This window comes from Podarcis liolepis (genome assembly GCF_965112155.1).
Source record: "Podarcis liolepis genome assembly, chromosome: 7".
NCBI lineage: Eukaryota > Metazoa > Chordata > Lepidosauria > Squamata > Lacertidae > Podarcis > Podarcis liolepis.
This window is the reverse complement of record NC_139561.1, coordinates 68,672,530-68,957,930: the sequence shown is the minus strand read 5'-3', so window position 1 is coordinate 68,957,930 and position 285,401 is coordinate 68,672,530. Positions and strand designations below refer to the sequence as shown.

The window sequence follows — 285,401 nt, the reverse complement described above, 5'->3', positions numbered from 1 at the left end:
CAGATAACTAAGACTGCCATGGGCAAAGACAGCAGCAAAGTCAAAGGCCAGACAAGGTTCGCACAAGAAAGTCCCTGAGAGAGGTTGGGATGGATGAAATTGGGAGCAAATAATGCACTCTCTTTATGGGATGCGGGTGGCACTGTGGGTTAAACCACAGAGCCTAGGACTTGTCGATCAGAAGGTCGGCGGTTTGAATCCCCGCGACGGGGTGAGCTCCCGTTGCTCTGTCCCTGCTCCTGCCAACCTAGCAGTTCAAAAACATGTCAAAGTGCAAGTAGATAAATAGGTACCACTCTGGCGGGAAGGTAAACGGCGTTTCCGTGCGCTGCTCTGGTTCACCAGAAGCGGCTTAGTCATGCTGGCCACATGACCCGGAAGCTGTACACCAGCTCCCTCGGCCAATAAAGAGAGATGAGCAGCGCAACCCCAGAGTCGTCCGCAACTGGACCTAACGGTCAGGGGTCCCTTTACCTTTACCTAATGCACTTTCTTTATTTGGTAACTACAGGGCATCTGGCAGTGCTCTTCTCCCAGCACACTCCTTGCGGAGAGCAGTTTCTTATAACACAAAGCAGTGATATTGTTGTAAAATTTGAAGTTTTGGACCAGGAGAAAGCTTAGTCATTTATTTGCAGAAGTATTTGCCTAACATCAGGGTGATGTACCAACAACAGAAAAACAATTAAAGCAATACCAAGCAATCATGATAATGACTGGCTACTCAAGAGAGATTTTAACCAATTGCATAGGCCTTAATTGGTACCCAGCACCTCCTGGAACAGGGAGTGGGATAGGCACTTCCTGTCACCCCAGCTGATCTAGGTATCTGTGTGTGAAGCAAAACTGGAATTAGACACTGGAACTTTAAGAGCATCTTAGGAAACTGGCTGCAGAGCTCAGACATAGGATCAATAGGTCTTGGCTATGTGTTGGGTTTAAACTCCACCTGTGCTCAGCTGACACATTTATAAATTTTGCAAATAATTTATTTATTGAGTTACTCTTTGCATTTGCTACCTCCCAAAAGAAGTCGGCCAGGTGGTGAACCATAATTAAACCTAGAACAAAATGAAAACATAACATAGGTAACAATAAACATATTTGACCCTGAAATCCCAGAACCAGCACAGAAACTTAAAATAGAATAACACCAATGCATGCCAATAAGGCTGCAGTCCTAGCCATGTCTACTCAGGTAAGTCAACAGGATTTAGTCCCAAATAAGTGGAGTCAGGATTGCAGTCTTAGCCCAGGCTTCCTCAACCTCGGCCCTCCAGATGTTTTGAGACTACAATTCTCATCATCCCTGACCACTGGTTCTGCTAGCTAGGGATCATGGGAGTTGTAGGCCAAAAACAACTGGAGGGCCAAAGTTGAGGAAGCCTGTCATAGCCTCTAGCAACCTCCTTCCAAGGGAAATCAAACCTGGACAAGAATTTCTCACTGCCCAGAGAAGTGGGATAAGGTAATATCTTGTTCTGAGAAAATTATCTATTCTTTTCTCTCCACACAGTGTTACAAAAATAAAAGCTACTGTACTGTCATATTTAGATTATCACCACTATTAGACCACAGTGGTCTACTGAAGTTTGTTTTTAATTATTTTGGTTTTAACTTGCTTTTAACTTGTTACGACTTTTACTGTTTGGTTTTATAATGCTGTAAACCACCGTGATATATATTTTATGGCACAGCGGTAGAGAAATATTTTCATAAATAAATAAAATAAATTGGTTAGCACCACTGGCTGCCAATTAGCTAGTGGGCTCAGTTCAAGGTTCTGATTCTGGTGTATGAAGCTCTATACAGCTTGAGACCAAGGTATCTAAAAGATCGTCTGACCACTTGCATACCATGTCGGTCGCTGTGCCCTGAGGGAGAGGGCCCTCAGTTCAGGAGGTCCATTCAGCACCATATAGGAATTGGGCCTTTAGTGCTGTGGCACCTGTCCTTTGGAACTCCACCCCCCTTGAATCTCTACATTGTGGGGGGCTGGGTTGTGGGGTCCCTTCCACAGAACTCTACTGCTTCTATGCAGTGCTTTTTTCTGGGGGGACGCATACCCCTAAACATTTTGTGAATCTAAGTTTGGCCTCCTTGAGGGGCAGTATTTCAATATGAGTAGGAAAATGAGAGTACCCCTAAACATTTTTAAAGGAAAAAAGCACTGATTCTAGGTACACTTGGGTTGCAAACACACTGCAAACACTTCCTGGATGGTGCTAGTGCACTCACTGACAGTGAGCAAAACAGCTCCCTCTCTCCCCAATTTTGTGAGCACAATTGACAGTTTTCTGCAGGGCCATGCCGGACGTTTATCCAGTGTTTCCCCACCACCACCATTCTCAATCAATTAGTGAGAAAAGAATTTACATAGGGGAAAAATCAAAAGTGTTGTTACCATTTTTGTTGTTGTTGTTGTTCCTGTTCTCATAGTTGTTATCTGGGCCTTCATCATGGTTGCCTTGCTTTTGAGGCGGCCAAGGGCTGTCTGTGAATACTCCTTTCACTCCAGGTCCAGTGCAAGAAGACCTTTTGGCACCTGAGACAAACTGCAAAATGGCGTCCCCCTGCCACTGCCAGGGAAGAAGGGGTGAGTGAACTTCCCTTTCGGTCGATTTCACCCCAATCAACTGCAATTTATACATCTCAAGCCCAATTCCTGAAATGCCAGGGGAATCTCTGCAGTACAAGTCTCTTTGTAAACACTCAAAAGTTCAACGGCGCCTACTCTCTGGTGGAGAGGGTTGTGGTATGAGAGTGAGAGGGTAAAGTTAGCCAGGTTTTTTATATAGTTTGTGTGGTTTCTCCTTTTATAAAAGCAAATGATACAATACATTGGGCAAAACCACCTTTCCTTTGCACCATACCCATTAATTACATGGGGAAATGGATAGCCCACGATAACGGATTTGCGGAAGGACCACACAAAGAAAAGTACTATTGGGGTATATTTTATGCTAGGATTGTTGCAAAGTCCTGTGCTGCCTTTTAGGATGTATTAAAAATAGCCAAATTCTTCTGATATTGCTAAAATGTTCATCCCTAAGCTCAGACAACCAAACATCAACTGCATTTAATTTATGCAAATCAAGGGAATCCGTGTTTTGGGCAATTTTTCAATGCAGTGCTGTCAACAACAATAAATATAATAAGGGACTTGATGGGAAAACACCATCGTGTGAGGTTCGTAGTGTTCCTTTTTAACTGTGATGGTTACAGCCGAACGTGGTTTAGGTACAGCCCAGCATTGAATGGGAATTCTCTGAAAAGAAAATGACATGAGATGAATTGGCCAAAGAGGTTTTATGTGTCCCCCCCCCCAACCATTCTTTCCCTCTGGGTTTGGAAAAATAAGTAAAATTTGGCCTGCCAGAAGTCGACAGATCCTCTGAAAGCCAGGCACTTTTTTTTTCCAAGAGAGAAAGTTAATCCAGATGACTATGGAGGAAGAAGTTCCCTATTTAGAGTTTGCCAGGGCTGGAACCATTTCTCACTTGTATTTAGCATCATTTCCTTGGTTGCAAAACTGCCAGGAATCTTCAGTTTTTTGGAGCATTGTGAACAAGAACTCTCCCCCCCCCCCAACCGCCAGAGCAGGCATCCCTTTCCAAGAAGTTGAGGTTAGACTGGTATGATCAGCATCTGCTGAAGATATGTACTCCCACTTTGCTGCCTTCTCTTATTGTCTTCTGCTTTCCACTCCAAACCTGCCAGTCAAAACCTTCTGAAAGAGGGGGGGGGGGGAGAGGGATTGTTGGAAGGGGGTGAAAAATCCATGATTGCATTTGGAATCCAACTGTCTCGAATGTGTTCATATCCTGCCCCCTCCATACTTTTTGCTTTTAAACATTTTAGGAGGCTCTTAAAAGTCCGCTTGTAATACAAGGCCCAGCTGGTCACTTTCTAGTAACATTTGGAAAAAGGTGGGGGGGGGAGATTCCTATTGAGAGGCAATTTACAGAACATACTTTTTCAGAGACATAGTTGAGGGTAAAGAAGAGGGTGGCAAATGGACTAGGGCAGAGAGTTTTAAGATTTGGAAAGGCGACGGGGTCAGTGTTAAAATATATATAGGGTGGAGAAATGGCTGGACAACAGGACAGTCAGCTGCCGGCTAGAAAGCTCTTCAGAGAAAGGATCTGGGTAAGGGGGGAAGGAGTAGATGCAGATTGTGCTAAAGAAGGCGGCACTTATGTATACAGTACAGTATATGTATTTTAGCTAGTGGAGGGTCTTGTTCAAAATTGCTTTCAGGACAAATCGCAGTTCTGCAAGCTGGCGAGCCAGCCTCGCTGTTCAGTCATTGCACCCTAGAGCCTTGGAGGCAATAGTGGGGCTATCAGCATCACTCCGAAAGCCAAAAAAGCGAAGTTCACGCTTTGCCAAACTGACCTAAATTTGCGTGTGATAAATGATTAAAACTCATAATTCTGGAATATATAGAAATAGATGCCCATGCTATCTGCCGGGTGGAAGAGATGCTCTCAAGGAAAAGGGAAAATAAAGCCTCAAAAAATGGTTTTTATGGCCCCAACAGACTGTCTAGCTTTTTTCCTTTATAAAAAAAGAAAAGAATTCAAAGCTTTTAAGAAGAAAGGCGCAAGCCATCTGCGAGAAAACCTCCCTCGACTTATTCCCGGCCACGCCTCTCCCGTTCTGCTGCTCCGGTTTCCTCCCCCCGCCCCGGGGAAGCCCCGCCCCTCGAGCCCCGAGGCCCCGCCCCGGCCTCTCCTCATTGGCCTTCGCGGCGAGGTTCCAGTTCGGTGCCTATGGCGGCGGCGAGGTTGCCTTGGCCACGCATCCCTGTGTGAACGCATGACGTTCGCAAGGCTGGCGCCAGGCTGTCTGGAGCTGCGAGTTAGATCAACACAGCTGGAGGGACAGGGACACAGCTGGGCAAAGGGAGCGGATTCCTCAACAAAAAATAGGATTGTGAGAAAAGTACTTAAACAAAAACAGTTCAAACAAAAGCCTTAATGACATCCTTTCATAAAAAAAGAAAAAGAAAGAAAGGGAGGGAGGGAGGGAGGGAAGGGGGAAACGCTTGCAGGATTGGGGGAAAAGGGAGCTGGCAGTGGGAACAGGGAGTTCAGATGCACTGAGAAGCAGCCTTGCTAAACAGCCAAACAAGCGCGCTCACACAGGCGCGCGCGCACACACACACTTCGGAGCGAAGAGGAGAGGAAACGGGTTTGGTGCCATCAACCCTGGGGAGATATTTCAATCTCATCACCCACAAAATTAGAAACGAGTTTTATAAAAGATTTGAGGCCTCGATCCTATGCACACAGTGCAAGCCCCCTTGCACGTAGTGGAACCTTGCCTCCCAGTAAACATGCACGGGGTGGGCTGTGCTAAAAATAATAATAGGAGCATTGTGTGAAACTGCATGGGGTTCCTGTCACGCTGCATTTGTAGGGCTGTTCTAGGCTTATGGGTCAATTTGATTTGTATGCCACCTTTTTCTCCCAAGGAGCTCAAGGTAAAGCCCATGGTTCGCCCTCTCCTCATTTAATCCACATGACAACCCTGTAAGGTAGGTTAGGCTGAGTGAGAGCAGTCGACTGGCCCGAGGTTACCCGCCGAGCTTAATGGCCAAGCGGGGATTCGAACCCTGGTCTCCCAAGGTCCGAGTCCGACACTATTAACCGCTACACCAAAGCGGCTGTGTGGAATGGGGTGGGTAGTCTTAAGGGTTTCAAGGAACAATGGACAGTAATGTGGGTGGGATAAACCCACATATAAAAATATGTAAATATGTAGCAAGTATTGTATGCCTGGGTTTAGGAACTGACTTGATTCAGGGCTGTAATCCTACGTCTGAGGAGCAGGGCTGTAATCCTACGTCTGAGGAGCGACTTCCACTGAAATCAACAGGACTTCCAAGTAATCATGAACAGGGTTGTTATAAAATCCTTGTCCTCACAAGCGGAAGAAAGCGCTAGATTATAGTTTCGAAAGGTAACAAACAATGCAAGGGCATACAGAACTGGAAGTTGTGATTTCCACTGGGAGAGAATGAAGGACCTCTAGATATAAAATTGCCTCTTTGGTTAGGAGTTATACAAAAAACAAAAACTGGCAGGATCTAAGGAAAAGAATGGAAGAAAGAGGGATCTGTTGGGTTACCCCAAACCCATTCATTGCTTTGGACAGTTTGCATGCTAAACATTCTTTTAAAAGTTTGACAGTAACACAGACTCAGTCATTTAGGAGGAAGAGTTTCTCTCTCCCCCTCCCCACTGCACCAAAGCACCCACCAAGCAAAACATGATTTTTTAAATTGCAAAATGTAAACAGGGTAAAAAATATAGAAATTGACCACGATTAATTGTATACACAATGTGGTCTGTGTGTGAGTGAGAGAGAGAGAGAGAGAGAAAGAGTGCAAGCTTGGCTAAAAGAGGAATTGAATCCCAAAAAGAAAGAAAGGGGGAAACTATGGTTTGTTTCTTTTTTTAAAAAAAAAAACCAGCTGTGGAATGGGATAGGAGAGCAGTTGGGAAATTAAATTTGAGTTTAGGTATTCTGGTGAATGCTCTACTAGTGGGCAGGCATAATTTATTCCAGGTGCCTTTTCCTTCTTGACTCTAAAACAACATTTTCAAAAGTTGTCTTCAGCCAGAGGTGACTACCCTGTGTCTCTAATCCTGGACTACAACTCCCATCAGCCCCCAGCCAGCATGACCAGCGGTCAGGAATGAGGGGAACTCTAGTGCAACATCTGGAGCATTGGGTTCCCTGTCTCTGGTTTAAGCTTCTTAAATTTCCAGATGCCTGATTTGTATTTATAGCCAGTCATGGTGGTACGGCACAGATGCATATTAATTATACCCAAGAGGCAAATGGCCTTTGGACACTATCCCTTCGTCTGCGATCTAGGATCGGTTCCTATATGCACTCTGGAGACCAGAGGCCTCCCTTAATTACATCCACATGTTCTGGGAGTCTCTACTTACCAGCAGCACTGGCTGTCACTGCCCTTGAGACATTGACGCCCCCCTCCCACGGCTTATTATAATATCTACCCACCTCCTCCAGCTGTCATTTGGATGCCCAGAACCTGCAGGCTTCTCCTGCCAATGCACAGGAAAAACCAGCAGGAACTAAGGAACCCATGGACTTGTAGTGGGAAAAGACAGAGCTAGGGAACCTGAGATCTGGGGGCCAAATGTGATCCTTCGGGCCTCTCTGCCCGGTCCTTATTTTACTTATTTAGAGCTCTTTGACCAATATGGTGGTACCTCAGTTTTCGAACGTAATCCATTCAGGAAGACCATTCGAGTTCCGAAACGTTCAAAAACTGAAAACTCAGTACAGAAGCCTCAAAATGGAAGGAAAACTCAATACGGAAGCCACGTTTCCAGTTCGACTTCTGAGGCGCATTTGAAAACCGAAGCATTTATTTCCAGGTTGACAGCGTTCGAAAACCGAAATGTTCGTCAACGGAGATCTTTGAAAACTGAGGAACCTCTGTAAAGTTTTCCAAAGTGCCTTACATGAAATCAAAACAAGACACTCCCTACTCACAAGTTTACGTACTAACTAACTAACTAACTAACTAACTAACTACAGTAACTAACTAGCAAGCAAGGGACAAGGAGGGAAGAGGAAAAATAAAACTCAAAATGCAGGCACTGATTTCTATATAGTTGTTCCATATAAACCAGCTGGCATAATTCAGAGGCAGGAGGTTCCTGATGGGCTGCAGCAAAGTGGATGCAATGAACCCTGCTTCCTATCTCTCACACTGCGGCAGCCTGATGAAAATGGCTGCCCCAGGTGACAGTTGAGGGGAGAGGAGGCCTGGTGGAGCCTAGCCTGGCTCTGCTGCTCAGCTTCTCAGTGCTTACACTTTAGTACCATGGATGCTGCTGCTCTGTTCAGTTAGGATTAAGCAGGGTCAGCCACAAAGAGGCAAGCACAAAATCCAAACCCAGGACTCCAGCCCGCCCCTCTCTTCTGCTGCATCCACTTACCCCAGACAAAACCCCATCACCAGCCTTGCTTCACTTCCCCTGGAGTGTTTTTGCCTGGCTGGAATGTGTCCTTGACTCAAATGACGACTGTTTCTTGCCTGGATAAAACATTTGCGGAAATTAGCCTACTGTATAAAGTTAAAATTTGCTATCATGGCTCCCTGGAATTTTGCCTCCCCTGCCATGTGGCCTTCCCAAAAGTGGATGTGCCCCTCAGGCTGTAAAAATGTTCCCAATTCCTAATGTAGGGAGTTTCGCTTCTCACTATCTTGTTGTTGTTTAGTCATGTCTGACTCTTCATGACCCCATGGTCCAGAGCCCGCAGGCACTCCCATCTTTCACCTCCTCCAGTAGTTTGGTCAAACTCATGCAGGTAGCTTCGAGAACACTGTCCAGCCATCTCGTCCTCTGTCGTCCCCTTCTCCTTGTGCCCTCCATCTTTTCTAACATCAGGGTCTTTTCCAGGGAGTCTTCTCTTCTCATGAGGTGGCCAAAGTATTGGAGCCTCAGCTTCACGATCTGTCCTTCCAGTGAGCACTCAGGGTTGATTTCCTTAAGAATGGATAAGTTTGAACTTCTTGCAGTCCAAGGGACTCTCAAGAGTCTCCTCCAGCACCATAATTCAAAAGCATCAATTCTTCGGTGATCAGCCTTCTTTATAGTCCAGCTCTCACCTCCATACATCTCACTATCTCCCAGGTGACAAATCCTGGCATTTACTGCATCTAATGTTTAGGCCACTTTTCTGGGCGAATGCCCATCCTTGATGCGGGATCTGCTCATTGTTCAAAATGTGTATCTGAGTCCACCTACCATTAGGTATGGTGAGGTGGAGGCCTCAGGTAGCTGCTCTTAGGTGTCAAGACAGGTAAACTATTATTGTTGTACAGACAACTCCCCATTTGTGTGAGGGTTGCATCGTCCGGGTCATTGTGTGTGTCAGTGGTCACACGTAAGCTCATTCCACCCCACCCGGTTCTGCCCCCTTCTGGGGCCAAAAGCAACATGTGCAGCAGCAGTTGCACATCAATTGGACATGTGCAAAATGGACGCCACCTGTATTTTTATCCCATGGAAGGTGTTTTGAGGGGTTTAGGAACATGAGAAGAGCCTGACGGATCAGCACCTGGTTCTCACAGTGGCCAACCAGATGCCTATGGAAAGCTTGAAAGCCTGCTTCATGTGGAAGTGAGTTCCATAGTTTAGCAATGCGCTGTGAGAAGAATTGCTTTCCTCTTGTCTCTGCTGGATCCTCCCAATTTTCAGCTTTAAGTTTTTCTCCCTCAACCTGGCTAGCCTTGTACCCTTATGAGGGTGCCAGATGCAAATGGGATAGGGATCTTGCATCTTTTAACCATTGCTATTTCAGCAGGTCATGCTTGTAAATGAACAACACCTACTAAAATTCCCCATTGCAGGTACAGTCATACTTTGGGTTACAGATGCTTCAGGTTGTGCGTTTTCGGGTTGCGCACCGCGCCAAACCTGGAAGTACCAGAACAGGTTACTTCTGGGTTTCAGCGCTTGCGCATGCACAGAAGACTAAATCGTGCTTTGCGCATGCGCAGAAGTGCCAAATTGTGACCCGTGCATGCGCATACGCGTCGCTGCAGGTTGCAAACGCTCGGGTTGCAGATGTGCCTCCTGCACGGATCACATTCGCAACCCGAGTGTCCACTGTAAATGTTCGAAGGTGCCTGGTCCGCCCTAGGTGCAGTGTATCTCAGCTTCAGGGGGTGGCATCATTTGCTGATCTGCCCTACATGGCCCGCACTGTCTGTCCCAATGCTGCTTCTGAACTAAAGGCTATACGTTTGTATCAACATCCTCAAGCAAGTTCTTCAAGAGAGTTGGGGGGCAGGACTTGTGGCCCTCCAAATGTTGTTGGACTCCAACACTCATCAGACCCAGTTACCATGGCCAATGATCAGGGACAATGGTCTGATAGTCGATAAGGGTTCCCCATCCTTAATTCCTTGCAATAGTGGGCTTTCAAGTGAGGTTGCATTGACCCCATGCATTTAAAGCAGTGTGAAACCACTTAGAATCATAGAATTGTAAAGCTGGATGGGGCCCCCAAGGGTCTTCTAGTCTAGCCCCCTGCAATGCGGGAATCTCAGCAAAAGCATCTAAAGCACGTTAAACAGTCCCAATAATTTTGGGAGCTGTACTTTGTTAAGGGCACCAAATGTTCTTAAGAGACCCTTATTCTCCTCCCAGAGCCACAGTTCCGAGTGGTTTAACAATGAATCCCTCTTCTCAGGGAACTGTGGGTCTGTGAGGGGAATAGGGTGCTGGGAGTTGTAGCTCCGTGGGGTATAAACTACATTTCCCAGTTTTAAAAATGGGGGGGGGGGAGCTTTCAATGTATGGTGTGTACATCTTAATTTGACTCATTTGGGTGCCTGGTGAAAAGATTTGCATGAGTTTGTGCAAGGTGGAACAGCTATTGCTGCAGATTCCCACATAATGGCTCATTGGACCTGCTTGTTCTGTTGAAAACTCATGATGGCCATCTGTTATGGATGCTTTAGCTGAGATTCCTGTATTGCAGGGGGGCTGGACTAGATCACCCTTGGGACCCCCTTTTAGCTCTACAATTCTATGATTCTGTGAGTCTCAAATTCATTGTGACCCAAGTCCCACTGACTGGATACAACCCAATATATTCACAAAGCACCATCCTTTTATTTATTTTATTTAACAGAAGCCGTATACAGTACCACTTGATTGTACATAGAAGCTCTACGCGGTCAACACGAGAGTTAAAATAGTCAACAAAGAAAAAGTTTAAAACATGTATTTAAAAATATGATTAAAATCAACAGTTAAAGTGAAAAGCAGATTTAAAAGCACCTCTGTCTATATATACCTGCCTACTTGGAAATAAGCCCCTATGAGATTTACTTCCATGCAAATGTGCACAGGATTACAGCCTATTTAATGGGTTCCCAAACACATTTATTGTTCAGGTATGTAGGACAGGGAATTCAGATGGGCCAAAGTTCCTCTCTCCTGCCCGCTTTTTCTTTTCAGTCGGAAAAATGATCCTGTTGTCCTAAAATATCTTAGCAATGTCTTGCCTGGATTTTTGTGTGCCTGTTTATTTGTTTATCAAGTAAATTATGACTTGTAAGTAATTTCCCCATAATCTCCTCCGCCGCCGCCCCCCCCCTTCCCTCACACACGTTTCACTACCATTATTGCTGGCTCAAATCTGCTTTCTCCATCGTAGCCTCAGCTTTCCCGCAATTAATTTTTTTTTAAACTTGGTCACAAGATAATTCCTGACGCCAGAAAGTCTGGAGGTCATATGAGTAGCAAATTGAGGAACAAGGCGGCACTAAGTCCTTACAAGATTCCCTCCCCCAAACCCTGAGGAGGAGGAGGAGGAGGAGGGGAAAAATCTAAAACCTTGGGAAATTTCTCTGCCGTGATGGGATTTATGGCTCCTGAACGTTTTAAGGGCTGGGTGAAGGCAGAGAAGCAGTAATAGAAAAATGTGCCCTTTTCTTCTCGGCACAAGAGCTTTCCCTCCCTCCCCCTTTATAAGACTAATAATCATACCCAAATATAAGAATTAAATCGGACAAGGCGAATGGCACACATTTCGAATTTAACTCTGTTTAATTGAATGGAATAGAGAGAGCGAAAGGGGGAGGGAAGGAAGGAAGCGCTTTTGATAGCTGGCCCCTCCTTCTTTGTAATCAGAGCTTCCTCATTCCTTTGATGTCCTCTGCTATTCGGTGTCAGCCGAAGCCAATAGAAACCTGTTTTGCAGTTTAACCATCTTGTAAACGTTCCATTCCAACATTTTCGCTGTCATCAGAGCGAAGGGGAGTGGGAGGGGGAACGCGGTGGCTCATTTGCATCAGCGGGCGGGCTTGAGCGCTCACACTCGGCTATAAAAGCAGAGCGGGGTGACAGCCCTCGCTTTTTTGCAAAGAAGCATCTTCTGTGTCTGCACAATAGAGAATTAACCAGGCAAGCAAGCAAGCAAGCGGCAGTATCGCTCGCTCCCTTCTCCGCCTTAAGGAAGGAAACCTTGCCCTTCTGCAAAAACCTCTCTCCTCCTTCGCTGCCATGAAAGCCATCAGCCCCGTCAGATCGGTCAGGAGCTGCTACGAAGCCGTGTGCTGCCTCTCGGATCAGAGCCTCGCCATCACCCGGGGAACGAACAACAAGAGCCCGGCTCTGGAGGAGCCCATGAACCTCCTTTACGACATGAATGACTGCTATTCCAAGCTGCGGGAGCTGGTGCCGGGGATCCCGCAAGGCACCAAAGTCAGCCAAGTGGAAATCTTGCAGCACGTCATCGACTACATCTTTGACCTGCAGATCGTGCTGGAGGAGCAGGCGAAGAAGGGGCAAGATCCGTCCTCAGCCGAGACTTCCCTACTCTCTTTAAAAGTAAGGAGATTTCCCTTAGAACGAAGAGGGGGCGAAAACCCAGGGAGCCTTCGTGGGCGCACACAAGGTTGAGGGGCGGGGGGGGGGGAGCTGGGGAAAATGCTGTTACTATAGACGCGCCATCTAGGCTAATTTGGGTTATGAGTTAAAGTAATGATCTAACGGGCACCAGCGGGAGCCGCGTCCTGCCTGCGGTCCGCAGAGCGCTGTAAGGCAAATTGCAGTGGGTCGCGAGATAATCCGTCCTTTGCGCTATCCAGCCTTGAGCAAACTGCGCGCGCCTCTAAGGCTGTGGAGTCCTCTATCGCAAACGGGCTGCGGGGGTACTTTGCTTGCTCTGGAATAGGCGCACAGTTGCGCTCTTCTCTGCCATATGTGTGGGGAGGGAGGGATTTATGGACGCTTTTGGTTCCGCTGACAGCTGCGCCGTCAGCGGGGTCTAAACTGCGATCCTAAACGTTTTACCTTCAAAAGATCCGCTGTATTTATTTGTTGGGGGTGTTTTTAATTTTAATAATCTTTTTAATCTTAATAAAGTGCTTGGAATCATAACCAGTTTCAGTGGGACAACTTGAGCAGGATCCAAGATAGCAATCTTGGGTTCTGATCCTAAGGACCCCATGCTAAACACATTTGATGTAAATTGAATTGGCACTACTGTCCATTCAGGCTGCAATCCGAGGCATTTTCCTGGGAGTAAACCCTGTTGAATGTAGTGGGACTTCTGACTAGGCTAGGCTTGCATTGTCAGTCAATAGGTGTTGCTCAGCAGAAATCCCACTGAAAAGTCAATAGGATCATGGTGCTGTGTGCAGCAAACCCATTCTCAAAGACTACTCACTGTTCCCGATCTTTATTTTTTTTGTATCATGTGGCATATATTAAACTGTGAACTCAGTATCTCCTTAACGCTTCTCTCCCCTTCTCCTCTAGGCTGCAGAGCTGGCATCAGAACTTTGCTCAAAAGAGGAGAGGAATCTCTGCCACTAACCTCTTAAAACAGGTAACAGCCAAGAAATACCCAAATTATTTTTCCCCCATCCCCGATCTCAACCAGCAAGACACATCCCTGATCACCAAGCAGGTTTTTATTAAAAAACAACCACCAAAATATTTTTTAAAAACCCTACAGTCAGTCTAGAAATCTAGATTTGCACCCCAATGTTTACTCCAGAGTAGTCCTACTTGACTGCCCTCCCTGGAACAGATTGTGGTCTTTAGAGCCCCTTGTCACTGCTTGGCAATAAGGCAGCAGCCTCAGATGCCTCCATGCTTTTGCCTGTAAATGGAGTCATTATTTTTACAATGTCATTCTTTTTATAGCTTTAAGTCTCTGCAGCTGCTTAAACAGCCCTGTTGAAATCAGTGAATCAAGAGGCACTCTTCTTCTTTCTCTCTCTCCCTCTCTTCTCCCCCCTCTTCTTTCTTTCCTTTCTTTTTTTTAAAGTCGGGAAGACACCACTGAAGAGTTTGTCCCCTCCCTCGGAATCTGTAATTTTAGATACATCTGCAGAAAGTTAGAAAACAGAAGGGTCCATTTCATTCCACCCTCTGCTGCCCCGCCTGCTTTAGATTTTTGGTGCCAATTAGCAAACCTCCAGCTTAGAGTGTTGGCTCCTGATTCCTTATCAGCTGGAGGTAAATAGAAGCTTCCTCCCTGGCGCCAGGATGTCTGCAGACCTGCCTCTGATCTGTTGCTGAAACTGACATGTCTTTCTCTCCCGCCTCCTCCCCCTCCCTCCCTCCCCCTTTTTTCAGACTGCAGGTGTGGGGTCCTGACACTTGGTTCTCTCCAGTGAGACAGAAGATAGGAGAAGAGGAGAGAGAGAAAAGATCTTGAGTGGGGAAAGGATCTGACGTTTTAACCCCGTGCATCCAGTAATGGAGAGACCTCCATCATTATCTTCCAGATAAACTGTGGAACATGGGTCTTGCCTGGCAGTTTCAGATGCCTTGACTGGTCTTCCAGAAACAACTTTCTGCCCTCAATCTGTTGTTCTCTTCCAACTGCCTGAAAACAAAATTTGCAGGCCAGAGGAGGGGGGCGGGCGGGTTGAAAGCAAGCCCACCTTTTAATCCACTCTCAGATTCAACTATCTGATTGCTGTATTGCACAAGAAGAAACTTTGTGGGGTTTGTGTGTGTGTGTCGGGACGGTTTTTTTTTCTTTTAAAGCTCTGAGCCATCAGATTTTTCGCGTTGATCCTGGTCAGGAGATTTCTTAGTGAAATCGCACACTTCCAACATTGCAACAACTTGTGACACATGTGGACCGATCTGTTGTTTGCTCAGAAAAAAGGGCAACAAAAAAAAACTTTGCAGATATGCAGCTTGTATGTATATTTTGGATTATAGTTTTTTAACATCATTTTTGGGGGGGTGGAAGGGGACTTTCAAGAACATGAAAACTGAGGTGTCTTGGGGCTGTTTCGCCTCATGGTTTTTATTGTTGAACTCTATAATAGAGAGAACACATGTACCTTTTTTTGGCAGGAAGGTTAATTTCTGCATCCATGAATTGTACTTCCTTTGGTTAAAAAAAAACTTTTTATAAAAGTTTCTTACATAATAAATTTTAAGCAGGTTTTTTAAAAAAACATATCTGAAAACTTTTTGGGCGGGGAAAAAAACTTCTTAGACCAGACCACCACCATCACCTTTCACATCTCTTGAGGTATTCTGAGCCAGCCCTGGCCCAACCTGGTGGCCTCCAGATTTTTTTGGACTACAATTCCCATCAGCTCTGGCCAGTATGGTTGTGTTGGCTGGGGCTGATGGGATCTGTAGTCCCCAAAATGGGACTCCCACCAGGTTGGTGATGGCTGATCTGAAGATCCTACAGATTATAATCCCCTTACAACTTGGAAACTCTTGTCTTGCAGCAACTGCAGTTTCCTAAAATAGGTCCAATGGCTGCTGCCTTGTTTTGACAACTCCAGTAGCCTTTAACCAACACAAAAAGAAGGCAAATGTTGATGAGTGCTGAAGCCTTGGAGGAAAACATCCAGTTATCTGCTAGGTGGAATTGGCCGCACCAGCTATAAACAATATTGCAAATGTTATTGGTGGTGTTAAAACAACTTGTGTGCACTGTAGGCAGCAACCGAAGGTGTTCTCCACTGAAACTGTTTAGGGAGCTGCTGAGGCAGCTGGCGCTCAACAGAGATGCCATTCTAATGGAGTTGTGTGGAAATGGGACAAACTCAGGGCTGTACCAGCTGCACAAACCACCCACATAGTTGCTTACGGCACCAATATTTTTGGGGTGCAGTTGGGAAGCACAATTCACACAGCTCTCCAAGGGATCCTGGGATGGGTGTTATAGCATCATGGCTTGTGGAAGCAACATATAAACAACTGTTCAGTTAATTCATATTTAATCCAGAACGCTTGATGGGTGAGTTAAACAGCAAAAAGCAAGCATAAAAAGAAGGCACTCTTGAGCTGGTGTTGGGTGGTGAAAAAAGAACCTGTCAAGAAGTCTCTGGTTTGAATCTCTGAACACACTAGGTAATCTTAAGACAACAATTGGGTCTCTGCCTCAGTCCTTGCATCTGCAGCATGGACATAATACTAAGTGGTTGCATTTGACCGCTTACACATGCACTCCAGACGTCAACATTGCATTTCTTTGCTTCTGTCTTCTACCTATGCACGGGTAAAACTTGATAATACAGCCTCTGTAAAGGAAAGTAATTTCTCTTGGGGGTGTAGGGGTGAATTCCACTGTGACCCCCCCCAACAAAATAATCCTAGTTTGAACTAGTAAATCATTCTCCCATGCTCAAATGGCAAAGCTGAGCTAGATCCCAAGGTAGCTGCCAGTTGCAGGCTGGGAATTTACGCCTAGTTGAAAGTTGGCAAAGCAGCCGGCAGTTACTGATCTATTGCAGTTCTTCAGCTGAGCATCTGCCAGTCTTAGCCTGATTGTCTTGCTGGCACAGGCCAATGCAGAGCATACCTCTCTGTCTTTGCAACACTTTAGGTTATTGGAAGTCAAAGCTTTTTCACTGCTCTCTGGTACACATGATTGCTTAAGGTGGGGTGGTTTTGTTTTTTTTAATTAAAAAAATATCATCCAACCAGTACTTGTACTTGATATGCTTGTGATTCTCTGGAATCACAGTATATTCTGAAGCCACGATGGTCAGTTGTGCAAATAGATCTTTGTTCCAACCTCTGCTTAGCTAACATTCAGTGTTGAGCAGGTCACTCCAGTTTCAGTAGGGATTGTATATGTCAGGGATGTTCAACCTGTCCATCACGATCTACCGTTTGATCTCTGGGCGATCCTGTTCAATCACATGCTCCTGATTGATCCCCTCCCCCCCAAAAGCTCAACAACTTTGGGTCTTCCTCCCCCCAAAAAGCTCAACAACTGGTCAATCCAATGTGTAGGATCACTGCCAGTTTTTTATAGTGAGAGTAGATTGCAGTCTCTTGGGAGTTGGACATGCCTGGTATATATCAAGTGGGTAGACTGGGATCTACTGGTAGACTTCTCTGATTTACAGGGAATCTGCTTAAATTTATGACTCTTGACAGGTTGAACAATAGGGCCTTGTTTTGTTTTAAATTAAATTTCTGGGATGGCTGACGTTCTGCTAATCACTTAGCCTTGGTGTTGCTCACCTGTAAAATGGGAGATATTGCAGCGCATTAGGATTACTCTGAAGTCTCATTGAATTTACTCTCAGGTAAGTGCAGCCAGGTAAGTGCATTAACTAAATAACATTAAGTGCTGCCAGGTAAGTGTTGCAGCCTTAACCAGTGGCCTTTCAGTTAGTCCTTGCACAGTTTTAAGAGTTTTGAGGTGGAATACCTGATCCGCAATAACTTAAGATGTAGATACACACTTAATGTGTGCAGCTTATGGGATGTGGAAGGAAAGTCACTCTGCCCCATTTGCATCTGGCTCCACCTTCATAGCCACTGTTTTCGCACCTGGATGTAGTTGGTGGACCTTGGTGTCGCTAGTGAAAACAGCAAAGCAGATTCTGTAGGCTGGTAAAGGAGATTCTCTGGGCCAATACAAAGGTGGTCACCAGCTAGACAACAAGTTAGTGCTTATTGACATGATATGGCCCCTGGGTTTAAAGCAGACTGCCCAGGTGGCCTTTTCAGTAGAGAGGGATACATGGTTAATGATGTGTTGGAATGCTGTTTCTCTGCGGCATAAAAGCTGCAGGACTTCAGAGACGGAAGAATAATAATAAATAGGACCCTGTTCACATTTGTCTAGAGCAGCAGTCAGCAAACTTTTTCAGCAGGGCGCTGGTCCACTGTCCCTCAGACCTTGTGGGGGGGGGCAGACTGTATTTTGGATAAAAAATATGAACAAATTCCTATGCCCCACAAATAAACCAGAGATGCATTTTACATAAAAGGGCACATTCTACTCATGTAAAAACACACTGATTCCCGCACCACCCACGGGCCGGATTTAGAAGGCGACTGGGCCGGATCTGGACCCCGGCCCTTAGTTTGCCTACCCATGTCTAGAGCCTCTCCCATCCACTTCTATTCTTTACCAACTGAAGAACATAAGAAGAGTCTGCTGAATCAGGCTAGTAGCCCATCTAGTTCTGCATCCTGTTCTCACAGTGATCAACTGGATCCCTATGGGAAGCTCATAAGCGGAACCCAAGTGCAACAGCTCTCTCCGCGCATGGGATTGCCAACAGCTGGTATTCCAAGGCAGACTGCCTTCCAACAGTAGAGGGAAAACAGAGCCATCAGCATTAGTAGCCATTGATAGTCTTAGTCTGAAGCCAGCGACATGCCTGCTATGTTATTTATACTCCAATGCAATTGGATTTAGATGGCATTCATGATAATTTTGCAACAGCCCTCGTGCCACTCAGCTGGGGGCAAGAGCAATGGCTAGAAACAGACATAGCTCGTCCCCCTTTATCTTTCGCGTTCAGTGAGGGTTGATGAGATTTTGGCCGGTTCCTTCTTCTATCTTTTGATATAAGGTTTGCAGTTCAATCCTACACATGCCCATAATCGGAAATAAGTCACACTGCATTCTTGGATAATTAATCCCAGATAAAACAGGATTGCAGCACCCTTTCTCTCCCTCTTTTTGATGTGCCCTCATCTCTTCTGACACCCCTGAACACATGCAGAAGGTTCTCCCTCCCTCTTTCCATTGCTTTATCCCATTTCACCTTATTTCTCCTCTCCCTTTCTCCTCTCCTCCTGGGCTTCCCCATCCCACATAAAATTAGTTTGAGGTCTCCACTTGCCCCACCCAAAGTGTTGATTTATTTTGTGTAAGCTATTTGTCTGCCATCCTTCATAAAATCTTATCCCTGGGTAGTACAATTTTTTATTTTTATTTTTTAAAAATCATAATAAAATATACAATAAACTTCAGGAAATGGTAAAACTGCTTTTTCTGAAAAACTAGTTATGTACAGAGACACAACCTCACTGCTTCTTTTATTTTTTGGGAGGGGGATTAGACAGCAATGTTGGGAGGGGAAAAATTTGGAACAGAAATACAACATAGAGACTACAGTGGTACCTCAGGTTAAGTACTTAATTCGTTCCGGAGGTCCGTTCTTAACCTGAAACTGTTCTTAACCTGAAGCACCACTTTAACTAATGGGGCCTCCTGCTGCTGCTGTGTCACTGCCGCGCGATTTCTGTTCTCATCCTGAAGCAAAGTTCTTAACCCGAGGTAATATATCTGGGTTAGCAGAGTCTGTAACCTGAAGCATATGTAACCCGAGGTACCACTGTAGTTGCTTAATCCTTTACCCTCCACTCCAAATCCTCCCGCTGGCTCCTTTTCCCTTACAGCAGTGGTGTCCAAACTTTTTTCAAAGAGGGCCAGATTTGATGAAGGGTCATGAGGGCCGGCCAAGGGGCCAACCAAAGCTGTTGACCTTTTTTAGGATTGAAGTTGTTGAGCTTCTTTCTGGGCTTCTCCATCCCACATAAAATCCAGTTGCCCTTCTTTCTGGAACCCACAAGTGGGTAATTTTGAACGGAGAGGTTGTGAGTGCAGAAGTAGTTAAGCGCCTTCTTGCTGTTGCTTCTCGACTGCAAACTTCCTCCCCAGGCTGCTTTTCTTCAATGTTTTGTAGATAATGAGCACAACTGATACAGCTGCATCTCTGCTATGCACCCCGTTTTGCATGAACAGTTAGTTACCTGCAGCTACACTCCTTGTTGGCAAAGGCCTGTTGAGAGAACCACCTTCACTGCGTTTCAGGAGTGCGTTGTTTTTCAAACCTGGAGCTATTAAAAAGATGATCAGCCAATGGAGGGACAAACCGTAATCCTGATACCTCTTTTCTACCTGGCTTTCAGGATTCCTTTTCTCTCTCTCACTGTCATAATTTCCCAATCCATGATAAGTGGGGAAGTTCTTCCCAGCTGTTTATTCTATAGTTAAGCACATGGAATTCGCCCGCACAAGAAACAGGCACCAACTTGGACGGCTTCAAAAGAGGATTAGGCAAATTCATGGGAGAGAAGTCTATCATGGAATCAGTGTGTGCCTCTGAATACAATTCTCTTGGAAAAGCTGCTGTTGTGCTGAGGTTTTGCTTCTGGGCTTCCCATGGGCTTCCCATGGTTGGCCACTGTGATAACAGGATGTTGGCATGTGACAGGCATTTGGTGAAGGGTCCTTCTCCTGTGCTGACTATCCAGCACCAAACAGGATAGGAATATCACCTGCTTCCTTTCCCAACTCTTCCTAATGACGAAGAAAGTTTAGGCAAACAGTGTACAAAATGGTACTGAAATCCAAGCAGCAATTTCTGCTTTGACACTTGTCACTTTGTTCTGTGGTCACATTCTCACCAGGGATTTAAAGCACTTTGCTTCTTCCAGCAAACTGTAATCTTACCCCTCACAGAATTGTAGATCTGGAAGGGACCGTGAGGGTCATCTAGTCCAACCCCCTGCAGTGCAGGAATTTTTCACCCAACATGAGACTCGAACCCACGAACCTGCGATTAAGAGTCTCATGCTCTACAAACTGAGCTATCCCTCCCTTAACACACTACAGAGCCAGTGTGGTGTAGTGGTTAAGAGCAGTAGTCTCGTAATCTGGGGAAGCGGGTTCGCGTCTCCGCTCCTCCACATGCAGCTGCTGGGTGACCTTGGGCCAGTCACACTTCTCTGAAGTCTCTCAGCCTCACTCACCTCACAGAGTGTTTGTTGTGGGGGAGGAAGGGAAAGGAGATTGTTAGCCGCTTTGAGACTCCTTCGGGTAGTGATAAAGTGGGATATCAAATCCAAACTCTTCTACAATTCCCAGGATTCTTGGGCAGAGGCCATTTTGTGCTTTAAATGGACATTCAAGATATAGTGTGCATGTGGTCTATAAATGGGCACGACAGAGAGCATGCAGAGAACTAGCAGAGGAACCACAACAGAGCTCACCTCAGTATGAGCAAGTGCACCTATTTCCCCCCATCCGTATTTATCTATTTTAAAGTATTATTACCTTAAACATTATCCTGTCTTTCCTCACTTAGCTGTCCAAGACAGCTAACGGCAATAAAGCACACACAGTTACAATAAAAATGAAACCAGCAGAAGGAAACAGTAGCCAACATACAAATCACAGGTGACAAACAATAGATTTGTGCAACGTATCACAAACTGATGAAATTTGCTATTGCAAGAAGTGGTGACGCCTGCTGACTTAAACGGTTTAAAAAAGAGATTAGCGTAATTCGTGGGGGAGGAGATGTCTATCATTCACACTGTTTCCAATGTTCAGGTTTGAGTGCCAATGCCAATGGAGCCAAAATGGAACCACACACACAGAGTGAGGAGATTTTGGCATGTTTGGGGAAACCCTGAGGTTTGCAGAATACTGGAGGCGGGCAGGGAAGTAAGGAAAAAAGTCTTAAAATGAGGATTACAATAAAAACAACAACGGACCAGCAAGGACTGTCAGTGCTCAGTGGCAACAAGACCATGACCTGAGTCTTGGAGGGGAAATGGAAAACTGGAAGCGGGTGGTGGAATGGAGTATCACAGGAGGGGATGGCTGGCTGGAACTCTGGCCAAGAGCATTTCACACTTAAACATTCTGCTGCCAGTCCCCCTAGGAGGTAGGTTAGGCTGACAGATGGTGACTGGCCAAGGATCACCCAGTGAACTTCATGGTTAAGCAGGACTCGAACCCGGGCCGCTCAGACCTGGGTTCGAGTCCTGACTCAACCATGAAGTTCACTGGGTGATCCTGGGCAAGTCACCGTCTCTCAGCCTAACCTACCTCACAGGTCATTGGTGAGGATCACATGGAGAGGGAAGGGAGAACCTGAAGGTATGACACCTTCACTTCCCTGGAGGGAAGGTGGGATAGAAATACAATAAAATAATAAGCTCCCAAAATATTAAGGGAAGGCAACAGTGCGGGGAGAGGGCTACTTTTGTGCCACACTGGGTGGGCTTCCCAGAGGCACCTGATTGTCCATTGTAAGAGACAAGATGTTGGAGTGGATGGACCACTGCCCAGATCCAGCAAAGCCCTCCTGATGTTTGTCTCTGTCGAGGGACCCACCTGGCAACAGAGCCTGCAGGGAAAGAAAACTGGCTCAAATTAAAGCAACTCTCTCACTTTGGAGCGGAGAGACTGTCTGTTCCACCCACACTTTCCCCCAAACGTAGGCATGAAAGCTGCTTCCCGGGCGCAGATATTGGTACCTTTGAACACTTGTCTTCCTGTCATCAGTTGGATGCCTGGCGGGGTGGAAAAAGGAACATTAGCCTTAAATCTCTCCTCAAACAGGTGAATGGAGAAAACCTCTGTCTCTATAGACCTCTCCACAACAGGGGTCCTTCCTAGCAGATGAAGGACCTGCCACTGCCAAGATTTTGCCTTCTTCCGCTCCATCTTGGCGGTGTGGGTGTGTGTAACCCCCCCTGTGAATTTTCTGCAACTTACATAGATCCTACATTTATATGCATTGACACCAGATAAAGGGAGGGCGGGCGGTATATGGAACCAGAAGTAATGCGCCTATTTTGCCTCTTCCTGACCTAAGAGCTATATTTCACAAGGGGTTTGCTTCAGAACAGGCCGGTGTGTTACAGATGAGCAAGCAAAGGAGACACGTCATTGCCACATATTCACATGTAAGAATAAGCCAGGGTCATGATTATGCCATTTCACTAAATGTTTAATTGCCTGATGATATCAATTGTTCAATCACTAGTGGTTAAATGTTTGTTTATTTTGAGTATTTCTACCCTGCGGTTCATATTTAAAAAGCTCTTTCAGTGGCTGACATACAATCAGTTGAAACAAAACAGCCTGTGCTCACAGGTTTACAGTCTAAGGATATGTAGACATTAGTGGCTGGCTTATGACACAGCAAGGTTGTTGTTCCCTCCTGCTATTTCAAGAGACATTTGCACTTGTTGCACACATCAGAGACGAGGGTGGGGTGTCTACACTCGATTCACATTAACCAATTTGTTTCCGCAAGCCTGCAACCATCCTGAGCTTCAATTCAAGGGAGTCGAAATCTGAGCATACACTCTCATCTGCACATGTGCAATGGCTGTCTGAATTGTATACACCTTGGCTTAACCTGGACCTGGAGTTTTCAAATCGAATGGAAGCTGGTTTAATGTGAAACGCATCAAACAGCATTCTCAGGAAACGACAGCATGCATTATGGATTGTGGCTGGCATCATGTATAAAGGTAAAGGTAACGGGACCCCTGACCATTAGGTCCAGTCGTGGCCAACTCTGGGGTTGCGGCGCTCATCTCGTTTTACTGGCCGAGGGAGCCAGCATACAGCTTCCAGGTCATGTGGCCAGCATGACTAAGCCGCTTCTGGGGAACCAGAGCAGCGCACGGAAACGCCGTTTACATTCCCGCCAGATTTATCTACTTGCACTTTGACGCGCTTTCGAAGTGCTAGGTTGGCAGGAGCAGGGACCAAGCAATGGGAGCTCACCCCGTCACGGGGATTCGAACCGCCAACCTTCTGATTGGCAAGCCCTTGGCTCTGTGGTTTAACCCACAGTACCACCCGCGTCCCGGCATCATGTATACTTGACTGCAAATGCCAACGGTTGGGAGTGCACTGGAGTTGAAGGAAACGGGAATGTGTACATAGCTGAACAGACATGAAAGGAAAAGGGGACAGGGAGGGAGGAGGAGAAGCGGTTTTCATTATTTACCATTCTGTTACTGGTTTGTCAAAACTGTGCTTTCTTTTTTATTGCTACTTTATATTTAAACTTTGTATAAAATTAAATAATAATAATAATAATAATAATAATAATAATAATAATAATAATAAGCAAAGGCATTCCCCAAAAGCAAAATAGGAACAATGATTAATCAGGGACAGATAGAAGAAAATAGGGGCTTTCCCTGTTTAGTAAGGTAAATTGGGAGGGATGCAGATAACAACCCTTGTGGGTGAGATTCACAAGTCAAATGTTGCACTTTACAGGAAGGAGCATGACTCAACTTTGCTTCTGCTCTGTACACAGCATTTCCCAGAAACCCAGGTCCAGAGATACACAGCTGAACAGAGCAAACGCCTCAGAAATCAGCAGGGGAGGACTGCCACAATCCTGAGGGTTGGAGTCTAGTGGCTTAATTGTCGGTGGCTGCTGATTCAGGGATTGAGTGTCCAGAGGAAGATGGCATAAGGGCATTTCCACTGTTGTCATTTTCCAGTGGGATTAAATAACATCCTGGCAAATCCAGGTTGCACCATCAGAGTTGGAGTCTTTTGTGCACACACACAACCCCCCCCCCAAACCCCACACCTTATTAATAATGACCGCTCTCCATTCTGTCCTCACTGCAAACCTGTGAGGTAGATTAAGGTGAGAGACTGTGACCGGCCCAAAGTCACCCAATGAGTTTCATGGTGGACTAGTAGGGACTTGAACCCTGGTCTGCCAGCTCCTGGTCGACACCCCAATTGCTGCACCACACTGGTTTATGATCTCTTCTATCTATTATCACGCCTTTTTGTCGAGGTCTTTTCTGAGCTGGAGCCCACCCTGCCACTTGATTGACTAATTGATGGGACATTGCAAGTTTAATAAGGAGAGAGTCAACCATGAAAAACTGACAGTTGAGAACTGATTAACATGTTCATCTGGAAATGTGGTGTAGACCTCCACTGGACTATAGCCCCTTTGCAATACAGAGGAACTGTGAGTGTGTGGGTGTGGGTGGGTGTTAAGTACCACTGCCACTTTCCCCAAACTCAGTCAAACCCTTCCTGCAAACTTATAAGGAACACTAGTGCTATAACTCTTCCCTGGAGCAGGGAGGTCAACAGTACGTACAGCCAGAGCCAATAACAAGCCAAACTGACTAATTCTAGGTTTGTCCATTCCACTCCTTGCTGAGTTCTACAAGGGCAAACTGGGAAGGAAGCTAAAAGGCAGGGCCACCCGCTGGACAGGTGATATGATAAGAGTTTATAAAAACTATGCATGGCATGGAGAAAGCAGATAGAGAAGTTTTCTTTTCTTTTTCTCATAACACTAGAACTCACGGGCATCCAGTGAAGCTGAATGTTGAAAGGATAATCAGGACATTAAGGATTTATACAATTTGGCAACATGCAGAGAATAGCATTCATAGAGAAACCAAAGATCGGAACTGAGGGAAGTCGGGGGGGGGGGTTATGGGAGGGTGGGGGGAGGGAGGAAAATGGGGAAAAATTAAGGATGTTATGTTTTCAGATATTATGTTATGTTTAAGTTTCTAATAAAAAATTATTTAAAAAGAAGAAGAAGAAGAAGAAGAAGAAGAAGAAGAAGAAGAAGAAGAAGATCAGGACAGATAACAAAAGAAAGAATTATCTTCCTGCGGTGCATTGTTAAACTATGGAACTCCCTTCCACTAGAGGCAGTGACGGCCACCCATTTAGTTGGAGGGCACAGGGGTATCAATAGCTCCTGGCCATGAGAGCTCTGCTCTGCCTCCACAGCTGGAAACAACAATGCTTCTGAAGACCACTTGCTTGAAGCCATGGGAGGGGAGAGTGCTCTGGTGCTGAAATCCTGCTCGCGGATTCCCCTGGTTGGTCCCTGCGAGAACAGGATGCTGGACTAAATGAGCCATTGGCTAATCCAGCAAGCTCTCCTTTTGCTGTTATGTTGTAAGAAGGGAGGCAAGTAGGAGCCGACTGAGGCAGGCTTGAGGCTTGTGGGGCAGTGCCCTGCAATGGACTAGTCCCACGTCCCCCAACTGTTCCTTTTGACTGCTCCCTCCTCACAGCCTTATGGTTTGGTCCTTGCAGAAGAGGGGAAGTGGTTAGAAGGACCTCTGTTGTAACTCGAAAGCTGACTCCTCCTGAAGAATGTGGTTCAGGAGGCAGAACGTCACGACAGTGCTTGCTTTGTGTAACTTTAGCTTCTGGGCTTAAGTGACTTAGTCAAAGTGAGTCAGGTGCCCAGCTGGGACTAGAACCTCGAAGTCTTGGCTGGTCTCCTGCAAGAACCTGAATGGCTGGTCCCGAAACTGCCCCTCCTCCCACATAATAACCTGCCATGAGCCAAGCGACTGAATCCACCCACTGTGGCTTGGAGAAGCACCTGCCTCTCTGTTTCTGCCTGGCGGGGGGGGGGGTTGAAGGGGAAGCTAGGTGCACACAGCCATCTCTTCAGCCCTACTGGGATCTCCCCCCCCCCCCTTACAGCAGAGGGAAAGTGTGCCCAGAGAGGAAGCAAGGTGACGCGGTGCGTGGGATGGCACACGCATCAGGCACAAGCGCCGCTGACGCAAGAAAGGTATCCACGTTCCCCTCGTTGCACTTGTGGTGGGGGGCGTGGGATGAGACAGGAACAGGGGTCCCCTTGATCTCAGTGCTCTGAGGCAGCCTGGAAACCAGAGTTAAACAGTAAATTGTTTGCACTGAAAGCTGGGCAGGATGCGGCGATGTGAGAAGGGGGTCTGTGTGAAGTACATTGTTCTGATTTCTTATGTGTTTATCCCACCCTGCCTCTAACGTCACTTCCATAGGATCGTAGAATTGTAGCATCGGAAGGTGCTGATATAAGTAAAGTCCAACCCCCTGCAACCTGGGAATTACAGATAAAGAATCCCTGCCATCCAATCTCTGCCTAAAAACCGCCACTTTCCAAATCCATTTGATAATAGAGAGAAGAATCTGTCCATTTCATTTCTCTCATTTTTTTCCAGTTTCCAGTTACTCAGATTTCTGCGGTTAATTCGGAAACTTTTTAAAAAACACAACCCCATCATGAAAATTCTTCAGCATTTTAGTGTGGATTTCAACTAATTAAACACATTTTTGTATGTGGTTTTGACTAATGCACACATTTTGCCCGTTTCTCCGACTATAATTCCTTTTCGTGTGTTATTTGCAAAGGCAGGTCTCTCTGCACAGCCAATGGACAAGCCCAGCTTCCTGGGCCATGACTCAGTGTTGGGGCCTGTAGAAGGTCCCTAGGTCAGTCCCCCAACAACTGTATTCACAGCTGGGGAAAACATCTGCCTGAGACCCTGAAGAGCTACTCAGCATAGGGGATACTGAGCAAGATGGACCAATGGTCTGACCTGGTATATGGCAGCTTCCTATGTTCATGGTGATGGGACTGGAGAAGGTTGTGTCTGGCTGTTTGGATGGTGGGTTTATGGCAGTGGTGGGGAAGCTCAGAGCAGTGGACCACCAGGCCCACCTTGGGCAAATTTCCAAGCCAAAAGGCATTCCATCCTACCCAATCTTGGTCCTTTTCCTTTGGTGCATTGTGATCAGCTGAGTCCCTGAATAAGTTAGCTGGCCTGCATTCCCATTGGAATGAATGGGACTTAAGCTGTGATTAAGTAGATTCGGTGATTTCTGTGGGACCTAAGTTGTTCAGCTAAGTCTGGAGCCAACTAAAGGACATTTATGGGTACATTCCTCAACACTGGCACACATCTCTCTGTGTTTTAAGGTATCTCCTCTCTGTGCTACCCCAGGAGAGGTTAAAAGGCATTTTGTCTGCATATCAGACAACAGAAGCACATCCTAGTATCCCGAGTATTTAAATCAGGGGCTGCTAACCTGCTGTTGACCAACAACTCCCATCATCCCTGACCGTTGGCCATGCTGGCTGGGGATATGGGGCTTGGAATCCAACAAACATCCAGAGAGCTGCAAGTTAGAGCCACCCTTGTTTGAAATGAAGCACTCGTGTGATGATCTGCCCTTGTACTTTAGAAGGCCTGAGTTCAAATTTCAGTCCAACAGCAAACACTCCAGGTAGCCTTGTGTGCAAACTGCTGCCTCTTAATCTCTCCTGCCTGTTTGTCGCATGGAACTCTCTTTTTTTGGGGGGGGGGAGTTTTATTAAAAGGTTTTCTTGGGTAACAATAGAACATTCAGAGACTCTGTTTTCAAGTCACAGAATCATTCAAACAAATCAGTCATATTCAGAGTGAGACATTACTGTTACAGGGGTTGAGGGAAAAGGAAAATAGGAAGGGAGAGGGAAGGAAAGGACAAGACAGTAAAAAATCATTCTTCTACATAGTATATGAGCAAAGCTTTTGTGTCAGTGTCATATAAACAGTTACCTTATTCTTGTTGGTGGTGCAAGAGACCAGAGGGCCCAGGGCATGGTTGGTTGTGAGTTGGTTGCACCATGTTTTGTCTGTGTGCCAGAGGGGTGTGTGTTGTTGGGTGGATCAAGTTAACCATATTGATTTGTATGCTGTCTAGGGGTGGGGTTGGTTATTGTCTTGCTGGCTTGCATATGTAATAAAGGGGTGCCACATCGGGGTAAAAGTGTCCTCCTATGTTTGTCCCCATGTTAACTTCAATTTGTTAGTTAGCTTTTCTAGCTGGGCCATTTCCCATACAGTTTGTGTCAGGCTTTGGGGAATTGGCTTCCTTCCCCATGGCAGTAAATAAAAAGATCAAACGAATGGAACGTCTTACCAGTTAAATTCTTTAATAATCACAGTGAGAGATAAAAGAACACGTCTACCTAAAAATGGTGGTGCTCCCAATTAAGGCTCACCCCCCCCCATTAATCTACATCACTCCTATGTCTTGTAATCTGAGCTTGTTCCCTCTGCACTTTCTGTTCTAACACTTTCTGAGCTCTCCGTGTCTTTGGAGATGGGGGATGAATGCTGTCCAGAGACTGTGAGTCTGTTTACTCTCTCTTTTCTAGTGTTTCTTCTCCTAGCTGTTCCCCATCCAGTATTTCCCAGCTTCTGCCTTCTGAACCATGCCCCTCTGCAAACCACTGTTCCAAATCTATACTGTCCTCCTGCTCCTGGGAAGATTCAGGATATGGGGGAGGGGGTGGCTCCCACCATTCTTCCTCAGTGCAACCCTCCTCAGCATGGTCCCTGACAGTTTGGTACCAGTGGTCCATGTTCACTCCCAACAGATCCTTCCCGTGTCTAGTTATGACACTCCTAGCAGCTGAGAGTAAGTGGTTTGTGACTTCTTTGTCATGTGAGTGCACATAATTGTCTTGGAAGATATTGAGTAGGGCCAGTTCTGGAATTGTTTCTATTACCTGTTTTGTTATTTTGCAAATTTCTTGTAAGACTAATATCCGAAAGGATCATATTTGGGGGCATTCCCACCACATAGGGAGGAATGTGCCCATGGAGGAACAACCTCTCCAGCACCTAGGTGAAGTTCCTGGATGTATCAATACTAGCTTTCATTGTGTTAGGTACCACCTATAAATAAGTTTCAAAGCGAGTTCCCTTCTTCTGGCTGAGATATATTTAAAGTGTGACTTAGGCCAAAGTTCTGACCATCGGGTTGAGTTTATTTTGTGTCACGTTCCCATTGGTCTTTGATTGTGGTGAAGGGGCCTGTAGTGGTGTGGTATTTTTGTGTGTTGCAGATACCATCCCTTTGCTGCATCCCTCTGTTGTCAGAAGGAGTTTTCCAAAGTTAGCCAGCGGCCTGGTAGCTGCTGCCTTGGCTACCCGGTTCTTTAAAAGGCCATGTTGTTGGTGATGGGTCAGCCAGGGTATTTGGGTGTTTCCTAGTTTCACATGGAACTCTTGACCTACCTCGGAGGACAGAAAGAAAAAGATAAGGGAGCCCTATGTAATTAACGTAAGCCTTATTCCCAGAAGGGAGCAGGGAGCAGGAGGGAAATGAGCCACCTACGCACACACGCACCCAGCTGCACAGCTGTCTTGCTCTTGTTGTGAAACAACTCTTGATCGATGTCACAAGTCAGCCTGGAGCATCTTGAGACCGGGCAGTCATTTGCAATGCTTTAAAAAAAAAAAAAAGAGGGATAGGAACATCAGAGCAATTTCTCCATAGAAAGGATTGCCGGTCTAATCAGCAGCAAATGGAATTCATGTTAGCATATATATGAAAGTGCTCTTCCTTCTGCCTATGCAGTAGTAGCATATCTATCTATATATGTATATTATGCACGCATGCACACGCACACAATCTAGGCATGTGACAGATTGCTGTTCTTAAAATCACAGATCTTCTGAATCTATAGTTATATTAGAGCTGCAACAGTTTAATCCCATGGTTCCCAAACTACCCCCTCCCCCGCCACAGACCACTTAAAGATCGCTGAGGATCTTGGTGGACCACTTAATAGCTTTTCTGCTTGCTGTAGCAATTGCAATGTGCTGTGTGCTAAATGCCATATGATCTTTAATTGCATTTTTTATTCTTTCTTTCTTATATATTATATTCGATTGTATTAGGAGTTAAACCACATGGAATTTAAATGGCAACACAACAGAACACAGTATAAGAAATAGAAGAAGCAATAAAAAATACAACTGAAAACCAGTTTTGGATATTTAACATCGGTGCGTTTTTTTCTGGGGGGACGCAGGGGCATGCATACCCCTAAATATTTTGTGAATCTAAGTTTGGCCTCATTGAGGGGCAATATTTCAATATGAGTAGGAAAATGAGAGTACCCCTAAACCTTTTTTTAGGGGGGAAAAGCACTGTTTAACATGATGGGCATCATGTATTGTGTCTTCAACCATAAATCCACAGACCTGCTGCTGCGGACCACTTCAGTGAAGCTCACAGACTACAGTTTGGTTTAACTGATTAACAAATTTTAGCTTTTTTCTCTCCATTCTCCTCTCTGTTGAGTCTTACAAGGGGAGAATTGAGAGGAGGAAGAAGCTGGCAGGCATTGCCACCCCCTTGGTCTGGATGGACATAGAAGGAAGGAAGATGGAGATTGGCTGAAGGCTGGCTGAGATTCTTGGGGCAGTGCCTCACTTGCCCTAGAGAACCAACTTCAGCTGGGGAAGGCACCTTCTGAGTCTAAAGATGACATGGCCACATCGTCATAAAAAAAGCCACGTTCAGAAGGTGTTCTATGATTCATCCTCATCCCCTTTCAGTTCTACAAGGCCAACCCCGAGACTAAGTAGGAAGCAGGGAACCTCTGCACCCCTTGGACTGGTCACAAGGAGGAGGCAAGCAGGCAGGGGCTGGCTAAGGACAAGCTGAGCTTGGTGGGGCAGGGCGCCATTTGCCCTCCTGGACCAGCCCTCCTCAGCTCTCTTGGAGAGAGCTACGGTTTGCTATCACCTTCCGCCAGACCTGTGTGGAGGTTAGGGAGGTTTGATGGAAAGGATTCCAGAGTTCCCGAGCCGTGTTATGAATAATAATTTTATTACTTATATGCGCCCATCCAACTCCTTTCCCTCTCTCCCTTCAGGCCTTCTCCAGCTTCAAAGCAGCTCCCCGTGTAAATACAACAGGAAGTGCCCATGGGGATTCTCGTAGATCATCACCCTCTCTTAGCTCATGGCAGTGATGTATGTGTACAGGTGTCTCTTTCTAAACCCCTATATACCCAGTGGAAGAAGAGTCTGGCTCAGCATAACATGTGGGAGATATTAAGTGGGGATGAGGGGGGAGGAGGGCTCGATGGGGGGTGCCTGCCGTACTGGCTGGGAAAAGCAAGAGACCCCACCCTGTTTTCTCCCAGGCAGGAGCTGCTCCTGCTCCTGTGTACATAATCACTGGCTACGAAAGGCTCGTGATTGATAGCAAACAGCCTGGAAACACTCCCTCAAGAGCACCTGGCTTGAGGCAGGCAGCTTCCAAGCACGTTTGGTAAAAGCTGTGAGGCAGTCGGATGCAGGCCGGCATGACTTCCGGGAGAGGAAGAAGAAGCAGGGGTCTCCCAGGAGGAATGTTGGGTCCCTGGGCTTTCTGAACTTGAGTCACCATCAGGGATAAAAGGATCCTGGTGAAGATGAACAGGCGAAAATGGGCCTCATCCCTGCTCCTTGCTACAGTGGTACCTCAGGTTACAAACACTTTGGGTTACAGACTCCGCTAACCTGGAAGTAGTCCCTCAGGTTAAGAACTTTACCTCAGGATGAGAACAGAAATCGTGTGGCAGCAGCAGGAGGCCGCATTAGCCAAAATGGTACCTCAGGTTAAGAACGGACCTCCGGAATGAATTAAGTTCGTAACCAGAGGTACCACTGGAATTGAATTTAGCACAAGGGTGGTCACTTATGCATGGTGGAAAACGAAGACACAGACTTTCCTGATCCGTGTGGGAAGGTTGGGGTGGAGCAGGCATGCACCCCACACAATCTCTTCAGAACATCTACTGTGTGAGGTGGAATTGGTGGGCCTTTAACAACATACCTTCCAACATTTCTCCGATGAAAATAGGGATGTTGTTGTTGTTGTTGTTCCACCCATTTGACTGGGTTGCCCCAGCCACTCTGGGCAGCTTCCAGCATATATAAAAACATAATAAAACATTTAGAAAACTTTCCTATACAGGGCTGCCTTCAGATGTCTTCTAAAGATTGTATAGTTACTTATCTCCATTGCTTGTGGGTCACATAACTCCATACCATGCAACATTTCTCCAATGGAAATAGGGGCGCCTTAAGTAAAAACCAGACATTTTGGGATCAAATCAGAAACTGGGACGCCTTTTGTAAATCTGGGACTCTCCTTGGAAAACAGGGACACTTGGAGGGTCTGTAGCAAGCCATGGCTGGTGCCCATTGAGACTTGTGGGGCACATGGGAAGTAGCCCAACAGTAGGTGGAGCCAGGTCCAGACAGAGGCAACTAATTCTAGTTGTCCCCATCCTTCTCTCTGCTGAGTTGAGCATTATTTAATATTTATATGTTGCTTTTCAGCCCTCAGTGAGACTCCCAACGCTGTACATGAGCATGATCAAACCAGAACAACCCTTGTGCATTCATGATCGGGGCAGTTATACGCAATCCCACTTTCAATACCATTTCATCTGCAAAGGTTTTGGGACGGACATGCTGCTCTGTTTCCATTGGGACTTGTCCCATAGCATCCTAGTGAGATTCTATACCTTTTCAGGCCACAAATCTTCGTGTGTGTGTGTGTGTGTGTGTGTGTGTGTGTTGTTCTGCTTTTGCTGCACTACAGTGCCCAAGTGCCCTTGTGGACAGCAATAATGCAGTAGCACTGGGAAAGCAATGCAAAACAACTAATAAAGTGGGACGATGTGTGGGTAGTCCAATATTAATCCACTGCTAAAGCAGTATTATTGCATCAACGACATGTTGCAGAAGATGCCTGCAAACAACAACAACATCAATGACAACCTATCAATCTGGATTGCTCCGAAAGCTCAACTACACTCTACTTGCCATCTTTCCTGGGTTGCATTCAACTAACTTTTACTCAGAGTAGGTCTACTGAAATCAATGGCCATGACGACTAACTTTAGCCCATCATTAATGTCAGTGTATCTGCTCTGAGTAAAGTTAGCTGAAAGCATCCCCAGTGTGTCAATATTGTTGTTGCTATCTCCCTGGACTGGGGCCACTGCAAAGATATATTGAGTCACAGGGAACTAGTTTTCATTTTGGGTTTCTGTCTTTTAAGCTGTCTCTTGAGGATGGCAAGAGAGGATTTGGTTTTGGGTGACTCACATATTGTGACCAGCATATCCTGTTGGCGTTCTAAAGGCTGGAATAAGGCTACAAGACGCATGCAAACCAAGCGCAATAATCTTCCCACCCCCCACCCCACCCCAGCTGTAGTAAATGGGATGCCACAACTTGTGGCTCTTCTCTAACATGCTTGCACAATGGGGCAGGGTTCCAAATGGCAGTGCTGTTTATCATCCATTGAAGGCATCCAGCTCACTGAAAAAAAACCAAAACAAAAAACCCCAACAAACCTCTGAATGCAGATCGTTATTTCCTGCATTATTGAGCTGGGAAACTGGATCCAGGCCCTGGCCAAGAATGGTTCACTAACCCGTAACATTATGCAGGGAGACAATGATCCTCCGGGAATGACGCATGAGGCTTTAGTAGTTCCCTGTCCTCTACTGTTACAGTGGAGACATCCATAAGGGCACTCACTGGCTCCTCTTCATGAGAACCAATTTCAGTCGATGGGCAGAAATTCAATTTTGTTTGCTTTTCCACGAGAAACTTGAATCAGAACGTGAACCCAAACACTTCCAAGTTCACACGTCTCTGAATTTGGCAACACGGTTCTCCAAACTGGCTATGTGTACCAAAAATGAGTGCATTTGGGGAAAGTGTGTACGTTAGTGAAAATATCATACAAAGGTTCATAATATGAGGGGAAATAGTAAGTACATTGGTCAATACTGCATATAAAAAATCTGTTCATTAGAAGAAATTTGTACTAAAATACTGACAGCTGTTTTGAAGGGGGGGATCTGTAGTAATGTGCAAAACTGAGATTAAGATTGGAAAATTGAGAAACTGGGTGAACCAAAGCTGACAGATTTGCCAATCGCTAACCATGGTATAACCTTATATTTCAAGGGCTGAAGCAAGTGTAGGGGCAGCAGAGGTGGCCAAGGTTCGTCAACCATGCATGGCATTTTGAAATCACAAGACGTACAGTCAACATGTGGATATACATCGATCTGCAGTGCAGTGGTAAGATTTGGGTTGGGAAGGCTGGATTCCAATTTCTGGTCAACTCAACCTTGAATCTCACTGGGTGGCCTTAGGTCAAGTACTTTCTCTGTGCCTAACCTACCACACAGGGTTGTGGTGACCACAATCCCGATGTAAACTTTGCTTGGGGAAAAGGCAGGATACGACCGCCAGAAACAAATCAAGAAAAGAACCATACATTTAATGTTCAGGCATGGTTCTGCTAAGTGGCTAGAGGGACATTGGTTTGAAGATGTGGTAAGCCCTGCAGCCACATCCTATGGGTGCCTTCTAAGATTTGCCACATCAGCAATGGCAGGAGTCAGCATTGCATTCCTGGTCAACATCCTGTGCTTAATTTTGGGCTGTGAGCTTTTATGTTTGGTTCTATGAGACTCAATATGCACTTTTTTTCGCTCACAACATTGAATGGGCTCAAAGGGGCTTAAAGGCACAGCTCAGCTTGATGTGTTGCCATACTGCAAAGGATTCTGGGGCATGTGCTAGAATGCACCATGGATGGAAGGCACTGCTGTGCCCAGTTGCTCTCATCCTGGCTCCTATGTCAACCAAGACTGCACTCTGTACTTTGCCTGATATTTTTGTACAGCTTCCTAAAATCCTAGAATTGTAGAGTTGGAAGAGAGCATAAGGGTCCAACCCCCTTTTTTCCCAACATGGGGTTCAAACCCCCAACCCTGAGATTAAGGTGTCCTGTACTCTACTGACCAAATTTCGAATGCAGAGGAAGATTGGGAGCAGTGGCCAATGCTCCCACACCACTTCAGATTGCAGAGCAGGATCAGAACGGCAGTGCAACCATTCTCAAAGGGCAAGCATTCTCTGCGACTCTGCAAGGCATGGACGCTAGCCCTGGTTGCCATCCCATCAGCTGCAAGCAACATTCCCATGCAAATCTGAATTGTGGGGCAAGAGTAGTCACAGGGAGTGCTGTGGAACACTCCCAAGGACTCTTGAGAACTATATCAGAAGGCAGCCCTAAAACTCTTTTGTAGGGCAAGAGTGATAGGAATGCACAAGAGAAGGCCAGGAATGTTGGGCAACACTCCCTTAACCCCTTCAGATTCCCAAGGAAAGATCAACATTGGCAGGCAAGAACTTTTAGGGAGATTTGCACACCCATGTCTGAACCTCAGAACACGAAAGAACGCCCGATAAACACTCAGTAATGGACCCCTGCTCCCCTCCCAAAAACACAGCTTGGAAACCACCACACAACATCTAAGGAGGAAAGATAGTCAAAAGTCCGATTTTATTATTGCACAATTGGTAGCAGCTGTCTCTGCTTTCACATTCAGAGGCGGGAGTGGCTTCAGGTTCAAGGGCACCTGGGCAAAGCAAATATTTGTAAGCCTCTCTGGATTCACCTGGGAGAAGCAGTCACAGCATTGCAAACAAGCCACACTGGGTGGCTGCGCCTGGCAGCCATTTTAATTGCCCACAATGCCCTGGAACAATGCTGTCCTAGAGCACTGTGGGAAATCTGACATGTCCGCTCCACCCAGCCAACCAGTGTTGTTCAGAAGGCTATGGTGAAGAGGGGTGTGTGTGTGTGTGTGTGTGTGTGTGTGTGTGTGTGTGTGAGAGAGAGAGAGAGAGAGAGAGAGAGAGAAATTAAAAGGGGTGGGCAGGGCTGGTATCAGCAGTGGTCTGCGCTACAGTGCTGGCAGCCCAACGCTGCTGGGCACCAACCCAGCCCTGCTCTTTGGTAAACCTAACCCTGCTCTGATCCACTGCACTGCAAGGGCACCAGAAAGGGCAGGAACCTACTAGTTGGAGTGGGGGGGGGGCGCTCAGATCGATAGCCCTCAAGCTGATCCGGCTTGGCTTTTATTCGTTCAGCCAGTGAGACTCTTACTCTGAAGCCTCCCCCCACCTGTTTCCCTCCCCCTCCCTTTTTGTGCTGAAGGGGGGGGGGAATTAATGCAAAGTTGCTTTAAATTAGAAAAGAAAAAAAAATCCTGACACAGAGAACAACTCTGGCCGGCTGCTGGCTGGTGGGTCTTGGCAGGCTTTGGAAACTGATGCAATCAGCCGTGATTAACAGTGGGGAGAGGCCTGGCTTGACAGCACTCCCCCACCTGCGTTTGCCATTGTGTTCCTGTTAGCTGCTCGCAGGTGTTTGTTGGCGCCAGGCTGTCTGAGCTCCCAGCCTCGGCTCCTTCCCCCGCCCCTCCCTGCCGGCTGATCTCTGCCTCTCCGCTTCCAAGTCCATTCAATGCGCCTCTCTCTCTCTCTCTCTCTCTCTCTCTCTCTCTCTCTCTCTCTCTCTCGCTCATTCACACGTCTGCAAACAAGGCCCCACATAGAAAAGGCCCAGCCGCTTGCTCTCGCGCTTAATAGCCCCATTCCAAAAAAGAAAAAAGCACCATCCATTGCTCTCGAAACGCCAAAAATCCTGCACAAATTCCTGCCTTAATTTCTCTGCAAGTTCTCCCCCCCCCTCCCGCCTTCCTCGCGCGTGGTGGTACGGGGAATACTCAGAAGTCTTCTCTTTGGTCCTCCACCCCCCCACCTAGCCCTTTCCCCCTGTTTATTGCTCGCTCTCGATCGGGCCAAAGGGGGCTTTTGACCGCGAAATAATTGAAAGAATTTCATTCCTCTCATCTCTCTCCCTACCCCTCTCTCCCCCCCCCCCCCGCCGCCCGTCTTTCCTTTCTCTTCCCACCCGACCTTTATAGAGAGGAAGAGAAACGTAGAGGCCGCTTCCAGTTTTCCTCGTGCACTGAGATCTGTTTAATCGCTCCTGGAAACCGGGTAGTTGGGGGCGGGGGGGGGGGAGAGAAATGTGCCGAGCCCTGCCCTTAAGTGATTTAAAATCATTTCCAAGAAAAGGGGGGGGGCGGTATGTAAAACAGGGTTGCTAATAATATTGCTGTTGTTACTTTGGCAGGGCTCCTGTGCCTTTTAACAGCTGCTCAAGCTGAACTCCCCACAGGTAGCATTTCCCCCCCCCCCCGGGGTTGCATGTGCGGGGCAGGGAGCGAGGTTAGGGGTTCACTTGTTGAGCTTGTGCTGGGAGTTGGGGTGGCACCGGCCACCCTCTGTCAACACGAGTGTGCAGTAGCATTTGGGTGCAGAGGAACGTAAGCTGCGGCTCGGGCGTCTCATCCTTGCCCCCCTCCAGCTCAGCATTTTCCGCACTGAATAGCAGTGGCTTTGCAGGATTTTTAGACCTGGGACGCTCCCAGTCCTATCCAGAGATGCCAGGGATGGAACCAGGGGCCCTTCCACCGACCTATAGCTTTTCCCCATGGAGGAGGCCTGCCTGTGAATCACCTGTGAACCTGTGGCCCTCTAGATGTCTTTGGATTCCAACTCCCATCAGCCCCAGCCAGTCTGGCCATAGCTCAAGTATGATGGGAGTTGGAGTCCAGCCACATCTGGAGACCCACAGGTCCCCCACCCTTGGTCTGTTCTGACCGGTAGCAGCTTTCCAGGCTGAGGTTGTTCCCAGTCTCTGCTCCCTGGCTGTTTTAATTTTCTATGCCAAGGATTGATCTTGGGACCTTCATGTTCTCTGCCACTGAGCTGTGGTTCCTGCTGCCCTTGAAAGCCCTGCTAAAGAGAGAAAACATGGGATATCAACGCATCAGGCAAGCTCTCCTCTTCCTCTTCCTCCAAAATGCTGTGGAGGAGTACCACCCAATCTACATAATGAACTGCTGTATATAATGGCAACATGCTGGTCCCTACTGCATCTGGGGTGAAGAATCTATGGATCTCCAGATGTTGCAGGACTCCAAGTCCAATCATCCATGACTATTGACCACGCTGGCTGGGGCCAATGGGAGCTGCAGTCCAACCACATCTGGATGGCACCAGGGTCCCCACCCTAGCTGCAGCAGTTACCAGCATGCTGCCATTACATGCTGTAGCTTACTCTATACTTCAGACTTCTCTGTCGTTGCAGAAAGACCAACACAAAACAAGAGGAAATGGCGTTTGTGTGTGTGTTGTTTGTAAAAACACACTTAAGAACTTCGTAAAATTTCCCAAACCTAAAATAGACTGAAGGAGGCCTTCAGAACAGAAGAGTCGACTCTCAAACAAATCATTCACATCTTTTACTTACACTCACTACCAGCTTTTGGAATCAGGCGTGGCCAGTGGAGAGGGGAGGATGGGAGTTGGATGTCCAAGAACCCCTGGAGAACACTGTATTGGTTCCCCCAATTTAGAACATCTTCTCCAGGATCACTGATTTGGCCTGCACCACAGCTTGAGCCTTCTGGTGTGGCTGGTGTGCACCATCCCAATCAGGTTAAGGCCAGATCTGGGGGGTGGGGTGGTTGAACAGCCTAAGAAAACTGCATGCATACATAGCACTGAAAGTGAAAGATGTCTAGAAAAGGCCCAGATCTTTTATAGGGCATTCACCACTTTTCTCCACTGCTACAATCTCATCCACCACTCCGCCTGCCTCCACCCCCGGCATTCCCTCCATTCTCACCGAACGGCAGAGTCTTAGATAACTCCTGCTGCTCTCCAGGCCTTTTCCCCCTTCTTCTTAAAGGTTGCCAGATGTTCACTGTCAATAGGAAATGGACATGATTTCAGAAACACCTACGAAACAGCCAGCTCTATCCTTATCTCAGTAGAGACCTGTAACAGACAGACACGCACTGCCTCCACAACGGACAGGCCTCGTAAAAGGGAGACACCCTGCCCCCACCTTCGATTCTTCCAGAGCATGGATGGGCAATTTGTTTGATGCTGGAAAAGCAACCATGACCACAAGGACTCCAAGCAATTTGATGCCTGTATGATTGACATAGTTTGCACAAAGCTGGCGTGTTCAAGCCCAAAGCTGATGAACACATAGCATTTCCTCTGTGCACTTACTTGTGCCATTTTTAAACTAGCCTGCACATACCCACTCTCACAAAAGACCTGAATTTGTTCTTTGGAAAAATCATCAGCTCAGATCCTGATTTATACTTAAGACACAGTAACAGGAATCCTTCCTGGCAAATAAAAGATAGCTTTGGTTTTCGGAAACTGCAAGCCTGAATAGCTTTAGGAAACGGGTTTTGTTTACATTAGGAAACGTGATGAATCTCACCAGCTTCAATCTCCCAGCCAGCTGAGATAAGCAGGAGTTGCTTAACCCTGAACCTCAAAGAACCTCCTGGGTCAAAACAAATGAGATCTGTAAGGTTGGGGTCTGCATACCAGTGGTGGGTGGGGCCATGGCTACATCATCATAATTATCATCATCATTTATTAAATTTACATTTGGTCCATGCAAAACCCAGAGGTTCCTGCACACGCAGTAGACACAAATGCCTCTCCATCAAAAATCACCTCTCCAAGAAGCATTCTGGTTACATCAACACCTTCCAACTAAAGCACATTTATGCTACTTTTACTGTTATGGCTTCCCCTTAAGACTATTGGGTACTGTAGTTTATCTCCTCATTGAGCTACAATTCCCAGTGCCCTTGACAAACTGCAGTTCCCATGGTTCTTTGAGGGAAGCTGTGTGGTTCAATGCACAGGGAGGACGCGACCTATGACAATTAAAAGGCGCATACCAGCCAGGCAAAAAGCACTGAAGAAGGGAATATAACGGCCAGTGAGGATATGTGGTTGAGGAAGAGCCCCAAGGGTCAGCGAGAAAGGCTTGGGGGGCGGCTTATATACACCCTTAGCATATGTCATGAACTGGCAGGATGACAGGGACGAGGAAGAGGATCCTGCCAAGAGGTGTAGCTGGGACTGGGAAAACACCTGGGCAAGCAGGGGATGGGGAAGGAAGTACTCACAGGGTGATGGAGGATGACAAGGGGATGGGGGTCAGTGCACAGAGAACAGAGAACAGGACCCATCACCAGAAACAGAGGAGCCCCTGTCTCCACAAACACACAAGGGGTGCTCTAGGAGGCTGAGGCAGGCAAGGGCCCACAACCCAGCACACTAGCTGGCTAGGTGGGGGTTGCTAGCTCTGGGAAGAGGTGTGATTCCTCAGCTGCTGTAGGCTTGGAACAGGTGAAAGGCACCTGCCTCCTCAAGCCCAGATGCTGCAATCAGCATGCAAACTACCAAAGGGAAGCAGAGCTGAGGTGCTGTGTTTGCTCAACTGCCCATGTTGATGGACCTTGTTTTGGATGCTCCTGGACCTCCATGGGACTGCACTTTGGGTTTGACTCTGGACTGTATCCTGACTGCTGGACTTCAGCCTTGGTTACTTGGATTGACCCTGGCCATTTCCTGACCTTTGGACTTTGGGTTTTGGACTTTGCTTTGTGTGGGTTGATCCTTGCACTTTGAACTTTTGACTTGGCATGCTGACTTGCTGCCAGGTAGGCCAGGGGTTCAGAACAGCTTAGTGTGTGAGAGGTCCCAGGCATCTCCAGTGCTCTCTCTTCTAAAGGAAACCTGCCCTGTAAAACTGGGGTCCAGGAACCTTTAGCCTTTGCAATGTGCTAGACTATATCTCTCTGCATCCCTGATTGCTGGTTTGCCTGCTGGGAGTTAGAATCCACAAACTAAACAACTCTGTATGTAGTTTATAATATATACAGTGCCAAAATAATAATGGCATGTGCAATTCAGTATCTCAAAGTTGTGCATGCCATTATTATTTTGGCATTATATATATTATTTGAGATTTAATGTAACAGAAGGTGTTGAACTGCTGTATATTATTGTTGATGGGTTTTTGTAAACTACATACAGAGTTTGTGATTTATCTCTCTGTATTCCTTGGGTGTGGTATGGGAGTTAAAGTCCGGCACCTTCTGCAGTGCTACAGGTTCCCCATCCCTGCTGAAAAGACGGGCTTGCAGTTCCTCTTGGGGGCACGCAAGACCCAGTTATTTATTTATTCTAAAGTTTTATATCTTGACCTTTTCCAAAGCTTTCCAGGACTGTTTACCAAAAAAAAAAAAGCACCCCCAAAAAGCAAGTCACACAGGCAAAACATTATAAATAGCAGCATGCAAAACCAATGCAAAATTGTTGGGGATTTGCATACGGGAATTCATTGATGTGTGATGGTATCTTAACAGCTTTGGCAATCCAGCTGTAAGGTCTTTGAGCTGATCTCCAAGCTGAAGTCTGACACGCAGAAGAGTGTGATGGGCATGTTAGGCTTGCCATACGCCAGGAAAATGTCCTGGTTTTCGGGCGTAAAAATGGCGTCGGGGGGAATTTTGCTGAATTGGTAAAATGTCAGGGGAAATCTGGATGTAGGGCAATGCGATGGAAAAAGCAGCGAAAACAGCTCCAAAATCTTAAAATCATTATTGTTGGGGGAAGTTCCCCCCCCCAAAAGCTCAACAATTTAGGTGGGTTCCTGGTGTCAGGAATGATACTTTTTGAAACATGGCAACCCTAGGGCACGTTGCCTGATTTGTAGCTTGCTCATGACTGCCTGTGGAATATCTACTCCTGGCTGAGAAATCTCACCAGCCCATAGGCAAAGCACAACCCCTGAAATGCAACGTACGGATGCAACGTCCGTCTTTTGCCAAGCTGAAACATCACCATAATATGACATTAATAACATTTATTATTTTTATTTCATTTATGTCCCACCTTTTCCTCAAAGGAGCTCAAGGTAGAGCACGTGGTTCTCGCCATCCTCATTTAATCCCCACCACAACCCTGGGAGGGAGGCTAGGCTGAGAGGCAGCGAATGGCCCAAGGTCAGCCAGTGATCTTCATGGCCCAGTGTGGGTTTGAACCCTGGCCTGCTGGGTCCTCGTCTGACACTCTAGCCACTACACCACACTGGCTCTCAAATTCAGCCGTCGGAGAGTGGGGGTGGTGAAGGAATTTTAAAATGTGTGTCTTGCAACTTGATGTTCAAACCATGAAATGCAAATTTAATGTCAAACTTGTATCTCTGTGTCATCTTGAATGACAGCACCCACATTCCGTGGCTAACCCTAGATTTGGTGATGGATTTCACTCTCGCCTGAGACAAAGAGGCTCATTCAGGAGATGAAAAGGAAGAAGTGCTTTCTGCCTCTGATGCAGAAGAGTTGTTATGGTCACAAGAAAAGCCCTGCTGCATCAGACCAGAGGCCCATCTCAGTCTGGCATCCTGCTGACCACAGCAGCCAACCACAAACAGGACATGAGTGCAGCAGCTGATTGTGTTTCCCAGGAACTAGTATTTATAGGAACATAGAATCATAGAATTGTAGAGTTGGATGGGACCCCAAGGGTAATCTAGTCCCATCCCCTGCAATGCAGTAATCCCAACTAAGAACATCCATGGCAAATGGCCACCCAACCTCTGCTTTAAAAAACCCAAGAAAGGAGAGTCCACAACCTCTCTTACTGCGAGATTATTCTTCCTGGTGTTTGGTGGGAATCTCCTTGGTTTGGGGTGTTGTTGTTGTTGTTGTTGTTGTTGTTGTTGTTGTTGTTGTTGTTGTTGTTAAGTTAATTAAATTTGTATACCTTCTATAAAGGGACACGGGTGGCGCTGTGGGTAAAACCTCAGTGCCTAGGACTTGCCGATCGCATGGTCGGTGGTTCGAATCCCTGCGGCGGGGTGAGCTCCCGTCGTTTGGCCCCAGCTCCTGCCCACCTAGCAGTTCGAAAGCACCCCTAAGTGCAAGTAGATAAATAGGTACTGCTTTATAGTGGGAAGGTAAACAGCGTTTCCGTGTGCTGCGCTGGTGCTGGCTCGCCAGAGCAGCTTCGTCACGCTGGCCATGTGACCCGAAAGTGTTTCCGGACAGCGCTGGCCCCCGGCCTCTTAAGTGAGATGGGCGCACAACTCTAGAGTCGGACACGACTAGCCCGTACGGGCAGGGGTACCTTTACCTTTTACCTTCTATAACCATAGATCTCAGGGCAGTTCACAACATAAAATTGAGATACATAGTAAATACATAGTAAAAACATAGTAAAAACAAAAGCAAAGACAACCCAATAACCCCCAACTTCCACAACACATTTTTTAAAGGGCATCAGAAGTCATTCACACAAAGGCCTGGTTAAAGAGGAATATTTTTGCCTGGTGCCTAACGGTGTATAATGAAGGTGCCAGGCAAACCTCCCTAGGGAGAGTGCTCCATAAACAGGGAGCCACTGCAGAAAAGGCCCGTTCTCATGTTGCCACCCTCCAGACAAAGGAGGAAACAAGCTTGCTCCATCTTCCATCTGACAGCCCTTGAGATATTTGAAGATGGCTATCATAGCTCATCACAGTCTGCTCTTTCCTAGGCTAAACATACCCAGCTCACTCAACTGTTCTTCAGAAGGCTTGGTTTCCAGACCCTTGATCATCTTGGTTGCCCTCCTCTGCACACGTTCCAGCTTGTCAACATCCTTCTAAAATTGTGGTTCCCGGAATTGGACACAATATTCTAGGTGTGGTCTGATCAAGGCAGACTAGAGCGGGACTATTACTTCCCTTTATCTGGACACTCTACTTCTGTTGATGCAATCTAGAATAGCATTAGCTTTTTTTGCTGCTGCATCACACTGTTGGCTCATGTTAAGACTGTGGTCTACTAAGACCCCAAGATCCTATTCAGATGTACTACTGGCAATCCAGTACTGGTAGAGTGAGAGATTATTTATCTCCTTAGAATCATAGAATTGGAAGATTGGAAGGGGCCCAAGGGTGATTTAGTCCAACCCCATGCAACACAGGGATCACAGCTAGCACAATGTGTTCAGATTAATGTAACATTCTGTCTTTATATTTCTCTCTCCAAACTTCTTCTTTCTAAAATGTCACTTTTTGATTTATTTGACCTATGTTACTGAAATGTAAAGTGTGACGTTTATAAAATAAAAAAAGAAAGGAAATTGAAATATGTCTTAACACTGACTCTAACCATTGACCAGCTGGCTAAGTGCTGTCTACACTGGCTGCCAGCAGCTGTCCTGGGGTGTCAGACAAGGAGTCTTTTTCAGACCTACCAAGAGATGGCAGGGATTGAACCTGTGTTCTTTGGCATGCAAAACAGGTGCTTGCCTGCCCCATGCTGCCTCTTATTCTGAATGGAATGGGAAGATGATGACTAAGAGCCATTGATAGTCTTGTCCTCCTTGAATTTGGCTTAAAAGTCATTAGGCATCACAACAGAAAACTGGAGGGCCTTTTGTAAACAAATTATACTGTTTCCTCCAGTACTTTGTTCGCTGTGCCTCTTTGTCTCCCACAATTGCCCTGCTGGATTTTCACCAAACTGCTTCCCCCACCCTTATAAATGCTCAAAATGGTTGTCTGTGCACCATGCATTCAAAGCATGTTTAATGCACCCCACACAAAGAACATTGGGAACTATAATTCTCACAGAACAATGATTCCCAACACCCAGTGTGAGCTGTAAATGCATGGTGCGACACAACCAATGTGCAGCCAACAATTTGTGAGCGTGACTTTCTCAGGTGCAGGTGGCCTTTTGAGTTTGGATTTGAAACCTCTACATTCCAAACTTAACTTGGTGGTGTTTCTTCATTCAAGACAATGGCCATGTTTTGGCTGGGTGGAGTCGTGGTGCTGCTTACTTACCACCCTCTCCTATGTGGATCCATTGACATTCACCTGGGCTTAGATTTGCTGACCCACTCCAAGCAGCCCTATAAGCAGGGAGGTTGTCATTTAAAAACAGGGAGGTTGTTATTTAAAAAACGGGGGGGGGGGGCACAGGTCCAAATTTGCATCAAGTGACACACATTGGCATAAATTGTGCTTATGCTAGTTTCAGCAGGGGCGCGTAACCTCAGGCCTTGGGAGCCAAATGTGGCCCTCCAGACCTTTCTATTTGACCCTTGCAACCTAGACTAGAGTTCAGCAACCTTTTTCAGCCATGGGCCGGTCCACCGTCCCTCAGACCATGTGGTGGGCTGGACTATATTTTTTGGGGGGAAATGAACGAATTCCTATGCCCCACAAATAACCCAGAGATGCATTTTAAATAAAAGGACACATTCTACTCATGTAAAAAGACCAGGCAGACCCCACAAATAACCCAGAGATGCAGATTAAAAAAGGACATATTCTACTCATGTAAAAACACGCTGATTCCCGGACTGTCTGTGGGCCAGATTTAGAAGGCGATTGGGCCACATCCGGCCCCTGGGCCTTAGTTTGCCTACCCCTGCCCTAGACCCCATCCCTCAACTGGTGCAGCCTCACACCCTGAGTGTTATGCTTGGCTGGAATGTGTCCTTGGACTCTGATAATGCCTCTTGCTTGTCTTGTTGTTGGTGCCCATCTATCTCGAGAGAGTGCGCCTTCAGAGACGAAGTCAAACTGCATAGTAACCTCTCTGGGGGTGCAAGCCTGGGCAGTGTGTGTGGAGGTCCTGGGCTGCCCAGATGGCAAGACCCCTCCCCTCTCAGCCTCGCTGATGTGGCGCAAAGGAAAGCAGAGCAATACATTTGGCACCAGCTTGGCTGCAGGAGTTGCCAGGAGGAGGCGTACAAAGTGCCATCCAACCGCCTTAGGGACTCCGCTCCAGATTTGTGTAGACTCCTTAGCCTTTTCTTCTCCCAAATATGTCTTGCTTGCCTGGATGGAAGATAAAGAAGGGAGTTTGTGAGTGTATGAAGAAGCTAGCCTACTGTACAAAGGTGGTGTTGTTTAGTCGTTTAGTCGTGTCCGACTCTTCATGACCCCATGGACCAGAGCACGCCAGGCACTCCTGTCTTCCACTGCCTCCCGCAGTTTGGTCAAACTCATGCTGGTAGCTTCGAGAACACTGTCCAACCATCTCGTCCTCTGTTGTCCCCTTCTCCTTCTGCCCTCCATCTTTCCCAACATCAGGGTCTTTAGCAGGGAGTCTTCTTTTCTCGTGAGGTGGCCAAAGTATTGGAACCTCAGCTTCAGGATCTGTCCTTCTAGTGAGCACTCAGGGCTGATTTCCTTCAGAATGGATAGGTTTGATCTTCTTGCAGTCCATGGGACTCTCAAGAGTCTCCTCCAGCACCATAATTTGTACGCGGGTGGCGTTGTGGGTTAAACCACAGAGCCTAGGACTTGCCGATCAGAAGGTTGGCAGTTCGAATCCCAGCGACGGGGTGAGCTCCCGTTGATTGGTCCCTGCTCCTGCCAACCTAGCAGTTCAAAAGCACATCAAAGTGCAAGTAGATAAATAGGTACCGCTGTGGCGGGAAGGTAAATGGCGTTTCCGTGCGCTGCTCTGGTTCGCCAGAAGCAGCTTAGTCATGCTGGCCACATGACCCAGAAGCTGTACACCGGCTCCCTCGGCCAATAAAGCGAGATGAGCGCTGCAACCCCAGAGTCGGTCACGACTGGACCTAATGGTCAGGGGTCCCTTTACCTTTACCTTAACATGTATAATAATTGTTCCACCCACCTTTGTCTCTGGCCCCGCCCAGCACTGACATGTGGTTCTCAGAAAGATGAACAGAAGGGAATGTGGCAGATAAAAGTTCCCCACCTTTGGGCTAGGAGATCTGGGGGCCTGGCAAGAAAAACCACCTGGTTGGTGTTTGGGCCCCTTGGACTACCCCGTAGTAACACCCCAGCCTACAAGCTTTTTTCTGCTTGGGGGCAAAAGATGATTCATGCTGCCGACTCATTCATTTCCAGGCCCTTCCTGGCTATTTTCCCACCTCTCAATCCCATCTGGTTTCCAGCGCTTCTTCCTAATGCTGACATCCACCCCACTCTCTGTCCCAGCAAGAGTTCCTCAGGTCGAGGGGAAATGCTTGGGGGATGAGTCGGAGAAGGCGATAAAACTGTTCAGACAAACCTTTTCTCTTTCTTTCCATTTTTGGCATTGATGCTCACCAGAAGAAAAAGGACCTGCTTCTTCTCAATGGTTGAGCCAGACTAGAATATAGGGTGGTTTTTTATTACAAAAATTTAGGAGGCTGTGCTTATTCCCTTTCTAATATGGTCAGCCAAGCAGGAATTTCATTTCAAAATGGGTCATAGCTCCATAGTGGAGGGAATGTCCAAGATGCTAGAGATCTGAAGTCCATCTTTGGGTTTTGTTTTTCTGTAAGATCAGGTAGTGCAGGGGTGGGGAACTTGTGGCCCCCAGAAGCTGCTGGACTCCAGCTCCCGCAAGCCCCAGATGGCATGGCCAACAGTCAGGGATGACGGAAGACGTAGGCTTTGTACCCAGTATCGTTGATGCACTCTCACTGCCAATGTCAGAAGCAAAGTACACATGACATCGCCCACAATCCTTATATACATCTTATAGTTTCACCCCATGTCACACGTCCAGCTTCCCAAATAACTAGTGTGCACAGTTGCTCCTTCTGATGCCCTTGTCTCCAATGAGAAATTGCATACACCATGCATCAGGCAACATTGCTGCAATTCCTTGGAAGGGCTTTTTTTTTTTTTGGTACTTTCCTGATTCCAGAAGCTATCAAACTCCTGCAGAACCACTTTCCCATTGACAGGGCTTTCTAGCCAGTTCTGTACAAGTTCGCTTACCATCCTCTCACCTAGGCTGTTCTCTATTTTGATGAATCAGCGGTGAAATGGAAACAGGAGGCCCATTTCCCAAAGCTGTGGACTTCATGAGAGTCAACCAAGTTTGGGCCCCTTGGAGCTTTTTGGTGGGCCAGAGCGTAACTCTTTGTCACCATCTAGTGGGCGAAGCAAACAGTTGTCTCCAGGCCAGGGCAGCATCTCATGTGAGGAGGCTGCATTAGAAAGCAGTCCCAGCGCATCTTCAAACAGGACGTCAGCTTGCCACAGACCCAGTTCCTCCCTAAATGGCCTCTGTCCAGTATATCTGAAGGAGCGTCTCCACCCCCATCGTTCTGCCCGGACACTGAGGTCCAGCGCTGAGGGCCTTCTGGCAGTTCCCTCACTGCGAGAAGCCAAGTTACAGGGAACCAGGCAGAGGGCCTTCTCGGTAGTGGCACCCACCCTGTGGAACACCCTCCTACCAGATGTCAAAGAGAAAAACAACTACCAGACTTTTAGAAGACATCTGAAGGCAGCCCTGTTTAGGGAAGCTTTTATTGTTTGATGCATTACTGTATTTTAATATTTTGTTGGAAGCCGCCCAGAGTGGCTGGGGAAGCCCAGCCAGATGGGCGGGGTATCTATCTATCTATCTATCTATCTATCTATCTATCTATCTATCTATCATTATATCCCACCTTTCCTCCAAGGAGCTCAAGGTGACATGAACAGTTCTTTCCCACCCCAATTTTATCCTGACAACAGCCCTGCAAGGTAGGTTGGGTAGATTAGTTGAGAGGCGGTGACTGACCAAAAGTCACCCCAATAGAAGACAAGGGTTCAAATCCATACTCAACAGCAGGACACAATGTGTGCCGGGATGAGTGTGACCTAACCACCTGTGGGGTTGGCCCGGCCTATAATACTTTTTCAAGGGTCTCAGTCTACCACAAGCTTAACATGAGTCAACAGTGTGATGCAGCAGCAAAAGATGCTAATGCTATTCTAGGCTGCACCAACAGGAGTATAGGGTCCAGACCAAGGGAAGTAATAGCACCACTTTATTCTTCCTTGGCTGTGTTCAATTTTGAGCACCACAATTTAGGAAGAATATTGACAAGCTGGAATGTGTGCAGAGAGGGGTGACCAAGATGATCAAGAGTCTGGAAACCAAGCCTTAGGAGAAAACAAGCTTGCTCCATCTTCCATGTGACAGCCCTTGAGATATTTAAAGATGGCTATCCTATCTCCTTGCCAACAAAGGTCCGTATAGTAAAAGCTATGGTTTTCCCAGTAGTGATGTATGGAAGTGAGAGCTGGACCATAAAGAAGGCTGATCGCCGAAGAATTGATGCTTTTGAATTATGGTGCTGGAGGAGACTCTTGAGAGTCCCATGGACTGGAAGAAGATCAAACCGATCAATTCTGAAGGAAATCAGCCCCGAGTGCTCACTGGAAGGACAGATCCTGAAGCTGAGGCTCCAATACTTTGGCCACCTCATGAGAAGAGAAGACACCCTGGAAAAGACCCTGATGTTGGGAAAGATGGAGGGCACAAGGAGAAGGGGACGACAGAGGACGAGATGGTTGGACAGTGTTCTCGAAGCTACCAGCATGAGTGTAACTAAACTGCGGGAGGCAGTGGAAGACAGAAGTGCCTGGCGTGCTCTGGTCCATGGGGTCATGAAGAGTCGGACACGATTAAACGACTAAACAACAACAGCAACATCCTATCTCCTTTCAGTCTGCTCTTTTCCCAGGCTAGTTTTCTCCTGCTCTGGAGGGTAGGACCCATACCAAATGGCAGATAGGTAGCCGTGTTGGTCTGCCATAGTCAAAATAAAAAAGTTCCTTCCAGTAGCACCTTAAAGACCAACTAAGTTAGTTCTTGGTATGAGCTCATACCAAGAACTAACTTAGTTGGTCTTTAAGGTGCTACTGGAAGGAACTTTTTATTTTTATTTTGACCATACCAAATGGATTCAGGTTACTACAACAGGAGATTCCAACTAACTTTCTGAAAGTTCCGACGAACTTTCTGAAAGAGCTGTTCGACAGTGGAACAGATTCCCTCGGGGTTGTGGATGTTATATTCTTATTTCATGAAAGTTTTAAAGCAGAGGTTGGATGGTCATCTGTCATGGATACTTTAGCTGAGATTCCTGCACTGCAGGGGGTTGAACTAGGTTTCCGTTGGGATCTCTTCCAACTCTACAGTCCTATGATTTTATGATACTCCTGTTATGATTATTACTATTAGTTTATTAATTGCCTTCTACACAATAGTCTCAAGGCGACGTTCAATAAAACCAAGAAAAAACACTTGAAACCACACAAAAACCACAGATACCTTTAAAAGAAAACAAAAACAGTACAAACCGACACTCATGGCATAGACCCATTTATCCAGCTGGAACTGCCTGTCGGAACAAGAATGTCTTCAATTGTTTCCGGAAAGTGCAAAGAGTGGGAGCTTGCCGTATGTCAAGAGGAATGCTATTCCACAGAACAAGGGCAGCCTGGAAGTCCCTGTTTGACAAGCTTCTGAGATCTTTGGAACTTGCAGGATATGTTCCTGCAGACCATAGTGATCTACGGGGTAAAGCGGTTTATTAAGTAATGGGCCAGCCACCACTGTGACCCCACACAAAATGCCTCTGCTAAAGGACTCTGTACATAACATCCTTCTTGGGTCATTGCTGGGAGAAACAATGGCTTGGGGCAGCCATTTTGCCACCGCCCATGTCCCTGGCAGGTCCTGACTTTTGTTATAACCATGAAAGCATATTATGTTTGAACGTTCCATTGCAGTTTATCAGTAACAGGTTGGGGGGAAAGCAAGTAACACATCTGCCTCGAACGATCAATGACTCAAAAGCTGTGTCTGTTTTCGGAATCCGTAGAATATTCCAACAATCCCCTCTTGCATCAGCATGCTTAAGACTTTGCCATTTACCTGTGCCTCTTTTAAAAAACTGGCATTTTTAATTCCTGCCTTCTTGTTTGTCGGTTGGTGTCCTGCTGTAACTTTAAAATAATAATAATAATAATAATAATAATAATAATAATAATAATAATACATTTTTATTTATACCCTGCCCTCCCTGGCCAGGGCTGGGCTCAGAGCGGCTAACACCAAATGTGAATTACAATAAAATGTAATAGAAAACAACAAACAAACAGTTAATTAAAATATGGCTTAAAATACAGCTTAACTGTGCGATTCTCGGCATCTGCTTCAGACTGACTTGGGGAATTTGCTTGCACCATTCTGCTATTTTATAACAGGAGCAGCTAATAAACCGTTTCAAGGAAATGAATAAAAATAGATGCCATGGACTTTTAACATGCCCCTTGAGGAGAACTGGGCCCCAAATGGCATTCGCCGCATGCAAAATGTGGAATAAACTGTTTGCATTCCACTTTGCCATCAAGAAGACTCCTGAGAAGTGGCTCTTCTGTTGGGTGGAGGGCTCTGGTTTGCTTTTTGCTGTTTTAGGGAATGGGGGGGGGGAGGGGGGTGTTCAAAGGCGCTGTTGAAGCCCCATGAGCTGGAAGATGCAGTCAGACCGTAAACTTGGGTGGTGCAGCTCTTTGCAGCTGGGACACCACCCAGGCTTATAATTATCTCTAATTCCTCCCCTGCTGCTGCCACTGTGTTAACGATGCCCGCAGCTGCATGCTGAAGGGGCAATTAATTGCCTAGCCCACGTAACCGTGGTTACGGGAGGGATATACAGCCGGTGGGTAAAGATGGAAATCGGTTGATCTGAAGCAGCAACAGAAAAGACCGACTGACTCCGGGACGGAGCTGGCAAGAGCTGTTTATTACCAACGGGAATCCTTGCGCAGGGTTCTCAGCCTCCCTTTGAGGGAAATCGAGGTGGCAGTCAGGTGAGGCTGCATCATGTCCAGCAGGTGTGGACGGGCTCCGAGCATCTGGGATCCACGTTCCTTTTTCCTGGGACCCTGAAATCCACCAATGGCAAAATAGTGGCTTGGCGCAGAGCCATGTGCAAGCTGGTGGCTCAGGGGGTGGGGTCAATTCCCTACTGCAGTGTGCCTTACAAACCATGGCGCTGGGATGCTTTGCAGATACAGGATGCTTAAAACATTGCCTCGCTCCCTGCATACCCTAACAGATCCTATGTTCTGCAGGAGAGGGCCTTCACAGATACCATCAGGAGGCCCATTGCAAAGTGCTGAAACCAGGCCTTCGGTGTGCTACAATGGCAGATCTTGGCGCCTCAAATTTCAGCAGTGCCTGCCCTGTGCGATGCCAAAATCCGGTGTCCCCAGCCTCTCGCCTTCCATTGGAGAGCCCATCAGACAAATGTTTCTCCTCCAATGCACCATCTAAAACTTTCTCCCAGTTGGTATCTGTCTTTAGTCTGAATCGATTTTATGTATGCGCTGTTGTTGTTTCAAACCACAATTCTCTTTTTTTAAAAAAAGAAAGAAAAAGTTTTCCATATGCAGTTGTTTTACGTGTGCTATTGCACATTGCTTCGGGATGCCTCACGGGAAGTGATTCATAAATGAAATCATCTCCATCTATTACAGATCAGGAATTCCAATCGCCTCTTTTTGCCCTGGGGGAGGGAGGGGGAAGTCAGAACTCCTGGCAGAAAACCCCCCTGCCATGTACCAGAAGAGGACAATGATCTGTCTCCTGTACAGCGTGTTGTGCCATTCTCTTTTTTATATATATAATGTGCTTTTTTCACATATGCTGCAGGTGTGGTGGTCAACACTCAGCAAGTTGATGTGTGCAGACCCAGCAATCAACACATAGGCAGATAGGGGACATCTTGGTCTAAGGGAGAATTTCTTCAGAAAAAAGAGCTGATCCCAAATCAGAGGGCTAAGAGGGGCTGCTGGAAGCCCCCTAGCCCCCTGTGCCACCTTACAACTGTTAATCTAACAGCGCAGCAAGCAAGGTGCCTAGGTATGGTTGCCAGGGCAGAGTCTACTATCCAAGCCAGGATCTGATTTCCTTGAATTATTTCAGCCTTAGTACAACACCCCTTAGGGGATGCGGGTGGCACTGTGGGTTAAACCACAGAGCCTAGGACTTGCCGATGAAAAGGTCGGCAGTTTGAGTCCCCATGACGGGGTGAGCTCCCATTGCTCGGTCCCTGCTCCTGCCAACCTAGCAGTTTGAAAGCACATTAAAGTGCAAGTAGATAAATAGGTACCGCTCCGGCGGGAAGGTAAACGGCATTTCCGTGCGCTGCTCTGGTTCGCCAGAAGCGGCTTAGTCATGCTGGCCACATGACCCGGCTCCCTCGGCCAATAAAGTGAGATGAGCGCTGCAACCCCAGAGTCGGCCACAACTGGACCTAAGGGTCAGGGCAGTGGCATAGCGTGGGTTGTCAGCACCCGGGGCAAGGCAAGTAAATTGCGCCCCCTAACCCGTGGATTTGCGCCCCCTAACCCTAACCCCCAGATGTTGCGCCCGGTGCGGCCGGCCCCCCCTGCACCCCCCACGCTAATATGACCCTGGTGGTCCCTTCCAACTCTACAATTCTATGCCTCTATGATTCCCCCCACTGCTTGGATGCTGGTCAGTAAGGCTGGTTAGAAGTGTGGCCTGGCGAGAGGGGGTGTGGCTGAGGAGGGGTGTGGCTTAGGGAGATCAAGAGGTCAGGAGGCCAAATTTGGTCCCTGGGGCTGAAGGTCCCCAAACCTTCTTTAAATAAATATGCTGCTATGCCCCCTTTCTGGGCAGCATTAGAGCAATTGTACTCCAAAGCTGTTTCTGCAGAAAAGCTTTAGATTTGGCACTTAATTAGAGGCAGTTTTTGTTGTTTTGTTTATTTAACAAATGTATATCTCAAGTTTAAAAAAGAAAGAAAAAAAATGAATTACTCATATTTTGCAAAGCGCATACAGTGGTACCTCGGATTAAGTACTTAATTCGTTCCGGAGGTCCGTTCTTAACCTGAAACTGTTCTTAACCCGAAGCACCACTTTAGCTTAATGGGGCTTCCTGCTGCTGCTGTGCCGCCGGAGCCCGATTTCTGTTCTCATCCTGAAGCAAAGTTCTTAACCCAAGGTACTATTTCTGGGTTAGCAAAGTCTGAAGCGTATGTAACCCGAGGTACCACTGTAATTCCTTAGGATCTGTTGTTTTGACTGTTGTTATGCCTTCCAGCCATACTACCACAGGCTGTGGGTCACGAGACTCTTAATCTCAGGGTCCTGGGTTTGGGCCCCACATTGTGCAAATGATTTCTAGATCATGGTCCCTTCCAACTTTACAATCCTATCATCATGTGCATGCTGACAGTCATATGATGCACACCGCAACTGAGTTGTTTCTGGTTAAAGAAATGTGAGCGAGGGAGAGCGGTGGCTGGTGCCCATTGGGGCTAGTGGGGTGGAACATAGAGGGGCTAAGAGAAGGTGGAGCCAGGGCCAAAGATAGGCGGAGCCAGCTAATAGGTGGAGCCTGCTGAGAGCAAGGAAGAGGAAACCGATTGGCAGTGGTACCTCCCTGGGGAGGCAGGTGGGGGCTGGCTGAGGGCAGATTGAGTTTCATGGGGCAGTGCCCCTCTTGCCCAAATCGACCTGCCTCCACTGCTGGCACCTGACTGCCGGCAAAGCTAGCTGAGCCTATGGCAGCATTGACAAAACCACCAGGGCCTGGTTGAAGAGGAATGTTTTCTCCCTGTTTTGCACTCGTCATTTTTTTTGTTGTGAACTGAGATCCACAGATGAAGGGCAGTATACAAGTTTAATAAATAATAAAATTAAAAATATCCATACATGCACTCCCCCAGCCAATTACTGTACCTGTTTCTTCCATCCTTCCTAGTCTTTTCTATTCACTACTTTCTTTTTATCTCATTCCTTTCTATTTACAGCTTCTTCGCTTCTTCCTCACCACCACCGTCGTCAGGAGCAGCAACAAATCTTTGTCTCTTTTCCAGATTGCCTTTAATCCCTCCTCTGGCTTTTCCCCCTCGGAGCAGGGAGACTTTGCTCTCCTCCTTGTCCACAAACTCCTCTGTCTCCTGGCTACCTTTACTCAGCATAAAAGGGGCTGTTGGTGCTGGCATTAGTACAGCCAAAAAGCTGTGGCACAGCCCCAGAGTGTCGGGCAGGCAAGGGAGGAGGCCCTGGGCAGGCTGTGGCACTGCGAGGCCCTTGTCCCCTGAAAGTGGGAAGGGTGAGGTCAATGAAGTATTTAATTCACTCTTCATGGGATCAGACGGATTTGCCTAACAAGGCTCAGACAGCCCTGGAAAAGCGGCTTCCATATTATTTCTTGGTCTCTTGCCTCCCCTTTGTGGTCAAAAGGTGCAAGTGCAGAGCTGTCAAATCGGGGAGAAAGCATGCATAATGACGAAATGTTAGGCTCCAGATGTGCTATTTTAAAGCACACCTGAAGCATCATCATTCCCTCAAAGAATTCTGGGCAAGGGAAGTTTACCTGTTCACCGAGTTACAACTCCCAGGAACCCTTAACAGAGCTGGTCCACCTCCTTCACCTTGGCGTTGCCTTTGTGGAAATCATTGGGGAAGAGGATGGGGTCAAAACTAGAATTAGTTGCCTCTGCCTGTCATTGGCCTCCTCCCTTTCCATCCGCCCTGCCAGCCCCGTAGTGGTGGCTGCTCTGTTTGCGTAAATGGGGCTCTACCCCACTAACCTCAGTTGGCCTTCTGCCAGCACCCACCTGCCTGACTTCCTACTTTCCTCCAGTGCAGGGGGGTGGGGCTGGTTGCAATCTTCCTCCTCCTAAGTCTCAGCATTACCCCTTGTGGACTTCAGCAGGGAGAAAGGGGACAGAGACAAAACTAGAATGAACTAGTTCTGCCCGCTATTGGCTGGGGCTCCACCTGCCGTTAGCTCTGGCGCCCCCTACAGTTGGGCTCCCTGTCTTCTGCCCTATCAGTCTCAATGGGCACCAGCCACTGTTGATGTTCCTCCCACCTGCCATTTTCTCTCTTATCCCCCGCTCTCTCCTTCCCCCTCCCCCTATAGTTTCCTGTTTATTCCACGTAGCAGGAGAGAATGGAGGCTTCTGTGATGTCATGCTTACAGCCAGGATTTCATGATATTAGAATGCTGAGGTCACAATGCAAGAGGGAGGAATGGTTTCGTAGGTGGTGGACTTGACGCTGCAGGCACAATGGTTGAACGTCGTAAGAGCTCTCTGGTGAGATCCTGGGGGTTGATTTCTCACAACTTCAGGAAGCCGGCGGGGTTTGCCCTCCTTCTCTTTGTGGAGCAGCAGAAACCTTTCTGCCCGCTGACCTTTCTTCTCCCCAGAGAAGCAGTGGCAAATTTTGACTGCAGGACCTCATCTCGAAAGCTGCTATTGCTGCAAGGATTGCATGCCTCCTTAGGTTCGAAGCTAGACTAAAGTTGAAATTAAAAGTTTTCCTCATTTTTGTGGCATGACTGCAATCCTATGCTTAGTTACCAGGGAGAAAACAGGCCAAGCTTTCTGTTAGGAATGCTAAAAACCCCTCAAAACCCTGCTGCAAGGAGGTGTCACCACTTACACTGCTAGCATGAAGCAGGAACCCCATCAAATAAAAGGAAAGCCGTATCCGGCTTCTACTGGATTGCTTGCTTATTCTGTGACTTTGAGTACTTTCAGACTGCAGTAAATTTGCAGGTGGGATTCAATGGCATGCCAGCACATTCGGGTTCCACACTTAAGGTGAATTTGCAGGCCTTGTGCAACCAATTCACTTCCCTAAAAATAAAATAAAACCCAGATCTTTTTGCAATAAGGAAAGTGGCAGGGAAATGCAATGGGAAAATGCTCAATAAAGAGGTGATCTGGAAGTGACCTTTCTCTGTGCTAATCTGTCACAAGCCATAGCAAAACTTGAAGGCCTCATTAGCACCTTCTTCATTTGCTAGATAAAGGAGGGCCTGGCAGTTGGCCTGGAGATCCTGTGGATGATGCCTTCACTCTTGCTCTGGAAACAAGTCCTGGAACTGCAGTTCCAACACATTTCCCTTCCATTACACCAGTTCTCGGCTCCCATCCCAGCACAATACACATTTGATATAGCTGAAATCTTTGTATCTCACACACCTTCCAGTCCTTCCATCTTTCTGATGCTCCCCATGAGGCCAAATGATTTTTGTCGGGCTGGAGCAATTTGGAGAGAGGGATGTGAAGTTCAAGCATATCCTCCAATGGATGGAAATAGGGGCACATCCTTGTAACATCCCAGTTCTCATCTTACCAAGGATCATTTCCTCAACCCCCAGCATATTACACATCACAAAAAAACAGGTCCTGTCTGTTGTATGCTGCATATATTGACCCTACACTTGCCTGTTCTCCACTGACATAAAAAACCAACCACCTCTGTGCTTTGCATTAGAGATAGGCCAGAAAAACAAAGTCTTAGTAGATTGATTAGAAGGTTGTCATTCTCCTAGTAGGGATGGGGACCCCCAAGCCCAGAATGTGGCCCTCAGGACCTCTCTGTCTGGCCTTTGGGACTCTTCTCTGCCTCCCTGCCACCCCCACCCCCGCCACTGGTCCTGTTTTGCAGCCTCCTTGAGTGTTTTCGCCTGGATGGATTGCAACCTTGAACACTGGCAGTGCCTCTTGCTTGCCGGGATGGAGGGTAGAGGTGTGTGTGTGTGTGTGTGTGTGTGTGTGTGTGTGTGTGTGTGTGTGTAAAACTCACATTCCTTCCCCTGCCTGGAAGGAGGACGTGTGTCAGTGTGTGTAAAACTAGGCCACTGTTCAAAGGTAGAAATGGCATTTATTGCTCCCACACACTTTTGCCTCTGGCCCTGCCCTCTATTGGCATTCACCCCCCATTAGGAATGTGACCCTCGATATGAAAAAAGGTTCTCCCCTTATGATACGCACGTTCAATATGTTTAGCCTGCTCCCACAAGAGTCTCTGTGTTTTCCTGTCTCCCAGGTGGTTGACGTAGGCGGTCAGGGACTTATTACTGAAGCAGAAGTCCCCGAGATCAACTGCAGATATGTCACTCGTAGTCAGGTATTCTCCTCCCCCCCCCCTCCCCTGCCTCTCGTCTCCAAGGCTCAATCTCTTTGCTTGTTGTTTGACTTTATTCCAGAGCTCCCTGGACTTTCTTTTTTTTCAGGGTTTTTTTTTTAGTTTTTATTGTTAAAATAATTCAGCATTAATACACACATATTGCGAATATACAAGCATGCAAACATACATTTCATACAGTCCTTAAAAATGTTCAAACATACCTACACTCAATCCCACAGATAATTCCTTTTCCTATCACCATCCACCACCCATCACCCCACCTTTGTGTTAGACTTCCAATCTACTCAATTGCAATTTCTTTCCACTTCTATTGCTTTCTTTCACACACCTTTAACCTAATTTTATGCTTCTTTTTCTATTACACATTGTTATCCATCTTATTTAGTATTTCAATATTTAAAACAGAAATTGTTTATTCTAATAGGAGTTCTGATTTTTCGATATGGTTTTGCAAGTATCCTTTAAACACCTTCCAGTCCCTGTCTATCTTCTCTTTTGAGATCCTTCCAATTTCTCCCATGGTTTTGGATATATTGTAGTACTCCAGTAATTTGGCAAGCCACTCTATTTTTGTCGGTATAATACCGCTTTTCCAATTTTTCTCAATCAATAGCCTTGTTGCTACTGTTGTGTATAAATATAATGTCTTGTCTTCTTCCTTTAGACTTCCTGGTACTATTCCCAATAGAAAACCTTCTGGTGTTTTCCTAAATGAATATCTGAACATTTTTTTTTCATTTCATTATATATTGTTTCCCAAAATTGTTTGATGTTTAAACAATTCCGCCATATATGTATCATAGTACCTTTTCCAGTGTTGCATCCCTGAATTTTCATAAGAGCCCTGCTCCATCTGGTCCAGAATCCTGTTTTCCACAATGGCCAAGCTGTTGGCTATTTTTTTCTAAGTCCTGCAGAGTGATTCAGCAGTTTTACCCTCGAAGCGCTAGGGATGAAGTAGACGCCACACACAAGACTTTGAAGATGACTCTTTACTTGCAGGATGGCATCTATTTACAAGCAGTGTCATACATATATACTAAGTCCGATGCAATGCCTTTTGCTCTCTTGAGCCCAAGAGAGTGTCTTCTTGCTACTTACTGTAAATGCCTGTGAAGCAGTCCAAGCTATAAATTATAGCTCTTCTGTCCTCACCAACTCCTCCAGACACAACGACTTCACACTCAGGAAAACATTGGCAAAACGGGGGAACAACCAGCCTTCCTCCAATTCCCACGCCTACCTAAGACACACACATGCTCACTTTTAAAGGGAGTTAACAAACTGACAAGGCAATGATTCAGTGTTTCTGTGACCTTAGTTGGAGTCACAAGATTTTGCAGCTGTTGCATTGCATTGAATTGGTTTTCTTTCCCCCTGTACAATTTACCGTATTCTTTGTAAAATACATTTTCTAATGAATACAGTACAAATACTAACAGTGGCCAAGCCAGAGTCGGCTCAAGATGTTTTGCTGCTTGAGGTGAAATAAAAGGTGGTTCCCTTCCCCAAGGCACAGACAGAAGCCAACTGGGTTGGTAAAAGGTAAAGAGACCCCTGACAATTAAGTCCAGTTGTGAACGACTCTGGGGTTATGGTGCTCATCTTGCTTTACAGGCTGAGGGAGCCGGTGTTTGTCTGCTTCTGTGGACAGTTTTTCCAGGTCATGTGGCCAGCATGACTAAGTCGCTTCTGGCGAAACCAGAGCAGCGCACTGACATGCCATTTGCCTTCCCACTGCAGTGGTACCTATTTATCTACTTACACTGTGTGCTTTTGAACTGCTAGGTTGGCAGGAGCTGGGACCGAACAACAGGAGCTCACTCCGTCACAGGGATTTGAACCGCCAACCTTTCGATTGGCAAGCCCAAGAGGCTCAGTGGTTTAACCCACAGCGCCACCCACATCCCTCAATGGGGTTGGTAGCTGACTATTACTCCAATAGTGGGGAAGGGCAATGCCATCTACTGCGGTTGAGGGCAGCAGTCTAGCCTAGGGGGTACATGGCACTACAGCTCTGGACACTGCACAGACATCAGAATCTGCCACCTGAAGCTGCTGCCTCACTCTGCCTCATTGCAGGGCTGGCCGTGGGCCAAGCAGATGTCCATGGGAAGCTTACAAGCAGGACATGAGCTGGTGTTCCCCAGCAACCGGCATTCATAGACATGCTGACTCAGATACTGGAGGTATTGCACAGCTATTGTGGGATTTTAATAGGCTTCATAAAACCAGAAACTCAGCGCAGGAGCCCCCCGATCATCTTCAAATGCAATGTCGGTTGAGTCATGCATGTTTCCTCCAGTGTAAAAAAAAGAAAATAAAGGATATAAACAAACCTTTTCAAGGACCACTTGGTTTGATCTCTGGGTTTGCTTTACAGTAAAATCTCCTTTTTTACCAGACCAGCTGGAATCATTTAACTCTTTTGCTAATACCAAGGTGGCTCTGTTGCCTTCCCTTGCCGTGTTAAGAGCTAAACTCTTGTCAACATGCCTATTATTCTGGGAGACATATTATGCAGCAGATTACATTGATGATAGGATCAAATATTAGGCTTTTCCCAATGTTGATAATATTTAATTGGACTGAGGACGGTGTGTCTGCACAACAGATATCTTAAAAAAAGAAGTCTTATTGAAGTTAGAGTAGTATGGGTGAGAAAATAGAAACGCCCTCATGTCGCATCTATATGGGATGGCTACTGAATAACCTTGAATCAACGGAAATGGAGAGGCTGAGTCAGTCCATCAGAGGAATAACACTGCCTATACAGTGGTACCTTGGTTTTTGCACTCCCGAAACTGTTTGAAAACCAAGGTGCAGCTTTCTATTGGCTGCAGGAGCTTCCTGCACTCAAGCAGAAGCCATGCCGGACGTTCGGCTTCCAAAAAACGTTCACAAACCAGAACACTTACTTCCGGGTTTGCGGCATTCAGGAGCCAATTTGTTCAACAACTAAACCATTCAAGAACCAAGGTACCACTGTAATACGAACTTGGTTGATTGGTGGTCATACTTTGTAAATTATTGTAGCACAAATCTGAGAAATATTAGGCTTGAAATATGTTCATTTATGTACATAAGATTTGTGGAACTCTCTAAATAAATAAATAAATACAATAAAGAAGAGATCTTCTTTATGCAGCTCTTAAGTGCATTGCACTATTTTGTTTGTTTTATTTTTTTTAAAGGTTTTCTCAGCTTCTAGCTGTTGTTGGACCCAATACGTCAAGTTAAAAACAAAACAAGTTAAAAACAATCAAACCTTGGACTGAGAGGGTGAGGCAAATAAAACTGTTTTCAAAAATGCTTTAAGACCACTCTTGAACAAACCAATTTTTGAGCGAAATCTAAGCAGACCACTTTTCTCGTTTGTTTGTTTGTTTATTTATTTATTACACTTATAAACCTCCTTTTCCGCAAAGGAGCTCAAAGTAGCACCCATGGTTCTCCTTTCCCATTTTATCCTCACACAAACCCTGTGAAGTAAGTTAGGCAGTGGCTGGCCCAAGGTCAACCCAGTGAGCGCCATGGCAGAGTAGGGATTTGAACCCTGGGTTTCCAGGTCAAAGCCCAGCACTCTAACCTTTACACCACACTGGCTAGCGACAAAGGCTACATAGGCAAAGAAGATCCATGTAGGTAACTAAACAAGATTCACTGACGCTCCAAGGTTTCTGTTTTGTTTGTAAATGTAGCCATTAGGACAAATCTTGATTGAGGGAGAAGTTCTACTTGGTGCGAGCTCAGTTGTCATAATCGGCTCTTGAAGAGTCTCCTAAGGTCTTCCCTTCCCAGGAACCGCTGTAGCCTCCACCTGTGCTGTAGTATCGCCGACCTTCTGTCTCCACCATCTCAGGAATAGCCACAGCTCCACCCGCTGCCTCCAAAATAGCCACCTTTGTATCCACAGGAAGGTCTCCCTGCATGATCACCTCTGATCTGAGGCCCATCACCAGACTCTCCATCAGTAATGTAGTGATAAATTCAGAAGGGCTCATGCTACAGAGAAAGACAGAATCAGGCAGAGACGGGAAGGTGCAGTTCCTACATTTTGAGTTCCTATGCCCAGCCTGACTGACACCCCCACAATTCTGCTCTTCCCCACAACAGGATGACTGGGACGTGGAAGAGTTTATCTCGAAAACATGCATGGGGACATTCCTCCATCATCCAGCCTTCAGGCTGCTACTGGCCAGCTTCATCATCCTCAATGCCATCACTATTGCTGTGCGAACAGAGCCAACGTTAGAAGAGGTGAGTTTTGACACACCAATCCAGTGAGGGCCAAAGGACCACCAAGTGTTAAATGGGCACAGCACACCATCGACTCAGCCTTATTCCCTCTTTGTTATCCCTTTGACTCTCTATTTCAGTGGTAGGGAACCTGTTGCCCTCCAGATACTGCTGGACTACAACTCCCATCATCCCTCACCATGGGCTAAGCTGGTTGCGACCAATAGGAGCAGGAATTAAATAATGTCTGCAAGGCCACAGGTTCCTGAACCCTCCTCTGTTGACCGGGTACCAGTGGAGCTCACCCCGTTGTGGGGATTCAAACCGGCAAGTCCTAGGCTCTGTGGTTTAACCCACAGCACCACCTGCATCCCTTTAAACATGTATGGCTTCCCCCGTATGGCTTCCCCCAAAGCATCCTGGGGAAAGTAGATTGTCATGGGGGCGTCTGAGAATTGTCAGGAGATGCCTATTCACCTCCCAAAGCTACAATTCCCAGAGTTCTTTAACAGTCACACCCTCTTCCCAGGGAACTGAGATTTTAAGGGCCAGATAGAGAGGTCTGGAGAGCCACGAATCCTGGGCCTGAGGTTCAACACCCCTGAGCTACACCTTCTGTTTCAACGTTGTATCTGAGGCTTTAGGGCACAGGTGGGCAACCCTGTTCAATTTGGAGGCCATGTTCCCGTTTTGGGCAACCTTCCATGGAGCACACAGCAGTGGTAGGTGGGGCCAGAGTCAAAAGTGGGTGGAGCAACAAATGCAAATCTTCTAGACAAGGTCACACCCCCTCCATCTAGTTCAGGGGTCAACAACCTTTTTCAGCCATGGGCCTGTACACCATCCCTCAGACCATGTGGGGGGCTGGACTATATATTTTTTTGGGGGGAAATGAACGAATTCCTATGCCCCACAAATAACCCAGAGATGCATTTTAAATAAAAGCACACATTCTACTCATGGAAAAACACACTGATTCCTGGACTGTCCGCAGGCCGGATTGAGAAGGCAATTGGGCCAGATCCATCCCCCGGGCTTTAGGTTGCCTACCCATGATCTAGACAGGCAAGAAAGCTCAGGGTTCAAGGACACATTCCAGCCAGGCGAAAACACCCAAGGAGGATGTGAAGAAGGGCTGGCAAGGGGTGTCATCTGGAGAGAGGGGTTGTGGCTGAGTTGTGGCCTGGGCGGAGTCCAGAGGGCCAGTCTGTGAAGCTCGGAGGGCCGCACCATACAGTACAGGGTCCTGCACCATACACCTCACAGTGAGAATGAGAACCATGACATGGAAAATGCATATCTGCTGCTGCCTTTATGTTGGAAGAAAGACCTGCTTCCTGCTGCAAGGCCCATTTTCACCTGGCCTAGGGGCCCAAACTCACTCTGAATAGCTAAAAGAGGCTCATGGGAGGCCACTGGGACATTGCTGGAACAAACCTTGGGTTGGGGCAAGTGGCTAAAATGTTTTCAAATGTTTTAAACAGTTATAATTTTGGTTCCTCTGTTCTATTTTTGTCAGGTTGGTGTTGGTTAAATGTTTAGTTGGGATTGGTGGTTACTTTATTTTGAATATACAGTGGAACTTCGGAAGCCAAACACCTTTGAACTTGAATGTTTCGGCTCCCAAATGATCAAAACCCAGAAGTGATTGTCCCGGTTTTCGAACAATTTTCAGAAGCCGAACGTCCAGTGCAGCTTCCAATTGGCTGCAGGACGCTCCTGCAGCCAATCAGAAGCCACACCTTGGTTTTTGAACTGTTCTGGAAGTAGAACGGACTCCTGGAACGGATTCAATTCAAAAACCAAGGTACAACTGTAACTGTAAACTGGTTGTTGTTGTTGGTGGTGGTGGTTTTTATTGATTTGTTTGTTGCTTGTATAGGATATCTTGTTTTTTAATGTTTGATGTTTTGTTGTGTTTTATATGTTGCAAGCCACCCAGAGCCAGATGGGCACGATATAAATTTATTATTATTATTATTATTATTATTATTATTATTATTATTAATCTAGGGAGACTGCCAACTTTGTTCTTTCCTTCCTCAACTGTAGAAATACTTTGGGTTCTTCTCAGCCATAGATATGATTGTCATGTCTCTCCTTTTCTGCGAAGTAATCCTCAACTGGTACTATGGCTTCTCCTTATACTGGAAGGTGAGAACAGGGCACCTGCCTCAGTGCATAGATCAGCTTTGTCTGCGGGTGCTTAGTTACTCTCAAGAGAAAATAGGGTGTGGTGGCTGCAGGAAAAGGCAAATTCCATGCTAGGGATCCTTAGGAAAGGAAAACATAACGGCTGACACCATAATGCCATTGTACAGATCTATGGTGCAACCATGTTTGGAGTACTGTTCTGGTCGCCTCACCTGAAAAAGGATATTGTGAGTTTGGGGAAAAGTTTCAGGAAAGGGCAACCAAAATGATCGAGGGGACTCCCCTACAAAGAATGGTCTCAATGTTTAGAACTTTTTAGTTTAGAAAAAGGGCACGTAAGAGGTGATATGAAACCTGGTCTCCCAGGTCCTAGTCCAGCACTCTAACCACTAGACCACACTATGGCTTTACACTATGCTAAGGCGTGCAGAAAAATGCATACTGTATATTAGAGGAAAAATGCATTTAAAATGCATTATAATAGGGGAAATTGCAAAACTACATATAAGATGTGTGTATTAAGAGATATTTGTACTAAAATGTTGGCGAATTTCACACTGACTTAAAAAATAATAATTACAAACTGATGCGAAATGTGGAGAGCTGAAATTAAGATGGGGAAAATGACAACTTGAGATAAACTGACATATTATCCCACCCCTATGCCCAACATCATCCTGAGGTTCTTCAAGGAAGACAGGTATCACAGGAGTGTGCCGGTCAGTAATAAAACAGTTCAAAGATAGAGTAAATTCTTTATTAACAGATTTGATTGAGTGTCAGACCTAATGAGCAGAGCAGCTCATTCCCAGGGGTCTTCCTCCATGAAAATCAGTTGCCAAGACTTTTTCCAAGCAATCAGAGACAGCAGCTTCATGCAGCCAATCTCTCCTCCACCCTTTCCATGCCCCTTCCGCTTCTGGGAGACATGGGGGTGGGGGTTCGCTTTATAGTAGGAGAGGGAGACACCCCTGACTCTTTGCCAGCCTGACTCATCTCTGCCTATTAGCCTCCCACATCCTACTCTCCTGCTTCAGCTTCTGCCTCAGTTTCTTGACTGCTCTCTGCCACAGATTCTCCCAGCTCACTAAGCCCTGTCACTTCTCCAGCTTCCAACACCTCTTCTTCCCAATCTTCTCCCTCTTCTCCTTCTGACCACTCACTCGCCGGGCTCTGAAACTTCTTCCCTAAGGGGTTCCTCAGCTGGTTCCCTCCACCATTCCTCTGCATCCAACCACTCCATAACAGATGGGATATAAATGTGGGAATTAAAATAAATACATTCCTTTGAGATCTTCCATATGACAATTCATTGTTCCCTGTTTCTTAACTCAGGATGGCTGGAACATAATAAATTTTTTCATTATGCTGCTTCTGTTCCTTGGCCTGATCTTTACCGCACTGAATGACAGAACAATTGTCCACATGCTCAGGTAGGAATGGATGGCTGTCTTTGTTCCCAAAATTCTTAGGAGGTGTTGTTGTTGTTGTTGTTGTTGTTGCTGCTGTTGCTGTTGCCGTTGTTAAACTCCTAAAGGAGGCCAGAGCAACAAAAAAAGGGGGGAGCAGCAAAACAATATTATTAGAAATAAAAATAAACATCTAAACATTTTTAAAATCAATCATACATCCTTGTAGCTTGAGATGTAAGAAGGAACCGTCATTTTCTGTTCTGCCCTGTTGTCATCGCAAACAGCTCCGTTTCTTTTCTGCTGCAGTTCATATTGTGCTAAAAACGACGTTATGCATCTTGCTGCTCACTGTGCTGAGCTTCTGTAACTTACACTGTCATTATATTACAGTGGTACCTCAGGTTACATACGCTTCAGGTTACATATGCTTCAGGTTACAGACTCCGCTAAGCCAGTAATAGTGCTTCAGGTTAAGAACTTTGCTTCAGGGTGAGAACAGAAATCGTGCTCCGGCGGTGCGGCAGCAGCAGGAGGCCCCATTAGCTAAAGTGGTGCTTCAGGTTAAGAACAGTTTCAGGTTAAGAACTGACCTCTGGAACAAATTAAGTACTTAACCCGAGGTACCACTGTATTCTGCCTCAGACATTTTCAGAGCCAGATAAATGCAGCAGAAATGGCAGGGAGGGTAACGTAATCCATGATGCATTGCTTTGCGGATTGGAAGCCACAGCAGCAAATGCCAAAATATGGTGAAATGCATTCACCAAATTGAGTTCTGTCCTGGACAATGGGATGAATAAGCGAACACCAGCAGTTTCTGCTCCTGTTTCCATTTTGGGCAGAGTTCTTCCACATGCCTACTCATGTCCCATGATTTCAAGGTTACAGGGAATAGTTTTTGGCTCAGCCATCAAGTACCTGGGTGAACAGGGGAGCTTTTCAATTTCTACTGAATGTTAATCATGAGGGACACAGATGCGCCTTACCAGGCAGGGCATTCCACAAACAGGCAACTGCCACTGAGAAAATGCGGGCTGCATGCTCCATTCATCCTCTCTCATGAGGTCTGCACTCTGCACATGGTAGAGAGAGGATCCAGGTTGGTCAGATGATTTGGCCTAACACTTAATTTAGCTCTTCATCTAGGGGTTGCCCATAGTGAGAAGGGGATGTTGGACTCAATGGGTCATTGGCCTGCTCCAGCAGGCTCTGCTTCTGTTCTTACATCACTTCTGAGCAAGTGAGTAGTGAGATGTACGTTTCCGAGCACAATTCAAAGTGTTGGGGCTGACATTTAAAGCCCTGAACGGTCTTGGCCCAGAATACCTGAAGGAGTGTCTCCACCCCCATCTGCGAGAAGTGAGGTTACAGGGAACCAGGCAGAGGGCCTTCTCGGTGGTGGCACCCGCCTTGTGGAATATCCTCCCATCAGATGTCACAGAAATAAACAACTATCTGACTTTTAGAAGACATCTGAAGGTAGCCCTGTTTAGGGAAGTTTTTAATATTTGATGTTTTATTGTGTTTTTACTATTCTGTTGGGAGCCGCCCAGCGTGGATGAGGAAACCCAGCCGGATGGATGGGGTATAAATAATAAATAATAATTCTTCTTCTTCTTCTTCTTCTTCTTCTTCTTCTTCTTCTTCTTCTTCTTCTTCTTCTTCTTCTTCTTCTGTCCTGCATGCAATCTGTGTGCTCTGCCCCTGAGCTTTAAATGCAAGCACATCATTATTATTCCTCTGCTTTCCAGAGTCATGAGACTGATGCATGTTTGCACCATGGTGACTGGTCTGGCACGGATGATCCAGGTGATCCTGCAGTCCATTCCTGACATGGCTAACATCATGATCCTGCTTTTTGCCATCATGCTGGTGAGATGCTGTCAAATTCCTCTTAAGTCAGGGTGCGGTGCATGGGAATGAACTGAGATCCCTTCTGTCTCCTACATCTTCCTGCACCCACTCAGTGCTCCTTCATTTTGTTCTTTCACCACTGTCTTTTCTTTTTCATTTTGGCAATCCAGGCATATGTATGATGTAGGAATGAGGGATAAAACCAGTTCTGTTTGCTTTGACGTTGACCCGAACCAATTCACACTTTGCAAAAACAATACGCAAACTGAAACAAAGGCAACTTCGAAAGTTGCGTTTTTCTGAGTTTTTCAGTGCGGCTCAGCAGCAGAGGAATGTGTACAAAAATGCCAGTGCTAGGGTAAAGTGTGCCTAAAAATGCATATGTTAGTGCAAATAAAACCTGGAAACCTTCCTTATTTTTGCATCACCCTTGCTTTGTCCTTTTGCAGGTCTTCTCTGTGTTTGGTGTTACCCTCTTTGGAAGCACGGTCCCAACGCATTTTGGGAATATGGGGACTGCTTTGTACTCCCTGTTCATCTGCATAACGCAGGATGGGTGGATTAACATATATGACGACTTTGAGTGAGTAGCTTGCAAACCATGCTCAGCCACAATGAACAAGGGTCACTGGTCTTTCTCGGTAATGGCACCCGCCCTGTGGAACACCCTCTCATCAGATGTCAAGGAAATAAGCAGCTATCTTATTTTTGAAAGGCATCTGAAGGCAGCCCTGTTTAGGGAAGTTTTTAATATTTAGTGCTGTATTGTTTTTAACACTCGATTGGGAGCCGCCCAGAGTGGCTGGGGAAATTCAGCCAGAAGGGAGGGGTATTATTATTATTATTATTATTATTATTATTATTATTATTATTATTATTATTCCAACAAGAGGAAGTAGTGAAACCAGATGCCTGCAACTTCTCCAGCTGCAGTGAAACATGCATCTCCCATTTTGGTCTCTACAGCCACAGCAGGTGCTGTGAATCTCCAACAGTTTAACTCTACTTCTGATGGTGCACACTTCTGCTGTCTCTCGAGACAGGTGGATGCCAACAACTGGTTCTTCATTCCAAACGAGAGGAAGGGCATCATGCCAATAAATGATGTTCTGAGTTGCAGCCATGTTAGGCTCAGCATAGTCTATGCTGACTGGTAGCAGTTCTTCAGGGATTCAGGCAGGGAGCATTTACAGCTTTACCTGGTAATGTCAGGAATTGAACCCAAGACCTTCTGTGTACAGAGCAGGTGCTCTTCTACCAAGCCCTTCCTCAAGCTTACTGTCCCCTATGGTCCAGTAAAATCAGAAGAAATCCTGGAAGAAGCCAGCAGGTGGGACCCAGACTAGGTTAGTCCAACCAGGACTGGCCCTATCATTAGATAGAGTGGGGCAGTGGCCTCACATGGCAAATAATGGTGATCATGGATTGTGAGATTTCTGCCAAAGAAGCCAGGTTTTTGCCCCCATCATAGGAGTCAATTCCTAGGGGCCGTGGGGTCTTATGATAAAATATTATAATACATTATATTATAATATTATATAATATATAAATATATAAATACATTCGTACCTTCGTTCTCAAATGGAATCTGTTCCGGAAGTCCGTTCAACTTCCAAAAATGTTCAACAACCAAGGCACAGCTTCCAATTGGCTGCAGGAGCTTCCTGCACTTAATCGGAAGCCATGGAAGCCCTGTTGGACTTCCAACAGGTTCCAAATAACTTTTGCAAACCGGAACACTCACTTCAAGGTTTGCAGCGTTCAGAAGCCAAAACATTTGAATTGCAATGCGTTCGGGATCCAATGTATGAATGTATATTATATTTGAGGTGGTCCCCTCACATATTTTATTGTATTCTAATATAATATATATGTGGGACGCGGGTGGCGCTGTGGGTAAAACCTCAGCGCCTAGGACTTGCCAATCGCATGGTTGGCGGTTCGAATCCCCGCGGCGGGGTGCGCTCCCGTCGTTCAGTCCCAGCGCCTGCCAACCTAGCAGTTCGAAAGCACTCCCGGGTGCAAGTAGATAAATAGGGACCGCTTACCAGCAGGAAGGTAAACGGCGTTCTGTGTGCTGCGCTGTCTCGCCAGATGCAGCTTGTCACGCTGGCCACGTGACCCGGAAGTGTCTGCGGACAGCGCTGGCTCCTGGCCTATAGAGTGAGATGAGCGCACAACCCCAGTGGCGTAGCGTGGGGGGTGCAGGGGGGGCCGGCCACACCGGGCGCAACATCGGGGGGTTAGGCAAATCCACGAGTTAGGGGGCGCAAATCCATGGGTTAGGAGGCGCAAATCCACGGGTTAGGGGGCGCAAATTACTTGCCTTGCCCCAGGTGCTGACAACCCACGCTACGCCACTGCACAACCCTAGAGTCTGGCAAGACTGGCCCGTACGGGCAGGGGTACCTTTACCTTAATATAATATATTATAATACAATGAAATATATGAGGGGGCCACCTTCCCCCAAGTTGATGAGCATTGCTGTTCAAATGGTATGTGTGCACTGTGTCATGTGATCAGTTATGTGGGGCAGGGCTTACCTGCCTCCCCCCATATTTTGTTCAAGCTGGTACCCCTGACCCCCATTGACGGTGGCTAGTTACAAAAGAGGGACAGGGCTTCTGCACATTTAATAATAAGCTATATCTGCTGAAATTCTCTCTTCTCAGCAACTTAAAGGGGCAGAAGACCTGTCTTCTTTTCTTCACCAGGCCATTCTAAATGCATCCCAGATGACATTTAGGGTAGCAGTGAAAACATTCTCCTCTTGGGTGGCTTTGATGTTCATAAAGAGATGACTGAAGGCCTTAACTCTGCTTCTTTTGACTTTAAAGTTTTTAAAACTTTTAAAGTATTTGCTTTTGTTACTTGACGGCCATTTGACTTGCTTTAGTTCTTTTATGTAAATTGCTGCATTTTTTGGAGGGAGTTTCCTTTTTTGTGTTAGAAAAAGAAGTATAAAATTGATTTGATGAATAGTAGAGGGCTGGTCCCAGGCTCATCCACACTGACCTTTGGCCCCATGCTTTCTAGGCACAAGTCTGTGCTTTCCTGGTCCACGCCGAAGTGCTCTCCTCTCCTTTTGTCCCACTGCTTTCCCCAGGAAAAGCTGCTCTTTAATGCTGAATCAGAACAAACAGCAGTTGGGGTTCTCCATGGATTGCCGAGAATGTTGAAGAGCTGGTCTTCACTGGGAAGTAGGGGAGGTGGGTGAAGCTCTTGGACGCAGATCGGAAAAGTACAGACCTGCGCCTAGGAATCGCAGAGGAAAATTAGTCTGGATGAGCCTTCAGACTGACATCAGAGCCCTAGATCAGGAATGAGGAGCCTGGTGCTCCCCAGACACTACTGGACTCCAAATCTCATCAGCCCCAGCCAGCATGGCCAGTAGTCATTGGATGATAGTCTAACAATATCTGGAGGGCCTGCAAGGTCCCCATCCCTGGCCTAGAGAGAAAAGGATATGGGAGCCATGGCCCCATCCTCAGAGTAGTGGCAAAGGGTTCCCACCCACCCGCTTTGGTGATTAATGTTATGTACTGAAGTTCTCACCCTGGGCCAGCAGGGGGATACTGTAGATAGTTTTCACTCAGGTCCACATATGCAAATAAGGGATTGAAAGTGACGTTCAGTGATTGGATGGTTACAGAAAATGGTTATTGTTGCGTTCTAGTGGAGCTCTATATAAACAGGCTGGCTGAACCCTTCAGTTCAGTTCTGTTCTGGCCTGTGAATAAACAACAGCTGTTTGAAGAATTGCTGTGTCGTCTGATATGTTCACCCACAACTTAACAATGGCATTCCTTCTTTCCTTTACAGAAAGGAAGGTCTTGCTTTGGAGATAGGCGGGGCTCTCTATTTTTTCATCTTCATCACATTTGGGGCCTTCATCTTTGCAAATCTGCTTGTGGCTGTGGTGACGACGAACCTAGAACGGTCTGTAAGTGAATACAAAGAGAAGAAGCAGTTGGAAGCTCATATCCCTGTCAATATGACCGACGCTGGAATGGATGTGAGTATTCATTCAAGGGCTGGAGAGGGAAGCCAGGTGGGAAATTGGCACAGAAAGATGCCATTTAGGAGCCTAAAAAAGTAAAAAGGCCTCATTCACCAGCATTTTACTAATACAGTATACCCATTTTGGCATGGATTTTTGTTTAATATTGATATTTTTTGGTATGCTTTTTTTGCATGTATACACATTTTGCTTTTTTTGCAATATAGAATTTTTTGTATGCAATTTTGTTTAACATTGACTTTTTTTGTCTGCCTACTATACTTTTTTGTATGCAATTTTGCCCAACGTACACAGTTTTGCCTAGCCACTTCCCCCAATGTAAAACATGTTATTTTCACTAATATATCCATTTGTAGGCACACTTTCCCCTCAAAGATGCATTTTTGTACACATTACTCAACCAGAAAAGTACATTGAAAAATTCAGAGAAGTGTGAATTTTGAAGAGTTGGCTATGTTTTGGATTGCATATTATTTTGGAAAGTGCAAACTACTTAGTTTCAACTTTCATGTGAACTGAATTTCAGCCCTATCCCAACTCTCAGCTTTATTCACTTTGCCCTTCAACATCAATAAAACACAGTTATATTGTCTGAACCATTTAAAAAAATATTTGCAATCAGTCCTGTGGAATTCTTTGATGAAAACCCTAAGAAGGAAGACTTTACCACTATATGGTTGTTCCCTCCTCAGGGTTCCAAGTTTCTGGTGTGTGATTCTCATGGCTGCCAGCCAATGTGGTGTAGAGGTTAAAGTGTCAGATTAAGACCTGGGAGACCATTGGCTCCCAGTACGTTTCTGAGCACAATTCAAAGTGTTGGTGCTGACCTTTAAAGCCCTAAATGGCCTCGGCCCAGTATACCTGAAGGAGCGTCTCCACCCCCATCGTTCAGCCCAGACACTGAGATCCAACACCGAGGGCCTTCTGGCGGTTCCCTCATTGCGAGAAGCCAAGTTACAGGGACCAGGCAGAGGGCCTTCTCGGTAGTGGCACCTGCCCTGTGGAACGCCCTCCCACCAGATGTCAAAGAGAACAACTACCAGACTTTTAGAAGACATCTGAAGGCAGCCCTGTTTAGGGAAGCTTTTAATGTTTGATGCATTTTAATATGTTGTTGGAAGCCGCCCAGAGTGCCTGGGGAAGCTCCACCAAATGGGTGGGGTATAAATAATAAATTAATAAACATTAATTAATAATCAAGGTTCACAGCCTCACTCAGCCAGGAAACTCCCTGAGTGACCTTGGACCATCCAGTGCCTCTTAGTCTGACTCTACTTCATAGGGTTGTTGTGAAGATAAAAATGGGGAAACAGAGACCCACATATGCCACTTTGAGCTCCTTGGAGGAAAGGTGGAATATTGAATGGAGTTTTGAATTTTTTTATTTCAATCCAGGGAGACACCAGGGGAAAAAAGCTCAGTGGATTGGGATGGCCCCTGTCATTTTATGACACTGGAACAAATACAGGGACCTAACTATATTCCTCCTTGAGCAGGAAGGCAGTGATGATGATGTTGAACCAAGTCACCAAGAACCTCTGCATGTAAGAGAGGTCATGCGTGCTACACCCATGGTGCACCACCAGAATTTGCTTAGCCTTGGAAACTTGGGCAACCTGAATGAAGGCACCTGCGAAGAACTCTGCGTTGTCCTGGAAGCAATCCACGAGAACCTGAAGGCATACCGGGTGATCCGGGATGAGATTGACCAGTAAGTCTTGCCTGTTCTCCTGAAGGTTGAGAAGCACCTCAAATGTCACTTCCTAACTGGAAGAGCTGACTTGACCCCATCCCCAAAGCCAGAGTAAGGCAACCTGGTGGCCTCCAGGTGTTTGGTGGACTCTAACTCCTAGCAAACCCAGCAAGCAGGATCAGTGGTCCAGGATGGTTGGAGTTGTAGTTCAGCAGCATCTGGAGGACACCCCACTGACCCTTCCTCTTGAGCTCTGGCCCATCCCGGGGAAATCTGTGATCCTGTTACTTTTTTCTTTTTCTTTAAAGCAGCTAAAGTGGGTGGAGCAAACTGGACCAGGAGTGCAGCAGAGGGAGGGAGGCTTTTAAATTCCTCCCTAACTGCTTCCCTGGCCTCCCCTTCCCTGCCTCCCAGGAGCTGCTATTAGTCACACATATCTCAGGTGTCAAAGGCCAAGGTAAAGAGATATGTCTTCAGCATAGAATTGAAACTATAGTGAAGGTGCCAGGTGCACATCTTCGATGGATGAAGCAAGTCTCCAGCATTCTTTCTGCTGTGGTTACTCTCCACAGAATAGTCGATGAAGTGAGGTCCATCAAATTCAATGTAGATCAGGAGCAAGAGGTGGTTCTGCGAAACATCCGTGGATCTAACATCTCGGAGAGTATGCTTAATGCGGATCCCATGCAACCAAAGGGTGGTGATGTTCTCAGTGCAATGTTTAGCCTGGAAAAGGTATGGTTGCTTTTTCATGCCTTTGAAGGCAATGCGGGGAGCAGGTCATTCCACATCAATCAACATTACTTCTATCACAAGTCATTCTCCTCGCTCAAGGGCAGCCAAGGTGCTGCCTTCCATTTGTCATTGGGCTCCAACTCCCATCAGGCCCTGTGATAAGGCAAGGTGAGGTGACTGCCTCAGGTGTCAGGATCCACAGCAGCAGCAGATCTCAATGTAGATACTCATGCCCTCCCTCCTTGTTCCTGATGTACATATTCACTCACCCCTTCTTCCCTGGAGGGAGAGGACACCATTTTGTGGTCCACCTCAGGTGCCAAAATGTCTTGGGCCAGCCTTGGGCTCTGTGGTGGGTCTTGGGAAACTGATTAAAAAAAACAGAGCTTGCAAGCCCGAAGTCCTAGAGGAGTAGAAAGGAACAGGTTGTATGTCTTGCACTGTTGGAAAGGGACTGGGAATCACTTTTGTCTGGTGAGCCATTATGCCCACAGGCCCATCTCTTGGCATCACACAGCACAGGTAGGTTCAAGCCTATCAGAAAGCAGTAGGGCTTGAACGCGCTCTGAACAGAAACAGTGTGGAAGGCAAGAGCTGCTACCAAGGGGCTATCAGGAGTGCATGGCTTAGAACACATTCCCAATTGTCGCTTTGCACAATTGGGGCTGTTTAAATTTGGCGCCCTGTTGTTTTGGCCAGCCTTTCAGGCCGAATTTGGCCCATGGGCTGAAGGTCCCCCTCCCCTGTGGTAGAGATCCTGTCCTCAAACCCAGTGGGCTTCAGACAGCCTGCCCAACCACATGCCACACTCTTTGAACCCATTTGCACTCTTCATCTAGAGCAGCATCATACTGCTTTAAAGAGTCATGGCTTCCCCCAGATAATGCTGGGAACTGTAGATTGTCACGGATGCGGAGAGACACTTATTCCTCTCATGGAATTACAATCCCCTGAGTGATTTAACAACTAGTCCCTCTTCCCAGGGAACCCTGGGAATTGTAGCTCTGTGGGGATTTATTGGGGGAAGCCATGGATGTTTAAAGTGGTATGAAGCCAAATCCATCTAAATCTAAATCTCAGGTTCATGGGTTTGAGCCCCACGTTGGGCAAAAAAGATTCCTGCATCGCAGGGGGTTGGACTAGATTTTATTTTGGGGAGCCAAAGAGCCCCCAGGAGTTGGCTCCTATGCACAGACCTCTCATTTGCTCCTGCTCTGGCTCACCAAAAACCTCCATCTCTTTTACACATCGAAATGGACACAGGTACATGTTCTGGGTCCCCAGTCTAGACATGGCCACTGTACCTCTGTGGCCCAAGCCAGCAACACACACACACACACACAAAATTTTCTCTTAAAATTCCCCTCATTCTTTGCCTTCTTTCTCTGGCAGATGAGCCCGGACGTGGAATTCCAAAAGGGAGGGGTGAAATCAGCTGCCATGAGAGTACGGCGGCAGTCTGCGACTCCGGTAGGTAGATCAGCAGCTTGTGGTCCTTCTCACGTACCGCAGAAGAAACAGGTCCAAGGGGAACTTCTGCACACAGTGCAAAGTTAGACTGTGGAATTCCTACCTCCTCCTCGCAAGAGGCCGTGACGGCCACCAGATTACATGGCGTTAAAAGAGGATTTGATAGTTCCAGGCTATCAATGGAGACGAACTTTGATGGCTATGGTCTGCTTCCTCTGTCTGAGCCAGTAATATTCTGAATGCCAGTCGCTGGACGCCACAGCGGGGGAAAGGGCACTTGAGCTCAGGTCCTGCTTGCAGGTTTTACACTGGCATCTAGGGCTGGGCAGTTTTCAACATCGTGATGTATCGCAAGCTAACCATTGTGATATACCGATATAACATGACCTCAAGGTCTGGGGCTGTGGAGGGAGGGAGGGAGGGAGGGAGGGAGGGAGGGAGGGAGGAAGGAAGGAAGGAAGGAAGGAAGGAAGGAAGGAGGAAGAGCAATCTCCCGGTTGGGCTGTCTGCCCTGGCATACCCAGCAATCGCCTCTTGCAGTGGCTGGGCATGAATGCTTTGTTTTAAAGCTCTGTCTGGCGATATATTGTCATTCTGAAACAGTTGTCGCAATCTGAACTTAAAATCAGTTTCAGACAATTTATTGATATACCACCCACTCTGGTCGGTCACTGTGAGAAGAGGATTCTGAGTTAGGTGGCCCATTGGCCTGATCCAGCAGGCTCATCTTAATTTCCCTTTTCGTGTTATGCTCTAAGTGGTTTTCATACTGTGAAATCACAACATATATATATTATTATTTATATACCACTTAATTCTCGAAACCTCTAAGCTACATACATAAAATACTCATCACAATACTGATATAATCAGATGTGTTGCTCTGTCCCAGTTCCTGCCACTTGATCCAGAAGCTGCAGTTAGTGCAGCTCTTTTTTGGTGCTTGCTAAAAACATTTGACAAGCCTGCCGATTAGAAGGCCAGCAGTTCGAATCCCTGCAAGGGGGGGGGTCCCCCGCTCCTGCCAACCTAGCAGTTCAAAAGCACATCAAAGTGAAAGTACATAAATAGGTACTACTCCGGTGGGAAGGTAAACGGCATTTTTGTGCGCTGCTCTGATTCACCAGAAGCGGCTTAGTCATGCTGGCCACATAACCCAGAAGCTGTACGCTGGCTCCCTCGGCCAATAAAGCGAGATGAGCGCCGCAACCCCAGAGTCGTCCGCAACTGGACCTAATGGTCAGGGGTCCCTTTACCCTTTACCTTTACCCAGATGCTTAGAAAGCTTAAGCAATTTTAATCTGCTTTAGTATTTTAACTTTTGCATGTTTTAAAGGAGAGATGTAAATTTTTATTGATTTTACTGTTTTGTTTTTTGTAAAACACTTTGAGGGGTTTGGGTTGTTTGTTCGTTTTTTACAGCTGAGTGGTGTACACATTTTATGAAATAAATAATAAAACAGCAGGTGGAAAATGTATGCAGATTTATCTTCTTTTTCTAAAGGCATTTCTTCTTTTCTGGCAAGGCACAAACAGTGACCCTGGAAGAGGAGAACACCAAGCTGGGATTAATTGGTCATCTCCGGATACCATTTAAAACTCTTCCCCCACCCTCACCCACAAATAAGCTAGTCAGGGTGCATAAAGCTTAAATAATATTCCATCAGCTGCACTCTTTTCCCTACTCATGTTTCGTATTTTTCTTGTTTCTCCAACAAGGTGGAGAAGACAACAAGACCTCCAAAGCCTGAAGCTCATCGGTTGAGTTTGGTAAGACTTAAGAAACCTATACTGTGGATGCTATAACATTCATTATTCATATCAACATACAGCTTTCCCATGTGTTCCTGTGAGTGACAGAGAGGGTTTTCAAGCTGCTTGCTGAGGGCCCCTCTAGACTGGAGTGAGGGTGTTTGTGGGTGTCTTCTGCAACATTTCATTGCTGCAATAACACCGCATTGTTGTTGTTTAGTCATTTACTCATGTCCGACTCTTCGTGACCCCCCGGACCAGGCACTCCTGTCTTCCACTGCCTCCCGCAGTTTGGTCAAACTCATGCTGGTAGCTTCGAGAACACTGTCCAACCATCTCGTCCTCTGTCGTCCCCTTCTCCTTGTGCCCTCCATCTTTCCCAACATCAGGGTCTTTTCCAGGGAGTCTTCTCTTCTCATGAGGTGGTCAAAGTATTGGAGCCTCAGCTTCACGATCTTTCCTTCCAGTGAGCACTCAGGGCTGACTTCCTTCAGAATGGAGAGGTTTGATCTTCTTGCAGTCCATGGGACTCTCAAGAGTCTCCTCCAGCACCATAATTCAAAAGCATCAATTCTTCGGCGATCAGCCTTCTTTATGGTCCAGCTCTCACTTCCATACATCACTACTGGGGAAACCATAGCTTTGACTATATGGACCTTTTATATGGCACCATCGGCACATCAGTCCACTTTATCTTAAATGCTTCTCTGATGATACTCCTTTATTGCCACCTGGAGGGGCACTGTGGTGATCACACATTGCAAGATTGTGGGAAAATGATTGCTTGTACATAAGAGCATGAGCAGAGTTCTTATTATTGCAGAGTGATTTTACAGCACGAGATATTGCTAAGAGCATGATGAGCAAGTGAACACCTCATGCTAGACTAATGATTGGCTCACGTAGCATAACACTCTCTTTGTCTGTGGGCAAAAGCAAGGTTACATTCCTTTGATTTGTTACTTTTGAGTACCAGGCAGAGCAAGCGCAGTGCTGGAGGAGAGAGGATGATTTATTTCTTACTGCACACAATAAACATGGCACGGCTGAAGCCAAAGCTTCTTCTTCAAGTCATCTTGGTGTGAGACTGATTTCTTACTGATTTTCTTACTGATGTCGAGCTGGATTCTCGACATTTGGTGCCCCGTGTGACTACCTTCGGACTCCACGTTGTTTCTCATCGTTCAGCGCTCACCACACGTCTTTCATCCGCTATGGATCCCGGTGAGTGCTCCCTTGGTGCCCTCGTGTGATTTATTTCGGACTTCATGCTGTTTTACAACGTTCAGCCTCACCCCGCCCGGCAAGGGCTGCAGACGCGTCGTTCATCCACCTAGTGGATCCCTGGTGAGTGCTCCCAACCCCCCCCCTTTCTTTTGCCATTATGGGGCAGTCTCTCTCTCCACCACAGAAAAAGTTTTTTGAAGACCTTAAATCTCTTTTGGCCAGCAACAGCCTTCTTGTCTCAGATGCTGATATCGTGTCTCTTATAGAAGCATTGGATACCCATTGCCCCTGGTTTTTTCCTCAGCATGGGAATTATAGTTTAAAAGACTGGGAAAAAATAGGACAATTTTTCCAAAACCATCCTCAGATTGATGTCAAAGTTTTGCATGCCTGCTGTAAGGTTTATAAGGCTATCTCAAGCCTAACTCCTACAAATCTCCTCCTGGCCGCTGCTTCAGCTCCTTTGCCCCCCCTCCCAATCCTCATGCTGCCTTCAGAAGCACCGTCTTATCAGCCTCCTAAACAGGCAGACATTTTTTCTCCGGCTCCTGTCCTCCCTCCCCTGCATTCTTCGCATTCCACACCCCCCATTTCCACTGCCCTCCAAGAGACTCTTTGTACTGCTGCTCCGTTGCTGCCTTTTGATTCTGATACTCCAAATCTCTTTCCTGTGATTGCTCCTGCACCCCCAGCCCCCGTCATGCTGACCCAAACCGATGTTCTCGATGGGCTGACGGGAGGAGGCAATTTTCTTCCTATTGCCCAACAGTTGGCCCTTGATCCTATGTATTGGGCAGCCACCACAGCCTCAGCCCAAGAGGCTCTGGCCTCTGTCCCTGATGACAAGAATGAGCGCAATGGCCGATGGGGAAGCATCAGACAGGGCCCTGCAAAGCCCTATGGACAATTTGTTGATCGCTTGTATAATACCTTCAAGCGGCAAGTTCAGGACCTGGCAGCACAAGAACTGATTGTACGCCAGCTTGCGTTTGCTAATGAGGACTGTAAGCAAGCGCTGCTCCTTCTAATGGCAACATCAAATATAGCCATTGCTGATATGCTTAAAGCCTGCCAGTCAGTGGGCACTGCTAGCCACGGCCTGCTAGCCATGGCCTTGTCCTCCGCCGTGTCCCAAAATCCTGCAAAGGATAAAACCTGTTGGCTTGACAGTGGCTAAGGAAAAAATCCAGCGGACCTTACCTATTACGTGCCTGGGACACAAGCTGCCAGCATCTGCAGCCATTCCAGTCACGCCTCAACTACAGTTCCCTGATCATCTTAAACTGGTGGAATTACAACAAATTCTTGGACAGCTGAATTGGATAAAGAGTTATTTGGACCTGCCCACCTCCACTTTGTCTCCACTATTTTCTGCCCTTAAAGGACATAAGGATCCAGCAGACAAGATCACAATCACCTCTGCAATGGAAGAGGCTCTTCCACAGCTGTTCCAGTGTTTCCTGGCACGCTGAAAGGCCATCTTCATCCCTACTGCATTGGCCCCCCTTTTCCCTGGGAAGCCACTTCAACCACCAAACATCATTACAGTTTTGCTGCCTCCCAATAGCGACCATCCCATCTGTGTCATCACGCTTCATTGGGCTTGGACTTTTGACTCAGCAGTACAAGGAGCAATACATCAGACTTATTTACAGCAAATGGGCTCCTGTATCTGCAGAAATAGTTGTGTGACTTCTTCTGGATTGTGGTTTTTACATGCCAATAATCAAGCCACGAAATATCACACAGGTTGCTCGGAAGTGGCCATTGGACTAATTTACCATTCTCATCCTTATTGACATCGCTTGGATTTTACCCCCCAGTTCTCTTCTTTGTTTCTCCTCCCTCAGGAGTCCTGCCCTATGATGTGTTCCCCTGAGCATGTATAGAGGGCTGTCTTGGAACTATTGTGGACTCTTGGCAAGGGAGGGGGTGAGGGGATTTCAGTGTGTTCCAGTTGTTTCATTTTTGTGCTTTGGCATGGTTCCCGGACAGAAAGAAAGTTGCAATATGGTTCTTTAGCAAGGCCCGCGAATACAATGGGCTCTGTTCTCGACCTTGTTGCAATCTTTTTAGTTACAGCAAGTGGAATATGCTTGAAGCGAAATATGCTTCGCTAGTGCCTTTTAGCTGCTGAGAAAAATGATTTTAAAAAGTTTTGAGAAGTTTTGAGCTTTTTTTGGTGATGGTATTCTAGCATTCCAGTAAATGCTTCATTTAAGATTAGCAATAATATGAAGGACAATCGTATAAGTTTATCACCTGTGTTTTGTTGCTTGCAGAAATAGTGTCTTATTGTTTTCGTTTTAATCATAATAGCAAAAAAAAAAAAAAAATAGGTCATTATCCATATTATAATTGGACCTATGAGTATGTTAATGGATCTTCTTGTTTTTTTTAATGTTACCACTATGAGTGATAGGCCAAAAGTTTTAGTTAATAATGTCACAACTTACATGACTTATGACCAACAGGCTGCGTGTAGAGATTTTTATGTTTGGTTGGACTGGATGAGAAAGAGCAGTAAATCTACATATTTGCTTCAATCTGATTTATGGTTATTCTGTGGCAAATTGGACCGAAGCTTTGTTTTAATTCTATCATCTTTGTTTTAAAAATAATTAACAAAAACAAAACAAAAACAAAAAAGTCAGAAATGAGAGAAGTTGCTTTATAAACTTTTTATGCTTTAAATGTAATCCTTGCTTCTAAAGGTGGAATTTATGCCTTAATTCATTCTCATTATTGTATGTATATAACTGATCAATCAACCAATATCTCTGCTATTATTGATTATATGGAACAAATGATAACCCATAATCCTTTGAATCCACCTGAAGTTTTTGATCCATGGGATTGATTATTTTCTTGGTTACTTAATGGATTATGGTTAAGAAATTTATTATTGATTGTAATTGCATGTATTGTTGGTTTTATTATGTATTCAATGCTTGCTTTTTTTTTTATTTCCCAATGTACTGCATGGTGGTATCGACCACGGCCCACCACAGGGGTTACAAGGGGAATTTATGTTGCAAAATATAAACGCTTAGGTAATGGGAATGCAATTCTGATTAAGATTTCCTCTTATAATATAAACAAGAAAAGAGGGCATGTGGGAAAATGATTGCTTGTACATAAGAGCATGAGCAGAGTTCTTATTATTGCAGAGTGATTTTACAGCACGAGATATTGCTAAGAGCATGATGAGCAAGTGAACACCTCATGCTAGACTAATGATTGGCTCACGTAGCATAACACTCTCTTTGTCTGTGGGCAAAAGCAAGGTTACATTCCTTTGATTTGTTACTTTTGAGTACCAGGCAGAGCAAGCGCAGTGCTGGAGGAGAGAGGATGATTTATTTCTTACTGCACACAATAAACATGGCACGGCTGAAGCCAAAGCTTCTTCTTCAAGTCATCTTGGTGTGAGACTGATTTCTTACTGATTTTCTTACTGATGTCGAGCTGGATTCTCGACACAAGATCTCCCACGATGGGAGAGCAGCTGCCCGTCCTTCGCCATGGGTTCTGACAAGATTCACAAATTGTGCAGAGTGATCAGAACGGTGACAGAAGCTGGCGGTTGTGCTCTTGGAGGTTACATTCACATAGAGCTTTGAGGACCAAAGAGGGCTTGCACTCCAACATGCTCTGTAGGAAAATAGAGTAAGACAGTCCCTGTTTAAAAGACAGCCTCCAATGACCTTGGAGCACAGGAACCAGACCGAGGCATGCAAATGTCAAGAAATGGATAAATGAAATAGAACAGAAAACCTCCGCTCCTTCAACCACATCCCTGGCCTTGGTTCTTACTTCCCACATACAGTAACCCTCTTGGAGGGTGTTCCCAGTCTACGTGTCTGGAAAATGTGTGACTGGAAAATTGGGACATTCATGCCAGCCTCATACCCCAATGTCCACATGTCTACACAATGTCTAAAGGGGAGCACGTTCAGCTAAAAATGCATAGGCTCCTCTTTTAGTCATTCATTATTCAATATCCCACCTTTCTCCCAGTGCAGGATCCAAGGTGGCTCACAGCATCATTCAAAACAGATAACTAAATGCAAACAATTTGAATATATATATATATATATAGAGAGAGAGAGAGAGAGAGAGAGTAACCCTATTAAAAATTGAACAGAAAAACCTTCCTCCTCCAAACATAAAATTAAGAACATCATCCATCTGCACAAGACACTGCCACAACAGCCAGTTGGTGGTCAAAGACCTTCCAGTGAAAGGAAAGCAGGGAGGGCCTAGCTTACCATGGAAGGGAGCTTCACATTCTTGGAGCCACCACCAAGAAGGCCCTTGCATTGTTGCCAAATTTTCCTGTGAAGGTGGTGGGGCTGAGAGAAAAGCCTCCCTGCAAGGTCTCAAAACCCAGGTGGGCTCCTATAGGGAGGTATAGTCCTTCAGGTAGCTTTGACCCAAGCCATGTAGGGCTTTGTAGGTCATCCCCAGCACTTTTCAGATGGGGGATGTGCCGTGGTGGAGCCAGCTGGTGTGGTCCAGGCTTTTCCCTCCACACACTCCTTGATTGTAATTGGTTGGGGGTGGCTTTAAAAGGTGGTTGTGGCAGAGCCAACACAAGTTTTCTTTGGCGGCACACTTTCCCTTATACCTTGTGTTTCTCTTCTTTGCTCCACCACACTGTAGCCATCAGAGGCTCCACCGAAATCTTCGATCCATCGGTTGAGTTTGGTAAGGCTGTAGGAACATATAAGTTAGACGATGTACAGTTGACACCTTTTTGGTGCATGCCTGTGAATGGCAGAGTGGGATATTAAGCTGTTTGGCTTAGGGCCTGGAAGGGACCAAGTCAAGCTCGGCGCCAACAAGTGGTGGCATTTTGGTCAGCTTGAGATCCAGTGGATCCAAGCCCACCATAGTCACTCCCTATTCCTGGAGTGCCCAGCTGTGGGGTGAAGTCTCCCAGCAGTACTTCACACACACCCCTTTCCCTGGTAATACTTCCAGGTGACTGGGGGTGGCCGCCGAGACCACATAACACCAGTTTTGAAAGACCTACATTGGCTCCCAGTACGTTTCCGAGCACAATTCAAAGTGTTGGTGCTGACCTTTAAAGCCCTAAACGGCCTTGGCCCAGTATACCTGAAGGAGCGTCTCCACCCCAATCGTTCTGCCTGGATGCTGAGGTCCAGCGCTGAGGGCCTTCTGGCGGTTCCCTCATTGCGAGAAGCAAAGCTACAGGGAACCAGGCAGAGGGCCTTCTCGGTAGTAGCATCCACCCTGTGGAATGCCCTTCCATCAGGTGTCAAAGAGATAAATAACTACCTGACATTCAGAAGACATCTTAAGGCAGTCCTGTTCAGGGAAGTTTTTAATGTGTGACATCTTAGTGTATTTTTGGTCTTTGTGGAAGCCGCCCAGAGTGGCTGGGGAAACCCAGCTAGACGAGGTATTAATAATTTATTATTATTATTATTATTATTATTATTATTATTATTATTATTATTCCACCCAGTACTTCTGCTCCCTTTCAGCAGGCAGAACCAGGAACTTCACATGTGGGAAAACACCACCACCAGTCCATGGGGCCGTGGAGGCTAGTGGAGCTCCCTTCACTGGGTGAAGGGAAACCTCTCCCTCAATCAGAGCAGTGAATTGAGGGTGTTGGATTGCACCCTTACTATATGATTTCCCTCAATACCAGGGGTGGAGAACCTCTGGCATGCCACCAGTCCATCTTGGGCAAGCCTTGCCCAAGAGGTGCAGACTAGAAGCCTTTCCTTATATTTCGGATGCGACTCCCCCATTTTACAGATAATGAAGGTCTGGGGGAAGTGGAGGCTGCTCCATTAGGGAAAGAGGGGCACTGCCCCACGAAGATGCCTGCCTTCTTACTTACAGCCAGTCAGAGGGTAGCTCTGCCTGTGATTGGCTCCACTGACCAATGGTTTCCCCGCCTTCTGCCCTACCAGTCCCAATGGGCACCAGCCAGTACTGAACGGGAAACGGAGCAATAAACGGACAGGTTGGGGGGAGCAGAATTCTGTCATGCAGGCAATACTGAGCAAGATGCAGAGGTTCTGATTCTGCATACAGCAGCATCCTATGTCCCCATGTTTTTGGATATTCACAACATGTTGGATTGTCATATCAGAGAGTTGTCACATGTGAATGTCAACATCTAACTTTGGATGTACCGTCATATCAGAAATGGTGTGCTAAGACAAGGGCGTGAAATGTTTTGCAAAACCTTTTACTGGATTCTTTTTTTTACTACATTTTTATATTGTGCATTTACGTTTTGCTTGTGGTTTTCCTATTGTAATTTAATGGTGTTGTTATATCAAACAGCATATAACTTAAAGCCATAATAATAAAAGAGGGGTGTGTGTTTATGTCTTCAAAAGGCGGCTGTTCCACACGAGAAGCCAAAATGAGCTTCCTTTGCCTGCACGCTTTTCCTTATTTAGGTTTTCCATTTTTCTCTTCTTCTTTTTTCTCCACACCCCCAGCCGGGACCATCTGTACCAAAAGTTCCAAGTACTCAGATTAATTTGGTAAGTCTGTAGAAACATATATTGCAGAAGATACCACTTTCATTATTTACCCCCTTGGCAGCCTTTTAGTGCATGTGGATGAGTTGATGAAGAGGAGCTTAAAACTGTTTGGCTTTGTGGATTAAACACAGGGTGCAATGTCCTGCTTGAAATGTCCTTTGTTACCTCAGACTGCAGATGAGGGAGGGAGGCGGGGAATCACAATTTTGTATACTGCCCTAGGTAAAATAAATAAAAGCCTTCAGCAAAAAACAAAGGCACCCCGTTTGTCACATTTCCATCCCCTCACATGAATTTCAAATTCTCACCATTTAGATAACACAACGTCAGGTGTGGGAAAGCTTTGGCCCTCTAGACATTGCTGAACTACCACTTCCCAGCATCTCTAGCTGTTGTCCATGCTTGCTTGGGCTGGTGGGAGTTGGAGTTCAGCAACATCTAGGGGGCTAAAGCTTTCTGGCACCTGCACTAAGGGCCCACCCACACCCCCAACGTAATGTGGATTGCGAACCCCTTGCACCTCCTTTAGTTCCCTCTCTGCCATGTGGCATTCTCCTCCAACGACCCCTGTCCTCCATTTTCATTCTGGGGGTGTGGCAGGGGTGGGACCAGAGAGGTGAGGGGACTGGATCCTAAGCCTGTTCCGCTCAGGTACATGATTGAGCAACCTGGCCTAGACCACTATTTTAAAGGCTTAGTTTTCCCTTTGCCAGGCTTTAGGGAACAGGGTTTGGGTCTTGTAATGTGTATGGGTTGCTCGTGCGTAAGTTGCCGCCTCTCCAGGCTTTGTTGCCTTGCTAAACCTTTCAGTCTGGGCAGCCCTTCACTTCGTGGCTGCCTCAGTCGCTAGCAGAATCCGTCAGTGGGCGTTTCTTAAATCTTTTCCAACATAAAAGTTGTTTGACACCCAGTCTCCTCCTACTCTCTCTGCGCGGAAGTCTTCTGCGCAGGGTGGGCGTGGGTAGCGGAGGACCCGTGTTCTCCCCGCTGGTGTCCAGTGAAGAGTCCTGGAGCCCTCTCGCCGATTCCCCCATCAGCCCCTCTATATCCCTGGTGTTGCACTGATTTGCTTCCCCATCTGCGGAGCTGCCTCTCTCCCTGCTGGGCCCTTCTCCAGCATCATTTGAGAGCCTTCCCTCCGCCTCTAGCTCTGATGTCAGTTCCCTGACAGGTCTGGTGTAACATTACACTGGATTAAGTTTCGCCAGCCTGGTTTATGCCAGTTTCTTGCACGTAGGATTGCTCTCTTGGTCAGTGTGAATTCTGTTCTATGCCACAGGCACTGGGATGAGGGAGTAGAATGGACTGACTTGCTTCAAACACAGGCGGGCAGCCACTTATCCCACAATGTAGCAAACAAGAAAAAAACAACCACCCTGCAAGTAGAAAGCTGCTTCATTGGGAGCAGCTTGGCTGCACTTTTCCTCCCTGCTGTGCTTGTTCTTTACTTGCATGGAGACACAATGCTCCCCATGTTTTGTTTTGTTTTCAAAGGCATACTGAGAGATGGCGAAGCAACCAGGTGCTATTGGACTGCAAATCCCATACCACCCCTAACCACCGGGCACACCAGCAGGGGCTGATGGGAGTGCAAGTCCAACACGAATCAGTATGGCATAGTGGTTCAGGTGTTGGCCTGGGACAGGTGTGGGGAACCTTGGCCCTCCAGATGTTGCTGAACTACACTTCCCATCAGCCCCAGCAAGCCTGGCCTGGCCTAGTCTCAGACAATTGTAAGATCAAACAAGTATTAGATGGGAAACAGCTGCTTTTAGAGATCTTTCAAAACATGTGTTTCCCCTAGCTCTGGGAACACAATGGAGGCTGGTTCCTTTGGGTCAATGGAGCACTGCTCCAACTTCAATATGCCCCCTTCTGCCTGCCTTCTTATTTACGGTACAACCAGCCCAGGATGGAGTGGCAGCACTCTTGTTAGCTTCCTCCTCAGCCTAAGTGTCACCCTTGGAGAAATCAGCATTGGGGGGGGGAGGGGACTAGAATCAGTTGACTCTGCCTGTCATTGGCTCTGGCCCTACCGACCACCCTGTCAGTTCCAAAGGGCACCAGCCAATACTGCAACAATGTGAGTTGTAGTGCAAGGGATGGTCTCTGTATGAAAAGAACATTTGGAAGCCTCTGATCTTTGACAGCCCTGTATCTTTGATGGCCTCTGGTGGCCACAGGAACTAGATTTTATTGGGTGTGGGGGGGGGTAAGAAAGTGCAGGGAGGGGTGCAAATGCAATCAGATGTATATAACAGAATCCAGGGAACCTCTGGAGCTTCAGCCCCATTCCAGCCCAACCCTCAGTGTTGCACATTAGGAGCCAGGAAGAACCATTGTTGGAAGGGATCCCAAAGGTCATCCAACCCCCTGCCATGCAAAGAGTTTTATTGCTGCCTGTACACATTCTTGCTGGTGTTTTGCATTTTCTTCCTTGTTTCTCCGTCCCCCAGCCACCAAGGTCGGCGGACAGCAGCCGCAAGCTGCCACCAAGGTCTGAGGACAGCAGCCGCAAACCGCCACAAAGCTCAGAGGACAGCAGCAGCAAGCCTCAGGATAGCTTGGTAAGAATGTAAAGCCAAACACTGCAAGATGAAACAACATTGGTCAGCAATCCCCTAAGCAGCCTTTAACAGTGGATGCACATCTCTATTGTCATATTTAACAAAGGAGAAAGATAGGAGATAGACTATTTTTTTCAAAAAAATAAAATAGTACAGTGGTGCCCCACAAGACAAATGCCTCGCAAGACGGAAAATTCACTAGACGAAAGAGTTTTCCGTTTTGGAGGTGCTTTGCAAAATGAATTTCCTATGGGCTTGCTTCGCAAGACGACAATGTCTTGCGAGTTCCTGCTGGTTTTTTCCCCTCCCCCCTTTTTCTAAGCCACTAAGCCACTTATCAGCTGATCCGATCAGCAGATAAGTCGCTAAAAGCGCTAATCCGCTAATCCTTCAATGGGCTTACTTCGCAAGACGAAAAAACCGCTAGACGAAGAGAATCACAGAACGGATTCTTTTCGTCTTGCGAGGCACCACTGTACAGGGAAAAGTATAATAACAGCACCCACTGTCAGCTCGCATTGAGAATGCAGTAGCGACCAGTACTTCCAGCTAAAATTGGACATAAAAATTGTTATAAGTCCTCCAGATGTCCAGAGAGGAACCCACGTGAAACTGGTGTTTACAAAAATATATTCAAATGTAGCAAAGGCGGTGAGGTCCTCAGACTATTGCCTAATGGATGGTGGGCATTTATCCTTCCAGGCTCAAAATTTAAGTCTCCTGGCAACCACAAGACCTCACCACATTCACTTTTGCTGTCTTGCTGTTTATCCTCACACAACAGGAATATAGTTAAAAAGAACACGGTCATCCTCCAAAGGTCAAAGTTTTGGCCAGTGTAAGATTTATATGGACAATAGCTTCAGACCAAAAATAATATGTCACTCGACATGCCCACATCATATGCCTTGATGAGGCCTTGTCAGCGCTGAACTTCCAGCACATCTCTGCACAAGAAAGTGCCTTCCTATACAAATGTTGTGAAGTACAAGCTACCAGAAACAACCAATTTTGCCTGTTCAGTCTCTGTTTCATATCTAGAGAAGCCACAAAGCTCACCAGGTGACTTCCAGCCCATTGCTGTATCTCAGCCTAAGCTGCCTCATAGGGGCCTTGTGGGGATAACATGAAAATTCAGAGAGCTATGGACACCATCTTCAGCTCCTTGGATGAAAAGTGGGATATCAACGTAACAAATGTAATATGTAAATAAATATAATTATAATCAATCAACCCATGTCACTCGTCCCCAGTCCAGAATGGGACCACAGCAGACGCAAAGGGTTAAAAATGTCCAGAAATATAATTTTAATCTTTATACTGGCAGCATCTCAGAATTCTGGTGTGTTGTTTTTTTAATTATGGGATTACTGTTGCCATTTGTAGGTGTTTGTTTTTCATGCTGATACTGTATTATTTAATTTTGTGCTCTATTTTATTTTTTAAACTGAATTGGACATAGAATCATAGAATTCTAGAGTTGGAAGGGATAATGAGGGTCATCTAGTCCAGTGTTTCCCAACCGGTGTTCCGCGGCACACGAGTGTGCCGTGAGACGTTGCCTCGTGTGCCGCGAGATGCCTGGAGGGAGGCGGGCGAGTCGGGCGGCGAGAGGCGGGGCGGTGGCGGCGAGGAGAGGCCGTGCCTCCTGCTGCTGCCTGGCGCTCCTCCTCGCAGCCGGCAGCGCTGCCTGGGCGCCTCCGCGCGACTCTGCCTCGCTGGGTTTGGTCTCCCAGCAGAGACGGGTCACACGCGCCCCTCCCTCCCTCCCTCAGCCTGCGCGGAGGGAGAGCCAGAGAGAGGCATCGCTCCTGCGCTCCGAGGCGGATTGAGCGCAGCTGAGAGGAGCTGCCGAGGGAAAAAACTTTCACTTTTGTGCGTCCCTCCCGGCGTGACGCTGCGCGCTGACGTCACGGGGCGGGGCTTTACTGGTGGTGTGCCGCGAGATTTTTTTTCAGTAAACAGGTGTGCCGTTGCCCAAAAACGTTTGGGAAACACTGATCTAGTCCAACCCCCCGCAATACAGGAATCTTTTGCTCAACAAAGGGCTCGAACCTGCCTCTCTCAGATTAAGAGGACTAAATTAGTACGTGACTAATAATGTAAAGAATAGATCAATTTTTAAAATGAAAGCCCCACCACCACATGGCCTGGGGTCTAGCTGATGGGGAGGAGGAACATCTACAATTCTAAATCCCGGACAAGCCCTATATTTATTGCAATACTAAACGATGAGTGAACGTTCCTATAGTGTCGGGTTTTATCTCTTTAGAGAGCCAGTGTGGTGTAGTGGTTAAGAGCGGTAGTCTCGTAATCTGGGGAACCGGGTTCGCGTCTCCGCTCCTCCACATGCAGCTGCTGGGTGACCTTGGGCTAGTCACACTTCTCTGAAGTCTCTCAGCCCCACTCACCTCACAGAGTGTTTGTTGTGGGGGAGGAAGGGAAAGGAGAATGTTAGCCGCTTTGAGACTCCTTAAAGGGAGTGAAAGGCGGGATATCAAATCCAAACTCTTCTACATTGTGAGCTTTCCACCCAACTGGCAAGGTCAGGGAGCTGTCCAGTGAGCTAGTGATCAATAGGTTTCAGATAGCAATGGAGCTGTCCAGCACAGCAAGGTAAGAAGCTGCATCAGCAGTGGTTAGACCCCCAACTAAGCAGCCCTACAGCTAGCTCTGCTGTTCCATACCTAGTCTTGTGGCCAGAATGAGAAAAGGCTGCCTAAATCCATCTGACATCAGGACCCATTAAAAGCAGAGGAGAGCAGGAATATGTGAGATAAATTAAGGTTACCTGATTTTTTCCCAATGAATCTGGGGACACTTTTCAACTTCAATAGGAATGATAGGATTTTGTCAGGAGACTGATTTGTAAATCCAGGGACTGTCCCTGGGAAATGGGGACGTCTAGTAACCTAAAGATAAATGCTTTGACCCATGGACACTTTCCCAGTCGTATAGGGAAGTCCAAAGGGTGCCTCCTTGCTTCGGAGAGGCATTCACCGGCTTAAAGCAGGACTGGGGGACCTGTGCCTCTCCAGATGTTGTTGGACTCCAACTCCCATCAGCCCCAGCAAGCATGGGCAGTGGTGAGGCATGATGGGAGTTATAGTCCAGCATCTGGATGGCCGCATCCCTGGCTTAAGTATGGAGGTGTAGACTGGAGGCAGGGCAGTGGGTTCCTGATAAAGCTATCCTAGGCATGTCTACTCAGAAATCAGTCCTATTGAGTTCAGTGGGGTTGGAAACCTGTGGCCTTCCACTGGAAAACAGAAAGATATGTGGTAACTGCCTTATACTGTCAGGTCAATGGTTCATTATAGCTGACACTAATTGGCAGTTGCTCTTCAGGGCTTCACATGGGGAACTGTCCCAAGTCTACCTCGAGATGTTGAGGATTGACTTTCTGCATGCAAGGCAGATGTTCTACCACAGAGCCACAACCCTTCCTCTATTATCCCCCAGATGCTCTTGGACTCCAGTTCCCATAAGCCTCAGCCAAAACATCCAATGGTCAAGGATGATAGGCGCTGTAGTCCATCAACATCTGGAAGGCCACACTTTCCTGTCCCTGCAGCAGAGGATTACAACCAGAAGAAGCTGTTTCTCATACTTTTAGGGGAAGGCAGGTTCTAGGATCCAACAAGAGCTGTGCGGGGGGAGGGGGAATTTGTTTTTTCAATCCCACCTGCTGTTGAACCCAGTGGAGTTTTGACTATATGCAGTTTCACATATACCTAAGAACATAGCCCCTGCAAAAGTGGGGAGATTGTATTATGATTTTTGTAGTGCAATTGAAAATGAATCTCCTGCTGTTTGTCTTTTAGTATCCCTTAATTTCAGTTGATTTTTCAGCAATAGCTACGGACCAGAATTGACAAAGCCACACAAATCCTTATTTATCCCTTTAAAATATTTCTGTTTTCTTACCATAACCATCCTGACTGAGTTAGCTATGAATATAAAACCAATGCTTTATCCAAACTGTGTTCATTTGGCTCATCCTATATCCCCAGTAATGCTAACAATGGGATTGGTATCAATTCTTGTTTGTTTTTCATTTCCATGAACACCACCTCCTAAAAAGAAAGGGCTTCACGTATTCTGCCTCCCTCCCCCCCCATTTAACCTTTTCTTCTTTACTTCTTCACACCGTAGGCTGTCAGGCCAGGACACAGGGCTCGCAGGCGCCGGGAAAGCATAGTAAGACTTGATAGACATATGTATTTCAGATGTATATTTTTATATTTACAGAATTATTTTTATATTATTTATATTGCTGCACACCATGATGTTATATTGTATCAATTGGCAGTATATACGCGGGTGGCGCTGTCAGTTAAACCACAGAGCCTAGGGCTTGCCGATCAGAAGGTCGCCGGTTCGAATCCCCACGACGGGGTGAGCTCTCGTTGCTCGGTCCCTGCTCCTGCCAACCTAGCAGTTCGAAAGCACATCAAAGTGCAAGTAGATAAATAGGTACCACTCTGGCGGGAAGGTAAACGGCGTTTCCGTGCACTGCTCTGGTTCGCCAGAAGCGGCTTAGTCATGCTGGCCACATGACACGGAAGCTGCACGCTGGCTCCCTCGGCCAACAAAGCGCGATGAGTGCCGCAACCCCAGAGTCAGCCACGACTGGACCTAATGGTCAGGGGCCCCTTTACCTTCAAATTATTTTATAAATAAACTCCCTGCAGGGTTGCTGTGCGAATTGTCTGTTAAAGAAAGAATGAAACAAACAAACAAACAAACAAAAACAGTCTCCTGTGCCACTTTAAAGATTAATGAATTAGGCATAAGCTTTCATGGACTAAAGTCCACTTCATCAGATGTTCTCTGCTGGCAGCAATATATGTTGGGAGGGTGGGGTATAGCGAAAGAAAAAGGTTAACAGTGGATTCAAACGGCTGTAGAATGTAGAAAGTACAGATTGTGACAATTGAAAGCTTAATCATCTGTAAAATAAGCACTGTGATCAATGGGTGATACACAGTTATCCTAGCATTGGAAGGACAATAAAAAACAGTACTGGGAGTGGAAACCATGGTCTATATTGATGCCCAGATGAATATAATCAAACTGTATTTGCAACTCCAGCTCATGCTGGAGTCTGCCCTTTGAAATAGCTCTGTAGGTGAATGGCAGCAGTTTTATTCTTAGTCATATTTTGTCTTCTTCGTTTCTTCACCACCAACATCCCCAGCTGGGAGTAATGACAACAGGATAGACTTTCTAATGCACCTGGGGGCAAGATGATGGTTGGGGGGGCAAATAGCACACATGGGGTTGTGTCCAATGTTAGTCCTACTCTGAGTAGAGCCACTACTAACACAAAGAACATGAAAGAACACGGCTAACTTTGGTCCGATAGATAGATAGATAGATAGATAGATAGATAGGTCTATTCTGTATGGAACTTCACTGGATACGACTTGCAGGTCTGATCTCCAATAGCTGGGGAAGCAGTAGCTGCTTCCCCAGCTTCTGCATCCTGTAGTGGCTGCCTCAGTTACTTTGCCTAACAGTAGGGCTGGCCCCAGTTGTAACCCTGCTGTGAAAAAGGCAAATTCCATGCTGGGGGTCTTTAGCAGAGGAACTGAGAATAGAACTGCTGGCGTCATAATGCCGTTGTACAAATCTGTGGTGCAAACATATTTGGAATACTGTGTACAGTTCTGGTTGCCTTACCTCAAAAAGGATATTGTAGAGTTACAGAGATGGAAGAGCTTCAGAAAAAGGAAGCCCAAAGGATCAACTCCCCTATGGAGAAAGGTTGCCATGTTTGGGACTTTTGCTTTAGAGAAAAGGCCAATAATAATAATATACTTTTTGTACCCTACCCACATCTGACTGGGTTTCCCCAGCCACTCTGGGTGGCTTTCTAACAGAGCATAACAAAAGCACAACAAAGCAAAACACTACACTACACCTTAAAAGAGGCGACATGATAGAAGTTTTTTTAATAATTAGGCACGGCATAGAGAAGGTAGATAGAGAAAAGTTGTTCTCCCTCTCTCGTGACGCTAGAACTCACTGACACCCAGGGAGGCTGAATGTAGGAAGATGCAGCACTTTCATGCAGTGCATAGTTCAATTATGGAACATGCTTCTGCAAGAGGCAGTGATGGCAACCCCCCTGGGTGGCTTCAAAAGAGGGATAGGCAAATTCATGAAGGCTGTTGATGGCTACAAGCCATGTTGGCTATGCTTCTGAATACCAGTTGCTGGAAACAGTGGCCTTGTGCTTGTGGGTTTCCCATGGGCACCTGGGCAGCTGCTAGGAAATGAGGAGGCTGGAATAAATGGGCCAATGGCCTGATCCAGCAGGCTCTTCTTACTTTCTTGCTTTTTCCTTCAGGGGATTTTCTGAAGCCTCTTGATCATTTTGGTTGCCCTTTTCTGCATCCTTTACAGTATCCTTTTTGAGGCCTTTTTGAGAGATCTATGAGCCTGGGTACGCACCCCAGGTTATTAAAAGTTTCCAAACTAACCACACATTTTTATTTTAATACCAGAAACCCCCTGAAAAACCAGGAGAGTGAGGAGAGACAAATGCACAATCAGGACTACAGAGACTTGCATATCATGGGAAAACAGCATCCAAGCAGAGAATGCAAAAAGCAGGAGTCAAGTGGAGGGAGAGGCTTCTGAGTGGAGGCTGCATCTGAAGAAGTGTCAAAAGGGGAAGGGAAGAACAGCTTCAGCACTCATCACCCGGAGAAGGAGCTATCAGCATACGTACCAACCTCCAGTGATATCCCTACTGCTAGAGCATCATTCCTTGGACGTGGGCCACAAAGGAACTTCTCTTTGTATATATATGATCCTCAGTGTGTTCACACTTTGCTTCAAATTTCCGGCCCTTTCCATGTTGGCATTGAGTAGGAATTATGCCCAAGGTAGTGCCAATTTGGAGGACATGCCCCCTGGCAGCAGCCCAGATCATGGCATAGCATTGGGTTGCTTGAATTGTGGACAAGTCCAAGAACAACATACACAGCTTGGCTCTGGCCCATCAAGAAAGAACCCAGGACACGTTCCTTAGCCAGGTTCTGGGTCATTTTTTTCTGCTACATACAGAGATGCTAGCGGGTCTTTTCAGTAAGACCTTTTGATTCCAAGCTCTTCTCTTCCAAAGCCTCAAGATGTTTGCTATGCTCTCGGCCCTGCCTTTTCCAATGCCACCTAGGATCGCGTCACACGCAGAGGAATAAGGAAAGCTCACTTGCTGCTTTGCATTCTCTGGATTTGGGGATGCCGCCTAGTTCAGTTGCCCTTTAAAATCAACTTTGCCCCAAAGAACTTTGTGAACGTCACAAAATAGATGGGGGGGGGGGGGAAATAGATGCAGTATGTTAATCAACTTTCAGAATTGTGCTGGCTTCAGAGTCGCAATAGAAGAATAAAATACTGAATTGAGAGCCTTTATGTTTATGAAAAATTGCTGCTTATGCACCAATGTGTGTGACTGGATCCTGGCCTGTATATTTTGAATGGAGGTATTATAATAAGTTTTTTAATTGTACAGTAAACTATCACAGGATAACATGTTATGCAGAGTGGTATACAAATACTTCGAATATGATTTCTACTACTACTACTAATTAAAACAGAGTTTCCCAAACTTTGGCTCTTCCGGATCCTCCAGAAAACCTATTTATTGAGCATTCATGGCAGAACATTTTTTCCCTACTTACTGTAAAAGGGAACCAGAAGAACTTCAGCCAGGCAACATTACGGTAGCAAAAATATGCAGAAACTCGAATGAGAGCAAAGGTTCATTTCTTGCCTGCTGGTCTGCAGAGCAGTTAAAGAGCTACAGTTTTAAAGACATGCATAGACATGAAAAGAGGAAAACGGCACCTTTGAAGTCCACAGTGCAAAGAGCAGCTTTGAGGGAGGGCTTTTTGGCAGGAGGAGCAGGGGGGAAAGTTAAGTTCCCTCTCCCTGCCTGCTGTGATCCCGATATTGCTCAACACCTCCCCTTTCCAACAGCTGCTATTTGCATTTTTGAAAGAAAAGGAAAAAAGGACCATGCACATTACATGCAAAAGGAGATATTCACCTCCTGTCTAGTATGGCCCTCAGTGTCCCTTGTGGAAAGTCCTCATTCAGAGCAGCACAAAGAATAGGGAACATGATTGTTGCAACCAGCAGAGGGCAGTGATGCCATTTGAGTCTTGCTTACAAACAGTCCAGGGGGTGGCAGTGCCTGTCAGCATCCTCAGTCTCCAGTGTTTGGTTGGCATCCGCTTGGGAGACAACCGAAGAGTGTTGTCCTGGTATATCTTAGCAGGGAGGAGGATGGGAACCAAACTGGACTTTGTTGGCTCTGAACATCAGGGGCTCTGCATCCAGCTTTGGTGGTCTTCCTACCAGCCAGCCACCACCACCACTTGGCATTCAGGAGTGCAGCTGCAGAGATGGATAACCTGTGGTCCTCCAGATGTTGATGGACTCCAGCTCCCATCATCCCTGGACCTGATGGCTACACTGGCTGGCACCGATGGGAGTTGGAGTCCACCAACATATGGAGGGCTGCACGTTCCCCACCCTGCTTTGAGAGCCCACCCACTCAACTTTCCTCAAAATGAGACCTATTGTGGCATAAATGTATCAGGATAGATAGATCAACCACAAAGTCAAACCCCACTTCCCCATATTGACAAATGGAAGATGGAGCCACTATAGATGAGCTTCAAGTGGTGTGGGGGCTCACATCAGAAGTGGGATGTGAGGGGGGCAACATAGGCAGCTGTCAGATAATGAGACAGACCACTGGGCCCTGGCTTAGTAGTCTATACACGGGCTGGCAGCAGCTCTCCGGTATTTCAGACAGGGAGTCCCTGGAGATGGCAGGGATTGATCTTGCGACCTTTTGCACGCAAAGCAAATGAGCTATGGGAAGAACATCGATAACCCAGCTTTCCAAGCCCGTTTATGAGCGTGCACCCCCTCACCATGGGCCTCTTCTTTGTTCAGAGTCCACCGGGCGGTCCAGCGCGCCTCTCTTCCCCGGTCACCTTGCGGGTTTCGAGGGGCTGGCGGAGGAAGCGGGTAGACGGAAGGCCTCCCCCCCCCCCCAATTCGCAACAGGTAAGATGCGCCTGCCTCCCAGGGAGCCCGGCACCGGGGATCGCCACTGCCAAAGCCTCCGCCGGCCGCTTTAAGCGAGAGCAAGCAAGGCGTGCAAAGGGAGACCATCCCAGGGTCAATATTTGCATAGCCACGCCCACGCGCCGTGAAGGGCGGGGGGAGCCGGAGCTGGCGGCTGGCTGGAGGCTCTCGGGGAGCGCGGGCCGCCACGCGCTTCCCCTTTAAGAGCAGAACCTCCGGTCTCGCCCCTCGCCTGGCAAAATGTATCAAATCCGGTGGGCGGGGACGGGTTGGCGCGGCGCGGGCCAATGGGAGTGCGGGGTTTTCCGCGGGAGATCCGAATTTCGCGGCACGTAGTTTGGCGCTTAAAAAAAAAAAAAGCGAGAGAAGGAGGAACGGAAAGAGAAAGGGCTGGGCAGCCATCGGGTGCGCTCTTGCCCCAATCCAAATCCATCCTTGCCCCAGGCGGCCCTGGCAGCGGCCCGGAACCTGGCAGCGGCCCAGCCGGGAGCCCCAAGGAGCCGAGGGGGCCAGCATTGCAAGTCGGCGGCAGCTCCATGAAAGGCGCCGGGGCCGTGAAAGGATCCAGGGCCCGGACTGGCTGCTTGAGCCCGGCCAGGATGCTTCTGCCGAGCCCCTCCGCCGGCCCTGGGATCTAGGCACCGGGAGCCGGAGCGGGGGGCAGCCGGGGAGAGAAATCTTCCGGGTGGTGTTTTGCAGAAAGAAAGAAAGAGCAGAAAGAAAAAGCACCCGAGCTTTTGTTCCCCCGATTCTCCGGCTGCGATTTTTCCCCCCAGCCACAAAAGCTGCTTTCTTTGCTGGGGGAGGGGATGTGCAAAGCTGATCTGTAACCTTGCAAAGTCTCTCCAGAAATCCTTTATTTTATGTTTTTGGAAAGAGGGCTAGTGCAAAGTTGGTGTGTCTTTTTTTTTATTCTCCGCGCTAAGCGTGCATCATTTATTTATTTATTTTTGAAGTCGAGAGCTGGGGTCATTCATCGGTTTGGAGGAGGAGGAAGTGGGGGGGGGGGGAGCCTGCTTGGCCGCCCTATGGCTCGCTCCCCTAGCAAAGAAAGGCTCTGGAAACAGACTTTGATGAAAAGAGAGAAATTGGAGTCTGCATGAGCCATTCCTCCAATACCAAAAGTCAATATTGCAAGCTGTTTCTTCCAGGTTTCTTTTTCTTTGAAGGATGAATTTGTGATTATTGTTTTTTTATGTTGCATTGGGGCTTGACCCCTGGGGAGCAAGCCAATGGCAGTTTTTTAAATGGCTAAGAGTACATTTTCCAAGCTACCTCTCAGGATCTCTCAAAATAAGAACAGTTATTGCCCCCATCACTTGTTTTTGAAGCTCTGCTTGTTCCTTTGTGGCTTTTCGGAGAAGGCTCAGCCATGTTGAGAATCCCCAAAGTTGGGCCTCCTGCCCCTGGACGGGCCCCCCCTGCTCTTGGACCCCCCCAGCAGCAAAAGAAAGTCATGCCTGTGATCACCTCTGCAGAACTGGTGGTCTCTAACCTCAGCAGCCCCCAGATGCGAGCTCTCCCAGCTACCTATTTCACTCAGGTGTACCCTCAGACTGCTGTGGTTGCCCCATTGCCTAGGGGCAGCTGCCTTTATGCCACCCCCCATGGACCCGAGATCAAAACCATGCGATCCGCTTCCACTGGAAAACTGCCGGTAATACCGCTTTCCTTTTTCTCTTACTTTTCCTTTCTGTTTCTTTACCAGCTCGTTGGCTTCTGACACCACTGTTGCACTTTTATATGGATGCAACAAGGTGGGTAGGGTTGGGGGGGCTGGTGGTTGGCCCTGGGTTGCACCTGGCTGTGCAGACCCAAGGAACAAGGTGTACTTCTGCCAATAGCTCCAAAGCCAAGGCTACCTTATGGAAACCTTGGTTGCTGGGTGGGCTTTGTGGGGTTATGCTGTATGGGGGCGTGTAGATGGAGGTGTCCTTTGAGCTAATGCCCAAAGATTCGTGAATCTCAATACAGTACATTGTGGCTCATGCCATTTCTTAACTTCCCTGTACTTTGCCCTACAACACTTCTCCTTTTTGTTATTGCAGAAATCCTAAGGCTGCTACGTCATGCAGAATGCCATCTGTGACACTAAAAGGATAGGGGAAGCATCTTTAAAAACAAGATGCTAAGGAGAAGAATTTCATGTTGCAAAATTCCTCTCCTGCCTTGACATGGCAGTTTGATACATTTCATCACTATTTCAGCCAGGCCTCAATGAATCAGTTCCAGCAGCCTTAATCTTCCCCCTCATTTTCCTTTGATCAAAGCCTTGTGTCTTCCGCCACTCACTCTCTGGAAGAGTTCTGATTTTGACAGAGCTTTTATCTGATTCGATAGCCTCCTGTACATGAATCTAAAGAACCATGCCTGAGTTTGATGCCTCCTCTGGCAAAGGAATCCTAGTAAGCTGGACCATTTGCCCATCTAGCTTAGGATCGATTAGCAGGGGCATTTCCCAGCCCTACCTAGATATGCCAGGGATTGGATGTGGGACCTTCTCCATAAAAGCCAGATGCTCTTCACCAAGCTGCTCCCCAAAGGGGAAAAACAGTTAGAAGGAATTAAGGAAAAGCCCAAAGGCCCCCCTAGTCCAGCATCTTCTTTTCACAGTGGTCAGCCAGGTGTCTTTGGGAAGCACACAAGCAGGAACTGAGCGCCCCATCCCTACTTTCTTCACTTCTGATTCTCAGCAGCTGGTATTAAGAGGTGTGCTACCTCTGGCATTGGAGGTAGTGCGCAATCATTGTCACCATTTAAATAGGGGATGTTCAACCATGCAGGAGTCTTGCGCTTGGTGCTGTGAACGATGAGGATGTTCTTTAAGAAAAAATTAGTTGTTGTTTCAGTGCGTTTTTGTGAGCTGGGGGTTGTGCCCTCTGGCCAAGTTTTTCCGCACTTCTGGTGTGCGCTGCTTTTGTGTGGGTGTGAATTGAAATCGGAAGCACTCTGGTCCCAAGACAGGGCTGGACGGAAGCACCCAGCATTGCCAGATGGACCCTGAGGACCTACGGGTGCTTAAGCCGGGCTGTTTCCCTTGTCTTTGCTTTTCCAGGGGATCTGGGAGTTGGGTCTAGCAGAATTAATCTGAACCTTGAGAAGCTTGTAGAGCAGAAAGAGGAAGTGGGGGAAAGTGTTGCACTTCCAGCTTCCTCCTTCAGCTCTACTTTCTGGTCAAGAGAGAAAAAGGTAAGCAGCTTCTGCCTTCGGTGACTGAGAGGGCAGTGGGCTGAGGGCCTCAGAGAGTTCATGGGCGCCATGGAAAAAATTCAAGGGGGACATTGCACCCATGAGCACTGCATTGGCAACCGCTGATGTAGGAGCAGGTGGGTTAATCCAGGTGAGCAAAGCATTCATCTTAGAAACAGAACACCCACCCAGATCAACCTCTTGGCCTTTGCATGGTAAATCTAATTGCAATCACCCTGAAATCGGTTGCTGATGTAGTGTTGTGGTTTTGACTTGGGTTCATGGGCCCCAGTTTCAGTCTTGTCTCTGCCATGAGTTCAGTAGGTGAACATGGGAGCCTGCTGTGTTGGGTTAAAGCAGCTTTGGCCAGCCTGGTGCCCTCCAGATGTTTTGGACTACAACTGCCATCAGCTCTGACCATTGGCTGTGGGACTGATGGGAATTGCAATAGAAAAAGCCTGGAGGACACCAGGTTGGACTAAGAGATGGCTTCATGGGTCATGGTGTTCCCTAAGTCCTTCAGTTCATCACTAGCCATTTCCCACAACACACAATGAAAAATATAAGACTAGCTCTGCCGGCTCAAACCAAAGGCCCATTCAGTCCACCATCTTGTTCCTCACAGCCGCCAACCAGATGCCTACGAGAAGCCTACATGCAAGGCTTGAGGGCATGAGTGTCACTGTTGTTCTCCACCTGGTATTCAGAAGCAACGTTCTTCCAATTCTTGAAGCAACATAGAGCCATTGGGACTAGTATCCACTGATGGCCTCATCCTTCATGAAATTGTCTGGCTTTCTTTTCTAAATGGGAATTCGTCACACATCTTGTGATAGCAAATTGCATTGCATAACTTCAAAGAAGTACTTCCCCCCGTTGAGCTTCATTGGATGAGCCCAACTTCTAGCCAGTATTATTCCCATTTGGAATACGGAAGATAATAGTAGCGGCTTGCTTAAAAGCAGCAGTGGAGGCACTGTGCCCCTCCAGATGTGCTGAACTACAGTTCCCATCATCCCCGGCCATGCTTCGTTGGGATGATGGGAATTGTAGTTCAGTAACATCTGGAGGGCCATAGGTTCCCCACACCTGCTTTAAAGGGCCACTGTAAGGATTTACAACCAGATGGTGCATGTGAAGTTCTTATGTCTTGATTAAATATTGTTATTAATCCCTGCATGGCAGTGCTGTCTGGGCCTGTACATTATGTGGGATGGATGAGCCACAGGGTGGGGCATAGCGTGGAGTGATACCCTACATGATGGCTGATAAGGCAAAGGTGTAGAAATGCTCGTCATTCTGATTTAACCAGTGCTGTTGTTAGTAATTGTATTACCTGTGTTTTCAGGTAGAACTATAACCCCCTGCTTTCCTGCTAGGGACTTGGGGCGGAAGGGAGCACCAAAACTACTCCTGTACCATTAGTGGTACTTGGCTGGGCCATATACTAGAAGCAAACTAGATGTCTCCATTGGTGGCGCTTCCACACACCTTTCTCTCCCTGCCAATCTACAACCTTACGCATGTTTACTCAGAAGTCTATCCTGCTGTGTCCAAGGAGACATATTCCCTAGTAAGTGTGTTTTAGGAGTGCATTCCAGTGCCCTCTGAATCTCAGGCTGCTGCTCTAAAGCACATTATCTTGTAACACCCCCAATCATTTGTATGTGTTTTGAGAATACAGTGGTACCCCGCAAGACGAACGCCTCGCGAGACGAAAAACTCGCAAAACGAAAGGTTTTTTCGTTTTCGAGTTGCCTCGCAAGACAAATTTCCCTATGGGCTTGCTTCGCAAAACGAAGCTTGCCCCGGGGACAGCGGGTCTTCTCTTTTGAAGCAAGGGGCTGCGGGGAGATCGCTTCTCCCCACCGCCCCTTGCTTCAAAAGAGGTCCGGGGACAGCGGGAAGAGCTTCCCGCTGCCCCCGGACCTCTTTTGAAGCAAGGGGCTGCGGGGAGATCGCTTCTCCCGGTGCTCCGAAGCCGGGCGGGGGGCAGGGGACACCTCCCGCCGCCGCGGGGACACCTTTTGAAGGCAGGCGGGGGGAGCAAAGACTTTCGCCCCCCACCCGCCTTCAGAAGAGGTCCAGGACCTCTTCTGAAGGCTGGCGGGGGGCAAAAGTCTTTGTCCCCCCTGCCTGCCTTCCCAGGGGCTTTTAAATCGCCCCGGACAGCGGAGAAGTCCTCCGCTGTCCGGGGCGATTTTAAAATGCCGCCCGCCAGCATTTTAAGATTGCCCGGACAGCGGAGAAGTCCTCCACTGTCCCGGGGTTTTTTAAAATGCTGGGGGTGGGAAGAAAAGCCCTTGTCCCCCCCCCCAGCCTTCAGAAGAGGTCCGGGGACAGACTGTCCCCGGACCTGGTCTGAAGGCGGTTTCCCTAGGAACGCATTAATTGATTTTCAATGCATTCCTATGGGAAACCGTGCATCGCAAGACGAAAAAACCGCAAGACGAAGAGACTTGCGGAACGAATTAATTTCGTCTTGCGAGGCACCACTGTATAAGAAGGACCTTGCTGGTTCAGACCAAAGGCCCATCTATCCCAGCATCCTGTTCTCGCAGATGCCTGTGGGAAGTCCAAAAGTAGATTTACCTTAGTGGCATGTGTGGCACTTGATCATCCAGTCCCATGGTGAGCTTGCAGCCAGCTATTGAAAACCTGTCTTTCTAGGAACCTCTTGGTCCCAGGTTGGACTTAGTTGTCTGGTAAGATTCTGATGCTATAAATCATGCCTCTGAACACCTGTTGTTTGGGAGCACAAATGGGAGAGTGTTGCTGTGCTGGCCTCTACTCAATAATGCACACCGAGTGGCAGTGGCTCTCCAGGGTCTCTAGGACTGAACTGGAGATATTTTGTATGCAGTGCAGGGTATGAATTCTACCACAAAGCTATAGCCTCTGGCCCAAAGGGAAGTTGAGTTGCAACCGAGGTGAGCGGCAAGGCAGAGGCACCTTAAGGGCTTCCGTACCTCTAAGCACCGCATGGAAAAGGGCATTTTGTCAGACATAGCAGCTTTCCTCATTGCATTGCTGTGATGCTTATCCCTGGAACATAGGAAGTTGCTTCATATTGAGTCAGATTGCTGACCCATCAGTATTGTCCAACAGAATCTTCTCAGGGGTTCTTCCATGGATTTAACCAAGTTTTCCCATCACCTGCTGCCTGTTCATTAGAACTGAAGATGCCTTGGAGTGAACCTGTGGCCTTCTGCATCCAAGGCATTGCTCTAACACTGAGCTATGCCTTCTCTCATTCCTTCCACGGAGCTGTGGCTCTTGTCCCTGCTCTGACATCCCTTGCGCTGCTGTTTCTGGAAAGACCAGAAAACTCATCTGGGCTTGTCTGATAGTTCTCTGCCTCTGGAGTAGAAGTGATGTTGATGTTTCTGCTTGGGGCTATGTCTGCTCCCAGGGAATTTGCAAATTGCACTCCTTCCCTATAGTGCCATGGGGAGGACAGGAGGGCCATCGCTCATTGGTAGAGCACATGACTTGCTTACAGACGGTCCTGGGTTCAGTTCCAGGCATGTCCAAGTAAGGCTGGGAAAGAGTCCCATCTGAAACTCTGGAAAGCTTCTATCCGTTAGTGGCTGGGTATGCACATCTTGCTAACTTGCGAAGTGGAGATCACAGCTGCCTTGCTCCTCTCCAGTACTTTTAGCTCAACATGCGGCACTTAAGCCAATGTTTGGCTCAGCGTGTCATCTCAACATGGAGTTGTGGTTAAGCTCCCTCCTCCTTAGCCATGACCTGTAACCAGGAACAAACCTTGGCTACAGATTGTGGTTAATCCCCCATTCAGAGGACACAATGAGCCAAACCTTGGTTTAGCTGCCATGCTGAGCTGCAAGGATCTGGGAATGAGCAAAGTGGGTGAAATCGCCTCCTTGGGAGCCAGCCTGTTCGCGCTAAACCATGGTTCATCTTAGCATAATGTGTGAGTGCGGATGGTGTGTAGACGGTGCAGAGTGTGGCAGACTGATGGGTTCAAGAATACCTTCCTCAATACAATCTTGCTCCGCTGTTTTGCAACTGTTGATGCTAGGCCTCCATGGCATGCTTGCTGAAAGCTTTGACCAATGCTCCTAATTGGCAGAGAAGCCTGGAGTCATCACCCCCCCCCAACTTTCCCCAAGTCCTGGGAACTATTCCAGCTTCTGCTGTAACCCTCTCTCTATCTCCCCTGCTGAGTGTTTGACGCCTCCTGACAGGTGTGGGCTTTGGGATGAACATCCCCTTGTGGGTCTGTAGCTCTCCCTCTCCCCTCCATACTTTCTAGTTCTTGGAATTCCTAATCTGGCTGAGCAACTAAGACCTTTGTGCTTAACAGGGGCCGAATGCCAGTTTCTCTAAACAGCCTCCGCCTTATGCTAGAATAATATCACCTGCTTTCTCTTTCCTGCTGCGCATCTGTGCCTTGCATTGCTCTCAGAGATGCTTTCCCTCCCCACCCCCAAAAGAGGGAAGGCACCATCTAAACCCCTCCCCTCTTTTGTTGCCCAGACTCCTTCTGAAGGCATGTCTCTGTCAGGGGCACCATGTCCCCCGTGTTATCTGCGCAGAACAGGAGCTCTGGTGAAATAGACTCCTCTTGCATTCGAGGAACAAGATCTTTCCAAACTTAAGTCCTTTATGATTCTATCCTGACTTGCACAGGCATGTCGCTGCACCAATATAGCCTTGTCTTTTACAGCTTGTCTGGTACTTGTTTATATGTGACCATAGGAATTCCATGCAGGTGAGTGAGTGGATGATGGATAATGGACACATTGTGCCATCCCTCCTCTGCTAGGCTCCTTGGTTTCTAGGTTAGCTGTAGAAGATGAAAAATCACCATGACCAGCACAGCACAGATATGCAGTGGGTTGGTGAGGAAGAATGGATCATCCCATCCCTTTTCTATTAGTTTGCTTGGTAAAAGGCCTCCCCCCCCCCAGCCTCTAAGTCAGGCATCCCCAAACTCGGCCCTCCAGCTGTTTTGGGATTACAACTTTCAATCATACCTAGCTAACAGGACCAGTGGTCAGGGATGATGGGAAATGTAGTCCCAAAACAGCTGGAGGGCCAAGTTTGGAGATGCCTGCTCTAAGTGGCTAGTGGACAACCTTTGGCCCTCCAGATGTTGCTGAACTACAGCCCCCATCATGCTAATGTTAATTTCTAATGCTTGCTCTTAGCCTGGGCGTATGCCCCATTAAGTTTCTACGTAGACATGTATCGGATTGCACTGTAAATATGCTTGGTAGTTGCATCTGAGAAACTTGTTTCGGAAAGCCACTTCTAATATAAGCTTGTGCGTAATTTTTAAAGTGCAGGTTGGGATAAACTTGCAAGTTGGGTCAATGTTGTTTTGGCTGCTCGGTTGATTATGGCACAGCAGTTTTCTTCCGGGCTTCACAAGCAGACTGTGGCTATGATTCAACTTCTAAACAAGCTACTCCATTTGTTTTGCTAAGACCAGTTAAGGCTGCTTCGTAAGCCCCACCCAGGTACCTGAGCTCACAAAACAGGGGCACTGCACGAGTCAAGTCGGATATGATTGTGCTGGGGTTGGCAAACTAAGGACCGCGGGTCGGATGTGGCCCGCTGGGCTCATTAATCCGGCCCGCGAACCTTGCGGACCCTGCTGCCCGCTCAGTTAGTCCCCGCGCTAAACCAGTGCGGCGCAGAGGCCTCACTGTGCAGGGACTGACTTACGCGATTTGGCTTCTGATTGGCTACAGGAAGCTCCTGGCAGCCAATTAGAAGCCGCTGACATCTGGGCTGCGTCCTCCTGCTCAGCCACCTGAGCAGGAAGGACGGGGTGGCGCCCAGAGGCCGCCAAGTGGGAGGGAGCGGGAGGAAGCGGTGGCGGCGCGGAGGCTGCCTCTGCCGCCCAGGCCAGCGGAGACGAGGTGGGGGGGAGGTCCTTTCGGGAGAGGGGGTGCTTTTCGGAGGAGGGTCTGGCCCTTCACAAGTTTGAAATTCGCTCCGACTGAAAGCCCACCCAAACTTTTGCTGCATTGCTTGATGATGCAATGAGACGCAGATGCCTAAAGCAGGTTACTTATGGCACATCAGGTGCCAAAAAGGTGGCAGCAGGGCCCAGTTTTCTTCCAGGGACAAGCAAGAGGTTGTTGAAAAGCCTGGTGTATGGTTTCAAAAAGAAAAGCCATGCTCTTCTTTTTGAAACCATAGCTGTGGTGCAGAGCTCCCAGTAGGTTTCCAGGCACAATTCAAAGAGTTGGTGCTAGCCTGTTGTTGTTGTTTAGTCGTTTAGTCTTGTCTGACTCTTTGTGACCCCATGGACCAGAGCACTCCAAGCACTCCCGTCTTCTACTGCCTCCCGTAGTTTGGTCAAACTCATGCTGGTAGCTTCGAGAACACTGTCCAACCATCTCATCCTCTGTCGTCCCCTTCTCCTTGTGCCCTCCATCTTTCCCAACATCAGGGTCTTTTCCAGGGAGTCTTCTCTTCTCATGAGGTGGCCAAAGTATTGAAGTCTCAATACTAGGTCAGTATTGGTGCTGACCTAAAGGTAAAGGTACCCCTGCCCGTACGGGCCAGTCGTGTCCAACTCTAGGGTTGTGCGCCCATCTCACGTAAGAGGCCGGGGGCCAGCGCTGTCTGGAGACACTTCTGGGTCAAGTGGCCAGCGTGACGAAGCTGCTCTGGCGAGCCAGCACCAGCGTAGCACACGGAAACGCCGTTTACCTTCCTGCTATAAAGCGGTACCTATTTATCTACTTGCACTTGGGGGTGCTTTCGAACTGCTAGGTGGGCAGGAGCTGGGACCGAAAGACGGGAGCTCACCCCACCGCAGAGATTCGAACCACCGACCATGCGATCGGCAAGCCCTAGGCGCTGAGGTTTTACCCACAGCGCTACCCGCGTCCCTGGTGCTGACCTAGTAAAGCCCTAAATGGCCTCAGCCCTGTATACCTAAAGGAGCATCTCCACCCCCATCGTCCAGCTGAGATCCAGCTCAGAGGGTCTGCTTAGTAAGTGGAGCAGTGGAACACCCTCCCATCAGATGTCAAGGAAATAAACAACTATTTGACTTTCAGAAGACATCTGAAAGTTTTTAAATGTTTGATGTTTTATTGCGTTTTTAATATTTTGTTGGGAGCCGCCTAGAGTGGCTTGGGTGACCCACTCAGGCTGCCAGCACATAAATAATAAAATTATTATTAGTATTATTGCATGTTTTGGCTCTGCTTACTAGCTAGACAGCCCTACCTCCGAGACACATCTTACAAAAGTTAAGTGCAAAATGAAGTGAGATCTAGTCTCACTCCAAGCCCCTTTCCCAGCTCACAGAGAACATGTGGAAAGGATGGTTGCCACCAGCATCCTGGCTAGTGGATTTGAGGAGCTTAGCTCTGGAGGGCAGGGAGAACACTGAGCTGCTGCTTCCAAGCATTTTAAAGGGATATGTGCCTAATCATACATAATCGTAGGTTTGAGCTCCAATTGGGGCAAAAAAAAAAAAAAAAAAAGATTCATGCATTGCAGCTGGTTGGACTAGATGACCCTTGTGTTTCCTTCCAACTCTGCAATTCTATGAATGTGGCTCCTTCACAACATCTGGCCATCTTATAAATCTGCCTCTAGTTTCTGAGGTTCAGCAGGTATTGCCCACACATTCAAGCATGCTTTTGTAGCCATAAGGGCTAAATACTTGCCTTGCCGGGGTGTGTGTGTGTTTTTATTATTAGGAATCTTTGGCAGGATCAAGGATTGTGCTGAATTTTGGAAAAAATATTCTTTTAAAAAATATCAAGTAAGGCACACCTACACTCAACATTTGAATGGCTGTTGCATAGATCACAGAGCAGATTCACTCCCTTGTTGCCTCAGAGCAGGCATAGGCAAACTCGGGCCTCCAGACCTTTTGGGACTACAGTTCCCACCATCCCTGACCACTGGTCCTGTTAGCTAGGGATGATGGGAGTTGTAGTCCCAAAACACCTGGAGGGCCGAGTTTGCCTATGCCTGCCCCAGAGGGTAAGACCTGAACCAACAGCTTCAAATTATAAGAAACTAGATTTCATCTAAACTTTGCAAAGAACATCCTGATGGGCCGAACTGTGGACCAGACTGCTTGGGATAAGCCACCTATCACTGATGCCCTAGGCTGGATTTTGTCTTGTGGGGGGGTGTTGGTTGGTCAGGGGAGGGAAGAGAGAACATTTCCAACTCTGATTCATAGGCCTTAATCTCATTCTCTCTGTTTGCATGCATGTACCCAGGCATGATTTCTGGGACCCTTGACAGGTTAGAACCAGGTAGCAGAGACCTTTAATCTTATTGCCTGGGCTCTCCCTTCCCCACCCCCATTTCACTTTTGTTCCAGGCTGCCCTTTGAGATGATGATTCAGAGGACTTAGCAACACAGAGTTCTTACAGGAAACTGTTTGGTCAGCATTTGAAGTGCAAGTCACTTCGCTTTAATTGCACAAAATGCAGCTGCCAGGATGGGCGTGGTTTGAGGGACAGCGAGTTCAGCCTTTTGGGCTTCTTCCTGAAGGTGGCTGCAGCCTCTTCTTCCCTGGGGCCATATTTCCGCACATCTGTGGAAAGGGCGGGCCATGCACAACTCAAGTGGATGGCACAGAACATTGGCATCCCGAGAGCCTTGGCTTAGAGAGAGGGAGAGAGGCAGAATGCTAACTCTGCCTTTCAGCAGTCAAGATTTGGTGGTCTAGCGCTGCAAAGTTGGTGTTCACACACTTCACTCATCATAGCTTTCATTCTTTCTGCTCTTTCCAAAAATCTAAGTTTTATTTAATAACCTGAAGAGGTATAAATGCACTGCGTCTGCATTAACACATTGGTACTGGGAGCCTAAATTCATGCAGAGCCCTTTAAACGTCCCAACTCCTGAAATGTTGGTATCCATTATTAGTATTATCACAAAAAGTGGTCCTGCAGTGCGGACTGTTTCGATTCAGGATTCCAGCCAGCCATGCCCTGTGCTAGGAGACTCCATTCCATTTCCCCCTCCCCTTTTGAAAATGAGTATAATAATAGTTCTGCTGTAGAAGGCTTTATGCAGCTCATTGCAGAGCTGCCCTCCCAGAACTGGAACTTAATGTCCTGATCCTTTATCCACTCCTTGTGGGCTGTTGCCTTTCCCCCCATGCACTGTTATCAATGGATATTTGGTCCATTTGGATTGGCAGTCAGATGCAGTTGGGCGTGATGCTCTGCTCTGTTACTCTTTAGGGTGTACTATATCATAGCTTAGTGGTAGAACACGTGCTCTGAGTGCAGAAGGTCCCAGATTAAATCCCAGCATTCCCACATAGGGTTGGAAGCAGTGTTAGAAATCAGCCAGGTGCCAGGCACGTTGGGACTAGCACAGGTCCAAGTGTGACCACATGGAGATCCCTTGGTGCCAGATTGGGGACTGACATCTCCATCTAGCTGTCCCCTCCAGCTTTCTTAAGCAGAATAACTTATTTATTGTATTTATATCCCACCATCCCACATGGTTCACCCTCAGTTAATCCCTACAATGACCTTGTGAGGTAGGTTAAGAGACTGTGACTAGCCCCAGGTCATTCAGTAAGTTTCATGGCTGAGTGAGGAATTGAACCCTGATCTCCTAGGTTCTGTTCCGACACACTAACCACTACACCACATTGGCTTCTTAGAGTACTTCTGCTGTGGGGCAGCTATATAAATTAAGCAGATAAATGAATATGGGAGAAGCAAAATGTCACTTAGCAAAGGATCTGAAATATTTTCATTTGTTTTGTTCTGGATTGTTTGATTAGATGTTTTAACGTGTTGTAAATTGCCTTGAGATTTTTTTCTTTAGAATATAAAGTGGCATAGGAATGAAATTAAGAGTAATGATAACATTAAATGTCACTGCAAAAAAAAGGGGGGGCTCCTAGGCATTCCATTGTGGCGACTGTAACCTAGGCTTAAGGTGCCATTGGGCAATTGGCTTATATTTTTGAGTTTCTAACACTGGTTGGAAGAGATCTTCTGAAACCCTGGAGAGCTGCTGCCAATCATGGTAGACATTATTGAACTAGATGGAACCAGGGGCCTGACCTGGTGCAATGCAGTTTCCTATGTCACTTAAGAGGCCGTGGACTGCATCGGAATACAAGCCACATTGTTTGGGGCAGGCAGACTTTGATTTGAGGGCTGCTGTGCAGATGGGCTTCAGAACGTGAAAAACACTTCCTGCCTTTTCTTTAGGTTGCCGATGTGTGCGCTGCCTAGTAGGACCTGGCTTTCATGGAGAGGCCCCGACCAATGTGACTCTGCAAATTTTCCTATCTATAGCAGGAGAGGAAACTGAGGGCTAGGCAGGCAACTCCCAAAAGAGAGTCTGATAAAGTGTGAGGAAAAGCCATCTAAGGACATTCGAAGCTGCATGTTTTCCCATCTTTGCAGGATGTCTGTGCTGTGACCAGTCGCTAGTTTTGATACTGCCTTATGGTTCCTGCCCATTGAGCTTAGTTTACAGCATGTAGCTTTTGTGGGTTTCCTCTGCCATTTCGTCACAGAGTATCTTTCCCAAGTAAAGGTCTTTGCAAGTAAACTCAGCAATGGAGAGAAGGTCCCTCTGCCATCACCAGTCCTCCTGGCACCTACAGCTGGCTGTTCTTTAGAAAGTAGCACACCATATTTCAGAAAGTAGGAAATCACCAAAACTGTTGAGAATTTGTTTTTAAACCCCCCCCAAGTGATTGTCTTGCCTAAGATCCAGGACAAAGTGCCACCTTTAAGAAATCCCCCCTGGACTTCAATTCCACCTTTGAAATCCTGGCACTGTCCAAGAAATTCTGGATGTATGCCAACCCTATGCTAGGTCAGTGGAAGAATGAAGATCTGGGGTGGTGTGACTGTTCAAGAAAAAATTAGATGATATTTTGGTTGTGGTTTTTTTTAAAAAGCAAACTAACATGTTATAAGCCTTACTGTTTCTCTAAAAAAACAACACACCACTATATCCATGACCTGTCAAACACTTTTGGTTAAACTAGCGGGCATAGGGGGATCACCAGGCTACCCAAGCTATGAAGGGAGTTTTTATGGTGTGATGTTTGTAGTGTCTATTTGTTCTGCTCCATGTTGCCAGATGGCGATCCTGCAAGGAGCCATGATCATTTGGCTCGGAGTCACAGCTATGGCTGCAGTGGAATGCCAGGTTTTCACTGCTGGAGAGAACTGTGCTCCCTCGTGCCCCTGCCAGTGCATGATGAAAGCTCGCCAATGTCTGGCTATTTCTTGGTCACAAGGATTCCTCCATTCTGCACAATGTACACTTATTACGTGTCTTCTGCAAGAGGGACACTGCTACCCACTTGGCAAAAAGGTCTAATTTTCAGTTACTAATATTGCAGAGAGGTGCAGGGTATAGGAGGCATCTGCAGCAATTATACTTTGAGGATATGGTAGAATATAACCTCTCCTTATGGTAGAACATAAGAAGAGCCTGCTGGATCAGGCCAGTTGCGGAGGCAGAGCATAGCCATCATGGCTAGTAGCCACTGATTGCCTTAGCATTAATGTCTAATTCTCTTTTAAAGTTATTCAGGTTGGTGGCTCCCACTGCCTCCAGTGGGAGCAAGTTCCATAGTTTAATTAATTGATGTGTACTTTTAATTAAGCACTGAAGTACTTTTATCTGTCTCAAATCTTCCAATATTTGCTCCATCCCTTGATCACCGGGTTTCCCTTTTCTGAACGTCTTCCAACTTGACAATATCTTTTTTGAGGTGAGGCGACCAGAGCTGTGTTCCAGATGTGGTTGCACCATAGATTTGTATGATGGCATTATGCTATCTGCAGTTTTATCTCCAATTCCCTTCTTGCTGATCCCTCGCATGGGATTTGCCTTTTTCACATCTGCTGCACAGTGGATTGATGTCTTAATCAAGCTATGCGCTATGACCCCAAGGTTTCATTCCTGGTCAGTTACTGCTGTTTCAAACTCTATGAACATATATGTGAAGCTGAGGGTCTTTTCTTGCCCTGGCATGCATTACTTTACACTTGCTTACAATGAATTGCATTTGCCATATTACAACCCATTCATTCATTTTGGAGAGGTTCCTTTTGGAACTTTTTGCCAACGCTTTTTGTGTTAATGATCCTGAACCAATTTAGCATCTTCAGCAATCTTGGCCACCTCACTGGCCACCCTAATGTAAAATTATTTATGAACAAGTTAAAAAGCTCAGGTTCCAATACTGATCCTTAGGGGACTCCACTTTTTACATCCTTCCATTTGGAGAACTGTCCATTTATTCTTACCCTCTGGATTGGTTTCTGCTGAACCAATTCCTGATCCACAAGAGGACCTCATCTCTTAGTTTTTGTGGAGATGCCTTCTCAATAATGTTTTGAAAGTCTGAGTGCATTGTGTAATCTGTGGGCACATTCTCATTTGCTGGGCATTTGAGTGGAGTCCTGAGATGGAAAAGCTGGTTATTAGTGCAATATGCTCTTCCTATGGTTTTTTTTCTGGGGCCAAGCTGCTTGTATTCCCTATTTGCACCAAAAAAATTTCCCATCACAAAAGTTCCTGCTTGCACACTTAAAGCTTACTTGACATGGGGACCAGAATGATACCAGTAATTGCCTTCTGCTATGTACCCTATCCGAGTGTTGTGGCTTCCATTGTTGATACGTTTTAATTGGCTGCAGAGTTAGTTGGCATCCTGTGCTCAGTTGTGGCTGAGTGGGAAGCAGCCATCTTGGTCTCCCGATTGAGCCAGTGACTGTGTAGTTGCTTACAACAGCTCTTTTGCTGTTTTAATGTTATGCTGGTGGTGGAGGCAGGATTTTGGCCGGTGGAGGCTAGGATCTGTGCTAAGTTGCCCTTTCTGTCAACTTAACCAGGGTACTGTAGAACTTCACATTGGCATAAAGTTATACTGCTGTCATGACGCTGGAGATATACGTTTGAACTTTGTCAAATAAATCAATTGTTTGGAACTGGCTGGGAGCCCGGAGTCTTATCTATGGCCAGCTGGACAGCACTAAGCCTCTGACATGGCCCTTCATATATTGTAGGCTTACAAATCCCATTTACCTGACTATTGGAGTTGGAGTCTAACAACCTTGGTAGAGCCAATGTTGGTTTAAACGAAGTTTATTTACTTTTATTTATTTATATAAGCATTTATATACTGGCCTCGCAGAACATCAGGGTGGTATACAACAGCACAAAAACATTTAAAAACAATACAAAGCAATAATTAAAACCAGTTCCTTCTGATACCCTGGTGCCCAAGTTGTGTAGGGCAAGTAGTAGCTGGGGCCCATTGGGACTGCTAGGGTGGAAGACAGAGTGATATGCAGTAGATAGAGCCTATTCTAGCCCTGTCTCCTGTCACAGATCCTCCTCCCTGTTATTAGGTGCAGCGCCCATCAGGCTGGCCAGCGTTGCCAATGGCCAGGGATAACTGGAGTTGTAGTTCAACAACATCTGGAGGTTCCACAGGTTAATCACCGCTGAATGGGCCCCGTGCATAGTTTTCAAGGGGTATAAAGATTTCTGTAGAGGGCTGGATTGCCTTGGGAGGTGCTGTTCTTGTTTTTTCATGGTGGAAATCCTGTTCTGTCTGTGCATGAAAGAGAGAGAAGGAGAGAGTGGGTGTGTACCATAACTGCTGTGGTATTCTGTGATAATGTAGCAGAAGGGTTCCCACGCCCTGGAGAGGGTGTGTGCATGTTTTGGGGAAAGGAGGGAGGGGGGTTGAGTTCAGGGCATGACATATCTGCCTGGGCAAGGCTAGAGCGTGGTGGGGCTCTGTTCACAGTTCTGCCACCAGAATCCTCTCTCCTCCTCTTTTTAAAGAAATGTAGGCCCCCTCAGGGCTGGGTTTGGCCTTCGTTTTTGGCTGTAAATGAAGGGAATGCTTGCCTTCCGACCAGGGTCTTTTCACCTGTTTGAGGCTCCCGCTTGTCTTGCCATCCCTCCCGTCCCCTTGCCCCAAGGGATTGTGGGAAATTTGCCAAGGAATGCCTGGCTAGGTTGAGGCCTAGTAGTCAAATAAAACGTTCGTTGATAATGCCATTTGCTGGGAATGAAAAAGTGGGGTGCAGGATCCTGTTCTCCACCTCGTCATTAAAAAAAAAAAAAGAGTCCCTGAAAAAGGAACTTTCATCTTCTTACATACCTATAAATCAATCAATAAATGCAAATGTTTAATAAGAACTGTCTCATGTACAAACAGGGCATGGCATTGAGGCCTCCTTGGCTTCCCACTCCGACCCACCAGCAACTTCCTTTGCCTTAGCACCAGCCGTGGCCACTGCAGAGGCAGGGCATTTCTCTCTCCCCAACTCGGCTGGCTTCTCTCTCCCTCTCCCTCCCTCCAGCCCCTGACACCCCCAATTCCTTTTGGCTATGGGCCTGTCAAAGCTGAGGAGATGGGGAAAGGAGGAGCGTTCTTCTGTTGCATTATCAATGTGGCAGCTTGGGCGGCCAGCTGTCGTGCGGCTAATCCTGCTGGTGGTGGGGGAATGACAGGATCGCGCTAGGTTGGGCCAGGCAAAGCAGCTGCTCCCTGGCCTGCTCTGCTACTTCCTTTTGTCCTTTCCCCACCAAACACCCTCCTCCCCTCCTTGGGGACTTGTGAATGCATCCTTCTCCCTGTTTCGGAGGCGGCGGAGGGGAGCGGACAGGCGGGCGCTGGGGACTCTTGCCTTGCATACATGGTGTGTGGATGGCTTGTGTAGTCTTGACCCCTCCACCCCTTGCAGACGTGGGGAACTTCTCCTGTAGGGCTGCCATACGTCGAGGTGTGTGTGTATGTTTCCCAGAAGGAGCCGGGTTGCCTTGGATCTTCAGCAAGTAAACCAAGAAATCATGGGGGGGGGGGGGGTTGTCTACTTCTTGAAACATGGCAACCCTATTTTCCTGTCTCCCATTCTTTCCATAAGGCTGCTGTGGGGACAGGCCATAGCTCAATGGTGGAGCTGCTGCTTTCCATGCAGAAGATCCAAGATTCAATCGGGTTGGGAATGTCCCCAACCTGAGACATCAGAGAGCAGCTGCCACACAGCATAGAGAATTACAAAACGAGGTTGGCCAATGGTCTGACTCTTTATAAGGTGACTTCCTATGAGGGCCTTTCAGCTCTCCATTCTTTGAAAGCACTATCGTGCTACTTCAACAACCCCAAAGAAACCTGCCTGGTGAAGAGAGTGCCCAGGCAGAAGCTCTCATTTGCTCTTGTTGGAACCGGTGAGGAAAGACAATCAGACGCATTCTCTTGCTACCAGCAGTTGAAAATGCTCTAGCTTATACTTAATCTCTTCAAACTTGGGTGCAAAAATGGCCCTGCCCCTCTCTTCCTCTTGTGTTTATTTTCTGGAACTCCCATCACCTCTGACCATTGGTCCTGCTAGCTAGGGATGGTGGGAGTTGTAGTCCAGCAATAGCTGGGGACCCAAGTTTGAGAAACACTGCATTAAGGGATGCCAACTAGCGCTTTAAAAGTATGCAGTACCCACACCAGACATTTAAAGCACAGTTAAACTATTTTAATAGTCATGGCTTCCCCCAAAGAAACCTAGGAGATGCAGTTTGGTAAGGGTGCTGAGAGTCAAAGAAGATGCCTATCTGCTTCAGAGAGCTATAATTCCCAAAGTTCTCTGGGAAGAGGGATTGACTGTTAAACCGTTCTGGGAATTGCAGCTCTGTCAGGGGGATAGGGGTATCCTAACAACTCTCAGCATCCATAATAAACTACAGGTAGACATGCAGTATTTCAGCTACATGGCTGAAACTACATAAAAACCACCACCTCACAGTTTTGGATGCCACACATTCATTCAGCTTTTTAAGCAGCTAAGCTACTGGTTCCAACTATGGGAAAATGCCAGCATACAATGATAATGTGGCAGTCTGCATTGCTCTAGACGTCTTAGTTTTAGGGGGTGGGTGAGATGGCTAAACTGGGGGTTTCCAGCATGGGGACAGAAATCCTGATTGACCAAGTTTCCATTCTCCGTGTTGGAAACTCTTCCTGAGTAGGAAGCACGTATTTCAGATTAATCCTGATCGCACGTTGGCTAGGGGTGTGCCCATCGTGCTTTGCTGTTGAGCGGCTGGAGCTTGCCTTGCACATTCTCACTTTCCCCATAATGTGCTTGCCCTTGAATTCCTTCATAGGGCTAGATGAAGGTCTCCCAGTGTAGCTTTGAGTGCCAAGCAATACAGTGTCCGTTGCAGGGCTTTTGTCTTTCTGGATCTGCCTTTGATGGGTGTTGCGTTTGGGGCCAGGTCAAGGGCCATCCTAAGCTGATGATCTCTTCCATTTCTCATGACCTTACGACAGGAAATGAAAGTGCGAGCAGCGGCAATAGGGCTGCTCTGCGCGTGCCCCACCACCTTTCTTGTTGTTGCATCTGAGCCTTCTGCTCTTGACTGTTACTGTTTTGCAGCTGGGATGTGCAGAACTTTGACCACAGCTGGTGTGGCGTGCAGCTCCTCTCCAAGCAAATTAAATGTAGGGCAGTGCTATGGTAGCAGGCAAATGGCTTCACGGCAAATGCTCTTTGCCTCTCAACTGCTCACCTGGGAGCCGTTGCTGCCGTTGCAGCTGCCAATCCCCTGGTGAGTGTTTTGTAATGTTTACTACGATCTTAGATGCCTGTTATATTCATCGCATGAAGGGTAAACAAGCAGTAACTGAATGTTGCCGACGATTCTGAAGGAGGCGAGCAGAGAAAGCCAAAAGGGGTCACATCATTTGTCTCTGCTTATGTTATCTGTCCTTTGGGCAGCTAGCTCTTTAGCTGCTTAAGAAGCGGTGGCTGGTGCCCATTGGCATGGGGGGGGGAGGAAGACAGGGAGCCCAAACAGTAGGCGGAGCCAGAGTCAATAACAGGCAGAGCCAAACAAGTGTTTTGTCCACATCCTCCTCCCTGCTGAGTTCTTCAGGGGCAACACGGAAGCTAAGCGGACAGACAGAGCCACCTCTTGACCTGCTGGAAGAAGGCAGGTAGGGGTTGACTGAGGACAGTGCCCCATTCACTCGATAAGGGAGCAGGCTCTGATCCTACTGAAAAAAAGACAAGCATTGATAGATCAAGGAAGACAAGTGATAGTTCTGTGGTCCCCATTGGATTTCTTTGCCTATGACTGGGTGGGGGACCCTTTAGAAGTCACAACAGCCTGACTTACACATGGCTAGTTCTCTCTGGGGTGTGTAATGTTTAGCCAGGGTCTGGCCACCTTCCCTCTTTTTCACCTTCTATAAAAATCATACTGGCAGGAGCAATGTAGAGTCCAGAGGAGGCTGCCGTGGGGGTCATCAAACTTCAGAATTGGAAACAGTGTTAGAAACTCAGATACAGAAGCTGGGAGCCCACTAGAGCAGCCCTTGATGTTCCTGCATTGATTCAAGCACTTTCAGGTGTCTTGAAGACTTAAAAAAGAAAAAGAAAAGCTGACCAGCCAAAGCAGTTGTCAAATTTTGTTTTTGGGTAACCGGTCATTTTGATGGTCTTCATTTGCTTTTAAAGGTTTTTTACGTTGCTGTACGAAGCCTTGATGTTTTGTGAGAGGGAGGGTAGATCAATACTTTTATTAATTGATTGGTTTTTTAAAAATGCAGCCGTTTGCAGCAGGGCCTCGCTTGTTCGCAGATAATATGCATTTCTCTCGTCTGGCTATCAGAGAGTAGCGGGTGGCAGGAGGCGGGGAAGGGAGCAGAATAACTTTGCAAAAGCATCTTTCTATCTCTCTCTGAGTGTGAGACAGAACAAGAGAAGCACAGAGCCCATTTGTCTCGCCTTGTACTGTGGGAGGAGGGTTGGCATCTTGACTTGGCAGGCTACTGGACCCCTCCCCGGATTGTCTGCCCTGTCAAAGCCACCTGTTGCTCTGCGGCCTGCAAGTTTGTGGCTGACAGATGTACCGCATGGGGAGCAGAGGGAGCAGAAAGCGTTGAGACCCCGGAGAACCCTCCTTGGCTCTGATCTGCCAGGCCTGGTTTTTTTTAAAAGGCAGGCAGGAGAAGGTGGTACAGTGGATTCTGCTGCTTGGGGTGATGCTGTTTGCTTTGGCAGGTGTTTCCCGTACAGCTGGGTTTAACCATATGGGTGCCCACAGAGACTTGCTGAATGAAAAAGAGGAGGATATCCGTATCTCGGTTCGTTGTGTTCAAACCAAAGTGATATAAAGAAATCTGCAAGCCCGCTTGTGCGGAAACCTCTGTGCATGCTTTATTTTAAATATTAGGATTTCTTTTCAAAACATAGAGAAAAGAGCCAAATATCCATCCTGGCGGCAGGAGGAATTATTATATTTAGTTTTGTGTGTGTTTTTTTGTCTAGCCCTCTCTCTGTATGTACATCGAAGACAATGTTAACTGAAAACTGCACCGTGTATCCATGCAGAACACACAAGCCTGACCTGTAGACACCGGACACTATTGTGTGTGTACATGCTTCACTACAACCATGCTAGAGTCTCGACCCTTTTTTAAAAGAAAAGGAAACAAATTTTGCAGGAATCAAATACTGCCCTATAGCTAATTTCTCTCTGAAACTGTAAGACATGGGTAGGCAAACTAAGGCCCGGGGGCCGGATCCAGCCCAATCGCCTTCTAAATCCGGCCCACAAACAGTCTGGGAATCAGCGTGTTTTACATGAGTAGAATGTGTGCTTTTATTTAAAATGCATCTCTGGGTTATTTGTGGGGCATAGGCATTTGTTCTCCCCCTGCCCCAAATATAGTCTGGCCCCCCACAAGGTCTGAGGGACAGTGGCTCGTCCCCCTGCTGAAAAAGTTTGCTGATCCCTGGATAAGACAAAACAGTGGCAAATGTGGGTCCCCAGAACACTGGGGAGCTGGTGCACATGATAAGCCGAACATATTGCAGAGCCAAGTCAGAATTCCTGTGTCTTTTAAAGGCTTCTACAGAAGAGGGAACTTTAGCCAGTGGCACTAGTTGTACTGGATTGAGAAAAGCAAATCTGGTGTTGTGTAGGGGTTAAAGGGGTTATTGCACTTTGACCTGGGAGACCAGGGTTCAAATCTCAACTTGGCCACGAAACTCACTGGGTGATCTTGGACCAGTCACCATCTCTCAGCCTAACCTGTATCACAGGGTTGGTTATATCCATTTATTTTCTCATATATATATATATATATATATATATGCAGGTTTTGGTGTCCTCGGGTGTCTTCCCGTGTAAAAGTTGGGGTGTCTAGGCGACGTTTCGACGAGGTCTCACTCGTCATCTTCAGGCTGGTGCTTTCGGCTTCTTGTTACTGGAACAGAGCGGGATCTCAGTGTTTGAGTTCTTATAAATACTGTAGAGGGGTGTGGTGTATTGCCTCAAAAGTTCTGGGCAGAGGGGAAGTTCCCAGGCTAGTGTTCTTTTCTTCTTTTGTTCCTTAATTACTTGAGGGATATCTTGAGTGATTACTTGAGTGATATTCTGAGTACCACTTAGGTGGGTCATTAGGTGTGGATTAGTTGCTAAAGCCTTCGTGTCTTGACCTCTTGAATTTGTGAAGAGTTTTTCTGGGAAGATGGCTGTACTGCACTTAGTTGTGCTTTGGCTTGGCTTCGTGTATAGGGGCGAGCTGTGGTTTTGTGCCCTGTGCCAGCCAGATCTGTGTAGGGATTGCAGGGGGGTGCAGCATCCGGAGGTGCCACTATGGTTTGGTTACTGGATGGTGTCTGTAATTTATCTGTGGAGAGGGTCTGGGTTTGGGTCTGGTGTGGTTGATTGGTGGTGGCGTTCTGTGTGCCTCTGGATCTGGTGTCGGTTTTTGTGGGGAGGGCTAATTTCCAGATGTCTGGCAGGCGGGACGTGTCGTCACGCTTGTTCATGTTGTGAGGGTGTTTCTCTATCTCGATGGCTTCCATGATTATTCTCTTGTGGTGATGTTCCATGTTAAAGAGCAATTTGGAATCTGCAAAATTAATTTCGTGTCCTGTTTCTTTCATGTGTTGGAAAAGAGAGGAAGATTTTTCTTCTTTTTTGACGGCATTCTTGTGTTCTGCGATACGTGCATTTATTCGTCTGTTTGTTTGTCCAATGTACGTGGCTGGGCAGACTTTGCAGGGTATTTCATAGACCCCTTGGTTTTCCAACTGGATTTTATCTTTGGGGTTTCTGAGGATATTGGCTATTTTTTGGTTGGTGCAAAAGGCTGTTTTGATATTGTGTTTATGGAGGATTTTGCTAATTTTATCTGTAGTGCCCTTGATATAAGGAAGGAGGGCCATGCCATTGTTTTCTTCTGTGTCTTGGTTTTTGGGGGGTGTTTCTTTTTGGATTAGCTTCGTAACCCTGTTTTGCTGGTATCCATTGGCGATTAACACATTTGAGAGATTCTGTAACTCAGTTGTCAAGTGGTCTTTGTCAGTCAGGCGTTTGGTTCTGGAGATGAGGGTCTTGGCTACGGAGTTTATTTGTGCAGGGTGGTGGTGTGATTGAGCATGTAAGTAGCGGTTGGTGTGTGTTTTTTTCCGGTAGATAGTGTGTCCTAGGGAGCCATCAGGTTTTTTGTAGATTAGGACGTCAAGGAAGGGAAGCTGGTTGTTGGCTTCTATTTCCATAGTGAATTGTATTTTGGGGTGTAGGCTGTTGAGATGTGTGAGGAAGCTATCTAGTTTTTCTTTCCCGTGTGACCCTCATCTCCAGAACCAAACGCCTGACTGACAAAGACCACTTGACAACTGAGTTACAGAATCTCTCAAATGTGTTAATCGCCAATGGATACCAGCAAAACAGGGTTACGAAGCTAATCCAAAAAGAAACACCCCCCAAAAACCAAGACACAGAAGAAAACAATGGCATGGCCCTCCTTCCTTATATCAAGGGCACTACAGATAAAATTAGCAAAATCCTCCATAAACACAATATCAAAACAGCCTTTTGCACCAACCAAAAAATAGCCAATATCCTCAGAAACCCCAAAGATAAAATCCAGTTGGAAAACCAAGGGGTCTATGAAATACCCTGCAAAGTCTGCCCAGCCACGTACATTGGACAAACAAACAGACGAATAAATGCACGTATCGCAGAACACAAGAATGCCGTCAAAAAAGAAGAAAAATCTTCCTCTCTTTTCCAACACATGAAAGAAACAGGACACGAAATTAATTTTGCAGATTCCAAATTGCTCTTTAACATGGAACATCACCACAAGAGAATAATCATGGAAGCCATCGAGATAGAGAAACACCCTCACAACATGAACAAGCGTGACGACACGTCCCGCCTGCCAGACATCTGGAAATTAGCCCTCCCCACAAAAACCGACACCAGATCCAGAGGCACACAGAACGCCACCACCAATCAACCACACCAGACCCAAACCCAGACCCTCTCCACAGATAAATTACAGACACCATCCAGTAACCAAACCATAGTGGCACCTCCGGATGCTGCACCCCCCTGCAATCCCTACACAGATCTGGCTGGCACAGGGCACAAAACCACAGCTCGCCCCTATACACGAAGCCAAGCCAAAGCACAACTAAGTGCAGTACAGCCATCTTCCCAGAAAAACTCTTCACAAATTCAAGAGGTCAAGACACGAAGGCTTTAGCAACTAATCCACACCTAATGACCCACCTAAGTGGTACTCAGAATATCACTCAAGTAATCACTCAAGATATCCCTCAAGTAATTAAGGAACAAAAGAAGAAAAGAACACTAGCCTGGGAACTTCCCCTCTGCCCAGAACTTTTGAGGCAATACACCACACCCCTCTACAGTATTTATAAGAACTCAAACACTGAGATCCCGCTCTGTTCCAGTAACAAGAAGCCGAAAGCACCAGCCTGAAGATGACGAGTGAGACCTCGTCGAAACGTCGCCTAGACACCCCAACTTTTACACGGGAAGACACCCGAGGACACCAAAACCTGCATTCCTGTACCCGTGAAAATCTACGAAAACATATATATATATATATATATATATATATATATATATATAAAATATACCGCTGTGTTATAAAAATATATATATCACAGTGAACCTGAACGCTGGAAGATTCAGGACAGAGAAAGGGGGTATCTTTTTCACACAGTGCATAGTTTAACTATGGAACTCACTGCCTCAAAGATGTGGGCATGGCTGCTCCCTTGAATGGCTTTAGAAGAGTCTACAGTGGTGCCTCGCAAGACGAAAAGAATCCGTTCTGTGATTCTCTTCGTCTAGCGGTTTTTTTGTCTTGCGAAGCAAGCCCATTGATGGATTAGCGCTTTTAGCGCTAATAAGCGCTTATCAGCTGATAAGCGGCTTAGCGGCTTAGAAAAGGGGGGGAGGGGGGAAAACCGCAGGAACTCGCAAGACATTGTCGTCTTGCGAAGTAAGCCCATAGGAGATTCGTTTTGCGAAGCACCTCCAAAACGGAAAACTCTTTCGTCTAGCGAGTTTTCCGTCTTGCGAGGCATTCGTCTTGCGGGGCACCACTGTATAAGTCATAGAGAACAAGGCTCTCAGTAGCCACTTTGCTCCATCTTCCTCCCAGGGACTGGCTTGCCCTGTTCTCTGCTCCCATGGCTCCCATTGGGCCGAGTGATCCAGTAGCAGGGAGGAAGCACTTGAGGAGAAGGGCAGGCAGCATGGGAGCAGTCTGGCTGCTAGGCAGGAAGTGGGCAGGAAGCGATAGGGGAGTTGGCTGACTTGGGCCACTGCTGCCTGCCCTTATTTTTCCTGTCGGCCGTCTTTGCATATTGCTGCTGCTTGCATTTTGAATGCGGTTAAGGACAGGTGTCCTCCCATAAGTTGGGGCTCATGCCTGCGGACCCTTTCTTCATCTTTTCGGTGGCCAGCCCTTAGCTGAGCAGCTGTGGGATTTCAGAACCTGCCTTTATAACGACTGTAAATTCTATGTCTTGATTGAACCTCTCTCTGGTACTAGAGAAAATGCTTTGTTTGCTTGCTTCAGTTACATTTCCATCTCTGCAGAGCTCTAGGAGGCAAACATGGTTCTCCCCCATCTCCTTTAAGCCCCCCACGACAGCCCTGTGAGGTAGATTAGGCCGAGAGGCGGTGAGTGGTTCAAGCTCACCCAGTGAGCTTCATGGCGGAGTGGGGATTCGAACCCTGTTCTCCCAGGCTGACCCTCTAACCACTACACCACACTGGCTGTCTCACACGGTCTTTGTTGGTAGACTTGGACCTGCCGTGCTAGCGTCACAAAGGTCTTTTAACCAGTGTTAGAAATTAGGCGTGTTTTGCAACATGCTAGCTGTTGGAACTGCCCTTCTGCCCATGGTAACGTCCTTTGCCAAAATAGCAAAAAGTCATATTTCTGTGCTCTCTGCACCTTCTAAGCATCATGGACTCATTGCACACATTCATCCTTGTTGCATTTCCTCTCTTCTCTGTCTGTCCTCCCCCTCCTTTTTTTTTTTTTTTTTTTTTTTTGGCAATTCCCCCATTGGGATTCCCCCACTGGAAAACCAAACTCCACCCTCACCCCAATACTAATAGCAGCAGCCTGGCGTCTGCTTGCTTTCTATTTAAATTGGTCCCTCTCCAATGTGGTATAATAATTAGGTTGCCTCAGACCAGTAGAATCAGCTAGTTGCTGCAAGCTGGGAATTAGTGCTCCTCTTTCTTTGTAGGAACGCTAAAGGAAATGTCTCCCTTCCTTTTGCTCAACAAGGTGCGTTGTGTTCTCTTTGAACTTAAAACTCGCTAGTAGCAACCTGCTTCAGCATTTAAGATCTGCTGCTAGCAACTTCAGCTGGAACGACTTGGTGTCTTTTGCCGTATTTCCATAGGTGTCTCTCATCTTGAACTGCTTGACCACCACCTTGTTATCACAGAGATCCTTTACCTGTGTTCACTGGCAGAAGCTTGCAGCAAAGCTGCTCTGACCTCCCACTCTCCTCCACCACCACCCCCACCAAAAAACCTGCTGCTTCAGCAGACATGTTTCTCTGCAGGGTTGGGCTGAAAGTCATATAGAAACATGTAGCAATCCATCAAGCAGTCAGTCCTAAAGTCTGCCCTGATAAGATCAGGCCTTTTCCCTTTGCTTTGGCTGCTAGCCAGGTTGGTAGCAAACATCTCTCAAGCGAAACACTGTATTCTTGAACCACTTGTGTTCTTTGATAATAAGAACGTACAGCCCGTGGCATGTAGGTCTCAAGGCAACTTTTCCAATGGGTTGTCGACAAGTGGTGGAGCCAGTGGTTGAAACTCAGGTATATAAGCTAGGTTATGGTTGCGACAGCATGACCCCCTTTGTCCCTTCCAGTGCTACAGTTCTATGATCTCGGGTACATTGCTTGCCACTTGCTCTTTCAATAATTCACTTGTCCCAGTATGCAAGGAGGAGAAATAGACACAGTGGAAATGGCATTAAAGCAGAGGTTTTAAAACTGTGGTTGCGAACCCGGCACCCAGAAATCTCCACTTAGTCCCGTACCTGTCGCAAAAAGCGCCTGGCACCTGGCTAATATCTAACACTGAGTGAGAAGGGCAGCAGGAGTGAATTTCTTCTTCCCCTTTTCTGTCCTCGGCCTGGTTAACAAAATGAACTAGGCCTGTCCATGCACTGAGATCAGCAGAGGAAGCCCTGTTTTGGTTTAAACCATGAACCATGGCTTAATAAACTAGAATATGAACAATCAACATGTACCTGCAAGCAGCTGCCTTGTTCTACACAAGCGAGGAAATGAGCCAAGCAGTTGCTCTTAACCATAATTAGGAAACTATGGTTAACAGCTTCAAAACGTGAGGATTTGCATGCCAGCTTTAAACCACGATAGAAGTTTATAGAGTTATGCATGGCATGAAGAAAGTGGATAGAATTCTCTCCCCCCCCCCCACGCCCTCTGTCACTGGAACTTGTAGACATCCAATGAGGCTGGAAGTTAGAAGAGCCAGGGCAGATTTTTTAAAAAAGTACATTTTCTTGCAGCGCAGTTAACTGTGGAACTCACTTCCACAAGAGGCAGCAATGGCCACCAACTTTGATGGCTTTAAAACAATATTAGACAAATACCTGGAGGAAAAGGCTTTCGGTGGCTACTGGCCATTAGGGCTATGTTCTTCCTCCACTCTCAGAGGCATTACATTGCTGGAAATTGCAGGTGGACAGATTGATGTTGTGCTCATGCCCAGCTTGCAGGCTTCCCACTGGCATCCAGTTGGCCGCTGTGAGGACAGGAAGCTGACCTGCATAAGCAGGCCTGGCTCATGTTCTTATGACGCAGGTGTCTTTTGTTGAATTATTCTATTATCTCACTGTATTTCTGCCCCACTTTTCTATGAACTATTTTCACAGCAGCTAACAGTCTGAAGGGACACGGGTGGCACTGTGGGTTAAACCACAGAGCCTAGGACTTGCTGATCAGAAGGTCGGCGGTTCGAATCCCTGCGATGGGGTGAGCTCCCGTTTCTCGGTCCCTGCTCCTGCCAACCTAGCAGTTCAAAAGCACATCAAAGTGCAAGTAGATAAATAGGTACCGCTCCGGTGGAAAGGTAAACGGCGTTTCCGTGCGCTGCTCTGGTTCGCCAGAAGCGGCTTAGTCATGCTGGCCACATGATCCGGAAGCTGTACGCCGGCTCCCTCGGCCAATAAAGTGAGATGTGCGCCGCAACCCCAGAGTCGGCCACGACTGGACCTAATGGTCAGGGGTCCCTTTACCTTTACCTATAACTGTCTGAAATGTGGTCATACTTGAACAGAGGAAAACCAGAGAGAAGCTCCAATGGGCTACTCTTAAATTAGGAATCTGCCATACACCAGGTCAGACCACTTGGCCAGTATTGTTTCGGTCAGTATAGTTCACACTGACAGGCAGTGGCTCTCCAGGCAGAGGAGACTCCCAGCCCTACCTGGAGATGCCAGGGATTGAACCTGGAGCCTTTTGCAGGCATTGTAGTTTCTCTGCCACTGAGCTGCAGAGAGGGCTCTTCTCCAAGGCTCTAATCATCAAGAAGTTCAACTCTACTCATTTGGATCCAAATAGAGACAATGGTATGGTTTCCCACTGCAGATGTTCTTTAACTCAACAACGCCAATCTGATTGTTTTGTCACCTACGTTTGTTAGTGGCCACCTGTTGGCTTGTGCCCTGTTCTGTTCTTTGAGGCCAAGGGACACTGGTGGTGCTGTGGTCCAAGCCACTGAGCGTCTTGGGCTTGCTGATCAGAAGGTCGGCGGTTCAAATCCACACGATGGTGGTGAGGTCCCGTTGCTCTGTCCCAGCTCCTGCCAACCTAGCAGTTCGGAAGTGCAAGTAGATAAATAGGTACCACTGTGGTGGGAAGGTGAACGGAGTTTCTGTGCACTCTGGTTTCTGTCACAGTGTCCTGTTGCACCAGATGCGGCTCAGTCATGCTGGCTGCATGACCCAGAAAGCTGTCTGTGGACAAACGCTGGCTTCCTCAGCCTGAAGCGAGATGAGCGCGGCACCCCATAGTCAGCTTTGATTGGACTTACCGTATTTTTCGCACTATAGGACGCACTTTTCCCCCTCCAAAAATGAAGGGGAAATGTGTGTGCGTCCTATGGTGCGAATGCAGGCTTTCGCTGAAGCCTGGAGAGCGAGAGGGGTCGGTGCGCACCGACCCCTCTCGCTCTCCAGGCTTCAGGAGAGCCCCACCGCCAGCCCCACAAGCTCGGGGGACAGCGGGAAAGGCGCAGCGCGCCCTTCCCGCTGTCCCCCGACTTGGTTAGAAGGCTGGCGGGGGTGGGGAGCCTGCTCCTCCCCGTCGCCAGCCCCGCAAACTCGGGGGACAGTGGGAGAGGCGCAGCGCACCTTTGCCGCTGTCCCCCAACTTGTCTAGAAGGCTGGCGGGGGGAGAAGCCTGCTCCTCCCCGTCGCCAGCCCCGCAAACTCGGGGGACAGCGGGAGAGGCGCAGCGCGCCTTTGCCGCTGTCCCCCGACTTGTCTAGAAGGCTGGCGGGGGGAGAAGCCTGCTCCTCCCCGTCGCCAGCCCCGCAAACTCGGGGGACAGCGGGAGAGGCGCAGCGCGCCTTTGCCGCTGTCCCCCGACTTGTCTAGAAGGCTGGCGGGGGGAGAAGCCTGCTCCTCCCCGTCGCCAGCCCCGCAAACTCGGGAGACAGCGGCAGGGGCGCAGCGCGCCCTTCCCGCTGTCCCCTGACTTGGTTAGAAGGCTGGTGGGGGGGGAGCCTGCTTCTCCCCGTCGCCAGCCCCGCAAACTCGGGGGACAGCGGGAGAGGCGCAGCGCGCCATCCTGCTGTCTCCCGACATGGTTTGGAGGCTGGCGGAGGGCTTCCTCCTCCCCCAGCCCCGCAAGCTCCCAGAGCGATGCCAAAGCTGCACGCAGCTTCGGCATGGCTCTGGGTCCCGTTCTGGGGGAGGGGGAAGCTCGGGCTTCCCCCGCCCCAGCCCCGCGCCTGGCGGGGGGGGAATAATTTTTTTTTGCCTTTATTTCCCTCCCCAAATCTAGGTGCGTCCTATGGACTGGTGCGTCCAATAGTGCGAAAAATACGGTAACTGTCCAGGGGTCTTTTACCTTTTGCCTTTTACCTGTTCTTTGAGCTCCTGTTGGTAACTTAAACCATGGCAACCTTTCTCTCCCTTCTTTCTAGGCCAAAAGGAAGCTGGATCTGGAAGGAACAGGCCAGCAGTGCATCCCAGAGTTCCGAACCCCAAAGGGCAAAGGAAGGACGCTCCCACACATCCCCAGTCCCAAAAGTAAGTGGAAGCAGAAGTCCTGGGTGGAGAAAAGGTTGCATTCTTTTATTTTTAGTTGCCATTTTTTAAAATCTAAAAATCAAGTTTCTAGCCCTTATGACTGATTAGCTTGGAAGTCATGTGGGCAGCATCCTGGAAAGCTGAGAAGCTAAAGGTGTGTGTGCTGATGAAATGGAAAAAGTTAACTCAATGTACAAAGTCACTTTTTAACACGCATGTGGCTGTACTGTATTGCAAATCATAGAATTGTAGAGTTGGAAGTGACCCTGAGGGTCATCTAGGTCAACCCTCTGCAGTGCAGGACTCTTTTGCCCAATGTGAGGCTCGAACCCACGACCCTGAGATGAAGAACGCTAGTATATGTCACCGCAGGGTGTGGAAGAAGAGAGATCAGAACCAACAGGTGGATTGGCGGGTGGTTTGTGAGTGTTTAATAACAGGGATAACAGAAAGCTGGTTTCCCCCACCCCTTGTCTAAATAAGGCTGTTAGAATCTCTGGTCTGTAGTAACTCAGGTGCAGATTTATGCCTGCAGGTGCAGGTCACTCCAGTGTATGGCAGCAAGTAGATGTCTGGCTCCTCCCCGCAAGCTACCATTTCCCACCTAGCCCCGCCCCTGCTGTGATTTTGCACCTGGCAGGGAAATTGCAGGGCTCCTGCCTTGGTGTGTATCGGTTGAAAGGCACTTCCCTTCCCATCCGTAGCAAAAGGAAGAGGAGGCAGCGATGGCAAAGGAGCAAGCAAACGGGGAAAGCAAGCACTTTCCAACAAAAGTGAGGGGAAAGGTGGCCACAATCCTGCAGCCAGCTAGTAGGAGATGCCACCTGCCAGCGTTGAGTCAGGGAAGGCTTGCGTTACTTTCTTGTAGCACGCAAGCGGCTTAGATCTTGGGAGATCTTAGGAAGTTGCTTTTTGCAGAGTAGGGTTATTAGGCAGTGAATGAGGGGCAGCCGCCTTTCCCCCTCCACATACAACTGTCCTTCCCATAGGGGCATTTTCTGGGACTCAGAAGGGTCGAGCAAGAGCCTCATTGTAGCTTGAAGCAGCAGCACAGCTTGTCCCATTTTAAAAGGAAAGGGTTTATGTTCTCTCCTGCCACATCTCAGTGGGAAGCTACCAGGGCCCCGTCAAAATTACAAGAATTCAGTTACAGTGGTACCTCGGGTTAAGTACTTAATTTGTTCTGGAGGTCCATTCTTAACCTGAAACTGTTCTTAACCTGAAGCAGCACTTTAGCTAATGGGGCCTCCTGCTGCTGCCGCGCCGCCAGAGCACGATTTCTGTTCTCATCCTGAAGCAAAGTTCTTAACCCGAGGTAATATTTCTGGGTTAGCGGAGTCTGTAACGTGAAGCGTATGTAACCTGAGGTACCACTGTACAAGAATTCTGTGTGCAGGCTATGGCAACTCTTCTCTTTTGCATTTTTAGCCCCTAAGTCACCTGGGGAGAAGACCCGCTACGACACGTCGCTCGGCCTGCTAACCAAGAAGTTCATCCACTTGCTCAGCGAGTCGGAGGATGGTGTGTTGGACCTGAACCGGGCTGCCGAGGTGCTGGATGTCCAGAAGCGGCGCATCTACGATATCACCAATGTCCTGGAGGGGATTCAGCTCATTCGGAAGAAATCCAAAAACAACATTCAATGGATGTAAGTGTGTTGGGGAACTGGGAGTAGATCCACGCTGCCCAGTGCCTTAGCTGCTGGACCCCTGGTGAAAAATGACAGCTAAGGGAATTGCAGCCTTGCGCAGTGAGGTTGGCAGGATACGATAGGGACAAGAATAATAACCCTCCCCTTTCTCCCCAAAAGGGCTAGAAACATCAGTAGGGGAATACATTACACCATAATTGTTTTGTGAGTGCTGTTGTTTGAGAAAGTTATCAACAGATGCCATATTTCAATAGTCATCCAAGTTTCACCCAATACGGCAACCTTGGTTTGGACATAATTTACTTTTAGGTGTTCTTTTCTTATTCTTTTTCTTTTTTTACACAGTTGACCAAATTTGACCAACATCCTTCTAAGTCCAGTTTTGTTCAAAGAGACCACACAACTAGGTCATCGGCGTAAAGCAGAATGGACACTTGCCAAGAGAGGGAGAAAAGTCCCAAGTCCCATTCAGGGCTTTAATGCGTTTGGCCAATTTCTCTACCAGCGGCACTGTCCATACCATTTGTCTCTTTAGTGAAAGCTGCAGAAGATCCAAGTTTTAACTTCTTTTTAATTACAGTCGTACCTTGGAAGTCAAACAGAATCCATTCCGGAAATCTGTTCAACTTCCAAAACGTTCGAAAATCAAAGTGCAGCTTCTGATTTGCTGCAGGAAGCTCCTGCAGCCAATTGGAAGCTGCGGAAGCCCTATTGGACGTTCAGCTTCCAAAAATGGTTCGCAAACCGGAACAGTCATTTCCGGGTTTGCGGTGTTCGGGAGCCAAAAACTCTCGAGAACTGAGCTGTTCGAAAACCAAGGTACGACTGTACTGGTTCTAACGCACATTCTATGTAAACTGCTTAGAGCTATTGACGACGAAGTGGTATATAATAAATCCTGTTGAAGAAATTAAAATAATGATAAAGTTCTCGTTTGAATGCAGCAAAATGCAGTTCTGCGCTCATTCAGTGTATCTTTTTATTTGCTACCCAGGGGAACAGGGATTTTTGAGGACTCCTCTGTGGCAACGAAGCAGCAGGCATTGCGGCAGGAGCTGACGGAGCTCTCCAAGACTGAGAGGATGCTAGACAAGCTCATCCACGAATGCACACTTCAGCTAAAGCACTTGACAGATGAAGAAACAAATCAGAGATATCCTTTTGAGGGCCGGCAGGTTCTAGAGAAGTTGGGTGGGAGTCTGGTGCTCAATGTGGCTCAATGTGGCTCTCATGAGAATGGTTGGATTCCAGCTTCTATCAGCCCCAGATAGCATGGCGTCAAGGGTGCTTCCCAGCCAAAGGAATACTCATGGCAAATGGTTAATAATAATAACAATAAATTTTTATTTATATCCCGGCCTCCCCAGCCGAGGCCGGGCTCAGGGCGGCTAACAACAATAAAAGAATACAACATTCTAAAATCATTTCATTAAAAAATTACTTCAAATCAAATTGATGGCAGCCATTGGGCTCGAGTTCTGTGAAGATTGCCAAAGGAGGGAGTCAGGCTGTGCCCTGGCCAAAGGCTTGGCGGAACAGCTCTGTCTTGCAGGCCCTGCGGAAAGATGTCAAGTCCCGCAGGGCCCTAATCTCTTGTGGCAAAGCGTTCCACCAGATTGGAGCCACCGCTGAAAAAGCCCCGGCTCTGGTTGAGGCCAGCCTAACCTCTCTGTGGCCTGGGACCTTCAAGATGTTTTTGTTTGAAGATCGTAAGTTCCTCCGTGGAAGAGGAAGGTCCCGTAGGGTACAAGGGTCTTAGGGCGTATAGGGCTTTAAAGGTTAAAACCAGCACCTTAAACCTGATCCTGTACTCCACTGGGAGCCAGTGCAGCTGGTATAGCACTGGGTGAATGTGATCTCGCAGCGAGGACCCCATAAGGAGTCTCGCTGCGGCATTCTGCACCTGCTGGAGTTTCTGGGTCAGTCTCAAGGGCAGCCCCACATAGAGCGAGTTACAATAATCTAATCTGGAGGTGACCGTCGCGTGGATTAAGCCTTTATTGTCAAAGATAACACTTACAGTCACTTCTACAGCTCTGGATACCTATGCACCCCAATCCAGTTATTCCCGGGTCCTCACTCTATAGAGCAGTAGCATCAACATGGGTCCACTCCCCTCCACCAGTTTATATATCTTCCCCCGGTGGGCTGCATGCATGCAGCCAGAGACTGTGCCTGTGTGGCAACTTCCTCTGCTCCTCTCTTTTCAGTTCCCTCCTGGTTCCAGGGACAGTGGTGCAGGAGAGGGTGGGGAAGCACCTGGCCCTTCACTTGTCTGTTCTGCCTCTTCCTCATCTTCCGACCCATCTTGTGCAGCACTGAAGTTTCCCCTGCCTCTTGATTCTTGCCTCCTGGCTGGTACAGGTGCCCACAGATCACTGTGTCACTCTCCTGAGTCAGACACCAACCCTCTTTCCTCCAGGGCACACTCATAGTCCCCAACGCATTTGCCAGGCATGATGGGAGTTGGAGTCATGCTACATCTAGAGAACATGTTGGCTTACCTCTGCCTGAGCTGATTCTGGGTATGGGTGCCTGGTGTTTTCTTTAACTTCGGCCCTGCCCTACGCTAGCATATGTCACGTATCAGGATATCCGGGCCATCAGCAACTTCAACGAGCAGACGGTGATTGTGGTCCGAGCCCCTCCAGAAACCCGGCTGGAGGTGCCAGACGTTTGCGAGGTGAGACTGCAAGACTGGGTTGCGGGGCAAGAGTATAAATAATGTAAGAAGAGCGTGCTGGATCAGACCAATGTCCCATCTAGTCCAGCATCTTATTTTCAGTGGCCCCACCAGTTGCCCATGGGAAAGGCCTCCGGCAGACCTGAGCAGTTTCCAGCAACTGATATTCAGAAGCATCCTGCCTCCAGCTGTGGGGCTAGAGATATCCCTCAGGGCCAGTAGCCATCAATTGCCTTATCCTTTATGAATTTGTTAAGCCCTATTTTCTTTCTTTCTTTTATTAACGTTCTTATGTCACGTATGTATACATTATCATATTACATTACAGGGCATATTATAATATAATTTCCAACATGCATACAAAGTTTATATACCAAATTTATGTACCTAAAGATAGAAAAAAGAAAAAAGGACATAAAGCCATTTCAAAATAATATTTGTACCAACACTACGGACTTCCTGTCAGTCTCGTTGTATATATATTTTTTAAACAAATGAATGCACTCTTATTATTGTATATTTCTTTACATTTTATCTAATACATTCCTATATCAATATATACCCTTAATCTTGTTTCTCAACTCAATTTCTCTCCAACGTCAATCGAATGCTAGCATAGATAGCGAACCTTTACTATATTTTTGAACATATATCTTATATCTATCCCATTTTTCCATAAATTTTTGTTTTGAATTTCCTCTCAGGCTATTTGTCAACTGCTCCATTTCAGCAAATTCTTGTAGTTTATTATGCCAGCCTGTTATTGTCGGGGCTTCTTCCTTCCACGCCTTTGCCACCAAAGTCTGGGCTGCAGCCGTTGCATATAAAAATACGTCTCTAAAGGCCTTTGGGATGTCCCTGCCAACAATACTCGTTAAGCCCTTTTTTCAAGCCATCCAAGTTGATGGCCCCCACTGGCTCCTGGTTTTTTTGCCTGCCTCTTGGTAGCATTAGAATACTAGAATTGTAGAGTTGCAAGGTACCCTGTGGGTCATCTAGTCCAACCCCCTGTAATGCAGAAATCTCAACTAAAGCATCTGTGACAGGTGGCCAGCCAAGCTCTGCTTGGAAACCTCCAATGAGGGAAGAGTCCACCACCTCCCGAGGAAGTCCATTCCACTTACTGTCAGAAAGTTCTTCCTGATGTTTAGTTGGAATCTCCTTTCTTGTAACTCAAACAGTGGCTTCACAAGATGAGAGCTAGCATACCATTAGTGGCTAAGAGACGCCTCTGTGCATCAGGAAGTCCTGGGTTCAAATCCCACCTCTCTCATGAACTTACAAGGTGACCCATAGGCATGCCACTTTTATTTCAGCCTCAGTTTCTCCTCCTCCCTTCTGTAAATGCAATATCAGAATAATGATGCTTTCCTACATTGCGGCATGGACCCTATTACCATGTTATTGACAGCTTGGTAGGGCCCTGTTGCCTAAGTAAAATGTAGCCTGGTAGAACATAGGAAACTGCCTTGAACTGCCTATTTGTCCAACTACCCTAATGCTGTCCACTCTGACTAGCAGCTTCTTCCTGGGTATTTCAGCATTCCCCATGTAATGTGGCCTCCTGGGGGAGGGGTGTGTGTGATAGCTTACCTTCCTAGCCTCTGCCCCAGATCTCAGTGAGTTGTGTTTGGCTTGGTAGGTGACAGGTTGTTCTCTAGTCTCACACCGCTTTCCTCTTTTCTGGCCAGGAGAACGTCCAGCTGCACCTGAAAAGCAACAACGGCCCCATTGAGGTATACCTCTGTCCTGAGGAAATCCTGGAGGAGAGCCCAGCCAAGGAAGGCAGCTTCCCTGCTCCTGCTCCAGCACCCCAGGAGAGCAGCAACCCCCCAACAGTGAAAGGTAAAATCTCAGGGGTCTGGATAACCAATGCCTTGGCACTTTTACACCAGTGGATTGTATTTTGGTTTCTGCAAGGTGTCTCTGCAGGACCCCCTCCTTTCCAGCAATACTCCCCAAACTGGCTGGCTTGCTTGTCTCAGGGCAGAGCACCCTGGGCCAAAGCATCCTTCATTGGTCCCTTCCTGCTTAACCCGGCAGCAGCACCCAGTAGTTGGGTCTTGTGGCCACCTTTTTCATTTCCTACAATGCCCTGCACTCTTGCACCACCCCAGAGCCTTGTGAGGAATTTCAACAGCAGCTCCTGAAACTGCTGTGATGCTAAACAAGACAAGGCAAGGAGATGGGTTAGGAGTCTCCAAGGAACTCTTGCCTGATAGCAGAATCCGCATACAAAGTCAGACAGTCTACAGATCAGGGAATCCAGATGGACACAGAGCCCAAGGGTCCAGATGGAGAGCAGGAAGCAGCAAGGTAGGGCCGGGAACTACAAGCATTCCAGCATCTGACTGTTGCTGTAAGCTCTGCTTCAGAAGGCTGAAGCCAGCTGGTTCTCAGCAGTGCCTTCTCTGAGTCCTTGAAGGCTGATCAGCTGCTGGTGGAGTCACTCTGCCTTCTCCCCCTTCAGGCTGCTGTTCAGCAGGTAAGGCTGACTACTGGCCCATGACAATTACTGCCTCCGATCGTGGAGACAGAACATAGCCATTATAGTCTGTAGCCATGAACTTGTCCTCCTGTGTATTAGTCTGATCCTCCATCCAAGTTGGTGGCCATCCTTGCCTGTTGTGGGAGGAAGTACCATCATTTATATGCTGCAGAAAGAAGGACTTTTATCTGTCCTGAATCTTCAGCCTCACTGGATGTCCACGAGTGTCTTGAGAGAGGGAGAAAGCCTTTTCGCTCCCCATTTTCTCCATGCAATGCACAATTGTATAAACTTTACTCATGTCACCTCTTGCCTAAAAAAGCCCCAAGTGCTGCGACCCTTCCTCATAGGGGCATTGTTCCAACCCCTTGAAACTGTTGGGGCTCCCTGCCTTCTGCTCCTCCCAATAATAATAATAATTTTTTATTTATACCCTGCCCTTCCCAGTTCAAAAACTGGGCTAAAAAACAAATTTAAAACACTTAATTGTAAAAGCAGCATAAAACACAGTATAAAAACATGAATAACAATAAAATTCAAAAATCAATTAGATAATCCCTGGCTAAATTGGTCCTACTTGGGCCAGCGAGGAGGCCAGGGGAGAATGAGCTGTGGGGTCTCAGAGCGGGTAATCTTCATAAAAGGGGAGGGGGAGGGAAGAGAAGGATAATAAAAGATCAGGCTGAGTTCAAATTAAAGGCCAGGCGGAATAGCTCTGTCTTACAGGCCCGGTGAAAGGAGGTTAAATCCTGTAGGGCCCTAGTTTCATGGGACAGAGCATTCCACCAGGTCGGAGCCATCACTGAGAAGGCCCTTCTCCCAGTGGGTACCAGCCACCACTCCTTCCTTCTCTTTGTGTCTTTCCCCAGTCGAGACCGTGAAGACTGAGCTGCCCAGCTGCCTGATGGAGGGGGAAGACGGCTTCCTGGAGCTGCCCCACCACCTCCTGCAACAGACCGAGGACCAACTCCCTTCCGCTTCCTATGGTGACGCGGGGCCCTTTGTCACCTTCTCCCCTCCCCTCGACCAAGAGGACTACCTGTGGGGGCTGGAGGAGGGCGAGGGCGTCAGCGACTTATTTGAGGCCTACGACTTGGGCGACCTGCTAAAGAACTGAGCCCCCCCCCAGGATCCCCAGGCCCTTCTCATGGTGCTAATTCCCTCCACTCCAGAGCCTCGGGGCTTCTCTGCCTTGGGGCACCTGCTTGCATTTGGGCCCAGCGGAACCTGGCTGCCAAGACCCCCACAAGCAGCTCTCCGAGAGATCCTTATTCATCTCAGGCTTTTCTGAAACCGTCGTGGACGTTGTGCGTGACACTCCCCCCCCCCCTTTAATCCAATGAGAAGTGCCAACAGCTGCCATGGGCGGACCCCCCTCCCACCCCTTTTCCTTCTGCAGAGGTTGCAAGCTGGATGATTATCCCTCCACTCCACTCGTGGTGCCAGCAGCTAGAATAGCCCATGTCTGTGACTTTCCTAGGGACCCTTGAAACCTTGACCCCATGATGCTTCCTTGTTTTGCTCCAATTTCTCTCCAAGGCAGAAATGGTCCATTTAGGGCCGTATCGGTAGCACCAGGTGTGATTCTGGCTGGCAAAGCAACTGCGCTAATCCCAGCAGCAGGAGATGTGCAAGTGAGCCCTTTTCCTTGGCTTTGGCGCCCTGAAATTATGGGCCAATCTGCCGGGAGAAGTAATGTTTTTAACAACTGCTTGGCACAGGGTACTCTCCTGCTACTGCTGCGATTCCTCTCCCAAGTATCAGTCCTGTGGCACGATGTGTCTGAGCTAAAAGCCCATCCTGGTGAAGCCGATTAAACTTGAAACGTCCTTTCCAGTGCGCTCTGGTATGAAGCTGCAAGGTTGCATGCTTCCTCCTGAGAATGCACCATGTGATGCTCTAAATCTGAAATGTACGGCTGGGGAACCTGTTGGACTGCAGCTCCCATCATTCCAGGCTGGCTGGGGCTGATGGGACTTGTTGTTGAAGACTGGGAGGACCACAGGTTCTCTACTGTATCAGGAGGGTAGGGGAAGGTTTTCTTTGTCTCCTACGGTAGCTAGAACAAGGTGAGGTTGGCTTATTTTTTGCAGGCTGAGTTCTAAGCAAGCCGTGCACATGCCTTGCTAAGACGACTATGGAGAGGCTAAGCTGCACTTTTTGGACTTAAGCCATGCAAAGTGATCTGTCCTCTTCATTTCCAAGGGTAGCCTCATCCTTAGAAATAGGGCCATTTCTGGTTGGCGGAACCCTCTCCTTGCTTCAGACAGTTCTGCCTTGGGCAAAGCATTCTTTCTTCCGCTAGAGTTGTCTGACCCCTCCAGACGTTGTCAGACTCCAACTCCCACCAGCCCCGATCATCAGTGTTATTGATGAGGAATGATGGTAGTTGGAGTCCCAGGAACATCCAGAAGGCCAGAGGGTTCCGCATCCCTGCACTGTAGCCCCCCTCCCAAATTTAGGTACACCAGAGGATGTAATCTCTCATCATTCATAATCGCCAGATGAAGTAGCTCAACTTCTTTGAGGTGTTGGAGGAACTCAGCTGGAAAGACTGGAACTCTTAAAGCAGGGATTGGGGTACCTTTGGCCCTCCAGATGTTGTTGGACTCCCAACATCTGGAGAGGACTGCAGATTCCCCAACAATGCCTTATTGGTTCAGTTCAATTTTAATCTTCAACCTCACCATTGTCACCAAATCCTCCTGCCTAACAGAGCCTTATTGTATTGGGGCTCGTCATCTTTGGGTATCAAAGGTGGCTGTCCAGTTCCTTAATTTGGCTTAGTAAGTGAGCGAGCAAGGCCTTTTCCTAAGCTTGTCCCATCCATGACCAAGAAATATAAAACAGGGAAGCTCCTTTGGCTGGACCCATTCCTGTAGGAGCCTAGGAAGCTTTGGAGCTGCATAGAATTTGCCTGGCAAGCACAAAACCTTGCTGGTTCTTCTTGCTGTGTTCATTGCCCTCTAAAAGTTGATGTCCTGCCAGTTCTTGTTTTTTTAATGTCCTTGCAGAGCTAGACAAGACACAGGCCAGTCCTTGAAAAGACCATCTTTCTCTTCTCCCCAGAAACGTTTAGTGAAAGTCTCTGAACATCACATTATGTGGGGAGCTTTCCCACCTTCGCTTCATGCATTGTCAGCTGCGAGTGTAAAATAGCAGCATGATGAACCATCAAGCCCAAGCATCCAGTTTCTCTAGATGATCTATGAGAGAAAGTTGGGGTGCAATTTAGATGCATCATCCTTGCTGTCTGGGTCTGGTGGGAGTGGTAATCCCAAAACATCTGGAATGGCCACAGGTCCCCCATCTCTGCTATAGGGGATGCATACTTTCTCAGGGAACAATGGTTTCATTTGTTCTGATGCTCCTGACCAAATAACATGCTGCCTTGGGAGGTGCTGCTGCTCTGAACTGTTCCTTGTCTCTCTCTCTCTCTGCCTCTCTCTCTTTGTCTATAACACGCACAAACACACACACACACACAGAGAGAGAGAGAGAGAGAGAGAGAGAGAGAACTTCTTTGTGGAATGAATCGAGAGTCTTGGAACCAAACATTTTGCTTGGGTATTCATGGTAAGTGACAGTGCTGACCGTGGAGATTTGGAAACACTCCTCCTTGCAGCCTCATTTACTCTGAATCCAGGATTAGAGGTGTAGTACTTTGATTGGAGCTCTGTCACCATGAGTGCTGTTCATTCTAGAGAGCTGTTCAGGGAGAACTGGGCAGTTGAACTTACAGCAGAGGGTACACAGCCATCCGCCAACATGTCTGGTGCCTGCCTGATCTTCAAAGCACAAATTGCATCCCAGTTTGAACAGATCCTCAATCTCACATACTCCTTGTCCTCATGGTGCATGACACCAAATTCCACGAATAAGTTAAGCTGGTCTTTAAATCAAAGGATTTGAGCCATGGGTTTGCCTCCTGGTGATCGCTTCTTCCATGGCTGAATTAGGCTTAGTTTTACTGGGGCAGCAAACCTGCATCAGGTCTATAGCACTTCAGGCTGCAGGAGGAACTTGCATAATACATATGGTTCTCCTGTGTTTATTTTTAAAAGTTCCTGCATGTGGAAAATGGGATGTTAAGGGTGTGCGCCTGCCCTTTTCTTCTGGCATGCTAGTTTTCTGCTTGCAAAGACTTGTTTTGTTGTTGGAGCATTAGGTCATGGCAGTCCCCACCAGCAGTTTGCCATGTTGAAATCTAGGCGGATGGAAGTGCAATACCTCAGTAAGGACTAGGAGTTTGTCGTAGCACTAAATAATCAAGCAATAGCGTGAAGGCGTGGATTGCAAGAAAGTGAGACTGACTAGTTGCTGCCTTGGACTGTGTGGCCTGCTGCTGATATCTGCTGTTTCCACTAGCAGGGATCAGCTTGACACAGTCCCTGCACGACAACAAGTGTGTTGAGTGAATGCAGCCCTCCTTTGCAAAACATTTTTTCCTGATACAGCACATTAAAATATCTGGAAAGTGTTCCATTCCTTAATTCATTAGGGAAACATAAAAGGGTGAAAATTGTGCTTTGAGGAGAAGATTTCATGTACATTATTTATCTTTTTCAGTGAGTTGTTTGTTCCCTGCAGCTACTGTAAAGAAAGAAAGAAAGAAAGAAAGAAAGAAAGAAAGAAAGAAAGAAAGAAAGAAAGAAAGAAAGGAAGAAGGGCTTCATCCTAAGGTGGCCTAGCCAATCGGCTTACTTTGCATTTTGAAATCACACCATCATGTGACCAAATACACCAGTTGCATGGAACACCGTTCAATTCTTAGTACCCTCCCAAATTAACGGGACACAGAGCATGAATTCATCCTGGATTCAACCACTGGGTTGCCAGTTGCCAACCTCACTTTAAACTCTGGTAGCGCTTTAATATGGTATAGATTATTTTGAGGTTTGTCTGGAAAGCTGGGGTGGGGGTGGGGGGGAATGGGCACGAAAGCCTTGGGTAAGAAATGCCACAGTGCTATTTTTTTGGGGGGGGGGTAGTCATTCCTTTTCTGCGACAGAAGGACACTTAAGGGCTATCTGTTATATACCTGTTTGAAAATAAGCTTTTGGAACTGAATTGTCTTAAGTGATTTATTTGCATAGACGAGGTTCTTTACTTTGTACATAGCAAAATGAGTTGTGAGTTTGGGGCTTCATCAACCCTTCTGGGATACCAAATTTCTGCAGCATTCAGTTGCCTGCAATTGTTTCGAAATGTGGTTTGGTGTAGACCTGGCATCTTCTAGGTGTTTTGAACTACCAGCACAGTTGTTGTCCAAAACATCTGGAGTGCACCAGGTTGGGGGAGGCTGTTTTGTAGAATAATTATTGCTCCATGTTCCTGTTTCACTGGATGTTGTTGGGGTTTTTTTAACCAGTTTCTGAATCTAGATTGTAATATGGGTTGAGCATGTGCCAACAATGAAATCGCAGCTCAACTTTAGTCTTAATTCACCATCTGTTCAGAGAAGAGGGAGGCCTGTTTTGATTCTTCAGTGCTTCCCCCTGTGTACAAGGCCTTTAACATGTTATTTGGGCCCAGCGTCGTCCCTGGTCCTGTCTTAAATATTGTAAAAAGTTGTATATAATCATTGCACTGTATTTATAATGGAATCCCTCTTTGACACTGTTCTGCTGTGTGGCTTTTGTTTGGGACTGAGTATTTAAAGACTTCTAGGTTTTCTGTAACTTTTGGCCTGGTGGGTGGAGATGTATGTGAGGGTTTTGTTTTGTTTTGTTCTAAACTTGAGGCACTTGGTGATGTGTGTTTTGTGAACAACAGCAAAAAATGAAATAAAATGTTTGAACCAAGCAGGGACCTATTTTGAGTTCAATTTCCATGGTCATTAGGTTTTTTTGTATTTTGTTGTGGGGGAGAGGGTAGATATTTCTAAGCATGCCAGACTAGGACCTGGGAGACCACTCAGCCATGAAGCTCGTTGGGCGACTTTAGGCCAGTCACAACCTCTCAGCCTAACCCACCTCACAGGGTTGCTGTGGGAATTAAATGAGGAGGGAGAGAACCATGTGGGCCACCTTGAGACTCCATGGAAATAAAGGTGGGAGATAAATGCAACCAATAAAGAAATGCATTACTATGTCCCAAACTTTTAACTCAGGGTTCAGGCACCAGTGTAACTCCAGTAAAGGTAAAGGGACCCCTGACCATTAGGTCCAGTCGTGACCGACTCTGGGGTTGCGGCGCTCATTTTGCTTTATTGGCCGAGAGAACCGGCGTACAGCTTCTGGGTCATGTGGCAAGCATGACTAAGCCACTTCTGGCGATCCAGAGCAGTGCACAGAAACGCCGTTTACCTTTCCGCCGGAGCAGTACCTATTTAACTACTTGCACTTTGACGTGCTTTCGAACTGCTAGGTTGGCAAGAGCAGGGACTGAGCAACGGGAGCTTAACCCATTGCAGGGATTTGAACCGCCAACCTTTTGATCAGCAAGTCCTAGGCTCTGTGGTTTAACCAACAGTGCCACCCGCGTCCCTATGTAACTCCTGTAGGTCTCTGTAAATGCTAAAAAAATCCACAATACATGAAGGACTGTTGGCTCCTCCTGTTCAGTTCCTGGTTGCAGTGGCTCAGCCTCTCCTACACTGAACCAACCCCATTAAACATGCCCACACATTGTGGGACGCTGACATTTGATGACCACCCTCCCATTGCAAACAGGATAGGTGAACTGATGTGATAGTAATTGATATAGGTGCCTTTCCCACCCCCCATTTATTTGGGGTGGGGCAGCATGCTGGCACCATTTTGCAGTCCTGCCTCCTGTTCTGCTCTTAAATGTGGCAGCCATTATGCCACACTTCCCCACAGGCAGCCATGTTGTGATCTGGGACGCTCCCTGTGGCAGCCATTTTGTGATTGCCACCCATAGCGCTGACTCGCTCGCTGCTTTTGCAGGAGCTGCTGGGCCGAGAACAGAAATCTTCAGCGTGTGTCCCTTGCCCATACGGCAAGCCACCAGGACCGCTGTTTCCTGGTTAGCCGACTGTTTTCAAGTGCCATTTCCAGGTGCCTGCCTCACTAGAGTAGCCATTAGGTCCTCCTGGTCGGGAAACGTTTAACCAGCCTTCCTATTTAGCTAGGACTAGTAGTGGCTGGTTCCCATTGGGGCAGAAGGCAGGGAACTCAAATACGTAGCAGATACAGATAGTAAACAGCTAGAGGCAATGACCGGGAAAGCCAATTCACCCCCTCTGCTGATTTTCCTACAGGGCAACACTGACAGTGCGTTCAGACACAGGGATTGTTCTGTTAGCTTTCCTAATTAGAAACGCAAGAATAAATGATCCTTGCTGTTATGTAGTGTAGTTTCACCCTGGGCCAACAGGGGGATATTGTATATAGTTTTCACTCAGGTCTGTAGATAGTTTTCACTCAGGTCCGCGGCAGTTAGTTTAGGCGGGAACTCTGAGCTGTGGTGGTTACAATGTTGACAGCCGGCTGCCTATAAATACAGGCCGGCTGAGCTGTTGCAGTCAGTTCTATTCCAGCTTGTCTTAATAAAGAGCTACTTGAAGAAATCGCTGTGCCGGCTGCTATGTCAACCCACTACTTAATACTGGCGACGAGGATGGGATGGATGGACATCAGAGCACAGCCAGATGCGGCCAGCCTCTGAACTGAGCTGAATCACAGAGCGAAATCACTGAGCGAAATCACTGGGCAGAACCAATTCAGAGCTGATTGTTCTGGCTAGAGCACTGTGTTCCATCCATCGCCCTTCACGCCGGCATCGGAATCATGGCTTCACTTGTGCCTCTACCGCCGTTTGCACCAGCCTCTGAGTCATGGGACTCCTTCCTCGCTCGGTTCGACTGCTACCTCCAAGCCAACGAGCTGACAGCAATATCAGTGGATCGGAAGCGGGGCCTATTTCTCAGCCTCTGTGGGCCTGAGGTGTTTGAGACGGCCCGAGCATTGGTTGCGCCTGAAGCAGTCCAGGCAACACCATGGGACACGATCCAAGAGAAGCTCCGCAACCACTACGCACCAAAGCCATCCAAGATTGCTGCCCGCCATGTGTTCTACCACCGGAACCAGGCAGAGGGGGAGTCAATCAACAACTACGCCACCGCCCTGCGACAGGCTGCAATGCACTGTGAGTTCCGAGACTTAGACGATGCCCTGATGGATCGAATCGTCTGCGGAGTCCGGGACATCCATCTGCAACGGCGTCTCCTAGCCAAGCCAGACCTCACGCTACAGAAAGCCATTGAGGAGGCTGTGGCCTCAGAAGCTGCTGAACGCTCCGCCCAGGAGATCCGCAAGTCCAGCAGCCCGCGTCTTGCTAGGGAGCCAGTTCCGGTGCATCATGAAGAGGCCAGCAGTGAGGAGGCATCCTCCAGTGAAGACGATGACGTGCACCAGACAAAGCGGGAGCGCAGGAAGCTCCAACAGAAGTCCAAGGGCCAACCGGAATGTGCTGGCTGCGGAGGCGACCATTCCCGTGCCAAGTGTCGATTCAGAGACGCCATCTGTAGGAGGTGTTCCAGAAGGGGCCACATCGCTAAGGTCTGCCGATCGGCTCCGTCTGACACCCCCCCTTCATCGACTCGCAAGTTCAAGTCTTCACTCCAGTCTGCCAAGGAAAGTTGTTTCGCTCTCACCAACTGCCGCTGCCCGTCTGGAACCACGATTGGCCAAACCGACTCGTCTACGCGACGCAAGCTGAACGTCACGGTGCTCATTGAAGGAGCTCCATGTGACATGGAGATCGACACCGGGTCTGCCCTGTCCGTCGTGTCATGGAGCACCATCAAAAGACTGGTACCCAGAGTATCCAAAAGGCAACTCGACTCTCACCGCGTACACCTGAGAGACTACCAGGGAAACGACATTCCCGTGGTAGGCGTTGGCCGGTTCCGGATCGCCTTCAAGGATTTTTCGGGCCTGCTCCGGTTGGTGGTGGTCGAAGGTCAGCGGCCAAGCCTCCTAGGGCTAGACTGGTTTGATGCCCTCGGCCTGGAAGTCACCGGCATCAACTGCATCTCTAACGCAGAGACTGAGGGTCTGGTCAAAGACTTTGCCGAGGTTTTTGACGGCACCTTGGGACAATATACTGGTACGCCCATCTCCTTTAGCCTTGATCCACAAGTCGCCCCCATCAAGCTTAAGCCACGCCGGGTTCCCTTTGCTCTCAAGGCTAAGGTGGACGAACAACTGGACAAACTGATCGCCCAAGGAGTTTTGGAGCCCGTTGACCACGCAAAGTGGGAAACCCCCATCGTCACGCCTGTCAAGCCAGATGGGTCGGTGAGAATCTGCGCTGACTACAAGTGCACAATCAACAAGGCACTTCAGCAGCACGCTTATCCGGTTCCTGTTGTCCAACACCTGCTGCATTCCCTGGGTGAGGGTAAGGTCTTCGCTAAGCTGGACCTTGCCCAAGCCTATCAACAACTGCCAGTCGATGATGCCACTGCTGAAGCCCAGACGATCGTCACCCACCGGGGGGCATTCCGTTGCCGCCGGTTGCAGTTCGGGGTGAGTGTGGCTCCTGGCATCTTCCAAAGCCTTATGGAGCGTCTCCTGCAAGGGCTTCCGGGCGTGGTACCATATTTTGATGACGTCTTGGTGTCTGCAGACTCACACCAGCAGCTGTTCGAGCGCCTCCGTGCCGTGCTGACCAGGTTCCAGGAGGCCGGGCTCAAGGTAAAGAGGGAGAAGTGCCAGATCGCCGTTCCACAGGTAGAGTTCCTGGGCTATCTTATCGATGCCTCCGGTCTTCATCCAACCACATCCAAGATCCGCGCTATCCAGCAGGCCCCCACCCCAAAGAACAAAACGGAGTTGCAGGCATTCCTGGGGCTGCTGAACTTTTATAACATGTTCCTGCCCCACAAAGCCACAGTGGCTGAGCCTCTTCACCGACTCCTTAGCACTAAGACGCCTTGGGTCTGGGGTCATCGGGAGACGGCGGCCTTCAATGCGGTCAAGGCTCTCCTTTCTTCAGACAGTGTACTGGTACAGTACAGTGAATCCAGGCCGCTGGTCCTTGCCTGCGACGCCTCACCTTTTGGCATCGGTGCTGTCCTTAGTCACCGTTTTCCAGATGGAAGAGAAGCACCGCTCGCCTACTTTTCCAGGACACTATCTCCGACGGAACGGAATTACAGCCAGCTCGACAAGGAGGCATTGGCACTTGTGGCTGGAGTGAAGAGGTTCCATGAATACCTCTATGGCAGGACTTTTGACCTCATCACTGACCACAAGCCACTCCTGGGCCTCCTCGCCGGTGATCGTCCAACTCCACCGGTCCTCTCACCACGCATGCTGCGATGGACTGTTTTCCTGGCTGCCTACCACTACCGGCTCATCCATCGCCCGGGGAAATCGATAGGCCATGCCGACGCCCTCAGCCGTTGCCCTCTTCCAGCATTTGTGGAAGACCCGGCTCCAGCTTCATCGCTCCTTCTGATTGAGGATCTTCCGGCAGCGCCTGTATCGGCTGCCACTGTGGCCTCCGCATCTGCCCAGGATCGCACCATCAGCCGGGTGCTCAACTGGGTGTGGAGGGGGTGGCCACAAGGGCCTTTTGCATCGGAGTTCCAGCCTTTCGCAACCAGACAACATGAACTCTCAGCTCATCGTGGCTGCCTGCTGTGGGGAGACCGCGTCGTGATTCCCCAGGGACTCCGTCAGCACGTCCTGGAGGCTCTGCACGTTGGCCACCCGGGAATTGTCAAAATGAAGGCGTTGGCTCGGTGTTACGTCTGGTGGCCTAATATGGACGATGCCATCACTGCCTGGGTGTCCGCCTGTCAAGCGTGCCAGGAGTCGAGGCCTGCACCACCGGCAGCTAAGGGACACACCTGGGAGACGCCAAAGACACCCTGGTCGAGGGTGCACATCGATCTGGCTGGCCCCTTTCACGGCCGGACCTTTAGGGTAGTGGTGGACGCCTATTCCAAATGGCTGGAGGTCGCCCTGATGCCCTCCACCACTACCGAAGCTGTCATCCGGGTGCTGCGAGGCCTGTTTGCAACGCATGGGTGTCCTGATGTCCTTGTCTCTGACAACGGACCGCAGTTCACGTCAGGCACGTTTGAGCGGTATCTTTTGGGACTGGGCATCCGCCATGCCCTAACGGCACCCTTTCATCCATCCAGCAACGGGCAAGCGGAAAGAATGGTGCGCTCGACAAAAGAGGCACTGGCGCGCCTGGACCTGGGAGACTGGCATGAGCGGGTCGCTGAATACTTGTTCGTGCAACACATCACCCCTCATGCGGCCACAGGGAGGAGTCCTGCTGAACTGCTTATGGGCCGCCGCCTCAGGTCACCGCTCGACCGGCTACACCCAGACTTTGCCGTGGCTGAACCCCCAGGCTGTGCCAACGCACCACGGTCATTTGTCCCAGGAAACCAGGTCTTTGCCCGGAACTATGTGGGGGACATCCCTTGGGTGCCAGCCACAGTAGTGGGAGTCACTGGACCTCGCTCGTACCAGGTGGCACTCGAAGACGGACGCTTGTGGCGACGGCACATAGACCAGCTTAGGCGCAGGGTTGGGGACTTGGACACTACCGAGGTGCCCCCAACTGCGCTTGCGGCTCCAGAAGAGACACGTACAGATGGCGAGGCCCCCCCTACACCTCCCTCGCAAGCTGCCAGCGTGGAGCCGAACCAAGCCGTCTCAGAACAGACTCAGACCACTCCACTTGCGGAGGCTCCACCCACAGCAGCGGATCCAGGGGAGTTGGTTCCAACGCCACCTAGGGTCGCACCACAGCCTCAGCGAGAACTGTGTGGCCCTCCGGACTTGGCTACCAGTCCCCGGCGGTCTGGCAGAGTTTCCAAGCGCCCAACTTATTTAAAGGACTATGTTGTTGGACAGGTATCACTGTTGGTCTAAGTATGGGAAATGTAACCGATATGCTTTTGTGCTTAATGGAACCATTACGCGTAGTGCTGTATATAAGGAAACCATTACGATTGTAACTAACGCCTTATCTCGGTGGGGAGGGGTGTTATGTAGTGTAGTTTCACCCTGGGCCAACAGGGGGATATTGTATATAGTTTTCACTCAGGTCTGTAGATAGTTTTCACTCAGGTCCGCGGCAGTTAGTTTAGGCGGGAACTCTGGGCTGTGGTGGTTACAATGTTGACAGCCGGCTGACTATAAATACAGGCCGGCTGAGCTGTTGCAGTCAGTTCTATTCCAGCTTGTCTTAATAAAGAGCTACTTGAAGAAATCGCTGTGCCGGCTGCTATGTCAACCCACTACTTAATACTTGCCAACCTAGCAGTTCGAAAGCACAAAAGTGCAAGTAGATAAATAGGTACCGCTCCGGCGGGAAGGTAAACGGCGTTTCCGTGTGCTGCTCTGATTCGCCAGAAGCGGCTTAGTCATGCTGGCCACATGACCCGGAAGCTGTACGCCGGCTCCCTCAGCCAGTAAAGCGAAACGAGCGCTGCAACCCCAGTGTCATCCTTGACTGGACCTAATGGTCAGGGGTCCCTTTACTTTCTCACCTGTTGCCTTATGGGACTATGGCTTTTGAATCAATATACCACCATGTTGCCACCCACCTCTCATGCACATGTGCGCTTTCGTTCCCTCAATTCACTTGTGGAAATGCCGGGAAAAGAGCTGTAGGCCGGAATACCGCTCTGAATTTAGTTCCACAATTTTCTCTCCCACCATAAGCAATTATCACAAACAAGTGGGGAACTTCCATGCTGGATGCTGCTGGGTTCCCAGAAGCGACTTTTTTTACGTTGTGTGAAAGATCACAAAACCTGAAAATTTATCAGGAAAATGGAATAAAGTGCTGCCTGAATGCAGCCTGAGACGAAGCTGGCAGTCAAAGCCACTTTCAAGTCCACAGAATCCTGAACAAGACAAACAAATCCCCCCAAATTACTGAGGCTTTTTGGAGAAGTATTTGGGATGTATTGACATAGGCTGCCCCCATGTGGCTGTCTGCTGAACAAGGAAGAACAGAAAACACTTTAAGGGCAGAGAAATGGCTGGATTTACAGCTACTCCAAGGAATCTGCTTTTTAATTTACTCCCGGGGTGGGGTGGGGGGATTTCTTGCTGCCACTTGCTATGTTATTTGTAGGTGTTTTGTATGGATTTTTTTAAAAAAATATGATATATTGTATTAATGTTCATGTTTTTCAAACATTTTGTAAGTCCCTTGGAGACTTCTATAGATTATTATGTAGATCAGGGATGGGGGGCAAATGGTTGGCTAAATATAGGACTCCCAAGTCCCGTCAACCCCCTGCCAACCTGGCCAGCAGTCAGGAATGATGGGAGTTGTAGTCCAGCATCATCTGGAGGCCCACAGATCATTAACGCAGACCTGCTAATCTTTCTCATTGTCATTCTCTTTTTCTTCTTCCTCTTTCTCTAAGCCATGTCAGGCAATGATGAAAATGCTGGACTTGCCAGTGGCCTCTCCCTCAAGGGAGGTCAGGGTTGCTCTCGCTTTGGGTTTCCTGCATTCAACAAAAGGTTGGACTGGATGGTCAGCAGGCGTCACCAATGTGGTGCCCATGGGGGCCAGTGTGCCCACCAGTACCTTCTAAGGTGCCCAGGTAAAGGGTAAAGGGACCCCTGACCATTAGGTCCAGTCGTGGACGACTCTGGGGTTGCGGCGCTCATCTCGCTTTACTGGCCGAGGGAGCCGGCGTACAGCTTCCGAGTCATGTGGCCAGCATGACTAAGCCACTTCTGGGGAACCAGAGCAGCACATGTAAATGCCGTTTACCTTCCCGCCAGAGTGGTACCTATTTATCTACTTGCACTTTGACGTGCTTTCAAACTGCTGGCAGGAGCAGGGACCGAGCAATGGGTGCTCACCCCGTTGCGGGGATTCGAATTGCAGATCTTCTGATCGGCAAGTTCTAGGCTCTGTGGTTTAACCCACAGCGCCACCCGCGTCCCTTCAAGGTGCCCATGAAAAGTCTCAGTAAATACCTTCTAAAAAACCCACGATGCCTGGGAGACTTTTTGCTTTTCTTTATCAGCTCCTAATTGCAATGGCTTGGTCTCTCCTGCATTACACACACACACACACACACTCTTAATCCCACCCACATTTTTGGGGGGGATGGCAGGATCGAAAATCCACCTTTCCTGAAGGGAGGTATAAACAGCATCATTCTTGGAATGTGGTGGTAGTTAATGCAGGTACCTTCTCTCCCCCCCCCCATGTGGGTGGTTGATTGAAAGGAGGGTCATACCTATACCTACAGCATTTTGTGGTCCTGTCCCTTTTTCTGCTCTTTTATACATCTTGCGTTATGTCACACCCCACAGCAGCCATTTTGTGACTTGCACCCATGGCACTATTCCAAAATACCACATGTGCCCGCTGGCATTGAAAAGGTTGGCGCTTCCTCACCTACAGGGCTGCCTCCAACTCTGCTATGCTTCTATTTCTGTTCTTGCCATTTTGAAGAGATTTATATCTGCAACTTGCTAGGAATCCTTAATTGTACCTGAAGATACATTAGCAGAGTCCCTTTTGAGCGGCTGAATTAAGAGGCTTCCTCAAAGGCAGGAGCTACCCTTTGCTACAGAGTCTGGGCCAAGTGCCATAAGCAGGGGGAATTCCCCAAGAAACCCCACAGATAAGGCAGGGTCCATGCCTGTTAAGTGTTACTGCCTTTTTCAGCAGCAGTGCTTCTGAGGGAATGCTTTGTGCTAGCACTTTTTGAGTTTACAATGCTTAGATAGCATCAGTGTACGTGCTGCATTCAGGCAGTCCTGGCTTGCTGCACTATCAATTTAAGGATTCAAGAGCGAACTAAGCTGAGCAACAAACTTGAGTCATACTCAAACGTAATCTGCTGTGGAGAAAGTAGATAGTGATAGGTTTTTCTCCCGCTCTTGCAATGCTAGAACTCAGGGCCATCCAATGAGGCTGAATGTTGGAAGATTCGGGACAGATGAAAGAAAGGACTTCTTCATGTGGAACGTGAGCTCACAAGAGGCAGTGATGGCCACTTGCTTGGATGCCTTTGAAAGACATGACTGGTAAGGCTATAGTTGCTAGCCAAAATGTTTTGTCATTGGCACAGCCAAAAGCAGCATCCCCTCTGAATGCAAGTTGCTGGGAATTACAGGTGGGGAGAATGCTGTTGCACTCAGGTCATGCATTTCGGCTTCCCATTGGCACCTGGTGAGGATGCTGCACATAACCGATGAAAACAGGGACATCCTATTCCATCATATCATCATCATTGTTGTTGTTGTTATAGCCCACCCATCTAACTAGGTTGCTCTAAGGCAGCCTTTCTCAACCTGTGGGTCCCCAGATGTTGTTGAACTCCAACTCCCATCACCCCTAGCTAGCAAGGACAAAGCTGAGGGATGATGGGACTTGTAGTCCAGCAACATCTGGGGACCCACAGGTTGGGTGGGAAGTGGGACATTCCAGGATCAAATCAGAACTGGGACTGTTCTCGGAAAATAGGGGCACTCGGAGGGCCTGCCAGCAGGCTCTGTCTTATGTCAGGGGTCAGCAAACTTTTTCAACAGGGGGCCGGTCCACTGTCCCTCAGACCTTGTGGGGGCCGGATTATATTTTGGAAAAAATAATGAACGAATTCCTATGCCCCACAAATAACCCAGAGGTGCATTTTAAATAAAAGGAAACATTCTACTCATGTAAAAACACACCATTTCCCAGACTGTCCGCGGGCTGGATTTAGAAAGTGATTGGGCTGGATCCGGCCCCCAGGCCTTAGTTTGCCTACCCATGTCTTATGTTCTTATAAGGTCAGATAGAGTTTGATCATATAGCATTTCCGGTGAATCAGAGGTGCTATGCAATGTGTGCCAGCACCATACTAGCATTGGACTAGATGAGCCATTGGCCTGATCTAGGTTCGTATGTCTTTATGTGTTTGTGGCACATAGCCCTCACATCTTTGTTAATAGATTTTAATGGTTAATGGTTTTATTTGACCCTGCCCATCTGACTGGGTTGCCCCAGCTACTCTGGACGGCTTTCACAGTAAGGCTTTCGATTGCAGAAATAATTTGCTTCGCAAGCATCACGCCTGCTTCTTGGGGGAAAAGGAGACCACTCCAGATGTTGTTGAACTCCAGCTCCCATCATCTGTATCCAGCATACCCAATGGCAGGGGACTGTGGGAGGCAGGGATGGTGGAGAAAGTTGATTCAATTTGCACGTTGCCTAATTTGCACCTCCTGAAACAATAAGTGACCTGAAAGACAACCATCCTTTGAAATTCAGAGTTCTCCTAATTTTGTAGTGTAGTTCTCCAACCAAGGAATGTGTATAAAAATGAATGTACAAGGGTAAAGTATGCATTAAAATGCATACATTAGTGAAAACAGCATACAAAAAATGTATTGCATATGTGTATATTCGAAATATGCACTAAAATGCCACCAGATTTTCATGGAAATATTTAATAATAATAATAATAATAATAATAATAATTGCAAACTGATGTGGAAATGTGGATTACTGAAGAGAAACTGAAAGAACTTTAAACTGACTGTTCGCCCATTCCTAATGGGAGTCAAACTCCAATAACATGTGGGATTCCCCATTCCTGTAATAGGCTGAGGAGTTTAAAATCTCCCTAACCAGAGAGATGCAAATGACAGAGGCAGGCTGGGAGGTCTCCCTGTTCTTTCCCCAGCTCCCTTTTTACATTTGGAGGTTGTTGGGGTTCCCTCATCCACCCACCCAGGTGGTCTCATTTTCCCCCCTCTTGCCAGAAGAATGTGATGAATCCAGGGTTTTTGTGCAGCGTTTTCTGTAAATCCAGACTGGCTGCCCCGTCGCCTTCCCAGAACTCAGGTTTCCCCTCATCTCTCCAAACAGGAATTTCCATCTGTAATAAATTAGCAGCGGAGGGTTTTTAGACCAAGGACTTTTGCTGGAAAGCAGCAGCAGTAACCAGGGGGAGGAACTTGCAAGCAGCATTCCCAGCAGCTGGGAGCAAGGGCACCAGAAAACTGCCTCTTTCCCCCATACATAATGCCCCCAGTTGTTGAGCTATGGAAAATGCTACCATCTCCTCCAAGTCTGGACCTCTCCTCTCAACCGTGCCCTGGTGATCCTCAGATGGATGCAAAAGCAAATGTTAGGATCCACCAGCTTCCTTTGCATAATTTCAGCAAACTGACCATAAAATGAGACAGTGCTGTATACACATCCAGCTACACAAGCCAGGGCATCACAGCTAGGGCTGGCACCTCGTCAACCCACCCCTGTAGTGCTTGAATGCCACTTTGTCTTTTGTTTTTTTAAATTTTGTTTTTATTCAAAATTAAAACAAAACATATTATCCAAAAACATATCATCCTTCTCCCCCCCATTTTTCCTCCCTCCCCTCACCCTCCCACACAAAACCCACCCACTCCCACCCCCCTGACTTCCCTCAGTTCCAGTGTTTGGTTTCTCTGAGACTGCTGTTTTCTGCATGTTGCAAAGTTGTATAGATCCTCAAACTATTTAGCTGATTATTATCAATAAAAGGTTTGTGAATGTTTATTCAAAACCTGCCAAGGAGACCAGTTCACTTTGTTGCGTCTTCAAATACTTTGTAAAGGGTTCCCCTTCATCTTTAAAGTCACAGTTATCCTTGTCCCGTAGCTTATATGTCAGTTTTGCCAGTTCTGCATAGTCCGTCAATTTTTCTTGCCATGATTCTTTAGTTGGGGTTTCTTCAGTCTTCCATCCTTGTGCTATTAAAACTCTTGCAGTCATGTTAGGATTTGCTGAAATAATTTTGGAAATTGGGATGTAGAAAGGGGAGGTTTGGGGGAGTCGAAGAAGCGAGGTTTATGAAAAAAAGGATACAAAATTATACATGTTTGTTTGTTTCTTTATTTGTTTGTATTGTCTATAAAAATTTTTGTAAAACCAATAAAATTTTTTATAAAAAAATAAAAATAAAACTCTTGCAGTCGTTGTCACATACATGAAGATGTTTTTCAGCTTTTTTGGCAGGTCTTTCCCTACAATCCCTAACAAAAATGCTTCAGGTTTTTTAACAAATGTTAAATGGAACATTTTCTTCAATTCGTTGTATATCATTTCCTAAAATTGAATGCCACCTTGTCAACTGACCTCTAAGTATACTTAAATGCACCCTCATCAACTGTCCTCAAAGGTTACTTCCACGTGACCCTGTTCAGTGAGCATTTGGTCTGATTTGTTTGCAGAGAGATCAGATGACCTTTGCCATTTAACAAGCGTCCACCCTGATTTGTTGATGGCGAGGATGTTAGATGACGTTGCGTTATTTCACTCTTCCCAGTGCATTTTTCTCATGCTTTCCTTTTCGCAAAATCTCCAGTCTCCTGGGGAAGCGGGATTGTTTAGCGAGAGCGCCCAACTCCGCTTTAATTGTGCAGCCTAGATTTGCCAGGATGCGACTGAATCCCACCCGAAAACTGACCATCAGGAAGTGCCCCAAGTACACTTGAATGGAGAGTATAGAGGAGAAGGTCCCTGCCCTGAGGAGCCTACAGTCTAAAACTTGATGATAAAGGAAAAGTGAGGGGTAGGGACACAGGGTTAAAAAGAAATGCCATAAGTTGCTGTTTCACCTGTTCAAGCTTAGCTACCTCATCCAGCCTTGGCTTCCTGATACAGTGGTACCTCAGGTTAAGTACCTAATTCATTCCGGAGGTCCATTCTTAACATGAAACTGTTCTTAACCTGAAGCACCACTTTAGCTAATGAGGACTTCCCGCTGCTGCTGCTGTGCCGCTGGAGCACGATTTCTGTTCTCATCCTGAAGCAAAGTTCTTAACCTGAGGTAATATTTCTGGGTTAGTGGAGTACATAACCTGAAGCGTTTGTAACCTGAAGTGTATGTAACCTGAGGTACCACTGTACAGTTGTAACAGTGGCGTCACACGTTGCAAAACCAGGAGAGCCCAAGAAAGAACAGGGGGAAAGAGTGATAGGAAAGTTGGCAGGAAATCTGGGTTTAAGAGGGAACGTAAGAGGAGAGAGATAGAAAGTTATCTTTCAAAACAGAAACCACAAGTAATGGCTATTAATCTTTCTGTATAAACATTAACATTTCCTCCTTCCCGTGCTGGCTTCAGCCTGCAAAGCATTTCTGGGAGCTGGAAGTGAGGCCCATGCAGAAGCACAAACGGAGAGGAATGTAGGCTCCATTCTGCATTTGTGCTTCCACAAAGTCTACCTTCCCTCAGTTACTGTGGAGCGTCAGACTCCTCCTGCATTCTTGCACAACTCTCTATCCTGCAATCATTTCCCCGAAAGGCCTGTGGCAGAGGGGGAGGGGGGAGAGGAGAGGAGAATGCAGCAGCCAGCAGGTCCCAAAGTGATCTCGGCAGTGGGATCTCAGCTCACATACAGTGGGATCACCTTCCCTTCCCTTCCCAGCCCGAACCTCATACGATAGCGAAAGCCACTCTGGCAGTGGCAGTGAGCCCAGAATTCCTTGGAACTGCTATGGAAGAAAAGCCCAGTCATCCTTGCTCAGGTTTTGTTGTGTTTTGTTTAATCTTTAAAATCTGCATGATAGGCTCACTTGCATAGTGGTGGCAACAGGACAGGACTCTGGGACAGAGGCCGAGGGCTCCACTCGGCAGAATGAGCAGGAGGAACACAGAAAAGAGCAGGAGCCAGATGTTTTGGACCACAACTCCCAGCAGCTCGGCTAAAGATGGGAATTTTGATCCCAAACATCTGGAGGGGCAGCAGATTGGACAAGGCTGAAAGTGCCACTGCAGTCAGGCTGGCAAGTACCAGGTTAGAGAGATGGATAATTAGTTTGACCTGGTATAAGGTAGCTTTCAGCATTCCTATATTGGATTGTTCAGCCCTCTTAAAGCTGATTGAATCCAATAGGATTGTTAAGCGCGTGCCCTTAATCCTTCTGGAATAATATTTAAGGCCACATTCCAAAGCAAGACTCATTTGGAAGTAGTCCAAGGGGAAGGGCTTCTGAGGAAACATTATTATCCACTGTGAGGAACATGGCCAGTCCAAGTATGTGGCATACAAAGGAAGAAATAAATAACTAAAATGACGAGGAACAGACTAAAACTCTTTTTCTGTTGCACCCTATTAGCAAAGTCACTTCAATAACACAGACACAAGCCCAGTGAGAAAAGTCTTTAAAACACTTTACTAAGCAAACAGAACAAAAGCAATGTATAATTTGAGGAGAAATAAGTAGAGAGGTTTTGTCTTTCTTTGTTCAGGCCTTGAACATAGCAGGGTGACACTCAACCAAACATACATAAAAAAGTTCCCTCAGAACTATGCAGCCAATCAGAACACATGTCATCTAATTGAAGATCGTGCCTGGTTGCTAAGCAAACTTAACTTGTCCCCCTCTTTTTAGTTGACTTTAACACTAACGTGATTAACCCTTAAGTTGCATGCTGAATGACCTCTCTGCTGCTGTACTTCCATCATCTCCGGTGTGTTTTTGTGTGTGTGTGTGTGTGTGTGTGTGTGTGTGAGAGAGAGAGAGAGAGAGAGAGAGAGATTGCAGAGTGGGCAAATATGAATGGGGCAATATGTCCTTCAAGTAAATCAGTCCCAAGCTGTTGAGGGCTTTATATACCAATAGTAACACCTCGTTTTCTGGTCCATAAACAGCTGCATAACAGGCAGAAACTGAACAGCTGGAGATTTTCCTGGTGGAAGATAACATGGTTGGCAGAGTTACAGATAGGTAGCCGTGTTGGTCTGCCATAGTCAAAATAAAAAAATTCCTTCCAGTAGCACCTTAAAGACCAACTAAGTTAGTTCTTGGTATGAGCTTTCGTGTGCATGCACACTTCTTCAGATACACTTCTTCAGATACAGAAGTGTGCATGCACACGAAAGCTCATACCAAGAACTAACTTAGTTGGTCTTTAAGGTGCTACTGGAAGGAATTTTTTTATTTTGATGATGGTTGGGAGAGCTTTCCCTGGTGAACTTCTGCCTCTTACCCAGCTGTCAGAGGCCTAAAGAGCAGGGGCAGTGAATCCCTGGCAGACTTAAGGTGACTATATTTCTGTCTCTCCTTGAGAGTCATTTCTTTGGGTCCATGCCAGAGTCATCCTGTCTTATTGATTGGCTGGGCAGGGAGACCTTGAGAAGGCGCTCTGTCATCCACATAGTACTTTTGGCAAAAAGAAAACAAAAACCCAGGGCATGTCTGGGGATTTGCCCTTGTAGAGAAAGCTCTTGGGTGCAAGATGCAAATGCAGGGAGAAAGGAGTATGAGAAAGGAACAGGGGAGAAAGAGATCCTGGTTGCAGCCTCCTGACCTTTTGCTCTCTCGCACAAGCTGCAATGGCTAAAGAGGCCAAACTGCCTTTTCCACTTTAGAAGAGCCTTTTAAAGGAGGGAGGACAACAAAGCCAGGTTAATGACTGAGAGACCACGCCCAGGCTTGTTTTGCCCACAGGAAACAATGTCCTGTACAGAGTGATTACACACCCTTTGGTTCAAGGAGACAAAACAGTCCCAGATAATCTGGAGGCTTGCAGGAATCAACTGTGAGTGGCATGCCATCAGCACTGGCACTGATACAAGTCTGGCAGCATCATATTCCTAGTTGGCATCCTGTGGTCCTTCTAGACGTAGCCAGAAGCAGAGGCTGGCTGATACTGAGTCTACAGATGAAGTATGTGGGGTGGGGGCACCAAATCAACTTCACCACAGTGTTGTCCTCAGAGTATTTGCACCTGGTAGAAAGAATCCTCTTAAACAGCTAAATCCTCTTATGCATGTTTACTCAAAAGTAAGTCCCCTGGAACTTTATTGTCTGGAGCATAGGATGGGAGATTTGCTATACTACCGGTCCCATCTACAGGACCATAAAGAAGGCTGATCGCCGAAGAACTGGTGCTTTTGAATTATGGTGCTGGAGGAGACTCTTGAGAGTCCCATGGACTGCAAGAAGATCAAACCCATCCATTCTGAAGGAAATCAGCCCTGAGTGCTCACTGGAAGGACAGATCCTGAAGCTGAGGCTCCAATACTTTGGCCACCTCATGAGAAGAGAAGACTCCCAGGAAAAGACCCTGATGTTGGGAAAGATGGAGGGCACAAGGAGAAGGGGACGACAGAGCACGAGATGGTTGGACAGTGTTCTCGAAGCTACCAGCATGAGTTTGACCAAACTGCGGGAGGCAGTGGAAGACAGAAGTGCCTGGCGTGCTCTGGTCCATGGGGTCACGAAGAGTCAGACACGACTAGACGACTAAACAACAACAAGGTCCCATCATCCCTGAGCATTGACCATGATGACTGGGGCTGATGGGAGTTGTAGTTCAAAACATCTGGAAGGCACCAAGCTGAGGGATTCTGGGCTACAAATACGTGATGGCATTGTTTTCAATTGCTGCAGTTTGTATTGTTACTGTTTTGCTCTAGGTTTTTATTTATCTGAGGTATTTCTGAACTGCCCTTCACTAAAAGATTCGAGGACAGCCAGTGTGCAAATGGTGGCAGCTGTAAGCTGACCTGGGAATGTTTTTGACACTGAAAGGCAGTGTTCTACATGGATTGCACGAGTTCCCTGTCTGTTTCTAGGCTCAAGTCAAGGAGATCACACTAGTTTAAACCACAAACTTCTCAGGCCCCCAAAACCTGAAAGATTGTCTTCCTCTTAGGAGTTAAGAATGGCAGAAGAGGACGTATTGTTTGTTCTACCACTTTCAGAAGCTGTTGGCCTGGGAGAGGGCCTTCTCAGTGGCAGCTCCAGAGTTGTAGAACTCCCTCCCCACTGAGGTGTGTTAGGAATCTTCATTATACAGTGGTACCTCGGGTTAAGAACTTAATTCGTTCCGGAGGTCCGTTCTTAACCTGAAACTGTTCTTAACCTGAGGTACCACTTTAGCTAATGGGGCCTCCCGCTGCCGCTGCGCTGCTGCCGCCGCACAATTTCTGTTCCCATCCTGAAGCAAAGTTCTTAACCCAAGGTACTATTTCTGGGTTAGCGGAGTCTCTAACCTGAAGCGTCTGTAACCTGAGGTACCACGGTACAGCTTTGGGCAAAGGCTAAAGAAACACCTCTTTCGGCACACTACAGAGCCAGTGTGGTGTAGTGGTTAAGAGCGGTAGACTCGTAATCTGGTGAACCAGGTTCGTGTCTCCGCTCCTCCACATGCAGCTGCTGGGTGACCTTGGGCCAGTCACACTTCTCTGAAGTCTCTCAGCCTCACTCACCTCACAGAGTGTTTCTTGTGGGGGAGGAAGGGAAAGGAGAATGTTAGCCGCTTTGAGACTCCTTCGGGTAGTGATAAAGCGGGATATCAAATCCAACTGTTTTCAGCATAGTGTTTTCGCCGCTGTAACCTGCTCTAGGACATTAGTGTCGGCACTTAATTAATTAATTAGTAAAAATAATAACAGAATGAATGGACAACTTGTTCTTTTATATTTGCTACTGTGGTAATGGAGGCTGCAAATGCTATGTTCACTGTCCTGAAACAGGGTCCCTTTGAACTGAGAGGGGAGGGCTTTGCTTTCATGTTTGTTCAGGCTCTTAACCAATAGGCAGGTAGGTAGTTATCCATGAAGGTTGACAACTATGTATGTTTTCTCCAGTATAAATGTGCCTGCGCTCAGTTGAGCTTCTTCCCAGTTAAGCATGCACAGGGTTGCTATGGCCTGCACCTATATATTTTTTTGTACATTATAGACATAGCAAACTGATTCACACAGCATTTGGTGGTATCAGCTGGCTGGAAGGAAATTGGGAGGTGATATTAATCTTTCTCTTTTACACTGTTTAAACATATATATATTTGGACTTGTTTGTGAAGAAGAGGACAGGTGGGGGGAGTACAGACACTGCCTAAAGCAGCACTTGCCAAATTGGGGCCCTCCAGCTGCTTTGGACTACAACTCCCATCAGCACATGCTGGCTGAGGCTGATGGGAGTTGTAGTCCAAAGCAGCTGGAGGGCACCAGGTTGCCAAAGTCTGGCCTAAAGAAGACAAGAGCTTTGCAGTGCTGGAACAAGCCACACCTCTTAAGTGTATGTGTTTCTCCTTCCCTATGAAGGGATCCAGATTTCAAAAGCTGTAAATATTCTGTGCAGGAGACCTGGCTTTACGTACCTGGGTGCGCACTATCCCTTTTGAAGCACATTTCAAAGCACATGCCGCGCCTTCAAAGAATTCTGGGCACTGTAGTTTGTTAAGGGTTGAGGGGGAATTGAAACTCTGCGAGGGGTAAACTGTGCATAAAATGGGGCGCCTTTTCCTGAGCAGAATCGCGTGGCAAAACTTCAACATGTTCCTTCTGGCTCTTTGAAACGCTGAGCAGCTCTGAGAGCGTATGTAAAACCGGCAGTTAAAAAGCAAAACAAAACTGGAGAACCACCAAAACAACAGCAAAAACGCTCCAGCCCTGAGCTCTCTTGGAGAGTAAAGCCCCGATCGCTAGGGCTGCAACTGCAAGAAGGCTGCGCCTTTGCAAACTGACTCGGGAGTAAGCCCCATTAAACTCGACGGGAACTTACGTGCGCGTAAAAAACGTGCTGGATCAGGCGCACCGCCTTAGCTCTGCGTTGATAGGCTGCTCGTTTTTCCAGAGAGGAGGATCTCCGCGGCTTGGGGAGAAAGGGAACAAGGGCAACTGGGTGCACTTTGTCTTTAACAGGCTCCGGGCCAAAAATCCGCGCTTGCAGGCTCGCAGGCAGCGGCGGCGTAACAATATCCCCACGTGACTGCCATGAAAGCCTCTGTTCCAACCAGCCAGGCACCGAGGGAGGGAAAGAAACTTACAAGAGGTCGGAGAAGAGGCGCCGCTCGTCATTTACGCACTAGAGAGAGAAGCCAAACCTCGGGGATGTGATACGAAATTGACCAGAAAGGGCTGGAAAAGACGGATTTGGCCACGCTTCTGCCCTCCCCTCTTTTCTCTCCACTTCTCCGCTGTTTCGCTTCGCTCTCCTGTCACTCTTAACTTCTTCCTCCTTCCTTCGAAGGCTCCCTTTGCCTCGCCGCCTCTGCCTTACTTTTGGATGACTTTCTCCCCCACAACCCCATCTCCCTCCCTTCTTCTCCCCGGCTGCAACTGCGCCCCGATCTCCAAGGTTACGCCTTTCGCAGCAACATGCCGGAGCAGATCAGCGTCTCCGAGTTCGTGGCCGTGACTTCGGAGGATCTCAGCTCGCCGGCGGCTTCCAGCTTCGCCTCCAAATTGCAGAAGTGCCGGGGGGCCGTGGTGGCGCTGGAAGAGGTGAGAGGGGCGGCGGAGGAAGTGGGGCTTGTATGGGGGGGAGGAGAGGAAAGGCTCTTTCGTTGGGGGAAAAGGCTGGAGAACCGAGATGGTTTCCCTACACCCCCCCATCTAAAAAATAAAATAAAATCGCGCCTTTCTTGCGCGTAAAAGTGGGCGCGGTTGTCTCCTCGGCGCGGCGCGCACCTGAGCCTTAAGTATTTACTAAGAAACAAGCCGCCCTAGTGCTCAGTGGGGCTTGCTGGCAGGTGATGATGCAGAAGGCGGCAGCAGGTTTAGTTCCGCGTTCCTAGCTCTCGCCACTTTCTCTAAATTTTACGGCTTGTCAGTTGGGGAAGGGCCCAAACTCGGCGGGGGAGCGTCAGTCTTTGTGCGCAGAGGATCCCAGGGTCCATCAGGCTCCAGGTCGGATCAGAAATGGCCTTCGCCAGAAACTAAGAGTGCTGCTACGCGGCATTGTAGACCAACCACATCGAGCTAAGTGGCTCCAACGTCTGCTCATCTCTGTCCTCCAAGAGAAGGGGGGTGGCCATGGGGACTGCTGCCGCCTGCCCCTCAGCAACTGTCATCTGAGGCAACCACCCACCTTTGTCTTATGGTAGGGGGCCAGTCCTGAAATCAATAGTACCGTTAACTTTCTGCCTGAAAGGTCTTGAGTTCGCTCACAAAGATTAGATTAGATCCCTAGATTAGGGGTCAGCACAGGGAACATCTGTAGAGCCAAGATTGCCCCTGATCTGCGCCAACCCAAGGGACACCTGATGCAGCCCAAATACAGCCCCAGATAAATGTGGGTGCAAGGCTAACGTTCCATTAGGGGTTTTTAAAACCCCAAATAAGCATATGGTTAGGAGGGGTGCAGGAGCAGATTCTGTGCCAACCCCCTCCCTTCAGGAACAGGAGGGGGTCAACCCTGCAGGCTGCTTCTTTGCAAGTGCTGTTCCTGTTGATAGAGCATGAGACTCTTAATCTCAAGGTCATGAGTTTGAGCCCCATGTTGGGCAAAAGATTCCTGCATTGCAGGGGGTTGGGTTGGGCTAGGTGAGCCTTGTGGTCCCTTTTTAAAGCACTTGCAGAAGAGCACCCTGCAGCCTGCAGGATTGAATCTGCCACTCACCAAGAAGGTGAGTGGTGGAGGATTAAATTCTGAATCCCTGTGGAGAGCACTCAGGGAAGCAGATGCCTTGCAGCCTTCTCACCTCATGCCCTGCCCCCTGACAGTCCCAATTCACTCTGGACAACTCAGTCTGGCCATGGCTGTCTTGATTTGGCCCAAGCTGAGATCCCCACAAGTAGCTTTGGTTTCGACTGGGCTTTGTCCAAATCAGGCCCACTTGCCCTACTTTGTACTTGACAGATTCAGAATCCATATTTATCCTCCTTGTAATTATCACTCCCAGCCATGCAAGTTCTTCTTCTGCTCAGAATGTAAGACAAGATTCTGAGAGTGCACGGTCAGCATTCAGGAGGCCACGCTTCCCAAGCCAACCTGCTTCATAGGTGCTCAGGCTATGTAGCCCTGTACTTTTTCTTGTTTGCTGTGACCCTGCTAAACAAACTTTTGTTTTGTTGAGCCTCTTCTCCACTTGGATCAGTACTCCATCTGCATTTGACATGATATCATAGTTGTTCTCCATCCAGATGTCTCTCTCTGTGTTTGTTCTGGGAGGGGGACTGTGAGATTTCCAAGTGACTCTTCACCAGGATGCTAAGATGCATGCATTTGGAATGATTACTTCACCCATTTCTATATTATGAACCAGGAGAGAATTCCTGGGAATGGGGACAAGAGATGAGTACCATTTGCGGAAGGCTTATCATTAAGGCAACTATGTATCCTGTTTTACAGAAGACAGTTTTTTGTTTGAAGGCACCCTCCGTTGGAAGGGCTGTCAAGTCCCAGTCTAGCTAAAACATAGGAGACTAAGAGGAGCCTGGCTGCTGGATCAGACGGTGAAACATCTAGTTCAGCACCCTCACTATGGCCAACCAGACTCCCTAGATTAGGGGTCAGCAAACTTTTTCACTGTCCCTCAGACCTTGTGGGGGCCCAGACTATATTTTGAGGGGGGAAATGAACGTATTCCTATGCCCCACAAATAACCCAGAGATGCATTTTAAGTAAAAGGACACATTCTACTCATGGAAAACCATGCTGATTCCCAGACCGTCCGCAGGCTGGATTTAGAAGGTGATTGGGCTGAATCTGGCCCCTGGGCCTTAGTTTGCCTACCCATGCCCTAGATTTCCCAGCAAATGTTATCCAGAGGCATACCATATTTAACGGTGGTCAAACATAGCCATTGTGGCTATTATCCGATAGCTGTAGAAATGCCCTGTTATCAGTGTGAGATAAGTAGATTTTTTTTTAGTTTTTATTGTTAAAGTAATTCAGCATTAATACACACATATTGCGAAGGTTGTTATTGTTTAGTCGTGTCCGACTCTTTGTGACCCCATGGACCAGAGCACGCCAGGCACTCCTGTCTTGTTCTGATGGTAGCCTAAGGTTATTTCTGCAGCCCTCAAACTCTGAGTGTTTGACACATGCCAGAAAAAAGTTCCTCTGATCCATGCTTATTCCAGGTTGTTTGCAGAGATGAATGTTGAGGTAGACCAGAAATAAGAAGAATCAGTTTTGGAATAGGCTAGCAACCCCAACATATGTTTTATATTTGCAGTCTAAAAGCAGGAAATTCAAAAAGTGGGTTGTCATATTCAGACTATATCTATTTAAAATCAAAGGGCAAGTTAGTGGCTAACCTAAATCCATTAAATTCAGTGGGGCTCCTCTGAATTTGACTTATCTGGATACAACCCAGTATGCTTTAGTCTTGTTTTTTTTTAAACACACACTCTTACACAGAAGTCTTTCTAAAGAACATGGTTAGAGGCCGTTTCCACAAACGATGCTTTTCTTACAATGTTGGAAGTGAAACATCCTTCAGCCAGAATTGATGCCTTCCACACTGAGTCACACACTCTTTATTAAAAATGATATTTCTTAATCTCGCTTGTTAAAGAATGCTTTGATTTCTGTCCCCACACCCCTTCCAAGAAACCACAAGGAGTGTAATCTTGGATGATAATGTGAATTATCTTTTTGTCAAAATTGCTGCCTTCCACACTGAGTAATGCACTCTGGATTAAAAGGCAGATTTGTTAATTTGTCTTGTAAAAGTGCTTTGATTTCCAAACCATGAGAACTGCAGTCTTGGGTAACGATGAGAATTCCATTGCAATTCCTCAGTCTGACATTACAGATACCTGTTCACTTTCTGAATTCTTTACAATCCCTGAGGCAGCTCTGAGAACTCTACATAATGGAGACATTGCAGTGCTGAACTTGGGCTGGAGACCTCTTCTGCTCCAAAAGTCTCTTCCATTATGCTGCTGTGCTATACAGTGCCTTTTCTAGTGCAGCACCATGAAAAGTATCTGATGAGTTCTGGGAAATGGGAAAGCTTGCATGTATACACTTTGGTCCAAAAAAACAAAAAAATGTTTCGACTTTCTTAGTCTCTTTGGCTGTGTTCTTAATTTTCTTTCAAAACTGCTTGTTCATGTGACCAATCTTGCATCTGCATAGTTCTCCCTGAGTGTCCCCCAGAGATGGAGTCAAGTCATGTGATGACTCCCCACCCCTAACCATAGGGGCAGTTCTCAGGAATCATCTATATTTGGGGGTTGGGAAGCCGTGGTCTTCCAGATGTTGTTGAACTCCAGCTCCCATCAGCCCCAGCCAGCATTGGCAATGGTCAGTGATGGGAGCTGTAGTCCAGCCACATCCAGGGAAGGTCTCACATTACCCACCCTGTATATATTTTATAACTGTAGATACTGGACTAGATGGGTCATTACCCTGATCCAAGAGGCTCCTCTTATGTTCAAGGAGTGTGCTTGAAGTGGATCTTGGATCCCTCTCCAGTTTGAAATAGTTGTTGCTTTATGATTGGAAATAGCTCCATGGGCTAATTTTTGAGGTCGCCGGGAAGCCGAATATAAAGGATATTAGTACAGTAATATAAACAACGTTAGCAATGCAAAATCATCATCATCATCATCATGCAGTTGGGTTGTGTGCCTTTGAGGTTCATTTGCTACCTGGCTGCCTTGCATATCTGATTCATGCACATTGGATCCCTACACCTCACCCGTGATCTGCTTCTTTGTTGCCTCTTATCAAATGCCAAGCTACACAGCTGGTGGTCAAAGGGCACCTGCATGTTGTCCTGGCTTATGTGTATGTTTCCACACTCCAGTAGCTTTCAGACTCATATATATGCCTATAAGGCTCTCAAAGCATTTTTCAAAATGAGCAGAAATCTATTTGTATTTATTTTTAATTAGTAGACATTTCTGTACTGCCCTACGCCCAATTGGTCATGGGTAGTTTACAAAGAAATAAAGTAATATAGAAACGGATTAGAATACATAATGAACAAAAACCATTCTCCTAAGTTCTGTAAATAGCATAGTTTAAAAACACCTTTAAAATGACACAATCCCATCATCTGATAAAAGCTCAGTGAAATAGGTGGGCTTTTAATTTGGTGCCTGAAATAATACAAAGTTGCTGTGTGGCACACATCAGTGGGGAAGCCATTTCAACACCAGAAAGGGGCTCCCCTGGATCCCTGCAATATGCACCTCAGTCTACGCAGAAATCACCAGGAGAATCTCTTCCACTGATCTTACGACAAGGTCAAGTTGATAGGAGAGAAGGCCTTATCTAAGATACTTGGGCCCTCAGCCAATTCAGGGCTTTAAATGGCAACATAAGAGACTGCATGAGATGGACGACTGGCTGCCTGGGACTGGCGTAAGGTAGAGTCTATCATCATCAGGATAGCTTGACCACAGTTGCCCATGCACTGGTACCCTCATGGCTGGATTACTGCAATGCCCTCTGTGTGTGTGTACCTTGAGGGTTGGCCTGGAAGCTGAAGCTGGTACAGAACATGGCGGCTAGGTTGCTTGTGGGGGCAAACTATGGGCAGCATATACACATTGTTTTCAGGATTTGCACTGGCTGCCGATCTGCTATGGGGTAAATTCAAGGTGTTGTTACAACACATAAGGTCCTGTTAAGCTCAGGACCAGGTTACAGGCCACCTTATCCCTTATACACCCAGTAAATCATTGCGGTTTCACTTGCAAGTTCCACAGATATCAAAAGCTTGTCCTGCAGTAACTCAGAGCAAGGCTTTTAGTGTGGCTGCTCCTGTTCTGTGGAATTGCAATCCAGCTGAGATATGACAGCTGCCCACTATCTGCATTTTGTTGGAAAAAAATGAGGACATTTTTGGTCCAACAGGCTTTTCCAGCTGTTTTAGTTTTTCTTTAAATGTATCAGCTGCTTGGGGTGTTTCTCACTGGGTTTTCTGCTGCTTTTATTGTATATGGCATTGAAACAATTGTGTAGAAGGTGATGAATAAATTGATCATGATGGCAATAATAATGTCTAGGGCCACAGACTTTCCATCCTTGTTTGAAAGCATTTTATGGATGACCTCATGCTTCTATTTCTCCTACTTGGATTGCGCTGTTGGATGAATTTTAGTTGGTTTGGATTTTGTTACTTTTCCCTGTGTCTTTTTGGTAAGCTGTATTGAATATTGGTGGAAAATAGTTGGGCGTCTGGTCTAAACCACTGAGCCTCTTGGGCTTGCCGATCAGAAGGTCGGCAGTTCGAATCCCCGTGATGGGGTGAGCTCCCATTGCTCGGTCCCAGCTCCTGCCAGCCTAGCAGTTCGAAAGCACTCCAAAAAGTGCAAGTAGATAAATAGGTACCGCTCTGGTGGGAAGGTAAACGGCATTTCCATGCGCTTCTCTGGTTTTCAGTGTTCCGTTGCACCAGAAGCAGCTTAGTCATGCTGGCCACATGACCTAGAAAAACTGTCTGCAGACAAACGCCGGCTCCCTCGGCCTGTAAAGCGAGATGAGCGCACAACCCCAAAGTCGTCTGCGACTGGACATAACTGTCAGGGGTCCTTTACCTTTCGCTTTATACTTGTTTTAAAGAGAAGGGGCTTTGTGGGGCAGACCAACTTGATTAAACCCTTCAAATACATTTGTGGCCTGAACTCTTTGAGGTATAGAAAAATCTGGAGGTGAAACTTTAAAAGTGCTTCTCTCTTCATTACATTTTTATTTTGCTACATGGGGCTGATCTTCTTCCTCATTTTATCCTTGCAGCAACCTTGCAAGATAGGCTGTGCCCGTGAGGTGGGAGAATGATGACTCAAGGTCATAGAATCATAGGGTTCCTTCCAACTCTACGTTTCTGAGGGTCGTCTAGTCCAACCCCCTGCAATGCAGGAATATGCAGCTGTCCCATACGGGGATCAAACCTGCAACCTTGGCATTATTAGCACCATGCTCTAACCAACTGAGCCAGGTTCACTTCATCGTGGCTGAGTGGGGATTTGAACCCGCCCCTTCCGTCTGCCGCCTTCTGACCAGGATGCCACTGGGCACAAGCTTTCCTGTTGACTAGATGGAAACTTGCTATGTTACACTGCTGTCTGTCATGTCATTTGTGCAGAATAGCAGGAGGCTGCTGTCCGTTGTATTGCTGGTCGTTCCTGTGACACTTTTGCTAATGCAGCCAAAGTATCAGTTGAACTCCTTCCAACATTATCATCGTCCATAAAAATAGAAGCCGTGTCCAAATGGCCATCCATAATATAGAGCCCTTGATACTTTGTTGCAGCTTTTTTCTTCGAGTGGGCCGTTGCCTTAAAAACAACAACAACAACAACAACAACAACAACAACAACAACAACAACAACAACTGCTTGCTACTGTGATCTTGCACTATTCAGGGTGGAAATGAAGCAATAGGATGTTCCTGAATAGGCAAACTGCGGAAGATGAGGAGCTTAATTGCCCAACAGACACGTTGTGGCCCAAGAGCTCTGCAAGATGCACATTGTGGTGGCAGCCTCCCCAGGGCGGTTCTAACACTATTAGAGTACAGTTCCTCTCTTCAGTATGGTGTTGACACACATTTGGAGAGGCTGTTGCATTGCACCTGTGGTTCACCAGAAATGCTTTGTAATTAAACTGTCTGACCTCATGAGAGCCGAAGAAAAGCCCTGCTGGATCAGCCACATCTAGTCCAGCATCCTGTTCTCCCTGTGGTCAACTAGTTGCCTGTGGCAAGCCTCCAAGGAAGACCTGGACACAATAGCAGTCTTTCCTCTTGGGATTCCCAGCAACCATCATTCAGAGGCATGCTGCCTCCAACGGTGGGTGTAAGGCCCTAGCCACTGAGTCTGCTAGCCATTGATAGCTTCATTCTCCAAGAATTTGCCTAATCCTCATTTAAAGCCATCCAAGTTAGTGGCTTTTGCTGCCTCCTGTGCGAGTGAGTAAAGGTAAAGGGACCCCTGACCATTAGGTCCAGTCGTGGCTGACTCTGGGGTTGTGGCGCTCATCTCACTTTATTGGCCGAGGGAGCCGGTTTACAGCTTCCAGGTCATGTGGCCAGCATGACTAAGCCGCTTCTGGCGAATCAGAGCAGCGCACAGAAACACCGTTTACCTTCCCGCCGGAGCGCTACCTATTTATCTACTTGCACTTTGATGTGCTTTTGAACTGTTAGGTTGGCAGGAGCAGGGACCGAGCAACGGGAGCTCACCCCGTTGCAGGGATTCGAACCGCTGACCTTCTGATCAGCAATCCCTAGGCCGCCTGCTTTCCCTCACATGGGAGTGAGTACTGTAGCTTAATTATGGGGGGGGGGGGAATCTTGCTTTTCTGTCCTGAATCTTCCAACATTCAGCTTCATAGGATGGCTCCTGGTTCTAGTATTATGGGGGGTGGGGAGAGAGAAACCTTTTTCACTTTCTCCACACTTCACAACAGTCCCCTCTAGAGTAGGCTGGTTCTTCTTCATTTGTACAGAGCTAGAAACAGGTTAAGAAGTCACAGTCACCCTGCAATTTCATTCCCAGACAAAGCTTTGCAATTCTTCCAGATCCACTCTTCCCATGAGCTCATGCTGACCTACTTCTAGATCATGCTTGGAATTCTGTCTTGGCCTCATGACCTCGTATAGTTTCCAGGTCAGGGGCTGGAAACAAAAGAGCTACACCTTCCATTGGTTGTACAGTGCTGTATTTTTTAAGTTTAGATTTGCTGGGAGCCTAGTGATGCTACTCTGGCACCCCATCTGGGAGAATCCATTTGACTTGGGGGAACTGTTTTGCCCCTGAAAGTTTTGCCTATAGAAGTATATACTGAATTGTGCTTGCTTTTATATCACTGCTTTCTCGACTCTTTTGGCCTGTTGGTTGGCTTGTGTGCATGTGCCCCGCATTAAGCAAATGAGATCCGCTTCCGCATAGTTATGTCCAGAGCGATACATGACCTGTAGGTTGCCCATTTTAACCGGTTAGACAAGATCCCAGAAGACACAGCTTGCAGTTATTTCCTGTAGTTAAGCAAAGTGCCATTGGCCTCCATGCATGTGTTTGGGAGACGTCATTTCCTCTGTATAGCAAACTCAGGCGCTGAGTGCCAGTTGGACTGTAGCCAAATTTGGGACACTGAGGAACAAGAGAGGATATATCATTATGCAAGGTTTGCAGAGGGATGAAAATGTATGTCAATCATCTGAAGTCATAACGACACTCACTTGTCAAAGTTGGCCCACAGGGATGGGGATCTGGCCCGTTGGTCTAAAAAGGTTCCCCACCCTCCACCGGAAGTGAGTGAAGTGGTTGAGGATGCTAGGACTGAATTCAGTGAAGGTTGAGCTCATGGGCTGCAGCCAGCAGGTCAAAGAGAAGAACTGCAAATGCACCTGATCAGTGTTTCTCTCCTTGTCCCACCCTTCTATGATGCTGTCTTATGATTCTGTGTCTTATTTATGGTAAATTTTATCTGCCCTGCTCATCCCACCGACCCCAGATAGATACTAGGCTGCCTTTCAGGATAGGTTCTCATCAAATTGTATCAGGTAGAATCAAGCTGGAGCTAATAATAATAAAAAAACCCAGCATTTATAATTGCCGTATAGCAAAATAAATGCATCAGCGAAAAAACAACCCTGATTCAAAACTGGAGTTGGAGGTGGTTAAAAGAACAGAATCTGTATCAGGCTTGTTCTAAGGTTGCCTGGACAACATTTCAGAACACCAGAGGCAGGAGGGGAAGTTGGCATTCCTGTCAGAATGGCGAGCCAGGGAGCACCCCAAGGTTGAGGGTCTGACGCAGTTTCAAGCTGATGGCCTGAGCTGTGACAAGATTGTTTCCCCCACTCCCTGGTTCAGCTCCTCACTTCCTAAGGGGCTGATCTCCTTTGGGGATTCGCAATACTTGCCGCAGCAACCTTTACAAACTGAAATGTGGAAGGAACAAACCTCACATGACCCGGCACTTCTCTTGTTACAGTGGATCTCAAAAAAAATCTGTTCTCCAGATTCCCTGTAGCATTCCCTATGTATGCACTTGCTCAGGGAGTCTTTCAGTTCATGTTATTGCTATTGGAACACCCCCAGAATGTTTCCAGACTGATGCAGATTTCAAAGACAAGGGGTGATATGGCATCAAGAGGTAGTCATGGCCACCAACTTGGATGGCTTTAATGGAGGGGAAAAATATCAGTAGCTACCAGCCAGGATGGCCATGCTCTCCCTTCCCTGTTGGAGGCAGCATGCCTCTGAATACCAGTAGCTGGCTGGAGTTGCTGTGGTGTTCAGATTCTCCTGAGCATTTGGTTGGTCACTGCGAGAACAGGATGCTGTGCTAGATGGGTCTTTGACCTCTGATCCGGGAGGGCTAATCTTATGAGTAAAACAAGGGAAACCTTCACTGAACAGGGGATAAAACAGCATACCTAAGAGCAGTTGCCAACATACTGCCCTTCAGATGTTGTTGGACTACAACTCCCATCAGCCCCGGTCAGCAAGGCTAATGGTCAAGGACTATGGATATTGTAGTCCAACAACATTTGGAGTGTACTACTTCTAGAGAAATTGCCTTGGGGTGACATTTCCTCAGTATTGGCTAACAGTTTAGAAAAGACAAAGGAAAAATAAGCTAGTGGATATTGCCCCATGCTACAAGAATGGATTTCAAAATTTGGTTTCCTTCCTGGGCCAAGGTCAGAAACTCTCCTTCACCTCCATCCACCCCATTCTGGGTCTGCATAGGCTGGACTGAAATGTTGTTTTCAGGAGAGAAAGAAAGTCTCATCATGGAGGAAGAGGTGAAGTGGAGGAGGGACACTGTACAGACATGTCTGGGCAAACTTCAGACACTGAAATGGAGAGCTCATTGAGCCTTGTGACAAAATTTTTCAAAACGCTTGCAAAAGCAAACAAACTGTGTGTGTGTGTGTGTGTGTGTGTGTGTATAGGACATCAACCTTGGCCTCCAGTCTATGAAAATAATTGAGAAATCCAGGATTTTACTGTAACTCTATCCTGGGCAGTAGTGAGTCCATCCTAAAGCAAAGGGAGGGAGTGAAAGATAGTTTTAGGCTGTTAAGTAGATTGCAGCAGTAACTGGGGAGGGGGTGATTAATTGCTTTCCCGCCCATGGTGGATCTCAGGGTGGTTTGTTCCTGATAGTATGAATGTTTAAATGTGTATATTTTATGCAACCCTTGCATAAAAGGGTTTGAAACCCTTGTTATTGAGAGAGAGATGGGTGGCTGTTCTTACCTGTTGATAACATTTCTGTACTTGCTACGATGGATACCGTATTTTTCGCTCTATAACACGCACCCAACCGTAACACGCACGTCGTTTTTAGAGGAGGAAAATCTGTAGGCATGCCACCCGTAGGCATTCCCTCCATAACACGCACAGACATTTCCCCTTACTTTTTAGGAGGAAAAAAGTGAGTGTTATGGTGCAAAAAATATGGTAAATAATGGCTGCAGTCCTTAGAATACACTGCTCACTTTTAATCTGGAATCAGTCCAAGCACAGGGATCTGAATCTTAGTCATTGTAAATCTGAAAATCTTTTGACCCCCTGCCTACCATCTGAAATAACTGTGCCTGGTCTTTCACTGAATGTAGTACAGTATTGCCAGCTTGAGGAATTAATGAAAGATCTACAGCAGGGGTAGCCGACGTAGTGCCCTCCAGCAGGATTTGACTACAATTCTCATTAGCCACAGCCAGGATAGCCATGAGCGACCATGTTGGCTACCCAGGATTCACACTTTACGACTCACGAAACTAGAGTTATTTCTACAGTTTAAGGTCATCAGTGAGGAAAAGTGGGGCTCTTGTGCCTTGAATCGGGCAGAAATTCACCCGATTAAGCCTTTTCTAGTATGGAAATAAAATTGCAGGAAAAACCTTGCCTGTTGACACTGCCTGCCAAGCATCTTAGTACTTGACATGTGACCCCCCCCCCCCCGATTTAATTCTGAGCCTTCCACGCCACCTGCAAGGAATATGCAAATTTGCATGATGCAAAGTAAATGCATTATTTATGCAAATGCATGCCCTCTTTTGCAGGTAGGGCAGAGGGCCCAAATCCACAGACAGTGTATTGGCCTCAGAAAATCTTCTTGGCACCCCTGACTCTGAATATCTTTTTTTATACTCTGCTGCTCCTAATTTTAGATTTCATAGCTGCCCTTTTCAGGCTGGGCTTCCTTAACAGTTGGCTGTGTTTTATTGCCGTACCAACCAGTTCCCACTTCATTGAGCAGCTCTGCAAAGTGGAGAATGGCTCTCATTGATCTTACTTAACAACCAGCGTGCAAAAGAAAGGGCGATTTCCAAAGAGGCACTCTCTTTCTGACAGCCAGCAAAAGATTCTGTCTGGCTAGCAGGGCACATTTGGAAGGAATTCAAGGCTGATTTTAGAATGCAGGGTGTAAATTAGACAATTGCACAGAGAGGCTCCATGGGGTCAGTGATGGGGTCTAATGCAGTCACAGATGGAGGCTGTGTGAGGTCACCACCAGCTACAGGTGCAGAGCTGTCTCCTTTCATTCTGGAGACATTTTTCCCTTGCATCTCTGCATCTGTGGCTGAGCTGATTATCCTCAAGGAGGGGGTGTATATCTCTCAGAGATTTTGGACTGCAGCTGCAGAAGTCCAGTGGGGCGTGCACAGCTGCCTAGCTTGGCTTCTGCTGGCATGAGCTTGGGGATCTTAGAAAGTAAAATAAAAAGCAGTGTCTTTGAGCAATTGTGGAATATGGTCTGTAAGATGCTACAGTATTTTGCACACCAGGAAGGCTCTTTTTGAACTGTTGATAGACCTAGGGACATAGGTAGTTACCTTGGATGGAGTCAGACTCCTGGCACATCTAGTTTAGTACTGTCAACACTGATTGATGGAGATGCTCCACAGCTTCAGAGGGGGACATTCCTAGTCCGTCTTGGAGATTCTGAGGATTGAACCTGGAACCTTCTGCTTGCAAAGCAGATGCTCTGTTACTGAGCTGCGGTTGGATTGTCGACAGTGGGTTGTGGGAGGGTGATGTCTTCCTAGCACTTAGTCAACCCACGGTTGGGGAACCTAGGACCCTCCTGATGTTGTTGGGCTCCCCTCAGTCCCAGCCAGTATGCTGAATAACCAACAGTAATGGGAATTATAGTCTAGTGCACTGTTTCTCAAACTTGGGCCCCTAGCTGTTGTTGGACTACAACTCTCATCACCCCTGATCCTGCTAGCTAGGGATGATGGTATTTGCAGTCCAACCATAGCTGGGGATCCACAAAAGGTTTCCTCACACTCTAATCTAACTTCCTTGCCTTAAAAAACAAAGGTACAGGAGAAGTTGCTGGAGAGTGGTAGTGACGTCCTCTTGATGTTGTTAGACAACATCATCCCCTGACCATTGGGCATGCTGGCTGTGGCTGATGGGGGTTGTCCAACAACATATGGAGAGCACCACATTGCGACTCCTGCTGTAGAACAAGAGAATGGAATTCAGTACAGGCGACTCTCAAATTATGCATGGGTTATTTTCCGGACAGTGTTCAAAATTCAGCAGGAGCCAGGCACATTTTGCACCTGGCTATTAAGCACTTAGGGATGCGGGTGGTCCTGTGGGTTAAACCACAGAGCCTAGGGCTTGCCGATCAGAAGGTCAGCGGTTCGAATCCCTGTGACGGGGTGAGCTCCTGTTGCTTGGTCCCTGCTCCTGCCAACCTAGCAGTTCAAAAGCACGCCAGTGCAAGTAGATAAATAGGTACTGCTCTGGTGGGAAGGTAAATGGCGTTTCCGTGTGCTGCTCTGATTCGTCAGAAGCGGCTTAGTCATGCTGGCCACATGACCCGGAAGCTCCCTTTGCCAGCTTCCATAGCCAATAAAGTGAGATGAGCGCTGCAACCCCAGAGTCGGTCACGACTGGACCTAATGGTCAGGGGTCCCTTTACCTTTACCTATCAGCCACTTGCAACCAAGTGAAGATGCCTGGGCACTAGGATAGCACCTGACATCTCCACCATCTGGAGGTGCATGCCTGGGGATCACTCGATGTTGACTGTTTTCACACACTAGCAACACAGCCTGCAGAATTCTATCTGTTATATTTTATCTGGACAATCAGAATGAATTCCAGGAACCAAGAAGTCAAATTGAAAAATACGACTTTCAAGCTGTCAGGCCCAACAATAACAACTAGGCATTCAATTTTGGGGACTGGTTTAAGGAGCCATATGCCGCCTAGCTTATATATCTGAGTTTGTAAATGTGAATATGCACAAGTTGCAAGTTACCTGTACACTGTACAGCAGACAGGTGAGCTTTCATTGTTGATTGGAGGAGTGGGGCATAGGTCTTGGCTTGAGAATAGGCATGTTTACATATGTTTCGACTGATCAATGCTAGAATGCTTGCAAGAACTTCCAGATCTTTGAAAATAGGAAAGTGAAGGAAGGGGATGTTTCTTCTGAGATGGCAACAAAATGCAAGGGTGTGGCCTCATTCTTAACTTTTTGAAAAACAAAAAACAAATCTGATTGCTGCAATTGAGAATCTTGTGCTACTGCGTATAATTAGCAACATGTAGTCTGCCTCTCACCTGTGTCTGGTCTTCCAGGAACAACGCCGGTGTTTGTCCCTCCTGCAGCTCCCGAGACAGGCTCAGGCCTGCCAAGGACACTGTAGATGCTGGTGGAGCTCTGCTTCCTTGCCTAGGTGGATTCCTGACTGTGAGGTTCATGCTGTTTTCAGGGAGCAATCAGAGGCTGACTCAGGGGGCAAATCCAAGCACCTTTGATGGTTGCAGGTTCAAATTCGTTGATTTGCAAAGGTATAACCCACACTTTCACAAAAATATAGCAAGGTGGAGTACAACATCTAAAGATAGAATCAACGAAAAGATCCATAAAAACAGAAATGGATATCAGTAGATAATGATTGGTTAAAAGGAAACCACCCAGAGATTAAGAGCTCTACGGACTGAGCTATCCCAGCTGTTAACATCAGGTTTTAAAGAAAGAGCCACGGGTGTCTTCCATGCATGCTGAGGGTTGTGTTGGGATCCTCTGGGTTGTGTGTGCTCTAATGCAAGTGCTGATGATGTCCCTTCCCTTAAGAAGACCCCTTTCCCCCAGCTAAGCTCCCCTCCCCTCCACGGTTTTCCTCTGACTTCATCCCATTTTAACAAATGTTATCCCTTGCTTGACCCTAAACAATTGCTTTCTCCCCATCCAGATGATTACATCCTCCAAGTATTTTTCCAGCACTGTTATCATGACTGAACCTCAGCCAGGCTTCAGGTTAACTCTTTGCTGCTCCGTCCGTCTCTGCAACCTGTTTGATGGTTTGTGGCAGTGCTGCTCTCTTAGATGAGCAGGTAAACAAAGACCCTTGCAAGTTGGGATGCGGGAGAAATAAATTCAGTTTGCCGTGAAAATCTGGCAATTAGCCCTGACAGAAAAATTAACCACAAAACTCTCTCTCTCCTAAAGCAAGTAATAAAACTTTTAGTCTTAACCTTAACCCCTGTCCACTGACTTGCACTGACAGGCTAAGCCAGGCTTTCTGATATTTTCCTTCCAATCCCATTCTAAATATACCCATCCCATGCCAAAGGCTTGGAGTGGTAATATCTACAGGGGAAACATGTTTATTGCTACATCCCAAGCTTTGATTTATACAGCCAGGGCATCACATCCCATTTGCCGCTTGAGGTGGAACAGGAAGTGCCTCCCTGCCCTGCTGCTGCTGCTGCTGCCGCCGCCAACACCATCCGCACTGCTATCACTGCTAATTTCAGTGAAGATCACACCAGTTTTGGGTGAGATGGTGCCACCGCTTCTCTTGCCTCTGGAGGAGGTGGGGTGCCTGCAGGAGTGCTGCCTGGGGGACTTCTGGCACCTGAGGCAGCCTCCTCCCCCTGCCTAATGGCTCTGCCAGCTGCATACAGCTAAGGTGAAAAGCTACAGCGTGCCGGCATTGCTGATTTAGGGTCAATAGCTGATTGAGGTTGCTTGTGGTCAGGGCCGGATTTAGGTTTGATGAGGCCCTAAGCTACTGAAGGTAACGGGGCCCTTTATTTGTCCAGCTGTCCTTTGTCAGCAACAAATTGTCACTGTTTTTTTGTGTTGGATATATGCTATATGGTAATTTATGGACCTAATAGGTATCTAAAGCCATTTGCACATAACAAATAGGAGCCTACACAACACAAAACACTGTTGCTGTATGTAGGTTTTGTTTTATTTGTTTTTTATCTTATATTTTCCTGCCAACCTAGCAGTTCGAAAGCGTGTCAAAGTGCAAGTAGATAAATAGGTACCGCTCTGTCGGGAAGGTAAACGGCGTTTCTGTGTGCTGCTCTGGTTCGCCAGAAGCGGCTTAGTCCTGCTGGCCACATGACCCGGAAGCTGTACACCGGCTCCCTCGGCCAGTAAAGCGAGATGAGCGCCGCAACCCCAGAGTCAGCCACAACTGGAACTAATGATCAGGGGTCCCTTTACCTTTACCTATCTTATATTTTGGAAATGTACATCCAGTTGTTGTTTTTCTTTTAATTTTTTTGGGGGGCCCACCCAAGAGAGTGGGACCTTAAGCTACAGCTTGTTTAGCTTATACATAAATCCAGCAGTGCTTGTGGTTGTTCCTTCTTAGGGAAGAGCTGTGCGGTAGAGGCTGCCCTGGTCTCAGAGGTGTAAGGGAAAGAATGCTTCAGGAGAGCAAGACAGATGGAACCACTGCTAGCTTCATCTGTAACTTGAAGAACTTGCTTTTCCTTCCTCCCTCTCATTACTTTTCCCCTGTGTGTCATATCTCTCTTGGATTGTGAGCCTGAGGGCAGGGGCTGTCTTAGTATTGATATTATTTTTTTGGTCTTGAGAGACTTTTTGGCTACAGGGGTGGTGTGCAATTGCTCATTAATAAGAATAAAAATGCAAAACTCATGCAAATTTGCAAAGCAGCCAATCTCTGGAGACCCTCTGGGTGTGGATGAGCACTTAACAGCAATGGACATTTTGCCTCAAACGGCCAAATAGAGAGATGTTGAGGCTGGTGCCTCTCCTTTTTACTGTGGCAGAAAGGCGTCTTTAAGATCCTGCTTTGTATTGTGATTCTTTGTTTGAATCCCTCCCAGCAAAGGCAGAAGGAAAGTGGGATTGGAAGTTGCTTTGGATGGAAAGGAGGGCTCAGGAGATGGACCTGTTTCCACATTCAAGGGGGCTCCTGTTCGGCTGTCGGGGGCATTTTACACTTTTGGTGCCTCAGCCCCAGCTGCCTTCTTTCTGTTCTCCATGCATGCAAATAGCTTGGTTGGTAAAGCATGGGTTTACATCAGTCAGGGTCATGGGTTGGAGCCCCACACTGTGCAAAGTATTCCTGTATTGCAGGGTGATGGACTAGATAACCCTCATGATCCCTTCCAACTCTACATTTCTATGATTCTACGATTCAGATACCTTCTGTGTGCATTTGTAAGGACACAATTCAGCAGAGATCTCTGCCAACCTTTTTAACCTCAGTGGCTAGCTGCTTGACTTCCCCTTTTGCATGAGTGAGGTGAAACAAACCAAGCAGTCTTCAGTTAACCATAGTTTCCCATTTTCTCTGAACCAGGAAAGATTGTGACATCTGAATTACACCACTGACGGTTGGTTTCTAAACAGTGAAATACTTATGCACCAGGAAGTAATAGCATGCACGCCAAAAGGACAAAACGCTTTGCTTTCTTTAAAAAATACAATTGACTGACCTTCTTTGGATGACCTTGGCTATCATTTTATTGGGCAGTATAAAATGTCACTGGAATGGATGCTCTTAAATCCCACTGTAGTTTCTCTGGTGTTGCAATTTAAGTCTTGAATATCTCCTCGAACAGGCCTTTTAAACTTTACTGCGAACCATTTCTCCCCCTCACTCCTTGATACCTGAAATTATACCCCTGGGTGGAGAGGCACCTTCAGGGATACTGTAACCATGGACAAATGACTGAAGGGGGAGTATTTGGCCTCCAGAAAGGAAATCCCTTCCTACTATTAAAGGTTCCTAGTCTTGATGGCTATTTGCTGCCAGCCAGGATTAGAGGCAGGCAGCATGCCTGTGAATTCCAGAGAGGGCTATGATTCTCCTGCCTCCTGCTAGGCAAAAAGGATACTGTAGATATTCTGATAGGCAACTAAAATGATCAAGGGGTGAAGTGCAGGGCTTTGAACTTTTTAGCTGAGAGGAAAAAGTGAGCAAGAGGTGACATGACCGAAGTTTCTAAAATTATGTATGACATGGAGAAAGTGGAGAGAAAAGTTCTCCCTCTAGAGACCCTGGGGACATGCAATGAAGCTGAATGTTGGAAGATTCGGGGCAGATAAAAGAAGGCACTTCTTCACATAGTGCATAGTTAAACTATGGAACTTGCTCTCATGGGAGGGGAGGCAGTGATGGGCACCACCCTTCCTCACCATGTCTTTGATTCAAACGGATGTCTCTCTGCGCTCCCCCTGAGCGCAGGCTCCACTTCTGTAATCGGCTGTGTGTTTTGAAACATAGTACAGTGGTACCTCGCAAGACGAATGCCTCGCAAGACAAAAAACTCGCTAGATGAAAGGTTTTTCCGTTTTCGATTTGCCTCGCAAGACGAATTTCCCTATGGGCTTGCTTCGCAAGACGAAAACGTCTCGCGACTTTGTTTCCTTTGTCTAAAAACAAAGACATGTTTTGTTTATAAAGTTAATTTATTTTCCCTTAAATTTTTGAACTGCTCTTTACAGTATGTGTGACTTTAAAGAGCAGTTAATAAACTGTTGTTGTACCAAATTTGGCTTTGTTTGGACTTTTTTTGACCATAGGAACGCATTAATTGATTTTCAATGCATTCCTATGGGATTTCGTGATTCGCAAGACGAAAAATTCGCTAGACGACAAAACTTGCGGAATGAATTAATTTCGTCTTGCGGGGCACCACTGTAGTGTTTTGACTTTGACATCAGAGCCAACTGCTAGGGGCTGAGGTCCCTTCACACCCCCAATAAAATATTTGAGGAGGCTGGGTCCCTGCAAACTTGATGGGCATTGCCATTCAGATGGTGAGTGTGTGCTGCATCTTGTGATCAGTTACACAGGATGGTGCTTACCTGCCCCTCCCCGCCTGTTTTGTTCAGGTTGGTACCCTTGCTTGCATAGTTTTGCTGCTGCCTTTGCTGTGATGCAGTGCAAGACTGTTAAATAAGTGGATGCTATACTTAATGGGTTGTTGCCTGGCTCTTTTATTAAGAGGCAAACCAAGAGGAAGCCAGATAACTTTCATTAGGTGGAATTGCTCAAAAAAGAAAAACAATTCCTTCCAGTAGCACCTCAGAGACCAACTAATACCCAGATACTTATCTGAAGAAGTGTGCATGCACACGAATGCTCATACCAATAACAAACTTAGTTGGTCTCTGAGGTGCTACTGGTAGGAATTTTTTTCTTTTGTTTCGACTACAGCAGACCAACACGGCTACCTACCTGCTCAAAAAAGGAAAGGATTCACAACCTCGTCCCAAAGCTTCAATTTTCGTTGCCAGGGATGGGGTTTTAATACTCTGCCTAACTCACACGTGTTGGAGACTGGAGAGATAAATTGTATTTAGTATGTCCTCTCCTAGCCATCAATAACCCGTCCCACAGACACATCAGAAGCTCCTGTATACCAAGTCAGACCATTGGCCCATTTAGCTTGTCTGCAGTGTACAGAGCACACTTGAGTGGTGCTCTCTATACTGGCTGGCAGTGTCTCTCTAGACTTTCAGACCCTACCTGGAGATGCCGGGATTGAACCTGGGACCTTTTGCAAGCAAAACCGTTGCTCTACTGCTGAGCTGAGCTCCTCAACAGACCACATTCCAGTCTCAAGACAGAATGCAAGAGAAGGCAGCAGACATTCAAATGAGGCCCTGCTAGGTGCTTAGGCAGGTTTCAGGTTGCGCCAGGGGCTGCCTGAATGTCTTGTGCTGAGGTCTTCCCCATCATTCGATACCTTTGATCCTTTCAAACTAGAAGCGCCTGTGATCTTCTGCATGCAAAACGTGTTCTCTGCCACAGAGCTATGCCCTTGTTGCAGCCAGGGAGGAACTGGCTGGAAGCCACACCTCCTTTTCTGCGCTGTTCCGTCAATGCATTTTCTCTCTTTCAGTCTCTGCACAGCCCACCCACCCCCTCCCCATGCTTGGGATCTCTCCACTCCAGATTTGGGTAGCCTGGCAGCTGCCTTGCACATCTGCCACAGGCCGGAGCTTCAAAGAGACTTTGTGTGGCCTGGCAATTCCCTCTTCCCGCCTCCCGGCTTGGCACTGCCCAGCAACTCTGACAAACCTTTTTTTTCTTTTTTTCTCTCTCTTTTGCCTCGCAGAGCCTGGATGGAGACCAAGCCATTCTCCAGCGGATCAGGAAATATGTGAAAGCTATTCATGCTTCTGGGCTCAGTAAGTTAATGCTCTCTGCGTGCTGGTGTGGCCGCCAAGGGGTGGGGAAGAGTGGGGGGACACCTTGGGGAGAACGGGTAGGTTCTGCCAGGTGTGTGCAAAGTGCAATCTGACTCCCCTGTACAGTGTGAGCAGTGTCATTTGAATAACCCAGAGTCGAGAGAGAAAAGAAACTTTACTGGGCAAACTGAACAAAAGCAGTGCATAACTTGAGGAGAAATAATCAGGGTTGTGGTTTTTTATGTCTTTTAGAACAGGCCTCCTTCAAAGCAGAAAGATATTCAACAGTGCATACTGAGGAAAGGCGCCCTCAGAACTCCCACAGCCAATCAGGGCACAAGGATCATGCCATTCTCATTGGGTGCTAGGCAAACACTTCCACTACCAGCCCCCTCTTGATTGGCTGTCTTAACTGTCATTAGAATGAACCCTTAGGCTACTAACCGAATGATCCCTGCTGTTGTACTTCAAACAATTGGGGAACTTGGGAAGCTGCCCTACACAGTCAGACCATTGGTCCATCTTGCTTGGTATTGTTCATGCTAATAGACAGTGGCTTTCTACAGAGTTTTAATGCTGGACTATTTCCCAGACCCTGCTTCTCCAGCTTCTTGGTTTTCTGATTTAAGCTCTGCCACCAAGTTGTTGCAGCCCTTCTCTTCTTCTGGATTTTGGAGAAACCCCCTTTAACCTCTTTCTTAGCATTTCACCCTGGTCTAGTTCACAGTCCGTCACCCGCAAAGTCTGGTGACCCTACAAGATGACTCTCTTTGGTGGAATATATGAATTGAGATCTGGATTTGACTTCTCCCAGCTGCCCCATCACCAGACTGACCTTTTGCTTTCCCCACAGAAGCTGTGCTGTTTGTAAACATTCTATGACAGCCTCCTTCGCAGCTAAACATATTTGGCGATTTTATGAGGTTGCGCTGGCAGCAGGAACGCAATTTGCCTTGGTGCATGGTTTAGCTGATGTCAGCCTTGTGCAATCCGCTTTCAAAATATATAAATTGCAACACAAGACTTCTGGATTAGGATCTCTTTGAATGCGAAGGCATAACAAAATCTGCACTGAGCATTCTTGCCCTAGAACATCACAAGTGAAGGATTTAGAACCTGATGCCCTCCAGATGTTGCTAGACTACAACTCCCATCCTCCCCAAGCTGGCTGGGGCTGATGGGAGTTGTTGTTCAACAACATCTGGAGGGCAGCAGGTTGGTGAAGGGGGGCCCCTAACCCATGATGATGATGATGATATATATGCCGCCCATCTGACCGGGTTGCCCCAGCCACTCTGAGAGGCTCTCAACAAAATGCTTAAAACACACCAAAATCTCAAACATTAAAAACCTCCCTAAACAGGGCTGCCTTCAGATGTCTTCTAAAGGTCAGATAGTTGTTTATTTCCTTGACATCTGATGAGAAGGCGTTCCACAGGGAGGGCGTTACTACTGAAAAGGCCCTCTGCCTGGTTCCCTGCAACTTCACTTCTTGCAGTGAGGCAACCGCCAGAAGACAGTTGGAGCTAGATCTCAGTGTCTGGGCTGAAGGATGTGGGTGGAGAAGCTCCTTCAGGAATACTGGCCCAAAGCTATTTAGGGCTTTAAAGATCAGTACCAACACTTTGAATTGTGCTCGGAAACGTACTGGGAGCCAATGTAGGTCTTTCAAGACCAGTGTTATATGGTCCTGGTGGCCACTTCCAGTCATTAGTCTAGCTGCCACATCCTGGATTAGTTGTAGTTTCCGAGTCACCTTCATAGGTAGCCCCCAGTCCCTGTATATGCCACACATTCACCTCAGATTCATTCAAGAGGCCTAAAGGATGGTGTTGAAGGCAGTTCAGGTTTCTCTCGCTGCTAATATTCTGCGACCCAGGAGCTCACGGACCACAGTGTTGGGCCGTGCCCTTTACTGTTGTAAGCAGACTGGAAGTGCTCAGGGCTGTTGTTTGCCTGAGGCCTCATTCTAAATAAAGCTCGCTGGATAATCTTGGGCCGGTCACAGTCTCTCGTCCTGATTTGTTGTGAAGGTAAAATGGGGAGGAGTATGCCACCTTGAGCTACTTCGAGGAAAGGGGTGATATACAGTGGAACCTCTACTTATGGACATAATCAGTTCTGGAGGTCCATCTGTAAGTTGATCCGGGTCGCTGGTAGAAGTGCCGCTGTGCGCAGGTGCATTCGGCGGCAGCGCACTTCTGCGTGTGCGCAAACAGCAGAAACCGCTTCTGCACGTGTGTGTGAATCACAGGAAACCCAGTATTTACTTATGGGTTTGGCGCGGTTGCAACTTGGATCGGGCCCAAGTAGAGGCAGTCGTAGAGGTTCTGCTATAAATGCAGTGCAATGCAATGAAAGGAAGGAAGTAAGTAAATAAATAAATACATAATCTGCAGTGTGGGTGTTGGATGTTGCTGGAGATGCAGTGGAAGAGGCTCAAGTATGCACCACACAGCCCTCTCCTCACAGCTGCTGGTGCACACCCAGCACTACTGCCACAAAATTGCTTTGCACAATTCAGCACATGCCTACATAATGCCTGCCAGTTGGTGTTCCGGCTGGACTATTAATGGGTGCTGGTCATGATGGATATATATTACCTCCAGGATCAGAGGCAGCATGCCTCCAACTATTCGTTGTTGGGGAACATGAGCTCTCTTGCCCTCACGCCCAGCTTCTTGGCTTCCCAGAGGTGTCCGCTTTGCCACGGTGAGAAACAAGACGATGAACTACGACAAATTCATACTATACATTTAAAACACACTGGCAGCACTTTAAATAGTCGTTGCTCCCCCCCCCCCCCGGTGAATTCTGGGAACTGTGGTTTGTTTAAGGGTGCTGAGACTTATTTTCCTAACTGAATTACATTTCCCAGAGTTGCCTAGCAAAAGAGATTGATGGCTAAACTACTCTGGGACTAGTAGCTCTGTGATGGCAGCTCTCGGCTCCCTTAACAAATGACAGCAGAAGCCACGACTGCTTAAAGCAGTATCATAGTGCTTGAAATGTATGGTGGGAATGTGGTTCAGTATAAAGCTCTTGTCTGATCCTGCAGGGCTGTCTTTATGTTCAAATTCCACACACTGCTTTGCTTCTTCCCTGACTTCTGTGGGTATCTGGATCCGGCAGAAACCTTCCTTTCTACTGATTTTTGTGTCGTCTTCCTTAGCGCATGTGGAGAATGAGGAGCAGTACAGCGAAACTCTGGAGAACTTTGGCAACAACCACCTTTCTCAGAACAATCATGAGCTTTCCACGGGATTCTTGAATCTGGCTGTCTTCACCAGGGAAGTGACGGCACTTTTCAAAAACCTGGTAAGGGGCGGCATTAGGTCTGCATTTCTTTTCCGTCAAAGATCTCCACTACATTCTTCTTCTCAATCCAAATGTGTACACCACCTATTTAGAGAGAGGGGATATTCAACCAGACTCGGCACTTTTAATATGGGACCCGCTTCTTTAAAAGAAATGAATATGCCAATCTTCCTTAACCTCTACAACTCCCATAAGCCCCAGTCCAGTGGTTACTGTTGCTCACTAGGGCCACATTTGCAGCACACATTTAAAGCACCATGGTGGGAGAAAACCATGACTTTTTAAAGTGGTACCACATTGCTTTAAATGTACAATGCGGATGTGGCTAGAGTCTTTTCTGCAGCCCCTTTAAAAAGATCTTTATTATTCTGACATTAATGTTGGAGGCTTACAGTCCTCTTTCTCATGCGCATCTGATGAGGTGGATTCAGACCTGCAAAAGCTTACGCCATAATTAATGCAATTACGTTCTTCAAGACTTTAAGGGAATCTGTTTCAGCTGAAGCAACACAGATAACTCCCTCTCTGGAAGGTGATGCAATTGTGAAGGTGCCGGTCTTGTTTGGGGCAATAGGTTCCTATATTTCAACCACTGTATTTCCGTAAGGTGTGTTTTCCTTACTGCTGTGTTTCCAGCTATGTGTCCTCTGTTGATGCTGGGGCCCATTTTCACAAAGCGGGCTGCTGCTACGAGGTGGTCTGTTTGAGGGAAGGATTTTTATGAATATGGTGGGAACTTTTGAAAGAGCTAGGAGTGAGTGAATCTGTCAATTTCTGTTTCAGTTGTTTATTTTTACAATCTACAGTTCAGTTCTCCATTTCCACATCAGTTTGCATGTGTGTGTGTGTGTGTGTCCTCATGAAGATTCATCATCATCTTAGTGAGAATTCATTGTACAAAATACACATTTTTATACAGTGGTATCTCGGGTTACATACGGATCAGGTTACAGACTCCGCTAACCCAGAAATAGTACCTTGGGTTAAGAACTTTGCTTCAGGATGAGAACAGAAATCGTGCTCTGGCGGAGCGGCGGCAGCTGGAGGCCCCATTAGCTAAAGTGGTACCTCAGGTTAAGAACAGTTTCAGATTAAGAACGGACCTCCAGAACGAATTAAGTTCTTAACCAGAGGTACCACTGTATGCAGTTTTGCCCAACATACACAGTTTTGCAAAGCTATTTCCCCTAAGGAAAGCATTTTATTCCATTATTTTCACTAACTTAGGCATTTATATGTGTGTGCTTACCATAGTATATGCATTTTTGTACATATCACCGGGTTGGTGATACTCGAAGTACTACAACCTTTGAAGGGTGGCTGTGTTCTGGTGTGCAAATTGTTCGAAAAGTTTGCCTTCAAATGCAAACTCAACTCTTTTCTCACCTGTCCCTAAAAAGGACCAATAGTGTTTGTATTTGTACTGGTTGGGCAGAGGGAGAAGGAATGTGGGCTGCATCTGTGTGACTTTGCTGCTTGTTGCCACTAATGGTGGTCTCTTCCTGCCCCCCCCCCCAGCTTCCCCCTTTAACGTAAATCGGAAACCTCTGGGCAGTGGCTATGTTGTTTATGGCTGGGGACTGAAGGCACTGAGCAGTGGGTTCTGTGTGCTAGAGCAGGCTCTGGCTGGGTATGTTTGGTTTAAAGAGAAGCCCCATGTCTCATATTACAGCCCCCTTGCAAATGTGGAAGGAAAGAAAGAACAAATAAAGACGTGGAAGGAAAAATGTGGAAGGAAGGAAAGGGGGGGGGGGGAAACCTGTTTGATATGGCCCTAGCGGAAGAGCACATGAAAACAATGCTTGGGTATGTGCCACTTTAGACTAGGGTAGCTAATATGAGGCCCTCCAGATGTTGCTGGAAAGCAGCTCCCTGACCTCCAGCTTCTAACCCTGATGGTTGTGGTCTGCTTCCATTGTTGGAGGCAGTAATGCTTTTGAATGCCCATTGCTGGAAACCACAGGCGGGGGAGAGTGCTGTTGTGCTCAAGTCCTGCTTGCAGGCTTCCCATAGGCAATCTGGTTGACCGCCTTGAGAGCAAGTGGCTTGATCCAGCAGTCTCTTAGGATATGTTGTTATTTTTCACTATGCTGGCCAGAGTTGATGGGGCTCCAGCAATGCTTAAAGGGCACCATGTTGTCTACCTAGGGGTGAACCTGTGTCCTGCTTTAGAGAGGACAGCCCTGTAGGTTTGAAGAACTGTCCAGTCCCAAGCTTGTGTCACAGGCATGGAATGTCAAGAATTAACTCTTTATTGTCAAAAGGACACTTAGAAGTTAGGAAAAGGCACGTCCATTAATCCTACACCTCTCAGCTACCCCTAGGTGTGTACCTGATGATGCAGTTGCCGCAACAGAGAGGCCCACCCACCGACCTCAGCTTATATATCTCCTCCACCCAAGCTGCATGCAAGCAGGTGAAGACTCCACCTGCATGTGACCTTTTGCTCCTCCTGTTTCATTTGTCTTCTGGTCCTAGGAAACAGTGGAGCAGGAGAGGTGGGATCAGGAGGAGGAGGAGGAGGAGGTGTGGAAGCCCTTGAGTCTACACCAGCTTGACCAGTCTCTCCTTCCTCCTGCTCTTGTTCTTCATTCTCCAATCCTGCACTTCTGACTCTCGTCTTCCAGCTGTTACAGGTTCCCCCAGTTCCCTTCTTCCAAGTCAGTCTCCAACCTCCGCTTCTCCCAGTGCCCACTCCTCAATAGCCAGCCAGCACTCCTCATTATCCAGCTAGTCCCTGACATCTTGGTTTAAATATCAAGAGCTCTAAGAAAAGGAGAGTAGGAGGGGCCTTGAAGTCACTCTTCTGCAGTTAGTTCCTGGACAGCAGACTTGAGCTGCTGTGCTGGACAGCACACAGGTCATATGCTCAAAGTCTTATGGTGTGATGGATTGTATTTCTATTTAGATTATAGTAGTTATTTCTAAATTGGCACACCTAGGCCTGTAGCTCAATGACAGAGCATCTCCTTTACATGTAGAAGGTCCCAGGTTCAATCCCCGGCCTCTCCAGCTCAGGACATCTGGCCTGGTGTCCTGTTATCACCCTGGCCAACCAGATATCTATAGGAAACACGCAAGCTGGACCTGAGTGCAACAGAACCTCTCCACTCTTGCAGTTTCCTGCAGTGGTATTCAGAAGCGTTTCTGCCTGTGACCATGGAGGTAGGACTGGGAATGTCCCCTGTCTGAAACCCTGAAGAGGTGCTACCATCCACTGTAGGCTTTGCATTGAGTCAGTGTTTCCTCAAACGTGGGTCCCCAGCTGTTGTTGGACTACAACTCCCACCATCCCTAGCTAGCAGGAGCAGTGGTCAGGGATGATGGGAATTGTAGCCCAAACAACAGCTGGGACCCAAGTTTGAGAAACACTGATAGAAGGACCCAACAGTCTGTCTAGGTATAAGGCAACTTCCTGTGTTCCCATCCATATTCATATTCAAATTTTGTTGTTGCATAAGTGGCCATCCTATGACTACTCCCGCCTTAGGCAGACCCAGCATCCTGATGCAAAACGGTGACATCACAGGAGTGGCTGTTGCCTTCTGTAAAGTGCTTTGAACAGGACTGGTCCTACCATGAAGCAGAATTGAGGCAGCCAGAAATGCTGGTTGTCAGGGAGTGGCAGCAAGGTCCTGGAGGTTACAGAGCCTGCCCTGCACTCCCTAACCTAGCTGCCCACCCCTGGGGGCAGGGGAGGAGGATGCCTCACCAGGAATACTGTTCTGCAAGGTTCACCGAAACAAGCTGAGCACCTGATGGCCCAGGAAGGGCCGTAGCTCAGTGGTGGAGCATCTGTATTTGCATGCAGTATAAGGCCGATTCCTATGCTCTTCAGAGCTGCGCTGTGGTTTCTTCAGCTGTGCCTGTAGCACATCTGTACTTGATCACAATCTACAGCCGTGGTTCCATTTTGCTTTTTCTGAGTCAGCATGTCAGTGGGTGGCACTGACTTAGTTTCATGTGTAGGTTCTTCAGCACAGCCACATAAAACTCACAGGGTGGATTTTCTTTATTTTCTTCGCTCCTCCTCTTCCCTCCCAAGAGAGGTTGGTCCGAGACTTAGAATCATAGAAACTTAGAGTTGGAAGGGGACCCCAAGGGTCATCTATTCCAACCCCCTGCAATGCAGGAACCTCAGCTAAAGCATCCTTCACAGATGGCCATCCAACCTCTGCTTAAAAACCTCCAAGGAAGGACTTCTCGTGGGAGTCTTTTCCACTGCTGAACAGCTCTTACTGTCAGAAATGTTTTCCGAATACTTAGTCGGAATCTCCTTTCTTGCAACTTGAAGCCATTGGTTCAAGTCCTACCCTCCAGAGCAGGAGAAAACAAGCATGCTCCCTCCTCCATGTGACAGCCCTTAAGATATCTGAAGATGGCTATCAGATCTCCTCTCAGTCTCCTCTTTTCCAGGGGCAAAACATACCCAGCTCCTTCAAGCGCTTCTCATAAGGCTTAGTTTCCAGACCCTTGATCATCTTGGTTAACCTCCTCTGCACACATTCCAGTTTATCAATATTCTGCTTAGATTGTGGTGCCCAGAATTGGACATAGTATTCCAAATGTGGTCTGGCTAAGGCTGAATAGAATGGTCTGGACACTATGCTTCTGTTGATGCAGCCTAGAATAGCATTAGCTTTTTTTGTTTTTGCTGCTGCATCACACTGTTGACACATGTTAACCAAGACCCCTAGATCCTTTTCACATGTACTGTAGTAAGCCAGGTGTCCCCCATCCTATATATGTATCTGGTTCTTCCTGCCTAAGTGCAGAACCTTATGTTTGTCCCTATTGAAATTCATTTTGTTAGCTTGCACCCAGTTCTCCAATCTGTTAAGGTCATTTTGAATTCTGATTCTGTCTTCTGCGGCCTTCGCTACTCACCCAGTTTGGTGTCATCTGCAAGTTTGATGAGCATCCCCTCAATTCCTTCATCCAAGTCATAAAGACATTGAACAACAACAGGCCCTGGACAGAACCCTGGGGCACCCCACTTGTCACTTTTTCTGGGATGATGAGGAACCATTAATGAGTACTCTTTGGGTTCGGTCAGTCAACCAGCTACAAATCCACCTAACAGTTACCTTGTTCAACCCACATTTTACCAGCTTCCTTGCAAAAATATCATGGGGGACTTTGTCAAAAGCCTTACTGAAATCAAGATACAGTCATACCTCGTGTTGAAGTAGCTTCGGGATAAGTATTTTCGGGTTGCGCAGTGCAGCGACCTGGAAGTAACGGAACGCGTTACTTCTGGGTTTCACCACTCGCGCATGCACAGACGGTCAAAATGACGTCACGTGCATGCACAGACGCGGCGAATCGCGAGCCGCGCGGATGCGGGCTGCATTCGCTTCTGTATGTGAACGGGGCTCCGGAACGGATCCTGTTCGCATCCAGAGGTACCACTGTACATTATGTCCACAGCGTTTCCCTGATCCACCAAGTTTGTAATTTCATCAAAAATGGAAATCAGATTGGTCTGGCATGACTTATTTTGGAGAAACCCATGATGGGACTTAGTAATCATAGCATCCTTTTCTAAATACTCACAGACTGACTTCTTGGATGCTTGGGAGGTAGTCCTGTAGGCTGTCAGGTCCCCAACTGAACCAGGCTTGTTTCTTTTGCCTCTGGTCATATTACGGTTTTGGCTATGTGGTTCTCTCACCTGACTCCCCCCCTTCCGCTTTCCAGCTGTGGGTTGTGGCTTTTGCAAGGCGGGGAGAAAGGGCTGACTTGCCTGTGGGTTTTGTGGCAGTGGAGGAGTAGATGTGGCTTGTGGGCAGACCAGACATTTTTGTGCCTTGCAGCCATCTGAGGCTGCCCTGGAGTCTCCTGCACAGGAAGAGGATTCTCTTGCTGTGAGACAAATTGGAGGAGGTTTAGCATCTTCAGTCTCTCCCCCCACCCCACCCCCACCCCACAGTCTCTCTCTCCCCCCACTGTTTCCATATCTGCATGCCATCCCAAATCTGGCCTGCTTGAGGAGTGGGGGGAGACGAGCAGGAAACAATATTTACCTTAGTTGGAGTGAGGCTTGCATAGTCCAATAAATAAGAGTCCCTTTCTGGACCTGCCTCTTCAGATAGCAGGGGTGGAGAACCCCAGACACAAACCCCACCTGGCAGGGAGAAAAAAATCTGGGGGGGGGGTGGCGGCACAGAAGGGGCAAATCATATTTCTAGTTAAGCATGCTGTGTCCCACATCTCTGAAAAGAACAAGTGTTAATGACAGGATTCCAGCAATGCAGGGGGAAAATGGGGGTGTAAGCTCTTTGGTTTTGGGGGGCCCTCACCCCCTGCCCCATCTTGTGCCACACATGTTCCCCAGCCACACCCCATCTGCCCAAGCTGTGTCCCCCACCAGCCCTGATTCACACCCTGCTGGAGTGCATTTGCTTGCCTGGAATAACAGAACCATACAATTTTAGGCTTGGAAGGGTGACCCCAAAGGTCATTTAGTCCAACCCCCTGCAATGCAGGAATCTTTTGCCCCACATGGGAATGTGCCCTTGGACTCCGATAATGCCTTTTGCTTGCCTGGATGGAGGACAGAGAGGCGTGAATGTACCAGCCTAGTGTACAAAAGTAATTTTTTTAGATTCATTGCTCTGCCTGCTTTTGCTTCTGGCCCCAGCCACCACTATCATGTGGCCTCTAGGTGTTAAGTTGTGGGTGAACATATCAGACGACACAGCGATTCTTCAAACAGCTCTTGTTTATTCACAGGCCAGAACAGAACTGAACTGAAGGGTTCAGCCAGCCTGCTTATATAGAGCTCCACTACAATGCAACTGTAACCACTTTCTGTAACTATCCAATCACTGAACATCACTTTCAATCCCTTATTTGCATATGTGGACCTGAGTGAAATCTATCTACAGTATCCCCCTGCTGGCCCAGGGTGAGAACTTCAGTACATAACACTGGGAGACTGCCCAGAAGGTAATGTGACCCACAGGCTGTAAAATGTTCCCACCTCTGGCACATTTGCTGCATGCTTTGGAGGGAAGAGTGGGACTGTGCACCTTCTCTGATGTCACTGTGCCCTGCAGGCTCCAACTCCAGTCAGCTGTGAGGGCTAAAAGGGATGCCTAGATATGCGTGTCGGACCACACTCTGTGACAGAGATGGGGAGCCGTGGCCTTCTGGATATTGTTGGACTCCCATCATGCTTTGCCAGTGGCCGTGCTGGCTGGGGCTGATGGGGATTGGATTCCCAATGACACCTGGAGGGCTGCAGGTTCTCCAGCCCTGCTGTACACCAGTTGGAACTTCAGCGTCAGTGTGGCATACCAGTTGGAGTGTTGGACTAGGAGCTGGGAGGCCAGGGTTCGAATCCCTGCTCAGCCATGAGGCTCTCTGGGTGACCTTGGGCCAATTACTATCCCTCAACCTAACCTCCCTCACAGGGTTGTTGTGGGGAGAAGAGTTATAATGGACTACATGGAATTGGCTGAAATGACTGGCAGAATCCGAGACCAGGGAGAAGAGTCGGTGGAAGAAGACTGGAAGAAATTTAAAGACTATTTACAGAAATATTGCAAAATTAATGAATGTTAGAATGATGTTGGATTGAAGTTAAGTGGTTTCTAGCTGTAATGGTATAAAAGAATATGAAAAAATTGGATTTTTAACAGGTAACAATTTAATGCTATAATATATTAAGATTAAAGATCAGGATAAAATAAGGAGGGAAAGGAATTGCTGAACTAATAAATTGAACTGGAATACAAAAAAGGGAGGTATGAGAAGGTCCGGGAAACAAGCAAATGAAAGATAAGTGACAAAAAGATGGAATTGTTTTTAACTCTTTTTATTTTGTATTTTTTCTTTTTTATTATGTAATATTGTGAAAACTTCAATAAATATTTATTAAAAAAAAGAGAGAAGAGTTATGTATACCACCTTGAGGAAAAAGTGGTATATATGTGTAACAAATCAATAAAGGGCGCATACGGTCCACATCAGATGATAAGCCTGCATGTGTGCAGCTCTGCATATAGGGCATTCACTGAGAGAATGTGTCGGGCGTGGGGAGTTATTTAGCTCTCCCAGCAATGTTTGGTGTTGGCGTGCACATACTGATGTATGCTTGTAGAACTTCTGCACGTGAAGGGAGTGGCATGGAGCCATTTGACACACATGCACCTTGAAGTGCACAGGGCCCCTGCGCATGACTGCCAGCTGTGGGTCAGTAAGGCCAGTGTGCAGAGATGGGGCTATAAACAGCATGACACCCACCCACCCCTCACCCATTCCTTTTAAGACATGAAGGACTTCGTGAACTTAAATCGGGAACGTTCATTCACTGAGCACAGCTTCAGAATCCAACACAGGAGTCTGGGTTTTTCTTCCAAACACAGTTCTCTGAATTCCTTGGGGGAAGCTGGGAGGCATTCTAACCAGAACTGATCTAAAAACCCATATATAGCAATGAAATGAAATAATGAAATGAAATGCCGTGTGTGTTTAAAAATAATGACATGAGCTTCATTAAACTTTTGCTTCAGCTTCTGACTGAGATTTGGTTCCTATGTCTGTGTTAGAAGCTGAAATAAAAACGCGTCGCAAATGAATGCCAACCTGGGTAAAAAGGCCTGCCTAGCTGAACACTAATGGCTGCCTATGTTTTTATTTGTGGCTCTTCCAGGTGCAGAATCTGAACAATATTGTCTCCTTTCCTCTGGACAGCTTGCTGAAAGGGCAACTTAAAGATAGCCGGCTGGTAGGTGTCCTTTAAAAAGCGTGTATGCATGGTGTGTGTTCAAGGGTGTAGTTGGGGAAGATGTGTCCAAACAGAGGTGCCTGGGCCCACGGTTTGATGTCCCAACACATTGCTTGTTCTGTTGTGCCAGTGTCTTGACAAACGCACCGAAGAATGGAAATCTCACATAAAAAGCACCTGCAAAATGTGTGCAGTTTAAATGTGGACTCTTATTGCATTCTTAAGAAAAAGGAAATGCTCAAAACAGACCTGTGATGTAGTGCCTGTGTAATTAAACGAATTGGGATGCAATTTACTGATTTATTATATTGCATTTATACCCCTCTTATTTACAAATGATCCTAGGGTGGCTAACATTCTGTGATTAAAAAAGAAAAATACAAAAATGAAATAGACTTACTTAAAACATTTTAAAAACTGTTTAGAAAGATCTAAAACCGAGAAACCACAAACATCTAAAACAAATTTAGGAGCAGATGTAACCAAAGTTTTCGGCAGGTGTCTAAAACTGTGGAGTGATCATCTTTGCCCAATATTAGCAGGCAAGGAGTTCCAAAGTATAGGTTGTTGCCATGCTAAAGGAACGGCTCCTTTCAAACACAGAATGAACATGGCACGACACTTGCAGAAGTGCAAGATTGCAAGAAGTGCAATCTGCAGAAGATTCTGCAGACTGGAGGAATTGAGTCAGCATGTATGGGGTAAGGCGATTCCTTAAGTACCGTATTTTTCGCTCTATAAGACGCACCAGACCACAAGACGCAGCTAGTTTTTGGAGGAGGAAAACAAGAAAAAAAATATTCTGAATCTCAGAAGCCAGAACAGCAAGAGGGATCGCTGTGCAGTGAAAGCAGCAATCCCTCTTGCTGTTCTGGCTTCTGGGATAGCTGCGCAGCCTGCATTCGCTCCATAAGACGCACACACATTTCCCCTTACTTTTTAGGAGGGAAATAGTGAGTCTTATAGAGCAAAAAATACGGTAATCTGGTCCCAAGCCGTTAAGTGCTTTGTACCAATAGTAACACCTTGAACTCAGCCCAATAGCAAATTGGCAGCCAGTGCAGATTTTTGAGCACAGGTGTGCAATATGCTGACTCTCGCTCGTGCCAGCAATCATGCTGCAGCATTTTGGACAAGGGAAGCCCCACTTGGGGTGCACTGCAGTAGCCCTGCCTTGAACTGGACCGCTTAGCCCATCCCTGCTAGCGAGTAGATATTATGTTATGCAGAAAACCCAGGCATGCTGCTTTTTTATTTTAATTTTTTTAAGGAGAAGACTGTATCAGAAAATGTTTCTATGATGTAATGAAAGAGTGGTAATAAATTTAGCATATTCAGCTAAACCTCATAATAGTATATCATTAGGGTACAGTGGAATTGCACACGTATGCATATTTTATTGGGAGCATTCACCAAATGAGCTGGACGGGACTTTCTTCTGCATAACTGTGCAGAGGAGCTGGCTGCCGGTGTCCACAGTAGCTGTGGAGAGCCTAGATCTCCTGAATTCATATTTAAATTCCATTTACATTGCTCCATACCTATACAATATATTTCTCAGGATATTAGCACGATATTCTGGATCAGTGTCAGGAAAGTGTCACTTTCTCGCTTTCTGTCTCTCGATAGGGATGGGCGGGGGGAGGAGGAGGAGGAGGAGGAGGAGGAGGAAGTGAAATGTCCCAATGATACCCACAGCACTCACTCAAAAAATGTGGACATCAGTAATTGCAAGGAAGTGAGCAGGCAGGCAGAGGAGGGATGGATCAACCTCCCTCTCTTCCTTTCCTCAACCCCATTCTGGGATTTTACCAACCTTTGGGCATAGACCCATGAGCACCAGATTCTTGCTGCTTTTCATTTTCTTTTGATGAAAGCTCATTTTAGCAGTTTGCTGATTGCACCCTTGCAAGTCATTTAGTTGTGTCTGACTCTTCGTGACCCCATGGATCAGAGCACGCCAGGCACTCCTGTCTTCCACTGCCTCCCATAGGTCAAACTCATGCTGGTAGCTTCGAGAACACTATCCAGCCATCTTGTCCTCTGTCGTCCCCTTCTCCTTGTGCCCTCCGTCTTTCCCAACATCAGGGTCTTTTCCAGGGAGTCTTCTCTTCTCATGAGGTGGCCAAAGTATTGGAGCCTCAGCTTCAGGATCTGTCCTTCCAGTGAGCACTCAGGGCTGATTTCCTTCTGAATGGATAGGTTTGATCTTCTTGCAGTCCATGGGACTCTCAAGAGTCTCCTCCAGCACCATAATTCAAAAGCATCAATTCTTCGACGATCAGCCTTCTTTATGGTCCAGCTCTCACTTCCATACATCACTACTGGGAAAACCATAGCTTTTACTATACGGACCTTTGTTGGCAAGGTGATGTCTCTACTTTTTAAGATGCTGTCTAGGTTTGTCATTGCTTTTATAAATAAAATTTTTTATATTATTATTATTATTATTATTATTATTATTATTATTATTATTATTTTATTTTCTACCAAGAAGCAGGCATCTTTTAATTTCGTGGCTGCTGTCACCATCTGCGGTGATCATGGAGCCCAAGAAAGTAAAATCTCTCACTGCCTCCATTTCTTCCCCTTCTATTTGCCAGGAGTGTGTTAGATTCTGACGTGAAAGACCTGGGTGCAAATCTCCACTCAGCCATAAAGCTCACCGGGTGGCCAGTCACTGCCTCTAAGTCTAACCTACCTCGCAGGGTTGCTGTGGAGATTATATGAGGGGAAGAACCATGTATGCCACCTTGAGCTCCCTTTCCCTTTGCATCACACCCTGGGATCCAGTTCATCAGCCTTTTCCTTTGACACCTGGGCTCAGAGCAGAGTGATGTCATCAAGTCCTGGTCTGTGGTGCAACCCTGAAGGCGTGGGGTGTTTGTCGAAATAGCAAGCCAGAGGCTGCAACTGCAGATACGCCATAAATCTCCTTGACTCCTGCCTTTTCCCTTCTCCTGCACAGGGAACCCTTGAGCTTCCCCCTCTTGTCCTTCCCTATTGAGGTAGGCTAGCTACTCCACACCTTTCACACCATACATTTGAAGCGCTTTGATGCCACTTTATAAATGGTCACGGCTTGCCCCCAAAGAATTATGGGAGCTGTAGTTTCTCAAGGGTGCAGGGAGTTGTTAGGGAAAACCCCTTTCCTCCTTCTAGAGTTGCAATTCCCAGAGTGGTTTAACAACCAATCCCTCTTCACAGGGAACTCTGGGAACTGGAGTACCCTCTGGATTGGTTGTGAGTAAGAAAGCAGGAAGTTGAGTGCTGACTGAAGGTGGACTGAACTTGGGGGGCGGTTCGCCACTTGCCCTAATGGTCCAGCCTCAAACTTGCTTTTACTTTCCTCTTTTGCGTGACTGGTGCTGTGTTGGCAAGGATCTCCACTTGAAAAATTGAGCTTGACTATGTATGTATGTATGTATGTATGTATGTATGACCTGTTGTAAATAAAATATGCCCTTTTCCCTTCTGGGGTATCCAAGAGCCCATATAGAGTCCTTACATAGGTTCCCTATTGGTAGGAGAAAATAACAGAGGCCAACCAGAGAATATTGAGAAGCAAAGCAGCTAGTAAGCTTGATCTTTATTAATCTGTTGCAACAGGGTGCTCCCCTCACACGCAGGAGAGGAAGAGGACCCCCCAAAATTGCTGTACAAGGGCTTATGAAGATTTTTGAAATTCCCATCCTCTAGATCAAGACCACCCCCAGAAACATTATGCATACATCACAGAAGGGGTGTAACCTAAGACCACCCCTCAGATACATCCCACCTACATCACATAAATTTTAATATTGTTTTTCTCCTGTTGTTGTTTATCTCCTGTCTAGCAGGTTGCTTGATTGGATTTCCTGGGGAGCCTGGCCATTCTTTTGTAGCGGTAAAATACTTATTTCCTGGGCCAGGTCACAGGCTCACACCTTATTCAAACAGACATATCCTTGAGACAGGATTTGTGAGGAAAGAGACAATGGGGAGGCTTTTCCAGTTTAACCTTGCAGAGAAAGGATTTGGTCAGTTTAGGAATCAAAATGGTTCCAGGTTGGTCTTCCTGTGTTGATCTATGTATGTGCAGTTATGAACATTACCATATATCTTAGACCATAAAATTCCTATCACAGAACAAACACCCAAACTGTTTTCTGCACAGTTGCCAAGTAGAAACCAGCTTGGTTCCGAGCAATGAATGCAAAAGGCACTGGCGTTAGGGAATGATGCTTAGGTGCTTGAGGCACTAAAAAAATAAACAAACCCAGACTTTTGTTTTACTAGGCTCTTACAAGAATCCCTTAGCACTCTCCCCACATTCACTCCCCATAGCAGAATTCTGGCTCCAGGCCTGCTGAACAGATGCCCTTTCTGTCCCATGGCCAAATGGCCCCACAGTCCAGAAATCAATTGAAGTGCAGAGAAGCGAAGACTCGGATTTTTCAGCCTCTGGCCTGGGGAATGCTTCTGTTGAGACGGCTTAACAGCTAACAACTTCTCCTTGCTGTAATCAATATGTTCTGCTTTCCTGGCATTGGCAGGAGGAAAGGTTTTGGTGGCTCGGTAGGGGGTGGCTGCCCCCTCTTCCCATCTCTCCCCCCCCACTCCGCCTTGGGGAGTCCCCTGCTAACTCTGCCCCCCTCTTGCTTGGCAGGATTCCAAGAAGCAGATTGAAAAGGCCTGGAAGGATTATGAGACCAAAGTGTAAGTAACCCCTGCTGCCTCTGGCTCATTTCCCCATCTCCTCTCAAACAAAGGTGTTTTGTTGTGGGTTCAGCGCCATGGGAGGTGGCAGAGCTAGCGTCAGCCAATGAGACAGCTATTTATTTATTTGTGCTGCTGTGCTGTCCAGTACCATTCTGGTGGCTGTGCTAGAACTTGTAGCTTGCCAGCGGAAGGTCCCCGGATTCAATGCGTGGTGTTCTCCAGGAGGGACGGGAAAACGCTGTTTTCTGATATCTTGAATAGCTGCTATTTGTCAGCATAGATCAGAGGTGGACCTGTGGACCCATCACATGCTATTGAACCATAACACCTGTCCCCATTAACCATTGTCCTTGCTGGCTAGGGCTGGTGAGACTGTATGGGCACACCAGGTTGGGCAAGACAGTTCTAGGGCCTCTGAAGCCTCCAGATCTGACTTGGAGAGGAGGATGAGATCTACAAGGGGCTGATGGGAGTTGTAGTCTAGCAACATCTGGAAAGCTGGTTTCTCCATCCTTGCATGGGTAATACTGAGCTAAATGGACCAGTAGTTTGACTCTTTATGTTTCCTAGCTCTGATCTCCATTATATTTCTGCGGGAACTCCCCCCACCCAAATAAAATAAACAGAAAAGTGTTTAGTTGTTGCATTGGTCCCAGAGGTAACTAAATGGACCACAGCAGTTGCATACCATGGGTGAATTTTAAAAAACACTCCTACTTAACACATGACAGATTTTTCTGCCATGTAGCTGCTTGCTTGCAGCCTGTATGAATACAACTGCAGTAGGATCACCACTTACACACCACCAAGGTAAAAGGGATAGAAGACACATGCCTGTGTAGAATTGCATGCTCTAATTTGTATGTATAGGCGCCAATTTAGAAATAATTACTATTATGTAATTAGACATATGGGACACGGGTGGCGCTGTGGGTTAAACCACAGAGCCTAGCACTTGCCGATCAGAAGGTTGGTGGTTCAGATCCCTGCGACGGGGTGAACTCCCGTTGCTCGGTCCCTGCTCCTGCCAACCTAGCAGTTCGAAAGCACATCAAAGTGCAAGTAGATAAATTCCCGCTCCAGCAGGAAGGTAAACAGCATTGCCGTGAGCTGCTCTGGTTCGCCTGAAGCGGCTTAGTCATGCTGGCCACATGACCCGGAAGCTGTACACCGGCTTCCTCGGCCAGTAAAGCGTGATGAGCACCGCAACCCCAGAGTCGGTCATGACTTGACCTAATGGTCAGGGGTCCCTTTACCTTTAATTAGACATATCATATATAGTGCATCTTGCCATAACAGGAAAGGCTGTGAGTTGTGTTAGAACATAAGAAGAGGCCTGCTGGATCAGGCCAAAGACCCATCTAGCTCAGCATCTTGCTCTCACAGTGGCCAAACTGGATGCGCCAATGGGAAGCCCACAAGCAGGGCATTGGGGTGCAACAGTGCTCTCCCCAGTTGTATTCTCCCCAGCATCTGACATTCGGAGGCATACTGGCTCCTAGTACAGGTAGAACATAGCCATGGAGCCTAGGAGCCTTATCTTCCATGAATTTGCCTGAAACTCTTTTAAATGCACCTAGGCTGGTGGCTGTCACAGGCTCATACACAGCCGCCATCGTCTCTAGACCATGGGTGTGGTTGGGGATGGGGAACCTGTGTCCCTCCAGATGTTGTTGGACTCCAACTCCCATCAGCACCCCAGTCAGCACAGCCAGTGATCAAGGCTGATGGGAGTTGTAGCTGTTGCATTATCTTTGGCATTCCTCGTTCCCCTAGAGCAAAGATGGAAAAGGAGAAGGAGCGAACCAAGATATCTGGAGTCATTCAGGCCGAACCATCGGCTGCAGAAATCGCCGAAGACCTGCAGAAGGAGCGCCGCGCTTTCCAGCTTCAGATGTGTGAGGTAGGAACTCCCTGAAAATGATGGTGTTTGTTCCTCCTAGGACCGGATGCTTGACCCTGACAGCAAAGCCTTGGCTTGGCCCTGTGTGGGCATAGGCACTTGGGGTTAACTGGCACTCAGCAGCTACTTAGGCCCTTTGGCTGAAACCTAAAAACTCTGGGAGACTTATTTGATACTTTCTGGCTGTTCGTTTGACCCAGGAGCAGTGGCGTAGCGTGGGTTGTCAGCACCCGGGGCAAGGCAAGTAATTTGCACCCCCTAACCCGTGGATTTGCGCCCCCTAACCTGTGGATTTGTGCCCCCTAACCCTAACCCACAGATGTTGCGCCCGGTGCGGCCGGCCCCCCCTGCACCCCCCACGCTACGCCACTGCCCAGGAGTAGAAAACTTTTTTTTTCTTTTCAGAGGACACCTTCTCTTGGGGGTAATCTGTTGGGGGCTGGATGCTATTGGTGTATTGTTATTTTTATATTGCTATTTGTTGCACTTACTAATCGCTTTCTAAAATGTGGAAAAAAAAAACTCAACGCCACAACAAAAAAGTAGCACATAGATTAAAACCAATGTAAAACCGAAACAAAGTAAAAGCTAAAAACACATTCATATTTATAGAAAAGGTACTGGACGAGGCCACAGATATCAAAACCCCTGCAAATTAAAGGCCAAACGCCTGGCAGGGGAGAACACAAAGCTTTTGCCTGGCTCCTAAAAATAGATAGTGATGGCACCAGGTATGCCTTCCAGGGGGAGAGAGTGCCATAAGCAGGGAGCCACCACTGAGAAGGCCTGTTCTTGTGTTGGTTCACATGGGGAGAGGTAGTCCTTGAGTATACAGAATGTGCGCAGAGAGACCAATATAGCTACTGTTCTGGAAAGCAAATGAGAGCAACTCCTTTCTGACTTTAGTGTGCCTCCTAAACACACAATGCACGCATGTACACATGCCTACAAGTTTGTTCCTGGGAGCCTGAGGAAATAACCTTCTTTTTCCCAAATCATGCATCCATGAAAAAGGAAAGAAAGTTATTAAATGGGGGGGGGGCGATGTTAAAACTGGTGGGGAATCCATTTGGCCTGGTGGGACACATCCTTATCTCCCATCCCCTTCCACAGGGCCAACTCTGAGAGGTGGGCATGGCCATCTCAGACATCATGATGGTGTCAGGTGAGTGATAGGTGGGTGGTCCCTCCCACTTCTCAAAATTGACACACAGCGTGGGGGAGCAAGGTCTGCTTTGCCAGCACATTCCCTGGAAGGGGGGGGGGGCATGCTGGCGTAGTAGCACCAAGCACAATTGAAACCAACCCCCCTTCCCTTCAGCTGATGTGACCCAGTGATGCAAGCTGTGGTTTGGAGAAAATGGCCTCATGGGCCAAGATGGATGCCCTGGTGGGCCAGGATTGGTCCACAGACCAGACACTCTCTGTCCCTGCTTTGAAAAGCCAGGACAAATAAGGAAAAAATTAACAGGATGGAAGGAACTCTGATAGGATAGAACGGGAATAATCAATGTAATGCCCTCCAGATGTTGTTGAAGAGCATATTCCCCCATCCCTGAGCATTGGCCATGTTGGCTGAGGCTGTTGGGAGTTGGAGTCCAACAACATCTGGAGAGAACCACAGTGGCTATGCCTGGGATGGAAAAATGGGGCAACTTCAGGAGGCATCAGGGCTTAGAACGTCTCCTCGGCTGGAGGCCCAAACCTTTCCCTGTTGCATTTTTTCTGGAAAGGATGCTTGGAAGAGGCCTAACTTTCACCAAAGGCCAGGGTAGGACTGGGGGAGACACAATAAAGCTAATGATAACAACCCCTCCCATGTAGGAAGGAATCCAAGCAGCTGGAAATGTTTTCTCATCGCTACACATCTCCCCTCCCCACCCCCCGCCTGTTGCAACTCTGCTGTTCTCCCAGCCAGTCATACAGCGCTGGATTGTCCCAAAGGTGTATTAAACACTTGGTGATTGGACGGTGGAATCCACAAATTTATGGAAACCACATACCTCTGGCAGCCTCTCCGCAGCATTGCTCGGCTGTCTCCGGAGAACATTTTTTCCATTGCATTCTGAGAGATTCTCTCTGGCTCCGTGGAACTTGTTGCATATGCTTAAAGCCGGCCACCTGAGCCCTGGACCTGCCAAAGAATGACTTGGATTTGGCAAAAGGAGCTTGTCTTTCTTACATGTTGCAATACGCAAGGGAGCCTTGCCTAGCAATACGGTGCTGGTTAGTTCTGTACATTTCCTGGTTGTTTGCGAGGCCCGCAGCTGTGGACGCGTCAAGACTTGTTTGTGTCTGTTACCAACATCTGTCGTGTGTGACTTGCATTTGTCAGAGCAATATGTGCAGATATCGTGAAAAGGTGCGTTCATAGGGGCATCCAGACTTAGTTGTGCTTCTAGCAGACCTACTGAAATCGGTGGGGCAGAATGGATACAACCAGGTAGATGTGGAGGCAGATCATAGCTTTTGTGACTAGTAGCCATCAGCAGCCCTCTGTTCCATGCATTTGCCTAATCCTCTTTTAAAGCCATCTTTGGTTGATGGCTTGGTCATTGCCTCCTGCAGGAGCAAGTTCCATAACTATGCGCTGCAGCCTTAGTCCCTGACACCATGAGAGACCAGGCACAACCCCCTTCTGTCTACTACAGCAGGAGGTAAGAACACATCTGCTTTTCTGGGTAGCCAAGTTGCAAGGGACACATTTCCCTTACTGCTGAAACAGCCCTCTCCAGCTTTTCAGAGCTGGAGGAGAAATCAGGGGCTCCGACTGCCAACCCCAACTTTCTGCTTGGAATTGGGGATAATTCCCTGTCCCTTGTTCTAAGCCAGTATGTGACACCCCTGGCTCTGGGCCCACATGTGGCTGGGATTCCCCCAACTGCGCTCTGTACTCTCACCTAGTGCTTTTGCTGAATATGTATCCTTGGTGAGGCTTCTTCCTTCCTTCCTTGCTTAGATGGAGGCTGAGTTAAGTGTGTTTGTGAGTGTAAAGCACAGCCTACTGTACAAAGGTGAGAGTCCAACCTGTTGCTTTGCCCACTGTTCCCCTCTGGTCCATGGTGGCAAGTGACCACTGAGTTTGGTGGGGCAGATGGTAGGGCGGCCAACAGGAAGTGGAAACAGAGCCAATGATGAGCAGGGCCAACTAATACTAGTCATGTTCCCATCCTGCCTTCTGAATTCTGCAAGGGCAGCAACGTGGGAAGCTGACAGCTAATGCAACCCTTTGGACTGTAGGCTCACAACCACACTATCCATTTAAAGCACATAGTCTCCCACCCAAAAAAATATATCACAGGAACTGTAGTTTAAGGGTGCTGGAAATTGTAGCTCCACGGCGGGAAAGCTATAGTTCCCAGGATTCTTTGGGGGAAGCCATATGCTTTAATATGAGCCATATGAGGGACGTGGGTGGCGCTGTGTGTTAAACCACAGAGCCTAGGACTTGCTGATCAGAAGGTCGGTGGTTCGAATCTCCGCGACGGGTGAGCTCCCATTGCTCGGTCCCTGCTCCTGCCAACCTAGCAGTTCGAAAGCACATCAAAGTGCAAGTAGATAAATAGGTACCGCTCTGGTGGGAAGGTAAACGGTGTTTCTGTGCACTGCTCTGGTTCGTCAGAAGCGGCTTAGTCATGCTGGCCACATGACCCGGAAGCTGTACGCCGGCTCCCTTGGTCAATAAAACAGGATGAGCACCGCAACCCCAGAGTTGGCCACGACTGGACCTAATGGTCAGGGGTCCCTTTACCTTTATATGCTTTAAACGCATGATGTATATGTGATCTAAGAAAATAGGCAGGTGATGGCTGATTGACAGCTGACTGAGGTTGGTGGGACAGTGCCCTAATCGCCCTGGTGAACCAGCCTCCAAGAGTCTCTGGCTAGCGCTGGTTGCTTCTGGAGCTGCCAATCCTTGGCTTGCGAGGTTGCCCATGGAGAGATGCAGCCCTCCATCTGAAACCAAAAGGTCCGTATAGTTAAAGCCATGGTTTTCCCAGTGGTGATGTATGGAAGTGAGAGCTGGACCATGAAGAAGGCTGATCGCCGAAGAATTGATGATTTTGAATTATGGTGCTGGAGGAGACTCTTGAGAGTCCCATGGACTACAAGAAGATCAAACCTATCCATTCTGAAGGAAATCAGCCCTGAGTGCTCACTGGAAGGACAGATCCTGAAGCTGAGGCTCCAATACTTTGGCCACCTCATGAGAAGAGAAGACTCCCTGGAAAAGACCCTGATGTTGGGAAGGATGGAGGGCACAAGGAGAAGGGGACGACAGAGGACAAGATGGTTGGACAGTGTTCTCGAAGCTACAAACATGAGTCTGACCAAACTGTGGAGGCAGTGGAAGACAGGAGTGCCTGGCGTGCTCTGGTCCATGGGGTCACGAAGAGTCAGACATGACTAAATGACTAAACAACAACAACAATCTGAAACCAGGTGCCTCTTGTTACTCTTGCCAAAGAGCAATAGACGCTTGCCGTGGCGAGGATGGTGAGCGCTGCAGAATGGCGGACTCCTGCTTGTGAGTGCAAGACTTGCCTTCCTGTTGTGCTCAGGGTCCTGCTTGGCGGCTTCCTTTAATGGCATCTGGTCGGCTGTCCTAAGAACCAGGATGGGGCTGCAGGGATCTTATGTTCTTGCAGTAGTTTCCGGCCGTTCTGTCTGTGGGGCCCCTTGGTGTAATGTTATGTACAGCTATTGGGGGAAAGAAATACCTTCCTCACCCCCAGCTGCTTAAGGCAACAGTCTTTGCAGGTCGGTGAAACAGGTTAATGTGAGTTTGGGCTCCCGAGGGGCATTCAGCCATCTTGATATGTGGGGTTTTCAGCTGTGCGAGAAATCGGGAGAGGAGGCTGACTGTTGGCTCCTTGTGAGCTGTGAAGGGTTGGGTTTTCCAGAAGGGTTAAAAGAGCTCCCCAGTGTTGGGCGGGTGGCAGCTTCCCTCTTCCTTTGTGTGGTTTCCCCCCCTTTTCTTTCTTCCTTGATTTGGGTGGAAGGGTTGGGGCTCCGCCAGAGAGTGAGTCATCCCTTTGAATAGCTTCACTGTTAAATAAATAACAGCACATGGAAGCACTCCTTCTTCGCTTGCAGCTCTGTGCCAGAGGAGCAATAGCAGGAGGGGAAAGATATGAGGCGTGTCTCTAGTATATCTAGGGAAGCAGGCGCCTGTTTTACTTTTCTTTAATATATATATATATATATATATATATATATATATATATATATATATATATATATATATATATGCAGGTTTTGGTGTCCTCGGGTGTCTTCCCGTGTAAAAGTTGGGGTGTCTAGGCGACGTTTCGACGAGGTCTCACTCGTCATCTTCAGGCTGGTGCTTTCGGCTTCTTGTTACTGGAACAGAGCGGGATCTCAGTTCCAGTAACAAGAAGCCGAAAGCACCAGCCTGAAGATGACGAGTGAGACCTCGTCGAAACGTCGCCTAGACACCCCAACTTTTACACGGGAAGACACCCGAGGACACCAAAACCTGCATTCCTGTACCCGTGAAAATCTACGAAAACATATATATATATATATATATATATATATATATATATATATATATAACTTATGCAAGTTGTATGCTGCTTTCCCCTCAAAGCGGCTGATGACACAACAAGAATGCAAACTGGCACCTCAGCGTTCAAAACACAGTATGCCAGTCCAAATAGATTCATTTTGATACTGTAAGCACTATGAAATTTTAAATTCTAACATAAAATATTAATGTGCATCAGTCAATATTGAATTACAGAATTGTAGGGTTGCAAGGGACCTCAAAGGTCATTTAATCCTAGAATTGTAGCGTTGAAAGGGACCTCAGGGGTCATCTAGTCCAACCCTCTGCGGTGCAGGAATTTCAACTAAAGGGAGAGAGCAAAGTAGTCACGCAACTTTACCAACAACACCATTTTGACAACTTTACCAACAACACCATTTTGAAAAATCTGTTCTCATTAGATCCTGACCGGGCATTTTCTTCTTTTCTTCCCCTGTCATCTAGTATCTTCTGAAAGCCAACGAAAGCCAAATGAAGCAAGGACCAGACTTTCTGCAGAGCCTTATCAAGTTCTATCATGCACAGCACAAGTAAGCGCCTCAGGAAGTCCAGCTTCTGGCCAGTTGCCCGCATCACTTCCTGTGAAGGGGCTTCTTAAGTGACAGCTGATCACTCATGTTTTGCTGTGGCTCTCTGACAATGCAAGCTAACTTCACAATGTCCTCTCTCGCCCTCCCTTTTTGAAACATTTCTTTTGCTGATTGAAAACGACAACACATTTCCAGTTTCTTCCAAGATGGCTGGAAGGCATCTCAGAGCCTGTACCCATTCATTGAGAAGCTAGCAACGTCTTTACATGCAGTAAGTCATTAAGGGATCTGTCTCATCTAAAGCATTTGCAAGGGACTCTTAATTGCACCTGCAGACTAAAGCATTGGCTTACTGCAGGTTGGGGAATCTCAGGCCCAGGGACCAAATTTGGCCCCCGAGACTCTATCCAGGACACACCCCTCACTGGCCCTAGTTTGCACCTCCTTGAGTGTTTTGCCTGACTGGAAAATGTCCTTGAATTCTGACAATGCCTCTTGCTGGCCTGGGTGGAGATTAAAGAGGGGCTTGTATGAGCGTGTGTATAAGGAATTATTTAAGTATGTGTGACTGTACTGACCCATATTCCTCCTCTCTTCTGTTGTTCTTTCCATTGTGAAGAGACCTGTGTGGTTTTTCGCCTCTGAAGCTCCATAAATAGTGAGGTTTGAGGGTAGGGCTGAAATCTTTTAAAAAACGAAGCCCAGATTTGTAGCATGTGGTTTGAGGGAGTCCATTGTGACAGAAGGGGTAAAACTGTCTTTCCTCCTTTCAGGAGAATGTTCTGTCAAATAAAAATGTTTTGCATCAACCCCTCAAAGTTTGTAGAACCCTACAGTGAGATAGGTTTGTTCTGTGGGAGACTTCACTCTTGATATGGCACCCCCTTAACTCCCTGGGATTAATAGAACAAGTCTCAACAGCAGAACAACGCCTAAGAATGTTGTTCGGAGGTGGCTGCTGCAATGTTAGTGATGGGGCTGGACTGGGTTTGTGCAGCCTGCATCTGATTCGCCTCTCAGCATCTTCCTCCCTTTCTAGCTTCATCAGGTGAAGGAAGAGGAGGTCAAGCAGCTCACTCGCATCCGAGACTCCCTCCGAGGCATCCTGCAGCTGGAGAACAAAGGGGTGAGTTTCCTGTGAGCACTTTTTGTGTGTGCGTATGTGAAAGAGGCTGCGAACACCTTCAAGATCCCATTCTGTTTTAATTTGAGGCTGGATGGCTTTAAAAGAAGATGAGACATTTGTGGAGGTTAAGGCTCTCAGTAGCTGCTATTGTCGATCATTACATTTATTTCCAACCTTTCCTCTAAAAAAGACCTTAAGGGTAGCAAACATAATTCTTCTCCTCCTCCTCCAATTTTATCAAGATTAAGCTGAGATGTTGTGGCTGCCCTAAGGTCACATCGCCAAGTGTCCTGGGGACATGGGTGGCACTGTGGGTTAAACCACAGAGCCTAGGACTTGCCAATCAGAAGGTCAGCGGTTTGAATCCCCACGACCGGGTGAGCTCCTGTTGCTTGGTTTGGGCTCCCTGCCTCTACCAACCACTCCTATATCGGGAAGTTTTTAATGTTTGATGTTTTACTATGTTTTATATATGCTGTGGCCAGGACAAGGGTGGCGCTGTGGGTTAAACCACAGAGCCTGGGACTTGCCGATCAGAAGGTCAGTGATTCAAATCCCCGTGACGGGGTGAGCTCCCGTTGCTTGGTCCCTGCTCCTGCCAACCTAGCAGTTCGAAAGCACGTCAAAGTGCAAGTAGATAAATAGGTACCGCTCTGGCGGGAAGGTAAACGGCATTTCTGTGTGCTGCTCTGGTTCACCAGAAGCCATGCTGGCCACATGACCTGGAAGCTGTACGCCGGCTCCCTCGCCAATAAAGCAAGATGAGCGCCGCAACCCCAGAGTCGGTCACGACTGGACCTAATGGTCAGGGGTCCCTTTACCTTTACCCTTTTCCTGTGTCCTAGTCCAACACTCTTAGCCACTATGCCACACTGACTTTCCCCACAATAGCTGTGTTCCACCTCCACCATCATTGGAGGCAGCATGCCTCAGAATACCAGTTGCTGGGAATTGTCAATGGGAAGGCTGCCATTGCACTCAAATCCTGCTTTCAGGAACTGCTTCTTACAGGCTGCTGTGAGAACAGGATGCTGGACTAGATGGGTCACAGGCCTTCTTATGCTCTTATATCACTTGATTCATGAAATCACAGTTAAGCATTTATGTTTTGATTCATTTAAATCTGGCTAGGTGTTTTGTATTGAAACAAGATTTTTGCATCACGCTTTGGTCATGCGGCTGATCTTGCTTATACAGTGGATGCTCGGGTTGCGAATGTGATCTGTGTGGGATGCACGTTTGCAACCCGCAGCATTCGCAACTCACGTCTGCGCACGTGCAGGTTGCAATTTGGCACTTCTGCACATGCGCAAAGCGTGATTTAGTGCTTCTGCGCATGCGCAACTGCCAAAACCTGGAAGTAAGCTGTTCCAGTACTTCCGGGTTTCAGCGGTCTGCAACCTGAAAAAACGCAACGTGAAGCGTCTGTAACCTGAGGTATGACTATACATACCTTTCACCTTTAGTAGAATTGGCAGCGTCTATACTGCTCCACCCAAGTCCTTGAGCTAGCCTTGCTTGTGAGAATAGATTGCCTCCCAAAGGGATTTTGAGCCAGCGGCTATGTATCTGTGTGTGGAAGGAGGAGGTTCACAATGGGGCATCCCATGTGTAGAATCGCTATATATGTTTCACATGTCCTTGCAACTCTCAGGAAAACCTCAGCAGGAAGAACTCCGGCAGTGGCTACAGCATCCACCAGCACCAAGGGAACAAGCAATATGGGACCGAGAAATCGGGCTTCCTGCACAAGAAAAGCGATGGGTGAGAACGTGCAATTGTCTTTGTGTTGGATCTCCAGAAGGTGGTGGCCCAAAGCGATGCAAATGTCTCTTTGGGAGGGTTCTTGCATCTCACTTGAGCTCCAACAGGTACTGCGTGCACTTAGAGAGGTCTCTCCCCACCACCCCTTGGAATTAGGCTTTAAAGAAGTATTCTGTTGTGCTGCATCTGTGTGTTTGGTGACCCCAACAGTTTCTCCAGTTTGCACATGAGGCCATGGACCCCAAAAGGTCAACACCACCTGCTATACGGGATGGTTTGTCTGAACTGTATTAGTGTTAGGATTGAGCTGGTGAGAAGCCAGGAAGCTTCCCGGCTGAGTGGGAATCTGATCCCTGATATCCTCATTCCTAGTCCCAACACTCTGACCACGATGCTGTGCTGGCTTGTCACTGCTTCCTGATGAAAGCTTTCTATGTGACGCTAGTGACCCTCAGACCTGCAGCTTTTTGCCTTGAACTTGACACGGCACAGTCTAGGAACAGCTGTTCCTGCGTTTGATAGCTCTGTAGTCTTTCCCGGGATCCACCTTTAACCAAACGTGCATTAGGGGATCCATTCTGTATATTTGCATGGTGGTTAGTCCTGTTGCAGCCACCTTAGATCAAGTTATGGACGAGTGTTTTAATGAGCTCAAGCGTTCAGTTTCTCCTGCTAAGCTTGGTTGCTCATGTCTGTGCGTATATGCCTGTTGCAGATAGAGTGCTGTTAAATGACCTTTGAAGCCTTAATTGTATTTCATGGATCACCTGCACCCATATAAATAAGCCAAGATTGGCTTCAGAGTCTCTGCTCTTGACTCCATCAGATTGGAGGGCATAGCAGATGGGATCTTTTCAGTGATGGCCCCATATTTTTAGGGTCTCCCTCCTGCGGGAGATTCATCTGGCTCCATCAGCACAGGCTTGAAAATGAGCCTTTAAAACCCCATTTCTTTTCATAGCTTTTAGCTGACATGCTGAGCTGAAAAACTTATAGTGTTGCTGCGTTTAAGTTGCATGGTTTAATCATTAAATTTATTTTATATGAGCATGCTACTAGTCTATGAATTATTTTAAGCAACTGTATGTTTATTTGAATGGAGTTTTTGCTGTCTTGCGCTTCTGTTTATTTTTCTAGAATAGGCTCTCTTGCAAGGGCTTTCCCCGAAAAAGTAATCTAGAATTATGTAAAGTGAATGAATAACTGAGAATAAATCTCTCTGTGTGTCTGCATGCTCATGGATGGACACATACCCATGTTTCATCCAGCTGACTTTTTCTGCCACCTGTTGAAGATTGGCCTTTAAAAGCATTTGCCTGCAATGATTCCACTGCAATAAAATTATTTAGCGTTTAGGGTGCAAAAGTGCTTCCCCACATACAACCATTAACTTGGTGGTATCCTTTGCCAAAAGAAAATGCATGCCAAGCCTCTAAAGACAGGAAGTCCAGCATTATGCTATTTGTGGCTTCCAGGGGAGATAATCTGGGATATAAAACTGCATTTGCGCTGCCTTTCTTTCTTGGTGTCCCAGGATTCGGAAAGTGTGGCAGAAGAGGAAGTGTGGCGTGAAGTACGGATGCCTCACTATTTCGCACAGTACGGTACGTAGGGCTTATGGGAGGTGGGTGTGGAAATTCTTGCCCAAAGAGTTGCCTCCTTGCCTGAAAGCTACAGGTGTGTCCGCACTGATGTGCATTAAGGTTTTTTAAAGGAATTCCTCGAGGCTTTAGCGAATGTGCGATGTCCGGGGTGGGGCAGGTGTGCGTGGTTGGGGAAAACCAATGGGCAGCCCAAATGTGGAGGCTTGACCTGTGGCTGGAGGTTCCATAACTCCCTTCCAATAGCTATCCCCACACAAGAGCCACCTTGTGGTGAAGAGGTCAGAGTGGTAACCCTAGAATCTGGGAGAGCCCGGGTTCAAATCCACACTCAGTCATATGAAACCCACTGGGAGTCTTTGGGTCTGTCCCTATCTCTCAGTCTCTCCTCCCTCAGAAAGCTGAAAGGGAGAGGGCGGGAAAGTGTCTACGACACCTCCAGCTCTTTGGAAAAATGGAGGGCAGTAAGTGTAATACAGTGGTACCTCGGGTTAAGAACTTAATTTGTTCCGGAGCTCCATTCTTAACCTCGAACTGCCCACTTTAGCTAATGAGGCCTCCTGCTGCCACTGCGCCGCCAGAGCATGATTTCTGTTCTCATCCTGAAGCAAAGTTCTTAACCTGAGGTACTATTTCTGGGTTAGCGGAGTCTGTAAACTGAAGCGTATGTAACCTGAAGCGTATGTAACCCGAGGTGCCACTGTAATAACGAAATGAAATAAAATCATTTTGCCTCTCTCGGCTTGCCCTGCTAATATCTTGCCACTCTGTTGAAGGTGGTTTCGGATGGGACCTGTGGTTAGCAGGGAGGCTGGGCCCCCACGTCCCTTTCCTGTCTTTGCTTCACCTCTCAGAATTCATTTTCTGTGTTCCTCGGCCAGCTCCTCTTTCTCCATTCTCTTTCATCCAGTTGTCTTGTAGGTATTTGTTTCCAAACACACTGCTTTTCTTTCCTTTGGACCACATCAGCAAGGCCAAGAGGGGGTTCTTGCTGTCTGGGCAGCCCAGGGTCTCCCTATATACGGCCTAGGCTTCCACCTCGGGGACATCACTTCAGTGCTGCTAATCCACCAGTTTGACTTCACCCCCAGAGGTGCACTCCACTGTCTCTCAAGACAGATGCGAAGCCAAAAGCAACGTGTTTCATTTCTTTCCCCATCCTAACTCGTTCTGTTTTCTTTTTGTTGCCTGTGTGGTCCTCAGACCTTCCTGTGGTGGTCATAACCACTTTCCCCCCTAGTGGTTATGGATTGCTGCTTGTGTCAGGTCTGGTTTTGTAAATTGCACTTTGATGTGGTAAAATAAAAACAGAAAACCCTAAACCCACAAGGTGATTTGACCAGGTTTCATATGTGTCTAATTTGTGGTTTGAATGTGCCCTCTTGTGGTTACAGTTGGTATTTTCTGTGCCAGAGAAAATCCTATAGCAGGGATCAGCAACCTTTTTCAGCCGTCCCTCAGACCATGTGGTGGGCTGGACTATATTTTGGAATGAATTCCTATGCCCCACAAATAACCCAGAGACGCATTTTAAATAAAAGGACACTGATTCCCAGACTGTCCACAGGCCGGATTGAGAAGGCGATTAGGCCACATCCGGCCCCCAGGATTTAGGTTGCCTACCCCTGTCCTATAGCCTCCATTCTACTCCTGTGTGGTACATTGTAGGTACAGAAGAATCTTGCCCATTCCACTTCCATAGTTTTCCAATCTGAAGCTCAGGGAGCCCGGGGTGAATAGAGGCCATAGGGAAGAGTCTGGTTGCTACCCCGCTACCATTTCCCTTTCCTTTTTTGCAGATAAATCGGCCTCCCGTCAAGTTAAATCTGTTGACCTGCCAAGTGAGGCCTCATCCAGAGGATAAAAAGTCCTTTGACCTTGTGACACGTAAGTGAATTTAAACCGTCGTACTTCATGCACCCTGCAGGCGGGATTGAGCGGGCGAGACCGAAGGCGGGTCCGACGGTCAAGAAGGCAGTTTCTGCACAATGCTGTAGAGGAAAGCGAGGATCAAAGGGGGGTTGTCAACGTTGGAAGATAGCTCATCTAAGGGAAGGGAAGCTCTGATCCTAAACCTCCACTGGCTTGCAGGATCTCTTTGGGAGAAGAGAAGGCTAAGGAGCCGCCCAGAGTGGCTGGGGAAACCCAGCCAGATGGGCGGGGTATAAATAATAAATTATTATTATTATTATTATTATTAGTAGTAGTAGTAGTAGTAGTAGTAGTAAACCCTAGGACAGTTGGATCGTACCTTGTATGCCTCCTTCCAGCAGCTCCAGCAGCCAAGCTGGTACCAAACTTATTGCTCTGCTTTCCTTTGGGCCACATGAGCGAGGCTGAGAGGGGGATCTTGTCATCTGGGCAGCCCAGGAAACTCCATACACACTGCCCAGGTTTGTGGCCTGGGGAGGTCACTGGTGCTGCTAACATAGTGGTTTCAATTCACCCCTGAAGGTGCACTCCATTGTCTCTCAAGGCAGACAGATGCCCCAAACCAACAACAACGGGTGGGATTCAACTATGTTGTTGCATGCATGGAATGAGGACGTGGTAGCATGGCTAACATCAGTTTATTGGCATTTACCTAACTCTTAAAACTCATTTACCTACGGGTTGTTGTTGTTTTAAAACAACCTAATATTTTCCTAAATGTTATCAAGAGTATTGATAACATCAAGCAGTTTTTCTGAAGCAAAACACTTGCTGCTCTGTAGGTTGCGATGAACTTTGCCCCAGAGGTCAGCTGCAAATCAGTTTCATCTGAAACTCTGAAAAACAAACATTTAAATATGTTCATTTTTTAAATAGTGACTTGCAGGGGGTTGTAACTTTTTTTAAAAAAATATACAGTTTATACTAAACCTGCAAACATTTTCCATTCTTGTAATTCATATAAATATCATTGCCCACTCCACAATATACAACGATGCATAATAAATAAGAAAATGCAAACACTTGAACTGTATCTTGGAAATCTGTTGTTTCAAAATATCACAAACCATATCATTTCTTCATGAATCCTTCAGAATTTGCCTTCCTGGAATTGTTGTAATATATTTTTTAACCTATCATTGAGAACTGTGAACTGATGTGAAAGCTACAAATATATTTGCCTGACTTGGTATGTATTAGTCACATGTAAAGGGTTTGTTCTTAACTATTAGTTGGTTGGTCTTTGGTTGATTTGCAGTAGATCACCAAGGACACATCACTCCCAGTATTCTAACAACAGCAACGACTCTTACCCATAAACAAAAACAAAACGAAAAATAGAATTCTGAAATGAACAAAACTTGGGTGGAAGAAACCAGGACTGTATTTTTGTGTGAAAGGACTGTGAGCACATTTCTGCTACCAAATACAAATTCCTGGGCTGAGACAACACTCACAGGTGCCCTGTTCTTTAGATCTGTGTATGCCCACCCACTTTATAAGTCTTTTTCTTTTTTTGCATGAAGTTTCACATATATGTTTAACATTTCTGCTCTTTGCTCTTTATGCATAGAGGCTGGGGACTATGCAGGGGTTGTCCCAGCCCTAGATTGAGGGACTGTCCAGGATTTGGCTTAATGCAGATGACAAACCCCTTTAATTTTCCCTGATCCAAGCAGCATTGTCCTACAGCTACTGCTGTCCCACAACTTCTCCTCCATAAATCCAGAGATTCCTTATGCAATTGATATAGATCTCCTATTCGGATTGTCGAAGTGTAGGGAATCTCCATATTTAGGGAGGAGAAATTAGGGGCTGCAATAGCTGGAGGAGGGTTTGTAGTCTGCATTAAGCCGCAGTATGAACTGGCCCTGATATTCAGGCAGCTGCCAAAGAGTCTAACGCTACCTACCATTTGGGAACATGCATTGGGGGGAAGTTCTTTGCAGCTGAGATTGCAAGATTCCTGGACTGAGCAGCTGGATGGCCACTGAGCTCCCTTGCCATTTTAAAATACCATGAACTCTGGTTGTTGCTGCTGCTGCTGCTGCTGCTGCTGCTGTTGTTGTTATGCTACAAGCTGAGGGAAGTTTCATGCTTCTTTTTTACTCTTTCACCCATCCAAGTTTCCTCTCCTTGCAGATAACAGGACTTACCACTTCCAAGCAGAGGATGAGCACGAATGTATTGTGTAAGTCCCTTGCTGCTTGTTCTCTCTGCCTTAGGCCTCCTGCCCCTCTGGTTGGGGAAAACTGCTTGTAGCATTAGTGAGGGGAACAAGCATTTGCTAAGGGGGAAATAAATATGTTCTTACTTCTGTTCCTGCTGTTACATCCCTGGTTTGTTTTGGGTTTTTCTCTTCCAAAGGGCCCATTGCTCAGTGGTAGAGAATCTGCCTTGCGTGCAAAAAGATACCATGTTCAACCCCTGTCATTTCCAGATCCTGGTCTGAAATCCTGGAGAGCCGCTGCCTGTCAGTTTTCCCCAAAGTATCCTGGGAATGATAGTTCATGGAGGGTACCGAAAGCTAACAGGAGACCCCTGTTCCCCGCATGGAGCTACAGTTTCCAGAGTGGTTTAAGAGTCCATCCCTCTGCCCAAGAAACACTAGGAATTGTAGCTCTCTGATGGGAACAGTGGTCTCCTAACAGCTCCCAGCACCCTTAACATGCTACGGTTCTTGGGAATCATTTTGGGAAGGCTGTGAAAGTGGCAGGACCACTGCTTTAAATGTATAGTGCGGGTGAGATGTCAGTGTGGACAATATTGAGATAGGTGACCCCAGTGGTCTGCTATTTCGAATGCCTAGTAACTTTTCATCTTTAGGTAATGGTATCATAAGATCTGGAGGGCAATATCCTGATATTTATAAATAAAGCAAATCTGTTTTGAAACGTTACTACCTCCCAACACCGACAATTATTTTTCCCATGAATGAAACAACCCAAATTTTATGTTTTGTGTGTCCGTGTTAAATTCATATTACCTGTATTGTTTGTTTTTTTAATTCTTGAATGTTACTGAAGTATGCACTCTTGTTTAAAGAAATGAAAATATTTCTTTAAATGTAAAAAAAAGCCTTTCCTTAGTGACTGCAGTGACGAAAGGCATTTGTCACCTGGCCTGCGAATTAAATGGTTTCCTGATGGTTGCTCTTTCCCACGAACCAGGTGGGTGTCGGTGCTCCAGAACAGCAAGGACGAAGCACTCAGCAACGCTTTCAAGGGGGACCCAGGGGGGTGCGTGTCTTCGGCTGGCAGCATGGCAGATGGGGGGCTGCAAGAGCTGACCAAACTCATCATTGGCGAGGTGAAGAACATGCCAGGCAACAGGCAATGCTGTGACTGCGGAGCCCCAGGTAGGTGCAGCAGGGATGGGTGCTGCAACACAGCATGAAAGGATGTGGATGCCATTGCCTTGTCCAGAGTTTTCCAGTACTTTCCCCGCCTTAAAATCGCAGCAGGGAGAAGAGGAATGCTTAACTGAGCAAAATCCACCTTTGCTCTGCAAAGCACACCTGCATTTTCAGACCATGAAGTCGTAATTTTCTGGAAGGAAGATTTTAGAAAATCTCCAGAGATTGCTGCTTTTGTGTATGTGGTAGTCCTTGGCTAGAGGATGTCATGCACGCTACATGGTATACTGTAAACTGTGAAATAAAAAGGTAAAGGTAAAGGACCCCTGTCAGTTAAGTCCAGTTGCGGACGACTCTGGGGTTGCGACGCTCATCTCGCTTTACTGGCCGAGGGAGCCGGCGTTTGTCCGCAGACAGTTTTTCCGGGTCATGTGGCCAGCATGACTAAGCCGCTTATGGCGAAACCAGAGCAGTGCACGGAAACGCCATTTACCTTCCTGCCGGAGCGGTACCTATTTATCTACTTGCACTAAATACTTAGGCAAAAATATTTAGAGAAATCTTTAGCAGTGATATGGATATTACTACATATCTGGTGTTTGGTACAGACATATCTGTAACATTTAATGCCATTAAATTCACAGCAAAGGCTGCTCAGCTTTAGACAAGGACATGCGTCCATGTTTTTTATGTACAGGGGTTGACCGTTTTGCACACGTCCAATTGACATGTGGGTCCTTTTGGACCCAGAAGAGGGTGTGGTGGGCTTATGGGCGCACCACCAACACATGCAGGGGCCAGGAATGGACCCCCTATACAAAATGGTTGCCACGTGTATGTTTTTATTTACTGTGTGGGTCAAGCTTTTATTTTTGTTAAGAAGTTCAGTTCTTAAGTTGTTTGGCTACAACTGTATTTGGTTGCCTTAAAAAAGGAGTTCATTTGATGCAACCTCTTACAAAATCCAAGGCCCAAGTCTCAATAAGCTTTCTGATCCAATGGGAATATTTCCTTTTTTATTATTATTAGTTTTTCCTTTGTTACTCACAAGTATATCTTTACATCTTACTTTATCTTACAATTATACATATTCTTGTTTTTAGAGTATGTTCGTACTTATTACTGTCATAGATCGACAAGTATTACTGTACACAAAAAAGATGCAATTTTATAATCATAATATTCCTCATAAATGAATGACTTCTCTTCCATTTTGTACTAATAAACGTATTGCCTATATTTGTCCAATGGGAATATTTCCATGTCAGCCCAACTGAAATGGATGAGGGCTGTGCCAGGGAGTCTCTCAGCCATTGCCTTCACTTCCATGGGGCTTCCAACAACTTGTACCCACTGTCCTTTTGTAACCTGCTTACATGTCAAGGTGGGAAAGGAATGAGTCTTGGCGGGGAGAAAACGCCTTTTTCATGTAGCATCTCTGTACTTGGCTTCTCTCTCAGATCCCACGTGGCTCTCCACCAACCTTGGCATTCTGACATGCATCGAGTGTTCAGGGATCCACCGTGAGTTGGGGGTGCACTACTCCCGAATCCAGTCTTTGACCCTGGATGTGCTCAGCACTTCTGAACTGCTGGTAAGCACAAAGGCTGTGCATTGGAAACAGAGGGCCCCTTTCCCCACTTCTGTTTTGCCTCCTTACTTCTCTCTTTTGTAGCCACACTGCCAAAGTTGCTTCCTCCATGGTGGCATCAAGTTCTTTGGCATCCTGAAGTCACCGGCACAACAGTGGGAAGCTAAATCTGGTGTAAAACCAGGTATTTTTGTGCCTACAAACGGATTTTAAATCTAGCAAGAACCAACTAAGTGCTCTTGGGGTTGGTTTAGATGAGGGGTAGGGGATCTCTGGCCCTACAGGTGTTGCTGGACTCCCAACACCCATCATCCCCAGCCAGCATAGCCCAGTGGTCAAGGGTGATGGGAGTTGTAGTCCCAACAACATCTGGAGGGCCATAGTTTCCCCAGTCCTGCTGCTTTAGATCTCTTCTTGCATGACAGTAGCTGCTGTGTCCCTAAGAGCGACACATTGTCTGTAAAGTGACGCCGCTGGGAAAGGCAGAAGCTTGATAGCCCAAAATAGGAATAGGGAACCTGTGCCCCCCCCCTAAAGCTGCTGGACTCCAGCTCCCATCAACTCCAGCCAGAATAGTCAATAGTCAGGGGTGATGGGAATTGTAGTCCAACGTATGTTCCCCACCCTGGCCCTAAAATAAGGAAGGAAAGGTTCCTTGTGGAGAATTAATCAGGGACCCCCTTTCCTTTTTATACTCTATGCCTTTTCATACCTTCAGGGTGGTTGTGAGGACTTAAAGTATATATTGGGTTAAAATGCCGTCATTTTCTTTTAGCGTAGTTTAGATTTTCAAGGATAAGAGAAAGTAATCAAAATGCATAAACATATTCTAGAAATGTAGCCAGAGCAAATCATCCCATCACTAGTGCTGCCCAAATGTCTGAGGCAACAAATACAGAAAGTTAAGCAGCAAAGAGTTTCCTGAATCCTCTTATCCCTGTCCTCCTCTAATGGCTCCCTAAACAAAAGAGATTTCACTTGCTGTCCGGAGTAGAGAATGGTGAGGGGAGGCCTTTTGCCTTGGATTACCTTACCAATTAGTCAAATGGACACCTATGGGAAGCTCTTCTACCTACTGTATTATTATTGTCACATGGCATCCTTAGGCAGCACTCCTCTGATGCCTGCCCTGGGCCTCCTTTTCATTTTCTACCCCCCTGGCCAGAAAGTTGGGTCTAGCCTATGTTCCCATTTCCCACAATGCCCTGTTTCCCTGGGGCATTGTGGGGAGTGTTTCTAATGGTGCGCTCTCATCGCTTCTCAGAGCACCACTGATCCTCCCAAACTATTGTCAGGAAGCCTGGGAAGGCCTCTTAAAACAGAAGAGGGGGCCTGGCAGGGAGAGATTTTGCCCAGGACCTCCCCCCACCTACCCACCCAAAGCCTGTATGTCTTTGATGCTTCATGGAGATACATAACACCAGTTCCTTTCCTTGTTCTTACAGCTGGCAGTCAGCATTGGCAATGCCAAGTTTAATGAAGTCATGGAGGCCACTTTGCCAGTCCCCGTTAGCCCGAAACCCTCCTCAAGCAGTGATATGTGAGTAGAAACTGAAACGAGCGGGGGGGGGGGAGTGCATTGGTTGTTAACCAGAAGGTTGGCGCTTCGAGCCCACTCTGGGACACGTGTGGGCAGGGTTTCCTTCATTGCAGTGGGTTGGACGACAGGTGCCGTGTTTGAGACCTCTCCGTCTTCCCTCCATGCAGGAATGCCCGGAAGGAATTCATCATGGCCAAGTACATGGAGCGCAAGTACGTTCACAAAGCGGCCAGGGATGAGCCTTGCCGCCTCTGGGAAGCAATCCGGAGCAGGGATCTCCTGGCTCTGCTTCAGGCCTTTGCAGAGGGCCACGACCTGTCCAAACCTCTAGCCAGCCCCGAAGGCCAGGTGAGCAGAATAAAACTGAGTGTGGGCGCAGGGGAAACACTGGAACGAGGTGTGAGCCATCACTTAGCTAGCTGGAAGCATTTCGGCATCACAAGACCCCATAAATAATGGCCTGCCACATTATAGTGGCTGGTTTCCCCAGCCACTCCAGCTGGCTTACATCATATATAAAACATACTAAAACATCAAACATTAAAAACTTCCCGATATAGGAGTGGTTGGTAGAGGCAGGGAGCCCAAACAGTAGAGCCAACACCCAGGCAGCTTACACAGGATTTCCTTTGACTTGTGGTTGGTTGGTTTTTGTCCTTCCCCCACCTCATCTGACTTGATCTATCAGAGCAGAGCTCTAGCCCAGAAAGGTTTGCAAAGTATTGCCTCTTTGCCCTTCTCATAGGAACCAGGTGAGCGGGCTTTGCATCTGGCTGTGCGCTATGCCAACAGGACCTCCCTCCCCCTGGTTGACTTCATTATACAGAACGGGTAAGGCTCAGCGTGGGGAACTCTCCACTACCTATAGACAAGGAGGTATGCAGGAAGGCAGAATTCTGCACAATTAGGTTGTGCAATTAGGTTCAGTTGGATGTGATATCACTCTGCCTAATACAGTGGTACCCCGCAAGACGAACGCCTCGCGAGACGAAAAACTCGCAAAACGAAAGGTTTTTTCGTTTTCGAGTTGCCTCGCAAGACGAAGTTCCCTATGGGCTTGCTTCACAAAACGAAGCTTGCCCCGGGGACAGCGGGTCTTCTCTTTTGAAGCAAGGGGCGGCGGGGAGAAGCGATCTTCTCCCCGCAGCCCCAGGTCCGGGGACAGCGGGAAGCGCTTCCCGCTGCCCCGGACCTCTCCCCACCGCCCCTTGCTTCAAAAGAGGTCCGGGGACAGCGGGAAGCGCTTCCCGCTGCCCCCGGACCTCTTTTGAAGCAAGGGGCTGTGGGGAGATTGCTTCTCCCGGTGCTCCGAAGCCGGGCGGGGGGAGGGAACACCTACCCCCACCGCCCCGCTTCGGAACGCTGCTCCGAACACCTGCCCCCACCGCCCCCACCGCCCGGCTTCGGAACGCTGCTCCGAAGCGGGGCGGGGGGGGGCGGGAACACCTTCCCCCACCGCCCGGCTTCGGAAAGGTGCTCCGAAGCGGGGCGGGGGGCGGGAACACCTTCCCCCACCGCCCCGCTTCGGAACGGTGCTCCGAAGCGGGGCGGGGACGCGGGAACACCTTCCCCCACCGTCCCGCTTCGGAACGGTGCTCCGAAGCGGGGCGGGGGGGGGCGGGAACACCTTCTGAAGGCTGGCGGGGGGCAAAAGTCTTTGTCCCCCCTGCCTGCCTTCCCAGGGGCTTTTAAATCGCCCTTGACAGCGGAGAAGTCCTCCGCTGTCCCGGGGCGATTTTAAAATGCCGCCCGCCAGCATTTTAAGATCGCCCGGACAGCGGAGAAGTCCTCCGCTGTCCCGGGGTTTTTTAAAATGCTGGGGGTGGGAAGAAAAGCCCTTGTGTCGTCGTCCCCCAGCCTTCAGAAGAGGTGCGGGGACAGACTGTCCCCGGACCTGGTCTGAAGGCGGTTTCCCTAGGAACGCATTAATTGATTTTCAATGCATTCCTATGGGAAACCGTGCATCGCAAGACGAAAAACTCGCAAGACGAAGAGACTTGCGGAACGAATTAATTCTGTCTTGCGAGGCACCACTGTAGTGGGCACAGCTGGTGGGTGCTGATGGAAATGGGGCCACTGAGAAATCAGGGTCACTTTTAAAGCACGTGGCTTCCCCCAAAGAATCCTGGGAAGTGTAGTTCATAAAGGGTGCCAGGAATTGTAACCTTGTGCCAGGGAACTGCAGTTCCAGGAGCCATGTGCAGGAGTGTATGGTGCAGACGTGACCAAGGAGGAGTTATCAAGCTTGCTTAAGGGAATCTTGAGTTTTGCAAAGGTACAAAATCTTTAGACGCAAAAACTTTAGACACTGCCCTCCCAAATAGCCTGATAAGAACTGAGCATGCTCAGTGGGCACAGAATGTGAGAAATGTTAGAAATATAAAACTAGAGGCGTGGGGATAGAGAAATGGAGTGTCCTGTTTGGAAGGAATGGCTGGCAAGAACCCTGAACTTAGAGGAACATAGAAAGCAGCCTTAAAGGTAAAGGTACCCCTGCCCGTACGGGCTAGTCGTGTCCGACTCTAGGGTTGCGCGCCCATCTCGCTTAAGAGGGGGCCAGCGCTGTCCGGAGACACTTCCGGGTTACATGGCCAGCGTGACGAAGCTGCTCTGGCGAGCCAGCACCAGCGCAGCACACGGAAACGCCGTTTACCTTCCCGCTTATAAAGCGGTACCTATTTATCTACTTGCACTTAAGAGTGCTTTCGAACTGCTAGGTGGGCAGGAGCTGGGACCAAATGACGGGAGCTCACCCCGCCGCGGCGATTCGAACCGCCGACCATACGATTGGCAAGTCCTAGGCGCTGAGGTTTTACCCACCCGCGCCACCCGCGTCCCACAGAAAGCAGCCTTACGCGAGTCAAATCATTAGTTCTTCTAGCTCAGTATTGTCCACACTGACTGGCAATGGTTCTGCAGGGTTTAAGGCTAAGGTCTTGCCCAGTTTTACATGGAGATGAGGCAGACTGAACCTGCGTCCTTCTGCATGCAGCCTCTGAGCTGTGGTCTCTATACCCTCATTAAGTTTAGTGTGTTATTGTCGATGCAGGTCCCATTTGCAAAACGTATAGGTGGAATTCAACTAAAATTTTGCATTAGTGCAAGGGGATTTCCCCTCTCCTCTCCACCTCCATTCCATGCACATAATATGCCTCCCCAAAATCTGCTCTGGAGGGTGGAAGGAACCCCTAGAACAGATTTAGGGAGAGACTGTTCTGTTGCACAAGGAGAATTTCTGGTGCTGATGGAATTATCTGCTTAGTGCTGCGTTGCACACAACCCCAAGACTCTGAATTTCTGGCTAATTCAGACTTCTTTTCTAAAATAAGGACAGGAAGGGGGTGACTGAAAAGCCTGGAGAGAGGAGATGGGCATAAGGAAGATTAAGGAGATCTCCCCTACAGCCATGAGAACTGACAAACTAGGCTTTGTGTTTTCAGTTTCTTTTTAAAAAAACACCTGGATTTTGCCCTTTGTTGTCTTGTCTGTGTTCAGGGGAAATCTGGACCGGCCCACTCCAGATGGGAGCACAGCCCTGCATTACGGGGCCCAGTATAATCAGCCCAACTGCATCAAGCTCCTGCTGAAGGGGAAAGCCTCTACAAATGCAGGTAGGATATGGCCCCCAGGTGACTTCCTCTAAGCACACTTCTCTCCAGGCATGCACAAAATGAGCCTTGGTTTGGTTATTTCACGCACTTTATACACTGCTTGATTGCAAAAAAACATCAAAGCGGTTTGCAAAATAATAATAATAATTAGACCATAAAATTTTTGGTAAAAGCAGTTAAAAACAACAATTTAAAGTGTTCCGGGAAAAATTGATGATAAACTAAAAGCAGGTTAAAACACACATCGGCATTCTGGATAAGCTCGCCTAATCAAAAATGTTTTTAGCAGGTGCCGAAAAGAGTACTTGATAAGTGAAGGCGCCCGGCTGATGTCACTAGGCAGGGAGTTTCAAAGTTTAGGTGCCGCCACACTGAAAGGCATTATGTGGCACCTGTAACAGGAGCAGTTCTGCAGATTGAAGCGGATATATATGGGGTAAGGAGATCTTGGAGGCAAAGTTATGAAGGGCTTTCTATACTGATAGCAGCAACGCCTTGAACTCAGCCCTGTAGCAAATCAGCAGCCGGTGCAGATCTGTGAGCGAGGTGTTATATGCTGAAGCATTCTGCACTAACTGCAGCTTCTGGCTCAATTCAAGGGAAGCCCACATATGTCAACAGCTCTATGCCCTCTTTCAAGTGGGGGTAATATATTGAAATGCCCCCTTCCCCCCTCCACACCTTCTACAGCCTTGCTTTGTTTTTCTCTCTCTGTTCAGTAAATGCAGCTGGCGAAACTCCTCTGGATGTGGCGAGGAGGTACAAGCATGCCGAGTGTGAAGACTTGGTAGGTTGGGGGTGAAGCTAGGGGTCATCTGTGAAGCATTGAGAGCCAACATGGTGTGATGGTTAGAGTGATGGACCTGAGACGCCAGAGCTCAATTTCTCATTCAGCCAAGAAGCTAGCTAGGTGATTTTTGCAGCAGGCACTATTTGCTGCCCTAGCCAACCCCTTGGGGTTGCTGTGGGGGTTAAATAGGAAGGAGAGAATCTGATATGTCATCTTGAGCTTCATGAAGGAAAGGTGGGCATTATCACTGCCCACGGCCACATTCCAGACAGGCAAAGGCATTTGAGGAGGGTGTGGCTAAGGACTGGTAAGGGGTGTGGCTTGCGGAGGGTCCTTGAGGTCCAGGCAGAGGGGACCCTACAAACAGTGCTTGTTAGCGAGCTGGAATTGACTGGCTATGGCTACAGTCCTAAGAACATTTACATGCATGCCTACTTAATTTAATCTGTATGCCACCTTTCCCTAGTTCAAGGTGGCATGCAACATGGAGGAAAAAAATACATAATCACAACGTAACAAGAATGATCACAAACAATAAATGAAACATCAAAAAATATGCAACCAAATTGAGCAATTTCTACGTAAATTATAAGATATAAAATTAAGATATAAAAAAAATCAGTAACAGCAACCATGCCCCCCCCAACAATACCCCTGCCCAAGAGTCCGTTCAGCAGCCTCAGCTTTTGTAGCTGGAGTCAGTCAAGGTTCTACCTTCCCAGGCCAGATGGAAAAGGTCTGCAGGGAGCATGTCTTCTGGGACTCACAGCCAAGATGGCTTCTGGTCTCCACATTTCCTTGGTTGTTGAATCCATTGAGCCTGGTGGGACTTACTTCTGAGTAGATATGGTTTGCACTGTTAGTAGCAGACCCATCGTTGCCTCCTGTAGCATTTGGAAGGATTCCAGTGCATGATTTCTTGGGGGGGGGGAGGGTAAGCCCCATTGTGTCCCCAAGCGTGCTAGGTTTTGCAGCACTACAGCACTTGCAGGAACCAGAAGGGTATTTCTCATTGGTAAACTGACGACGAAGTCTCTGTGTCCTCTTTGTTTACAGCTGGAGCAAGCCCAGGCGGGGAAATTGGCTTCCCAGATACACTTGGACTACGACTGGGAAACCCCTCAGGAGTTTTCTTACGACAGTGAAGATGAGCTGGATGAGAAGGTGCTGTGTGTTAGGAGCTCTGGCTGTGTTTGTCCTATTTCAGAAGTGGGAAGCCCAGCTCCCATCAGCCCCAGTCAACATGGCCAGTGGTTAGGGATCATGGAACTTGTAGTCTGTCCTATGCAGTGTAAATCCTCTGAAGGTATTTCTCTGCAAACCAAAGAACTGAAGCTGCTGTAAGGATGTCTTGCCCTCTGGTTGCCCTGGTAAATGACGTCCTGTGGTTGGGAAACCAGAGGGCACATGGTTATGAAATATGTTCCCACAAGATGCTATGAGGGTTTTAAAAGATGGTCCGGCATTCATGGAGGGCAGGCTAAGTTCTACCTCCATTGTCTAAGACGAAATGTTTCTGAATACCAGTTGTTGGGAATCACAAGTTTGGAGTGTCGCTGTTGCACTCATGTCCGACTTTTGGGCTTCCCATAGACATCTGGTTGGCCACTGTGAGAACAGGATGCTGGACCTAATGGGCCTCTGGTCTGATCCAGGAGGACTGTTCTTGGGTTCTGAGGGCTGGATCTACATGGCCAGCCTGGGGTTGTACAAGGAAGGAGCTGGTAGAAGCCTTCAACAGGTTCATAAACATTGCATCCACAGTCACAGCTTGTCTGTAACTTCATTGCAAGGTCCTCCACCTGTCTAGACTGGCTCATTTCTCTCACCCCATTACTTTCTCTCCAGCCATGCACCCTCATGGTTTGAGGTAGTCTGTCTCCGTTACCAGCTGAGAAGTATCAATGGGAGAGCTCTGTTGCCTTCATATCCTCCTTGTAGGTTTTCAGGAGGCATCATGTTGGCCACTGTGAAAAGTGAAGTAGATGGGTCTTTAGCCAGGGCTCTTCTGGTTCACTCCTTTAGTCTTCGCTCTTGCTCTTCAGATGTGCACCAATTTCGACACCATTTGCTGCCTCAAATTGGAATGTGCTTTTGAGCCATGGAGAGGCCCTTAAGACTCAGAGGAAGGGTTAGTTTCAGGAACTGGTCCTGAGTGCAGTGAAAGAAGGGAATGAGCATCTAGTACAGTCTTCTTCTGATGTCATGCGCTCCAGATGTTTTGAGACAACAACTAGTATGGCTCAGTGGTGAGAGATGAGGGAAGTTGTAATCCAACGAAGTCTGGGAGGCACTAGGCTGGGGAACAGTGAGCTAAGAGGTATAGGGATATTGAAACAGAGCTTTGCTGCTTTCTCCGATAGGTGAGCCCACTGCAGCGGTCTTTTGGGTCTTCATCGTCTCCGACCACAGGCCAGCCTGCCCTCTTCCCTCCAAACAGGTGGAGTTGCACAGGTATAGACATCAGCAACAAGACCTATGAGACCATCCTGGTCCCCTCACGGCCTGGCCTGCGAAGCTCAAAGAGTGAGGAGACCCCACCACCGCTGCCAGTCAAAAATCCCACCAGAGGGAATTCCAAGACAAAACCAGGGCAGAGTGCTTTGGGTAAGTAGAACCAAGCAGTGACAAGGCTGAATACATGCTTTGCACAAAGGTGTGCATCAGAGCCCTAGTAGAAAAAGAGCAAGTCTGTTGCAATTGGAAAATGAAGTGTGTATACACACAGAGAGACACAAATTATACAATATCTAAATTCAGAATGTGGGTAAAACCCATGTATTATATTTACGTATATTATACATACTGTATGTGTGTCTGTGTGCATTATATTTTAGATTATAGCCAAGACTTCTACATGGACATTTTCTTGGGGCACATTGGCTGGAGAATTGAATAAAATGGAACCCATCTTGTGATGAAATAATTTCCCCTCACAAAAATATTTATTATGTTAAGTTTATGTGTACAGACATACTTTCTGATTCTTACATTTTGATGTTTGCATATCTAGCAGATGTTCTTGCCTTCAGTTTTGCAGTCAGTAATGCCCTCCCTGTAATCGCCAAACTCCTAAGCAGCTGCCTGTGTGCTCCGAGTAGAAAGATCTTAACATCCATTGGGAGCTTGTATCCAGTATCTCCATTAAGCACTAAAATCATTGCCTGATACCTTCTATTTACTGCTCACTCCTTCCAGGTATGAAAAAAGTGTCCAGGATATACCCAACTAGGTTTTACTCCTAATAGACCCATTAAAACTAAAGGGCCTAAGTTAATCATGTCCATTATCATTAGTTACATCCATACTATACATTTAAGACACATGGCTTTCCCTGAAGGATCTTGAGAACTGCAGTTACGGGTGCTAGGTATAGTTCTGTGGATATAGATGACTATGGCTAACATTGACTACAACCCTCCATCCTTCTGTTTACTTAGCCAATGTAACTCTGAGATCTCTGTTTCTGCTTCAGTAAGTAATCCGTTTCCCATTTCTTTCTAGACCCCTCAGAGTCCTTGCCTCAGTCGCCAGATGTCCCTGAGGGGCGGCACTCGTCCACTTCCAGCGTTCCTGGAATGCCAGATGGGGGCACGTCCCGGCAGCCGTCGAACTTCCGCAATTCTGTGGAAGTCAAAGGCACAGCCTACTGGGAAACCTGCTCCGAAAAGGAAAGTGGATCCCTGCGCAGAAGATCGGACCCCAGTCAGGCAACAGTGCTACAGCCTTCTCCTGGGACCTCTCCAGAACAAGGACAAGCCAACCCAGTCAAGTTCAGGTGAGACCAGGAGGTGTCAGTTGTAGAAAGGCCTGAAAGCCAAGCACCTTGTAGGTTAGCAGCGGCTTCAAGGGCCTAGTCTAAGGTATGGTTACCATAAATGGCCTGGGGAAAACTGATTTTGGCACCACTTGCACTATACTTTTAAAACGGTATCGTACCACTTTAAGCAGTCATGGCTTCCCCCCAAAGAATCCTGGGAAACGTAGTTTGTTAAGGTTGCTGAGAGTTGTTAGGAGACCCCCTGTTTCCCTCCCAGAGCTGCATTTCCCGGAGTTCTGCAGAGAGAGGGATCAATTGTTAAAGCACTCTGGCTTCCCAGCATTCTTTGGAGGAAACCATAGCTGTTCAAAGTGGTAGGATGATGCTTTAAACGCATAGTGCAGGTGGAGCCTTTGCTCCCTTCTGTCCCGCCTCAACCAAACTAATGTTATTTTTAGGTCTGAACTGAGTGCAGACCACCAGGCATGTATTGCTACCCTTGCTCTAGGGCTAGGCTGGAAAACCTCGGGTCTGGGGTTCAGGACTCACACTGGGTCACAGCACTTACCAGCCTTGATCTGCACCTCCCTTGAGTGCTTTTGCCTGGCTGGAATGTGCCCTTGAAGCCTCTTGCTTGCCTGGTGGGGAGATGTGTTTCTGGCTGGAGTGTACAAGGGTTAGAGTCACATCTGTGGCTCCACCCACTTTTGCCTGTGGCGCTGCCCTTTCCTGGCATGCAGGAGGTTCCTTGGCTACCCTTTGTTTACATGCACTTTCTCTTCCCTCTACAGCTCTGAGAGCACCCGATCCTATCGGCGGATCAGTAGTGGCTCGGTGGGCAAGCTGCCTGGCACCCCACTTTCCCCTCAGAGCTCTGGTTGCCCAGAAGAACTGCCTTCCTGCAAGTCTCCGATGCTGGCCCAGACGCCTCCCCCCGTGCCGATGCCAAGAAGGTTTGCCCCGGTGAGTTCTGTGAGATGGTGATGCTGTGGTTCAAACAAGTTTTCCACGTGGTTTGGGATTTCCTCTTGAACACAACATCGGTGACCACTGTCAGCATTCGGTATCTGGGGCCAATAGTCGGTGTGCATCCATTTCAGTAATCGAATCATTGAGAAGTAAGTTCAGATGATAAAAGGCTGTTGTGGAAAGAGGTTGTGGTTGCCCCTAGAGGCTTCAGGCGAAGAGCATGTATGGCTGGTAGGAAAGAATGATGGACCTCTTGTGAGCTTCAAAGGCAGGATGAGGCGTAGAACTTTCCTATGGTGATATGTGCAGGCTATAGCACAGGGAAAGGCAGGACTGCATCAGCTGAGAGCCCAGAAACTTTTGGCTTCTCTTCCTCCTTGAGCTGTTTCCATTCCAGCTGCTTGTTAGAAGAAATCTGTAACTAAGGCCTAATACCTGAGTTGGCTTTTTCCCTCTTCCCTCCCAACCCCTTTTCCTTTTGAGTTGTGTCTTAATTGCAAGCCTTTAGGACAAGAACTCTCTAATTACAGATATTGAAAAACCTCTCCAGGAGGCTTTCCTTTCCTCTTTATCTTTTTTTCTTTTTCTTTTTTGGTTGAAGAGTGGGCAACACGTGCTTTAGTAAATAAATAATAAATTTATTTACTAAATAAAATAAATAAGTAAATAAATAGACATGAGTAAATACTCAAGTCTAATGTGCCATCGAATCTAATGCGCACCTTCATTTTTGCAGTGTAATTTGGCCAAAAAGGTGAGCATTAGATTCCAGTAAATAAGGTAAAGGGGTGCCCAGCAGAGATTGCTAAGAACCCTAAGGCTAAGTGTGAAGATTCAAACAGCTTAACCCACCCCTCCCCCCAAAAAAATCCAAAATAAATATGCATATCAAGGATGATGTAGTCTTACCACATCTGGGAGGGGGAGGTGTCACAGGTTCTCCACTGCTGGCTTGCAGAAAGGGTGACAAGGCTTTCGGCAGGGTTGGGTAACCTGTGGCTAGGGGTGGGTGACTCTGCACCCTTTCATCAATGAGGTGCCTGTTTGCAATTCTGTTTACGCTTCACAGAACCACGGAAGGGCTGTGGCTCAGTGGTAAAAGGGAAAGAGGGTTGTGTAGAACTGACAACTACCGTTTTTCATTTTTGCAGGCTAAGGGACGGCCGAAGAGAGTCATGGCCTTGGTTGACTGCAAGGGGGACAAGGCTCGGGAGCTGACTTTCTCCAAGGGTGAAGTGATTGTGGTGACGCGGGAAGAGGATGATCAAAGTTGGGTGAGTGTTGCTGCTTCCTCCATGGGACAAAGCGAGGGAACACTGTTCCTTCTCGCTTGGGAGGGAATGAAGGAAGGCAGGAGGACGGTACTATCAAAGGCATGTTTTTTCCAACACGGGTGTGTATTTGCAATGGACCTTCCGCACCACTATAATCATTTCCTTGCACAATTGCGCTCTTTCCCTTCTTTACGAGTGATGTGTTGAGGCTCCTTATGTCATACCTCTCCCCTTCCCTTTTCCCTCCCACTAGTGAAATCCATCTTTATAAGTGTGCCCGGTATTCCAGAAATGCTGTTCCTGACATTTCCCCACAGCAGACATCAGAAACTTCTTGTGCTCATCATACTCAGCAGTGGATACTCTGGTCGCTCTACTCAGATTTTGTCTGGGAAGTACTGATGGTTGCTACGGACATGTTGGTTAAGTAGAGATTAGGAGGTTGTCATGGTCACCACTGCTATCGAAAGAGTGAGCCTCGTTGCAGGCATATCCCATCAATTATACAGAAGGAAAAAGAGCGCAGTCACACTCAAAAACAATGAAATGATTGCGGTCATGCGGAAGGTCCGTTGCAGATTTGTACCTAAGAATGTTTTTTTTTGGGGGGGGGATAATAAGGCAGATGCTATGAAAAGTACATTTGCCAGAGCCTCTCTTTCATCTGCCTTCCCCCACCCCTTTTGATCCTGTCTCCCTCTTGTTTCTCTCCCCCCCCCCAACAGATTGGTTTCATTGAAGGCGATGGCACAAGAACGGGAGTTTTCCCCTCCAGCTTTGTTCACCCGTTGCAAGACTGATGGGACCATTTTGTTCACGTTCCAGCTGCAGAGAGGAGTCTGCCTGAGCTGCTTTGCAGACCTAAGGCGGACTCGCCCCATCTCCTTTGAGCCTGCTCTTCTCCATAGGATGCCATCTGCACAATCGCTTCCTTGATCATATCCTTGGGAAGAAGCCACTGGCTTTGGCTTGGCTACTGTTTTCATTGCTGTTGTTAAGCAGGACCAGGAGAAAGACCGGGAGCTCTGCTGATGTTGCTTGGTTGACTTTTTCTGGCTTCTTTTTGCGGCCTCACGCAACTGAGGTATCTTCTCGTTGGCTGTGGAGGCTCCATCTCCAAGTCATCTCTGCCTCCGTTTGATTTTCTCGCTCGAGACCAAATGTACACTTGGGTGGGATGCAGACTCCTAGTGCAGTGTTTGGTTTCGTAGCAATCTCGGCTTCTGTTACGACAGTCACGAGGGATGAGCCCGGCTTCCAAGAGAAATCTGAAAACATGCAGCAAATGCATATATGCTGGAGACTTGGAAAACCAAGCTAGGCCTTTGGCAGGTCTTCAGAGCTACTGCACATCCTGCCCCAGCCCCATGAGGATTCACGTTGCCCTTCCCCCAGTGGAGGTCAAATACCCTACCCTCATGGATCCATTTCTGCATCTCTTCATCCAGTGCAGAGTATCTTCACATCTGCTGTGTGCAGAGGATTCTGGGAGCCTTGGTTGATCCCAACTGGCCTAGTCAGTTGAGAGTGTCCTTTAGGGGGAAGGGCTGCAGCTCAGTGGTAGAGCATCTGCTTTTCATGCATAAAGTCCCAGGTTCAATTCCCGATGGCATCTCCAGGAGGGGATGAAGAAGGCCCCTGCCCGAAGCCCAGGAGCGCTGCTGCCAATCAGTGTCAACCGTGCTGAGCAAGATGGGCCAGTGGTCTGACTTTGCATAAAGCAGGTTTCTGTGTGGCTATATCTGTTAGGCACCAGGTGTGCGCTGCTGGAGAAGTTGGATAATGGTGTGCAAACTCCAGGGCTTGCCTCCGCTATTCACCTTTCAGGGACTGCATTCTGCCAGGACAGCCACAGCTTTCCCATGTCCCATGGAAGTCACTGCCCTCCAAATGAAGAAGATTGATGAAGGGCAGAACTCATGTCTGATAAAGCAAAGCTTTTCAAAGTGTTGGGCACTAGTGGGGGCATCTGTAGCTCTCCTTCAGGCTGCAAAATGTCTTGGGGCCCATATTGACCAGCCTGTCTGCCAGTATCACTAACAGAATTACAGAATCATAGGCTGTTTTAAGTCAGAAGGGAGCTTAGAGGTCCAACCTTCTGCACACTGCAGGAATCTTGCAACTGCAGCATCCCTGGCAGAAGCTGGTTGCACCTCTGCTCAAATACCTTCAGCAAAGGAAAAACCACCACCTCATGAGGCCGTCTGTTCCTCTGTCGAACAGTTCTAGCAATTAGGACATGTCTCCTATTAGCCAAAATCTGTTTCTTTGTGACTTCCACTCTTTGGCTCTACTCTTGGAGCAACAGAGAACAAATGGATTTTCTACATTATGGAGCTCCTGATAACTTCCTGTGGAATCTCTGAGTTCTGTAATGTTTTGAAACTACTGCTGCTCACACTTTGGAAGCTTTTCAGGCTGAATCCAAACTTCTTGTTGTTTGGATTTGGGCACCAGCCACCACTGGGAAGACAGGGAGGCCAACAGTAGGAGGACCTAGAGCCAAGGGCAGATGCAGAAAAGCAATTCTAGTTTTCTCCCTGTCCTGTTCCCTGCTGAGTGGTACAGGGGCTATGGAGGAGGCTGGGAGCCAGGACTGGTTGTCATTAAGAAAGACAGGCCAGTGTGGGCTGGCTGAGAGCAGACTGAGGTTGGTAGGGCAGTACGCCATAAGATCCAGCCCAATATTTTTAGAACAGCTCAGCCAGTTTGGAAAGTGCCCTTGTCCCGTTTTTGATCCTCTCTTGCCAAGCTATGAGAAAAGCAATTCTGCAAGTCTGCAGAATGGTTAAATTTTGAACAAAAAGGAAAGCAGCTGTGGGAGTTGCCAAATTGGCAGTTCTCCCCGACAATGAAATCCCTCCCCAAATCCCACAATTACGTTTGCAACTGTTTTTAAAATGTTACTTTAAAAAAAATGAATAAATGTGAATGTACCACTTCAGACGTTTTAAGAGGTGGATGGCCCATCAGAAAGATGAGTAGATGTCTGAACCCGTGGGGTTGTCTTGCTGATAGGTATATCTGCTGTGGAAATAGCAAATCCAGTTTGGCTCTCATGGGTGAAGAACTCACTGTGACTGCCCTTTTAAATACCACGTCCGTCCTCGCCTTCAAATGCTCCAGTCTGGTTTGACCAGTTTTAAAGAGAAGCAATATCACCTACATGCTCTGGCCCCTTCCCCAGAGCGTGAAAAGTTCAGGGCAATCTTTAAACAGCTGGTTCTTTTCCGCAGTGAGCACCCTGCAGATTTCTTTGCAAAGGATGAATGAATAATGTGGACGCATCAGCCAGCGAAAGCTTTGCTGGTTCCAAAACGGAATCAAACCAGGCCCCAGATGTAAGATGATTTAAACAAGCAAAGTTGTTTTCAGCTGCTTTTTCAGCACCAAGAACAACCAGAGCTAAAATTATTATTTTTGCTCAGCTACCAGCTGTAGATGAGTAGCTTGGTGGGGAGAACATCTGCTTTGCATGCAGAAGGAGGTCTCAGTCCCTGGCATCTCCAGGTACAGATGGGAAAGATTCCCTACCTTAAACCCTGGAGAGCTGCTACCAGATAATAAATGATCCATCTAGCTTGGTTTTTATCTGGCTCAGTGCAAGACAGGCTTTTATGTTCCTTTTAAGTAACGCCTAGTACATTGGGCAGGAAGTCTACCAGCATAGTACCGTATTTTTCGCCCTATAGGACACTTTTTCCCCTCCAAAAATGATGGGGAAATGTGTGTGCGTCCTATGGGGCGAATGCAGGCTTTCGCTGAAGCCTGGAGAGTGAGAGGGGTCGGTGCACACCGACCCCTCTCGCTCTCCAGGCTTCAGGAAGCTATCCGCAAGCCGTGGGAGCCCGGCGCGAAGGCTTCGCGCAGCTCTCCGCAAGCTGTGGGAGAGCTGCGCGACTTCGGGCAGATATCCGCAAGCCTGGGGAGACCGGCGTGACTTCCCGCTGGGCTCCCTAGGCTTGCGGATAGCAGCCTGTTCTGGGGGCTGGGGTCGGGGGAAGCTCAGGCTTCCCCCGCCCCAGCCCCGCGCCTGGGGGGGGGAAAATAATTTTTTCCCCTTTATTTCCCCTCCAAAAACTAGGTGTGCCCTATGGGGCGAAAAATACGGTAAGTATTGTTCCCTCAGCCAACCCCAGCATACATTCTCCAGGAAGAAGGGACGTGGGGACAAGGGGTATTATGCAGTTTGCTCTGTTCATGTCTTTCTGCTTTGTTGTCTTGTGCCCGACAGTCCTGTGGAACTCACTGACACAGAATATGGTAAGGACTAATAGGCCAACTAAGGCCTGTTTCAGTTTGTGGGGTTCCTGACCAAATACATGAATGGAATAACCATTGAGGTGATTGGATGGGACAAAGAAGAAACTCCCATTTTCATTCTCAAACCTGGATTTATGTGTGTATTCTGTGCACAGAATCTGGCTTCTGGCACAAAGTATGCCTACCTAATTATCACAGATCTTCCTCTACTTCTTTAAAAGATAGGATTCTAATTGTCTCAAAGACAAAAAAAGAGGGTGATATAAGGGGGCTGCAACAAAACGTTGCAGTACAAAGTGCTTGTTCATGATTCTAGCCACTGGCTTAGCAATCCAAGTCATTCCTCGCTGCCCAGCAGCCCTTTAAGATCACTCTGTAAATATGTAATTATTGTGTAGTACAGGGATTGCCAACCTTTGGGTCAGTGGGCTACATTTAGAACTTTTGTAAAAAGTGCCTTAGGTCACAAAATGGCTGCCGTGAGGGGCATGGCATAATAACTTTGCTGTACTAGGGAGAGGCTGAGCCAGTGGAAACAGGAAGAGCAAACAGCATCTCTCACATTGTTGATTTTTTGAGGCAATGTGGCACCCTTTTGTGGGTGCCATGGAAGGTACTGGGTACACTGGCAACTATAAGGTGTCATGTTAGAAGCTCCTGGTATAGAAGTTTACATGTTAGCTAATACTTTGAAGCTGTCTGAAATTGAGTTCAGCACTGGGAGCAGGGGGGCAGGACTGTGCTTCATTTCTGCCCAATTTCCCAAACTAACGAAAGCAGGGCCAGTCCCATTGCAGAGTGGGGTGATGGCCTCTGGCAACAGACCCTGGAGGCAGCCCTTTCCAGCCATTCCTCCTGAGCATGCACCACAGGCCTGTCATATACCTCTAAACTAGATTGCTTCCATCAGATTGTCTTCCCAGGCACCTATCTTGGTTTTGTTGCAGAAATTTTCAACCCGGTTACCCCCTCCAAAATTTGTTTGCACTGAATTTAAAAGTACGACACAGGTATTTGGATCTGTGATTGTTTTCTTGGACCAACATAACCCTCGTCGGGTATGGGGCTGATACCACAAGTCTGCTGCTCTCTGAAATACTGCATTTTTATATATAAAAAAGACAAAAAGTTGTTGGGAGATAAGTTGAATATGCCATCTGAAAATGTACTGTTTTTGTTTTTTGTTTCTAATAAAAGTTCTGATTGATGATTTTTTTTCTTTTTACTAGTAATACTTTGGTGTGATTGATGCCCTAGTTGGCTTCCCAACACCATAGCTTTATTTATTTCAAATATTTGCATATCAACTCCTTACACAAGGATCTGGAGTGAAATACAAACAAACCACAGCCATCCTCCTAGTCCTCATGGGCAGTAGCAAAGGAGCAGTAGGTAAGAGAGGGGGAGGGAGGGAGTTGGATGAGTACCTGGCAGTAAGCCTCCAAGCTGCTTAAGGTTAAAAGTTCCTGGAAAGTGGAGAACTTTTGGCCCTCCAGATGTTGCTGTACTACAGCTCCCATCATCCCTGGCCATTCATTGGGCACGCTTGCTGGAGCTGATGGGAATTGCAGTGCAGCAACATATCCCACATCTGATGTAGGGCAATAAAAAAAGATATTTACCTAGTGTCAAAAGGACAATGTTGAAAGTTTTCCTGGGCAGTGCATGTTTCCCCAGATGGGGCTGAGGTTCATTTGATTTACTATCTCGTCACATAAGGTCCCAAAGCAGCTCCTAGCAATTCAGAAATACAGCATTAAAGATTGTTTAAAACACAAACAGGACAGGAAAATTGGCTTTCAGGTGGAGAAAACAAAATTAGAAACAGAACTGTTAGAACCCAATACTAAGAATTTGTCAAGAATGTACAACTTGTTGCTGAAATGGAATACGCAAGATGAAACAGTTAAATCAGCTATGATTAAGTGGGCACAAGACATTGGTCATAACATCATGTTTGCCGACTGGGAACAGTTGTGGACCACCGGTATAAAATTTACGGCATGTAATGCCTTAAGAGAGAATATTATGAAAATGATTTACAGGTGGTACATGACCCCAGTCAAGCTTGCAAAGATCTACCATTTGCCCGATAATAAATGTTGGAAATGTAAAGAAACTGAAGGTACTTTCTTTCACCTTTGGTGGACGTGCCCGAAGATTAAGGCCTTCTGGGAAATGATATATAATGAAATGAAAAAGGTACTTAAATGTACTTTTCCTAAGAAACCAGAGGCCTTTCTCTTGGGCATTGTCGGCCAATTGGTGTTAAAGAGGGACAGAACATTCTTTATGTATGCTACAACGGCAGCAAGAATACTCATAGCAAAGTATTGGAAGACACAAGATCTACCCACCTTGGAAGAGTGGCAGATGAAGGTGATTGACTACATGGGATTGGCTGAAATGACTGACAGAGTCCGAGACCAGGGGAAAGAGACGGCGGAAGAAGATTGGAAGAAATTTAAAATTTATCTTAAAAAATATTGTAAAATTAATGAATGTTAAAATGTTGTGGTTATATAAAATAAGGGATTACAGCTGTTAAAGATTAAGTAAAAGAAAAGAAAAGGAAAAAATTGGATTAAATTAAGAGGAAGGATTTGCTGAAATAATTTTGGGAATTGGAATGCAGAAAGGGGAGGTATGGGGAAGTCGATGAAGTAAGTTTAAGAAAAAAGGAGTTGAAATTATACGTGTTTGTTTGTTATTGTATGTATATCTTTGTATTGTGTGTATTGTATGTGTTTTTAAAAATTTGGGAAAATTTAATAAATATTTATAAAAAATAAAACAAATGACAGTCACAGGAATTGGGAAGACACTGACAAATGGGAGGAATTCAGTGTCACACTATGATGATTGCTCCCTCAGTGCAAAATATTAAAGCTTGCCAGATGGAACAATCTGCCCCACTTGGAAGAACCCTTATACAAATACTGAAATTGTTATGTATGAATGCAATTAATATGCAATTAATATACCATCTTTTGACCAAACTGTGGGAGACAGTGCAAGACAGAAGTGCCTGGCATGCTCTGGTCCATGGGGTCACGAAGAGTTGGACACGACTAAACAACAACAACAATATACCATCTGCCCCACAACATACAGCTCTGGCAATTCTCCCGGGATGATTATGGGCTGGGGTGGGGGGAAGAATTGAGGGGAAAGTCTCATTGCACTGGCTCCTGCTAGTGCAAGTGTTTAGTTGACTGGGGGCCAATATCTCGGGTGTCAAAGCACACAGCAGGAAGAACGCAATGAAAGTCCCAGTTGCAGAGGAGGGAGTGCCACAGTTTAGGAGCTGCCACAGAGAAGACCCTCTCGCCGGCTGTCTTTCACACACACCAACTTCTGGGGGCAATGAAACGACCAAGAGAGCGCCCTCTGCTGATCTGAACACCCAAAAGGTTCTGTGGGGAATAAGGCAGCCTTTCAGAGTTGGTTTTTTTTTGGGGGGGGGGGGGAACAGCATGAATTGAGTACGGAAACGAACTGGCAACCATTGTTAGTGGTTTCCTTCTGCAGCACCCCGGAACCTTTGCGCCATGGGCAAAAACAGAGACCGGCTTTTCGGCGGGCAGTTTTACGCACCTCTTTGCGGGCGAAGCCAGTACCTCCGCCAACAAACTTTTGCAGGTGCAAAGGAGACTGAAAGCGGCGCCCATCTCCGGGGACGCCCGAGGGAAAGGGCGCCTAGAAGGGCCCCGAGAAAGCCTCTCGCTCCCCGGGCCCTTCCAGCCACCTGCAGGCGGCCTCAGTATCCAGCCCACCCCGCACCCACTCGCCTGAAATCTTTCCACCCCTTAATCCTCGGCTCCTATATTTAGCCCAGCCCCCTAGTGCTATTTTGACTCCACGGCCGTCATTTGTAAGTGACCGAGTGGCCCCTCCCCTCTCCAGCACGCCTGCGTTATTTCGCCCTCTTGCCTTCCTTCCGCGTCAAACTTCACCAGTGAGTGCGAAAACTTTCCCTTTATTCCGCAAGTACGTTCCCGCCTCTTAAAAAACACCAAAAGTCACCCAAAAACCAACAACTACAACTGTCATAAAACCAGGTCCGGATCCAGCTGGGTCCGTTTCTTGCCCCCCCTCCCCCGCGACTCCCCGTTAAATATTTTCAGGCGCTCGCCTTGGCGAAGCGTGGCATAGGTTTGTTTGTGTTTTTTTGGGAGAGGAGAAGCCATGGGGCAAGCGGAGGAGCTGATCCGAATAGGCAGAAAGCTGGATAAGATGGTGTCCAGGAAGAACATGGTAAGAGAAACGGTGCGCGTGTTGTGTTTTCGCTTTGCTTGTGTGCTTTCTGTTTTAACTCTGCTTGAATTCGCAGGAGCCTGTCGCTGGCACTGGAAGGTCCCTTTCGGGTTTGAAGAAACAGTTGCTTTTAATGTGGTTTCCTGTGGTTTTCTCACTGATCAGCAAACTTTTTGCAAAACCGTCAGAATCTAAGGAGGTGCAGCTGCAACGCTCAACAGTTGCGGGGCGGGGAAATCAGGTTTTAAAAAAACCCTTGCAGGGTTTGCGTTACAGCTGAGAATCGTTGTGCTCTTTAGGTGACCCGAGACAAGCAAAAATATATTATTTCCTGTGTTTGCTTAAAAGCTAGGTTCCCACCCCAAAAAATCTGGGGAGTAGTTTTGTTTTCTCTCTCTTCCTCACCCCGACCTCAATCATTTTTGTGAGAGCTTCAGTTTTCTTTCAGGGACAGTATTCCCCCCCCCCCTTGCTCCTGCAGATCTCCAAGTGGCCAGTCCCTAAGAGGATTTGGAGAGAAGGTATGTAGACAACAGGTGTTTGGCAGGAGTCTGGCAATGTAAATTTAATCTTTGCCTGGTGTCTTGCTGAAGGAATGGCAGCAGAGAAGTAAAAATAATGTATGTTGTGCAGGAACAGGGGAGGAAAAGAGGACCCCCAGCTTTGCCTTCCTCCTTCCAGCTACATGGGAAGATGTGTGTGTGTGTGTGCAGCCACAATTTAAAGGCTGAGAAATAAAGTTACACGCCACTCCAGTCTGCAAGCAGTGAGAGACTCCAAGAGTTTCAGGGTTTGGTTTCCTTAGAATCATAGAGTTGGAAGGAACCAACTTTTATTTTATATACTGTGATCTTTTTATGTGAACTGCTCTGAGACCTCCGGGTATAGGGCAGTATATAAATTCAAATAATAATAATAATAATAATAATAATACAATGCATGAATATACAGCTGTCGTTTATGGGGTGTGGCTCAAACCTGTGACCTTGGTGTTATCAGCCCCACACTCTAACCAGCTAAGCTATCTTTGGAATGAAGGTCAGTAGAGATGGTGGTGCCTTTGGGACATGTGGTTTTATTTGCTCATATATGCAACGTGAGCATAAGATAGAGGGGCTCATGACATTAGCACCCCGGCAAATTTTACTTAAGAATAAGTTTGCTTTGAATCCAGGGCATCCTAAACATCCTTCTATGTCTCCAGCTTGCTTCCAGCTCACTCAAACAACACTGGCTGTGGTGGTGGGGAGAGGCCCAATTATTTGTTCTATGGCACAGAACAACTTCTTTGCTTATGCTAATTGTGGTGCTTAATTCGCCAGCCAAAGCCATTACCAAGACGAAGGGGCTGCTTTGGCAAGCTTGCTCTTGGACATTACACAGACACAGAATCCCAAGGATTGGAAGGGATTCCGGGCATCATCAAACTCATAACAATTTATTAGTATAATTGCAAATGCAATTGGGGGGTTTATGTGCTATGTTGTACCGTATTGGGTAGATGCTTCACCTGTGATGGACATAGGGTTATGACTTTAATAGTAACATTTGATTAGATTATCTGTATTTTGGAAGTGAGCTCCCGTTGTTTGGTCCCTGCTCCTGCCCACCTAGCAGTTTGAAAGCATGCCAAGTGCAAGTAGATAAATAGGTACCACTCTGGCGGGAAGGTAAGCAGCGTTTCCGTGCGCTGCTCTGGTTCGCAAGAAGCGGCTTAGTCATGCTGGCCACATGACCCGGAAGCTGTCTGCGTACAAACACCAGCTCCCTCAGCCTATAGAGCGAGATGAGCGTGCAACCCCAGAGTCGTCCACGACTGGTCAGGGGTACCTTTACCTTATTTTGTAAGTCATTTTGAGACATTCTGGGTCCATTCAAATAACCGCTTACTTGAAATCCAGCTGCTGTCTCGCTGCTAGTTTCCGAAGACACATTCATAGACACAATCCATATTGACCCTGTTGCTTCTTGACAAATGTTGCTTGATTTGTAAACCCCTCCCCCTTGCCCAAATCAGCTTCAGTGCAACTAGAAAACCTACGCTGAATTCACTTTATTCTTAAGAACAGCGTGTTCAGTTAAGATGGCTGTTGCCCATGCGCAGACGAGAGTACATGCAAAAATGCGTGCGCATGCGCAGATGATAGCATCATGAATAGAAGTTCCATGTTGCAGGGGTGGGGAAAGGAAGAATGTCTTGTGCACTGGGTGAAGACACCCCCCCCCCAATGTGAACGCGTTGGGTTGGGAGAGAAACTTTCTGTATTTTAAGCTGCTAATGTGAATGTATAATGTAGAGTTGGGACCCCGAGAGTCATCCAGTCCAAGCTCTGCTTAAAAGCCTCCAAGGAAGGACTTGTTCTATTTGGTGGGAGTTGCAAGCTTTCCCATTTCACCTGGCTCTTCAAGGCACAGCTATGGAGTTGAAAAGCTAGACAACGTCACCCTCAATGCTTGTTTACTCTGCCATGTGTGGCAATTGCGCATTGGCTTCTGGAGCTGGGTGAGTTAGTCAACCTGATTGTAGCATTTTCCTTTTTAACGATTAGGTCACTCACATGCGAGAAGAGAATTGAACTGAGTGCTAGCTTTATTTTAAAACGCACCCCAATGGGTAAAATAGGGATCTAATGGGGAGAGGGAAGGCTAGAAAACGAGGGATGTGCTTTGTGGATTAGGGACAACTAGAGGACATGTTCTTGCTGAGGAGTTTGGGACCCCTCCCAGCAAAATGAGCAGGAGGGTCCCTGAATGTGGCAGGGCTGGTTTACCACTGTGGGTGGGGAGCCTCAGAGCCGGGGGCCAGACGTGGCCCTCTCGGCCTGGCCCTTGGCTGGCTCTCCCCAGGGGTCATGCCCTCTCTCCCCAGACCTCACCCCTCATCGGCCTTGCTTTCACACCCTCCTTGAGCATTTTTGCATGGCTGGGATGCTGATAATGACTGCTCCTTGCCTGGATGGAGGATAAAATAGCCTCTCTGTCCAGCCCTTGGAATTTGGACCCCAGGCCAACCCCTCTCGCCCGTCCTTCTGCACACCAGAGTGTGTTTGCCCTGTGAGATGTGTCCTTGAACTCCAATCAAGTCTCTTGCTTGTCTGCACAGAGGACAAGCTAGCCCCCTTGTATAAAGGCAAAATTTGCATTTGTTACTCCACCCACTTTTGCCACTGGCCCCGCCCACCCTTGGCAGGTCCCTTTGGAAGGTTGCCCAGGAGGAAATGCAGCCCTTGGGCTCAGCCCTATAACACCATATATGCCCAGAGTGGAGAGGACACAAGCCCACACAGTGCAAAATTCTCTAAGTGCACAGCTGTCCTTGCATTATCTTCCTGTGGACAGGTTCTGTTGCATTTACTCGAGAATGGACACATTCTTTTTTAAAAAAAAAAATATTGTATTTATATCCCACCTTTTCCCCCAAGGAGGCATAAGTCATTCTCCCCTTCTTCCATTCTCCACAAGAACCCTGTGAGGTAGGTTAGGCTGAGGTTCCAGGCCACCCACCCAGTGAGTGGGGATTTGAACCCAGGTCTCCCAGGTCCTAGTCCGGCGCTCAAACCGCTACACCACCATAGAGTTGGTGTAGGTCAGTGGATGTCTTGCCATTCTTATTTCACTTGAGCGGTCTGAGGATTTTGTCCTTTGGCTCCCCGGCAGTACTCAGCAGAAGGTGAACCACGGAGCAAGATTTGCACCTTGAGTTGAAGTTAATGTTTGACTTCCCTTGCAAACTTTGCTCTAGTGTGCAATGACTGTGAATAACTCCTCCCTACCCTCCTCTGCCAGATCTCCTTCAACACCCACCCCTCCACAGACTTAAGGCCAATATTTGAAGGTTCTGCTGCAACCACTGTAATTTTGCAGATCATGCTGGCATAGAGGGGAAAAGGCTTTCCTGCTTTAGGGAGACTCTGACCTGGGAAGGGAGCATGAAGAAGCACAGGAATCTGCCCTATACTGTGTCAGACCCATTGGTCCATCTAGCTCAGTATTGTCTACACTGACTGGCAGCAGCTCTCCATTTGGAGCCTTGACATCTGGAGAGAGGGGGTATGGCTTAGGGAGAGATCCAAGGGCCAGTTTGAGAAGCTAGGTGGGCCACATTTGGCCTCTCGGGCCTGAGATTCCTCACCCTTGCCTTAGGGACTAGAAACCTGAGCACACAATGGGCAATATGAAAGAAAGCTCAACCCCACCACCAGAAGTATTAAGGGTGCACTCACCCCTATTCTAACTATGCAGGGATCAAGGAGTTTACTGATGTCTTCCCTTCCCTGTATAGAAGTATTAACAGCAGAGAGAGGCACCTCTTTGTCAATAATAATAATAGTAATAGTAATAAATTTATTATTTATACCCCGCCCATCTGGTTGGGTTTCCCCAGTTGCTCTGGGCAGCTCCCAACAGAATATCAAAAATACAATAGAACATCAAATATTAAAAACTTACCTAATAGACGGGTGCAGAAATCAGAAGCTCTGCAGTGTAAAATGTTTGCAGTATGTATGTTTGTGACATCATCTTGGAGAGCAATGGAAATCAATTGGTGACTCCCTCACCCACCCATCACCTGCGAGAGAGTTTTTGTTTTCTCAAAGGCGAGAGAGCCCATTGCTGCCTGCTGCGGCCAATTGCAGAAGTTATTTGAGACGCAGACAGACGTTCCGTTGACAAGGAAACAACATTTGACTTTTGCAATGTCAGGTTTCTGCAAAGATCCATGGTGGTGTCAACACTTTCCCCTGAAACGAATTTCCAGATAAGGGTCTGCCTGCTGGGGGGGGGGGGGACAGGGACATGTTGCCCCATGTTCTTGCAAATGGTACGTGTTGGCCACAGATACCTCCAGCCCTAATAATTATTTAATAATAATAATTTATTATTTCTACCCTGCCCATCTGGCTGGGGTTCATTCATTGCAGTGTGCCAAATTCAAGCTTGGGCTGTGCCACTGGAAACCTGCCACCTAGTGTTGATTTGTATTGGCATGCCAAAATATGCATAAGTTGAAAGGTGGGTAGCACTGTCGTGATGCATGCAGTCATTGCAGTCTGGCTCCATGGCAAGCACTGGCTGGTTGTCTGTCTGTGGCTCCCTTTTGACAACCACAGCCAGACACCAAATTGGTATGGTCTCAAGCAGTGTCAGGAGTGAGCCAGCAATATCATCAGATCATCACCTGAAGCCCATCTTCATGTCCAAAATGTGGCAACACTATAATGGGCCTTTTCTGTGGTGGCTCCCCAATTGAAGAATGCTCTCCCCCAGGGAAGTTCACCTTCGTTCCATACCTTTAGGCACCAGGCAAAAACAATCATTTTCTCTCAGTGGCAAGAAGAGCAAGAGCAGCTCTAAGGGGCTCGGGTGGTTTGTTGTGGGCCTCTTGCTTGAGCCATGAACCTTAGAGTGTGTCTGCTGACTCCTGGCTCCACCCTTAGTGACCACTGAGGGCATCCTCCCTTCAAGCAGGTATGGGGGGCCTTTTTCAATTCTAGAGCACCACCTCCCCTTCTGGGCCGCCTTTCTGGCACCAGCAATCAGCAGTGAGCAGGGGTAAAAGTGGGTGGAATGGGACAAACGCTCATTGGGCTGACATTCCCTTCTCTGTCCTCCATCCAGGCAAGCCAAAAGCACAATATGAGTTCAAGGATGTGTCCTAGCCAGGAAACTCCCAAGGGCCAGATACAACGGTCTTGGAGGGCTGCATCTGGCCCCTGGGTCTGAGGTTCCCCACCCGTTCCTCAAGAGATTGTCACTACAATAGGCATATTGCAGGAGACATATTTTAAGGCTTTTTAATATTCCCTGTGTGTGTTTGTTTCCCCCCTTCTTAGGAAGGAGCTCTCGACCTACTGAAGAAACTGAACAGTTGCACAATGACCATCCAGCTGCTGCAGGTATTTGAATTCTGGGGCATAAATACTCTGGGCCAACGAGGTGCTGTCTGGACATTTGCCTCATCTCAAAAAGGGTGTTGGGGGAAGTTCAGAAAAGGGCAACCAAGATGATCAGGGGGGTGGAGCAGCCCCACTACAGGGAAAGGGTCCAGCATTTGGGACTCTTTAGAGAAAAGGTGAGGAAAAAGGTGGCATGGTAGATGTTTCTAACATAATTCATGGCCTCGAGAAAGTGGATGGGGGAAAGTCATTTTCTCCTCTCTCATAACTTGCATTGACATCCCATGAAGCTGAATTTGGGACAGGATTTGGGACAGATACAAGAAAGTATTTCTTTGTGTGGTGCATAGTTAAGCTGTGGGCGTCATGCCCAGAAGAGGCAGTGATGGCCACAAAACTGGATGACTTTGAAAGAGGATTGTGTGGCAAGTTCCCGCCCGCCCCCCCAGTGGAAATAATGACACATGACACAATTTTTAAGGTTAATAGGCTAAATAAGGCCACAGCTTTATTGGTTACAGGTGATGAGTGGTATTGGCATAGGCATTGGTCCTAACCGACTATATCCGACTTCAGCCCGTCTGCTTGAAGTCCAGGAAGGGTTAACCACCAGTAGGGGGAGTCCTGCTGATGCACATCAACTAGGAACTCCCCTGGGGTCACCAATAGGGGGCGTGCCTTAGGCCCTCACCTCCCCAGGCTTTGGACAGGGCCACACACCCCGGAATCCTTTATTGGACTACCTTTCAATATGCGGGGCAGGTGATGGCGCCACCTCCCCTCTTCCATCTACAGAACTAGAACTATACCAATGCCTAACTGCCAATACCAAGAAAGATGTGACGATTTGCTACGAGGTAGGCGAAAACCAAGTGGCTGGTGCCAATTTGCCAAGTGGAAAAATTCCTGCCAGGCCCCTCAATGGCGACCAACCAAGGTCCATAGCAAGGTCAAGGAATGAAAACCTTATAGGGTGGGAAAAGCAGGAAGTGCGTCCTGCTTTAAATAAGGCAGGCCACACCCCCAGAGCCTTCCAATTGGCAGGCCAGGAGGTGATGCGGCCAGAAATCCCCCCAATCGCGCGCGGAGGGGGGCGTGAAGCTCGCAACCCCACCTCCTCCATAGGGCGGAAGTGGCTTTGGACAAGTTCATGGAGGATGAGGCTACTAGCCACGATACCTACGCTCTGTCTCCATGGTCAGAGGCAGTTATGCTTCTGAATACCAGCTGCTGGAAACCACAGTGGGAGAGAGTGGGTTGGCTGCTGTGAGAACAGGATACTGGACTAGATGGATCATTGGCCTGACCCAACAGGCTTTCCTTATGTTTGCTGGAGCACAACTCCCATCATCCCTGTCACGCTGGCTGATGCTGAAGGGAATTGTAGTCCAACAGCATCTGGAGGTCACTGCTTTGGCTTTGCAAGGTCAACTCTGACTGACATGGGCCCCTGAGTCCTCCAGCTGTCCCCTGGTCCCTTTTAAGTTGGAGACGTGACAAAAGCGTTTGCTCTGTCCCTGAGAGCTCTTGCATAAACGGCTGCTGATCCCTCTTCTCTGTCTCTCAGACCACAAGAATTGGCGTGGCTGTCAACGCAATCCGCAAGCACTGTGCTGACGAGGAGGTGGTAACTCTGGCGAAAATCCTCATCAAGAACTGGAAGAGGTTGTTGGGTAAGATTGCATTGTTGTGGGTGGCAAAAAAATGCCAGCAGGTTCTCCGAGTATCACCATTAGTAAGCTGCTTAGACTTCAAGAAAACCGCATTAGCTGAGGGTGCTGGGATTTGTGAGGCCTTGTGCCCCAAGGGAGAGGGGCCTGTAGAGCAACGACAGGGGATGTGTAGTCCTCCAGATGTAGCTGAACTACAACTCCCATCATTCCTGGTTCTTAGCCATGCTAGCTTTGGATGACAGGGTGATTCTGGGTCAGAGAGACAAGAAAATGAGAGCCCCGGCGCTTCCATATTGAGACATTGGGGACTAGTAGGATGCAGAGTATACATAGCTGGGGTGACTATCGGCTGATACTGTGTGGGTGTTGCACATCATACAGGTGATGGTGTGAGAGTGAGGCCCAGGCAGGTAAGTGTGCCTATTGCCTTTCTCCAACACCATCTGTGCATATGTAGCCACTCTCTAATAGACAACCAAATAGTACCAGTGGGGCTGTGGTTTGCCCTTTTGACCATGTATGTTTCTTCCAGGGAAGCAAAATTGGAACTAAGAGCTTCTCTCATAATCAGTAACTAACTGGGTGCTGCTTTTACAAACTCTCACAGAGACAGTATGACACACCAGTGGCGTTTGGTTGGTTAAATGTGCACAGGAGTGTTCCATTACGACTCAAGAGCATAGCATTTTCTCATGCAACTACAGTAATAACAGCTATTGGAGAGTTTGGAAATGTGTGCTATATTCTTGTAGGAGTTAATAGACCTGACGGTTACTGCTGGAAATACTAGCGGAAGATAGTTGTTCATCCCACACTTTGTTTTGGAGAGTTACCTCCTGGTTCTTTTTTAAAGTGTGGCTTGCTTTCAGAAGCTGAGGGTCAAAAAAGGGATCTAGGTTTTTAAAGAAAACAAACAAGCAAACAACAAACAGAACACCCCATTTTAACAACAGCAGTTCTCGCCACTTGCGATTCCCGGGCACTGGAATAATAATAATAATTGTTGTTATTATTTATTTATTTATTTATTTATTTAACCCTGCCCATCTGGCTGGGTTTCCTCAGCCACTCTGGGCGGCTCCCAACAGAATATTAAAAACACAATAAAACATTAAAAACCTCCCTAAACAGGGCTGCTTTCAGATGTCTTCTAAAAGTCAGGTAGTTGTTTATTTCTTTGACATCTGATGGGAGGGCACTCCACAGGGTGCCACTACTGAAAAGGCCCTCTGCCTGGTTCCCTGTAACCTCACTTCTTGCAGTGAGGAAACCTCCAGAAGGCCCTCGGAGCTGGACCTCAGTGTCTGGGCAGACTGATGGGGGTGGAGGCGCTCCTCCAGGTATACCGAGCCAAGGGCGGTAGGTATGCATTAAAATTTGAACTAAACTAAATTTTGTTCCCCACCTTGGTTAGGCTAGGGATGGTTGTGATTCAGTTTGTGCTTTGTTTCAGAAAGTACGAAACCAGTAAGTTTGACTTTATATGTGTGCTGAATCAACTCCCCCCCCCCCATCCCTATGCTTTTGTAAACACGCACCAACACTTTGAATTGTGCTCGGAAACGTACTGGGAGCCAATGTAGGTCTTTCAGGACCGGTGTTATATGGTCCCAGCGGCCGCTCCCAGTCACCAGTCTAGCTGCCGCATTTTGGATTAGTTATAGTTTCCGGGTCACCTTCAAAGGTAGCCCCACGTAGAGTGGATTGTAGTAGTCCAAATGGTATACAGAGGTATACTGCCTCCAACAGTGGAAAGCATCACTGATGATTTACAAGTCCTGTCTTACCAAGCAGAACAACAAAGGAGACTGATGATAAGCATGCAAGGAGTTGGACATGATTGTTCTTGTTGTTTTAAACGGAATTATAGCCATGGGGCAAATCTGGATCACAGCAGGGAGCTTGTCATTGTTGTTCCTCCTCCTCCTCTTCTTCTTCTTCTTCTTCTTCTTCTTCTTCTTCTTCTTCTTCTTCTTCTTCTTCTTCTTATTTATAAAAACCATTTGCCCTCGTTGTGGTTCTGATCAAAATCCCCAGCCCCAGCTGTGACTGCTGTTGACTTTTTAAAAATCATGTAATTATTAACTTTAGTTATCAGCATCTCTGCCTTGGTGTGTGCCGTTAGGGGTTTGGTGGAATTTAGTTGCAACTGCTTCAATGTAAAAATCCACAACTCCTCAAGTCCCGTTGAATTATTACGATTTGAAAAACATTGCCACCCTCCAGTTTGCAAGCATATTTCCCCATTCGTGGGGACTTGAAACTTTTTTTTTTTTTGGTGGTATTGTAGTAAGGTATACTCCTCAAGTCCCGTTGAATTATTACTGGGATATGATATATAATGAATTGAAAAAGATGTTTAAAATAACATTTGTAAAAAAATAACCTCAGAAGCTTTCCTTTTGGGAATTATAGGAGTAGAACTACCTAAACAGAATAGAAATTTATTCATGTCTGCGACTTCAGCGGCAAGAATGTTATTTGCCCCAAAATGGAAAGAAGAAGTCCCGCCGAAAGAAGAATGGATACAAAAACTTATGGAATATGCAGAAATGGCAAAACTTAGCAGAAAAATAAAAAAATCAAGATAACAAACTTTTTATAAAAGAATGAAAATAGTTTATTGAATATTTACAAACACACTGTAAGATTGGCAGGATTATTGTAATAACCTGAAGTTTCATAACAGTATATATTTAAAGTAGATGAATAAAAAAAGTTAATTTGGAATATGCAGGAAATGTAAGAAATAAATTTAAGGAACCGCAGAAAGAGGAGGAAGGAAGTTGAGTTTGGAAATGTTGGAATGATTGTAAAACTATTGAAATGCATATAACTGAAAATCAAATTATTATTTTTAATGAAAGTTTTTTTAATTGAAATTTGAGATGCTCACAAAGCAAGTAGAAGTGTGAGGGTGCTAGAAAAATATTGCAGGGCTTACTGTATATGAAACTACTAAGGAAACTAGAAAATATAGAAGACTTTACAATATTTGATTGTGCCTGGATGTCCCATTTTCTCTCTTTTAGAGTCGGGGACGGAGAAGAGTAAAAAGGGGAAAGAGAGAGACAAAGGGATTGATAGCCCTGGCTGGAAAACCGAAGACACCATTTCCCACCCTGTGAATCTCTGCAAAAGTTCTAGTGGAAAACAAAAAGACCGGTATTCACATGTTAGGGCCATTCACAGCTTTTAGTGCAAGGAGGTGCAAATGTTGATTTGAATCGGGTCCAGTTGTCTTCCCTCTAAAAAGTGATTCTGTTGTAGATATCACATTTCAAAGTCGACAAATATTGTTAGTGGTAAAATTGCTACTACACCCCCCCCCCCAGTTAGCAGGAAACCAAAGGAAAGGGAGATGAAGGCACTGGATGCAGGTAAAGCAACAGAAAGAACAAATTCTCAAAGTACCAAAAAGGTTACATACCGTAATTCGCAATGCGTTAACAGAATTAAGAAATTTCTTCACCAGGAGCAACACTTCTTACCACCACTTCTAACTAGTGGCAAAGATATACCTCTGTAGCCTTCTTTGCTACTAGAATTTAGCCAAATTTTTAAAGTATATATGATGATATAATTTGCTCTATGCTACCCTTGGATTCCTTTGATATGGTGGGCAGTCTAGAACCGTATATGTTGATGATGAGCAGCAGCAACAATAGCACAATATTATTATGCCTAAGAGTGACTTTTAGCATCTGTGGCTGGTTTGTATTAGGGAAAATTGCTTTGCAAAAATCTGTAAACAGTCGTACCTTGGTTTTCAAACAGCTTGGTTCTCGAATGTTTTGGCTCCCGAAGGCTGCAAACTGGAAGTGACTGTTCTGGTTTGTGAACTATTTTTGGAAGCTGAACATCCAGCGGGGCTTCCGCGGCTTCCAATTGGCTGCAGGAGATTCCTGCAGCCAATCAGAAGCCGCGCTTTGGTTTCCGAACGTTTTGGAAGTCAAGCGGACTTCTGGAACGGATTCCGTTCGACTACCAAGGTATGACTGTATTTGGATGAATCTGTTGATGAAATTTTGGGATGCCACAGGCTGATGTGGACATGTGGAGAACTGAGTTTAAGATTGGAAAATGAGAAACTGAAATGGACAGGTTTCCCCCATCCCTACTCAAGAAATTTAAGTTTTATATGAGTCTCCAGGTGGGAGGCTTAACCAGAATGAAATCACTTATATGTCACCCCTATCTATTTTTAAACAGGATAGCCTTGAAGGGCAACTGTAGGGACATTTAATTGGGCCTAAGCATATGCAAAAGTTCCTGCCCAGTTTCTAGGGTGTTTCTTGTTTTAACCTAAGAGACTACATCTTGTTAAGCAGGCCCTCCCTTCACCACGGTGTTCTCTGCTTGTGCTTGGAAAAATGCCCATCTTGGTTGCCAGGCCCTGTTTAGTTTCACTTTCCACTTCAGCGCCTGTAAAAGCAACTATATCGCTTATTCTGTGTCATTTGCAAAATGGTGGGGTGAGCCAGGATTGTCCCTGGACCTTGTTAACCACCGTTTGACAGATGGCAGAGCTGCTCTGCGCTGATAGATTTGGGGAATGCTCTGAGCTCCATTAAACAGAGAGAGCTTCCAGTGTTCTTGCTGCTACCCAGTTTGCTGCATATGATGAGCATCAGATAGGTAAAGCTTTGTTTTACAATTGTCTTATGGCCGACAACCAGGTGGCATAGAAAAGATTCAGGGCATGGATCCACAGAGCTTTATTTGCAGGGCTGTGGCTGCCATGTTGGGATTCCAGACACGCATGAAGACTAGGGGGCATTCTTCTTATGAGCTGCTCATTTTATCAATTTCCACAGGTGCTGCAGTGTAATGCGAGAAAGGCATGAGCTGTTTTTTAAAAATAAGATGAAGATTTCTGGCTAGCCATATGCTTGCGCCTTCTTCCTGCCCCATAGCAATACTGCTTTTCGTTTAGTGGTAATGCCAAGGCAACACTATATTGCTCTGGGGATTTTCATGTTAGGACGGAATAACGTGCATCATTAGCACTATTAAATATAAATCAAAGGGGAAAATACGCATGTGGGTTCCAGTGCCACAGCTTGGGAGTCAGAGGTGGGTCTGGGGTATGGACCAGTTGAAAACCACTGTGCCAGAGTACATTTAATGCACGTTACTGATATAAAGTACTAGGGACGCGGGTGGCGTTGTGGGTTAAACCACTGAGCCTAGGACTTGCCAATCAGAAGGTTAGCGGTTCGAATCCCCACGGCGGGGTGAGTGCCCGTTGCTCAGTCCCTGCTCCTGCCAACCTAGCAGTTTGAAACCACGTCAAAGTGCAAGTAGATAAATAGCGGGAAGGAAAATGGTGTTTCCGTGCACTGCTCTGGTTCGCCAGAAGCGGCTTAGTCATGCTGGCCATATGACCCGGAAGCTGTACGCCAGCTCCCTCGGCCAATAAAGCGAGATGAGCGCCGCAACCCCAGAGTTGGTCACGACTGGACCTAATGGTCAGGGGTCCCTTTACCTTTACTGATATAAAGTAGGTGCACATTTAGAATTCATATGTTGTGGAAAGCAAGCCAGCTAATTTCCCCATCCAAATCAACCCAGATAAATTGTTCAATTATTTTGCACCCTGTTCCAGATCACCCCAAATCTGTTCCTCTTCTATTCATTTAGCTCCAGTTAATTTCCCCAAAGAGCATCCTCCATATCAGTTCAATTCTCTTTCAATTATTTCTTTTTTAAAAAAGGCATTTATGTACTGAACACGCTCTAAGCAGAGAATAATCATACAAAGGATAAAGCAATTTGAAATTCCTCATAAAGCTGAACGTAAACCTTAACACCACCTTATGTTGCCTGCTGGACTAAGAAAGTCTTTGGCAGGGCTCAGAGTTAGCTCCCCTTATAGTCTATGATAAGTTCAGGAGGTAAATTCTGCCAACTGGAGAAGCTACCTCTACTGCCAGCACAGACACTGAAATGCATGATGCTGGAGATGGCAAACTGAAGAATGCCAAATTCAGGCAATCTTACATCATGCTATGTCTCTCTATGCAGAGATCCCAGAAGTGCTTCAGCTACATCGAAAAAATCCCACTTGGAACCTAAAAAAGAGAGGTACGTGTCCTTATCTTTCTTCAGTGGATCTCATAATGTTTCAATTTCCTGGGAAGCAATCTTGCCAGTGGAGACTGATCCCTTAGGGCAAGGGGCTCACTGCCCCACCTCCAGTCTACCATCAGCCAACCCCACCCAACTGCACTCTTACCTGTGACCAGTCCAGGGGGTGGCACTGCCTATTGGCTTCTTCCTCCTCCTCCTCCTTGGTCCCATTGTTACCCTTGCAGTACTCGGCAGGGAGGAGGATGGGGACAAAACTAGACTTGGTCGGCTCTGCCTATCCTAGGCTCTGGCTCCACCTACTTTTTGGCTCCACCTACTTTTTGGCTCCACCTACTTTAGAGGGACGCAGGTGGAACTGTGGTCTAAACCACTGAGCCTCTTGGGCTTGCCAGTCAGAAGGTCGGCAGTTCGAATCCCCGCAACGGGGTGAGCTCCCAATGCTCGGTCCCTGCTCCTGCCCACCTAGCAGTTCAAAAGCACATCAAAGTGCAAGTAGATAAATAGGTGCCGCTTCTGCGGGAAGGTAAATGGCGTTTCCGTGCGCTGCTCTGGATCGCCAGAAGCGGCTTAGTCATGCTGGCCACATGACCCGGAAGCTGTCTGCGGACAAATGCCGTCTCCCTTGGCCTATAGTGCAAGATGAGCGCGCAACCCCAGAGTCGTCCACGACTGGACCAAACGGTCAGGGGTCCCTTTACCTTTACATCCTACCCCACCAGTTCCAATGGACACAAAGTCCAGGCATCCATTTCCCATGTTAATGTTAGGGGGTGGAGATTGCATAACTCGGCAATAGGATACGTGCTTTACCTGCAGGAAGCCCCAGGTTCCATCCCTAGCACCTCCAGTTAATCGGGTAGGAGATGATGGGGAATAATCTGCCTGAGACCCTGCCAGTCAGAGTGGACAACACCAGGCTAGATGAACAACAAAGTCCAGTCTGGTGTAAGGCAGTTAGCATGTGTTCCAGGCTAACAGTCTGGCAATTCATAGCTCTCTTTTTTGCACTTTGTACCCTTTTTCCCCCAAAAAAGAAGAGACTCTGAAGACTCGAGATCTTCCACCTCCACTGCTGCTTCCTCCTCCTCTCCCAAGAGGCTGTCAACGGACAGGTAAGCTACTTGGTCAGCTTTGCTGATGCTGCGTAGCTGGCCTTTTACATGGCGCCATTGCTAGTTTTGAAAGCCCAGGAGCGCATTTATCTCTGTTCTAGTCCATAGCGTTCAGAGAAAGTGTTTGACTGGTCCCCTGAGAGGATGGGCGGTTTCCTAGTCTAGTCCTTCCTGGTTCTTTATTTCATACGTTACCCTTCATCTTCCTTGAAACAGTGAGCCAAGAACTGCGCTAATAAACAGGATCCCATCCGCAGCATACATTTGAAGCACAAGTATACTGCTTTAACAGTCATGACTTCCTCAAAACATCCTGGGAGCTGTAGTTTATCCCTCACAGAACTTCACTTCCAAGCACCTTTAGCAAACTACAGGTCCCAGAATTCCTTGGTGGAAGTTTCATGTGGTGCAGTGCTGCTTAGTGCAGATGGGGCCATTAAAAAGAACTAAACATTGTATACTGAGGATAGCGGCCTGGGGTTAATGTTAATAAAATTTAACTATACGTGGGAATTCCCCCACTCCCATTTCTGTGAGTGTGTTTTGGCATCTTATTTGTTGCACCTCTTTGTCTTCCTTACAGGAGGGCCTCCACTGGCTCCAACCCAGCTACATCTCCTCCCGGGTCTCGGAAGAATTCTACCGATAGCAAAGAAGAGAGGTACGGCTGGGTATTTGTGTGTCCTCCCCAAGTGGGGAGGGGGAAGATGAAACTGGATATAAAGATCCCCTAGTGAGCTTCATGGCTGAGGAGGGATTTCAACCCTGGCCTCCCAGAGTCTAGTCCCACATTCTAACCACACCACCACCCTGCCATGAATTTGAGCCTTGAAAAAAAACATTAAGGAGAGGCTGGCTGGATCAGACCGATGGTCCATCTGGTCCATTATCATTTCCCCAACAGCTATTAATCAGATGCCCCTAGGAAGCCAGTTATTGCTTCTCCTCAAATGGTATTTTTTGTGAAATATTCTGCCCATAGAGATCTTCTGTTTCCACCTTTAAACAGCTGTTGAAAACGTTTCTGTTCTGCCAGGCTTATGTTGGCAATTAAGAATATCTCTCTCCATAGTATTTACTCAATGGTCTCTGATTTTAAAATATTTTAATGTGTTTTTATTATATATAAATATTATTGTATACGACTTTGATTTTTTTTTACACTATAGTGGTATAGATATTAGATATTTGTATAAATAAGTAAAACAAATATACCAGAAGGATGCCTATGTCCTTCAGGACTAATAGCCGTTGGTAGCTTTGTCCTCCATGAATTCATCCAATCTCCTTTTAAAACCACCCAAGTTAGTGTCCATCTCTTGACATACCTTGTGGCAGCGAGTTCCATAAGTTAATGATGCACTTTTTTGAAGAAGTGCTTCTTGTCCTTTCTAAATCTCCCAGTTAGTTTCACTGGGTGGCTCCCCTGTTCTAGCATTGGTGGGGGATTACGTTATTGCTAGGAGATTAATAATAATAATAATAATAATAATAATAATAATAATAATAGAGAGGAGCATTTAGTTGTTCATTTTTTATATTGTAATCCTCCCTGTGATCCTTGGATGAAGAGCAATATAGAAATTCAACCAATGAAATGAAATGAAATGTTATGTAAGCCCCCTACCTCTGGTCTGGAGTGGTCCAGGCTAGACCACAGACTGCCTCAGTAAGAACTATGCTTAAAAAGAGAGCCTACCTTAGGTAGGGGGGACGTTCTTCATGGTGATGAACGTGCATGGTTCTGCTTTTGCAAAAGACCTGTTGTTTTCTGCCCTCTTCAGATCCCACAGCAAAGCTAGGCCAGATGTGCCCAAGACCCCAACCAGCCCCATCACTCCGACATTTTCATCTTCTACCTGCTTCTTGGCATCATGCTACCTGACAGGAGACTCTGTCCGGGACAAATGCATTGAGATGGTCTCCGCAGCTCTGAAAATGGATGGTGAGAGGCCAGTATATACCTCTGTGGCTCAGGAAAGTTTCCAGCTGGGATGGGGAAGCAGAGGGCCTTCAGATGCTGTGCAGGCCGGGGGCACTTTTTGTTTTCACATTTTCACTTCTTAAAATATGGCAACCCTAGGTTAGGGAAGCAATGGGGAAATGCAGATGGAATCCAGAGAGGAAAATATTGAGCAAACGCCTCATTGAGCAAACTGAACAAAAAACAGTGTGTAATTCAAGTAGAAAAACAAAACCTCAAGAGAGGTTTTGTCTTTCTTAGTGCAGACCTTGTGCAGAGGAAGGAGACATTAACACATACACAGAGGAGGAACTTCAGCAAAAATCCTGCCACTTATGCTAACAAGAATTAACTCCTAAGTTGCACACAGAATGATCTCTTCTGTTCCGCTTCCTTTTCTCCTCAGATGATTACAAGGAGTTTGGAGTCAATTGCGACAAGATGGCAGCTGAAATTGAAGATCATATCCTTTGGATAGGATGGGTTCTGTGGGCCAGAGCAGTGTTTTGCTATCACTCACTCCAGGGCTGTCTTTTAGTCTTACTTTCCCATCTATAAAATTGGGATACTGTTGCTGATCCCAAGGGTTCTACCTTACAAATCGGTTTTATATCTATATATATAATATGAATATGAAGTACTGGAAGCTCTTTGTAAACGGGCTCTATTCATAACAGTATTGATTCTGGGCTCCAAAACAGATGAATAATAATAATAATAGTATTTTTTATTCGTATCCTGCCCTCCCCGGCCAAAGCCGAGCTCAGAGCAGCTAACAACAAGTAAAAATAGCACAGTGTACATAAAATCACACAGTCAATTAATTAAAATACATTCTAAAATCAATTCAGAATTGACCATTGGGTTAGAGTTGAGGATTACAGAAGAAGAGAGGAGGTCAGACTGTGCCTTGGCCAAAGGCCTGGCGGAACAGCTCCGTCTTGCAGGCCCTCCGGAAAGATGTCAAGTCCCGCAGGGCCCTAGTCTCTTGTGACAGAGCGTTCCACCAGATCAGGGCCATGGCTGAAAAAGCCCTGGCTCTGATTGAGGCCAGCCTAACCTCCCTGTGGCCCGGGATCTCCAAGATGTTTTTATTTGAAGACCGTAAGGTCCTCTGTGGGACATACCAGGAGAGGCAGTCCCGTAGGTGTGAGGGTCCTAGGCCGTATAGGGCTTTAAAGGTTAAAACCATGAGAGATTGGATCTCGTGATACACATGCGCAGTGGAGGCTGGTTTCAGGGTTTGGGGCAGAGATCTGTTTCATTGCCTCCTACCTGAAATCCTTTTCGCTAGCGATGCTGAGGATTGAACCCAGGACCTTCCCCACACAGAGCATGCGCCCTGCCAACTGAGCTCTGTGACCCATTTTATTCTGTGTATCATCCTTTTTGCCCTTCTTCCTTGACGCCTCCACATATCTACCAGGAGCTGAAGGGCACCGATATGAAGTACCGCAACCGCGTGAGGAGCCGCATTAGCAACCTGAAGGACCCCAAGAATCCTGGCTTGCGCCGAAACGTGTTGTCCGGAGCCATTCCGCCCAGCCTCATTGCCAGGATGACGGCAGATGTAAGTTGGGAGGAGAAGGAACAGGATGGGCTATAACTTTTTACATCCGTGGCGGGGAATCTCTGTCCCGCAGGCCTCCTTAGGGGCATGAGGCCATTTTGGCCAAGCCTCACGTTCCTTCTGCACACCTGGCATATATGGGATGTCAGGTGTGAGCAGGTAAAAAGATGTGACTGGGCTGAAATGGGGATTTGCAGGGATGTGAATTGATCTGTCAGCCTCTGCAGTCTCCTGTGTGTTGGTCTTTGCTAGCCCTAACAACCAGCTGATGGTTTGGCCTTGCAAAGCGCTGTGGCAAGTTTAGGACTGGTGAGGCAGAAAGTCTGCTCTAACTAAGTAATTAATTGCAGGAAATGGCCAGCGATGAACTGAAGGAGCTGAGGAACGCCATGACCCAGGAAGCCATACGAGAGCATCAGATGGCGAAGACTGGAGGCACCACAACTGACCTCTTCCAGTGCGGCAAATGCAAAAAGAAGAACTGTACCTATAACCAGGTGAGGAGAGGTGGACTAGGCTATTGGGCAAGACCTATCAGGCTGGGCACGTTCACATGGTAAAAAAACAACAACGAATCCCTCTGTGCTTCACAAGAGATCTCTGCAGTCAGCGAGAAAAGGAATGCTAATGATGTTAACTTACACATTGTACTGTAGATATAGTCAATTTCAGGAACCGTAGAAGAATCTGAGCAAGATCTCTACCCCCCCTCCCCACACGTGTGTGTGTTCAGTGTTTTTTTCTGGGGGGACACATACCCCTAAACATTTTATGAATCTTTGTACTTTTATCAATTTACTGTATTTATTTTCCCCAAGATGAACTATAAAAGAGTGATTTTTCTTGAGTCAAAATGAGAGTACAGTGGTACCTCGGGTTAAGTACTTAATTCGTTCCGGAGGTCCGTTCTTAACCTGAAACTGTTCTTAACCTGAAGCACCACTTTAGCTAATGGGGCCTCCTGCTGCCGCTGTGCCGCCGGAGCCCGATTTCTGTTCTTATCCTGAAGCAAAGTTCTTAACCTGAAGCACTATTTCTGGGTTAGCGGAGTCTGTAACCTGAAGCGTATGTAACCTGAAGCATATGTAACCTGAGGTACCACTGTACCCCTAAACATTTTCGGGGGGGGGGAGCACTGTATATGTTTACGTGGCTATTGCCATTTTGGCTAGTGGCTTCATCTGCTGCTCTGGTAACAATGAATGGATGCTGTATCCAAGGTGGCAGTTATAGAGCTTTGAGGATGGCACACTTAGAATGGCTTCATTCATTAGAGCCAAGCAGTGCTGGTACCGTCCTCCAGGCTGAGGCCATGCGGTCTTAAGGTGCCTGGTGTGTACACCATAGTTGTATGCTAACAGAGCTGGATCTGTAGGGATCTCTGCAACTATTATTGATAAGACTGACAGGCTGCAGTTCTCAGAACTGAAATTATTTGCTCCGCTGTTTTGATCAGGATTGCAAATTTGTGGTTTCTAAAACGTGTGTAGATGGGTTGTAGTTTTACCCGTGTACTGGATATGACACCCCCTTTTTTGCACTTGGATTATATTGTACGATGTGTAGGTGGTGTTCTCTCTCGAGTATATCGTCTTTATATACCATTTAATGCAAAAAATGGGCTTCCAAGTGGCTTGCAGATTATAAAAACCAGTTACACAAACATATAAAAATCCATCATTCTCTTTAAAGCAACTTTACAATTAGAACAGGAGTTTTGGGTTGAGAGATCAAGGGAGTGTCTGTGTAAACAGATGCAATATAATATAGATTGATATATAGCTATAGGCATTCTGTGTGTGTGCCCTGCCAGGCTCTTCGCTCTGTCTTTGGACTAGCAGAAGGGGCAAAATGCATAGCGAGCAACTGTGCTTAATTTATGTAATTTATGCAAGTTGCAGAATCCCGCTTTCCTTAGTGCAAGATTGTGGCTTAAAGCTTGATGTGCCCAAATTTGATAGTGGCAATGAAAATGCTGGAATTTAGTTGTGAGGATTAAATTTTGGAAGCTGGGGCCTCTTTGCTACTGGAATTTGTGCTCCAGTTTGCTCAGAAAGGCAAACACCCAGCTCACAGCTGACTTTCTCCTTGCAGGTGCAAACACGGAGTGCTGACGAGCCAATGACGACCTTTGTGCTGTGTAACGAGTGCGGGAACCGCTGGAAGGTAGTATTCCCACCCCCACCCCACCCCAAATAAGTTTTTATCTTTGCACATTTTTGTGTGTACACATCATACCTTAAAATAGGCATTCATTTTACATTTTGGAATTCTCTCAAAATCTGGCTAAAATGGAAGGATAACTTCATTGTGATCCATGTATCGATTTGGGAAGTTGGAATGAAGTTTGCTTAAAATGCAGGCAGAACAAAATTCCTGAGCATCGCTACTCATGCCACAAAGGGAAGGGGTGTGTATACCTTCCCTTCCTAGCATACCAGCTTTACCTCTGTTGTCCCTTCATGTCCATGCGAGGACAACCCATTTAGATATGGCCCAGGTCCCCTCAAGTTAAATCCCAGTGCATGTAGGTCAAAATCTCGCGGCCCAATTCCTCAACCAAATCTGGGGAATGACCATGTTGGTGCTGGTGAATTTGTCTTTGTGTGGACACCTGGGGATGTTGAAGGTGAGGCAGGTGGGGCTTTCCTGCATGCAATGTCCCAGAAGATCCAGCAAGGTTCAGAGAGTGTCCTTTCCCCTTGCAGTTCTGCTGATGTTCCTTGATGGATGTTCCAGTGATGGAAAGATGATGTCCTGTCGCAGTCGTTCAGAAGAAACTTTGAACTATCCACTGAAGAAATAACAGCAGGAAAGTGGAAGGGGTGCACATGAAAGGTGGAAATGCTGGACCCTTAGGGGTGAATTACTTAAAAGGAGTGGTGATGGTCTGTTGTTAATTCAGGTGATGGAATAATGCCACTATTAGGAAGGCTGTGTTCTGCGAGCATACTGGGCAAGTGCAGAATTTTGCTTGAGTGCGGAATTCCACCTTCTGAGACTCCACATTTTCGTTATTATAAAAAGTTTATACCCCTTAAGCTTTGAAATTGCATGTGTGGGCAATATATAATGAAAATCTCTGAAGCCCGGGAGTGGATGAAGATTCTTTGTCTTCAAGATATGGCACATCAGTAGCCTGCAAAAGGTCTTCCTTCCTCTGCCCAACTCGCAACACTTCCTTCAGATCACAGAGCCCAGCTTTTCACGATACATAATTTAGATAATTTTTTATCAGTGTAGGATACAGTTCTGACTGCAGCCCATTAGCTTATTGTGTGCTGTTGGGGGATGACCTCTTTCAGAGGATTCAAATGTCAGATGTGGCCCTCTGGGCCTCTCCATGTGGCCCTTAGGCCTCCCCCTCATTGTGCCTCCTTGAATGCTTTTGCCTAACTGGAGTGTGTCTGGAACTGTTAAATGCTCTCTTGTTTGACAAGATAGAAGTTGGGGAACCTTTGGGTGGCTTTCTGTATAGGAGGATTAGCCTCCTTTACTCCTAGCAGAAGAGGGAATTTTCAGCAGACGTAGTTTCTCCCTCCCCTGTCTGACAAGCTGTCACCTGCCAACATCCCCTCATTCCCTCTCCTATGAAGCTGCCTCAGACTGAGCCAGACCTTTGACCTGTCTGGTCCAGGGCTGCTGCTTTCTTTGGCAGGCAGTAGCCACTTAAAGGCTTTCCCAACCCTTCCTACTTCCAGGGTCCCTTTAACGGTGATGGCAGGACTGTGCATGCAAAGCTTTGCTCTGCTGCTGAGTGGCGGTCTCCCCTTGCGTCTGGTCACCATGGAAGCAGGAAGGTGGGCACATAATGCTTTTTCAGAAGGGTTCCAGGCTCTAGCTCTAGGACAGAGGTTCCAAAGTGTGGCACCTGAGGGTGCCGGTGTGCCAGCCACTGCCTCCTATAGTGCCCACGAAAGGTCTTTGTAAATATCCTGTAAAAAATAATAATAATACCACAGTACACTAGTGATTGTTTCCTCTTCCTGCTCACTTCCTGTTTGTACAGGCTCGGCCTCTCTTCTACTAAACTCACCGCCTTAAACATGCCCACTTGCCATTGGATGCCTGATTTCCTATCTGTTCTGAATGGGGTGGTTGAATGCTCTTTTAGACGTTGAGGCCATTTTGCCATCCCTCGGTGGCAGCCATTTTGTGACGCGACAGGCCCCCATGGCAGCCATGACACTGTCTCAAGATTTGTAATGTACTGGCCCAAAAAGGTTGGTGACGTGTGCTCTAGGAGAGGTAGCCATTGTGGATGGGGTCAGTTATTACACGCGCCAGATGGCATTGGCTAAAGATTAGAAGCATCTTTCGGCAGAGTGCCCTGTGTCAGGAGTCCACTCATTCATTCCCCCAGTCATGAGAAGGGATCCCAGAGAATTCAGTTGGAAACGGATGTGGGAATTTCTACTGTTTCTTGGCACATTTAGAGTAGAAATAAATCCAGTGACTACAGGTGATTTTCATTCACAAAGTTCCGGTTTGTTTGTTCTTAAAGCCCACAAGTGACAAGTAATTAATGACTTTAAAAAAATATATTTTGTTTTGACATTTCCTGTACATTGAAATGATGTGGAAAGTAATTACATAGTTAATTAAATTCATAATGTAAAGGATTGTGTAAATTACATTAATTAGCAAGACAAATAACATAGAATTGGGCAGAAAATGAACTGCAGTGGAAAGGAAATAGCAGTGTTTGCAACAAAGGTGGGTTGGAACGCAAGCTACTGCCTTCTTGCATCCCTAGTCCTGAGCTTAACTGGGAGCAGCCCATTTTGATTTCCCAAAATGTCCCAGATCGATGCTGTAACAAGTGGCCTGGGGCACTGAGGGGAACCCAAAATGGCAGGTGACACCACAGTCAGTCCCGCCAGATAAGCCTAGGACAGGTGAGTGGGCTGCACTTGGAGTGCTTCTGGTTCTGATGCCAGAGAAATGAAAACTGTAACAAACCTGGGAGTGGGAATTCAGGGTAATCCATTTCCTATTTCTAAGAACGTTTGATGTGTCCTTAATGCTTTTGAAGTGGTGCAGGTACTTAGCTTATACAAACCAAATGTTAAATGATCATTGATGGCCCTTGTACGTTAGTAAACTCTTGAATGCTCACGCATTGCTCTGTGTGTCCATTCTGGGATGGAAACAGAATATGGTGTTTCTCCAGCAGAGTCATACCAAAATTTTTGGGTTACAGCAGGGGCAGGGAACCTGAGGCCTGAATGCGGCCCTCTAGATCCCTCATTCTGGCCCTTGGGCCTCTCCACAGGTCACACCTTCCCCCATCCTTGCTTCATACCCAGAATGCCTTTTGGCTGCTGGGATGTGTCCTTGAACTCCGACAATGCCTCTTGTTTGTCGTGGAGGGAGAGGTGTGTGTGTGTGTGTGTGTGTGTGTGTGTGTGTGTGTAAGTAAACTAGCCCTCAACTAAAATGCCACAGGTTGATGCCAAACGGGTGTTTGCTAGAGTCTCGAAGTCTTCTATAGGGGCTATATGGGGCTCTTCTGATCTTTCTCTCATGCCTGAACTGGGTGATATGTTGTGCCTGAGCCACAAGGAGGCAGTCCAGGTCTGTCGGCTGCAATTTTTACTCTTACGGAGAATATTGTGAGAGGTTTGTCCCACACTCTGTTTTCCATCTCCACCTCTTGCAGAGCAGGTGTGCTTATAATAATAGTAATCATGATATGATGGTCATGATATGATTTCATTTGCAGCCCACCTGCCTTCCAAGATGCCGCACAAAGGCAGTGTATGTTGGGTCTGCATTGCTGCATCCCATCCAGGCACCAACCAGCTCTAGACCTGCTTAGCTTCAGCAAGGTTGCGGCCCCAGGTGTCTTAAGACTATGTGATGATCATCAACCACAAGCCACCTTATTTCAAGCCCGACCATTGGTCCATCTAGCTGAGTATTGTATACACTGACTTGGGTTCCCAGCCCTACCTAGAGATGTCGGGGGTAAAACCTGGGACCTTCTGCAAGCAAAGCAGACACACTGTCACTGAGCTATGGTCGTTCTTGCAATTCCTCAATTCATATCTCTGCCCCCTTTAGTGATCTTTTTCTGCCTCCACCCCACCGGAGATCTCTCAGGTACCTTCTGATGACATGTGTGCCATCCATTTAAAGCACATTATGTCCCGCAGGGAATCCTGGGAATTCTAGTTTGTCATCGTCCCCAGGAGCTACAATTTCCAGCACCCACAGCTAACTATAGTTTCCGGGATTCTTTGGGGCAAGTCAAGTGCTTTAAATGTGCTTTAAATGGGATGTGTGTACACATCCTCTCTCAGGCACACATATGTATTCTCAGTGACAGATGGACCCACGTTGACACATTCCCATCTCTTGTGGCAAAAACAGTTTTAAAATTGTTTTCTCACCCAGCTCTGAGACTACCGAGTAAGCCAACTGTGTGGTAGGTGGTAGAGGCAGGGGGCAAATGGATTCCTTCTCTCTGACTCTTCCGCTCCACAAGCTGTATGTTTTTGCACATAAACCCATAGCAGATGTGCATGTTTTTATGTGTGCGTGACTGTTTTGTGGCCTGTGTCCATGTAATTGTTGGGTTCTATCCAGTTAAGTCCCAGGGATGGAAGGATCTGTCAGTTCTGGGTCTCTTAGGCCACATTCACAACCATAACATTTAAAGCAAATATTTTACCCCTTGAGAAACAGTAAATAAAAATCCAAACTTTCTGATCCTCTGTTGGGTGGATGGATTTATATTGTGAACTGTCCCAAGAACTCGAGATGAAAGGCAGGAAAAGAAAGAAAGAAAGAAAGAAAGAAAGAAAGAAAGAAAGAAAGAAAGAAAGCTCCATTGCACAGGAAATTGCCCATCTGCTAAAAGTCTGCAGCTGAAAATGAGAAACCACACAAGAAACAAAATGGAGGGACACCCGCCACTTGCATTCAGGGGCCACACATGGCTCTCTTTATTCCATACAAAGTGGTCAAGATTACAGCTTGGGTCCGACATACAACCTGTAGGCCCTGAATGCTAGGCCCTTAATTTGCCACGCTGAGGTAGATAATCAACAGCTCCGTTGTGCATCTGCGCTTTCGTACAGAGCAGCAATGCCAATCCTTCGTAGCTTTCTCCTTTTGATCGCTGAAGTGAAGCTCTGTGTCTGGTGGCAGTCTACCCACAAAAGATACTAAGCAGCTGCGCCAGCAGCACCACCTGCAGGCAGTGGCAGGAGCCTCCACCTCCACCCCTAACTTGGTGCGCTAGATCGTCACAGCTAAGGACTTTGTTTAAAATTTAGTAGAAAGCGAAGGTAGACAAAATACAAGTGGAGTGGGATGGAAAAGGTGAGTAAGCAGCTGAAACCCAGACTTGGCTAACAATGGTGTGCAACATAAACTAGATTCCCCCCCCCCCCCATAAAAGTTGTTTTTAGGGCATTTTGGAGGTGTGGAGGTCTGTGCTTAACCTACTGCTGCTATGACCTACATGGCCTCTGCGAGTTACTTTTTCCTCCCAGGAGGTTGCAAAGCTGTGTTTTTGAGGGTAGCCATCCAGTTTACAAAAGAATGATGTCAAATAAAAATGGCTAAGGACATTAAGATAGACCAAAGCTCTAACTTAATTGCTACAGATAGCTCAGTTGGTTGGAGCCTGGTGCTGATAGCACCAAGGTTGCAGGTTCGATCCCTGTATGGGACAGCTGCATATTGCTGCATTGCAGAGTTGGAATAGATGATCCTCAGGATCCTTTCCAAGTTTACCATCCTATGGTCAAGTCATTGTGCTAGGATGGCATAGATCCAAGAGTTAAAAAACCTCAAGTATAATTTTTGGATTTTTTAAATAAAACCTTTTTACCAAAAATGGCCTATTTACCAGAATATTGAAAAGCAGTCTGTGTAACACCAGTTTACAGGTGAGAGTCGTGAAATTACCAACCTATAAACCTACCTTCCGTCTCGCATAACTTGGTGAAGAGAACGATTAAAGCTAGAATGATTAAGCATTATAGAAGAACAAGCCTGGCAGGTGAAGAGTCAGCATGGCTTCTGCAGAGAAAAGCGCTGTCCCATCACCTCTTGGGCTTCTTTGAGAGTCTCAGCAGGAAGATAGGGGTGATTCAATGAGCATTTTGGTCTTCCAAAAAAACCTTTGGCCCTCCAGTGGCAGCTGTGGCTTCCCCCTCCAGGGCTCTGGCCCTTGTGTAATCATGCTGTTTTCTGACCTGATTACAGAACTGAAAATAAGTTATGTTTATCACAATATGGAAAATGCAAGGTTTTTTGTTTGTTTATAATATGACCTACTTTTATCATTCAAAACATTTTGACTTTCCAAAAAAGGGGGCGACTGTAGTTGGGGGCTGGGCAGGTTATTTGAAGCAGAGAAAGGCTTCTCCTGCCCCCACCCCGTAGCCTTTTGCATGTAACTCTTATTAGGGCCTCCATGCTTATCTTTAACTTGTCTAGTTCCGACATGCAGTTGCGACTGAGAATGGCAATGCCATTTCTGCTAGCCAAAGTGTTGACCAATGAAAAGGTCTAGTGGTAAGGAGAGAACAAGGCTACTTTGGCTCAGAAATGTCTGCAAAGAAGGTTTTTGTTTTCATTTGGCATCGTCTTAGAGCTCAGACCTCTTCCCTCACAAAATCACCACATGGTGGGAATGCTAAAAAGCCCAGTTCCACAAATCCCTCCTCCACCAGAGGCTGGTTCCACATTCTTGAATCCTGCGTACCCGTAGGAGACAATTCCTATCAAATCCTCCAGCACAAAGAAGTGTTGTTGTCTAGATCCCATGAAGCTCTAGTGTGGTCTCTAGAACCAAACGGCTCCTAGTTAACCTGTGCTCTAGAACATCCTGGTTGGGCTCCACACCTTGGAAAGCAGTGATCTCATCCCTTCATCTAGAATACGTCCTTGAATTTGCTGTACGTAAATGCCAGTGATGGAATAGTACATGGCTGTACGGGACAACTCAGCAGATGGAGGAAGAGGCTCACATCGCACAGATTGTTCTGTACACCTCAACCCTCCAAAGACCTCTTGTCACCAAGCAGTAGGCAGTCTGAAAACTTGGCATCTTGAGAACTGAACCTGGGGTCCCTGTGCTTGGGTTAGGTGTCAGCAACAGGCATAGTCAGTCTCTGCTCCAGCGATTTGTAGAGAGGGGACTTCAGGAACCTGGGGTAGGAATCCCGGTGCATGAGAGCATAAACTTGCGCTTGCGCCTCATCAAACATGTGAGCGCCGGGTGACGGCAGGGAGTTGTTGATGGTCTCGCGCACTGCAGCATCAATGCTGACCTGCAAGAAGAAGCAAACACACACACACACACACACACACAGGGTGCTGTCTCAACTCATTTTGGCAGAATCGGCTCTGGAAAAGAGGTGGTGTGCAGGCAACTCATCTCTGCATTTCCTGGAGTAAGGATGTTGGACGATTCCATCAAAAATGGAAAGAAGAGTAGAAATTATGGATGCTCACTTATTCGACTCATGTCCAGCATGGAAATCAGCACTCACTGTTGTTGTTATCAAATTATTTCCTGCATTTGTGGAAATCGCACAGGTCCACACACCTGCAGTGCAATGGATGAGCCTCACCCTGGGAAAACCACCTTCATGATCACGGTGTCTTAGGCAAATGGTACAAAATAGATTATGTCATACCCACCTGCCATTTGCAATATGTTCCCTTTGCACTGAAAGGATCAGAATGGAATCATGTAATGGCAACATGGTTTATGCAATTAATTATGTAAGTTGCATAAGTTCACAGCTAGGGCTGATGGGATTTGTAGTTCAACAACATCAGAAGGGCCGCTGGCTACTCATGCCAGTCTTAGGTCCTCATCACCTGCAGTTTGCATTTATTTATTTTAAATTTGTGGACTGATTGAACCGTGGGTTCCTTTTCAGCCAACCAAAGTGTGCTTCCAACAGATTGCCTGATTAACTGTTGGGAATAGCAGTGATTTGTTCATTCCCCTAGAAATGCCACGAATCCAGCAAATCTGAAAAAGGAAGGAGAGTGGCTGCTGCAAAGCAGTGCTCAGCTTTGGATAACTGCTTCTTGGTCCACTGCTTCCCTTTCCATAGTTCTGCCTCCCACACCCCAATGCTGCACCCAGCCTACCTCTTTTGGGGAGAGGATGGAGATGTAATCCAGGTAGATCTTCTGGGCTTTCTCCGAGATCTGCTCTGGGCTCTGCTCCCTTTTGAGGTCCTCACAGGCGAGCCAGAAGGACATGTTCTCTTCGCTGTGCTCAGTCTGCAGGAACTCCATGAAGATGCGCCGGCCGGCTGGACTGGTCAATATGGAGTCAAAGGACCATTGCCAAGAGGCAGCTTCTTCCGCTGTGAGCCTGAAAAGCAAGGGGTGGGAATGGGAGGGTCTGCTCTTTCTTCCTCCTGCTCTTGGGGCAGAAGGTACAACTCTGTATACTGTTCAGGACACAGCAGCTGCATACATGCCATAAATATAAAGCACATTTCACCCCACAAAGAATTACAGGAACTGTAGTTTAAGAATGCTGGGAACTGTAGCACCGTGAGGCATAAACTACAGTTCCCAGGTTTCTTTGGGGGAGGGAATTGTGGGGATTTTAAGAATAGTAGGAAAGGATATACAGTGGTACCTCAGGTTACAGACGCTTCAGGTTACAGACACTACAGGTTACAGACTCTTCTAACCCAGAAATAGTACCTCGGGTTAAGAACTTTGCTTCAGGATGAGAACAGAAATCGCACGGTGGCGGCAGCAGGAGACCCCATTAGCTAAAGAGGTACCTCAGGTTAAGAACAGTTTCAGGTTAAGAACGGACCTCCAGAACGAATTAAGTTCTTAACCTGAGGTACCACTGTATTGAATAAGTTATCCTTCTTTCACTCACGCTAGTAAGTGATGTAGCAGAGCAGATTCCCCTCAATATAGCTGGGAGCTCGTTTGCAGCTTCATTTGAATCTCTTAGTTAAGATTATTCCTAGTGTCCCCTTTTGTCCCTTTTAAAAGAATAAAGACACAAGAGTCTTTCTGAGTAAAGTAACAAAAAGTTTACTCACATTTCAGATCATAATTTGATCCCTGAAAGGCAGGCTTTACTTGGTAAAGTAAACCGTGAGTTTATCTCATATGGAGACTGAACTCGTGCTGCTGGCTGAGAGCCAGCAGACAGCAAAATTACATTGAGATAACAAAATGGCTGCAGGAGATCAACATGGCAGTAAAAGATCAGGCAAGACATGAGAGAGAACAAAAGACATCTGAGAAAATGACTACATGACTCGGCTCTTTTATGGCGTCAGCCAGAGCCATTCCCATCTGCCAAGTCACATGCAGGGAAAGGAGGCTCCAGGGACCAATGAAACAGGAAGTTACACTGGCTGGATGTCCCCCTGCTTGTGCCCACTCTAGGGAAATAAGGAATGTTGCATTTGACTGTACTAATAGATTACATCCAACAGGAATGTGCTTTAAATGTACAGCGTGGACACAGCCATCATGACTGTTTGCCACTTACAAGAAATCAGTCATTCAGCATGGCAGTCAAAGGTGGATCTCAAAGGGGTGGGAGTCAGGATCCAGCTTGTCAGCTGGATCTAGTCCTCTGCTGGATCCAGTCCCCAGTCCCTGTGATAACCTTATCCTCCACAAATGTGTCTGGATCCTTTTAAAGCCACTGAACAACACATGCAGCGAGGTGCACGGTTCTCAAAAGGTATCATAGCCACCTTCTTGGATCAGGAATTGGCCATAGTAAGTTCAGGTACTTTGGCCCACCTCTCCTCCAGGTTTAATGGGCTTTCCAGGTTGGAGATGCTGGACACTTTACATCCCACGCCGTCTCGCCGCCTCTTCCTTGCCAACCGGTTCCTGCAACAGACAACGCAAGGAGACCATTTTTCTGCTGGCCAATGGAGGAACAAGGCAAGGCAAAAGATCCCTGCTGGTAAATATCATCTCTACTCCGGACTGGTTAGTAGGAGGTATTTGGACTTTATAAGAAATGGGACTTGGCAGAGCCGATGTGGCTTTAGCATCTGTAACTGGGACTAAGCAGCTGTGCATCAAAAGCATGGTGGCTGGTGCCCATTGGATCTGATAGGACAGAAGGCAGGGGTGCCACAGTAGGTGATGCCAGAGATAATGACAGGTGGTGCCAACCAACTCTACTTTTGCTCCCCTCTTCCTTCCTGCTGAGCTCAACAGGGGCAACACTGAGACTAAGCAAGAGGAAGGTGGCAGGCGGTGGTACCCCCTGGGCTGGTTGCAAATAAGAAGGCAGGCAGGTGGGGCTGGCTGGAGGCAGACTGAGGTTGGTGGGGCAGAGCCCCATTTGCCCTAATGGACCAGCCTCTGCTGGACAAAGGTAGGTTTTGAGAAAGGGCTATTGGAAAGGGTGGAGAGAGGTTGCATAGACTGGAGTGAGGATGGACTGAGTGGGATTTGGGTTCTGCCTGGAATAACAACATCCAGACAAGGTGGGCTCCCACTCAGCCCTGCAGAGGCATTTACCATGTGCAGCAACTGCAGCAGCACCAGCAGAAGCAGCAGTGTCTGCGACGGCAGCAGCGACACAGGCCTCTCCTCGTAGTCTCTGAAAGCTGACGGCCTTTCACTGGGGAGCTGGATTCCATTACCTTGGGAGGGAATGGAGAGAAGAGACCAGGTGTGTTTAGTATTTACTGCACTGCATTTGTCTCCCACCTTTGTCTCCAAGGAGCTTAAGGTGGTGTGCATGGTTCTCCCTCCCTCCATATTTAATCCCCACAGCAATCCTGAGAGAGGTAGGTTAGGCTGATTGGCCATGTTTGGCCCACGTTACCCAGTGAGTTTCATGGCCAAGTAGGGATTTGAAGCCTGATCTCCCGAGTCCAACACTCTAAGCACCACATCAGTGGATTTTCACATCCTCAAAAGCTTCAGACAGATTTTTGCATGTGTACAGATCTGCGTGTACCCTGTACTTCTGCAATTTCACTGCATGCAGATACCAGTTCATCACCCTGAGTAAATACATCCGGTGTTTCCTCAGAAAATAAGTTTCTAGCCTTCAAGACTGCAAAGGCTAAGGTACGTTCAGAAAACAGAATGCATCAAGGCTGTGGTCAAATACCTGCTCACCTGAGAAGAAGTCCCATGGATGACAGTAGGGCTTTACATCTCAATGAACATGTACAGGATCAAGCAAAATACAAAGCAGACCACTGGATGTATATTTTATAAATCTGCGCTTGAATACTGTTTGCAGAATTATGCTTGTCTCGCTGCAGATTTTTATTTTGTAAAGCACAGAATACACTCAGCTTTGGCTACGGAACAGGGAGCAAATACATGGACTTTAAAAGCGAGTTGACATGATGGTAGAAAAAGAGGGCTTTAAGAGAAGAATTCTGAACTTACTCCAAAGGAAAGACACGGATAGAGATTCTTATCCTGTCTTATTACAAATATGATAGCTACTTTCTACCAAACCAGTTGGTTTGTCTAGTTCAGTACTGTCTGTACCAGATGTTGCCCAATCCAGATGTGGCAATCCAGATGTTGTTGGACTCCAACTCCCATCAGCCCCAGCCAGCCTGACCATTGGGTCAGGGAAAATGAGAATTGCCGCCTGACAACTTATTGAGGCAAGGCTGGCCCAGGACACTTTGGCACCCGAGAAGAACCACAAAACGATGCTCTTCCAGCCAGGGAACAGGTGAGAGAATATCTACACCAGGAGTACCAGGGAGGTGGCTGATTTGGCCTCCAAGGAGTGCACCACAGCTGCAATGATGGCGGCAGCGGGCAATGCATCCCTTGGAGACCAGATCTGCTGCCCCTGTGGATCCTGCCAGCTGAGGTGGTTGCCACACCTAAGGAATAGTTAGACTACATTAGACTACATTAAGAGAGCCAATGCCCTGCCCTACCTTTGAGGCTTAAGGTGGGTAACACTCTGCTCCGATCCTTCCCAGTTCCCAGATGCCAATTTGGCTGCAAATCTTTTTAATTCAAGGGCTCACAGCTCCCATGCATCCTTTCAGCCTTGGCTATGCTCACTCAGGAAAGTGAGAGATGCTCCGAGTTAGAAGGGACCACAAGGGTCATCTAGTCCAACCCTCTGCAATGCATGAATCTTTTGCCCAACATGGAACTCGAACCCACAACCCTGAGATTAAGAGTCTTGTACTCAGTGGCGTAGCGTGGGGGGTGCAGGGGGGGCCGGCCGCACCGGGCGCAACATCTGGGGGTTAGGGTTAGGGGGCGCAGATCCACGGGTTAGGGGGTGCAAATCCACGGGTTAGGGGGCGCAAATTACTTGCCTTGCCCCGGGTGCTGACAACCCACGCTACGCCACTGCTTGTACTCTACCAACTAAGGATCAGAGGCACTTGATTACACTCGCAAGTTACAGAGTTGAGAGACTGAGGATTTCCTTTGAACCTGGAAGCTTTCCACAGCCGTCTCCCACTACCCCGCCAAGCGTTTTGAACCGAGCATGTGCAGAGTGCCTTTCTTCCTCGCTAGAGAAAGCCAGCAGCAGCCCGGGGGGCGGGGGCGGAAGCGCTGCAATGCTCCGAAGGGTCGCTAGGGGGCATCTTGCCCTGTCCACACAGCGGGCGCCGAGTCGCTGCGCGCGAAGCGGTACGATGCGAGCCAGCTGCCTCCAGCCGGCTGTCTGGTATAGAGGGGACCCCTTCCTTGCCCCCCGAGGGCTACGGGCGCCTCCCTGCTCCCAGGTCTTTCTTGATCAATGACCCCGGGCGGGAGCTCAGCCTTGCCCTAGTCCTGCAAAGCCAAGATGCTGGGGGAGCCCCCACCGCGCCCCGCCAGCCGCACCTACCTGGTCCCACCCGGTGGCGCCGCCGCGCGCCGGAGCCTGTCGGCCACCTCGCCCGAAGCTTTGCTTGTAGCCCCTGCTTGGAGAGCACAGCGCTTCCTGCGCAGCTCAGGCGCTTCCCTCTCTCCGGCCACCAGGGGGAAGCAGACGGCCGCCGCGGACCCGAGCGGCTGCTCCGTGCAATGCGAGGCGGGCCGGATTGCCGCCCACAGGTAAGGCTCGGCCGTCCACCCCGCCGCCCAAACCATCAACGATCCCGAGCCTCCCTCCCTCCCATAAGCTAGTCCTAGGAAAGAGGTGCTGGATCTCCACGATTTCATCTTTCCCGGGCGGCTTCACTCGGTGCCATTTGCCTTTACACACAAAAAATCACCTGGACCTTCTATAGCTGTTAGCTGTTGCAGCTACTCGGAAGTTCCACTAAGTTCAACGGAGCTTTCTCCCAGGTGAATGTGTTAAATGTGCAGGAGGAGGAGGATATCATCTGATGGAACTGGAAGTAAGTTCTAGCCTACAAAGGGGCACTGCATAGTAGATCTATTAAGATGCCCTGGAACTACCCAAGACTTGGGTCTTCAGCTGTTTTTGGACTACAAACTCCCATCATCCCTGACCACTGGTCCTGCTAGCTAGGGATGATGGGACTTGTAGTCCAAAAACAGCTGGAGACCCAAGTTTGGGAAACCCTGCTCCAGAGGTTACTGGACTCCAGCTCCCACCTGCCTCCACCAGCATGGCTGATGGATGATGGAAGTTGTATTCCATCATCTGGAGAGCCACATATTAGCCATTCCTGGCAGAGTAGGGATGGGTAACCTGTGCTCCTTCAGATATTGTTGACTCCAGACTCCCAGCATCCCTGACCATTGACCCTGCTGGCTGGGGCTAATGGGAGTTGGAGTCCAAAAGTCCCTGGATGGTTCCCTGTTTTTGTGGTTGCATCACAGCGGCAAATGGCAGGGCTGTAGCTAAATGGTAGAAGAAGAAGAAGAAGAAGAGTTTGGATTTGATATCCCGCCTTTCACTCCCTTTAAGGAGTCTCAAAGCGGCTAACATTCTCCTTTCCCTTCCTCCCCCACAACAAACACTCTGTGAGGTGAGTGGGGCTGAGAGACTTCAGAGTAGTGTGACTGGCCCAAGGTCACCCAGCAGCTGCATGTGGAGGAGCGGAGACGCGAACCCGGTTCCCTAGATAACGAGACTACCGCTCTTAACCACTACACCATACTGGCTCTGCGTGCCAGAAGGTCCCATGTTCAATCCCCATCATCTCCATGTTGTTGTTGTTTAGTCATTTAATCATGTCCGACTCTTCATGACCCCATGGACCAGAGCATGCCAGGCACTTATGTCTTCCACTGCCTCCCGCAGTTTGGTCAAACTCATGCTGGTAGCTTTGAGAACACTGTCCAACCATCTTGTCCTCTGTTCCCCTTATCCTTGTGCCCTCAATCTTTCCCAACATCAGGGTCTTTTCCAGGGAGTCTTCTCTTCTCATGAGGTGACCAAAGTATTGGAGCCTCAGCTTCAGGATCTGTCCTTCCAGTGAGCACTCAGGGCTGATTTCCTTAAGAATGGATAGGTTTGATGTTCTTGCAGTCCATGGGACTCTCAAGAGTCTCCTCCAGCATCTGCATGTAGGATGGGCAATGGATGCTGTCTCTAATCATGGAGAGCTGCTGCCAGTCGGTGTAGACAGTACTAAGGTAGATGGACTGACACTCCAATGCACTACAAGGCAGCTTCCTATGATCTTTATGCTCCAGCCAAACCACATGATGACTATCCAGGAGTCTGGATGGTTGCTGTCTCCTGATGTTCAAAATCAGGGGAGGGGGGTAGCAGGCCCCCCAAACTCTGAGATTAGTCTTTAACATCATAAAATGTGATCATTTGCAATTATTTTAATAGGTTAAGCATTTAAATGGGATGCTGTGCACTGGGAAACCAGTGTGCCCCTCCAAATGTTGGACTCCAGCTCCTATTTGCTGCAGGCAGCATGGCCAGTGGTCAACATTGGTGGGAGCGGAAATTCAACACAATTTGGAGGACCACAGCTTCCCCCATCTCCATCCCCTTCACAAAGTTATTAGCCTACAGCCTCGTCTTAATTCCTAGAAAGAAGTCCTCTTGATTGCTACGGCAACCGCTTCATCCTAGTAAAGAGACTTGGCCTTATTTGCCCCCTAAGCAATGATGTGACCATGAATGAAAGATGGTTAAGGGAGGACTTGAACCCGAGTCACACAGAAGCCACCCCTGATGCAGCACAGCACACTAATCCTTCCTGTCTGAATTCAGAGCCATCTGGGGTGGTTTTCTGAATTTGCAGCGATGGGGGTATTAGCAACGTGTTGGCTTGTTTCCTTCTTGCTTGTACAAAAAAAAGAATCTGAGTTGTTTATGGACCTAATAAAGTGTTTTGAGGGAAGTGCTCCCTTCCCTGTCTGCTTTTGTCATTCTTTACAGAATTATTGTTAGCAAGTTTTCCCAGCTAATAATAATAATAATAATAATAATAATAATAATAATAATAATAATAATTTATTATTTATACCCCGCCCATCTGGCTGGGTTTCCCCAGCCACTCCGGGCGGCTTCCAAAAGAATATTAAAATACTGTGATACATCAAACATTAAAAGCTTCCCTAAAAAGGGCTGCCTTCAGATGTCTTCTAAAAGTCTGGTAGTTGTTGTTCTCTTTGACATCTGGTGGGAGCCGCCGTGTTCCGTTCGGTAAACTGAAAATGACTGATCTCTGTAGATTCCGTGTACCTGGGAGACTGCCTTGTTTCAGACCATTGGTCTATTTGAGTTCAGTGTTGTCTACATGACTGGAACAGGGTGTCCAGGGTTTCAGATGCAGAATGTTCTCAGGCCTATGTGGAGATGCATTTTTGGGATTGAACCAGACATATCCTGAATGCAACGCCAGTGCTCTGCCACTGAGCTACATGCTGATAAGCAATTTATTAAAACAACAACAACAACAGACGCAAGTGTGATTTTAAGGACAGGCAACCCAGACAGTCAAGTTGGGGCTTCAGGAGCACCCATCTATGCAACTATTCCACAAGCCATCTATTCAACTACTCCCTCAACAGCTGAAACAGTGTATGACTTCTCATGTGAAGTTAACCTAGAAACACTTATCTGTGCAGCTGGCGTTGCATTGACATTCAAATGACCGCTTTGAAGGTTTGTTTGTTTGTTTTACAGCCAAGCTGTATGTAAATTTTATGAAACAAATAAATACATGTTTATTACTTATGAGTATTTGTGGTGATCATGTGCAGGGGACATGTGAGTGATTGTGATCAGATCAGATTGTGTGAGCTGGTGTAGCAGAGTAGCCAAGAGACGGAGCTATGAATCATGAAGTCTCTCGTTAGAACCTCATCTCTGCCATGAACTCACTAGGCGGCATTGGCCACACCTCTCTTTCTCTCCCTCAGCCTCAGTCCTTCCACCTGCAATATGGGGGAATAATACTTCAACTTACCTTACAGTAGGGGTAGAGAATCTTATGCCTTCCAAATGTGGTTGAATTTCAACTTTTGTCACAATCCCTCTCCTGTATCAGAATGTGTTCATTTTTGTGTGTTGTTATATTTTCGTTTTTCTATGTTATTAAGAAAGTGCTACTGTGCTATTGTTTTGCTATAAAACTGTTTTGTAATGTTGGTTTGAAATGCATTGTTTCTTTGTTGTCAGCCACTTTGAGGCTGTTGTCAGCCACTGTGTGTGTGTGTGTGTGTGTGTGTGTGTGTGTGTAAGTGGCATACACATCAAATGAATGAATGAACATTGGCCCATCTAGCTCAGTTTTTTTCTACACTGGTCGGCAGCTGCTCTCCCATCACTGCCTGGAGATACTGGGGACTGAACCTGGAACTTTTGCGTGCAAAACAGATGCTCTCTCACTGAGTCATGGCCCTTTGCTCTCATTTGTGACAAATACTGTACAAAAATGTAAAAATAAGATATGCAGAAATTGAACAAATGGAGGAGGACACTTATTTTAAGGCTGTCTGTCCCTGACAGTACATGTCTAGTTTAATGAGCCACTTAGATGCTTTCATTCTAGAGATACATTGGAACGCGTCAGTCACAGCCAGAACAAAACTGGTTCATTTGGAAAGCAGGTGGGGCAGTGTTGCTGCTGGAATGGGGAAGGGGCCACAGCTTGGTGGTAGAGCATCTGCCTTGCACGCAGAAGGTTGCAGGTTCAATCCCCAGCATCTTCAGTTAGGTAAACAAAACAAAACAAAACGTGGAGAGCTGCTGCCAATCAGTGTGAACAGTACTGAGCTTAGATGGTCTAAGCCAAAGCAACTTCTTAGGTTCCTACATTCTGAAACAGCTCTGCATGATGAAGAGGCCACTGGAACGCTGTGACATTAATGCAGCCTGCTAAAAATAAACCAAAAGCCTTAAGAAAAAAGAGAGAGCCTTGCATAATACAATAAATATTTAACCATTCAGAAAATGCAAAGATGAGGAGAAATGAAATATCCATTCATTCAGGGAAGTGCCATTTAAGACTGCAAGTGGGAAATCTGCAACACATCTGATTTCTAGGAGAGGTGGGAAAAAAAGATTGTGTGTGAGTTTTTCTTCTTTTTCTCTTCTCTGCCTCCATCCTCCTCCCCATCATCTAGGAGTTGGATACTTTAAATATATATATAAAGAACAAGTTAAACAGCCAGTTCAGTATTGCCATGTAATATGGTCAGAATGGAATTATAAAATTCTGCAAGAGAGCTACATAATGTATATGAACGTGTGCATCTTGATACCTTAGCCCTCTTTAGATGTTATGCCCCCTCATGTGAGAAGGGTGAAAGGGGAAACCTGCAGGCCAGTTTTGCCTCCTCTGCTGTCACACCATGTTTGCCGCTTAATGGTAAGAGTTCATCCTTTTGACGCAGAAGGCCTTGTGTTTGGGTTCTCCCAGACTGTCCTGTGGCCAGCAGGCAATTGTTTTTCTTCCAGCAGTCCTTTGGCCACTAACTGGTTGTAGTGGCAGGATCTTCTGAGGGTGGGTGTTGCCTTTCTTTCTTTCTTTCTTTCTTTCTTTCTTTCTTTCTTTCTCCTTTGTGCTTTTAAATGGGTTTATTATTATTTTTCCAGAGCTGTTTTAATAGGGTTACTTGTTTAATTGTTTTATAAGATTTATATTTCTTGCGTGTTTCTAGTTGTTTTAATGGATGCTATAAGCCACCGTGGGTCCTGTGCTGGGAGGAAGGCAGGATAGAAATTAAACGAATGAATGAATAAAATATCTCTCATATTGCAGATGGGGGGGGGGGTGGACAGAGCTGAGGCTGAAAGAGAGTAGCTGTTACTGCCTAAAAAGTTCACAGGAACATAGGAATATTCCTCTACTGGCTCAGTATAGTCTTCACTTGTCACAGAGCTGCTTTCCAGGGTTTCAAACAGGGATCTCTGCCAGCTGAACTTGGATATGACAAAGATTGAAGCTGAGACCCTCTACTCCAGGCATAGGCAAACTCGGCCCTCCAGATGTTTTGGGACTACAACTCCCATCATCCCCAGCTAGGAGGACCAGTGGTCATGGATGATAGGAGTTGTAGTCCCAAAACATCTGGAGGGCTGAGTTTGCCTATGCCGGCTCTACACTCCAAGGGAAGCCTTTCATGGCAGAGGTGAGATTTCAGACAGATTTCATGCAGTAAGCAAATTCAGACATTGTCAACCTGGTGCCCTTCAGTTGTTTGGGACTACAGTTGTACCTCGGGTTAAATACGCTTCGAGTTGAGCGTGTTCGAGTTGCGCTCCTCGGCAACCTGGAAGTAATGGAGTGCGTTACTTCTGGGTTTTGCCGCTTGAGCATGTGCAGACGCTCAAAATGACGTTGCACGCATGCGCAGAAGCGGCAAAAAGCGACACGCGCGTGCGCAGACATGCCATCGCTAGTTACACTTACCTCTAGATGCGAACTGGGCTCCGGAACAGATCCCGTTCGTATCTAGAGGTACCACTGTACAACTCCCATCAGCCCATGATGACTATGACGACGATAATTTATTTATACCCCACCCATTTGGCTGGGTTTCCCCAGCCACTCTGGGCAGCTCCCAACAGAATTAAAAGCACAATAAAACATCAAACATTAAAAACGTCCCTAAACGTCCCTTCAGATGTCTTCTCAAAGTCAGAGAGTTGTTTATTTCCTTGACATCTGATGGGAGGGTGTTCTACAGGGTGGGTGCCACTACCAAAAAGGCCCTCTGCCTGCCTGAAACTGACAGGATTTGTAAATTGCCCAGAACAGCTGTAGGAAGCCAGGTTGTTGAAGAATCCTCAACATTTCCTCTCTTGATAATGGCTGCCTTTACAGCATCCAGCAGATTAATTACCATTTCTAGGTCATTGCCTTCAACCAATTGATATAAATAGTTCAATCACACACCCAAGGGATTGGAAAACATTCTCAACCCAGCGATTTCTTCCTTGGGTGACAAAACAGCCATCTAGAATGTTGTGGTTCCTATCGTCTTTCCAAAATATAGTCAGGAAATCCCCATAAAGTGCCTTCAGCGATCCCGGGTGTCGTCGTAAATTAATCTAAAAGGATCACTAGAGACGGATAGAGAAAAGTGCTTCTTCTTCTCTCATAACATTGGAACTGATGGACATTCAAGGAAGTTGAATGTTGGGGGAGATTGAGGACAGACAAAATAAAAGCCTTTCCCACACAGCACAGTGGGATTTGCTCCCATATGAGGCAGACATGGGCACTAGCTTTGATGGCTTTCAAAGAGGATTAGACAAGTTCGTGGAGGAGAAGGCTCTCAAGGGTTACTAACCACGAAGACTGTCCAAGGATGTCTACCTCTGAATCCCCATTGCTTGGGATCGCAGGTGGGCAGAGTCCTGTTGCTTGCTCAGGTCCTGTTTACTGTGGCTTCCCATGAAGACATCTTGTTGGCCACTGTGAGAACAGGATGCCGGCCTGGTCCACCATCATCGGTGTTATGTACTGAAGTTCTCACCTTGGCCAGCAGGGGGATACTGTAGATAGTTTCCACTCAGGTCCACATATGCAAATAAGGGATTGAAAGTGACGTTCAGTGATTGGATAGTTACAGAAAGTGGTTACAGTTGCGTTGTACTGGAGCTCTATATAAGCAGGCTGGCTGAACCCTTCAGTTCAGTTCTGTTCTGGCCTGTGAATAAACAAGAGCTGTTTGAAGAATCGCTGTGTCGTCTGATATGTTCACCCACAACAGAACAATCACTTTTTAAAAAATAAAATAAAATTGTATACCGTCTTTCTATCGTACAATACTCAAGGAAGTTTACAAGCTGAAGAAACAAAGAATGTACACCTTATAACAATCGAATGCAATACAAAAGTGTGTTAATAAAACGTAGCTTTAAAATAAGCAACCTACATCAAATAAAGTAACATTCAACAATCATTAGAATAGTATAAAATAATAATATCAGCATATAAAAATTAAACAGAAATCTACTCTGAACAATTAAGATAAATAATTTCTAAACTACAATGAATAAAACAACGGCAAGCCACAGTGCATAAAATAATACAATACAAATTGAGAAGCAGATGCTGGAGGGTGGGGCAAGGCAGGTGGAAGGAGGCCTTGCCTGATGAAGTCTCTCCCCTCACAGTTCTTCCTCCAGGCACAACTCCCTTATGAGGACTCTTATGTTCTTATGATCTCTTCCCCAGAGTGGCTGGGGAAACCCAGCCAGATGGGCGGGGTATAAATAATAAATTATTATTATTATTATCTTGGAAGTCTGGGTGCAGTCCTGCTCGCAGAAGATGAGTTTGCAAAGAATTAAGACAGACAGAGTGGGGGACATCCACTTTCCCAGTCTGTTCCTGTAACTTTGACCTTAATCAACTTACTTCTCCACATCACTGGTATTTAGATACATGGCATTTACAACCTCCTCCTCCCTCCACTTCTCTCTCAGATCTCAAGATGAGAGGTCACCTTTGTCCTCTGAGATAACAAAGGAACAAGCACAGCTGCCTTGTTCTTCTCTAGACTAGTTAGATAGACTGGAACAAGCAATTATTCCATCCAGGTTATGTACTTCCTACAAGAAACAACTTTATTATTTTCATAACTACAAGCATTTATCTTGTGTGTGACTGCAGCAAGTAAAGTCTACTCCCTAACTGAGATTTACAGGCTTTAGTGCAACTCACTCTGCATACCAATAGGGTTTCAAGAGGACCCAGTTATCCCAACAGATGTGGTGTGAAGTACCATGGAGATTTTTTGAAAAGATTTTCCATCCTTTGTTTGTTTTTTGCTGAGAACAATGTCTTTCTTTTCTTTTTGAAACTGTTCCATTTATTTGTTACTTCTATAAACTGCAGCGGATGGTTGACAGGCCTATTAAAAGTACAAAATACAGTCCAACATTTAATCAATAAACCCAAATTATAGGCAATATAAAACAGAAACTGTCTAAAAGTCAGCCTAGACACAGCTGTATAAAATCCATTTTAAAAAAGCATAAACTCAAGCAAAGGGGGGAATAACTTGGTGCAAGGATTTAAAGCAGGGGTCAGCAAACTTTTTCAGCAGGGGGCTGGTCCACTGTCCCTCAGACCTTGTGGGGGGCCAGACTATATTTTTTTTGGGGGGGGGATGAACGAATTCCTATGCCCCACAAATAACCCAGAGATGCCTTTTAAATACAGTGCTACCTCAGGTTAATTTCTTCCAGAGGTCCACTCTTAACCTGAAACTGTTCTTAACCTGAAGCACCACTTTAGCTAATGGGGCCTCGTGCTGCTGCCGTGCCGCCGGAGCCCGATTTCTGTTCTTATCCTGAAGCAAAGTTCTTAACCTGAAGCACTATTTCTGGGTTAGCTGAGTGTAACCTGAAGCCTAAGTAACCTAAAGCCTATGTAACCCGAGCTACCACTGTAAAAGGACACATTCTGTTCATGTAAAAACACGCTGATTCCTGGATTGTCTGTGGGCCGGATTGAGAAGGCGATTGGGCCAGATCCGGCCCCCGGGCCTTAGTTTTCTTACAAATGATTTAAAGGCACCTGGTGTATCCCTATCATAATGGAAAAGGCCCCAGGTGAACGAAATGGGCTTCACCTGGTGCCTAACTTTTCACTTATTTATTTATTGTTACATTTATACCCCAGTTTTCCTCCAGGCAGTTCAAGGTGGTGTACGTGCCTTGCCTCTTTCCCATTTTATCCTCACAACCAGCGGCGTAGCATGGGTTGTCAGCACCCGGGGCAAGGCAAGTAATTTGCGCCCCCTAACCCGGGGCAAGGCAAGTAATTTGCGCCCCCTAACCCCTAACCTGCCGCCGCTGCCAGCTTCTTCTTGCTGCTGCCTGGTCTGGTCTGGTGTGGTTCTCTCCCGCGCTCAGCGCTGCGCTGGGCGGCCGCTGCACTGTCCCTCCCCCAGATAGTCCCTCGCTCTCTCTCCACACCGCACGCCTGGCACCCACCCCCTCCACAGTGGGCGGCGACCCAGCGGCTCGGATCGGATTCGCACAGCCAGCACTGCAGTGAGAGAGAGTGAGTGAGCCAGGTAGAGGCAGAGAGCTGTGAGCGCGCCCCCCCAGATGTTGCGCCCGGTGCGGCCGGCTCCCCCTGCACCCCCCACTCTACGCCACTGCTCACAACATCCCTGTGAGATAGGTTAAGCTGATGGACTGTGGCTGACCTAAGGCCACCCAGTAAGCGTCATGGCTTAGTAGATATTTAAAGCTCAGTCCCTCAGTCCCTTGGAGCCAGCACTCTGCCACTGCACCAAACTGGTTCTGTGTCAGGTAAAAGGTAAAGGGCCCCTGGATGGTTAAGTCCAGTCAAAGGTAACTATGTGGCATTCATCTCACTTTCAGGCTGAGGGAGCCAGCGTTTGTCCACAGACAGTTTTCCAGGTCATGCGGCCAGCATGACTAAACCGCTTCTGGCACAATGAACCACCGTGATGGAAACCAGAGCGTGCCGAAACGCTGTTTACCTTCCTGCCTCAGCAGTACCTATTTATCTACTTGCACTGGTGTGCTTTCAAACTGCTAGTTGGCAGGAGCTGGGTCTGAGCAACAGGAGCTCACTCCATTGTGGGGATTCGAACCACCGACCTTCCGATCAGCAAGCCCAAGAGGCTCAGTGGTTTAGACCACAGCGTGTCAAGTAGGGGAATCAGGAGAAGGGCCTCTGAAGAAGATCCCAAGGACCAGGAAAGTGTGTGTGTAAGACAGAGAGAGAGAGAGAGAGAGAGAGAGAGAGAGAGAGATTTGTCAAGTAACCTGCCCTGAAGCCATTTAGACAAAGGAGTGTGTGGAGCCTCAAGTCTGGGGGCCAAAAGAGCCCTCTTCAGACCTCCCTCACTCCAACAAACCTTTTAAGTAAAGATCTTTACTAGTCTGCACCTGCAGTGGAACTGTTTCCAAACGTTTTATTGTTTGTGTGTTTTCTGGTCTCCTTTAGGAAGAGGGGCAGGCTATAAATTTAACAACAACACCAGTTTCTTCTTGGAGACACAGGAGGTCATTGCACCTCGGACACACTCAGGACTTATTGCCAATAAGGAGTTAGCTGTATATGTGACAGACAGTGTAAAAACACTGAAAAGCCTCCGCACCCCTCCTGGCATTCTACCTGGGTAATTGTTTTTGTAATTTAAGTGACTTTATCGAGTGTTTGGGTTTTCTTTAGGGCAAGGAAAGGAGAGCCAGAGCCTTGGCTTCCTTGCCCTGCTGCCGAACTTGTACGTCTGCCTAACTCGCCTTGACGCTTTGTCAGCTGAGGCCAAGACACTTCGCCAGCTGGGGCTCCCTGTATCTCCTGGAGCGAGACTCACTCTAGCCAGGCAAAAGGAAACAGCCACAGAGGGCTGGGTAAGGAGTGTGGCCTGGAAATCATCCCAAGAGAAGGCGAAAGGGCCACAAAAACGAGCCAGAGACTCAGTATATGGCATAAGGGGAGGCTGATCAGAAAAGACTGCATAAACTGCAGCTGCACGTGTCAGAAGACGTTGCTTATCTCTGAAGCAAGCTGAGAAGTAATAGAAGGAACAGCTGTTCAGGAGAAGGCAAGAAATGTAAGGCGCCTGGGGACACGCTGGGAAGAATCGATCAGAAGCACAGATTGTAAATATAATGCAGCAAAGGCTCAAAGAAGCATGTAATATATATATATATTTAGGTATGCGTAAACAGTAGAGGAGGGTCACAAGGTGTTGTGCTCTTGGAAGGAGCACAAAAACTCTTTTCCCCTGGTGCTACTGGAAAGCAAGCAGAATGCTAAACAGAAGGAAGAAGCCCAGCAAGACATTCTACTCCCTACGGTGGGATTTACCCATCATGCATTGCCTGTTGGAGTGATGAGAGCAGAGATGGAAAGCCTTGGAAAAATGAATGATGGCACCGAAGGACTTCCCAAATGAAAGGCTGTGTGCTAAGTCCTCTCTGTGGTAGCAGTGTTTTGCTGGAGGAACTATCTGCCTGGGGGCAGGGAGCATGGAATTATTATTACTATCATTATTAAGATTACTGCAGTGTGTTACATGGGGGGCTGCCTTTGAATATGGTTCGGAAACTGCAGCTGGTGCAGCATTCAGTGGCCAGTGGGTTGGACTAGATGATCCTCAGGGTCCCTTCCAATTCTATGGATTTTGGGTAGGCAGAGACTAGGCCATTGGCCCATTTTGTCCAGCGTCCTTTGCTCACAGTGGCCGACTAGTTGCCCACAGGAACCCCACAAGCAAGTCCTGAGCCCCACAGCACTCTCTCTGCATTTCTGATTCCCAGCAACTGGGATTCAGAGTCCCAATGCTTTTGACACTGGAGGTAGCTACCATTTTGGGCACCATTTTTTTAAATTTTATTTTAGATGCCAGATGTTTTCCTATTCTAAAATGATAACTCTCGTTCTCTTAAGCAGAAGCTGCCATGTTACAAATATAAAAGCCCGTCATTGTTTGTTTTCCAAAATGTCAGAGTGGGGAGGGGACAGCCCACCTGGCTTTGGCACTCTTTGCTGTTTAAATATTAAATCCTGTTTTTTGGGGGGGAAATACAGAAGCAGAATTTGAAACGATGCACTCCTTTTCATCTCCCTCTCTTCCCCCACATTTGTCTCTCTCCCCCGATCTTCACTCCCAGTTCAATATTAAATCAAATAAATGTCCCCTGCTGGGTTCAGGGAGGGACGGAGTTTCAGGCAAAGTGGCTTTTGAAATATTAAAGGAAGATGAAATAGGCCGGTGTGAAATATGATTGTTCATTCCTAATGGCCGGCTTCCAGCCATCATTGGCTGTGGGCTGTTCCCCTCCTCCCATCAAAACTCTAGAGAATAATGAGTGGGGGCTGACAGAATAGACAAATTATTGTCTTCATTATTATGTGTTGATCTACGAAGTGTTCCCTTGCTTGGGTCAAAAGGATTTCTGTCACTTTATAATTAGATACTGGGAAGAGGAGAAGGGATCCCTCTCTGGATTGCTGGCCTAAGGGTGAAGGGTGGGAGAGTCTAGGCTTCTGGGATCTGCTATATATTTTTGTACTGGTACCCTGAGAGCCATTTCTAAATTTGTGGCTCAGTATGAGGCACAGAATCGTGGAATCATAGGATTGCAGAGTTGGAAGTGACCAGCTGAAGGAGTTGCACCAGCTGTCTGCTGTTATTGCTGTTACAATCATTATTTGTTAAATTTATTGGTTGCTTTTTCTTGCCATAGGCCAATCGCAAGAGAGTTACAAAACCCCCCCACATATATTCAATTAAAAGGGGGCGGGGACTTAGCTGCTAAGTTCAAGGTACTGGTTTTGCCTTTCATGAAAGAGAAAATGAACTTGTAATATCTGGATCTGAAGAGTGAAAAACTACTGGTTTATAGAATCAGGTAGGTAGCAGTGTTGGTCTGACAGAGTCGAAATAAATTAAAAAAATTAAGAATTGTCCAGTAGCACCTTAGAGACAAACTAAGTCTGTTCTGGGTATAAGCTTTCGTGTGCATGCACACTTCTTCAGATACACTGCACAGAAGTCACCAGACCCTTACATATAGTGGGAGGGTGGGGTGGGGTTCACACCTTATAGGAATTGGTGATTTAGTGCTGTGGCACTTTCCCTCTGGAATTCCTTCCCCTCAAATATTAGACAGGCATCATTTCTGCTGTCATTTCAGTGCCACCTGGAGACCTTCCTCTTCCAACAAGACTTTTTAGTCAAGATCTTTCCCAGTCTCCACCCCCATCGCTCAGCCTGGACACTGAGGTCCTCCTCCAAGGGTCTTCTGGTGGTTCCCTTTTTGAAAGAAGTAAAGTTACAGGGAACCAGGCAGAGGGCCTTCTCAGCAGTGGCGTCCTCCCTGTGGAATGCCCTCCCATCAGACATCAAGGAGATAAAGAACTATACACCTTTCAGAAGACATCTGAAGGCAGCCCTGTATCGTGAAGTTTTTAATATTTGAACATACAATCGGCATCGAAAGCCCAAGAAACGTTCACAATTGTGTACTAAGATGAAGCTGTAACTCAAAAGACAGTGTATGAGTGGTTTAAGTGTTTCTGTGAAGGGCGGCAAACCATCGAAGATGACCATCGGTCTGGCAGGCCCTCAACAAGCAGAACGGCGGCAAATGTTGACAGAGTTCGTGAGTTATTGATGCAAGACCGGTGTTTGTCCTTCCGACTGATGGCGGAAGAATTGCATATTCCGCGTGAAATCGTTACTGAGGTTACTGAGATGTCCCACCCTCCATATTCTCCTCATCTGGCCCCACTGGATTTCTTTCTTTTTCCAAAACTGAAATCTGCACTGAAAGGGCACAGATTTTCCAACATTTCACACATCCAAGCTGCTGTGACGAGGGAACTGAAAGCAGTACAAAAAGAGGACTTCTCCAGAAGTTTCCAACAGTTCTACAAATGGTGTCAATGGTGCATTGTATCAGAGGGGGCCTACTTTGAAGGCCTGTAAGGTATGTATGATTGAATATTTCTCACTGTCCGATTTCTGTGACCATTCACCGAACTTTTCGGTCACACCTTGTAGTATTAGTAGTAGTAGTAGTAGTAGTAGTAGTAGTCTGCCACTGTATTGTGATTTTTTTCTGATGATTTAATTCTTGTGCTTTCCTGGGTCAGGATGGCAGACCAACTCTGCCATTACAAAGATGTCTGTGAACATGACATGAAGGCTGGCAATGTCAACCCTACTGTGTGGGAATCCCTTGCAGATGACCACAGTGCCCAGAGACAAGACAGTCAGGTTGTGTATCCACAGCAGTGAGCAGAGGAGAAATGACCACTGGGAGGAGTGCAGAGAGAATAAATGCCATGGTGCATCTGCAGCAGCACAACTGGACGCCTTCATCTGCCCCAGCTGCAACAAAACATGTCCCTCGTGTATCAGTCCCTACAGCCACAGCAGGCGCTGTAACTCTCTAGCCGTTTGACTTCACCCCCAAAGGCGCACTCCTCCATTGTCTCCCAACAATGCCAACGACAGATAAATAAATTAGGACTCGGTGCCTCTGAATAGAGATGCAGGAAGACTTCCTTTGCACTTCCTGAACCAATACACCAGGGACTAGGAAGCTTTTTCATCCTGAAGTCCCCACTGACTGCTGTGCGACTTTGCAGGGCCTGCGTGCCAATGGTGGGCAGGGCCAGAGACAAAAATGGGTGCAGGGACAGCTACAGCTCTTACCCATCTACAACAGGCTATATACCAGCTGCTTCAAAGTCAGAGGTTTCCTTACCCATGCCTTTCCACACGCCTCTCAGCACAAGCAAGCAAGAGGCACTATTGCAATTCAAGGACAGCCAGGCAAAAGTCCTCCGAGGAGGACCCAGAGCAGAGTCAGTGAGGCCCAGACCTAGAGAGAGAGGCCAAGACGGACATTTGTGGCCCCCTGGCCTGACTGCAGTAAACAAACTGGGACACAGCTCTCCTTCGAAATGCACACTTTTGCTATGCCCTGCTCCTGTTTCTTCTCTAGGTAAGAAGGAACACATTCTCTATGTGCCCCAAAGTCCTTGCTTTGACTTGCAATAAAATTAAAGAGAAATTCATCTGGTGGAAGAAAGGCGAGTGCAAACCAACAGAAGTTATAAGTGGACCAAGAATGAGATGGTTTTTATTTCTTTTCAGAGAAAGAGGTGATCAATCACTGGGGTAGGCCTGCTACCAACGGGGATGGATTTGCCATTGCTTTTGTTTTAAATCAAGCGCTGAACAGAGAGATGTTGTACATACAAATCTGCTGTAAACCCTGGAACAATTTGGTGGGGTTCTAATTAGAATGGCTCGAGGGAACAAATGAAACAATGTAGGAAATTATGTTGAGCCTACAGACGAAACTAGTAGGACCTTGGAGAGTGTGATGGAGATTCAGGAAACAAAGAGCTCAATTCAATCCATTGCATTTATAATCCAGCAACATGCTGCAGTTGCAAACATATACACACTCTACCTGGAAAGCAAATCTAATTGAATTCAGTTCAGTTTATGAGTTGACATGGGTGAAGTGGATCATGAGTTGATTATGGGGGAAGATTAGTTCCCCCTCTTTCTGTTCCTTCTCCTCCCTCCCAACTTCTATTGTTTTGAGGTCCCTTTATTTACAAAAGTGAGTCACTACAAGATTACCCTGGGCACAAAGCAGTAAACTATGGTTTGTCCCACAGAGAAGCAAACAAACCATAGCCTGTTTCTCCAAAGGTTGTTTGTTTTTCAGCTCTCCTTGTCCTTTGATGCCTTTGTCCCTTGGCAGGTGTCTGGAGTGGAATAGCTGAGTTGTAGTTACAGCAAACTGATATTTGTAAGCCAACCACAAACCATGGTTTCCTCCTAAAAATCCCTCCTGCTGAGAAGAAGAGAAATATAACTGTTTCTGATCAATACAGTCCAAAACCCACAGAGGAGGGTGCAGTCACCCTAAACCAGGGTTAGGCAACCTGTAGCTGACCTGATGCTGTTGGACTCCAACTCCTGTCAACCCCATCCAGGATGGACCATGGCCAGAGATGGTATAACAACTGAATGGCCACAAATTCCCCACCCCTAACCTAAGTGATGATGCTTCCGTTTTTAGAACCAGCAACACACAAGCTGTGGGGCTCCATGGGATTGTATGAAAAAGATGGGGAAAGTGAAACCGATCACTAGTTTTCTGCAAAGCCCTTCTCCCTACAATGCCCCATTACTGGGCCAAATGTCCATATTATCTGGTGGCTGAGGATGTCAGCCCATCTTTAACGAGGCAACACAGCCTTGTCATTTATAAAAGGGAAGAGGCTTTCCTCCCTTTGTTTACCTCTGATCGCAACATAAGCATGGGGGAAACTCTCATTTTGAGAAGTGCTGCTTGACTCATTCAGCATTTGCATATGAACCGTCTCTGGCTACTCTCTGAAAGCTTCAGAGGCACTTCAGATTCCAAAGTGAAAACGTGGAATATGCGCCAGGAGGAGTGCGCTCAGCTCTTGCCTTTATTCTGGCTAATCAGAGTGATCTCTTGAACTTTGAGTGAATGAGCACTTGAGTGATA

General features: G+C 47.2%; 6 protein-coding genes and 1 long non-coding RNA gene across 14 annotated transcripts; 5 read left to right on the top strand and 2 right to left on the bottom strand.

Moving 5' to 3' along the window:
* The first annotated feature begins 11,917 nt into the window (after positions 1-11,917).
* ID3 (inhibitor of DNA binding 3) lies at positions 11,918-14,992 on the top strand. Its single transcript, XM_083511333.1, has 3 exons — positions 11,918-12,395; positions 13,329-13,398; positions 14,154-14,992. The coding sequence occupies exons 1-2, from the start codon at positions 12,069-12,071 to the stop codon at positions 13,383-13,385; spliced, it is 384 nt and encodes a 127-aa protein (XP_083367459.1). The 5' UTR covers positions 11,918-12,068; the 3' UTR covers positions 13,386-13,398; positions 14,154-14,992.
* Positions 14,993-18,938: 3,946 nt separating this feature from the next.
* LOC310710922 lies at positions 18,939-34,120 on the bottom strand. The gene is made up of 4 exons (XR_014528306.1): positions 33,539-34,120; positions 29,521-29,618; positions 21,934-22,112; positions 18,939-20,109 (listed from the first exon to the last, which is right to left on the bottom strand). It is a non-coding gene; the product is annotated as an uncharacterized lncRNA (long non-coding RNA).
* Positions 34,121-55,719: 21,599 nt separating this feature from the next.
* CATSPER4 (cation channel sperm associated 4) lies at positions 55,720-94,760 on the top strand. 5 transcript variants are annotated; one of them, XM_083512173.1, is made up of 17 exons: positions 55,720-55,835; positions 57,580-57,660; positions 61,798-61,941; positions 63,973-64,074; positions 65,410-65,507; positions 67,238-67,358; positions 67,790-67,923; positions 71,164-71,356; positions 72,859-73,073; positions 73,628-73,790; positions 75,183-75,260; positions 76,980-77,030; positions 82,905-82,949; positions 84,731-84,775; positions 87,265-87,342; positions 91,498-91,542; positions 93,855-94,760. In XM_083512173.1, the coding sequence occupies exons 1-17, from the start codon at positions 55,809-55,811 to the stop codon at positions 93,879-93,881; spliced, it is 1,647 nt and encodes a 548-aa protein (XP_083368299.1). In that variant the 5' UTR covers positions 55,720-55,808; the 3' UTR covers positions 93,882-94,760. The 5 variants fall into 5 exon arrangements, with proteins under 5 accessions (XP_083368299.1, XP_083368301.1, XP_083368298.1 ...); XM_083512172.1 differs by having other exon boundaries at positions 55,721-55,835; positions 87,232-87,342; XM_083512175.1 differs by lacking the exon at positions 82,905-82,949.
* Positions 94,761-96,814: 2,054 nt separating this feature from the next.
* Positions 96,815-139,891, top strand: E2F2 (E2F transcription factor 2). Its single transcript, XM_083512202.1, has 7 exons — positions 96,815-98,113; positions 127,160-127,265; positions 128,694-128,913; positions 129,911-130,069; positions 131,485-131,599; positions 133,291-133,444; positions 134,957-139,891. The coding sequence occupies exons 1-7, from the start codon at positions 97,829-97,831 to the stop codon at positions 135,202-135,204; spliced, it is 1,287 nt and encodes a 428-aa protein (XP_083368328.1). The 5' UTR covers positions 96,815-97,828; the 3' UTR covers positions 135,205-139,891.
* An 8,999-nt stretch (positions 139,892-148,890) lies between these two features.
* On the top strand, positions 148,891-232,684 carry ASAP3 (ArfGAP with SH3 domain, ankyrin repeat and PH domain 3). 3 transcript variants are annotated; one of them, XM_083512131.1, is made up of 28 exons: positions 158,694-159,275; positions 179,067-179,139; positions 182,312-182,457; positions 191,117-191,191; positions 195,840-195,889; positions 197,669-197,795; positions 203,812-203,897; positions 204,093-204,168; positions 204,937-205,023; positions 206,678-206,787; positions 208,322-208,391; positions 210,188-210,275; positions 212,463-212,511; positions 213,491-213,678; positions 215,136-215,269; positions 216,712-216,806; positions 216,974-217,154; positions 217,552-217,637; positions 220,302-220,417; positions 221,137-221,204; positions 222,264-222,371; positions 223,571-223,814; positions 224,712-224,985; positions 225,759-225,930; positions 227,088-227,210; positions 227,936-229,298; positions 229,434-230,884; positions 231,326-232,684. In XM_083512131.1, the coding sequence occupies exons 1-26, from the start codon at positions 159,150-159,152 to the stop codon at positions 228,008-228,010; spliced, it is 3,027 nt and encodes a 1,008-aa protein (XP_083368257.1). In that variant the 5' UTR covers positions 158,694-159,149; the 3' UTR covers positions 228,011-229,298; positions 229,434-230,884; positions 231,326-232,684. The 3 variants fall into 3 exon arrangements, with proteins under 3 accessions (XP_083368259.1, XP_083368257.1, XP_083368258.1); XM_083512133.1 differs by lacking the exon at positions 158,694-159,275 and adding an exon at positions 148,891-149,092 and having other exon boundaries at positions 227,936-230,884; XM_083512132.1 differs by lacking the exon at positions 158,694-159,275 and adding an exon at positions 173,909-174,062 and having other exon boundaries at positions 227,936-230,884.
* A 2,188-nt stretch (positions 232,685-234,872) lies between these two features.
* On the top strand, positions 234,873-259,156 carry TCEA3 (transcription elongation factor A3). 2 transcript variants are annotated; one of them, XM_083512212.1, is made up of 13 exons: positions 234,873-235,730; positions 241,565-241,627; positions 243,195-243,300; positions 246,333-246,465; positions 249,328-249,387; positions 250,428-250,505; positions 251,089-251,166; positions 252,290-252,450; positions 252,875-252,931; positions 253,884-254,038; positions 254,389-254,535; positions 256,133-256,204; positions 256,747-259,156. In XM_083512212.1, exons 1-13 carry the CDS (start codon positions 235,662-235,664, stop codon positions 256,753-256,755), a joined length of 1,188 nt encoding a protein of 395 aa, XP_083368338.1. In that variant the 5' UTR covers positions 234,873-235,661; the 3' UTR covers positions 256,756-259,156. The 2 variants fall into 2 exon arrangements, with proteins under 2 accessions (XP_083368338.1, XP_083368337.1); XM_083512211.1 differs by having other exon boundaries at positions 235,383-235,730; positions 252,875-252,936; positions 253,889-254,038.
* Positions 259,157-260,959: 1,803 nt separating this feature from the next.
* LOC310710912 (regulator of G-protein signaling 17-like) lies at positions 260,960-268,952 on the bottom strand. Its single transcript, XM_083512255.1, has 5 exons — positions 268,857-268,952; positions 266,543-266,667; positions 265,808-265,900; positions 264,164-264,392; positions 260,960-263,328 (listed from the first exon to the last, which is right to left on the bottom strand). The coding sequence occupies exons 2-5, from the start codon at positions 266,662-266,664 to the stop codon at positions 263,140-263,142; spliced, it is 633 nt and encodes a 210-aa protein (XP_083368381.1). The 5' UTR covers positions 266,665-266,667; positions 268,857-268,952; the 3' UTR covers positions 260,960-263,139.
* Positions 268,953-285,401: the final 16,449 nt, after the last annotated feature.

Excerpts from the sequence above, each read along its gene's own strand:
- ID3 (XM_083511333.1), top strand. The coding sequence starts at position 12,069 with ATGAAAGCCATCAGCCCCGTCAGATCGGTCAGGAGCTGCTACGAAGCC. Across the intron at positions 12,396-13,328 it reads CTTCCCTACTCTCTTTAAAA|GCTGCAGAGCTGGCATCAGA; the intron begins GTAAGGAGATTT and ends CTTCTCCTCTAG.
- CATSPER4 (XM_083512172.1), top strand. The coding sequence starts at position 55,809 with ATGGTTGAACGTCGTAAGAGCTCTCTG. Across the intron at positions 84,776-87,231 it reads CAAGTACTCAGATTAATTTG|CCACCAAGGTCGGCGGACAG; the intron begins GTAAGTCTGTAG and ends TCCGTCCCCCAG. Across the intron at positions 91,543-93,854 it reads GCAGGCGCCGGGAAAGCATA|AAACCCCCTGAAAAACCAGG; the intron begins GTAAGACTTGAT and ends TTTTAATACCAG.
- E2F2 (XM_083512202.1), top strand. The coding sequence starts at position 97,829 with ATGTTGAGAATCCCCAAAGTTGGGCCTCCTGCCCCTGGACGGGCCCCC. Across the intron at positions 128,914-129,910 it reads AAAAACAACATTCAATGGAT|GGGAACAGGGATTTTTGAGG; the intron begins GTAAGTGTGTTG and ends TTTGCTACCCAG. Across the intron at positions 131,600-133,290 it reads AGGTGCCAGACGTTTGCGAG|GAGAACGTCCAGCTGCACCT; the intron begins GTGAGACTGCAA and ends TTTTCTGGCCAG.
- ASAP3 (XM_083512131.1), top strand. The coding sequence starts at position 159,150 with ATGCCGGAGCAGATCAGCGTCTCCGAGTTCGTGGCCGTGACTTCGGAG. Across the intron at positions 182,458-191,116 it reads CGGCACTTTTCAAAAACCTG|GTGCAGAATCTGAACAATAT; the intron begins GTAAGGGGCGGC and ends TGGCTCTTCCAG. Across the intron at positions 203,898-204,092 it reads TTCTATCATGCACAGCACAA|TTTCTTCCAAGATGGCTGGA; the intron begins GTAAGCGCCTCA and ends ACACATTTCCAG.
- TCEA3 (XM_083512212.1), top strand. The coding sequence starts at position 235,662 with ATGGGGCAAGCGGAGGAGCTGATCCGAATAGGCAGAAAGCTGGATAAG. Across the intron at positions 251,167-252,289 it reads ACCGATAGCAAAGAAGAGAG|ATCCCACAGCAAAGCTAGGC; the intron begins GTACGGCTGGGT and ends TGCCCTCTTCAG. Across the intron at positions 254,536-256,132 it reads AGAACTGTACCTATAACCAG|GTGCAAACACGGAGTGCTGA; the intron begins GTGAGGAGAGGT and ends TTCTCCTTGCAG.
- LOC310710912 (XM_083512255.1), bottom strand. The coding sequence starts at position 266,664 with ATGGAATCCAGCTCCCCAGTGAAAGGCCGTCAGCTTTCAGAGACTACG. Across the intron at positions 264,393-265,807 it reads CCATTAAACCTGGAGGAGAG|GCTCACAGCGGAAGAAGCTG; the intron begins GTGGGCCAAAGT and ends CTTGCTTTTCAG. Across the intron at positions 263,329-264,163 it reads CCATCCTCTCCCCAAAAGAG|GTCAGCATTGATGCTGCAGT; the intron begins GTAGGCTGGGTG and ends TTCTTCTTGCAG.